The sequence below is a fragment of the Falco peregrinus genome, chromosome W (genome assembly GCF_023634155.1).
Source record: "Falco peregrinus isolate bFalPer1 chromosome W, bFalPer1.pri, whole genome shotgun sequence".
Lineage (NCBI taxonomy): Eukaryota > Metazoa > Chordata > Aves > Falconiformes > Falconidae > Falco > Falco peregrinus.
In genome coordinates, this window is record NC_073743.1 from 6,617,390 (window position 1) to 6,905,747 (window position 288,358).

Below are 288,358 nucleotides of genomic sequence, written 5' to 3' on the forward strand. Positions count from 1 at the left end.
GGGTCTGGGGTACGATTTGGGTAGGTGGTATATGAGTCGGTGGTCGCAATCTCCCCCTGCCGGAATTACCTTTTACTAAAGTTCACGGTTTCTTGGCAGGTAACTACAAGCTGTTCCAGTCGATTCTCCCCAGTTCCCATTAATCCTACATTCTGACATCTCAATATACTTTCTATATACAGAAGACTAGTTAGATACAAAGAAACCCTTCAAACCCTAAATTATTACTTAAGTTTCAACAATGATTCCAACCCATTCTTCTGGCCTTAGTACAAAATGTACAAAGGGTCTCACAACTGCTTTTACTAAATAATCATAACTTTCTTCAAAATATATTTTTATCCTCCTATATTTCTATTCTATAAAATAACCCTATAAAATAAGATAATCAAACAAATAAAATCAATTGATTTCAACTTTTTAACAAATCGACAACATCTGGACAGGACCAACTGTGAAAAATATACTCTACACTGCAACTGGGGAGCATGGTCTCACCTGGAGCCTCTGGCAGGAAACATCAGGAGAAACCCAAGGTCGACCATTATGGTTTTGGGGCCAGGGGTGTTGAGAATCAGAAGCCCACTACACCCTGACTGAAAAAGAGACACTAGCAGCATGTGAGGGCATTTGAGCTGCTTCAGAAGTTGTTGGTACAGAAGTGCATCTCCTTTTGGCACCGCAGATGACTGTGCTACACTGGACGTTCAAAGGAAACATCCTCTCTACACATCACACATCTAGCACTACATGGAGTAAGCGGGTAGTGTTGATTATGCGGCAAGCTTGACTGGGGAAACCCAACCGCCCAGGAATTTTGGAAGACACCATGGACTGGCCCGGGGGCAGAGATTTTGGAGCACTGCCTGAGGAGGTGGCTTGTGCCCAAGAGGCATCACCATAGAATGAGTTATCAGAAGATGAAAGGTGTTATGCTTTGTTTACTGATGGATCCTGTCTTGTGGTAGGAAACTACAGAAGTGGAAAGCTGCTGTGTGGAGTCCCACGTGACAAGTCATTGAGGCCACTGAAGAAGATGTGTCAAGCCAGTTCGCAGAAGTGAAAGCCATCCAACTAGCCCTAGAGATTGCTGAATGAGAAAAGTGGCCAGTACTCTATCGCTATACTGACTCCTGGATGGTGGGTAATGCCCTATGGGGGTGGCTACAGCAGTGGAAGAAGAATACTTGTCAGCACAGGGGTAAACCCATCTGGGCTGCTGCACTGTGGCAGGACATTGCTGCCTGGATAGAAAACATGGCTCTAAAGGTATGTCATGTAGATGCTCACATGCCCAAATGCCGTGCCACTGAAGAGCATCACCACCATGAACAGGTAGACAAGGCTGCCAAAACTGAAGTAGCCCAGGTGGACCTGGACTGGGAGTGTAAGGGTGAGCTATTTGTAGATTGATGGGCCCATGAAACATTGGGACATCTAGGGAGAGATGCAACATACAGATGGGCTTGTGATCGAGCAGTGGACCTGACCATGGAGGCCATCACACAGGTCACTCATGAATGTGAAACATGTGCTGCAATCAAGTGAGCCACACAAGTCTTCCTGGAATAGAGGGCAGTGGCTGGGTTTTTGATATGGTGAGGCCTGGCAAATTGACTGTATTGGACCACTGCCACAAACACATCAAGGCAAGTGCTACATACCATGGTGGAAGCAACTACTGGTGGCTAGAAATATACCCTGTAAACCATGCCACTTCCCAAAACACCATCTTAGGCCTTGAAAGGCAAATTTTGTGGCGACACGGTATCCCAGAAAGAATTGGATCAGTCAATGGGACTCATTTCCTAAATAACTTCATAAACTTGGACAAGAAACACATGGGATTGTCCTTCACTGAAGGACCTGGCTGTGCTTGGTGGGTAATACAGAAGGATGGGGAGACCTGGCGTGTGCCTCAAGGATATTTAACCTTGGGGGAAACTGTAATCTGTGATATGAGTTGTATGTTGTAGGAAGCAATGTAGTAGGAACAACCTGAACCGATGAAGCATGAGCTTCACAAGGAACCAGAAAAGTGTAGCAGTGACCCAAACCAAGCCATTATTGATGCCCAACAATCAAACATAATTCTTCTTCTGTCCTGGGTATCCATCTTAACAGATGGTGCCCAAGTCATAGCCTGTTCTTATGAACAACTGGAGGAGTGGAGGAAGCCCATAGAATGGAAGAATAATATCTATCTGTTAAAGGATAGGGGATGATAAATAATGAGAACGTATAAATCTGTATGTTGGGTATAAAGATGGTTTAAGTATGTAGTATAAGTTGTAAGTGTTGATGAGAAGGGATTTTGGTAATGAGGATTAAATACAGTGGAATGGTTAGAAAATATATATATACGTGTATGTATGAAGTTGTGTGGGACCTGAGCATGACACAAATGGTATGGAATAAAGGGTGGAGATTGTATTGGGTCTGGCTGGGAGGGTGTTAACTTTTCCCATATCAGCCCTCATAGTGCTGTGCTTTGTATCGGTAGCTAGAAAGGTATTGGTACACCAGTGTTTTGACTACTGCTGAACAGTGCTCAAAGCTGCCTCTTCAAACAACCCCCCAAAGGCCAGTAGGCTGGGGGTGGGCAAGATCTTGGGAGGAGACGTAACCAAGACAGCTGACCCAAAGTGACCAAAAGGATATTCCATACCATATGACTTCATGCTCAGCAGTAAAAGGTAAGAGAAAGGAGGAGGCGGGGAGGGCATTGGTTATTACATTTGTCTTCTGGAGCAACCGCTATGTGTACTGAGGCCTTACTTCCTAGGAAGTGGCTGGACATTGCCTCCCCTTTGCTTCCTTGTACAGCCTTTGCTTTTCTTTATTAAACTGCCCTTATCTCAGCCTTTAAGTTTTTTCCATCTTATTTTCTCCTTGCCTTGTCCAGCTGGGAAGGGGGAATGATAGAACAGATTGGTGGGCACCTGGCATCCAGCCAAGGTCAACCCACCACACATTAGCTCAAATTTATGCTTTAAACCTAGGAGAAGCACTTGGAATAGAATTGATCAATTTGATTTTTTCCTTATTCTTTCATTAAAATCTTTATTTGTTAAGAACCACTCATGGCTCAACTTCCAAAATAAGTTACAGCCCAAATCTGTCAGATTTATATAGTCATATACTGTATGAAGTGTTACAAATATAGTCAATAATAGAAGGGTTTTTAGGAATAATTAATTCTATACTATAAACATGAAAGTTTTGGCCTAAAACATTAATGAGAAATGTTACAAAACACATGTATATGGCATGTTGTGTTTTGAGAGGAAGCACTGAGGAATGTGGTTTAGTCACCTTGATAATTTTAAAAAAGTATATTTTTATATTTCAAGACTAGTCAAGAAGAGAATTTTATCCTATTGAAAATTCAGAATGAAGACCCATAAGATTACAGGGTTTAAATCAGCTGTCTGTAAAATATTTATGAATATAATGCAGTTAAACTTAATAGCATTAATAGCATTTGCCCCTTTGAATTAATTTTTATTTTATACAAATAAGCTCACATTCTCTACAGGAAAGTAAAATCATCAGAAGTTAAAAGGTGTTGTAGATATGTTGTCTGTATACATATTCACATTATGAATGTGCTTATGCTCAAGTATGGTTATGCCTTATCTCTTCCTACAGGGACATGCTCATTCTTTTTCTTGTCAGGCATGGTAAACCCTGGGTAAGCCCAGCCATAGGCCCATCCACCATTTCTTATGGAACTTAATGAGCAAGGGAAAGATTGAGTAAGTGTGAATCTGTATATAGACAAAAAATATACCTGAAGGTCTTCTGATTTACAGATAAATTGCCATTTTTTTTCCTTCAGGTATTTGTATGCACTTTTTGCACTGTATGCACATTTACTCTGCTGGAGACTTCAGGCAGTACTCCTTAACCTGAATGAGGAACTTCTGGTCTAGGATGGCTCTCAAGAACCAAACCACTTATTTTCAGTGACACAGTACTTGGTAGAAGCATGGATGAAGCTTAAGGTGGCTGTCTTTCATCTCTCTCATTCCCTAGAGATGATAATGTTTGCTCGAGTTCTGATAGAAGTTGCATAAATCACAAATTGGTTTGATTTTAGCACTCCTGTTGTACCACCTGCTAACCAGTGTGATAAATTTTCAGTAGAGCTATACCTAGAAACCTGTCTGCCATGAAGGCAAAAAGGGAAGAGGTCTTCCTAAATGGTCTGTTCAGTCTGAATAGAAAGGTAACATGATGTCTCAGTTGCAATGCAGTGGATCAGGGGCTTTTTTTAGGGGAAAACTTAAGGGGAATGATACTCTTGCTTAGGTAAAACATAAATTTGATGTACAAGGGTAAGCTTGTTAAGTGAGCTGTCTAGTCAACTTGCATTAACAGAATAAATAAACTGTGAGGATCACCAAATACTTAAATGTCTGCTAAGGTAACTTTGTGGTTAACTTTAAAAAGAGAAAATATAATGTTTTGTGTAAGGCTAGATTTACTTTAGCCATCATATTATTTATATGTATCAGTATTACCTCTAGGTTCTCATTTAGACCTGAAATCTTGCATTATTGAAAGAACTGTAAAACAAAAGCCTGAAAGACATATAGATACTTTCTCAGCTAAGGAAACTATCAAGGCAGTTATTTCAAACAATTGTATGCTCAAAGATTGAATGAAGTTAGAGCTATCTCCCAGAAGAGAACCCACAACACATCAAAGTCAGGGTTGACAGTTATTGGTGAGAACAACTATTGACAAGGCAGCAAGAAAAACATGCTAGATATGAGTGCGGCTTCCCTTCTATGTATAACACTTGGAGATGTGAATAAACGGATGTCAGGCTGACAGATGCAAATGTAGATGTCACACACTATGAAAGGAGTATTGTATTTAATGCCAAGGGCAGGAAAGCAACTTGCCAAATGACAACAATGTGTACTTCATTGGAAGAAGTGTTGAAACTAAAAGCAAGATGACACTTTAGCGAGGTAGTAATTATAGGAGTAAACAGGAAGGTGACTGTAATCTTCAACTTCAGAGTTAATCCTTCCTTAATAGTGAAATCTGATATTATGATGTTTAACTTTTTTAAAAGTGGAAACATGAAAAGATATCACCAGGAGTATGCACTAGAGTAAATGAGATATTAGTAAGAAAATGTAAGGTTATGCACGTTTATAAACAGAATATAAATAAGAAATTAAAGTTAAAAAAATTTATTGCTATGGGAGCGTGGAGGAAGGGAATACAACTTTCTTTGAAGCCCTTGGCTTTTTTCAAGATATATAATAAGATCTTTAATCTATTCTAGTGCAATGTAATATATCAGATAACCTTCTCCAGTTGTTCCAGGGGCACTGAGTCATAACAGATCTGGCTTGTCCAGTGTGAAGATAGAAATTGTTCCATTCCTGCTGCCAAAAATCTTGCTACATTTTTTATTCATGGAATTTGTGGTGCTGAGCAAGAATGCTATGCCAAGTGATCTGCTGCAGGAAGGTAAATAGATTCAGTGAGTTATTTTATAGAATGGTATAGGGCACAAGAAGACTTTGTCATTGTAATCCAAGATAGTTCACTTCCCCCTATCTGCACATACCCTTGCATGGGTGCCAATGGGGCAGCCAGCTGCGGATCTTGGATCCACAATTCGGATAATAGCACCTGCATTACATCAGCGAGTTTGCTAATGAACAAAACAAGAGATTGCATATGTTAATCAGTGCAAGTTTTATTATCCACCCCTGTGGTGCTTTCTCTTGAGCTTCACCCCTGAGCAGGGCTCTGCTGCATCAGGTCCCCATTTTGACTAGCGTCAGTGTCCCTGTGCTCCCACTGTGGTAATGCTATGCTTTCAATAAAATCAAAGTTTTCACTTGCTGAGTGTTGTGTCTTATCCCTGAGGGATCCACACCTGCTTTTCGCCCATAACAAATGGATTCCCAAGTTGGTCACAGCAAATTAAAAATTAATGAATTCTGAAACCTGTGGTCTCTTCTTGTTTGGACTCCCTTAGTAAGTCTGTACCCCTTTCACATGCAGCATATTTGTCTGATGGATGCATATTTCTAATTTCTTTTTCAATTCTTTCTGTTTCAGAAGTTAGATAGTTACACTGCTAAGTAAACCAAAATAAGGTCTTTACAAGCATATGATCTTTTTGAATTTTCAAGTACACTTATAGACCAAACTTCATGATTTAGTTGTCTAGTTTTATATGATAAAGAGATATATAGTTTAATGGTATCTTTTTAAAAATCAGATTTAGGTTGGCCTGTCCTTTGGGACTGTGTTTTAGTACCACCAATGTAATTGCTATATAGATTATTTACATTCATTTCAGACATAGCCTAAGATTATGAATAGCTAATTTTCTGTATTGCCGTTGCATTGTTTCAAAAGTATCACTGAAACTATGATTCTACCATGCTTCAAAAGTATAGAGGTGTTAATAAGCAGCAATTATGAAAGATTACTACTAGCTGCTCACAATGTAAATATTTCTTCATGATGCTGACATGTGACTGTAAAAGATGAGCACTCCATTCTGCTCTTCAGCATGCACACAAAGATTTGCCAGGTATATCTGAAAAACCAATTCACTTTTTTCAGTGTAAAAAATTCTAATAGCCTTTCAGTCTGTCATGCTATGTGCATATATATATTTGTGCTATGAATTGAGAAACGACTCTTGCAGAGTTTTTTCTGTTGGTTTGGCTGAACTGAACAATGCCTTGTTGGGAGTCGGGAAGGGGGGGGGGGCATGGGATGGGGATACCACCAGGTACCAGAGGCATGATCTTACTCCCATTTTATCAATAAGAATTTTACCACAGCAATAGAGGCTGGATAAGGCCTTTTGTGTGGAAAAAGTTCAGTCCTGATAAGTAGCTTCTTATCCTATAGAGAAGAAAGCAGCTCATAAAGATGTTGCTTATCAGCAGAGATTTATAAATACAGGCTTTAATAATATGCAAACCAGACATGCAAATCTGTAAATTTTTTCAAATCTGCATGAGAGCATTTTAAGTTGTGAGCTCAGACTTCTCATGCTTCAGACATTTCTATCTTGAGCCTAACTTCATATGACTGCTGACTGTCCTGGACGTGGTGCAATGCAAATGTTCCTGCACTTCCTGGTTTCCTAAACAGCATGTTTAATGGAAACTTGGGCAATTCTGCAGCACTGTGCCATGGAGACAGTCCTGACACAGCTGAAGATCCTATAGGGAAAAGAAAGGAGGTGGTCATGTAATTGAAGACTATATCATAAAGCATAGTCACCAGTGGGTGTAATTATGGTTGAATGTAATTATGCATCTCCTATCCTTATGTACCTTAATTATAGCACCTCCTAAATTTTGAGTGCTTGCCTTGGAACTCTGGTGAAGTCTAGTGTAGCTCTGCTGGCCTATGAAACACACTATGGCTGTATCAGCTGTGACCCTCTTATTGCTAAAGACAATTACTTGGTTAATGCAAACATCAGTGGGGTTTCTGTTTGTGTTTAACTTTTTTAAGCTAGTTAGTAAAGAAATTTGCCAGTAGAATTTGAAGAAAGTAAAGCTGTTACCAGAAGCTCTGGCTGTCTTGGTTTTTCTAGGGAATGAGAGCCATTAAGGAGGGCTCAGGGTAGCATCTAGGGAGCCCAGGAATTTTGGAAGCTTCTCAGAGCATTTGGAGCAGATAGTATCATTGTCCAAACTGAGTGTCAGAGCAAAACACGGTCCCCAGCAGCCACAGTACTTCCTGCTGGAGTCACGTGGCGTGACAGTTCCCTCCAGCACTCTCTGCCTGGATGATCTTCACTCTTGCCCCTACCTATCTTTATTTGTGGGGAAAAAACCTCAGTCTTCTCTGAAACGAGCTATGATAAAATGTGTCTCGTGTGCATATATCTCAAGGGCTCTCTATTGGAAGGAAGCTACCCAGACAGTTAGGTCTATGTCATTATGCTGAAAGCAGAGGTTCCATTCACAGCAATGTTTTGCCCTTAATGGAAGAACTTAGCCTAATCTTCATTGTTGGGGTCTGCAGCGGGTCTGAAGAAAAGTTAGTTGACTTCAAAGACTTAGCCGTGTACCTTTAAGACAGCCACAAATTGTCAGGTATGTAAACAGGGTGTGAAGAACCGGAACTTAGAACCGCAGCATACGGGCACCTACAGCAACAGCAAATAGCAAGCAAGAAGGACACAAAAACCTATCAGGGTCTAACACCTGCACTGTCTAAGATGTATAAATAATTTGTATAAACAATAAAGGCCATTTTGTCCGAACCCAGCCATGCAGACATAGTGTTTTTTCAGTCTGCCTCGACCTGCGTCACCACATTTGGTGACCCCGATGTGTCGATGTGATCCCAGTAAAGGGTACCAAAAAGAGACCCTGAGACTGTGCCGATGTGACCCCGGTAAGGGGTGTCAGGAGCAGATCCTGAGACTGACCAGCGGGTTGCTGGGGAGGCGGAGCCTGGTGAAGCGGAGTAGCACAGCGAGCAGCTGCAAGATCCCGGGAGAACTGACACCGGTAAGGTGAGCCACCAGGGACAGCATGGGGACTAAGTTATCTAAAGAAGATACCATGGTGCTATCAATGTGGAAATTAGTATTAGAGAAGCGTGGAATTACTTTAGATGGGCTTCGGTTAAAAAATATGTTATTGTGGGCCAAAACACATGGAGTGGAAGTGTCCCCTGCGACTGCTCTTAGTGTGTGGACCTGGGACAATTTAGGATCAACACTGTCAGAAGCTCTGGAAAAAGGGGACAAAGAGGCATCGGGGCTTTTGCTTGTATGGGGACTGCTTAGACATGCTGTAGGGGGCTTTAATCATCAAGGTGCGAGTGGGGGCTTGCAAAATCTGCAAGATGCAAATGGGGGCTTGCAAAATCATCAAGACACAAGTGGGGGCTTAAAAAGTCAGCAAAATGCAAATGAGGGTGTATCATTCAAACCTCCCCTGTATCCTCCTCCAGAATACAGACAAGAGGATGAGGGGATGGGGGAGGGGGAGAGTCTGTGTCCCTTACCAGATGCCACTCCCCAATGCCCCAAATCCCCTATGTAATGGATGCATATAAGTTTGTTAATTAAAACTTGATCTATGAATTTATCATTTTAACTGCATTTAACATTTAACTGAAGTCTTGCTTAAAGTTGCTTAAGCTAGCAGAAACACAAGGCTGCGGAGGAGTAAGAAAACCCCTTACATCCTGCTCTGCGAGTTCCTGTGGGACTGCACAAGATTGCAGAAGACAGCAGCGAGAGGGGTCAATGAAAGGGCAGAAGAGGAAGACTGTGGTCTTCATCCCACGACCACCAGGAGGCAGGAAAAGACCCCCTAGCAACAGGCAGCGCAGACGCAGAGGACTCCTAAAAGGGACACGTATACCGGAAGGAGAGTATAAAACCACGAACAAAGGAGGGTGTGGTGCGTGCCGTTGGTGGAGCAGGAGACTTCCTGGCCGCTCAGCGCTGTTTTGCTTACTTGTCGCTTGCTTTAATAAATCAAATTTTTTAATTGGGCAGGTAAACTATAACACCCTAAATCTCTCCAACTGCATCGACTTATACTCGATACCGATTCCGAGGACGACAAGCAGAGACCTCGGCGGACCGATCCCAGCCCCCCTGACCCCCCCCAACATTTGTGCCAGCCCACACTCCTGCCTCCTCCGGATGCTCCGGCCCTCCCGCCCGCCCCGTCGGCTGCTCCGGCCCTGCCTGCGCAGGGTGGAAGTGCCGAAAACCCGGATTCGGGTCCAGCTACGACAACGTTATCAGTCACAGGCAATGAAGAAGGTGGAGGTGGTAAAAATCCAGTTTCCAGTGGTACGGTAATGCTGCGCGACCCTCGGCGATTTTGGCAGGCTGTAAGAGATGGGGCATTAAGAGACGGGAACTGGGGTTTAGTAGAACAGATAGGCGGACCGCTCCTTGATCTTCCTACTCCTTCCACCGATGCGCCTCATGCATATCCTATTGTATTGGGAGATGCGGCTGCTGGTAATCCTCACGTTCATACACCATTTGCTTGGAAAGTAGTGCAGGACTTGCAAAAAACTGTTTCTCAGTACGGGGTTACTGTGTTCTGTCATGCAGAAAAGCTGTTTATAATCTACTGTATTACTGCAGTTGAAATGTATTTTGCTATTTAAAAAAAGAAAAAAGGGGGGGGGGGGGGGAATGAAGGGAATGACCCCAGAGGCACGATTAGAGAAAGCATGCTATGTTTTGAACTTTCTTAAAATCCCTGCTGACTATATGGTGCCTCCCATTGTGCGGCACTTTGTGTCAATTGGTGACAAGCAGCAAAAGCACAAAGGTGTCTTAGTACGCATGAAAGACCCTCGTACCAGGCATTGGTCAGGACCGCATGAATTGTTAACTTGGGGAAGAGGTTATGCTTGTGTTTCTACAGATGAAGGTCCGCGATGGGATACCTGCTCGCTGTGTGCGGCCTGAGCTTAGCGTGCCAGATTGTAGGAGCGCTGCTGCTGCCAGTCAACCCAACAACTAATGTGTGGCCTCCTTACTGAACCAGTCCTTGTTTGGTGTGCCCTTCCTTGAAGCTGACTTGCAGACATTGTTGCAAAAAAGTGAATGTATGTGGGGAATGAAGAATCTTACTGAAAGCCTTGATATTTGGGATAATTGATTACCTCTGTATAATGTTAACCCAAAAGAAGTTGATATTGTTTGCACTTTGAATGTCGATAGTTGTCTTTTATGTAGATGCTAATGTAGTGAAAAGCTATGATGGGACCATGACACCCGCATAAATCAACACGTGAACATGTTGATAAGCATAATGTGCTTAAAAGCAATATAACTTTGGATGAAGCATGTAATGATGTAGTTGATTTACGGAACTGATGGGAACGTATTGCAGCGGTTCTTCTCTTATCCAGAGCAACAGCAGGGAAAGCATTCAAGAGTTAAATCACCTTATTTGTTAGGCAGTTAAGAATGTGAGTCAAATTTGCCACTATTACATACAAAACAGAGCGACTATTGGCTTTTTGTTGTTGGCTCAAGAACGTGGCTGTGAGGATTTTGATGGTATGTGCTGCGTGGATTTTAGGCGCCCCATTGCAGCAACATGTTACCAAAATCTGAGAAAATGTCAGCCTTTTTGGCATCAATTCACTCAATTGGCAGTATTGTTTGTTTGCTATTGCCTTGGTTGCCGTCATGTTTGCAAGGGCCCTGCAGAACATGGCAAACCTGGTACTAGCTGTTCAAAAACAAAAAGGGGGAGTTGTTGGGGTCTGCAGTGGGTCTGCAGACAAGTAGTTGACTTCAAAGACTTAGCCGTGTACCTTTAAGACACCCACAAATTGTCAGGTATGTAAACAGGATGTGAAGAACCGGAACTTAGAACCGCAGCATACGGGCACCTACAGCAACAGCAAATAGCAAGCAAGAAGAAGGACACAAAAACCTATCAGGGTCTGACACCTGTACTGTCTTAGATGCATAAATAATTTGTATGAACAATAAAGGCCATTTTGTCCGAACCCAGCCATGCAGACATAGTGTTTTTTCAGTCTGCCTCGACCCGCGTCACCACGCTTCTATAGGGCATATTAAAAATATGACATCATAATCAAATAAGGATCATAAGGATTATGTAGTATTGATTTCTTTCCCATGCTTCTAGAAATATTAACATCTAGATATATTAATTTTTTCTGTGATTAGCGCTGATATATATAATTTTTAATTTTAACTAATATATTTCTTTTGTTTAATTAAAGTTTATTCAGTTCTGAAATTAATATTAACTTTCACTCTTGAACAAGTCTGCTGTCTACAGTGAGATTATACCTATCCTGTTTATTTAAAAGAAATAAGAACAGTAGATAAATCAGAGCTAAATTATGTCATATTGTCTTGGAATTTAAGGAGGAATTGGATTTGAAGATCAGGGCACTTTAATTACTTATGTCAGAATGTAGGACCTTAAGTATTTGCATTTATTTATTTATTTCCTTTTAATCTTGGCATTGCTTTTATGGCACAGGCTCAGTTTTCTAATTCTACATATCTAAAATAAAACACAGTTAATACTTGGGCACGCTTTATCTTCCCTAATTTCAAACAAAGAAAGATCAATTTGAGTTCATCGGGCTTTTCCATGCTAAGAGATACCTCACAACTAAACTATACTGTCCTCTACCCAGCAAAACCCTTAGTATACTAATAAAGGATAAAACTCAAATAATGGCCCTACCTTTTCTAGAAAATATATAAAAAAGAGGTTTTGGCAGCTAGCAAACTTGGGGGCAGGGGAAAGAAGAAAGTGTTGTTGATAATAAACTTAATACAGTGCTGCTGTTATTTTACTGACAAATTACATGTTTATTAACCACAACTAATTCCTGTATTGGGAAAGGGAAAGATGTACTCTGTTCTTGGGATACTTATGCTGTAGAGCCTGCCTTGCTCTCCTTGGATCCTTCCACTTACTGAAACAAACCATGTTATTGAGTATCAAACTTTGATAGTGTGTATACATGGAGACAATGGTATGAGGCTAAGACATCTTGTGCCATCCTCTTGTCCTCATTCAGCCTCTTATTATTTTACTAATGTCCTCACACCTGGGATTAAAGGGCCATCTGTTGGGAGAAGGGTTCGCCGGAGTCAAGAAATTACTCAATATGAGTTATGCATCTTGCTCAACTTTATTAGTTTCTAATACTATTTATATAGACTCGATACACATGCATATTCCCAAAGCAAAAATATAATTGGTTATTAGCCTCTAAGCACACGCTGTTCTCACACCCCTAATTATCATGACTAAAATAAGCATTCTATCCATGCAGCTATTTGTGTTACTATGTTTCAGCCTTGCAGTTTGCTACTCCCTATATTCCCATACCGCTCCCTATCTCCCTTGGCCTTGCACCTGCCTTCCCAACAGCTGCAGCTTGTTACAGCCACGGCCTGTTGGCACAACAAAGTTACTTGGTCTCAGGATTCAAGAATAGCTCAAGGCTACCTTTCTTGTTATCTTCAGCACAGCAACTTCAGCACAATTCTAATTCCAGGCCTATTCTAATACCAGGCCTGGATTGTGCAGATCTTTAGAGATTCTGTGGCCACGCTTCTGCAGCCATTCTTCTATAGCCATCATGTTACTCCTGTTTTCTGTGTGGCTGCACATTAGCTACAGATTGCTTTGTCAGGTGGGACATGTCTGTCTGGCTGTATTGGGTCTGGTTGAGATGGAGTTAACTTCCCCACAGCAGCCCTCACAGTGCTGTGCTTTGTATTGGTAGCCAGAAAGGTGGTGATAACACACCAGTGTTTTGGCTACTGCTGAGCAGTGCTCACACAGCATCAAGGCTGTCCCTCCAACCTTTCCCCCTCACCAGTAGGCTGGGGGTGGCAAGATCTTGGGAGGGGACATAGCCAGGACAGCTGACCCAAAGTGACCAAAGGGATATTCCACACCATACCATATCTGCTCAGATATAAAAGCTAAGAGAAAGGAGGAGGAAGGGGGGGAGGGCATTCATTATTTATGACACTTGTCTTCTAGAGCAACCGCTAAGTGTACTGAAGCCCTGCTTCTTGGGAAGTGGCCAAACATCGCCTGCTGATGGGAAGTAGAGAATAACATCTCTTGTTTTCCTTTTCTTCCACGTGCATGACCTTTGCTGTTCCTTCATTAAACTGCCTTTATCTTGACCCACGAGTTTTTTTCATCATATTTTCTCCCCACCCATCCCCCCTTCTGCTGAGGAGGGAAGTGATAGAGCAGCTTGGTGGGTACCTGGTGTCCAGCCAAGGTCATCCTACCACACTGACATGTTCCAAATCTGTAAGCATTGGACTAAAGCAGAGGAGGTGTCTCACTTGTCTTGGTCATCATGCTTTAAAGAAATCTTCTGGGAAGAGAAACATGGGAAAACTGATTCTTTATAAATCTCCACAGCTGCAAAGACAAAAAGGCTTCTCTGCATCCGAGCAGACCAGCTACAGAGACTGATGTCCCATGTCCTGAAAACTCAGAGTTCTCTTCAGTTGGAAAACAAGTAGGCTAAATAAGAGCATATTATGTTATTTATGTCCTTGCAGAGAGATGGCTGTCATCCAAATTTCCCTCATAGACAAATTTAGCAGAACTTTTGGACCCAGCATCTATGGTAAACTGTAGAGGGATTTTTAAAGGACCAAGGACATATGTTACCATTGTCCAGGCTGGACAACCCAGGCCTGTTAGTTGAAGCTGCAGAGCAACTTTAAATTGTCCTGGGAACAAGCAGTGGGAGAAAGAAAACAAGCTATGCACAAACAAGAAGCCAGGTGCAGAGCAAGTCCTGGGAACCATGGAATCAACACACTCTCATCGGCACACTCTGATCAGGCGCCTGCAGCATGCTCACCGATCAGCGACACGGACGCCCACGTGGCCAGAAACTTTTATCCAATCACCTGTGTGTAAAGTTGGGTGAACGGTCGGTTTAAGTTATAAATATGACCTGTTTGTTTAATAAAGTAGAGCATGGCATTGGTATGATTGTCGTGACTTGGCCGACTCTCCACGGGGGACCCTCTTCAATTAAGTACCTCAACCTTTTCCTCATCCTTTGTCACTATGTTTCCCTCCTGCATCCAATAAAGGATGCACATTCTCCTTAGCCCTCCTTTTGTTGTTAATGTATTTATAGAAACATTTTTTATTGCCTTTTATGGTAGTAACCAAATTAAGTTCTATTTGGGCTTTGGCCCTTCTAATTTTCTCCTTGAATTACCTCATGACATCTTTCTAGTCCTCCTGAGCTGCCTGCCCCTTCTTCCAAAGGTCATAAACTCCCTTTTTTTTTTTCTTTTTTCCTGAGTTCCAGCCAAAGCACTCTGTTCAACTAGGCTGGTCTTCTTCCCCATGGGCTCATCTTTTGGCACGTAGAGACAGCCTGCTCCTGTGCCATTAAGATGACAAGTATGAGAACTTCAGCCCCTCAAGTAAAAAGCACTGACAATAGATTTAGAATTTCTCACCATAGAGCACTGTAATGGTGCTATAATAAAATTACTAATATTTTATCTCATGAGAACAATTGATCATTCCTGTCTCATACCCAATAATGCATCTTTATCAAAATTAATATGAATGCCTCTGTAATTGATGTCTTCTGTGGTGACGCAAGTCAAGGTGGACTGAAAAAAACACTATGTCTGCATGGCTGGGTTCGGACAAAATGGCCTTTATTGTTCATACAAATTATTTATACATCTAAGACAGTGCAGGTGTCAGACCCTGATAGGTTTTTGTGTTCTTCTTGCTTGCTATTTGCTGTTGCTGTAGGTGCCCGTATGCTGCGGTTCTAAGTTCCGGTTCTTCACATCCTGTTTCCATACCTGACAATTTGTGGCTGTCTTAAAGGTACACGGCTAAGTCTTTGAAGTCAACTACTTGTCTGCAGACCCACTGCAGACCCCAACAATTCCCCCTTTTTGTTTTTGAACAGCTAGTACCAGGTTTGCCATGTTCTGCAGGGCCCTTGCAAACATGACAGCAACCAAGGCAATAGCAAACAAACAATACTGCCAATTGAGTGAATTGATGCCAAAAAAGGCTGAAATTTTCACAGATTTTGGTAACATGTTGCTGCAATGGGGCGCCTAAAATCCACGCAGCACATACCATCAAAATCCTCACAGCCACGTTCTTGAGCCAACAACAAAAAGCCAATAGTCGCTCTGTTTTGTATGTAATAGTGGCAAATTTGACTCACATTCTTAACTGCCTAACAAATAAGGTGATTTAACTCTTGAATGCTTTCCCTGCTGTTGCTCTGGATAAGAGAAGAACCGCTGCAATACGTTCCCATCAGTTCCATAAATCAACTACATCATTACATGCTTCATCCAAAGTTATATTGCTTTTAAGCACATTATGCTTATCAACATGTTCACGTGTTGATTTATGCGGGTGTCATGGTCCCATCATAGCTTTTCACTACATTAGCATCTACATAAAGACAACTATCGACATTCAAAGTGCAAACAATATCAACTTCTTTTGGGTTAACATTATACAGAGGTAATCAATTATCCCAAATATCAAGGCTTTCAGTAAGATTCTTCATTCCCCACATACATTCACTTTTTTGCAACAATGTCTGCAAGTCAGCTTCAAGGAAGGGCACACCAAACAAGGACTGGTTCAGTAAGGAGGCCACACATTAGTTGTTGGGTTGACTGGCAGCAGCAGCGCTCCTACAATCTGGCACGCTAAGCTCAGGCCGCACACAGCGAGCAGGTATCCATCGCGGACCTTCATCTGTAGAGACACAAGCATAACCTCTCCCCCAAGCTAACAATTCATGTGGTCCTGACCAATGCCTGGTACGAGGGTCTTTCATGCGTACTAAGACACCTTTGTGCTTTTGCTGCTTGTCACCAATTGACACAAAATGTCGCACAATGGGAGGCACCACATAGTCAGCAGGGATTTTAAGAAAGTTCAAAACATAGCATGCTTTCTCTAATCGTGCCTCTGGGGTCTATTCCTTCATTCCCATTTATTTATTTATTTATTTATTTAAGTTAGTGCCACTTTATTAATAGACTCACACCAATTTATACCCCCAGCTAAAAATACACACGCTACACAGGCTTTGTTATGTAAAAGGTGAGAGGTTAAAACTACTTGTTCACACGCTCCCATCTCCCCTATGATTGGTCCCGGTGTGGTGCCCACACGCTGCTCCCCCCTTGTGCAGGCATCCTGGTTTTTCTCATCTTTCTGTCCAGCTCTCTTATCTCTCTGCGAATACAGTTTCTTTGTCTCCCTTGGCCTTGCATATGTCCTTCACAACACTTGCAGCTTGTTACAGCTTCGGCCTGCTTGGCCTTCTATTACAACAAAGTTACTTGGTCTGGATTGCTCATAATATGTCCGTTGTCTTCCAGCCATTCCACAAATCCCCCTTTTTGTTTTTGAGCAATCCAGACCCCTTTTATTATTCTGTTCATAATTCTCATAAAGCAATTCCACACACAGCCCAATATCATTAAAAAGATTACAATGGCAATTAATACCGTTATCCCGTGCAGAAAAAAATCTTTTAACCATCCAGTAATTCCTAAACTCTGTAGCCAGTCCGTTAACCCGTTCTCAATCTTTATAGCCTGTACATTTTCTCTTAACTCAGCAAGCCGCTTATGAATACAGTTTGAGTGATCAGTCAAATTCATACAACACTTTCCTTAGCACTGTTCACTATAGGCTACTCTTTACTGTTTGTGCTGTTTCCTTATCTTCTAGAGGTGAGATCACATTCCTCCTTTGTTTCTGTCTCATCCTAGTTTCTACTCATACTCCCTTAAAGTTATTTAACTCTTTGCTGCAGGATCTCAGCTGCACATCGTCAAAGCAAGGCCAAAACTGCACATTATCAATGTCAAAACAATCCACTGTCTCTGTTCCGTACAATTCTACAATTCTTTTTTTTTTAAACACCAAAATACATTTCAACTGCAGTAATACAGTAGATTATAAACAGCTTTTCTGCATGACAGAACACAGTAACCCCGTACTGAGAAACAGTTTTTTGCAAGTCCTGCACTACTTTCCAAGCAAATGGTGTATGAACGTGAGGATTACCAGCAGCCGCATCTCCCAGTACAATAGGATATGCGTGCGGTGCATGGTGGAAGGAGTAGGAAGATCAAGGAGCGGTCCGCCTATCTGTTCTACTAAACCCCAGTTCCCGTCTCTTAATGCCCCATCTCTTACAGCCTGCCAAAATCGCCGAGGGTCGCGCGTCATTACCGTACCACTGGAAACTGGATTTTTACCACCTCCACCTTCTTCATTGCCTGTGACTGATAACGTTGTCGTAGCTGGACCCGAATCCGGGTTTTCGGCACTTCCACCCTGCGCAGGCAGGGCCGGAGCAGCCGACGGGGCGGGCGGGAGGGCCGGAGCATCCGGAGGAGGCAGGAGTGTGGGCTGGCACAAATGTTGGGGGGGGTCAGGGGGGCTGGGATCGGTCCGCCGAGGTCTCTGCTTGTCGTCCTCGGAATCGGTATCGAGTATAAGTCGATGCAGTTGGAGAGATTTAGGGGATTCGGGGCATTGGGGAGTGGCGTCTGGTAAGGGACACAGACTCTCCCCCTCCCCCACCCCCTCATCCTCTTGTCTGTCCTCTTCTGGAGGGGGATACGTGGGAGGACTTTTTAAGCCCCCGCTTGCGTCTTGTGGACTTTGCAAGCTCCCACTCGCATTTTGCTGATTTTGCAAGCCCCCATTTGCGTCTTGCGGATTTTGCAAGCCCCCTACAGCATATCTAAGCAGTCCCCATGTAAGCAAAAGCCCCGGCGCCTTTTTGTCCCCTTTCTCCAGAGCTTCTGACAGTGTTGATCCTAAATTGTCCCAGGTCCACACACTAAGAGCAGTCGCAGGGGACACTTCCACTCCATGTGTTTTGGCCCACAATAACATATTTTTTAACCGAAGCCCATCTAAAGTAATTCCACGCTTCTCTAATACTAATTTCCACATTGATAGCACCATGGTATCTTCTTTAGATAACTTAGTCCCCATGCTGTCCCTGGTGGCTCACCTTACCGGTGTCAGTTCTCCCGGGATCTTGCAGCTGCTCGCTGTGCTACTCCGCTTCACCAGGCTCCGCCTCCCCAGCAACCCGCTGGTCAGTCTCAGGATCTGCTCCTGACACCCCTTACCGGGGTCACATCGGCACAGTCTCAGGGTCTCTTTTTGGTACCCTTTACTGGGATCACATCGACACATCGGGGTCACCAAATGTGGTGACGCAGGTCGAGGCGGACTGAAAAAACACTATGTCTGCATGGCTGGGTTCGGACAAAATGGCCTTTATTGTTTATACAAATTATTTATACATCTTAGACAGTGCAGGTGTTAGACCCTGATAGGTTTTTGTGTCCTTCTTGCTTGCTATTTGCTGTTGCTGTAGGTGCCCGTATGCTGCGGTTCTAAGTTCCGGTTCTTCACACCCTGTTTACATACCTGACAATTTGTGGCTGTCTTAAAGGTACACGGCTAAGTCTTTGAAGTCAACTAACTTGTCTGCAGACCCACTGCAGACCCCAACAAAAAACAATTGGTGAGACAGCGACATTATGTTTGTCCCTTTCAAGAGTCCAGTGGTCTGAACAGTGTATATTTTTTTTTTCAGCATAACAAGGTTTTATTACTGCTTTTCCCTATTCTTACTACTGTTGTTTGTTATGTTTGTGTGTTTCTACTTTTCCAAGATTAGATTGAAAGGCCTCCAGGCTTCTTCTCATTAAGTGCTCAGGTAGTGACTTGAACAGTGGATTTTAAGGTGCTTTGAATCAGTACTTCCGGACATCACTGCAATATAAATATCAAATAATAATTTCTGAAAGTAATAACTGCCTGAAAGACATAACATTGTTTTTAACTAGATTTTGAAACTTCTGGCATGATCACTGCCTGGAATGTACAAATGGAGGCAACTGAAATGAGCAGTTAGGAAAATAAGAGAGATCTGCAGGAGTGCAGCTAATTGTTAGGAGCAGAGAAATTTAAAATGCCCACAGCAACACTGCAAGTTATACTCTCTCACCTTAGAACCAGAAACAAGCTATATCTTGTGCAAGTTTTCACAGTAGCAGCATATTAACCACAGAAAACAAGTAGATTTACTGGCCGATGTTCCTTTTTCAAGATTGCCAGCCTGAGTAGTCCGTAAGATGGGCAAACTGAATACCTGTCCTGGTACCCTTGGATGTATCCAGCCAACACTCAGGCTCTTGATTAGGCACTCAGGCAAAGCTGAAGGTAGAGAAGGAATTGAAAAAGAGTACAGTTGTTTCTCTCCTTTAATAAAATACTGATACACCTATATCAGTGGTTTTCAGATGGAGGTGGCTGCTACTCATAAATAATTGTGCAAATTGGTAGGATGGGGCAACCAATGTTTGAAACTGTTTTAAAATTTCTCCTTCATACCAGTATGTCAGCCTGTTCATGAACTGCTCGTGGGAAGGTGTTTGAGAGAACTGTGCCACTAAACCTACTCTGTATCTAAAAGATACACATCTTTATCACCTGAACTTCTCCACTGATTTCCATCGCTTATTCAATATTTACTGCCCTTCCCGTACTAGAATATGAATATCATCATTCTAGATAACGTGGCTGACTAAAAGTGACAATACAAATTACCCTGTATAGGAAACCACAAATCAACACACTCTTCACAAAATCAGCCAGCATGCAACACACTAGAAAAAGTCTCTAGAACTGCCCTGCAAGAATCAGGCTGTGTGTTTGAATTATCCACCTGAATACCATCTATGAATCTAACAACGCAGAAACAAAACCCTTACTGACAGTATGTTCCTGTCTATTACATACTATTCAATGCTGGTATGTATACAGAAAATTGTTAAATAATTATAGCATCTACTAAAACACATCCTTGAAGAATTCTTCCTTGAGCCCTTTTCCACTTCTCTTTTCAAACAATGCTTCCAGTATTAAACTCACAATCCAAAAGCAAATTTCCCCTGTACTAACAAACACCCATCAGAAACAAACCTTGCTGGAGCAGCAAATGCAAAATTCACAAATACTAATGTATTTAACATAATTGATTTCAGTGCCCCAAAGAACTATTAATTTCCATGAGTCTTGTTCATACACTTTTTAAAATGTGATATATTGCACTAAACACATCACATACCCTCAATGAGAATTGTGTGCATGAAACTAATCAGCCACTATTCATGAACTCACACAGATACCTGATCAAGGACAGAACACAGAAAAGGATAGGAGAATATTTTTGTCATAAAGAAAATATTCCATCTCTTGCACAGTCCAGATGCTCACAGGGGACCTACAAGTCATATTTAAAAAAATAATCCTGGGAACTAAATTCTTAACAGTGGAAAAACAAACTGTGGACTCACTAGCAACATTGTTTTAAAAGCTTACAGTTTTCTTGCTGATTCGTCCCTGTACATTCATGTTAGCAACTGTTTTCTCTCCAGTGGTTTAATTGATTAAAATAATTTTATTATACTAAGAAAAAATGTCCCACTTGTATTTAGTTTGGATTTTGCTACTTGTCAGATCTTATTAATGGATGTCAGTCAAGTCTAAAAGTTTGTTTGTTTTCTCCAGTTCCATCAGTTTGTCTAATTAAAGATAGCACCTCTTCTACAAACCTTGTCTCATATCACACAGTATAATAGCCACAGCATCATAACTGCACTCTCAAAATGCACAGAAATGAGATAAACTTTCAATTGAAACACTTCTCCTACTTTTACAGCAAATGAAATAGATATAGGAGGAAGAGAAAAATAATACAATAAATTTTAACTTCAGATAAAGACAGATCACTATATAAACGTTGAAAAGCAGTGCATTAAGGGCTTCATAACAGCAACTGTATTTTGCACTGGATGTCTTTCCATTAACTGATAGGTTTCTGTGCCATCTGCATTAAGATTTAAGTGCATTTGCCTCACCAACAGTAAAGAACAAGGCTATCTTTTTTTCTTGCTTAAATCTTTTCTATGCAGATTCAAAGAGGGGCTGTAGTGGGTTTGTGTGGCAAGGGTTTGGTACCAGGGGGGCTACAGGGGTGGCATCTGTAAGAAGATGCTAGAAGCATTGCCTATGCCCAATGGAACCAATGCCAGCTGACTCCAAGACAGACCCACCACTGGCCAAGGCTGAACCAATCAGCAATGGTGGTAGTGTCTCTGAGATAACATATTTAAGAAGAAAAATATATATATATATCTGTGCAACAATTGCAGCTGGAGAGAGGAGTGAAAATATGTAAGAGCAACAACTCTGCAGACACCAAGGTCAGTGAAGAAGGAGGGGGAGGAAGTGCTCCAGGCACCGGAGCAGAGATTCCCCTGCAGCCCATGGTGAAGACCATGGTGAGGCAAACTGTCTCCCTGCAGCCCATGTTGGTCCATGATGGAGCAGATATCCACCTGCAGCCCATGGAGGTCCCCACGCCAGAGCAGGTGGATGCCTGAAGGAGGCTGTGACCTGTGGGAAGCCCATGCTGAAGCAGGGTTGCTGGCAAGACTTGTGATCCTGTGGGGGACCCATGCTGGAGCAGTCTGTTCCTTCTGAAGGACTGCACCCTGTGGAAGGGACCCATGCTGAAGCAGTTTGTGAAGAACTGCAGACCATGGGAAGGACTCACATTGGAGAAGTTCATGGAGGACTGCCTCCCATGGGAGGGATCTCCACACTGGAGCAGGGGAAGAATGTGAGGAGGAATGAGCAGCAGAGACAACATGTGATGAACTGACCATAACCCCATTCTCTGTCCCCCTGTGCGGCTCAGGGGGAGGAGGTAGAGAAATCGTGAGTGAAGTTGAGCCCAGGAAGAAGGGAGGGGTGGGAGGAAAGTATTTTTAAGTTTTGATTTTAGTTCTCATTATCTTACTCTGGTTTGAATGGTAATAAATTAAATTTATTTCCCCAAGTTGAGTCTGTTTTGCCTGTGATGGTAACTGCTGAGTGATCTCCCTGTCCTTAGCATGACCCATGAGCTTTTTGTTATATTTTCCCTTCCCTTGTACGGTTGAGGAGGAAAGTGATAGAGTGGTTTTGGTGGGCGCCTGGCATCCAGCCAAGGTCAAATCATCACATCTTGCCAAAGTTATGTATCTGTTTAATCTGAATGTACACTGTCTAATCACAACACTTTGAAATATGTTCATGAAAAATGTGTTGAGTTAATGCTGTCATGATGCTCACTTTTAAACTCTGCTATGTTGCTAATAGCATGGTTAATCAGAATCTATGCATTTTCTCAACCTTAGTTTAACAAATTATTTAAAATATTTTATTTATATAAATCACAATAAAGAGTAGTTGCAGCTCTAGACAAAAGTGCTCTTAGAAACACTTGGTAAAGCCACTTCTCTGTTGAGAGCTTTTGCTTTTTTGCAGGCATGGTGATAAGTTAATATATATAATTTTTACCTTTGTGGCCTGAAAAGTCAATATTTCCTTACTGATTTAGTATATTACTCATATCTGCCATGTAAGTCTTATATTAAAATATCCTTTTGATGGATGAAACTAGTAGATGAAACCTGTGAATTAAAACATTAAAAATATACTTTCATTTCATTGTTTGCAACTCTCATGTCTTAGAACTCCGGACAGATATAACTGAAAATGTCTGTTTTAAATTTTAAAAAGCCACTCTGAAACAATTCTTCCCACAGGAAAATGAAAAATGTCTATAATGGTTTTCAGTTACACTAGTCATACAAGGGCGATCTTTTATATTTTGTTGTTCAAAGGAGAAGGGATAAAATACTAAAAAAAGGAGAATGTTTCTAAACACTTAGAATATGCCTTTCATATTTTTCAGGTGGGGAGAAGAAAGGGAAAAAACTAAAGAAAGTGAACTGAAGACTTCATAAAGAAGAGAAACGGGGAAAACAAACTGATTCTCCTTTAATTACACTTAAAATTGAATATCTTATATGATGAAAAAAATCTACAAATGTTTTAACAGATTCTGAAAAAAGTCATTATTTTCCGCAAACTAAAGTTATCTTTTATCATGAGCCCTATTTTACAGATGGAGGACAATCAAAAGGATTGTTTTTTGAACCCTACTAAAAATATTTCATGGTAGTTTTTCTACAAAACAAAAACTCTTTACTTAAAGTACAATCTATTAGTCTGACAGGCCTAGAGGCAGGATAGTTCATCTCACTGGACTGTCTGTATCTTCTTGCTTCAAAGGGATTTAACCTGTAGTTCCAAAAATGGCAGTCCATAAGAAATTCAACCTTAAATATCATTGAGCCAACACTGAATCCAGGAATTCACATATTGTTAGTCCTTATTTTTACATGACCGATATTATTCACAGAAAATAAGATGACAAGAAAAAAGTAAGGAATTTAAGTGTGCACATATGTACAACAGTGTTGCTAAAAACTACTAAAAGATTTGGATTATCAGTGTTAGCCCCTTGTAAGAAAAAATAATGGTCAGAATAGAGATGAGGAAGTAATAAAATGTAAAATAAATACAATTCACCCTACAGTTAGAGAAATCTGTATTTATTTAATGGATAGCATGATGGGTACCATTATCATAAATGTGCCTACATAGAATAATTCTGGAATTATATTTGTGATAACATTTATAGTGTCTATTTACACATCACCTATTCACTAACTTGTTACTCCAGAACTCATTCTCATGGGTTTTCATCAGCTTAAAAAAATCCACCATAATTAATTTTAAACAAACTTGCCACAGAAATTCTTCTTTCCTACCAGTGAAGAGAGAAGAGCGATAGTTTTCCTACAGGATGCAGCACTAATTACTGACATTGTATCTCAGGAGAATTATTGAGATGAGTCCTCATCATGGGGTTAACCAAAAGGTTTTATTAAACAATGATTAAACAGCAGCCAAAACCTCTACTACTTACTACACATTTAATAATTAAGCTATTGTTTGATGTGTAAAAAATGTCTCTTACCTCACTGTAGACATCAGATGCTGTGGTGAAAATTTATTAAATTGATTACTGCTTATGAAAAAGCCTTTGTCTTTAATTAGGGATCGCTTAACTTGGACAGGGAGCTCAAGGACAACTTTTATGAGCAGGTGGTGTTTGTCTTGAGCCCCCCGAACAAGCAAGATATGAGCAGGACCATCCAGACAATAAATATTGTGTGCAGCTGTGTCATGACAGTAACTCCACCATGCTCAGGTGTCTGGCCAAGATCCCTGGCATGTGTGAAACTTACAAATCATGAGACAGTGCATGCTTGCACTTAGCCTAAACTTAAAAGTTTGCATACACTAGGTGTGTAAACTATTTTTGTTTTTCACTGAATATAAAGGCAGGCAAGCTCCAGGACTGGGCCAGAAGCCTCACATACAGGTGGACGCACTGCATAGGAATTTTCCCAGTTACAGAGAGACTCCTGGCACAGGCTGCAACAGGGCTTCCCAGCCAAAGTGTGGGCCTGGATGATGTTAAGGTGGTGATTGGTGATGTATCCTTTTCTTAGTCTCTGTGACACTTTGCAGTAACAATCTGATGCTTTGCTTCTATTGCTCTTTTATCATATTGTGCATAATAACTAGTACTGTTTCCTTTTATCATATTGCATGTTGTTTTCATTTATTATATTGTAATGTAATAAACTGCATTTATTCTTATATTTTATTTTGAATTCATTTTTGCTTGGTGTCCAGTCAATCAGCAAAACAGATGCTGGGTAAGGGATCTCTCAACCTTGAGGAGTAACCTTGAGAAAGCCTCCCTACTTAAGGGAAGATCACTGCCATGCAGTTCACTGCTGTGCAGGAGAGCTTAACAGACCCTGATGGCTGCAGATATTTATAGTGTAAAGTGGTTGGCTTTTAATCAAGTTTTCTGCTGTGTTCATGCAGTTTCTGACACTTATCAGCCCAGTCTCCAGCCCAAACTGGTTTTGTGGTTTGGTGCTGGGTTTTCACTGATGTGGTACAACAAAGCTAACTTCAGTTAGGCCTACTTGTTGAGCAACTGCCTGAATCAAAGTATAGTTAGTTCAAACAGGAGGAGTGCACCCATCACACCTTGGAAGAGCAATATAACCAGTATAGAACTACTATATAGATAGCATAACTGATTTCCTATAGAAAAGCTATTCCAGGTCTGATTAGAAGTTGGTACGGTATTCTTCTAGGATTGCGTTTTGGACACAAATATCCTCAGCAGCATTCATTGTTACCCTTTTTAGATCGAAGAACCTTACCAAAGGCAGTTCAAAACCATCATGAGTGCATAGGCAAAATTCTGAGCAAATAGCTTATTTTAGGCAACCTCATAGTTGGCTTTTTTCTGACAACTTTACTTTTAACTCTTTGTCTGTAGTGTGGCCAGAAGCAGCTCTGCAGGAGCTTGTGAGCAAAGGACTGATGGTTATGAGCTATAGATGTCCATGTCCTCACATGGCATGGCTGCAGTTTTCATTCCTTTCCATTTGTTTTGACCAGTGCAAGATTTATGTGGGGCCATCAGCTGTCAAAACAGACTCTTAGGCTAAGAGGCTGCAGCATAGCTTAAAGCCAGAATTAAGGAGACTATCCAGGAGCAAAGCAGTCCAAAACAGGCAAGAGTAAAGGTCCCTTAACATCACCTTTTTGTCTTTTCTCCTCCTGTGAAACACTACCAAGTATTCCTCGGTCAGAATTCAGGAGCAGACCCATGGTAACCAAGTTAGAAAAATACAAACAAAAAGTCACAATAAAATGTTTAAAAATAGCACTAAAACATTCCTAACTATTTCTGGAACACAGCATATACAAAATAGGTTGTGGTGTTAAAAAGGTTTTCTATTAGCACTTGCATAATACTCCAAAATGGAGTTAGATTTATGGTGGAACTTGATCTTAAAGATCTTTCCCAATCGAAATGATTCTATGAAAACTTAGTCACACAATACATTTCTGTTCATTGCTCTATTTGATTTGACAATTTGAAAAAATAATGCAACCAAATATAGGGAAAACATATTTATATGGTGTAATGTGGTGATGCAAGTTGAGGCGGGCTTAAAAGAAACACTATGTCTGCGTGGCTGGGTTTGGACAAAATGGCCTTTATTGTTTATGCAAACTATTTATATATCTTAGACAGTGCAGGTGTTAGACCCTGATAGGTTTTTGTGTCCTTCTTGCTTGCTATTTGCTGTTGCTGTAGGTGCCCGTATGCTGCGGTTCTAAGTTCCGGTTCTTCACACCCTGTTTACATACCTGACAATCTGTGGCTGTCTTAAAGGTACACGGCTAAGTCTTTGAGGTCAACTAACTTATCTGCAGACCCGCTGCAGACCCCAACAGTGTACTGCAATATTTAATCAAGGTAAATTTGGGATTGTATCAAAGTTAAATTGAACAGAGGTAGTTTACTTAGCTTCTCTTTAAATATAGTAGATAGTCATTATGCATTTAGGAAATAAAAATTGAATTTTAAATGCCAAAACTATTATTTTACAGCTGTTTTGTCCCTCATCCCAACATGGAAAATTATGCCTTCTGATAGAAAGCTTAGAAATAACTAGATTAATAGGATATGGAAAATTTAGAATAATTAAAACTCTCATTGTATGTACAAAGAGGAACTTCACAATACGACTTTGCAAATTAGGCCCGGTCCTGGGGCCCTTTGTACTGATAAGGTGGACCTGGGATGCTCTGTGTGCTGATAAGACGACACTGGTATGTGAACATCTGTGCCTTGAGATAGGAAAACTGGATCTGTCCTGTTTTATGGTTTGGAAGAAACTCGAGACACGACTGAGTCTGCGCAAAGAGTGAAGGTGAAAAGTTCAGAGTGAGGGAGACTACTAAGCCTTCATCCTCAAAGACCCCCAGGACCTCCACCAGGAGACAGTGTGCAAGTGCAAATGGGAGGAAACTTATGTTAATGACTTCTTGGTAGACTGATTATCCTAACCCAACCTATTATCTGGCATCTATTGAATATGTATGAATGTATACTTTAAATCACACGTGCACAAAGAAGTCAGGGCAGCAGGTGCTTTTGGAATTATCCACCCTGATGTCCGCTGGTGAATTAAACATACCTGCTTTATAACCTATCCTGAGTTATAGAGTTTAATTCCGCACATCACTGCCTTCCCAGCCATATGTGATTACACTTCCAGAGGAGATCAGACTTCTTCTGTTCCATCATGTATAGGAAACATCCTCATTGTCACTCACTATTCAGTATGGAAAGCATTTTACTTTTGATGGATTACAATCATCAACATGATGCTATAAAAAATTAGTAGGGACAATTGAGGTATTTTAATGACAGAAGACTGTTGGACATACTAGTTTCAGAAAGCAAACAATTAGGCCTGCTAAACAATTACCAAATGTACAGTTATATGGATGGTAAGAATGAAGAGAGTAACCTAAAATAAAGCAAAGACTGCATTTTTATTTTGTACACTGCTCCATGATTTTAACTTTTCTTATTTTTTACATGCAATGTTCTTAACCTCATCACCTTTTATTCATCACCCTATGAAAGTCATAACAATATACTTCTGGGCCTTAATTGCCACAGAATTATACCATTTATTTGTTGATTTCACCAGCATAAATGTGGTTTAATCCAGTTATTAGCCTGAATCTTGACCAGGAGGGTCACGGACCAATTTGTTTGTCTTGCCACAAACAATCCTTATCATTTTGGAAAAGATGGGAGCAGGAAATGACACACTCTGTACAGTTTTGCTGTTCAGCCTTTGTCTCATCGTGACTACAGTAACCATCAGCATGTGCTTTTGTGAGTGTTTTTGGTTACGCCGGTACAGAAGAGTGGGATCTCTTCCTCGCAATCCGCCCCGAGTAGTTGAACCCATGGGATACCAAAGCAGAGTGCGAGAGACTGTTATATAAACAGAAGAAAACTGTTGATCTCCAGCAGTTGCCATATGACTTGTTATTTGTTTCTGTTCATCTTCGTTACCTCGTGAAGAAAAATACCAAGGACCAGACACAGACTATCGTGGAGGGAACAGATGGAGTTACCACCCCGACATTATTCAGGACTGTGCTGGACTCACGAGTGAAGAAGCCTGTTTTCCACGTCACATGAGACTTTGCTGGACTGTTATTCTGTTTTTCAACTTCTAGTTCATGTTTGTTAATAAATTGTTATTTGTTGTTTACTGGTTGTCAAATGATTCATTGAATTTACTTTGCATCTAACACACGGTTTTCAAAATAAATCAAAAGGGTTGGGTAATACATATAATAACCTACAAAAACAAAACCTAAAACCAACACTTATAACTATACATTCCACTTAAGTAATAAATGAACTATAAATACTATAGTTTCTTTAAACATTCTTTTTTTTTTTTATATATATATATATATATATATATATATATATGCGTCACTATCATGGCTAGACTATAGGGATTTCGCATGCACGGTCTTTCCAGATTTTTCCAATACATTCTGTGGGGTTTAAAATTGTGCATGCGCATGTTCAAAGGCATACACGATAAAAGATGGAAAGATGGCTGCTGAGTGTCCAGATGAAGTCCTGGACCCATTTCCCAAGCTTACCACTCCGGTAAGTTTGTTAATGGTAACGTTTATGGCACTATGGCCAAATGGCAGGTCCTTGCTTTCAATGCAATGTTTTCTCACCATCAGACTACCACGTCACCTGCCAGGGAGGAAGGGTCTGGAGTGCGCATTTCCCCCTCTGAACATCCCGCAAGGTGAGTGTTTTTTAAACGTCTAACCTGTATGGTTCATTATAAAGGGGAATCAAAACTTTTTTTTTTTTTCCTCCTTGTTTAGGCAGAGGGCGCATTTTTCTACTGTCACACATCACGAACTTATGGCGGAGGTGGAAAAGTATAAAAGACGTTACCACATCCTCGTCTGTGCGTTCCTGACGGTTGTTTTCTTTGCTAGTCTACTTGTATTCTTAATCAGCCTACATTGTTGTATGAATTGTTAATAGTTAATTATTCCCAGATTCTTGTTTGCTATTAAATTGTTATTGTGTTAACTATCTAATCTGTATTGTTGACTGTACATTTCGGCATACTAAAATTTGTTTAACACCATTAGGTGAAATCATAGTAGCAAATTGCATGTTAGTTATAACGTGTTGAATTAATCTTATAAAACATGGAACAGCACATGGCAAAAACAATAAGGTGGCTAATCCACATAACAAATAAAATAGGGTTCGTTTTACCCAGGGGCTCCCGAGAAGCCAGGAAAACAAGTCAATATTCCAGTCTTTCCAAGTTCGGACGGGAACATGGGCTAACTTCCCTATCTCTGATGTGATTTGTTTAACTCCCTCACCATTGTCATCAATTTTCAAACAACAATTGGAAACATTTAATTTACCACAAACACTTCCTTCTTCGGCTAGCAGGTAATCGAGAATCATTAGAATAGTTTGGCTCCTGATCTGTACTTACAGTTTGGATTTTACCATCTGGTATTAAGGATAATTCCTCCTTTCCTACCTCCTCTGCTGCAGTTTCATCTGCACATCCCATAACAAGTCACCGTCATGGTAAAACACACAGATTTACATTAGTAGAACTACTACAGAGTGTATTTTATTTCAGTTTTTCTGCCAATATTCCCTATAGCCTTGCTGACCAAGGGATATTGTTTTACCTGAACTAGGCAGGCCTTCCCCTTATCATTTTTACTGTAACAGGTAAAGCATTTTTTCTTTACCTGGAATTTATTTCCAGATATACCTGGTTACAGATTTCTTTTACTTCAGGGAGGTCCTCTTTTCCACTTAAAGATATTGGTGAATTTGGCATTCTTATTTGTTTTCTTAGTTTGCACTTTAAAGGTTTCAGGATGTTTTCCTGGTGGCCAGCAGCTCCCACAACTGTAACAAATTCTTTTCACTGAAGTTTAACACCAAATAAGTTGGTTTTGTATTCACCCTATTCACAACCAACTTTCAAACATCTAAATTTCCCATCAAAGATTCACCTTTACTCTCCTCAGACCCACTGCCTGCCCTAGAGGGGCTGTTACCGGTCCTGTTGTGCTGCAAATGCTGCAGCAACTGGGGTGACAAAAAAAAAAAAGTCAGGTCCTTTGCTCAATTGTCAGCAACAGCAACCCCCTCCTCCTCACCATCAGAAGGATTGGAGCAGGAGATGCTCTTCCTGCTCTGCAGGTTACACAAGCCTGCCTCTGCAACAGCACTTCTGTTTTAACTCTTTCTGACCCTGAATGCAAAAATGCTCCTTGTTGCTTTAAGTCTGCGTTCTTACATACCATGCCTTTGCAGGCAAACAGCAAACACCCTGCCATGCGTCCCGCAGGACTCAGCCGCACCTTCGAGGGGGTACGGGGTTTTGTACAAACTCACCCCAATACTTTAACACTTTCACAAGGGTCTGGATAGCAGCGGGAGGGGAGTGAGGGAGGTGGTAAGGGCTGGGGGTGGTGGTGGTGGAGGTATATACGGAGGGGGAGAGGTAGGGATCTCATCCTCACTTCTATTATTCTTCTTCTTTCCCCCCCCCTTTGTTTTCTTTTAACGGGAACAAAAGGGCCCTAGTTTCAGACCCTATCCATAAGGAAGCATACTCGCTTTCCTCCAGACTAAAGGGTTCCTTAGAATTCACATATATATTCGGAGCTTGACAAATCCAATCCTCAAAAGATCCAAAACCTGGCCAATAGAGGTGGTCTCCCCTGATCTGCGTGTCACCCCATTTTTCCATGCAAGAATATATCATTTTTGCCTTATCTTTCCCTTTCCTAGAGGGGAAAGCATCCCAGGTTTTAATCATTAAACCTAATGGACTATCTGGCGGTATGTGGGGGAGCTTAACTTGGGGTCCCCCACCCATGGGAACAGAGGGCTTGCTTTTCCTCTGTCCCATCTTCCGGAGTACCTTCTCTCACACACACACTCGCTGCCCCCCGTTTGTGACCCAGCCGCTCACGGGGTATGGGAGCTGCACTACTAAGGGGTTCGCACTCGCTTCGCCCGCAATTGGACATCTCACACAGCACACTCCGGGACACCCAACCCCAACTGAACGGATCACCGGCCTATACTCACGCACTCCTGCGTCTTCATCTGGGGCTTCGTGCACAAAGATTACAGGGTTTGCTGGCTTTCTTTTGCTTGTTGTCGAATTTAGGGTTCGTCGGTAGAGGATGTGGTGCGATAGCACCCAGTCAGGGCCGCTGAATTTCAGCGGGGTGCCTCCCCGTATGGGGCTTCCCACCAGATTGCCTCTATCCGAGTCACGGCACCAAATTTGTTATATATGTTGGCGATAATAACTGGTCAGGGCCAGAGCCAATTGAGCCAAATTAGTTTATTAAAGCAAGCGGCAACAAGCAAAACAGCGCTGGGCGGCCAGGGAGTCTCCTGCTCCACCAACGGCACACAAATTCAAGCAAACTGAGCAGCTCTTTTTATCTTCCCCGAGGTCGCTTCTGACACCTTCAGTAGCCCCTCTGCTGCTTCTGTTATCGTGGTTTCTTGTCAGACAGGGCGTTCCCATGTTTGGTGTAGCAAGATAACATTGTGGACATGTCTCTTCTTGTTAAATAGGAAGTTCTTAAGACCACCACAATGGGTTCGTTCCTCTTGCTTAACTTGGTTGATCAGCAAATTACCTTGAGTTACTTATTACACCCTAGAGCAGGGGTCCCCCAGTTCCATGAGGCTACCGGGGCAGGAAAGGCTCCGCAGGCACCCGCCACGGCCTGGCCTGCGCCGCCCATCAAGCAGAGGCGGGAGGGTCCGTTACGTGGCCCCAGGACACATTCCCAGCGCAGCGCACCACTCCCACCTCTCCGGGTTAGCTCTCCCAGGCCCCCACCGCCCCCTCACGCCCCCGCCCCTTCCCTGCCTTTTGCCCCGCGGCCCCTTTCCTCCGCGCCAATACTCCCAAGCTCCCACCTTGCTCCATTCCTCAACAGCGTACTCCCGCCCCCCACTGAGCGTCATTGGCTGCAGTGGCCCGTTCCTCACGACGCTCCTGGTTCGGGATTGCCTCCGCTGCTACTCAGATCCTCATCAGTGCAGGGAGAGCGGAAGCTAGTGAGGCCTGGCGGTGGCGGCATCCGCTCGTTCCTTTCCTCCTTCTGTTGTGATTGGTGTGGGCGTGAGCGCTGCGCGTGCCCGCTCCCGCTCCTCACCCTCGCCGCTGCGGTACCTCCCTTAGCCTGGGTGACGGTGTGCGCTGTGGCGTCTTCTTACCGTCCCCGTTCCTTCCCGCCCAGGGTATTTCTCTACTCCATAGTTCTGCCGTCTCTCCAGGTCCCCGCTGAGGCCGGGGAGTGGGAGGCTGAATCGGAGGGAGCAAGAGGGAAGCGTGCGAAAGAAGGCGGGGAGAGAGGGCGGCAGTGCGGGCAGGTGAGGTAGGAAGTCATCCCGCTCCCCTCAGGCTTGTAGGCGGCACTGCGGAGGCGGCGGCGGCCGCCGCTCCCGGGCAACGCGGTTCGGGGTGAGGAGTTGGGGGTGGAGTAGCAACGCTGAGCGCGCTGGGGAGGCAGGCGGGCGAAGGGCGGTGGCGGGGAACGCTGCGGTCTTGATGCCGGGTATTATTTCAGTCGGGCGGCAGCGGAGCAGACCCCGATGCTGCCGGCGGCAGGGGCCGGAAGGAGCCCGGCTCCTCTGGCGTCCTCGCACGTCGCACGCTCCGCAACCACCCCCGTCCTTGTCCAAAGCTGTTGCTTCCTCCTCCCCCTTCCCCTTAAACGAGAAGAAAATTCGATTTGATTTAATATATTTCCTTGGGGTCGGAAGAAACTCCTGCCTGCTGAACCTGGTTTAGGTGCTTGACAAAGGTAAATTAAATGGTAAAGGCTTGGGGAGCAGCAGCAACAACAACCGAAAAATCCTTCCTCTGCTAAGGAAGTGGGGAAAAAGGAAGTTTACTTTTCGCTTTGATATCCTGGTTTTGGGCTTTATCTTTTTGTGTTTTCTGCCTTGTGTAGTTTAGCTGTCCTTTGTGTTTCTCTCTCTCTTGCCGAAATGCTGTTTCTATGGACCTAATCATGGAGGTTGAAGAAAGAGTCTGGGGAGATCGAAAGTTTTTAAGCTCCTCAGACACAGAAGTTTCTTTGTTCATTTTGAACTGAAACTGATGGACTCTGTGACCGTACTTCAGTTCCTTCCCTTCCGAAATGATCGATAACCCTGCAAGTATAATTAAGCTCTTACAAAATAAGAAAGTTGTAAAGGAGGTAGTCTCTTTTATTTAATCGAAAGATCTTGAGGCTTGGCGCTCCCTGTATCTGCCTTTCACTTTGTTGGTCTTTCGCTTTGTGTTCTGGAATATCTAGCTGGTCGTCTTCAAGGTAGCTGTTAAATTTCTTTATGAAAATGTACCCTCGTATTCCTCTGCAAATGTAGTTTTTCCTCTCCACTGCTGCCACCACCTCTCTTTCTCCCCTCTACCCTATCTCTGTCCTTAAGATGAGTTGGACTGCATATTTTTCAGCTTGTATAGGAGAGGTCTGTATTGTATTTTGATCCTTGCACGTTTATCTTAACCTCCATTTTTTTTTTTTTAAAAAGCAAGCTAGCTAGTGGTCTGACTTATTAAAAGTATATGTAGTTGAACCTCTGAGTTAACATGGTGTTTGGTTTTGGTGACCACTTTCTCCTTTATCATTTTTTTAAAGGAGTTTTGTTTGAGGCCGTTGGAGGGGGAAACTAAATGCAAAGTTTTGATGTAAGGTTTTGTACTGTTGGTGCTTGTTATGCCAACTAACTAGTTGTATGTAGTGAATGCAGTATTACTCACCACAGATTCATTTCACATGCGTCAGAGGCAATTATTGGTTAGTTTTTTTTTCATGAAGGCGAGGAATTTCTTGTACTGTGAACTTTAAAAATGAGCCAGAAGCCATAGTTCTGTGCTAGCTTATTTAAATTTTTGTTCCTGTTTGACAAACTCAAAAGCAGCATGTTGGTCAGATAGGATGTGTGTGCTTCAGTCTCTCAAGTGTCTGAGATGTGTTGGTATTTGTGAGACTCGAACAAAGTAATTTTATGCAAATTTTTTTAACACTCCTACATATGTAGTTCTTTAACAGCACCAAGTAACGTAGTGTGTGAGGAAAGTTATTAATCCAGCTCCATCTGTTTGATATAGTGTGAGGGAAAGAAATTAACGTTTAACTGACCTAAATTGGCTTCTATGGCTGATAAGAAGTAAATGATTTAGCTTGCAATTTATAGACTTACCTTTCCAGGCAGCAATAAAGGTTATTTTTAGTAGACATCTGAAAGGGCTGAACAAAATAAATGGCAGTGAACTTCAGTTTCCTTATATGGCTGATGCTTGGCAGAAAAGCAATGAAGTCTAAATGGGGTAATCCTTTTACAAAGAATGATCACTTTCCAAAGCAGTCTTAATGATCACTTTCCAAAGCAGTCTTAATGATCACTTTCCAAAGCAGTCTTAATGATCACTTGAGGTTGGTTTGTGTTAGGTTTTGGGTTTTTGTTTGTGGTTGGTTGGGTTTGTTGTTTTTTTTTTTTTGGGGGGGGGAGGGGGAGGATTGTAGCAATGACAAATTTAGTTGTAAACCTTATGTTCTTAATGGATGCAATTTTTTGTTTCTTTTTAGACCTTTTGCATTTTTCATGATGCACTTCATATTTTTCAATGTTGTGTAGAAGAATAGATCCTTTTAGTGGAGCCACAAGTTTTTACATCGGTGTTTTGTCACCATGGTAGCTGTGGATAAAGCCATTTGTAATGTTTAAAGTGTAATTCAGTACTGCTTTTACAGCTAATGGTTATATTGTAGAATTCCATTCATGTCATTAATATAGTTTAGGAGTTATGAAGGAGTGCGTTCTTTTCTTGAGATGAACTGTCTCCACTAAAAATCAAGATGATGTTGATAGTCATATTATGAATAAAATAATTTAAGTATACATATGGTAGCTCATGTTGTTTGAAACAACACTTTCATAGGTATGTGTTGATTGATTAGGGAAATATTCTTTTGACCTGGCTGTTTCTTGTGCGTGAATTAAATTAAACTCATATAAACATTGGTAATTTTAAGTAGGTATACTTGCAAAGAGAAATTGCAGCATATGGCATACTATGGAGTATGATTATCATGAGAATGATTTTCATATTAGTATAAATATGAATAGACTTGTCTTATGAATAAGCTGCCGAGTAGATAATGTTTGGTATAAATGCAGTACTCAATAGGGTATCTGTTTGCACATCACATTTATATAGAATGGATTAGGGGACTCCATGGAGAAAGTGTTATTGATTGAAAGTTGCCTAGTGTATTAAGCTGGTGGTATAAGAAAACAATGTTATGATTTGTCTTCAGTGGAATTTGTTTAGAGTCTGTGGTCCTAGGCATAGAGTGCAATGCTTGGAACATCAAAGCTAAGGGAAGGCTTGCACATGTGTAACATACATTAAAGGTACCATGTTACTGTAGGTTCTAAAAATAGAAGGGGATGGAAGCAAATTCCTCAACTCAGCTTTCCTGTAGGAGTGTAATGAATCATTGGCTGTCTGCTTTGTTTTCTTGTTTTGTTGTCATCCTTCCTGCTCCCAAGCAAAAAGGAAAATCTTCTAGGGAAAATGTTTACATAAAGATTAAACGTTTGATATGTCATCTTTTCTGTAGATTCTCCCTATGGAATAACCTAATCTGCTAAAGGAGGGTCTGACATTTACTCCACATAGAGGAATTACAAATCTAACCTATTCTGAACGAGTAACTAGTTGAGTTGATGGAAAAGCTACTCTTATGGATATGTGTCATGGTTTAACCCTGGCTGGCTTCCCCCAGTTTATATACCCAGCATGATGTCATATGGTATGGAATACCTCTTTGGGTAGCTTGGGTCACATGTCCTGGCTGTGTCCCCTCCCAATTTCCAGTGCCCCTCCAGCCCTCTCGCTGGCAGGGCCCAAGGAACTGAAAAGTCCTTGACTTAGTATAAACATTACCCAGAAACTACTAAAACCATCAGTGTCCTATCAACATTGTTCTCATACCACATCCAAAACACAGCACTGCACCAGCTACTAGGAAGAAAACTAGCTCTATCCCAGTTGGAAGCAGGACAATATGAAAATAGTATTCCTATGTGAGCATACAGATGTTGATAGGTGATATAGGTAGTTAAATGTGAATTATCTAGAAAATGAAGATTTAGAAGCCTCACTATTTTACCTTTGTCAACTTTTAGGTAAAACAAGATGTCAGACAACACTTTTCACATCAGAATGAAAACATTAAGGGTAACATGTTTATCAGTTTATGTAGTAAATAGTCCATAAATAATTTTTTTTTCACACTTAAGTGCAATATTTGTGGTAACCTATTAAAGTACTAGCTTAGTGTCTTTGGAACTTAGTGTTAGGAACTTTAGTGTTGTGGGTAACTTGTGAACAGTTCTGTGGCTACTCACATGGCAGACTCTAGTCCACTTCTGGACAAGAAATACTTTTTTTGGCAGGGTGGGAGCTTGTCAAAGCTTCAAACATGGATTTACCGTAATCCTTACAGTTCTCTTCATCTTTTGGAGCAGCTGCAGTGTGCCACTGCAGTTTCCAACTGTGAAGGTGGCACGCAGAGCCTGCTGTATCAACACAGCTGGCACATGATCTCCTGCTGAGTAAATATCAGTAAAAATTAATGGACCTAAATAATACTGCCTAGGATGTTTCAGTAATAATTAACTGTTAAGCAGTTCTACTGAGCTTAAGATCATAAGGGAACAGGTGATACAGAGAGAAACTTGACTGCTGTAATGACAAGATTGGTATGGGGTTTTCTGAAGGTTTTTTTTTTGTTGTAAAACAATTGCTGAAATACAGCCTTTCTAATTAAGAATACAATGTTCATGTATTGTGAGTAAAACCTTATAAATGTTAAGTTTTGAGAGTGAGGATGCTGATTTAGGAGAGATTTATAAATTTCATCTTCTGCGTAAGAAAAATGGAAAAAGTGAATATTGTTACACTGGAATTGATAGTATTTTTATTATATGGCAATTAGGATAATCTTGTTCTTTCTGCTTTTCTTCCTCATTAGTTACCAGGTTTTTTTTTCAAGTACTTCTATGATGCTTAAATTTCAATGAGCATTTGGCTTATTACTCTTTGTTTAGTTTCACTTGTACTTCCCCTGAAGGTGATACAGGAGCATGATATTTCAACATTAAATTGCACCTTCCACCTTTAAAAATACATTGTGACTTTGGATGATTGAGAAATAACACTAAACAAACCTCTTCATTTTAATGAAGCCAAACTGAAGTGTACTTATGTTGGAGAACATCAGCATTGTGACTAACTTCCCTAAGGTAGTTTAAGTTGAAAAGTAGATTAGTTCTGTATCCAGAACTAATTTGTAGATACTTGATACTAAGTGATTGTTATATATAGGAACAAGGAGTGATAAGTAAGCGGAGTCTGGGGACAATATGAACTATCTTGGCTGCCGTGGCTGTCCTGGAAGTTGTAATAATGTCAGAAGCCTCTAGAGTTTCTTGCATTTGAAGGCTGAATCTTGTTAGAAAAGATAGTGTGTACTCTCCTCCCCTCATTATCCCCTTCGGTAGATAATGAATAGGATAAGCCATACTTTTCTGTCCTATTTTTTGGCATGGCCAAGAAAATGTTAGTTAACAAGTCTTTTGCACAACTTTGTTGATTAAATAAGGTGGGGGAATGCTTTGTGCTTTTCTCTGTTCCATATCTCTCCAATGATTAGCCACAGTATAGACCCTAAAGATTACTTATGATAGTAAGGACAACTTCTGTCCCTGTAAATAGTAAAGCTACCAGAAAGAAGGTGATTCCAAAATGCACAACTTTTTTTATAGCTTCTCAGTTTTAAAATATCTAATATTATATACCCTCAAATCTTTTGTAAATAGAGCTATGGTTTCTGAAACTTTTGTTTCACACTTTTGCATAATTTAATTCTGCAAGTATAAAGCTATGTTATATGCAAAGTAAAACTGTTAAAAGCAAACATTCTTTCAGATTCTCTTATTTAGATGAACACTGTGAGAATAATAACTGGAAGAAACTGCAAATCTGTATCCTCAGAGTGATCAGTTAAGAATTCACTAGGTACATGAGCTCCCTTTCCAATCACAAAAGTTTAAGTACACTGAATTCTCCAGGTTTGTATAGCTCAACATGTACAGTGCTATGCTTTATGTCTTGTAGACCCCATCATGAAGTTGGCTGGGGTGGAATGAGCAGAGATGCATAAACGTGGTCTGGGTAGTGAGTTGTCTGACTATTTTGGATTCTCACACTTCCAGTGGAGGAGACTGCAGCTATTTGAGTAAAATTTCCTTTCTAGGAACAGCTAGGAAGGAAATACTTTTTTTTTTTTTATGTGTCCAGCTTTGTGTTCTCTTGAACTTCAAATTGTACTTCTGAAGTAGATGCTTGGGGTGTAGTTGTCTTTCTGTGAGTTTTTAGTGCTCAGTGTCTGCTACTTGTGTCAGTTGTCTGTGGCTAGCTTTAGGAGTAAAGGAGCTCTGAAGTGGTTTGAAGTATTACTAAAAGTTACAAATACTTGAAATAAAACATTTCTAAAACAACTTTAACTTGAAGTGGATGGTATCTCCCTCTGAAGTGGCCAGGGGCTTATTCTCCTTGGTGGGGAAATCTCCAATGTTAATAACTGAATTAAAAATATTTGAAGTTCTATTAGTTTGTTAAAGGTAGCTGCAGAAGGGTGGTTGAAAAACAGTACCTGTCTTGGTGTCTGAAATTTGTGCTTTAAGTCTTGCTGCTGCCTTTAGAGCCTTTTCATCAGGTTTCAGGTCTAGTTGGCATGGGAAGTTCCTGTAGCACCTGTGTAGGGAAAGTTCTGGAAGAAAAGTTTCATGTTCTTCCATAGTCCTCTGTCCCCTAATTGTGGGGTCTAAGTTTAGTACAGTTGCAGAAATTCTTCAGCCTTCCTTGTCCTCCTTGTCTTTGGAGTTTTTCAGTACATATCTTCTAAAACTTTCAAAGCCTCCTAGGATGGAGAGGAGAGGGCATAGATGCTTCAAGTTGCATCAATATATCTAAACAAATGTCTGAACTGCAGTGCCAGATGCCTATGAATGTCAGTCACAGGTTCAGTCATCCAGAATTACTATGGATATAATTTTAAGTGTTTGGATGGTGGAAAGTGTTTCCAGGCTTGTCTGGAAGATGTGTGGGAGGCTGTAAAGAAACTGTTTGAGAACTGCAGTTCTTTTTCCCCACGTGTGACTGTAGTCATCCTGGAATTAACCCCCTTGAGGGGAGAAATGACAGTTTAGATGATGATCCCAATTGTCAGCAATTTGATCAATTACTGCAGGTCTTCCGTCTTTACTTTCAGGTAACCCTGAAGATAGGATGGAGGTTTATATTTGAAACTGGGTATCAGAGAACTCTTAAATAATTATACTAATGTAAAATATAGTGTGTGGGGGGGTTTCCTCTGGGGAAATGCTATACTCTAATAATCTGCATGTGCTTATGCATGCTTGTGGTTAAAACAAACAAAAAGCTTGGCTGCAGAAGCATTTACAAGATTGAGGCCTGGTTTTTTTCAGTAAAAGTAGACTGAAAAGTATGGCAGTCTCTTTCACGACTTAAATGCTCTGTAAATATTCACCTTCCATACTTATGCTACAGAGTATTACATGCAGGTGTTGAATTTACTTAGTTTCTACTTTGGCCACACTGGTAGGTGTACCTGAAGGAGGCGATGGATGTGCAGATAGCTGTTCACGTGCCCTGATAGCCTGCTGCTGGTCCATTTGCTTGCTGTGGCAAATTAATCTGTGGTGACCGGGAATGTCAGCTTGGTAGTTAGCTCCTTTTAGGAGAATGTAGTCATTTTGGGTTACTTCTGGTCACATAATCATATGTGATGTTAACCCTTGAGCTGCAGGTCATTTAAATTCTGAGGTGTGTTATAATAATTTTTTTTTTGGTTGGCAATAAAGTTCATTACTGAGGAAGAAAATTCAAAAGCTAACAGCTTTCTGATTCATAGGTATCCAGCCTCTATATAATTTTAGTTGTGCTTTAGTAAACCTAGAATAAATAATCATGTATAAGTAATGAAGAATGTTCATTAATTCTTTAGTCGATATCTTTTTTGGGGAGGAATTACAGGCAGAGGGAATCAAGCGAAGAATGCTAGAAAATAATATTTGGAATAAACCTAGAATTTTACTTTAAGGTCACTTTTGTTGGTTCACATATGGATGTTGGAAAACTATTAAAAACAAGGTAAAAATTAAGGACTGATGGTTATATCTGAGTTTCTGTCCTTTCTGGGAATGTGACAGGAAGGGGAAATCAATTGGAACTCTGAATTTGGCAAACCATCCAGCTCTGATTCTGATAGATAAGATCAGAGATTTAATATGGGAGAAATGATCAGAGCTTTACTATTAGTATACTATTATTTAATTGTAATACATCTTATTTGTGCCTTTTATTTTAGGATACTTTTTTCTGAATGATGTTTTCTGGGGAAGGGAGCTTTCTATGGCTATTAGAAAATCCTGTTCTTCCCACGTATTGTTATTAATGTAGACTTTAATGTTTTGGGTCCAGTACCAGAGGTTTAATCTAAATAAAAAAGTAAACAATAGAAATACTATAAAAACATAGAATCATTTAGGTTGGAAAAGACCTTTGAGATCATAAAGTCCAACTGTTAATCCAGAACTGCCAAGTCTACCACTAAACCATGTCTCTACATGCCATATCTATGCATTTTTTTTAAACACCTTCAGGGATGGTGATTCCACCACCTTCCTGGGCAGCCTGTTCCAATGCTCGACCATCCTTTCAGTGAAGAAAATTTTCCTAATATCTAATCTAAACCTCCTCTGGCACTTGAGGCTGTTTCCTCTTGTCCTGTTGCTTCTTATCTGGGAGAAGAGACCTCCTTCCCACTTGCCTACAGCCTCCTTTCAGGTAGTTGTAGAGAGCAATAAGGTCCCCCCTGAGCCTCTTCTCCACACTAATCAACCCCAGTTCACTCAGTTGCCCCTCATAAGACTTTTGCTTCAGACCATTCACCAGCTTTGTTGCCCTTCTCTGGACACGCTCCAGCACCTCAATATCTTCCTTGTTTGGTTTTGGGCCCTTCACTAAACAGTATTCAAGGTGCAGCCTCACTAGTGGCGAGTGCAGGGGGGCAATCACTTCCCTAGTCCTGCTGGCCACACTGTTTCTGATACAAGCCAGGATGCTATTGGTGGTCTTGGCCACCTGGGCACACTTTTGGCTCCTATTCAGCTGCCTGTCAACCAACACCCCCAGGTCCTTTTCTGCCAGGCAGCTTTCCAGCTGCTCTTCCCCAAGCCTGTAGTGTTGATAGACTTAAAATAGATTTTGATAGACTTAGATGAGAATAATTTACTCTTAGATTTGTATTTATCTGGGCGAGCTCCTCTTTTTCAAGGAGCATTTATTTTGTCTTGCTGCAGTGAAGCGAAGCTTAAGTGCTGAGGATCATGGCATTCCTGTGTGCTTTTAGCAATGCTACTCTTGCTAGAGAAAAGCAGTGGAGCAGGCAAACTTTTCTGTTGGATTTTCCTGTGAGAAATCTGTGGGAGTGGTATCGTCAAGATTTCAAATGTCCTGTAGTCTTTCACAACCTTAGTGTTACTGAATTGTTTTTTGCAGCAGTCTGTGATGCCTTAAGGGAAAGATTATGGCCCTGCTGATGGAGCAGGTTAAAAGAAAGTGTTATGGGATGGGGGAGAAATAAGTCTTTAATCACTGGGTTTTTTTCTTGTCCTTTTTTTTTTTTTTTTTTACTTCACTTTACTACAGTGTATACTGTAGTTCCATTCCTTCAAGCCTTTTTTAGATGTAAAGCATTGCTTTGTAGGCAAGTAATTGACTTCTTGCAAAAATACGTATAGCACTTGCTGAGCAAGAGTGTCCTCCACTTAAGACCACATCCTGCAAATATTTCTTCGTGTTGTGCATTGAGTTCAGAACTGAAACTGCTGATGTAATCACTGTCTGGAGTATAACTATTTACTAACCTGACTGAGTATCTTTGCTGCTTCTTAGTTGCCTGAAGTACCTGTAGGACTGAGAGATTTGGCATGGTTAATTTCTGTTTAAATTGTTCCCTTGACCCCTCCTCAAACTTCTTGTCTTTACTGGTTGATTCTTTTTGATACTAAGAGAAAAAGATCAATAACAAAGTTATCACCTTTAATTTAAAGAAGTCCTAATTTAGAAAGACCGTGACTGAATATATAGTCTTGGAATCTCCTGAATTTACTTCAACAGTAGGCAGTATGCTTCCTCCTCTCTTCTTCCTGTGTGGGTCCTTTGCTTCATTTGTGAAGACTTGGTACTGAGAGTCAGTGAGTGAGTTGATTAACAAGCTGATTAATTAGGAAAAAAACCCATCCCAAAACTCCCCCAATATCTTGCAGGATTAGTCTTTTTGGGTCAGTTGCTGATCATGCTCATGGTGTGTTTAAGCAAACCCTAGACTTAATAAAAGGCAGGTGTGAATAGGGGAAAGCAGGGCTTGCTCTTTCTTTAGTGGTCTCTAGTTTAGATTAAGCACAATGGGAATTCACTTGCTTTTTGAGTTCCAGTTGCCGGGTTAGAGTATTCTTACTCAATCACAGTAAATCTAAACTTTTTCTTCATCACTGATTTGTTCCTTAGTAATCATTCCATAAAAATCAAAAGTGCAGTTAAAAACTGGAATGCTTACCCAGTTATGTCTCTTTTTGGGGCAGATATAAAGTGTACTGCTCTCTATCTTTCCTGCTTTTTTTTGCCATATGCATGTTGACTTCTAGACTTTGGACAGTAGGCTGGGAATTTCATGCCTATCTAAAATAGTTTGTAATTGCTGTATTGATGGGAAATAACAAACTGCAGTAAGAACTGAAATTGGGAAAGGAGTGGGGAGCTGCTCAGTCCTTTGTTGCTGAGGGCATTAAGTAGTGTTTGGTTTTGGTTGGGGTTTTTTTGTTTTTTTTTTTTCTCCTTCCCCTGCAAGCTACCTTCCAGAGTACTTGCTTTTCAGACTTTTGTACCTAGTTCCTTTAGTTCCTAGGGATTTCTGGTGGCTTTATATTTTTGATTGTCAGTAGGGATCTCTTGATTGAAATGTGTAGGTCAACAGTGCTTGCATGTGGGATGCTCTGCTTTCAAGTTAGACCCCAAGGCTACTGTGAATGGAAAACTGACAAGTGATGGGCAGTTGGTGTGATTAGTAAACAAGTTCATATATTATGTATTGTCACTAGTAGAATGATGCAATTAGAAATATCTGTAACTGATAATGTGGGGTGACATTATTATATTTTACTCTTTAATCTTGGATGGGTAATGCAGAACTACCTTCAGTTGTGGAGGGATTAAAGGTGCAACATAATTTAGGAGGCAGGGGATGGAAGAACAGGAGGCATTTAGTTTCATAATTCTAAAATCTGGGAAATTTACCACACTGGTGTGAAGGTGTCTTGTGACTGTGCCGTGGGGCCACGTACACTTGGCTGTCCCGCACTCATAAAGTGCGGGTAACAAAATTACTGGTCCTTTTCTCATCTCTCCCTGAAAACTGGCAAAAGGTAGACAGAAAAAAAAATATTCTTGCTTTGATATCAGCATTTTAAGACTCTTTAATACTGTGCTTCTAAAGATTAGAGTGGGAGCGATGTGGAAAAGCACTAGTGAGTAGTTGTCCCATAATGGAGGAAAGTATCCCAGTTCCTATAGTCTCAAGTAAAATTAACTTCTTGATCTGAGTTTAGATTGCTGTTTCCTTTAATGAATTTTAGAGGCACTGTATGACGAATACTTGAGTTGTGTGCATTGTTTTCCTTCTTCAGTCACGCCAGTATTGGTGACTGTTACTTCTGCAAGAGAAGCCTTGCTGTATGATGCCTGCTTATTGGAGTGGTAATGTGTCAAATAGCTTATCTGCTTAAGGATGTTTTTAAAACTTTCTCATGCCAGTAGTTGTCTATTTGTATGTCCTGCTCCTTAATCTGCAAAATAACTGCTTATCTTCTGGTTGACTGATAAGTATTTCATGTAGCACATCAGAGGAAATAGTGATTACTGAAAGATAATTTCTTTTCTTATGGTGCTAGGATGGAAACAAAGCTCAGCAGAATATATGAAGTCCCAAATTACTTTGAATGTTATATTCAAGAAGATAACTAATGTGTCTTTCTTTCAAACCATGTAGTATAGGGATTAACCTATGCAGGATCTGGAGACAGTGAATTCTTTCCTTAAGGTGGTTTCCAAAAGGATATCTTCTGCATATTTGAGAGGAATTATAAAAAATGCATTCACAGTCTAGTTAAGAAATAAAAAACAAAGTGTCTGTTGACCTTGCAAATGAGCATGAAATAATTGAACTTTTTTCTTTCCCTCATGTGTCTACTTTGTGATAGTCTATCTGTAATAATCTAGAGCTTGATAAATAGGAATTGACCCTGAACCTAAGTATGTGTTTAGGTTTTTGGGTTTTGGTTTGGGGTTTTTTTGCATAACTTCATGTTTGTATTCCTCCCTGTTGTGGTTTAACTCCAGCCAGCAATTAAGATAGTGTGTGGTGTTGGATTGTTGTATGTTGAAGCCAGTTCTGATTCCATTACTGCTGCACTGGTCTGGTCTCATCAAAGTTCATTCTTTAATAATGTGGTGATTGAAAGGGAGTCAGGTTCAGATCCCCAAATCCAGAGTGGCAGAGATGGGTGCCACAAGGTGCTCAGTGCGGCAATGGGCACATAGCTACCATAGAAGTGATAATATACAGTGTTGTATAGCAATTCACATCACAATTCGGTTCATTGGCTATTCTCACCCAGAACCCTTGAGGCACACATCGAACTTCCCTATCTTCCCACATTACCCGCCAAGTGCACCCAGATCCTTGAGCAAAAGCAATCCCATAAATGGGTTTGCCTTTGCCTGGAGTAGGAATGACCCAGACTGTTTTCCCAAGCATATTTTTAAGATGCACTACAGGAACTTTATCCCCTTCTACAGTACATAAAAGCTTTGATTGGGCAGGGCCAGCTTGGTTGGCAGATCCTCTGGTGTTGACTAACCAGGTGGCCTTTGCTAAATGTGTATCCCAGTGTTTCAAAGTTCCACCACCCATTGCTTTCAATGTAGTCTTTAACAGTCTATTGAATCATTAGATAGTCCCAGAGGCTGGTGCATGATGGGGAATGTGATATACTCAGTCAGTGTCATGCTCTTTGGCCCAAGTGTCTATGAGGTTGTTTTGGAAATGAGTTCTGTTGTCTGACTCGATTCTTTCTGGGGTGTTATGTCGCCATAAGACTTGTCTTTCAAGGCCCATGATAGTGTTCCAGGTAGTGGCATGGGGCACAGGGTATGTTTCCAACCATCTGGTGGTTGCTTCCACCATTGTTGTTGCATGATCTGTTATCTCAGCCTTTGGTGACATTCAGAAACCTTTGCCTTCTGACCAGTCCATGGTCGCTTCCAAGATTCCTGGACAACTGGGATTTCCTATTTGATCACATAATGAGCTCGATGCAGCCCACTTGGTGTAGTATCACTTCTGTGATGTGTAGAGGAAGCCCTCCCTTTAAACATCCAGCCCAGCACTTGGTAACCAGGGTGCCAGAAGGAGCTTTGCTTCAGTACTGATCACTTCCGAAGTAGCTCAAACCCCTTCATAAGCTGCCAATATCTCTTTTTCAATTGGAGTATAGTGGGCCTCAGATCTTCTCTATCCCTGACTACAAAAGCCCAAGGATCAACCTCAAATCTCCCCTGGTGCTTTCTGCCATGGGTTCCAGGTAGAGCCATTCTCCCTGGCTGTGGTGTAGAGCACGTTCTTTACATCTTGCCCAGTCCAAATGGGCCCAAGGGCTACTGTTTGAACTGTCTCCTGTTTAATTTGGTCAAAGGCTTGTCATTGCTCAGGGCCCCATTTAAAATCATTCTTCATTAGGGTCACGTGATAAAGAGGGCTTATAATCAGACTGTAATTTGGAATGTGCATTCTCCAAAAACCTACAAAGCCTAAGAAAGCCTGAGTTTGTTTCTTAACAGTAATGTTTCCACCAACTAGTATTTTGTTGATCACATCCGCTGGGATCTCATGAGCTCTATCTTGCCATTTTGTTCCTGAAGACTGGATCTCCTGTGCAGGTCCTTTGACTTTACTTTGGTTTATGGCAAAACAAGCTTTCAGAAGGTTTTTGACTATTTTCTCCTCTTTCTCAGAAACTTCTGCTGTGTTGTCCCACACTATGATGTCATCAATGTATTGCATGTGTTCTGGAGCTGCAGCCTGGATCAGTCCTTGATAGATGGTAGGGCTGTGTTTCCACCCCTGGGGTAGTCAATTCCAAATGTACCGGAAGCCCCTCTAAGTAAAGGCAAACTGTGGCCTGCACTCCGCAGCCAAAGGGATTGGGAATAATGCATTTGCAATATCAGTAGTGGCATATCCCTTGGCTGCCTTTTGATACCATTTCATATTGAAGTTCTAGCATGTCTGGTATGGCAGCACTCAGTGGTGTGAGGACTTCATTCAGGCCATGATAGTCCACTGTTAGTCTCCGTTCTCCATTAGCCTTTTGCACTGGCCATATGGGGGTATTAAAGGGTGAGTGGGTCCTGCTGATCATTCCTTGGCTCTCCAGTCAAAGAATCAGCTTATGGATGGGAATTGGGGAGTCATGGTTGGTGTGATATTGCTGCTGGTGTGATATTGCTGCTGGTGCACTGCTGTGGTAGTGATCATCACCTGTTGTTCTTTGACCTTCAGCAACCTCACAACAGAAGGGTCTTTGAGAGACCAGGCAAGGTAGACAGCTGCTTAATTTCCTCCATCTCTAAGGCAGCTATGCTAAAAGCCCACTGGTACCCTTTCGGGTCCTTGAAATACTTTCTCCCGAGATAGTTAGCTGTTGGGATCCCCCTGTCACTCCAGAAATACTAATGTGTTCTGCCCTTGTATAGCTTGATGGCATTAGAGTACACTGTGCACCAGTGTCTACTAGAGCCTTGCACTCCTGTGGGTCTGATGTGCCAGGCTGTTGGATCCACGCAGTTGAGTAAACCCAGTTGTCCCTGTCCTCTACCTGGCTGGAGGCAGGGCTCTTCTAGTCCTGGTCATAGGATTCTCTAACAGGGCAGAGAGTTGCTGTAGCGCAGAGCAGCCCTGCCCAGTTATATCTTGCAAAAATGGATTATTATTCCTTTTCATAGACTTGAGAGTAAGATCAGCCCCTCCGCTCTGGGAGACTGGAGCAGCAACCTTCCTGGAAGAACCGCTATTTGTGATTTGTTTTTTTCCTTGCAATTTATGTAACTGCCTCCAGGGCTGAGGTAAGTTTTCCATCCCGCCTCCTCGTGTCCTTTCCGTGGTCCTGCAGGTAAACCCACAGGGTACCCTGTGGTGTGTACCCCTATATCCTCCCTCTTGAGTAGAAGAGTGCTTACTGTTAATAGCTGAGCTGTGGGTCTATGCAGGTGGGGAGTAGGATCTATCTTTATCGAGTCACTGGACCAGTTTCTCCACAGCCAAGGTGAGGGAAAGAGAGAGTTTGTCTTCATATTCCTGGAGTTGGAGAACCACTTCATCCACTGTTGGTGGTGCTTTGTCTCTCCAGCTCACTACTGCCAACAAGTTGGCATGTGACAATGATGCGCTCTGTACAAATTTCCACCACATGGGTCATGTGCATTGTACTTCATCAGGATCTGTGGGTAACTGTGGATCATCCTGGTCATAATAATCTCTTTCATGGCTAATTCCCTCGGGTACTGGATACCTCTCTCCATGGTGGCCCACTTGCCTGGGTGACATGTATCCCCTCAAGGAGGATATTACCTTTCCTTCACACTTGACAGGAGTCACCTCTAGAGGTGAGGACTTGTGTCCCTCTTCCAATTGCCCTGTCAATGCCCCCTTCCCTAGAAAGTGATCCCAGCTGCTTGGCTTCCCTCTGATTCCAGGCTACTAGCCCAATTATCCTAGCGTTGGAGCAACCAGGTGACAATGTGCTCACCTGGGTGACAGCTGAAATAATTTTGCATATCCTGCAGCTCATTCAGGGATAGGGATTGAGTGGTTGCCTCTTGTTCTGCCTCTTCCTCTGGTTCTTGTGATGACCCTGCTTCGTCTTCCTTTGCTAAAGGAGCTGGGTTTTGTGTCCGTTTCTTCTTGAGTATAGGGGCAACTGATACTGGCGCAGGTTGGTCCTCAGGTTCAGTTGCATCACCCATTGTGGGGGTTGGAATAGCTGCACATAGTTGCTTAATCCTAAACAAGATCTGAACTACATTCAGCATTCTTAGCAATAGGACCAGGGCCAGCAATAGGTTTGTCTCAACATACTAAGGATATTCAAAAGTTTCAAAATTCGTAAATGCTTCTGTGATTAGCCTGGAGAAGGAAGGTGTCTCCCCTATAGGTTGACTCTCTGAGGAGAAAAGGCAAAAGGTGTAATTATTAATAGTTCCCACTAAATGGCTCCCAAAGTGCAGAGGTGATGACAGTGCTGAGTACACATACCAGATTAGTTTCTTGACCAGCAAGTCTATTAAGTATAAGTACTATAAGCCAGTAAGTACAACACAAGGATGATAAACAGTGTAATAGGGAATATATACTGCAAGCATTCCATAACGCAACCCTGAGATCACATGTAGCAAATAACATTGTGACAGTGACTACTAAAATAATATAGTAAATGCTTAGAACAAATTTGTTTTAAGACGCTCTGGTCAGATCTGTTATCTCAACCCTTTGTGCCCTGTGTTGGGGGTCAGAAAGGACACTTGTGGTTTAACCCCAGCCTGCAACTAAGTATCACGCAGCTGCTTGCTCACTGCCCACCCCCCAGTGGGATGGGGAAGAGAATGGGAAAAAGGTAAAACTCATGGGTTGAGATAAGCTTAATAATTAAAATAAGGTACAAATAATAAAAATAATAACAACAGTAATTGTAACGGGGAAAATCCTCTCTCTCCTCATTTCCAAGGGGGAAAAACAAGTGATACTCAATACAATTGCTCACCACTCAGCCAGTCCTTGAGCACCTATTGGCAGGCCCTGGCCAACTTCCCTGAGTTTATGTACTGAGCATGACTTTCTGTGGTATGGAATATCCCTTTGGCTAGATCGGGTCAGCTGTCCTAGCTCTGCTCTCTCCTGGCTTCTTGTGCACCTGCTTGTGGCGATTGAGGCAGACTTTGCAAGGATGGTGAAGCAAAGATGTTTATTGTTTGTTAGTTACAGCTTTTATAAGTTCATACTCTGTACATGCACTGCTAAAAGTTTTATTATTGGTCAAACTCTACTGTCCACGCGCCCAGCTGCTGTTCGCTATAGGCTACTCTGCTGTTCACACTGTTTCCTTATCTTCTAGAGGTGAGATCACATTCTTCCTTTGTTTCTGTTCCCTCTGTTTCTTCTTGCACTCCTCAACATTATTTACTTTTTTGCTGCAGGATGAGAGCTGCACATTATCAATGTCAAACAACCCGCTGTCTGTCCTCTATAATTCCCCCTTTTTGTTTTTCAATTACAAAAAATTGTTTTTAAGTTATGGACTGTTCATTCCTTTTTTTCCTATCACTTAATTACCAATTTTAGCCTTATTTTATGTGTACATTTGTACATTTCAATCAGGTTCATTGTTGCAGCCTACTAGTTTGTGCTGCAACAAGGCTTTTACTGTCAGTCAGATTCTACTGTCTGTGCTGTTTCTCCTTCCTCCAGAGGTCAGACCACACTGCTGCTGCTCCTCCATCCAACCCCTTCTCCCACACTCCTCAGGGCTATTGAACTACTTAGCAGGAATGAGCTACAGCTGCACATCATCCATGTCAATCAACCCACTGCCTCTGAGGCAAGGCCACAGCTGCATATTATCAATGCTAATCAACCCACCGCCTTCATTCCTCTACAGTTCATAAAATGTAAAACTTCTGTTATCAGCATATTTCATACAGAGGGGTCAACACATAGGTTTATGATTACTTATAAGAACATGCAATAAGGTATGGAAATGTTATGAAAATATCTTAACAGAAACTGTTAATCAAATAAATGAGCATGAGAAACTTTTTGACTTGTATATTCTGTATATAAGCTGTTACAAAACATTTCCTATCCCAAAAGAAAAAGATAAAACCTACTTAAAAGCTCTTGAAATCTTGCACTTGGACGAATGTTCCACTGTGCCTCTGTTCTGAATCATGGAAGTGGAAATTGTGTAGAACAAAGTTTTACTTTAAATAATTGTTCAACTGTTATTGCTGCTTTTCAGAGAACCTGAAAGCATACAATGAAAACTTAGAACTAAACAAACCGCTGAATGGACACATTTAGATTGTTACTGGAATTAAATGCAGAAGTTAACTATAAAAGTTTCTCAAAATGTTCTGGTTGCTTTGTGACTTGGTTGGGTTTGTTTCTCATTTTTTGTTTGGGTTTTTTTTTGTGAAGTAACCAGAGACACCTTATTGTACAGAGAAGCTCATATTTATATCTCTGAGCCTGGATACAAATTCCAGCTGTATGTACCACCAGGCTCAGGGCAGAAACCATTCATGCAGTTACATAGCTATATATCACTACAAGCATGCAGGCACCTATTAAACACTAGATAACCATGTTTATATTCCTTTCCTTCACAATACCCAGCTGTTCTCTCATCTCCTGTCTGATCAGACATTCTTCATCCTCTTCTCATACATCTATCTTCAGACATTCTCTATCCTCCTCTTCTTTGCCTGTGAATTGTGATGAGGCAAAGGTGGTGTGTAGCTGGGTGACCGTGACCTGATTTATGTTACAATCAACTAAACACTGAATACAGGAAAAAAGGCATGGGAGACAAGGCAAACATCAATAAGGTGGTTGAAGATAATTATAATAAATCCTGTAATACTTTTGAGCCATAGCCCAAAGTTTCCCAGCCGTGAGAAGAGACCAAAGGTATCCCACCCCTGGCTCTGCTGCAGATCTTTGTTTAAGGCTTTTAAGTTTTGTATGCTTTTGTGGATTGATTCAGAGTGGCCACTCAGATTCATGCAATACATCCCATCAAAGTCTTCACACCCATGTCCCTGTGCTAACAATAAAAATAAATAGCAACTCAGTTCTGTAGCAACATATGACGGTAAGAATTGATATCTCCTAATAAGCTTGAAAAAAGTAGCATTTGTAGTATTACTTTGTTTAGCAAGCTAGCAGCCTAATTTACTAAGCAAGTTAAGGGCGTGTACTATTCTTACAGAAGAGATGAGAGAAGCAAAAATGTGTTATGCTGCATTCCAGAACTCAACCTGAGAGTTACAGTCTGCTGTGAGTTCTGTGTTATAAATATTTAACACATGTTGAGGTTGCGATTGCAAAAGAGCTGCAATGCCCACTTGCAATCTTTATTAGCGTTATCATAGCTAGTTGTTTTAAAAGCAACCCCTGAGCTTCCTCATGCTCCACTTGTTGTTGCAAAATATTCTGAAGCCGATCAATAAAGTTAGTATGTGACTCTCTAGGACCCTGCAAGACTGTGGTGAAATGACTCACTAGAGGCTCGCCCAGACTCCAGTGTGGTATCTGGACTGCCTTAATAGCCATCTCCTTCATTTGCAAATATTGCAAATATTTGTCCCTGGGATACCTTGTCCGAGTCACGGAATCGGCACAATTATTTTCCCCAGCTGACTGCTCATAGTTAGCAGCAATTCCCTGATTAAGGTTTTCAATCAAGGCCACTACACATAGCTCACAAAAATCAGATAACCACATCATATACTGTATCAGAGTTAGTACCATACAAAGTAATAACATGCAATCATGCAGTGTGAGTGTATAAGGCTCTGCCATCCCTTCAAGAAGGGACATAGCAAATGTACTATGAATTCCCCCCTTCCTGCATTGCTTTGCTTAACTCTTTAACAGCCTCGTATTGCACAGGCTGCCACTCTGGTTTAGCACTGTTAGTAGAATTAGTCGACACTTGGCGAAGAGTAGCCAGAATTTGCCACCAAGTTGCTAAATGCATTCCCGCCATAGAGTCCCCCTCTGTGGCAGTATCATACAATTGTCTGCCGCTTGCTGGGCAGGAATTTGCAAATTGTCATCAGGTGGAAAGTCTGGTACTTTGTTACAGATCCATTCTAACAGAGTCACTAGCTGTGGACCTGTCACAGCTTGTTGCTGAGCTGCAAGCAGCTGTCGCAATACGTCCAGGTTGCGCTGTTCATCTTGGGATAACTCCCCTCCCATCGTTCCCGACTGCTTACCTTTTTTTGTAGGTGATGGGTCCACAAAGATTTTGCAGATTCTAGTTTAGTCGAGCTACACCATCAGTTTGGGGCTCCGTGAGCCTCCCACTTAAGCCCCACATTGTCAAAGAAGAGGTTGCCGTAGAATCTGCCTTTGATGCTGCATCAAAAAGCATCTTTCCTGCTTCTTCCCAAAGCTGAGTGCGAAATGCTGTTGTGGCATCTGCAGCGTGTCCCTGCTTGTGCAGCCAGGCAAGCAAAAGTTTCATAGCTGCTTTGTCATACTTCACCCCTCTCCTCTCCAGTATTTTCATTATCATACTGCATATCGATTTTTCTTCACTTGACATATGTGAACCCATAACGTCCCCAGCTGCTCACCTGTAGAGGTGACGAGGTCTGGACCGAACAGCTCCAGCTGGGTGTCGCCACCAACTGCTTTTATGGCCCACAGCTTATTGACCAGCACATCGGGGTCACCATTTGTGGCGATTGAGGCACAGACTTTGCAAGGATGGTGAAGCAAAGATGTTTATTGTTAGTTAATTACATCTTTTAGAAGTTTATACTCTGTACACGTGCTGCTAAAAGCTTTGTTATTGGTCAAACTATTGTCCACATGCCCAGATGCTGTTCGCTATAGGCTACTCTCTGCTGTTCGCTCTGTCTCCTTGTCTTCTAGAGGTGAGATCACATTCCTCCTTTGTTTCTGTTTCCTCTGTGTTTCTTCTCACACTCCCTCAAAGTTGTTTACTTTTTTGCTGCAGGATCACAGCTGCAGGTTATCAAACAATCCACTGTCTCCATCCTCTATACCTGCTCATTGGTAGAGCATGGGAAACTTGAAAACTCCTTGACTGAGGGTAAGCACTACTGTTTCAGTTGTTGCTATCAACATTATTCACATACTAAATCCAGAACACAGCACTCTGCCAGCTACTGAGAAGAAAATTAACTCTATCCTAGCTGAAGCCAGGACATGCCTTCCTCCTACTCCAAGGGTTTTTTTGATTGGAATATGAACTGCATTCACTTTTTCTGGTTTTTTTTTTTTTTGTTGTTTTTTTTTTTTTAGTTATCTATCTTTCTGGTGGTTTTTTTTCCCTTAAAATGTGAAGTAGATAATTTTTTTTTATGTTGTAGATAGTCTTGTCTCTTTTGGGGAGGAGTCAGAGACTTAAACTGGAGTCTATTTTCAGTGTTTCTGTCACTTGGATTATAATATAATATTACTGTGATTTAAGCATGGGCTAAAGGATATGTTCTTTTAAAGTCTGAAGTGTTTGATAGCAGTACTAACTCTTTTTTGCAATAGCTAAACAAAACTTTATATAGCTAGGCAGACCCTGATCTTTAATGTTGTGGAGCTGTTGAAAAAAGGAACAACAGTAACAGAGGACTAGAAACAGAGTACAATGACAACATTTTCTTCTTTTTTTTAATTCATAACTTCTTTTCAAATGCAGCATGATTTTCATAAGTGCGGTAGGTGGAGTAAAATCCAAGTTGATTGTTTTCATACTTGGCTTTGCAGCCACAAAAATACTTGTCCTTTTTCAGATATTGTCTTTAAGGGATGATTTTGTGCATTCAGTAGTGCAAATTAGTTCTGAGAAGTCCTGGTTGTTCATAGCTGTTCTGAAATTAGTTTATAACTCAAATGTAATATGGGTGTTTTTTCATACAGTGGCCTGCCCATCAGGGGTTTGAGTTGGAATTGGTTCTTGGTGTTAATTAGGCAGAGTATATTTTTTAATTAAAAAAAAAATAGTATGTGATAATGAAAAAGCTAGGAGTAAGCTGTAGTGTTAGTTTGACTTAGAAATTAAGTTTGGTATGGGAAAAACTTAAAATAGAGGAAGAAGTGTCAGAGCAAAAGATCTTTCTTCTAAAGCTGTGTAAAATGCTTATTTTCCTACTCATTCTCCCCAACCCTTAACTTTTGGGGTCTAGCTCAACACTGAGCACTTGTAGCATTTATGCCTGGGTAGTTAATTTTTTATCAAAGAGAAAAATCTTAAATTTTTGATTTAGTAACAAGAAGATGGTTAATGGTCACGGGAAATATATTGCAATTGCCAGTGGAGTTAAATTGATGTCTTTCTTTTGAACTTGTTTAACATCTTATTTGTCAGTAGGAGGAAAGAATGGAGGACAGAGGAATGTTCCAGACCCCTTTTACAGTCCTTTGGATAATCATCTTTCATGTAATGTGTGCAATTGTTCATATAACCCTACGGTTACTACATTCTTTTTCTAGTTACCTGGGATATAGTGGAAAGGTCAGTGATTGAAGCACTAATGGAAGGTACTACTTAATTTGAGACTTGCTAGAGGTAGCTACAAACTTGGACATGTTATCTGGAGGACTCAGCATGTTCAGCAGTCCACTGCCTATCTGTAAAGATGCCACTTAAATCTGAAATTGAACAGAAAGTTTAACCTACTGTGGAAGACTGCAAGACAAGGGAAAAGGAAGGTATTCTTCTCCTCTTAAGAGCCAAGAAAGCTGTTTCAGTCATTACGTTATAGAGCAGCAGTTCCTAAATGGGGTGTGTATGAAGGGAGTTGCTAGCCAGATATAAACTTGATTTAATACAATACTTACGTTAATATTTTTGTCATAAAAAAATTTGACTGTAGGTGGGAAAGCAGTAGGAAAACTTGAGGGAAAGTTCCAGATCCACCACCATAAGGGACAGCAACCCAATTTTTTTTTTTATTCCCAAGCAAGCCAGAAAAGTAGCAGTATAGTCATCAACCCTGGCATCCTTCAGTTTCTAGCTGTGCTGGTCATGGCACTGTAGGAAGCTGATACCAGCAGTGCTTTGGAAAAAGGTAGCTGAGATCTGTTAAACAATCCTACTCGTATGGAGATTTTAGAGTTTGCTAAATGTCACAGTGTGTTCTGGAAGTGGCAGAAACAGTTATTTTAATGGTGATTCTCTTGCTGTTCTTTGTCTTAGAAGTTTTAGGAATCACAAAACTTAGTTTTGTGTCTGTATGGTGAATCCTTTCTGAAAAAAGAATGCTAAATAAAACGTTCCTCAGGAACCAGATTCTTGACAGAAAGATTCTAGTTATCAACCTACCTAGACTTATTAGACACTTTTTTCTTTTTTTGGAGGGTGGTGGTGGTGGTGTGCATCTTCTGTATTTTGGCACCTTATGTGAACTGGCCCCAACAAATGTTGTCAAGATGAGGCTATGGTTATCTTCTATATACATCTTAGACTTACTGCATTATTCCAGCCTACTAGCCAGGACTACATAATAAAATTTTGTATCCTCGACATACACTCTGGCAATATTCCACAAAAGCTCACCAGGCAGACTAACCTTCTCAGAAATAGATCCGACTACTTGTAAGCAACTGTCTCTGCTCTTGCCAATGGCTGCTGTTGGTCCCACAAGCACGGTCCGGTACCTGGTGTGCAATAAACCAATTCTACATGCAGAGCCAAGATATTTATTTCATGTCTTCACAGAGATGGGTGCTAGGTGGTAAATCCACAAAGCTAGCACACCACACAAACTACAGTGTATTATTTGTCTTGTTAAAGGATTAGCAAAGCCCACCTAAATTCACACTCATTGGTTAGTTATATTCAAATTAGCCTTGCTTGCCATGTAGATTAGTACACATGCTCCTTGCAGGGGTTGGGGGGCAAGTCTTTCCATCTTTAATTGAGTTGGAGGTTGTGATCTCCCCCTGCTGCCTTTCCCTTTCCCCTAGTTTCTGTCTCATTCTGCTGACTACTTGTCTTTGTTGCAATTAATGGGCTGTTGGCAACTTATGGGGTGAGATGTTCCCTTCTTATCAGTCTTCTAGTTCTTCAAGGGCATAGTCGTTAGTAAGGCATGCATTATTTATACAAAGTAACCAGACTAGCACAATGAAGCTATTACTATAACCTAGGTATTAACCCAAACATAGGGCTACAATGGAAAGACTGCAGACTTTCAATAAAACCTCATGTTAAGCTAAATGAAAGGCAGCTGGAAGGTCCAATTAAAATAATTGCAGCTTTTTTAAAGCCTCATCTTTTGCTAAGAGTTGTATTTCCCTACGAGGGTTGTGGGAGTATTTGTGATGGTGCAGGCAGCACAGATTATCTTTCAGAGAATGTGCTTCAGACTCACCAGAACAGCAGTGCTTTAAGAGCAAGTCATCTAGTTGAGGTCCTGCACATAACTGTTTATTGATTTAGGTACATTTTGTTAACCTGATAACTACATTAAAACTCCATTTATACCAGTAACAGAAAGGGAGCTGTTTTGGACTCGAGCTTGCTAACAATGCGTATGTTTTGTTCTTAGCTGGCATAGTGACTTGCAGAAATAAACTTCACAACCCATAGAAGGTTATGAAACAGGTATGTTTATGGCAGCACTGGGTGCAAGGGGGATTGCTCCTCCTAACTTGCACATCTAGTTCAACTCACAGTGCACATTTATACAGTTCAGTTGGTTAGTTCTGCCCAAAGTCTGTGCCCCCAAACTAATTATTGGTCAGTTTCTTTCCTGCTTCGATTTACAGGTACAGCTCCTTTTTAATTCACTACACATGCTCCCAAGCAGGGAATCCACCTCCTGGGGGGGGGAAGGGGGGGGGGGGGCAGATGCGGGCAGACATTTGAGTAGGAGGTCACGATCTCCCACTACCACAATTACCTTTACCCTTCTTTTACTCATATTTCTAGTATCCTTGAGTCTTATCTCTGCAACAATTTGTTTCTTTTCACTGTTAACACGTTTTTGTCAGAAGGCTCCCTATCTTTGAGCTCATCTGCATCAGTGCTAATGATGTGCGGAATTAAACTCTATAACTCAGGATAGCTTATAAAGCAGGTATGTTTAATTCACCCGCAGGTATCAGGGTGGATAATTCCAAAAGCACCTGCTGCCCCGATATCTTTGTGCACGTGTGATTTAAAGTATACATTCATACATATTCAATAGATGCCAGATAATAGGTTGGGTTAGGATAATCAGTCTACCAAGAAGTCATTAACATAAGTTTCCTCCCATTTGCGCTTGCACACTGTCTCCTGGTGGGGGTCCTGGGGGTCTTTGAGGATGAAGGCTTAGTAGTCTCCCTCACTCTGAACTTTTCACCTTCACTCTTTGCGCAGACTCAGTCGTGTCTCGAGTTTCTTCCAAACCATAAAACAGGACAGATCCAGTTTTCCTATCTCAAGGCACAGATGTTCACATACCAGTGTCTTCTTATCAGCACACAGAGCATCCCAGGTCCACCTTATCAGTACAAAGGGCCCCAGGACCGGGCCTAATTTGCAGAGTCGTATTGTGAAGTTCCTCTTTGTACATACAATGAGAGTTTTAATTATTCTAAATTTTTCATATTCTATTAATCTAGTTATTTCTAAACTTTCTATCACTAACAGCTCCCTCCTTGGACTTTGGGGTTCCTGCTTGTATATTGATGGTTCCCATTGCCTATGTAATTCCTGCTTGTGACAGTTTTAGGTCTTGTGACAGAGTTTTAGGTTTCTTGCTATATTATTTTCAATATCAATAGAAGGATGATATGATATACCTTTTTTGTGTTTTGGCACACTGCTTTCTCTGTATTACTTTGAGATTTGGCAGAGGACAAAAATGAATAATTGTAGAGTGGTGGTTGCTGTGATAAGGTTACATTACCACTTCTGTGTCTCCTATGTTTAATTCTAATTAAAACAAAATTAATGTGTAGATGTGAAACTGTTTTGGTATGGTGGGTTGACCTTGTCTGGATGCCATGTGCCTACCCATCTGCTCTGTCACTCCCCTCCTCAGCAGGATGGGGGTGGGGGGGAATAAGATGAAAAAACCCTCATGGGTCAAGATAAAGGCAGTTTAATAAAGCAATAGCAAAAGTCATGCAGAAGCAAGGGAAAATAAAAGGTGTTATTTTCTACTTCCCATCAGCAGGCTATGTGGGTATCCTTTTTTCTAGCTTTCATTGTTGAGCAGATATGGTATGGTGTGGAATATCCCTTTGGTCAGTTTGGGTCAGTTGTCCTGGCTATGTCTCCTCCCAAGGTCTTGCCACCCCCAGCCTACTGGTGAGGGGGAAAGGTTGGAGGGACAGCCTTGATGCTGTGGGAGCACTGCTCAGCAGTAGCCAAAACACTGGTGTGTTATCACCACCTTTCTGGCTACCAATACAAAGCACAGCACTGTGAGGGCTGCTGTGGGGAGAATTAGCTCCATCTCAGCCAGACCCAATACACTTCACAAGGACTCTTATACCCATCATCTTGAAAACACTTCTTAATTTTTTTTCACAAGTCCATGTGGATGATTATATAAACTCAGTTTTGTGTCCTGATTGGTGGATTCTGTGGTCCAAGTTCAGAAACAAATTGAGACTCCTATGGTGTGAATTGGCAGTGGTGGAGTGATTTGGGTAGGTGACTGTCCAGATCTGTTGAAGGAGATAAAGGGAAAGAAATATTTTGAGTGCACTTACTGTTTCAGTTACTCTACAGTGTACTAATATCTTCTCTCAGCCTCACATACAAGAATGACAAAGTTTTAATTGCTGAATTTGTATTACAATAGCTTGTAGGGAAGATGTGTAAGAGTTGTGGCTGTTTTCTGGCAAGAAGCACTAGGGTTATTTGCTGCAGTGGGATGGGTCTGTCACACTCGGGTCACAGAACATGGTCTGTGTATCTGTAGCTTTGACATGTTCATATAGTTCTTTGTAAGCAGTTGCGTATAGGCAGTCTGGCTTCCATTGCTTTTGGTATAGTTTTCTGCATTACTCTTATTTTGAATGCTACATAATGTATTCAAGGCAGTAAACTCCCATTTTATGGTAATCTATTCAGGTAGCTCTGTGCAAAACATAAAAGCAATTTGAAACAAATACTTCTACCCTGGGTAAGCTAACTTAAATGCTTTTATTCTATCCAGCAAAAGGTTAATATGATTGGGAATTTTTTTTGCAGTTGAAAGCATGTATTGTTTTGGTTTTGTATGCTTGTTACATCTACAAAAGTTTAGTTGCTAGTGGTATGTTTTTGGGGAATGCTGAGACTGAAGGTTTTTTTATTTAAACTTCTTTTTAATCCCCTAATTTAATGGCAGAAGCACATAGCTCCTCATAAAGAATTATATGAACAATATAACCAGAATGATGTTGAGTTTTTTTAGTAAGTGTATACTTAATTGAAGCATTGCAAAAATCTTTATATAGATCACAGTATATTTTGATCTTAGACTGGAGTAGTATCTCCAGTAGGATAAGATTGATATTAATATAGTCTTGGTTCTAGTTAGGACCATTGAACAAATGTGTTTTTCACCCTCCTCTCTCCATCTCTTGCTCTGATTCAAGAATGTAGGTAGAACATGCTCACAAATATTTGCAAATGTCCACACAAAATGCTTGACTTCTGAGAGGGGAAATATTTTAATAGCAAAAATACTGTCTAAAATGCTTAACAGTATTGTAGAAATTATGTGCTTGGAAATACAGGTGCCCTAAGAGAATTAAGTTAGGAACCATTATGAAAAGATAGTACAAATGTTGCAACTTTCATATGAAAACGTTTGTGGGGTATGGTGGGTTGACCTTGGCTGGATGCCAAATCCAGAGGGGACAGCCTGCCTCACCATGGTCTTCACCACTGGCTGCAGGGGAATCTCTGCTCCGGCACCTGGAGCACTTCCTGCCCCTCCTTCACTGACCTTGGTGTCTGCAGAGTTGTTGATCTCACATATTCTCACTCTTCTCTCCAACTGCAATTGCTGTTGCACAGCAGTTTTTTCCCCCTTCTTAAATACGCTATCCCAGAGGTGGTACCACCGTCACTGATTGGCTCAGCCTTGGCCAGCAGTGGGTCCATCTTGGAGCCAGCTGGCATTGGCTCCATTGGACATGGGGGAAGCTTCTACCAGGCTTCCAGAAGCCACCCCTGTAGCTGTGTCCCCGTCCCCCCCCAACCTTGCCATGCTAACCTGTTGTGGTTTAACCCCTGCTGGTAACTGCCACAAAGCCCCTCCCTCCCTCCTCACTCAGGGGGGTGGGGAGGAGAATTGGAAAGGAAAGTAAAACATGAGGGTTGAGATAAGAACAGTTTAATAATTGAGAGAAATAAAACCAAAATAATAATAATAACAGTTATAATAAAGAGAGAAGGGGCGAGGAATAAGATCCAAAGGGAAGGGAGAAAAGAAAACTAGTGATGCAGAATACCACTGCTTACCACCTGCTGACTGATGCCTAGATGCCTACCCAGTCCCTGTTGATCGAGCAATGATCAACGATTGGCCAGCCCTGGCCAACACCTCACCCCCCCACCACCCCAGTTTATATACAGAGCATGTCGTCCCATGGTATGGAATGCCTCTTTGGTTAGTTCAGTTCAGCTGACCTGGCTGTGTCCCCTCCCAGTTTCTTGTGCCCCTCCAGCCATACCTGCTGGCAGGGCCTGACAAACCAAGAAGTCCCAAACCCAATACAAACACTACCCAGCAACAACCAAAAACATCAGTGTGTTATCAACACTGTTCCCACACCAAATCCAAAACACAGCCACCAAGAAGAAAATTGACTCTATCCCAGACGAAATCAGGACAAAACCCAATACATGAGGAAAGTGGTTTTTTTTTAATAAAACAGGTTAGCAAAGATGAAAGGCAAGAATATGCTAGCTAAAAAGAACAGGATTAGGAAGCAAATATTGGCTTTGTGGTATGCTTGTGGCTGCAAGCAGATCTTGAATGGTTGAATGCATGTTATGGTGAAGTATTTACTGTAGGTATCATAAGAGACCTAGGAAGTGTTTCTGATGTTTTGCAACCCTTTTGGGTAGAGGCTTCTTAATACCAATTATGTGTGTGTTGTCTTGCCTTCAGAACTTCTACCTGAATAAAGAAAACAACATTGGCTAAAGAGGGGGCCCTGTATTCCCATCCTTTCAATATTCTTGTGGCTTCTTTATTTCAATAGGTTTTGGACACATTCCGTGCTTCTTATATAAGCTCTGGTTTACATATTTACTCTGTGAGCCCTCTTGATTTGCTGATTCATTTCTCCTTGTAGCAATAAATGTTGGCCCAAATCTCCCCCTTCCTAGTTCTATTGACAAGTTCTGGCATGAAGTGCCTGCTCAAGTATATCTCAGGTGGTTCAGCTGTGAAGGTTAATCCAGTCAGCACAAGATATTTTTTATCTTGGCAATGCATGTTGGAAACCTGTTGTTCTGTCAGCTTGGTGTTCCCTGTAGTGTAGAAGAGGTATGGACAAGCTATTTTGATAGGTGAAACGATTCTCAGGCCCATGGGCATTCAACACTAAAATATTTTAGAATGCTTTGCTGAATGTTATTTTAGTTTGAGGATAGTAATTAGTCACTTAAAATGTGCACACTGCTAATGGAGTCTGTCTAAAACCAGATTAGGTTATCATAGGCTTGGCTTGCATAAGCTTCCTGGTTGTCACATGGCCAGAATTAGATAGTTTAAGGAAAACAGTATTCATCCTGAATGCATCTAGGCAAATTTATTTGATTCTATGCAAAGGCTAGGTATTAGGAAACGCCCTCTTGCATTGTATAAGCGGTTCTTTGATCCTGTTTGTCAATTCAGCAACTAGCAAATAAATGCTTCTTATACAGTGCCATAAACATGGTGGTTCAGAGGAAAAGTATGCAGAGAATACTTCTAACATTTAAATAGTATGGCGTATTCTGGCTTCCTTTCCTCTTCCTCTTTCCTCTCTCTTCTTTTCCAGCTACACTGTTCAGTGGAGAGAGAATTAAGTGCTAACTAATTTATGCAAGCAAACTTCCTTTTGACAGTTGTCTTTGAAGGTCTTGGCTAATGTAGTTTTTGGTTCAAGAATGTCTGCGTCTATTTCTTCAGTTAAGATACAGTTTCTATGTCACTCAGATCCAGACCTAATTGACTGTTTTCTCCTTTTATTTATTTTTTTCGTGTTTTTCTTAATGTTTGTCATGTTAAGAAGGGGAGGTTCCTCAAACCCTTTATATTTGATTGGCCTGTCAGTTTCCCAAGAAAGAGGAGACCCTTGTGTCCAACTAGTCTGTTCGCTACCTGCATTTTAACAGCCCACTGTATCGGAGGGTGATTTGACTAACCTACTCGGGGACCCCTGCTGACAGCATCACTGAGTCAAATCCCTTATAACAACTACTCAGATCTCCAGGGACTTACACAAAATGAACTTCAGCTGAAGATTTTTATTATACAAAATGTGAGTTTGTGACAGAGTAAGGTTTGAAGATTCCTGGTGATAATACACTGACTGCAAAGCAAGCTTAAAACAACACAATAACAGCTAGTTTGAATTAGTCATAGAATAAAATTCTTACCCAATAGGCATCCCTATGGGGGAGAAGACAGGTTCAGCCTGTCAACTGATCCCAGAAGTTACGATGGAGTCTTCCCTAACTTCTCCCCTCATTTGTCCACTTTTTATACTTCATAGTTCATTGCATATTCGTTATCATACACAGGATCGGTTACAAGTTTCTTGCTTCTAATGCAAATTAGTACGCATCCTCAGATAGCACTGCTGAAGTTCTCTGCTAACTACGCATGCTCCTCAAGCATGGGGTCTTGCCCTCTTTCAGGGGGTCTATTTGAGTCGGAGGTCACAATCTCCCACTACCACTATTTGTCCTATTTTCAACCAATTTTCTGTTGATGTCAGTGGATTGCAACACCTTATTAACTTGTGTCCTCTTGTGGCCAGAACTTTCCTCACTTGAAGGCTTCTTTCTGCGTAACTTGGATAATGGTGTTCTTTTCACTATCTTCTCATCCTTCCCAAGGCTGACTCCCTTGATTAAAAGTCCCTTCATTCATAACAACTTTAGAAAGTGAGTCAGCTTGGCCTAAACTTTGTGCACAGATTTGTTTAACATATAGTTAAACACTAAATCAGAGTATAGTAATTCAGGAGTTTAGACAACAGTTTACCCCCTTTGGACTTATTTCAGTCCAGGACTAGTCCTTTTTTTTATACATTTAGGTGGCACTTGAGTGACTCTAGTCATGCATATTTTTGTTACTGATTGGTATGTGCCCACTGAGGAGTGGTAATACCTTGGAGGTAGGTAACTTTGGGATGGAGGTGTGTGTTGGTATTACAATGAGATTATTTCATCTGAGGCAATTTCATCACAATGGTTGACTCAGCCATGGACATCTCATGGATTCTTCATGTGACAACTGCTATGCAGCTTATTAGCTGTGTGGTACCATCAAGTTCCCGTTCCTGCAGGGAGCACTACAGAGCCTGGCCACAGCGTCTCCACTCCACTCCATCCTCCATCACTATCAGCATGTGCTGAGCTGGCAGGATGTGTTGCTTAGAGAACTGTGGTAAAGTAGATTTTGTGTATGCCAACCATCCTGAAGGTGATAGCTGTATTTTACCCTAAAAAAGCTTTCTGTAATACTATGCTTCTGTTAGGTCCCACTTTTCTCTAAATCCACCCCCCACCCACCCCTAAGTAATTTTCCCACAGTGATGTAATTGTATCCATTATAATATGAACATATATTTTCCCACTAATGTGAAGAAATGATGATGAAGCAGAAATGCTTACCTAGTTTTTGTGGTACAAACTTAAACCAGGACACTAGTAAAATGCTTTACTTCCAATGATGTCATAAGCAACTGTGGGGAGCTATAGTGGATGTGCCATAGTTTTTTTCTGCCAAAATATTTTCTATGAAGTACAAATTGTACAAGTTTACAAAATTAATTGTACAAATTTATATGAAGTACACATTTCTTCCAGTACTGTTACTGTGTCTGGAGGGTCATACAACAGTGGCGTGGAGAGCTGCACAGACTGATGTGTTCTAAAACTCCCTATCAGTATGTGAAATATTGGCTATCACTGAACAGGAGCAGAAAATGCAGCTGGGTAGTTTGCAGCTAGTTCAGGCCAAAGAGCTTTGTACCCAGAAAGCAGGAAGAATGAATTGTCTTTGATTTCTAGGGAAGAGGTAGTATGGGAAGAGTTCTATGTATTTAGGAATATCCAGTTGCCATCAAGTTGTCATCCTGCAGATTTCACATCCATAAAGATCTTTAGCTGTCAGAGACAGACAAACTCTTTTTGAGTGATTTTACACCAAGACAATTGGAAGACTCTAATATATAAATGGACAAAAGGCAGGTGCACTATGTTTCCAGAGGTCCAGGTGACCTTCTGACATTCCTCCTGCTAGTGAGCCAATGAGGTCAAAGGCAGATGATGATAAAAGTGAGCTAGCTGGCTAGGTAAGTAGTGCGGAAGGAGGTGGGTTTTCCTGTTATGAAACTAGCTTGTTTTTAGGGCAAAAAGAGATGACAGATTTTTCACCGAAGAGAGTAACCTGACGTGAATATCAGTTACAGAGGAGAGGCAAACAGAATAGTAAATAAAGCATGTGCAGAAAGACAAAAATTTTAATACAAAACCAAGATATTGAAAATACAAGTCATCAAGGTCTTATGAATAATTCTAAGGATCATTATAAAGAAATAAATGTTAGGTACTCTTGTTTGAGGGGGAAAAATAAAAAGCTTATGCTTGACCTGTTTAATATCACTGGCCCTTGGTAGGAAGAGGGTGTGTGTGAGAGAGAGAGAGAGAGAAAATATCCGCCTGTTTTAGGAAGGACAAAGCGAGGGAAAAGGTTAGTGCTATTTTGATTAAAATAACTTTACCTGGCTTTGATTATTTGGTATTCTCTCTGGTAAGCCACAGCATAAATATCTTTCTATGGACTATCAAATTGCAGACACATACAGAAAACTTAATTTTTATGCGCAAGTGGTCTCATACTGCTAACGTTCATTAAAAGAGATGATGGATGCAATATTCTTGGAAGTCATTGTAGAAGGATTTGGAATAATGCCTGACTGAAAGGTGTCAAGTAACCAATTGCATCTTTAAAACCTCTTTGTGTTTCTTAAAGTATAAATGACTATGAAATGATTTTGATTAAAAATTGTTTTTATTATGTACAATCAGAAGCATTTATTTGTTCCTTTTTAAAAAGACCACTTGGAAGCCATTCAGCCAAATAATCTGTATAAAAAAATTTCAATTCCAGTTTTAAAGGCAAATCAGTTAAGGATGTTTTACTAGATGCTTAGAAAACATCAAATCTAAAACAGGGTAATGTCATAGTAGTGAAAAGTGTCCATCTGTTAGTTAAATGAAGGAAAAAAGTTACAGCAGTGAGTTATGGGTTAAAAGCTAAAGACTGCAGAAAGTAAAGGATGCGGGAAGTTCACCCAAAATATATTGGAAGCTTATGTTAGCACTACTAAGGTGTTTGAGAATGAGGAAAAAATAAACCATCTCTTTGTTTTTGATATGCTTAACAGATATGTTTCAGTTACTTGGCAAAATAGAACATTCATAATTGAGAAAATTCAGGAGGACTTAATGTACAAACTTAAAAATCTGACTCTTTTGTAGGCTTGTTCAACAGGCAAGTGGCTCACTTTATATTTCTTGATCACTTACTATAATCCTATAATTAATTTGTTTTCATCTATTTTTAGGTTAGAGGAGTAATTTTTTCCCCTGGTATATAATGCAAAATGTTTTCTTCTTATTCTCCCCTCCTCCCTCCCTTGAACTAGTTGCATATGTGTGAAAGGAGCACTGCTCATCTTTTGCATGTTACTGTTGCTATTTGAGGATATGAAACTGCTTGATCCATCCTTCATCCTTGGCTAGATGAAGAAGCCTGTTGTGGTCTTTTCGCTACTTACCAGGCTATTTAGAACTCAAGCCATTCTCTTCCTCAGTCTAGATGCTTATATATAGCTGCTCATGGTCCTTCATTCCTTCCCTACCTTTTTTGCTAAAATATAGACTTCAAATAAAAAGTATTCCAGACTTATTCTGTATCTCTATTCATAGTTATATTCACATTTATTTGGGAGCTGAAACACCTCCCCTCTAATACAGAGGAAAATCTCTCTGAAAGCACAGTAGTAGTTTGTACAGCTGTGATTTGGGCTAATTGGAGCATGAGGGTGGAAAAAAAAAAGCAACCTTCTTTCAGATGTCAAGGAAATTGCTTGACTACTGCCTTCTGTCATTGTTCACAGCACATATCAAGGTAGAATTGTGGGCTGATTCTCACAGTTTGTTCATTTCCCTGTTATATGGGAAGACAGTCAGGACATAGCGTAGTTCTCTTGAATTTTATGTTCTTATTAAACTTTGTGGTTTTGCTTGCTACTACTTGGGACAGTAAAGAAACAGACCAGATAAATATCTCTGCTTTAAATGTTATAGTTAGAAAGCTTAAACACTTGTACCAGCATAACTGTGCTGATTTTATTATGCATATGTTGGTACAAATGTAACATGTGTAATGCATTTTAATGTGTTTTAAAGCAGGATGGGTAAAAACAGTTTTTCCCCAAACAGTACGATCACTCCTTGTGATGATGTAACCCAAAGGGGTTTTAGTAAACAAACAGGAATTACCTATCATGATTAAATCCAAGTGTGGGATAGACAACAGAATGTATATCCTCCAGGAGAGGTTAAAATTACCTAGATGGATAGAGGAGCACATGATGGTGGTGGTAAGTATTGGTTAGCTTGATTGAGCAATGATATTTGCACATCAGTAGCCTGGTAACTGTCAGGATTTTATTTTTAAGCATTGTTGTGGAGGCAAGCGATAAGATTAAGGATTTCATAGTGAATTTTATATATCTGTGTGGGGATACTTTCAAACGTCATTTTGAAAAATAGATGATGGTGATAGAAGCTAACTTTGATTAGGAGTCTCCCTCCTGATGTTTGAATGAGAAAATAGTTTTGAGGTAAAAAAAAAAAAAAAAGTGAAATAAGCTGCTTATCTCCCTAAAAGAAAAGGGGGGAAATAGGGGTACTTAAACCAGAAACATAGTCAAGCAGTGTCCTTGTGTTTGGTTTGCATGGCAAGGTTTTGGTGGCTTCTGTGAGAAGCTGCTAGAAGCTTCCCCCATGTCCAATGGAGCCAATGCCAGCTGGCTCCAAGATGGACCCACTGCTGGCCAAGGCTGAGCCAATCAGTGACGGTGGTACCACCTCTGGGATAGCGTATTTAAGAAGGGAAGAAAAAAACCCTGTGCAACACCAGCAGCAGCCAGAAGAGAGAGGAGTGAGAATATGTGAGATCAACAACTCTGTGGACACCAAGGTCAGTGAAGGAGGGGGAGGAGGTGCTCCAGGCACCAGAGCAGAGATTCCCCTGCAGCCAGTGGTGAAGACCATGGTGAGGCAGGCTGTCCCCCTGCAGCCCATGGAGGTCAATGGTGGAGCAACTATCTACCTGCAGCCTGTGGAGGACCCCATGTTGGAGCAACTGGATGCGTCCAAAGGAAGCTGTGACCCCGTGGAGAGCCCACACTGGAGCAGGCTCCTGGCAGGACCTGTCAACCCATAGAGAGAGGAGTCTACACTAGGTTTTCTGGCAGGACTTGTGACCCTGTGGGGGACACCCGCTGGAGCAGTCTGTTCCTGAAGGACTGCACCCATGGAAAGGACCCATGCTGGAGCAGCTTGTGAAGAGCTGCAGCCCATGGAAAGGACACATTTTGGAGAAGTTTGTGGAGAGCCCTCTCCCTTGGGAAGGACTCCATGCTGGAGCAGGGGAAGAGTGTGAGGAGTCATCCTCCTGAGGAGAAAGGAGCGGCAGAGAGAATGTGTAACGAACTGACTGTAACCCCCGTTCCCTGTTCCCCTGTGCTGCTCTGGGGGAGGAGGTAGTGAAAATCAGTAGTGAAGTGCCCAGGATGAAGGGAGGGGTCAGGGGAAGGTGTTTTTAAGATTTAGTTTTATTTCTCATTACCCTACTGTGATTTGAATGGTAATAAACTGAACTGATATTCCCAAGCCGAGTCTGTTTTGCCCATGATGGTAATTGCTGAGTGATCTCCCTGTCCTTATTGTGACCCCATGAGCCTTTCATTATATTTTCTCTCCCCTTGTTCAGTTGAGGAGAGGGAGTGATATGGTGGCTTTAGTGGGCACCTGGTGTTCAGCCAGGGTCAAACCACTACAGTTGTAGAAATTTGTATAGTAAGTAGAGCAAGTTTGTGTGGTTAAGGTTTTGGTTTGCGTGTTTGGGGCAGGGGGAAGTGTGACTACACGAACTCAAGGGAGAAAGAACTGAGGAGAGTTGTGGATCAGAGTAACAAGCAGGATGCTAGTGATTTCCATAGAAGTAATCAAAGCATGTTACAAGAACAGTTGGTGATGGTGGTTGAGAGAAAGTTCTGGTTTTATATGTACTGATTTTAAGTAGGCAATCCCCGGAGGTGCTCAGCATTCAGAGCTTTCCTGTGAGATGGAAAGGATATTGTAGTGTTAGAAAGGGAAGCAACTTGGGGTGGGAAAGAACATACTGAAAAAGAGGAACAAGCAGAAGTGGAGGGGGATGGGTTAATCACCAGTTTAAGAAATTGCAATGGAATGGATGAGGAAGCAGAAGAGATTACTCTTTCAGCGCTGTCAGCTTTATTGAGGACACTGTCATTGGGAGCATCACCTGTAAGAGTAGTATTAGTTGTCTGAGAAACCTTGGACTGATAGAAGGCATGTTAGCAAACCAACCAAGTTTTTATTTTCCCTTTTTTATATGGATTTCCTTACTTTCCTTTTTATTCCTATACCTCTCTAAGAGAGAAAATTTTGACTGAGAGTAAAGGCTTCTCTTTTAAATTTCCCTCCTTTTGAAGCCTGTCAGCTGTAGTTTTCTTTAAATGTGCATTTAAAGCAAACAATAACCAACTGAGTGGAGATAGAGATGTGGTTTCTGTAGGGAGTGATTACCCAGGCATTTTTACATCCAGCAAGATTTAAGTTTAAGACTCATTAGTCTTAAACTACTGGGTGTTAGATAAATTGGTTAAGCTCTGTCTTAGTTTTTGCTATTTTTGGTTTAGACACTAGCCTGCCAGGTGTAGTTGAAGCTGTTAAGAATGTTTCTTTTTAACTGGAGTGCTAATAGCACTACTGTTGTCTAATTGCTAGTGTTTATTCTGGTCTCTGTTTTTATAGATCGTGCTGTTAGTATTTATTTTCAGCCCAGTCTCTCATTGGTGTGAACACCAGACTACTGTTAACTTCAAGTACATTTCTACATCTGTATAGTTTTATGGGTAAACTGGACTATATGCTTAGTCTGGCAGCACATGAATTAAAGCTGTGTTGAATGATTTTATCCATGACGTTATCAGTCTGTCTCAGTTCTGATCCCTTAATGGTATCAAAATGAAATCTGGTATCTAGATTGGAATTAGTCCATTAATCTCACTACTGATTTTTACTAATGTGATTTTTTCCTATTAGAAAAACTACTTAGTGCTTTTTTTTCCCCCCAACCTGTTGGAAAAGGTTTTCTTCTAGTTGCAGTGTCTTATTGCTAGAAAGAATATTGCATAGAGATGTCATCTAATGCAGTTAGAGAAGAAAAATGGACATTTATTTAAGAAGATAAAATTTAGTAATTAGGTAAGCAAGAGATTTTCTTTATTGCTATGAAAGCTTTAAATACAGACTTTTTTTTTTTTTTTTTTTGCCAGATCTTGGCTTGTTGGAGGTGATCTGAAAGATTCAGAAGAATTGATTTGAGATTAAACAGGTATCAGGTTGTTTTTAGAGCTCACGTTCTGATTCCATCTTCACTCAGAAGTGAGAATCATAGAATAGAATCATATAATGATTTAGGTTGGAAAGGACCTTTAAGACTGAATCCAACTGTTAACCTAGGACTGCCAAGTCCACCACTAAACCATGTCCCTAAGCGCCATGTCTACATGTCTTTTAAATACCTCCAGGGGTGGTGACTCCACCACCTCCCTGGGCAGCCTGTTCCAATGCCTGACAACCCTTTTGGTGAAGACATTTTTCCTAATATCCAATCTAAACCTTCCCTGGCGCAACTTGAGGCCATTTCCTCTCGTTCTATCGCTTGGTACTTGGGGAGAATAGATCGACACCAACCTCACCACAACCTCCTTTCAGGTAGCTGTAGAGAGTGATAAGGTCTCCCCTGAGCCTCCTTTTTTACAGGCTTAAACAACCCCAGTTCCCTCAACCGCTCCTTATAGGACTTGTTCTCTAGACCTTCCACCAGCTTCATTGCCCTTCTTTGGACGTGCTCCAGCACCTCAATGTCTGTCTTGTAGTGAGGGGCCCTGTTTCTGATACAAGCCAGGATGCTATTGGCTTTTTTGGCCACCTGGGCACACTGCTGGCTCATGTTCAGCTGGCTGTCGACCAGCACCCCCAGGTCCTTTTCCACCAGACAGCTTTCCAGCCACTCTTGCCCAAGCCTGCAGTGTTCCATGGGATTGAGAATGGAGCCATATGTATAAAACAAAAAAAACCCCTTTGTTTGTCTTATCAGATGTAATAATCCATTTCATGTAATACTGGAAGGGACTGTGAACTGGAATGGGCAACTGCTGTAAAAAGGGTTTTGGAAGATGCATGAATATAATCTTCAAAATGCATTTCAGGGCATGCAGTTTGGTAGCACTTCTGTCAATATGTGAAGGGTGCATTCCATCATTCACTGTATTTCTCCATGTCCTGGTTTCAGCTGGGATAGAGTTAACTTTCTTCTTAGCAGCTAGTACAGTGCTGTGTTTTGGCTATGAGGTGAGAACAATGTTGATAACGCACTGATGGTTTTAGTTGTTGCTGGGTAATGTTTATACTCAGTCAAGGACTTTTCAGTTTCTTGAGCCCTGCCAGCCAGAGGGCTGGAGGGGCACAAGAGAGTGGGAAGGGACACAGCCAGGACAGCTGACCTGAACCAGCCAAAGAGGTATTCCATACCATGGGACATCATGCTTGGTATATAAACTGGGAGAGTTAGATGGGAGGGATTGTTGCTTGGGGACTGGCTGGGCATCGGTCAGCAGGTGGTGAGCAGTTGTACTGTGCATCACTTGGTTTTCCTTTTCCCTTTTCCTTTGGATTTTACCCTTTTTCCCCACCTTTCCATTGTAATTGTTGTTATTGTTATTATTGTTGTTCTTACCTCTTTATTCTGTTTCAATTATTAAATTGTTTTCATCTCAACCCTGGAGTTTTACATTCCTTTCTGATTCTCCTCCCCACCCCTCCTGGTGGGGGGGGAGTGAGCAAGTGGCTGCATGGTGCTTGGTTGCTGGCTGGGGTTAAACCATGACACTCCAAGATGACCCTTCACAGAATGAGACATTGGGAATGAGGAGAAACTTGCTGGTGATTTGCAGACTATGCACAAACAGCAGTTTCTGCATGTTGCACTTATGTTGTGTTAGTTCACATCAAGTTTAATAAAAGCCGTTAAGAATTGAGGCAAAACAACCCTCAGTAGAACCTCATTATCAGAGGAAACACAGCAGATTTGTATCTTGTTCTTTTCTGGACACTACCATCTTCTATTTTTTATATTTTAAATAACAATTGTGTTCTTGTGTTTTTTCAGATTCAAAAGCTATCTGTGCGTTGGTTATTTCAAGCTCAATCTGCAGAATGGTTTAGTGTTGTGTGGTGGGTTTTTTTTGTGGTTTTTGGTTTTGGTTTTTTTAATAGAAAAAAAACAACCTAGGACCATTTTCCAATCAGTTGAATTCAGCATATTCATTTCCTTAATCTTTCTTGCAAGCTAGGGATTAATTACCTTGTGGCTTTGTGATTTTGAATTATATAAGTCTTTATTACCATAACAAGCTGTTTGCCTTTTTAGTTCAGGTGGCTCATGGTCCTGGATTGTTTTTGTGTATTAGAAGAGGATTGTGATCCTGTTACATAATAAAAATCCAAGGGGATTTTATAGCTTCATTCTATCCATAAACCAAATTGCTTCTAGAACAGTATTTGCAGAATGTAAATTAGCTTTGCAGTAGGGGTTTGGGTAGCTTTAAGTTATATGGTTAAAAGTGTCATTGATTTTCAGGAAGGCAGTGAAGAGATCTGACAGCAAGCCAAGGCTTAGTGTTTGTAAATTGGCTCAAACCATGAGATTAAGCAGCAGCATTAGTCTTTTCAAGAGTAATGTGATAATGTCATGGAGAAATGGAGCATACCTCAGAGGCAGGTGGCGCATGCTTGTGTGAAGTGTAATAGAGTAGAAATACATTTTGCATATACATGTTGTATATGGTTAGTCATAATCAGAAGCTGTTGCTGTTAGTTATGGATTTAATATCAGTTCAAACAGGAAATTTCAGCTTCCAGTAAGACACCTGTTCAGTTGTTCACAGTTTATTAAAAAGTTTTAGTACAGGACATTTGCCTTGAGAGTATATCCCTACTTCAAATAAGTGCATTTATAAAAAATCATTTCTCTGCTTTGTTACTGCTCTACTATCTAATTCCTGTTTTGAATATAAAAGTTTATTATGTCTCCTGGTTTCTTCCTTTGTTCTTGTTTATAGAGAAGACTGACATTCAAGAATTGACCTTCATAATGGGCATATAGGGTGAGTTAATAATATACTGTTATGACAGCAAATTGATGTGCACAGTAGTTGACAGCTGAAGCTATTAAAAAAAGTATCTGACTACTTTTTTTTTCCCTTTAAAAGCTCACCGAAACAAGCAATAACACCCTAATATTTTTTGGTAACATTTTGTATATTCAGAGTACAGCAGAGGTTATCTTCATTTATCGCTATAAATGTTTAGCAACTTTGCAAGTTTTCAGATTGCTAATTGTATCTGTAATCAAACTGGTCAGTGATGTCTCCTCATTCAACATTGTAAAGCAGTGAGGAACAAAATAAATGCAGAAGGAAGTAAAAGGTTCATAATAGCAATTTTAATTGGAATGTTATGTGTGTGGGGAAAACGACATCTAATAATAGATTTCATTGTTGCTCAATTAGCACTGCTCACCTCTGCCCTGGAAAGAAAGAGAACTTGGGAATTTACATACCCTAACAATGACTTGGCTGGTAGAGTGAGATCTATAATTAAATATACAATTATAGTAGAAACTAACATCAAACAGTTGCTATTTTTTAAACAATTTTAATTTGAAGTCTTTATTATGCTATAACATTGTGTTTCTGAAATGCGGGAAATATAAATGATTCCTCAAGTTCCTAATACCTATTTTCTAAACTAATTTCAGACAGCTACTAGATGATTATTGGTTCTAACAATTGAGTCCAGTGTATTCTATGCTTAATTGATAAATTAAAATATAAAGCCTCCGATGGTTAACAGCTCAAACTATGGTGCAGAATCTCCTGGACTAGCCAATAGCAATAAAAGGCCACAGGCACAAGACAAATTCATGCATTTAGAGTGCCACAAGCATTCACAGAGTCTGTAAAATTTGCAGTCTGCATTCTGTCTATGCCTAGGTTTCTGCTGTAGCATGTATCCACAGCCTTCTGTATTTTAATAAGCTGAAACAGCTCTAGGATCCAATTTTGTGCATAAGCTGTGGCATAAATGATAAAGTGTCTGCCTGATACAGGAGGTATATTCAGAGTATACTTGAGTAGGTTTTAAATGGAGGAAAATATACCACCTTTATAGATCTGATTAATGGGATATAAGTAATAGATTATTCATCTGAGTTGTTGGAAAACTTCACTTAAATGTGGTCCAAGAGGACTTGAATCTCAGATCATTTGTATTTTAGGACAGGAGTGCGCACACTGTGAAAATCTTAGGGTCATTCAGATGAATCCTGGGACTTGTTTGATTAAGTTTCACAAGTTTATATTGGAAAATTCAGTATACAGTTAAATATTGTGCCCAAAATCTTTGCCAAAGGTTCTTATTCTGTGTGCTTCTCTTTCTCCTGCTTGGTAGTCATATTCACTTCAGTATCTGGATGATATTTATCTTTCTCATACTAGGTTAACAGGCTATCTGTGTTAGTGAGTCAACATGTTTAATGCGATATTTACCCAATCGCTCCTTGTTATAGAAGTGTGTTGGGTGTCACCAGCATTTTATACGCTCCCATGGTCCCTATAAGACATGTTGCCATATTTCTTAAGTATTGTGCAAATAAAATTAGATATATCCCTCCCTAAAGTATTTCAGTGTCTAATAAAAGATTATATGCAACATGTGGGTGTGATGAAGTAAAAAAACCAACCAAAACAACCAACCAACCAACCCACCCACCCCACCCCCAACTCTGAAAGCAAAATAAATATCTAATACAATAAAATATCAATTTATCTTTATCTAGTAGGGATAGGGTTGACTAACATTTTTGTACCTTTGTCTTAAACAGAATGTTGGCTTTGAAAGCTCAGGGAAGAAGCAGCAGGGAGAAAAAAGTAACACAGTGGTAAGTACATAATTTTTATTTCTTTTGAACCATCTGCACAATATATTAAAATATAAATCCTTTTCTTTATTCATATGTTGTAATAATCACCTCCAAAGCACTTGAATTTTACTCTGCATCATCTCTCATGGTCTTCTGAGGGCAACTTTTTAAGTTATAAGTATCTGTTGAAGAGCCAAGTGAATGATATGTATTTACAAATAAGTGTATGCATATGTAGAAAGGGGAATATGTGGGAAACGAAGTTGCAGGAAAAGTGTCTGTTTTAAAGCTTAATGTCAATTATTAAATGTTTTGACTTGTAGAGCTTTAGCATTTTATTTTTCCTAAGAACTAAAAATTATTAAAAAAAGCAGTTATAAGCATGTTTTCAAAAAACTTGGATAAAAAATGCTTTGAATGCTTTTTGGGCCTCTTACTGTTTTCTGGTTTGCTGATCTAAAGCCCAGGTGAACATCGTATCATGTCGCTTCTTATTGATGCATTAACATTATTTAGCTAGAGAGCATATTTAAGAATATCAGAAGTATTAAGCAGCCAAATAAAGTTCAATTTTCTGTTAAAAGCTCTGTGGAAAAGCAACACATGTTCAGAATCAGCTTTTTCTTTATTAAATGATGCCAGTGCAGATGGCACTAAGTTGCTTTCACCTCATATTGTAAGGGTTTCTAGAGGCAAGTATTTCTCATGAACAAAAAGAATGCCCAATAGAAGATTTTTGTCTTCATAACTTCTGTATGAATTTCTGTGGAGTTGTTGTTGTGTCCCCTACCACACCCCCACACACCCCCCAACAACTCATGACAGCAGCTTCTATCTGCTCTGATTTTTATTAATAGTGCTGCTCAGATTGTGGAAATGCTAATAAATATTGACACTTCAGTGACTGTAATTTTGAGACTTACTATAAAATACCAGTTTAAAACATACAAAATCTGCATATTTTATCTGGCATTGCTACAAACAGCACATAACTTAAGGAGATAGATGCATGTGCACATGCTTGCTTTTTTTCCAGCCTTTTGTGTAGTCTGCAAGACTGTAGGCTTTATGTGCTTTGGCATTCTCTGCTGAGCTAAGAAACTGTGCTTTTGCCACACTGCCTCAGCTCTGCTTACTGCTCCATAAGGTTTGTGGCTTCCTATGGACAAATGACTAGCATTGCTTTTCCCTTCCCCTATGCTGGTTCATCTCTTTTGACTACATTGTTATAACTGAAGAAATTAAGACAGTATCTCTTCCTTTCTGCTTGAATAGATGTTGACGGTTTGTGATACACAGCACTTAACTGTAGAGTAGATCCAGACATAATCCCTCAAAGGACTAAACCGGAAGGTATAAGCAGTTTAATATGGTTTTATACCTCTTCTAGAGGCTTACCATCTCTTAGTCTGGTTGTTCTGTGTATTTAATTTTCATTGCTTTCTTTGTCTAGAAAGTCAGGAACTTGTTTGTTTCCATGGATCTTTTTCACAGCAACAATGAAAGAAAATGGAGTTATTTAATGTAGAAACTAGTGAATTCTGAAAGCAAAGCGGTTCTGAAGTAGCTTGGTACAGCTAGGTGTATCAGATAGCTGTGATTACTAGCTGTATCGTAGCTCTGGGTATTTGTACTGCATGTTTTAAAAAAAAAGGGGGGGGATATGGTGGCTAGTGGGGGATGGAGTTCACTTCAGTATCCTATTGGGATAAATAGTTCGTATTCCCAGTGTCATGGTTTTAACCCCAGCTGGCAACTAAGCACCATGCAGCTGCTCGCTCAGTCCTCCCACATTGGAATGAGGGAGAGAATTGGAAAGGTAAAAGTGAGAAAACTTGTGGGTTGAGATAAAGGCAGTTTAATAGGTAAAGCAAAAGCTGGGCACGCATGCAGAGCACAACAAGGAATTCATTCACTACTTCCCATGGGCAGGCAGGTGTTCAGCCATCTCCAGGGAAGCCAGGCTCCATCATGTGTAATGGTTACTTGGGAAAACAAATGACATCACTCTGAACATCCCCCCCCCCTTCCTTTTTCTTCCCCCAACTTTATATACTGAACATGATGTTCTGTGGTCTGGAATATCCCTTTGGTCAGTTGAGGTCAGCTGTCCCAGCTGTGTCCCTTCCCAACCTCTTGTGCTGCACCCCCAGCCTTCTCGCTGGTGGGGTGGTGTGAGAAGCAGAAAAGTCCTTGACTCTGTGTAAGCACTGCTCAGCAATAACTAAAACATCCCTGAAAACTAACTCTATCCCAGCCAAAACCAGCACATCAACTCACGTGTACAATCTCTGCTTCCAGTCTTTATTGTTTCCAAGGCATGTGTTGTTCTGTTTATACTCCTGTTTGAAGAGACCGCTGTTGGTGCTGCTTTTTGAAGTGGTGTGTTTTTCCATGGCTTTGCAGATCACTGAACAAAATGAGATAGAACAAAATGAGACAATATTCCTTTTTGTTAAAGGCTTTTTTCATTTGTAAATGTTGGCAGTGGAATTCCTCTTGTGTCTTTATGTGCAGCCTGTGAGGCTTGGAGAAGGCATGGGTAGCTCTGATTCAGTGAGTACGTCAGCTTCAGTAGCATCTTCGGCATCTGGCTGTGGGTGGCTGGAGGATGCCATGCTGGAGTCTGCTCCTGTGGAAGAAGCAGGAGGAGGTTATGCTGAAATAAATTCTCTCTCTTCCTTCCCTCTCTCATTTATGTGTATACACACACACACATAGGTATGTATACACTTCTTTCTTTTTTAAGCATTTAGCAGCCAGGGGAAGTTTGAAAATCTGCCCACATAAGTATTTCTGAAGTTGTCTAGTTGGTTTTTAAATAGACCAGTTTCTGTTTTACAGTGCCTGAAAATGTCAACAAAGCGGAATTTGTTTGTGCGGCTGGTGCCATGCCGTTGTCTGCGTGGAGAGGAGGAAGTGGTCACTATGCTTGATTATTCTCACTGCAGCCTGGAACAGGTGCCTAAGGAGATTTTTACTTTTGAAAAGACCTTGGAAGAGCTCTATTTAGATGCTAATCAAATTGAAGAGCTTCCAAAGGTATGTTGGGTGGTTTCCCTTTCAGTTACATTTATTAATTCTTACTTTGTCAGCATTGTAGAAGCTGATAGTATCTAGCTTTTAGGCTGCAGTTTGCCAAATACTTTTAAGTAAATGGTCCCAGAAGAAGCAACCCTGGTAGAAAGAATGTTTATGTATTCCAGCTTGACTAGTTTGCTGTGCTGAATTGGGATGAAACTGCTTAAATAACTGATCTAGCACAAGAGAGGTACCTAGCAGGAGGCAGGCTAATTTATTTCTGTAGCAGTGTCTGCTCAAATTGACTGACTGTATTCAACAAATTGCTGCATTATTTTGAATCTCTGATAACACATGAAGATTAGAAGAATCAAGATTAATGTCTTGTTCAGATCTCTGTGCCCACAAAAGACAATTACAGTCCAAAGTATGTATTCACTTGAAGTCCTGCTTCTTCTTTGAGTGACTGAAGAGACTTTCTGAAGTATCTCAAATTACTCAAGTTCAAAAACCAGAGAGCTGGAATGCCACTTTGATTACATCTTTATTATAGAAATTAATATTTGTTGTTTGTTCTGAAATCTGAGGACAAACTGCACGCTGAATTAACAGTATACTAGAGAAAAGAATGAAAATTTTTGCCAGTGAGACTTTTGGGAAGTACAAAGTGATCATTACAATAGACTTGTTTCCATTACTAGGTCCTACCTTGATGGAATTAAAGACTTAATATTTAAAATTCTTTTGTCACAATTATGTGCAAATCTTCACTGTCATGCAGAAAAACCATAGAATGCTTTGTTAAATTGTTTGAAAGTTTCCTATAACTGCTTCAGGTTTTTCTGGTTTGGATTTTTTGAAAGATAAATGAAACTAATAAGGAAATAACTGTCAAATTACTGTCCTGAAATTGCTTTATCGGAAGCCCTGGATTCCAGTAAAACTGATTTAAACCAACTGAGTGCTTTTGAAACTCCACCTTTAAATGCTCCTGAGAAGTCATCAATGAAAATCTATATTTGTACGTTGAATAGAGCTAATAACATATTAGTTAAAACTAGACATTTTGTCAAAGTCTGTTACAGTTTAGAACCTCCACTATATTGTCTCCTCCCAAGCAGATATTTCTTTACTTAGACACTTTAGGTTTTATTAGCTTGCTTCTAAAGACTTTGTATCAGTCTTTGAGATTTTTTTCAGATTATTTAAGAACTTCATTCCTGTCTCTCATTCTTTATTAAAGAATAAAATCGAATGCTTAAAAAACAGAATAAAATACCTTTCTTAGCTAAAATATTAAATCTTCTGGACTCTTCTTGCATTAAATTTCTAATTTTTCCCAAATCATAAGAACTAAGCAAACATCTTCCAAACTGATAATTCTCAAAAAAATTCCCTTTAGTAATTTTAAAAGAGGAAGAAGGACTGTACTGCAGTGATCAAATGAATGCATGTTGGCATTCTAGACCAGAAGTCTGTTAGTCTGCTTTGTCTTCCTTTTCTGTTACATGCCATTTGATTTCATTAATCAGTTCCTATATGAAATCCAGTTTTGGCACGTGAGTAAACTGAAAGGTGTGCAGTCTACCAGTTGCCTTGATCTAGTCTAAAATTAAATTAGCCACACAATTAGAAAGACTGATTGAACATTTGTGTATTATTTCTTTTTGCTTTTCTTTGCAGGACTGCAGGGACCTGTAATACCCTACGCTTGCTTCATGTTAATGTATTTGTACATTGTAATAAATCATCCTTATAGGCTTATTTTTGAGAAGCTACGCATTTTTTTCAGCTTTTAAGTGATTTTAGTCACTTTTTAACTACCTTTTCAATTTTCATAAGAAAGAAAACACATGTGTCTATATATGTGTATAAATACTGTAAAGGAAATGAAGAAGAGAGATTAAGGAATAGTAAAGACATAGTAAAAATGTTTTATTTAATAATTTGATAGAAACTGTAATATTAAAACTATCCATAGAAGGGCTGTAGGGGGAGGCCTGTAACGTTTGAAATGATCCTATCCGATTTGGAGCCAGAGTTTCAAGCTGTGTATGCCTTTGCCCTAACCCAAGTTTACTTAGTCTTTCAGCTCTGAAGAAGGCTTCTAATTAAGCCATCCTCTCAGATGAAGGGTGTGGTACTTATTAGGCTGTCTCCAGCTTTGTGAAGCCTGATTAAGAAAGTTTCATTCTGCCCCTTTACTCTTTGCCCCGGTGATGTGTTCTTATTCCTCTTTTGCAATTTGCTGCCCTTTGTATACCACAACACAACTGGTTTTGGGCTGTCTTGTCAACCTGATTGCTGAAGTAGCCTGTCTGTGTATGTGGTTGGGCTTTTGTTTGGTTTTTTTTTTGTTTTTTTTTTAATTGCCCCCAATCTTTTCAGAACCTCAATGTACTTCAAAAATTGGTTCTTACAGTATAGCTCCTCAATTAATTTGACTGGCTAAGGATGCAGCATGAGCAAACTGCAATGGGGAGAAAGATGGTGGTAGAGAAAGGACTTCACCTGAAACTGGTGGTGATGTCTCAGTTTCAAAAGTGACTGGGCATTTCAAATGCTTTCATCTTGTGTGCTAAATCACATCTGAAAAGGTACTCTGTTTATCCCAAGTGCCATGGTCTACATTTGAGCTGAGAAGCTCAAAATGCAGCAGTTATAGTTTTCCTGCTCACTTTGCTGTTTGGAAGAAGTTGGAATTCTGTAGTAAAATAGAGCTTAATTATATGACTTCTCATGTTTACTACCAGTAATGATGATCTAATTAGTCACTGAATATGTAAGCATTATTAAAAAACAACAACAGCAAAAGGGAACAACTACAAAGTCAGCACCCTACAAAACTTGCCCCCCCTTTTTTCCTTTAGGGATCTTGCAATTCCTTGTGTTGCATTTGTTTTCACCTGACCAATCAGGGAAATTTCTAATGATTCCAGATTATTGTTTTCAGGGATGAGTTTTAAGTATATATTCTTTCTTGAAGTACTAAAATAAAGGAATGGCTCCAAAACACATGAGCTCATCAAAGTTCTCATTCCCATCTAATATCCTAAGGTAGCTTTAACTCTTCAAAGCTTTAATGATATCAACTAGTTCTAACAGGTGTGCATTTCTGAGGAATTAAAAACATCAGTGGAGGAGTTCAAGCTCATTCCTTGAGCTGTCCATCTTGCTAATTTGTCTGCTTTTGTTCTGGGGTGGTACATGCAAACATTAAATGAATGGGGCTTGTTCAGTGGTTTGTAGTCTAAATAATGGCCTCATAATTGAGAAAGACCCAAGAAATTTCAGTTGAACTAAACTGGTTGCTAGGACATTGGGATAAATATTTTTTTTTAGTCATAGAAGACTTCCTGGTTTTGTCTGATCTTTTCTCAGAATTCCATAAGAAAAGAACATTAAGCCCAGGTATTTATGAATGAACTTATCCAAAATTCTTGGGAAAAGAATATTTCATCATAAATTGTTCAGAGGAACCTTTTCATCCACTTTCTTACAGATATTTATTTTGTACTCTCTGTAAGCTTTGAGGATCATTTGAGGATTATTTTTTTTTCTTCTGTTCCAGTATTATTACTTGCCCTATTTTGTTAATTTGTAAAGCTTTGGGTAAGAATATCAAGGTACCTTGCATATAAGAAGAGATCTGGTTCTGAGCTAATACTTGATACAAATTATAATATATATATATACAGAAGAGATTATACAGTTTGCTGTATCCTTAGATCAAAATTTTGTTGGATTTTGGTGGACTTAAGCTAGGAAACATGGAAGGGAAAAAAACCAAAACTTGTAAGATTTAATGGAATAAAATTTAAACTTTTAGAGAAGATCAAATTCTGTGTTCCAGAACTATCAGAGTTTTAAAAATGTATCTTTTTTTTTCTTTTTTTAAGAAACTAATTACTTCTGGGGTATCACATGGCATGTTTATTATGGAAAATATTTTGCGATGTTTGCAGGACTATGTGTAACTACGGGTCACAATTTCTGAGATACTGGAAGGAATTTGTAGGAAGTGTTAAGCATAGCTGCTGGCTTGTTGTGACCATTTGCAGTTTTTTGCTTTCCTAAGCATCAAAAACTTAGTCAATTTTGAATGAAACTAGTTAAATAAAGTTTTTGTAGCCAAAGACTTTAAATAGTCTAGCCTTTAAACCATAATGTCAGAAGTTTAAAGGGAATAAAAATAAAAGCTATATAGAGGAAACTAAGTGAAAGTTGCATTCACTTTTTTTCTGTGTTTCAACAGCAACTTTTTAACTGCCAGTCTCTGCACAAGCTGAGTTTGCCAGACAATGATCTAACCACATTGCCAGCATCCATTGCAAATCTCATTAATCTCAGGGAACTGGATGTCAGCAAGAACGGTAAGTCACTTCACTTATTGTATTTGGGTAGCTAAAAGGCAAATCACCATTGACTGTACAAAGATACTAGTGAAAGTGTAGTTTCTTGAAGCTGCATAGCTAATAAATTTTAAATTACTACTCTAAATTTCTGCTTAATATAAAAGATGCTCTTTATGATCCGTGATATTTGCTTTTAATTATCTCTATTAAATTGGTTTGTACTTTGAGGTGAAAATATTTCTGTGTTCTTTCAAAAATGCTTGTGCTCAAATGTATTACTTTTAGTGGCTTTCCTCAAGTTTTACTATACTGAAGAGAGTTTGCACAAGAATTTGTAAAATTTTGCTGGATTCTCTATTTGGTTTCATTAAAAAATCGTTTTCTGTTTATTTTAATGAGCTGTCTGAAAATTGTAGTAGGGCTTGGCTGCTATGCTGTCAGGTGGTAACCTCTGCATGGGGAGAACTAGTGACTATGGACGATGACTGGATTGCTTGTCTGACTTGCGCAGCATGATAGATTTTTAACATGTTACCTATTATAAATTATGAAATGTTGTCAGCCAAGTATTGTACGCATGGGGTCTGTTAATGGTGATGTTTTGGCAAGTTGGCAGGTGTCTGCAACTGAGGAAATTGAAATAACTTATATTGTCATCAGACTTGTTTGCATGGCTTATTTGGGGGGAGGGGAATTCAGTCATGCTAATTAATGAGCATATAATAGTCTCATCTTACTAATTCAAAGTGAAATTAGAGGACCTCTCCTTGAAATCTTATTTGAAAATAAGGGTTATATAACTATGCCAACGATTTTATCATATCAAATTCATTGTTTTATTTGGACAACTAGCTAATTATGACTCCACAAAACTAAGTTCTGCTTTATTAAGAAAGTATTCCAGTTGTTGAGGCATTGGCATTATCCTTTGTTGTCCATTGTAGCCTAATCTGTACTTAAAGTGTTACTTTATTATTTCTGCTTAATGAATGCAGCATTTAGTGTGATAAATTGACCTGATTGTCATTGCTCTGTTCCTGGTACAAGTGGATTAATAGTCTGTCTTAAAGAACATTGGCCTTAAACTTTCATAGTGACACACAACAGAGAAAGAATCATCTTTTTGTCCTAGGCTGAACTGTTAAAAGGATTAACTGTTTGCAACACAAGTTCACAATGCAGAAGACTTGAAAGCAGCAAAAGGGGTTTTGAGTTCTAGTGCTGGCAAATTCTTTAGCCTATGTACATAAATAGGCAGCTGGCCACTTACCAGCTAGAGAGTTAGTTGTCTGTCCAAAATAGCATAACCTTTAGCTAAGCCTTCAAAGAGCTGCTGAAAGAGCACTTGTTTCTCTGAGGCATATGAAGAATTTAAGGAGGCAATAGCTGAATGATACACTATCTCAGTAAACTGTGAAGCTCTGTTTTCGAGGGGTTGTTTTGTTTTTAACACTTATCAGAGAAATGATAGGTCACAAACTTATTTAAACTATTATCATGTGCCTGTTCCCAGTCTTATCACTGCTTGGATAGCTACTCTGCCTATTGTTGCACATCAAAAATAGTCCTGCGGTCACATGCTTATTTACTTGGGACATGTTGTCTCCCACCATTCCTGAAAGCTCTGTAAAATTAAAAAAAAAACCACAACCAAAACAAACCAAGCAAATCAGGGTCCCTGTTTGTCCTTGTTGGGCAAAGTAAGAAATAGTGTTGTTCTGGCTTCTAATACATTTGGTAATATTTGAGACTTCTGTTTGTTGACTTAAGTGCCTTTTCTGTTTATCTACTGTTGCAACCACAGAATTATTTTTTTTCTTGATGACTGCAAGCCTATTCTCTTCACCTGTGTCTCCCTTTTCTCCTGGTAAGAATTTACAGCTCAGTTTCTCACTGTCCATTAATGTTGTGATGTTCCTATATAATAGAGCCAAATACAAGTTTTTTTGCGTTTTCCAAAACTAGCAAAACTTATTAAGCATCTCTGATTCTTCCTTTTTCTTTGTTAAATATTGAAATAATACAGTGTGGAAGCAGTGGACTTTGTGGGAAGCACGGGGTTGCTTTCTCTTAATTAAAAAAGAATTGCAGGGGATTAATCACCAATCTTAGTGAAGGATGATGAGAAATGTCAAATTCTAAGAGTGTGTTTTTCAAATTCCTGCAGTTGTGACAAATTAAGGCAATAGTTCCTGTATTTTTCTTATAGTATTAATATAGCTTAAGCGTTTTCTTCTGATGTAGATGGAGCTGAATCATGGAGTGCAGATGCTTTCAGATCAAATATGCATTTAATCATAAAGGTTGCATTTTAGAAGGTGTCCTGGTTTCAGCTGGGACGGAGTTAATTTTCTTCCTAGTAACTGGTACAGTGCTGTGTTTTGGATTTAGTATGAGAATAATGTTGATAACACACTGATGGTTTTAGTTGTTGCTGGGTAATGTCTCTACTGAGTCAGGGACTTTTCAGTTTCTTAGGTCCTGCCAGTGAGAGGGCTGGAGGGGCACAGAAAATTGGGAGGGGACACAGCCAGGACAGGTGACCTGAACTGGCCAAAGGGATATTCCATGCCATATGATGTCATGCTGAGTATATAAACTGGGGGGAGTTGGGGGGGAGGGATTGCAGTTGCTGCTTGGGGACTGGCTGGGCATCGGTCAGTGGGTGGTAAACAATTGTATTGTGCATCACTTGTTTTGGTTTTTTCCTTGACTTTCTTCTCTTTCTCTTTCTCTTTTTGTTATATCCCTTTCCATTATTATTATTATTATTATTATTTACTTTAATTATTGAAGTGCTCTTATCTCAATGAACAGGTTTTACCTTTTTTTTGTTTGTTTGTTTGGGGTTTTTTTTGGTTTATTTTGTTCCCAATTCTCCTCCCCATCGGAGGAGTTAGCAGCTGCATGGTACTTTAGTTGCTGGCTGGGGTTAAACCACAACAGAAGGATAGTTAGACTTTAATTTTCAAATACCAATAGACATGAAATATGATAGGGTTTTCATATAAGATAGTTGAGCTGTTTATGGCACAGGCATAATGTAATGTATTGACCAAAGAGAAGTGCTTCTAAACAGCTGATAGAAAAATTAATGAAGCTTTGATTTTAAAATGTGGTCAGGTTATCTCATTAATTGCAGAGTTTGGCTCTGCAGCTAGCTCACAGGACAGAGGGAGACCTGTTGCACAGGAGAGCATCCAGCCTCCCAAGAAGAACTACACACATATATGCATAATATTTGTTTTGATGTTTAGATGAAAAATCAAAATTGCAAAAATTCTTCAAGATAGCAGGTGCTTTACATAAAAAGTATTAGTCTAAGAAAGTGATCTTTATGATGTTTTAATAGCTCATAATATGTCTTGCCTTTTTAATTTCAGATTTAAATGTCTAATTTAAAATATACAATATATAAAACTGTATAATAGAGGCATGGCAGGTATGCAAATATGGATAATTAATAATATTTAATCATATTTAATCGGAACAAAGATTCACCTAGTCTGGTGTTCTGTCTCCAACAGTAGCCAAAAGCAGAATCCTAGGGAAGATTTAGCAAAGTACAGAAAAGCCAGGAGACGTGCATGTTTCTCTGTATGCTTCCAGTGTCCAGCACCTTTTATTATTGGGCCTTCTTGAGCCAGACAGAGTGGAGGTTTTATTCAGTAGTCTTCATTTGACTCTTCTGTCAATATATCTAGTCTTTGCATGAAGTGATGGATATTTCAAGGCATGTGCTGAATTAGAGTACAAACCTGTAATGGTTGTATGTTCTTTACTTACATTTAAAGCAATAGAATAGTAAGTGAAATAATACAGCAAGAATAAACCAAGACAAGGTAATGCACCTAATCACTACCACATGTGACTGACTATAGTGGTTAAGAAAGATACATCACCAATTGCCTTAATAATTTACCATCATCCAGATCCACAGTTGCTGGGGAGCCCCGGTCACAGCAAGGATTTGGCGAGCCTTTCCCAACAATTGGGAGGTCCTACGCAGTGCATCCACTCATAGGTGAGGTCTCCAAAGTCACTATAAGAGGATCCAGCTTTTATACTGTTGAATAAACAAGCTCACCTAATTTCAAATGTGGAAACATCTAGTTTCACTCTCCTCTTAGAACTCATGGAAGCCTGGCCAGGGCTCAGGGAGGAACCAAGAGACTTTCCCTTATCTACTTGATTTTAACCACTGGTTTGCAAACAAGGCCATATATCTGGTTTCATAGCCTTGACTACCTGTCTCTAGCAAAGATATAGTGCATCCTTCCTTGCTTAATGATTATATTCTGTCTAAGCTATGTCTTTCACTAATGATCATGCATATTTTGCTAATGATTGGATACTATATATATATAAAAATATATATAAAAATAAAACATTCGGTTGGCAGGTTCATCTAGAGGTCAACTTTGTCTCAGGACCTGTTGCTCAGGCCTCAGTACTTTACCCTTCCAAAAAACTCCAAAGAACCCTCCAAATAAACATTCAGCTTCTATTTTTCATTGTATAAACTTAACAAAGCAGCCCCCAGTTTAGTCATACCTTACAAACCTGAAAGTGACCATCGTTAAAGGGAAGACAAATGAGAAAGGGAACTTTAAAACTTTCAGAACACGTAGAACTGGAGAAAAGGTCTTTGTAAAGTGAAGATGGAGAGGTGAATCTGCTTATTAAGCTATAAGTAGATACTTGTCAAGCAAAGTTGCTTCAAATAAAAATCAGGAAATCCAATAGAATTTGTTTTCAGAATTTTGTAAACATTTTGTAAGATTTTTTTTAGATTATTGATTTCCTTGATAAAAGCAAATGTGTTTTAATAAGGGAATTTTTCTGTGTAAACAAAGTAGAAATAGTAGAGAATGAAAAGCTATATAAATGTATTAAAATCTGTGTTTTATTAAATCTATAACAAGTTTAATAATTATAGGTTAAACCTATGACAGATTTGTTATTTGAGTTGTACTTCTTGAGAAAAGTAGGTTTCTTCCACGTGTCTCCAAGCTTATATATTTTTGCATTTAGTAAGAGAAAGACAGAAAACCACACTTCTGTATTGCTCATATTCAAAGAAAACCAAGTTGCAAGGGATTTTACTAGTTTTAGTGCTCCAGTAGTTGTCACCATCTTCCTTACAAGAGTGCAAGAGGAGCAACTGATGTGACATAATAGCAGGTTTCAAAAAGCTTTGGGATATCTGTTTGCAGGACTAAACAGGAGTATATATGCAATAGTTGCTCCTTTAAACGATTGATTTAGGATAGGTTTTCACTAAATAAGCCAGAGGTTCCTAAGCTGTTTGGAGACTACTAGCATACTGAGTACCACCTTGTACACGGAGGCCAACCTTGTGCTGAGCTGCAACTCCAGCTCTGAGCAGGAAGGTGTTACTGCTGCCCTACAACCTGGTTAGGTGTCTTCTGAAAACCTGAGATCCTGGTTGATCTGAAACTAGCTGTGGCAGGGGTTCCTTTAAGAATTTTGGAAAGAGTAATGAACCTTCAAAAGGAAGGATGGATGAGTCAGCATTGTGCAGTGAATTGATCGGGCTTGAACACGCTGCTTACTTTCAATAATGAAAAATGCTGCTTTTAATTCAGAAGATATGCAGAAATCCTAAATTTAAGCAAACTATATAAATGTATAAGAATACAGACTGTGACTGATACTTTAGTTTGTTTTCAGTTTAAACTTTCAGCTTTTACATAATCTTTGGGAGAGTTGTGGTGTATTTTTTTGAGCTCTGAAAATATTTTGATTGCCATGTTTGATCCACAGTGGCTGGAAGGACAGTTGTAGCAGAGGCCTGAGTGGAAGAACAGATTGCTTCCTAATAGCTGCTTGCCCAGAAGTTGAGACCAGGATGAATAGATTAGCTGAGGGAGGAATGTACTTAATTAAGGTTGCTTTTGTATTCATGCAAACTGAGCCTGTATGTTTTCCTCTGTCCCCTCTACACTTGTAAGGGGTACAGAGTAGGAAGGGTGTACAGTGGGCTATAGTTTCATTTGTCTTGCAGTAAGAAGGCTTTTTGGTGTGGGGCGCTCTGCCTGTTGTTTGGAGAGAATTTTTTTTCCTCACATTCCCCACAAATTGAAATATCCATCTGTAAACCCTTTCCTTTAGGGTCATCACCCATATGGCTTCCGCAGGTCTCATTTGTTAGTGATTTTCTTTCTCTGTGCTTTTTGGAAATTGAGGTAATACTTTTTTATGGCAAGCTGGTTTAAAACGTTTCTGTGTGAGAAGAGATGGAACTTGATTTAGAGGCACTGCCACTGCTGTCTAGCACTAATGGTTTGAATAACTGAAGTGAAGTTTGGGCCTACTACTTTTAGCATTTGACTGTGAAGAAAAATATGACTACATGACTAGAGTATGAACAGCAGAGCAAGCCCCCATCTGCAGTAGGGCTGAAACAGCAGTGTACTAGGGTGTCAGCTCTGGGATCCATTGCAGTGAAGGCTTCTGCCAGCAGTGGATGTAACTTGCACAATTTTCTGTAAATCTGGAATTGCCAGTATTTCTGAGTGAAAAATCTGAGAGAGTTAAAGATCAAGTGAAATACCTTACTTCAACCATGCTGTGTGATCCAGAACTGAAGTTGATTACCTTCAGACTTATGGCCATTGACCCAAAATCCCTATATGACCTTTTTGGTATCCTCTTTGGGCATGCGGTCTGGGATCCTGATTAAACACCACTCTGTAGGTTAGGCTGGTTAGCTGGTGAGTTTTTGCCAAGTAGAGTTCTGAATGATTAATGCTTTCTGCTTTTGGCTCAGTCCAGACAAGAATTTTGGATTGTTCTTCCTTACCTTACTGCCAATTTTTCCTTAACAGTCTTCCAACTGTCATTTTGTATCTTCATTCCCCCACCGCCCCCACTCCCCCCTTTTTTTAAAGTATTGTTCTTGGTAAAAACTAGCTAGTGAGTTTAAAAGTTCCTGAAATTTGGGAAAACAGGGAGAAAGAAACAGACAAGTAAATATTAAATGCTATTATACAAATCTCATTTCTGTGGGAAATTACAACAAAAATAACTTTGCTCTCAATTCAGTTTGTGGATCTGGTGGTTAGAATTAAAGATTACCAGCAAATCGAGTTTTCTCCTGTTGTGCTCTGCAAATGGTCATAGTCTACAAGTGTGGCGGGTTTGTGGTTTTCTTGTAAAACAGTAAGCATGATCTGTAAATCAGCTACAGCACTGAAATGGGTTGGGGATGATGGTTGTTATCATGTAAAGTAAGAAACAGCAGGATGAAGAACCTGTCCACGTCTTACAAAAGGAGTGTAGAAAGATGTGGTCACAGAGATCCTTGAGATTTCCTGAGCTTTCTTAACAGGGAAAGAAGATTCAGGGCACTAAGGGTATATGGAAAGCAGAGGAGGAACAGCTCCTTTTATAAAGTGCTCTTTACAGCCCTTTGTCTCTCATCTTTCTCTAGTGTCTCTCTGCCTTCTCTCTTTCTTACTTGCTTTTTGAATTTGCTTTATTGGTGAGAGAACTGAAAGAATACTAATCCAACTGTATCTGCATGTTTCTAGTATGCAGGAGGGATATAGCTGAGGAAAAGTGAGTGTCTGAAGGTGGTTGTATAGCCAGTTAGTAAATGCATCTGGTAGAGAGAAGCAGTCTCCTTTTTTTTTTCCTTCTATCTTCTGAATCTGTACTTACATACATTAGGTGTATTTCATGCTGTCATTCCCAGTTTACTGCTCTTTTAAAATGATGGCTGCCACTTATCCATACTGAAGTGTTGAGTGAAGTTGGTAATGACTATATATAATGTAACAATCCTGGCTCTAAGAACAAGCAGAATTAAATTAATGGGCTCCTTCATCATTGACTTTCTCATCAGATTGAATTTCTGTTGTTAATTTGTTGTTAAAACTGTTGCTGCCTCTTACCCAAGGCATAGTCAAAGAAGAGACTACTGTAGAGTCCTCTGTTTATGTACAAAAGCATGCTAATTTAACATGTCTGTGTTTGGATAGCTAGTATTTTATTTGGCTGTTCTTTTGAGAGTAAGTTTACATTGACATTCTTCTCTCTAGCAGATGTGCTGTGTGTTTTGTTTTCTAGGTAGTTATCACAGATTTAAGTCTTCTGTGTTTCAATAAATTCTTGACACAGGCAGTGGAAACTAATATTAATATTAAAAACATGAGTTTTAACACGTTGGACCAGAGCAGTCTTTCATCCAAGGACCAAACCAAGGCCCAGTAGTATGACCATTTTTCAGAACAACTAAGCTTAGAGGATCTTTTGATGTGATTCAAACAGCAAAACTAATGGCACAGAGTGAATCTGAAACACAAATCTGACTCCAAGGAAGAGCTTAGCAGCAGTTTACTTTGATTATTGTAGACATTTATTTTAAGAAGGCAAAGTTATATCATCAGCAATAAAGGAGTCTTGACATAATTTTTAGTCAATGCAAGACCACTTCATACAAAATGTCCATAGCTTCATCTATACAGGCCTCTTATGTGCTAGATTTTTCTGCATCTGCCATGGTTCAGGATTCTGTGTCATGTTAGATGCTTTCTATCTGCATGTTTGGATATTCTTGCTTGGTTGAAAGAGGCTTCTTGCTACAACTGGAATTAAGATAATACATATTTAAATTTCATGGAAATGTGTTTCTCTTAATACAAAGACTATAAAAGCAATAGGTAAGGTATATTTTTAGTCTTTCTATGGTACTTTTCTAATCTTTCTTTAAACCTACCGTTGGACTTGAAAAATATCACATGGTAGTAAACCAGAAGTGTCAGAAATCTTGGCCTATATTACAGTTGATGCTTCAATTCTTCCTAGCCCCCTCCACTTCTGTATTTTATTGTCCTTGAGATCAACAAGCTATTTCCCCAAAGGATCCATGATACTTAGAGATATTTGAACACCTGGATTAACTGTGTGGCTTAGTGTGCTTTTCTTGCCTTTCACCTCTCAATAACAGAGTACAACACCTGATATGAATCAAAAGTAAGTTTCAACCATTTGGTATGACAAACAGGTTCCTGTCAAGAAAGACCTAAAAGGCTACTTTGGCTGAATTGGAGTTTCTACTCAAGCTGAATTTATAGAAAAGTCAGCATAGTGACTTTCCCCCTCAACATCACCAATTGACTTACTGTGAAAGCATTTATTTTGTGGCTATTTTTCTTGTCAGGTGATATTGTCACCTTTCATGGTGCAGTATACCAGTTCAGTCTTGTTACTGCACAAACATAGGAAGAACCAAACTCTAAGCTAGCATTAGAAATTGTGTAATTAAAAGTATGTAATTAAAAACATTACTTAGCAGTTGATGCTTCACCACATTTTTTTCTGCTTTGGTATTCTCATAACACACACATGAAGAGACAAAACCAAGTTCCACCTGCTACTCTCAATTAGAAGACATGCTGCCCTTGTCTTTCTCTGCAGCTGGACTGTAAAAGAGTTAATGTTGCTTGGAGCAGCATGAAATTTCACACTGTCACTAGTCTAAAAGAGAGTATGCACATAGTTCTTTAGTGGTCTTGTTCCCTGGGTTCAGGCTGCCCTCTCCACACACCTCATAAAGCACTCTAGAAGCAGACACAGTTGTGTGCCATAATTGAAAGACAAATGGCTAAGATTTGTTACTTGAAAATCTGGTTGTTTTTAAACCAACTTTGTTTTATTAGCATATGGGTATTTCTTGAAAAAAATAGCGTATTCTTAATCCAAGTGAAGAGATTGCAGTATGAATGTTTGTTATACTTAAGATGAGTTTATTTAAAACAAATACACCTGTCCCCAGGGCATAAGAACAATGTAGTGATACATTGCAAAAGCAAATGCAGATGTGATAACCATAGTTTTATTTGGTTTATTATTATAGTAAAGATTGAGGTGAAAGTCTTGGGCAGCAGAATGGTTTCTTACTGGCATGGCAAATATTTGTCTTTGTTTTCAAGATCTATTTTGTCAGCTTCTGACAAATACAAATTTTGGCAGATATGTAGGTTGCAAATTCACTCTGACATTTTTGGAGATAACCTTAGAATATGAGGAGCTTCCTTATTATTTTAATTTTCAGATATAAATGTGTCTGCAGCTTTTTTTTTTTCCTTCTCTACAAATAATTTGAAGCTAACACCAAGCATATATCAAGTTTTGGGAGATATGTTCAGAACCACGAATGCTGTAAACCTACTTTAGGATTTGAAGCCTTACCATTTAACCTAGACGTCATACAAGCCATGCATTTGACTTTGTTCTACCATGCGTATGAATGCCTTTAAAAAAAATAATAAAATACTTGAGACTGAGGGCCTGATCTTAAGCACATTACAAAGCTCAAGTACTTTAATATTTGGTAATGAGCAGTGGGAATTGTTAGTGTACTGTGTGTCTATAATACTGTTTGAGCTGCCTGCTAAGTGACAGTATGAATTGCTTTAGGAATAAATAGTAAAAGAATTGATATTGTATAAGAGTGTTTTTTTAATGAAAACTGTATCTAAAATTAAATATCAGAGAACCAGTCCACTGGTTGCTAAATGAATGTTTCCCGCCTCTCCCTTTATCTTGCAGGCATACAGGAGTTTCCAGAAAATATAAAAAATTGTAAAGTCTTGGCAGTTGTTGAGGCCAGTGTAAATCCAATTTCAAAGTAAGTTTGTAAATTTTGTCATTTTTTGTATTTTATGCAAACACTACCAAGTCTCAAGCATGGCCCAGACAACTTTTTGTGAGCCAACCTTTGGAGACAAGGAGCAGAATTACCTGAGAAGTATCTTCATTAACCTCATTGCACTGTGATACAGTATATACAGTATATATAGTAAAATATTTTGCCCAAGTTAATAGGCTATGTGAGCAATCCTACATCATGCCATGTGGCTTTCTCAGCTTTAAGTCCATCACTTCTCTGTGAAGTTAGAGAAATACACAGAGTTTTGTTTCTTATTAATAAATTTTACTCTAAAACCTGTACGACTTCTTTCAATCTCAGCTTATGTGAGTAGATTTTCCTGTCACCTTCTATAGTGAGAAAAATAATTTGCCGGAAGTAGCATTGCCAGAAATATAAACTTTGCACAAGGTAACTCTTCTGGGGGAAAAGTTGTTGCATAGGTTTTAATTTATCTTAATTTATCTATCTAATGAATGCCACCTCCACATCAGGTGGCAGGAAATCACAAATACGATACTACATTTGTTTGTAGTTTTTACTGCCTGTACATATTGTCCTCAATACTTAAGATTAGTTTCAAAATTATTTTTCTTGTGAACAGGTATCTAGTGCAATTTTGTAGAAATTCTGGTACAACCTTAATTTTAATGTTATCAGTATGTAGGACTTCAATACTAAACTGTTGTTTAAGAAAATATGACTTAATGCCCTGAATATAACTGAAACAAAGGTACTACATTATTTCTATATAGGCTTCCAGATGGATTTTCCCAACTGTTAAACCTAACACAGCTGTACCTGAATGATGCTTTTCTTGAGTTTTTGCCAGCCAACTTTGGCAGGTAAGTTGAATTTGAAACTTAGTATCTATATTTACTTTTAAAATTATGCAGAGCAGTTTCTGCTGCTTGTTAAGCAAAGCGTGGACTGGAGGAGGGGAAGAAGTGTACATTGCCAATCCATTTTTGCCACATATTAGTTATAAAAAAACCCAAACCTTTATCAACATTTTTTAAATTGGACTTTTGAAGGACAGACAGAATGCTTATAAAGACCCAAGAACTAAACCTCGTGTACATACTTGCTCCTTCTACAAAACAAGTCTGATAAGTATGGGAGACTAGTATTTTGAAAAATGGCTTGGTAATCATTTAGTAGTTGCAGTGGAGGAAATAATGACATATGTAATTCCACTTGTCCTCTCCTGGATGCACAGATTCCTTCATGCACATCTATAATTCTCGACTGCCTTGTTGTCAGGAATCTTTGAGAGACAGCATATTTATGGTGCGCTGACGAAGAGACAAAGACTAAACACCTACCTAATTAAAACAGATTAGATCTTGGGAACAAAAGTAAAAGGATAATATTGCTAAAAGGAAGAAGCCAGCCACCGCCCTCTATTCCAGGGAGATTTCACTCATGTCTTGCTTGATTGCAGCACATGTTTCACATTCATGAGTGACCTGTGTGATGGCCTCCATGGTCAGGTCCACTGCTCGATCACAAGCCCATCTGTATGTTGCATCTCTCCCTAGATGTCCCAATGTTTCATGGGCCCATCAATCTACAAATAGCTCACCCTTACACTCCCAGTCCAGGTCCACCTGGGCTACTTCAGTTTTGGCAGCCTTGTCTACCTGTTCATGGTGGTGATGCTCTTCAGTGGCACGGCATTTGGGCATGTGAGCATCTACATGACATACCTTTAGAGCCATGTTTTCTATCCAGGCAGCAATGTCCTGCCACAGTGCAGCAGCCCAGATGGGTTTACCCCTGTGCTGACAAGTATTCTTCTTCCACTGCTGTAGCCACCCCCATAGGGCATTACCCACCATCCAGGAGTCAGTATAGCGATAGAGTACTGGCCACTTTTCTCATTCAGCAATCTCTAGGGCTAGTTGGATGGCTTTCACTTCTGCGAACTGGCTTGACACATCTTCTTCAGTGGCCTCAATGACTTGTCACGTGGGACTCCACACAGCAGCTTTCCACTTCTGTAGTTTCCTACCACAAGACAGGATCCATCAGTAAACAAAGCATAACACCTTTCATCTTCTGATAACTCATTCTATGGTGATGCCTCTTGGGCACAAGCCACCTCCTCAGGCAGTGCTCCAAAATCTCTGCCCCCGGGCCAGTCCATGGTGTCTTCCAAAATTCCTGGGCGGTTGGGTTTCCCCAGTCAAGCTTGCCGCATAATCAACACTACCCGCTTACTCCATGTAGTGCTAGATGTGTGATGTGTAGAGAGGATGTTTCCTTTGAACGTCCAGTGTAGCACAGTCATCTGCGGTGCCAAAAGGAGATGCACTTCTGTACCAACAACTTCTGAAGCAGCTCAAATGCCCTCACATGCTGCTAGTGTCTCTTTTTCAGTCAGGGTGTAGTGGGCTTCTGATTCTCAACACCCCTGGCCCCAAAACCATAATGGTCGACCTTGGGTTTCTCCTGATGTTTCCTGCCAGAGGCTCCAGGTGAGACCATGCTCCCCAGTTGCAGTGTAGAGTATATTTTTCACAGTTGGTCCTGTCCAGACAGGCCCAAGAGCTACTGTACGAGCTATTTCCTGTGTGATCTGCTCAAAGGCTTGTTGTTGCTCAGGGCCTCACTCAAAATAGTGCTTCTTCCAGGTTACTCGATAGAGAGGGCTCACAAACTGACTATCACCTGGAATGTGCATTCTCCAGAACCCCACAAGGCCTATGAAAGCTTGTTTTTCCTTCTTGTTAGCTGGTGGAGACATAGTTGCTATCTTGTTGACCACATCCAGAGGTACATGATGGCATCCATCCTGCTATTTTATAGCCAAGAACTGAATCTCCTGTGCAGGTCCCCTGACCTTGCTTTTCTTTGTGGCGAAACCAGCTTTCAGAAGAACCTGAATCACTCCTTTTCCCTTCTCGAACACTTTTTCTGCCTTGTTGCCCCACACAATGATGTCATCGATGTATTGTAGATGTTCAGGGGCATCACCCTTTTCCAGTGCAGTTTGGATTAGTCCATGACCAATGGTAGGGCTGTGCTTCCACCCCTGGGGCAGACAATTCCAGGTGTGTTGGACACCCCTCCATGTGAAAGCAATCTGTGGCCTGTACTCTGCTGCCAAAGGGATTGAGAAAAACGCATTAGCAATGTCAAATGTAGCATACCACTTGGCTGTATTCGACTCCACTTTGTATTGGAGCTCTAACATGTCTGGTACAGTAGCACTCAGTGGTGGTGTGACTTTGTTCAGGTGAGTGAGTCTTGCTGATCACTCTCCTTAGCTCATGGATGGGAGCCAGGGAGTCTTGGTTTGTGTGATATTGCCACTGGTACACCGTCCTAGTAGCGATTTGCACCTGTTGTTCTTCAGCTTGCAGCAGCCCCACAACAAAGGAATCTTCTGAGAAGCCAGGCAGGGTAGATAGCTGTTTGACCTTCTCTGTATTCACAGTAGCTACACCAAAAGCCCATTGGTACCACCTTGGGTCCTTAAAGTACCCTCCGCTGAGGTAGTCTATGCCAAGGATACAAGCAGCCTCTGGACCACTCACAGTAGAGTGTTTTTGCCATTTGTCCCCTTATAAGCTCACTTCAGCCTCCAATACAGACAATTCTTGGCATCCCCCTGTCTCTCCAGGGATCCAGAGGGGTTCTGTGCCCCTATACCCTGATGGCACCAGCATACACTGTGCACCAGCGTCTACCAAAGCCTTATACTTCTGTGGGTCTGATGTGCCAGGCCATCAAATCCACACGATCCAGTATACCCAGCCATTCCTTTCCTCCTCCTGGCCCGAGGCAGGGGCCCTCTGTTCCTGGTCACAGTATTCACTGTCTGACCCTTGCAGTGCCAGACAAGAAGTCCCCTTGTCAGGATCAAGGGAGGTGATCTCAGTTCTTCCGTGTCTGGGAGATATTGCTGATTGCCTTCTTGTGTCTCTACAGCCACTATGCTGACAGCCGTCTTGGGTGACCCCTTCCTAACAGCTGTCTTCCCTCTCAGTTAGCGTACATGAGCTTCCAGCTTAAAGGTGGGTTCACCATCCCACTCCTTCATGTCCTCCCCCCGGTCACACTGGAAGAACCATTGTGCGCCACGCAGCATGCGCCTGGGTCTCCCATTCCCTCTGACCGGGGCAGGAGGGGACTGATTTCTTGGGGTGCCCCTGACAGCTGAGGTGCTGGCCCATAGGGATGAGGAGGGACAGAGATTTTCTTCAAAGTTTTGGAGCCAAGAAGACACTTTCTCCACAATTGGTGCATCTGTATCTGGGCATTTTGGACCCCCCTTCCTCCACATGGCCTGTATGCACAGGATGTAATCTGGATTTCTGGAGACCTCATCATTGTCTAGATCACCGTAAATGACTTCCAGCACCGCTCATTCTCTCAGGTACTGGATACCTTTGTCTGAGGTAGTCCCCTTTCCTGGGGAGTTCACAAGATCTTCCTTGAAAGGATATCTTGCCCTCACACTTGAGAGGAGCTGTCTCCAGAGACTGCAAATTGCGGCCTCTTTTCCAACTTCTCTCTCAGTACCCTGGTTTCTAGCAAGGGATCCCAGCTGTTGGGCTTCCTTACCTTCCAGTTGCTGACTGTCGGCCCCGCTATCCCAGCACCGGAGCAGCCAGACAGCAATCCTCTCACCTGGCTGGCGGCTGTGGACATCTTCTACATGTTTCAAAGTTCCGATGAGGTCAGGGACCGGGCAGTTTCTGCTTCCTGCCTAAATTATCTCACTCATTCCTCCCAGTTCTCTGCCGAAGGACTGGCTTCCTGATCAAACCTTTCCTCTTCTTCCTCCTCCCTTAGTAATCGATGATATGGACCTGTTGTTCTCCTTGTCCACTGTTTCTTTTTCACTACTGGGGGCAATTACTCTAGTTGTTGTTGTTTGGGTCCCTACCTCAACCATGGTGTCCTCAAATGCAGTTTGGGTCCCTAGCTCTACTATCATGTCCTCAGATGTAGCTTGCACCCCAGTCTCAGTCAACGTGTTCTCAGAGGTGGTTTGGGTCCGTGCCTTAACCACAGTCTTCTGAGAGTACTGAACTGTGGCTCAATAGGCACAGGTCAGGCCCCAGTACAGTGCCAGAAGCTGCTGGTTTTCATTGGGGCAGGCAAAGCACCCTTCTATCAGGTGGCGTGTCAGTTTGCCAGGGTTGCTTGCGTGTTCAGGTGTAAAGTCCCAGGCTATGGGAGGTGATAACTGTCCTACATACCTCCCCAAATCCTTCCACACACCCTGCCACCCAGGGACTGGCCACCTCGAGGCACATTTCAGTATTGCCTCACCCAAAAGTTGTCTCCTCTTACACCAGGGTGACATCAGATTCCACAAACCCCATAGTATGCCAACTGTGTTAATTAGTATTAAACAGCTCACGTAAGGGTGAACAAGGACCTCAGGAGCCTGTGTAATAACACCATCCACAGAGATGCCAGGTAGGAAGAGCGGGAGGATGTGTTCCATCATCCTCTCCACGAGATACCTCCCCCAGCACAGTAAGGCCATCAATGCCAAGGCAAAGAAGCACACAGCCATTGTTTGTACTAGCATGTTCGCAAGCTCAGCAAAATAGACAAGCAGGGCAGCCAGCAAACTCCATGACCCACACAGAAGCTTGCCACTTAATGATTACTATAGCTATAGCACACAATACAAAACTGCTGCTGTCTTGTGCCCCATGTTAGGTGCCAAAAAGGACTGTGGTGGGTTGACCTTGGCTGGCTGCCAAGTGCCCACCAAGCTGCTCTGTCACTCCCCTCCTCAGCAGGACAGGGGAGGGAGAAAATAAGATGGAAAAGAACTCATGGGTCAAGATAAAAGCAGTTTAATAAAGCAATAGCAAAGGCCGTGCACCAAAGCAAAGGAAAACAAAAATAAATTATTCTCTGCTTCCCATCAGCAGGCGATGTCCACCCACTTCCTGGGAACGCATAGCAGTTGCTTCAGAAGAGAAATGCCTCAATAATTAATCCCACTTTCCCCCCCCCTCCCCCCCCCCCCTCCTTTCTCTTACCTTTTATTGCTGATCAGGTGTCATGGGGTATGGAATATCCCATTGGTCACTTTGGGTCAGCTGTCCTGGCTGTGTCCCCTCCCAAGATCTTGCCACCCCCAGCCTACTGGTGAGGGGGAAAGGTTGGAGGGACAGCCTTGATGCTGTGGGAGCACTGCTCAGCAGTAGCCAAAACACTGGTGTGTTATCACCACCTTTCTGGCTACCAATACAAAGCACAGCACTGTGAGGGCTGCTGTGGGGAGAATTAGCTCCATCTCAGCCAGACCCAATACACACAGCTGGTCTTCAAAGAAGTTAATCTTACATGCAGTTTTAAAAATCCTCATTACTTATAGTTTTTTTTGTTCTTCACTGTCCTGTTCTCTCTTGCTTAATGGCTAGGTAAATGGTGGAGTCATTATATTACTAACTGCTTAAGAATAAATTAGTTAATGAAGGCAACTTGAAAGCCAGTTCTCTAGTGTAGTGTTTCTCTTTAATAGCTATGAAGTATTCAGCCGTGTTTTTTTAAACAGAAATAGTGACTTGCAGCATCCTAGCTTTTAGCCAGGAGAATGAACCTGAAATTAAGACTTTTCTTATCAGTTTTTAAATTAATTCAAGGTATTTATATAAGTTTACCTGCTTAATGGTACAGTAATGCACAAAATAAATACTATTGTATAGGAAGATAATGTTTAGATCAAATATATTAGAAAACAATGAATTTGGTAACATGTCAATTCAAAGTAAGGTTCAGATCCCTTTGACTACTTTTGTTTTTCTAAGTGATCAGACTGCTCTGGCACCCCAGCAGCTTTAAAACTAAGTATAAACACTTGCTAGTGCAAATGGTCTGATATACAGCTTGTACTTTGGAATATGAGAATTAACTCTGGTAGAAGCTTTTGAGACATTTAGTGCATTTTTAATTATTCCCATCCAGGACAAGCCTTCAGCTTCTTTCACTTTGGTGCATCAGTTGTTTTGTATATAGCTTTATAGCTGTTTCTCTTCATTTGATGGGAACGCATGAAGTAACTGAGTTCTGTTGCCTGCTTTTACTGGCAAGTATAGGCAATAATGCCTCTTAAAAACTAAGCCAATGCTATATTGAAGGTAGCTAGTTTTCTGGTCCATGTGTCACGGTCTCTGTTCCACTAGTTCAGGTTAGAAACCTGGTTTCCCACATCAGTTACTCTCTGACCGTTTATATTCATTTGTTCCACAGTTTAATTGCTGTCCTCATAAGTGTTGTCCCTCATTCTCTCACCTACTGTTTTTATAGTGTTACCATATACTTCTTTTTGTTAGACTAAACAAAATTGTTTCCCTCTGGTATGGCAGGTTTTCCTTTGTGCCTGGTCATATTAATAGATCTTGGAACTACTTGTAATTTTAATTATTTTTTTTCTTCGGATGGCATTGTTTGTAGCTATATTTAGAATTCAAATTGAGATCTCTTCATGGCTTGTACAATGTCATGTTTATCTTCTTGTTTCTCTTGGAAATGTCTCCGGTTATAGTCTAGTGTTCCACTAGCCCTTTTTGCAGCTGCCTTGTGTCATTTCCCACAATTGACTAATGCATTGGACAGCTCAGTTAGAAATGACTGATGACTCTACAAGGAAATCATAAGTACTTGACTTAGTACTGTGACATCTTGACCCTTTTCTATATTTTTCAGTCCTTAAGGTTTTACAGTTTTTTCCCCTAGTGTCCTAATAATTCACTGTATTGTCTGTGACTGTCCTCTATGGCATCAACCAACTTAAACATTTTTCTGTCCTTTAAAATTGCTGTTAAAAAATATTGTTTAGGATAGTCCCAAAATGGGTCTTTGAGCACCTCTATTAGTAATATTCAGCCTGTTGCTTAGGAAAGAAAACTTTGTGTAATGCAAACTACTTTTAGTATATACATGCAGCATTTTATTACATTTACCTCCATGTTTTGTTCTCTCCTTCAAAATTTGTGCTAAAGCTTTGCATAATTTTGTGGTTGTGGTTATTCAATATTTTTTTCCCTTCTTTATGAGCATTACATACTTGCTGTCCTTCAGTGCTGTTGTACCAGTCCAACCTGTTAGACTTATTAAAAATCACCAGACTTTTTGACTAAATATGCCAATTCCTTTGAAATTCTGAGGTGATAAAGTGTGGGTTGGGGTTTTTTTGTTTGATTGATTATTTTTTTCTTCTACTCCCAAATTCTAATTTGAATGTATTAATATTGGCCCAGATCCTAGAATTAGCCTTTATGCCATTGCACAGAAGTCTGAGAATTGCTTGTGCTTACCTAAGCAAGCTGTATCTACTGTATCTAAATGCATCATGTATATTTGCATTTACATATACAAATATATAAGCAGAGCATTCTAAACTTTAAGCTCACTGCATGCTAATGTTGAGACAGGGCTTTAAATGGGAAACATTATTTACTGATGGATGTTTAAGATAAGCAAAGAGTTTATCTTCAGTGAAATTTTAAGAACTTTGAGAATCTTGCCTTTAGTGAGGTATTGCTTCCAGAGACTTTTTACTGTGATGTTGCAATGAATTTACTTTTAATCTTGTTTCTCAACAGTTTGCCAGTAGTATTTGCAGTGGTAGATATTTTTAGTAGTATCTACTTTGGGATATCTTTGTACATAAATGTACAATGATGATCAAATTTGGGGCTGAATTTAGTTAAATATATGCAATTTTGCTGAAACTTTTGCAAAATGCAACCTGCTATAGGATGTATGTGTTTCAGTCCTGTTGCCTTTATATTTTAGTTATGATTTTTTTAAAAATATTTCTGCATTAGCAAAACTTCAAGGGAGGTGAAAAATAAAGAATATCTCTCTCTGGAATATTTTTAGCTTTCCAAGGAATGACTGCTGTTGAACAGTGAGTTTCTAAGTATACCTGCTATATATTTCTTCTACAGTTTTACAGATTGTATAATTAAGGAAATCAGATTTAGGAAGAATATTGATATTATTCTGGCAAAGTGTTCATGTAGAGATTTTGTTTTAAATAAAAGTTGAGCTACATTTTAAAAGCAACCTAAGTTGGTTACATAAAATAACAGTCCTACAACAGTAATTTTGTTGAGACCATTATACCAGGTATACTTAAAGTTGAATAATATTCCCTTATATCTTTGTGTTTAGGTGATGTATACATATTTCTGTGGTTATGGGTTTTTACAGTTGAGAAATGAAATGTTTCCATATGAGTATAACAAATCTTTGTGATAGAATGGCAGAGGAAATATACATTCTGTCACTATGACTTTTATTTATCCTTTAGTATAGGCAGACTAATTATCTGTCTGTATTTCTTTTCTGAATTAAACCCCAGTTTTTTCAGTTCCATTATAGCAATTCAAGATGCTTAGCATGGGCATTTACACCAGCAATTTAAAGAGCAGCTAGGCTATTTCATGTGTACTATTATATTAAACTTGAATTAACTCTCCCAGTCATAATGAAAGAGGTGACAACTGCTTCAGGCCAATATTTCTCATCAACTACTGCAAGAAAATTACTAGTTTAGATATAGCCTGAATCTCCCAGCCAGGACAGGTTGAAAATGTTTCCCTAGTAGCCTCTGTGTAGCTCTACACATAAGAACTTGGATACTTGTATCTCCAATCTCTTAGGGTTAGCTGGAGTGAGTAGAACATGAAACAAGGTCACAAAGCTATGAACCTTTCTGTCACCAAAGGCAGTCTTTAAGTTTACAGAATTAGCTTATTAGAAGTGTAGTACAGTGAGTTCTGGCTAAAGTCAACGAAGTGTGAGCATACATATGTGTAGTTTAGCATATGAATGGAGATTTGCTTCTACTGCTTTCAACTGAGAAATTTGGCTGCATACACGTTGTGAAGAGAAACTACAAACTGTCTAGCTATTTTCCCTGTCACCAATGTAAAACACCAACTGGAGCCTAATGCAGTGTTTGAATGTTGAAGCCTTCTCAAAATAAAGGGGTTTGGAGTTGATTGAATGTGCTACTTTATTTTTAGACCAGTGTTCAAAAAGATCCCTACTACAAAAAAAAAGAAGCTGAGCAGGTATCCAGAGTTGTGCGATACATCAGAAAGGTGGTGGTGGTGAATAATTTCTTCTTAATGTTAAGAATTGGTATCTTATTAGGCAGATCTTCTTCCTTGTTCTCCAGGGTTGTTGAACTATTTACCTTTTCAGAGGCTTCCCCTAATCTGAGCTGGTAATGGGGATGATCTAATACCAAAAGCGGCCAAGAGCTACAGTTCTGCTGTTGATGTTTTAAGTTCATCATTAGGACTATAAAAAGCATCATCTGCAGTCTCCAAAGAGAAAGGACTACTATTCTTCCCTTCTAGAGAAGGTTGTCCATTCTGTTTGTCATATTTTGCGAATACAGTATATTGTGATAAATTGTTATGCCTTTCTGTTACAGATTAACTAAACTACAGATATTGGAACTTAGAGAAAACCAGTTAAAAATATTGCCAAAGTAAGTATGTATGAAATTTATTTAAAATACTTTGGAAGAGTTTTTCTGTAGTTATACTAATAATGTAGTGCATATCGAAAAGTAGGTCACGGCTTAAAATGTGTAGCTAAGTATTGGACTAAGCTAGGAACTTTCCCCTCATACTGCTGAAATTATATCTCTTTTCAGGCTCCCTGGTCTTCCTATTCAGTTGTTTGCCTATTCAGAGATTTTTGAAAATTTTCTGTCCCTCTCCAGCTCTGTATTTCTGACCCACCTATCAGGCTTTTAAGTCAGCCTGTAAGCACTTCAGGATGATCATTCTGAGGTGTCTGATGCTTTTTGCACACAGCATTGTATTGGTGCTCAGATGCCTGTCTGAGTACTGTTCTGATGGCTGAGTGCCTGAAACTTAGGCATTATCTCTAAATCAAATCTGGAGTTTGAGATGCTTGCTCAGAATGACTGAGGGAATAAGATTCACGTGATGTGAACAGTTTTTTTCCTGTTTAATATACTTCACTGCTGAAGAAAGTAAAAACTCCTGTGTTGCAGTCTGTTATGCAGTGTGTATTCTATAAGGCAACAGGCTTGTTTAACATAATGAAAGCATATTAGTCAGCCATGTTTTCTGTAATTGTGTCAAATAGTTATGGAAATTGTTATAGTGTTTCTTTTAACAGTAAATGCAATTGTACTTATCTTTTAAAATCTAACACCTTTCTAAGGCCTGCCTTGCAACTCTCACTTGCTTCATCAAAGAAACCCAGGTTGATGGTGTTGCAGTTCCTGCAACTTTCTGTGAGCTAGAGCAATGCTCTGAATTTTCTGACTTGGACCCTGGAGGTCTAAGCGGGTTATCAGAGGTATAAAAGATCAGTGAAGAGAGAAACAGAGATCCCAAAGATGGGATGTGAATAACTAGCTGTAGAGTCCTGAATATGTTGTAGTGTGCAATGAAAGGAGTCCTCCTCTGGCAACAGACACTGGTAAAGAGAGGTATTGGTTTCAGATGTTTTGGTGGAAAAGAGGAGTCCTATCAATTGAATATTTCTTCTGTCCAGCTCATATGCTAGCAGAGACTTCCATGCAGTAGGCTGAAGTGTGAGTTGCCAGCCCTTTAAGTACAACAGCCAACTTTTCTAGTGACTCTAGCTAACTATGTGCCTAAGACATGAACAAGGGGTATGTTCCATTGGAATTCCTTTTTTATGTGCCTAGATACCATACTGTGGTGCATAAAAATGCCAAAACTCGCATCTGGAATGAAATGTATAACGTCAGAATGCGTGAATTTAAATCTTCCAAGTATTAAATATTCTACTCATTCATGTTATATAAATACTCTCTATCCTTCTTTTTTTCAGTAGAAAAAATTAGAGGACATGTAATTTGGGTAGAAGCTCTGTAAATTAAGTTACTCCCAACTGTGAAACAGTAGCAATAATTAAAATTTATAAAATTACTCTGACCTTAATTGCCACAATTAACACTAATAGCATTAATTGCATGCAGTATTTTAAAAAGAGTAGTTTATGGAGGTCTCTTGTAGTGATAAGAGACGCTTAAACAAATGCTGTAATGTATTTAAGCCAAACACTTCCATTGAAGTTGCTGGAAAATTTTTTGTTGATTTCAGGGGTTTCATCCTTGCTTAAAAACTAAACAGCAGCTGTCATGATGATGTCCTCTGCAGCACCTCCATAACGATCTACATACAGTACATGCTGAGCTGCCACCTTTATTATTCTCTTCTGGTACTCTTGTGGTTCAATTAGGGGAAATTAAAGCTTTTGAGACTGCTTTTTAAATGTATTGATTCAAACACATTAATATGCATTTTGCTACAGCGAGGCACTGGAAAAATATATCGATTATGTATGATGTACACTGGAGAGAAAAAAAATATTGTGGTGTCCATAGCATGCAAGACGTGAATCTGCCTTTCAGGATGATACAACTGTGTAGCAGTTGACCTGGCCAACAAAGGCATCTGTTGCCTGCCTTTATTATGTCAGAACAGAAGCCAATGGGAAATTTGAACTTACAGTTTCCCAAACCTGAGTATGTGTTTTAAAAGGAACCTGATTTACAGTTTAGATAGTGTAGAAAATCCAAAGGGAAGGTTTTGAAGCTAATAAGATGTAGCAGTGCGTGCTAATATTTTTGCTATAGAATACCAATATTTTCCCTGTCTTTCTCTCCTTCATAATATTTTCATACTTTTAGCTGCTACTTTTCTTATTTGTAATGAGAGGTATATTTGGATAAACTTCTACAAAATCAGCTAGTTCTCTTGCTGAATTAAACATGCACATAATTTTTAACACTAAAGCATAAAGCACTTGAAAGACTGTTAATAAAAATGGGTAATTAATGCCAACACACTAAATGAACCTTGCTTTGTGCCAAATGCATAATTTTGATTGGAGCTTATCCACAGCTAGAGAATGCAAAACTGACAGTATTATAATGCAAACCATCTTAATAAAAATATTTCTGCTGAAAGGAAAGCAAAAATATGCAGAGATTGTTTTAGAGACCTTAGCTGGAAGTTGGGAAAATGGTCTGATGCAAATATAAAAAGGTATCTCATTGATTATTTTTTTAAGCTTCTGTCTGTTGGCTAATTGTCAATAGAGTAACCTTTTTAGAAAGGAGCAAGTTATTTGAAGGTGTAATTGCAATGATTCAGGGACTTATCTTGCCTATCACTCACACCTCTTGAATTTTATGCTACTTGAAGTAAGTGGTATTGTTACCCTTAGTGAATTTGACTATTTACAGCATCAGAATCTGAGGCATAATTTAAACTACCTGTTCTGTTAGTGTTGGATTGATTTGACAGCAAATTCAATAATATGGATTATGAAACAATTTTTTTAGTTTATGAAAGGGATTACATAATGCTGTGGCAGAGATAGAAATAGGTGTAACTCAGTGATCTAGTAAATTTTTCTTTCCAGTCCTGTATTCCTCTTTCTTTAGCATTGACTTTTCCTGTTTTACATTTTCACTGTATGAAAAGCTTTGTTTGCATTTTGTCTGAAGGTATAGTTGCTCTTAAACAATACAGAAAACCAAAGAGATATTAGAGAGAGAGAGAGAGAGAAAATTGCCAAAACACAGCTTGAAAGAATGGATTTTACTTTATTTCAGTCACTGATTTAATCTTTGCCCTATTGATATGTCATGAAATCAAATTTAGTCATCTGATTTGTTGTAGGACCTGAGGAATAATTAGGATTCCAGACCATATCATATGGAAACAACTTTGTCAGCAGCCTGGAGAGGGAGAAAGGCATTGGTGGTTATTGTGATTCAACAGCGGTCTCTTCTGTTTTATCTAATCATTAGGTAGTGGTCTTTATTTAGGAGAAAAACATGTAGTTAATGAGCCTGTGGCTACTGAAAAAGCTGATTATGACTGGAGGTGAAAGGCATTCAAAAGAAAAGTAACTTCAGAGTTACTATTTATCATAATAAGGATGACTCTAGTGATCTTTAGCTTTTTGTAAATTAATCTGTACATGTCTTGCAGTGTACTCTGTGTGACAGTCATAGAATCACAGAATGGTCAGGGTTGGAAGGGACCTCTGCAGATCATCTAGTCTAACCCTCCTGCTAAAGCAGGTTCTCCTAGAGCAGGTTGCACAGAGTTGCATCCAGGCAGGTTTTGAATGTCTCCAGAGAAGGAGACACCACAGCCTCTCCGGGCAGCCTGTTCCAGTGCTCTGGCACCCTCAAAGTAAAGAAGCTTTTCCTCATATTCGGATGAAACTTCCTATGTTGCAGTTTGTGCCCATTGACCCTTGCCCTGTTGCTTGGCACTACTGAAAAGAGCCTGGCCCCATCCTCTTGACACTTGCCCTTAAGATATTTGTAGACATTGGTAAGATCCCGTCTCAGTCTTCTTTTCTCCAGGCGAAACAGGCCCAGCTCCCTCAGCCTTTCCTCACAAGGGAGATGTTCCAGTCCCCTAATCGTCTTTGTAGCCCTTTGCTGGACCCTCCTCCAGTAGTTCCCTGTCTCTCTTGAACTGGGGAACCCAGAACACAGTACTCCAGATGCGACCTCACCAGGGCAGAGTAGAGGGGGAAGATAAAACTCCCTCAACCTGCTGGCCACGCTCCTCCTAATGCACCCCAGGATCCCATTGGCCTTCTTGGCCACAAGGGCACACTGCTGGCTCATGGGCAACTTGCTGTCCACCAGAACTCCCAGGGCCTTCTCCACAGAGCTGCCTTCTAGCAGGTCAATTCCTAGCCTGTACTGGTGCATGGGGTTGTTCCTCCCTAGGTGCAGGACCTTACGCTTGCCTTTGTTGAACTTCATGAGGTTCCTCTCCACCCAACTCTCTAGCCTGTCCAGGTCTCGCTGAATGACAGCACAACCTTCTGGTGTATCAGCCACTCCTCCCAGTTTAGTATCATCAGCAAACTTGCTGAGGGTACACTCAGTCCCTCCATCCAGGTCATCGATGAACAAGTTGAACAGGACTGGACCCAGTACTGACCCCTGGGGAACACCAGTAGCTACAGGCCTCCAGCTGGACTCTGCGCCACTGATCACAACCCTCTGAGCTCTGCCATTCAGCCGGTTCTCAATGCACCTCACTGTCCACTCATCTAACCCACACTTCCTGAGCTTACCTATGAGACAGTGTCAGAAGCCTTGCTGAGGTCAAGGTAGACAACATCCACCACTCTCCCCTCGTCTACCCAGCCAGTCATTCCATTATAGAAGGCTATCAGGTTGGACAGGCATGATTTCCCCTTGGTGAATCCATGTTGACTGCTCCTGATAACCTTCTTTTCCTCCACGTGCTTCAAGATGACCTCCAGGATGAGCTGTTCCATCATCTTTCCAGGAATGGAGGTGAGGCTGACTGGGTCCTCCTTCTTGCCCTTTTTGAAGACTGGAGTGACACTGGCTTTCCTCCAGTCCTCAGGCACCTCCCCTGTCCTCCATGACCTTTCAAAGATGATGGAGAATGGCTTGGCAATAACATCTGCCAGTTCCCTCAGCACTCAGGGGTGCATCCCATTGAAGCAAATGGATTTGTGGGTGTCAAGTTTGCTTAAGTGATCTCTAACATGATCCTCCTCGACCAGGGGAAAGTCTTCCATTCTCCAGACTTCCTGTTTTGCCTCCAGGGTCCTGGAAAACTGAGGGCCAGCCTAGGCAGTGAAGACTGAAGCAAAGAAGGCATTCAGTAAGTCTGCCTTCTCTGTGTCCTTTGTCAACAGGGCACCCACCTCGTTCAGCAGTGGGCCCACATTTTCCCTAGTCATCCTTTTCCTGCTGATGTACTTGAAGAAGCCCTTCGTGTTGTCCTTGGTATCTCTTGCCAGTTTTAATTCCAAACGGACCTAGCCTTCCTCATTGCCTCCCTGCATGTTCTGACAACATCCCTACATTCCTCCCAAGTGGCCTGTCCCTTTTTCCACATCCCATAAACTTCCTTCTGTTTGAATTTTGCCAGAAGCTCCTTGCTCAGCCATGCAGGCCGCCTGCCCCCTTTGCTTGATTTCTTACTCATAGACATCCAGCTATCTTGAGCTTGGAGGAAGTGATGCTTGAATATGAGCCAGCTCTCTTGGACCCTCCCACCTTCCAGAGCCCTAACCCATGGGATTCCTTCAAGTAGGTCCTTGAAGAGGCCAAAGTTAGCTCTCCTGAAGTCCAGGGTTGCAGTCCTACTTATTGCCCTGCTTCCTCCACGCAGGATCCTGAACTCTACCATCTCATGGTCACTGGAGCCAAGGCCGCCCCTAACCTTCACATCCCCAACCAGTCCTCCTTTGTTTGTGAGTACAAGGTCCAGGAGCACACCTTGCTTTCTTGGTTCCTCCTCCACCACCTGCGTCAAAAAGTTATCAGTGCTCTGCAGGAACCTCATGGACTGTGTGTGCCCAGCTGTGTTGTCTTGCCGGCAGCTATCAGGGTGGTTGAAGTCCCCCATGAGAGCCAGGGCCTGTGATTGTGAGGCTACCTCCAATTGTCTGTAGAAGGCCTCATCGACTTCCTCTTCCTGATCAGGTGGCCTGTAGCAAACATCCACAACAGTGTCACCCATGTTGGCCTGCCCCTTAATCTTTACCTATAAGCTCTCAACTCGTTCTGCATCCACCCCTAGGCAGAGCTCGATACATTCCAGTTGCTCCCTCACATAAAGAGCAACTTCACCACCTTGCCTTGCTGGCCTGTCTTTCCTAAAAAAGTACATAGCCATCTATGACAGCATTCCAGTCATGCGAGCTATCCCACCATGCCTCTGTAATTGCAGCGAGATCATGGCCTTGCGGCCACGCACAAATCTCTAATTCTCCCTGTTTATTCCCCATGCTGCATTCATTGGTGTACAGGCATTTCAGAGAGGTAATTGAGCGTGCAGGTTTCCCAGGAGGGGTGCAAGTGGATCCACCATAGCCACACACACCGTTGAGGTGGCTGGTCTTCTGGTACCCATCGAACATATATCACTGCTCTGGTTGCCCTGGCTTATTCCCCAGTTGGATGCAGTGGTGTGAGCATTGCCACTTTGTATGTACACACACACACAGACACAGACACACACACAGACACAGACACACACACAGACACAGACACACACACACACACACCCCCCACACACACACCCCCCACACACACACCCCACACACACACACACATCCACCCCCCCACACACACACACACCCACACCCACCCCCACACACCCACCCACACCCACCCACACCCACACACCCCGACACACACCCCCACACCCACCCACCCCCCTTCAGCTTAAAGTCCACCTCACCAAGCTGGACAACCAGTTGCTAAAGATTCCATTGTGTCTTCTACACAGATGGATTCCATCCCTCCCTAATGGGCTATAGTCAAAGAATGTCCTCTTGTCATAGAAACCAAAACCCTCAAAATGGCACCAATCATGAAGCCAGAAGCTGATGTGCATTATACCTCTATTTCTGGCTGCACCCTTTCCTCTTACTGGTAAAATAGAAGAAAAATACTCTGTGCACCAGAATTTTTCACTTGCACCGCCAGGGCTTTATAATCTTCCTTGGTTCTGCCCAGGTTCTGGCTTGCAGTGTCATTTGTGCCCACGTGAAAAAGTAGCAGTGGATAGTACTCCATGCTCTTGAGAAGTTGTGGCTCCCTCTTGGCAACATCTTGGATCTTAGCTCCTGCAAGGCTTTGTACCTCACACAACTCCCTGTCAGGCTGGCAGATGGGTGCCTCAGTGCCCCTTAACAGAGTCACCCACTACAAGCACTTGGCGTTTCTTTTTGCAGTAACCTTGTTGTGTGTAGTTTCTCCATGCAGACCTTGCTCATGGGTGTCTATAGCTGTTAAAGCTTCATATCTGTTTCTGGTTGTGATGCAAGAGGATGAAGACTGAAGCAGAGTCCTGCTTTTGTGGGTCACTAGGGTCCAAGGTGCCTCATGCTCTGTGGTGTCCGCTACAGAAGCATAGTTCTAAAACTACCTATTTATTCCTGTCTCAGTCCCTCTAATACTGCATAGCCTTTTAACTGTTTTTTGCAACTCAGCCACCTGACATAACAGATCATCAACCTGTGCACACCTTAGGTGCAGGTACTTACCTTTTCTCCAGGATAAGGGTCTGGTTACTCATGGCAACCTATCTCCTGTACTGAAGTCTCCTTCCTTATCAGTTCCATCTGGGTAGAAGCATCAGACATCTCAGGGGCTTTCTCTGTAGAAACACTGGCTTTAACTCTGAGGCAAGTGGCCACCATTATGGCATAAACGTAGAGCACTTTCCTGGGTTGTGCCTACAAGCAGGGTGCAGGGCCCTCCGGTGCAAACTGCCATACCACATGCTGATCGCTAGCGCTCCCTAGGGCCGGTTAACTCTGCCGCGGTTATTCCTGGCAATGCCCAAGCCGCATCAGCATAGCTTGCAGTCACCGTGTTCATTAACATGTGCCTGGTTGAACAGTGTGTGAAAATTTGACCTTATTTAGATATCAGTCCGGTAACGTTGTCCCAAAATGAGGGTTCTTCACCCAGTGTGAAAAAATCCAATCAACACACAGATATTTGCTTTTATATCAGTTCTGCAGAATTGGGTGCCAGGCATCTAACACAGCCAGCACACCCTCTTTCTGATTAATCTTTATATTTATAGTAGCAAGATACAACTGACCGGTGAATAACAATTTCTTTTACCACCCATAATTATACATTTTCATGTTTATGCATTTAACTTTGTGATTAAAGCATTTAGGGAGGTCCCCCAATTAGCATGCTCATTATTCACAAAGGGGGGTGTATTTTAGTATTATAATTACCTAAGATTAGTTAGGGTTCACTCTTATCTGAGCTCTGTTCCAAATTCATGCACATGTATCTAAGTCAGTAACTACAAAGCAGGATTTTGCAGCCTTTCTTATCTTGGGGCTTTCTGTGATGTTCTTCTTCAAGGTTAGGTTCATTCCAGAGTCTTGCATGATTGCTCACTTTGTAACTTTAACCCTGTCCTTTCAACATCAGTAACAGAACGGCATCGGTATTTCATACTGATAAAATTAATATATTTGTATGAATACAGAAAGATTGGATGTAATTGGCATTTTCTTAAATCTAATTCTTTGTTAATCCCCTTCCTGTGCAGAACCATGTCCAGACTGACTCAGCTGGAGAGACTGGATTTAGGAAGTAATGAATTCACAGAAGTGGTGAGTTTTGCCTAAGTAACAGGGCTTTGTATCTTTTATAAATCTCTGTATCCTTTAATCTATTTTTTATAAATATGAAAATGTAAAAATCAGCTTTAAGAGTTTTGCTACTGAGCAAATATTATGTATATCTTATACTACTTTATAGAGCCTGTTATAAAAATGACGTGCATATTCTTATAGATATGAGTATGTGTTCTTCCTCAATTTGAAAATAAAACACTGTGGCATAGTGTGGCTGCATTACTGGTAAAAAGTTAATGGTAATATGTGTTTGAATTATTATAAACATAATCATTTAACATAATAAATTCTAAACACTTATTGGTCATCATGTATTTAATGTTTCAAGTTCTGTATAAGCTGTGCATAACCTACTTTTATTAGTGTGTACAAACTATTTAGATCCAAAGGAAACTATATTAATTATAGGTTTGAATATTATTTAAAATAGTATTTACAGTTGAGGTGCTCAGATTTTTCCCTCAACACGGATCAGCTTGTTTCCTATTCATGATGTCAGACAAATACATCTTCCATTTATAATCACTTAACATCCCTCTGCTGTAGAGGTACTTTCCTGTATAAAGGAATTGAAATAAAGTATAGTGGAACATACTGACCTGCTGTATAACAGTCAAGCCTCTGTGTGCCACCAGTAGGGTACAAATAACACTTTCTGTAAGGATTATTTAGTGCTGTAATCAAGTTCTTAAAAGATTTTTGTATATCTAGTATGTATTTACATTTTTAAAAGTGAATTGTCTGGGTTTTATTTGATGACCCAATGAAGCAATATATATAACAGCTATAAGACATGACTTAAAGTTACAATAGATGAATCATTGAAGTTGTTTTTGCCTTTCACTATTTTTGTATGAAGTTTTTAAAAATTGTTTCCTTTACAGCCTGAAGTACTTGAACAACTGAGTGGGTTAAAGGAATTTTGGATGGATGGTAATAGACTAACACTTATTCCAGGGGTAAATCTTTTTACTGTGTTAAACATTTAGTATTTTAATTTACAGTGGTATTTGCTTTGTCAACTATCATATATGTTAAAGTTGCTGTATAATTTTAATGTTACTTAAAGCCAAAATGCTAAATGCCACTTAAATGCTTGACTATATTTAGAAATTGTCACTGATCACGTTAGATGAGTACACAGCTTTTCTTTAATTGAAAGTTATAATCCTCTCATCTAAAGATTATGTTCAAATTTAGGAAAAGTCCTACATCAAATCTTGGATGAAATTTAGGGTTGACTGGTCCTTCCAAAAAGGGATTATTTTGTGTTAGATAGCAAGCAGGAATTTACAGGATAAATATGTTGTGTGAATTTTTACCGGTCACGGCTGTAAAACAAGCAACGACCGTAAAGAATTTTTTGCCAGTGTATACATGGAGTATAGCCATTCCTGAGAAAATGTTTTGTTGACTATACCAGGTTTTCCTGACATCTCCATTACATGAGGTCCAGGATGACCTGTTACTGCAGCACTTGTGAAACTGTGTTTATGATTGAGTAAACTAGTATTTGGGAAGCAGCCAGTCAGTTTTCAGACTTTAAACCACTAGCAGTCTTTTGATGTGAGGGTTTCTTGCATGATCAGTAGTCTTCTCTATTGTCTCCTCATTTCAGCTAATTCTTCTTTGAAGAAGAGTTGAGTGGATATATTAAACCTTTCTATCCTACAGTAAAAGTAAAACTGTATTTGTGAAAGTGACTGCATCTTCCCTGTGAAGATTTTAGTAGTGTGCACAAATCTTTAAGCTTATTCTTGGTTCATATGGAAATGTAATGCAAGCATATATTTTGACTTGGTTTTTTCGGTTTAGTATAATTAAGGATTCATTATTGTTGGTTTTGAGGTTAAGTAGGATGCAGTTTTACACAAAAGGCAAAAATAAGCATTAAAAGACTTTACTGGAGCCTTAATTATATCTTTATGTTACACTGTGTTACATCTCTGAAGTTTCTTCTAAAGCTTCAGTCACTTGATTCACGATAACTGATCAAACAGTTGAATTTACAGCCGACTGACTTTAGAGACACCTGTAGAATAACTGTGGTGTATCTGTGTGTGTGTAAAAACATCAACTGTGTGTATCTGTACAAAATATTTCATTACAAAGTTTGGATGTTTTGCATAAAATTGTATTTTAGCACTATAAATAGGCTTTCTCTTTTCCTGTGACATTACACTTGAGAGACAGTTTGTTGTCAAATCTCCTGGCTTTTTTTGTTTTCAACTTGTTATTTCCTAGAATGCATTATTTTCTCTTGCTTTTAGTTCATAGGAACTTTGAAACAACTCACCTACTTGGATGTTTCTAAAAACAACATTGAAGTAGTTGAAGAAGGTATTTCAGGTTGTGGAAGCCTACAAGACCTACTGTTATCCAGTAATTCACTTCAGCAACTGCCAAAGTCTATTGGTTTGTATTTTCAGTTAATTCATGTTCTTAAAAGCTTATAATTTCAACACAGGATGCTTGAAAATAGACAAATGGCATTTTAGATCGAAGTTTCAATTGATTTAATGCAGGGGTCCTCAAATGTTTTAACCAGGGGGCCGGCGCGCGGATGAAGTGGCAGGCAGTCATCTGTGGCTGCTTGGTTTCCCCCCCCCCAACCCCCGGCGGGGGGGTTCTGTAAATACCAGGGGCCGGATTGAGGACCCTGGGGGGCCGTATCTGGCCCGCGGGCAGTAGTTTGAGGACCCCTGATTTAAAGTTTCTGTTTTAGATAAAGCTGTAATGTGTAGCTGAATAATAACATTTATATTTGTTTTGGAGCATTCTTGACTTCATACAGTAGTTTGTAAATGGATGAGAAATTGTTGACTGTAAGAGAGTAAAAAAAATCCCTCCACCACCCATGGCTGGCCCATGGTAAGCTGTCAAATAAGTTCTGTAAGCTTGTCTGCTTATTTCCTTAGTAGATATATAGCACCATAGGCATGCCAGGGAATGCAGAAGATGTGGTTCCTTGCCCATAGGTTTTTTTTCCCCCTTAATTTAAATTTAAAGCTAAATGTAATGAACACAAGTGCCTGTTTTGATTTACTTGTTCATTTTACTACAGGTTCCCTGAAGAAGGTAACAACACTTAAAATTGATGAAAACCAATTAATTTCTTTGCCAGACTCCATAGGAGGGTAGGTATTTCACCTGAATAAAAGGTTGCGTTGTCTTTCTGCACACTTTTCTGTAATAGAGGCTTATCTTTTGAATGTATTTACACCTACTTGATTTATTTTTTTCTATATATTAATGTCTTAAACACTGTGAAATAGAAGGAAGATACAAAAGCACTTGCTTTCAATTTTATGTTCTTTATGTATTATTTAATAGCAAAAGACCTATTGTTTTCCCATAGGCGGGTTCATTACCCGGTGCGCAGTGTCAATTTGCACACCAAGTCGAGGTATTCCTTAATTCTTTATTCTAGTTTGTGCAAAGTAGGGAGCTAGGTGGTAACCCACAAATGCCTAGCTCCCTGATTGTCAAAATTTTACACTACTTATACATTTCAACAAACGAAGACATCAGCTTTCATTGGGTACAAGTTACACAACTCCTTCATTACTTAGTACTCCGTTTCCTATTTGTTAAGCAATTCTCTAATTTCCTATGTTAATTTGTCTGCATGCTCAATCTCAACTTCTTTTTGGATCTCCCCCTGCCGGAATTACTTTTCCCCTAGTTTTGTTGAGCTCCTTGCTTATGATGAGCTTCCTATCAGCTCATCTATCTTGTGGGAGTGTTTCCTTTGTGAAGTTCCTTTTCTAAACAAGGTTTTGCTGGTGCTTTAAGGATTAGCAGGACATACAAAATGCTTGTAACCTGAATTAACCCTTAACAACTTATTCACTCTAATTGTCTTAAAGTCAATCTACTAACAATGCATTCAGTTTTATTAATCATTTGATATCACTATGTTCCTCACTCATTAATGCAGCCACCAATTTATAATAGAAAAATTGAATGTGAAAGAAAAGATATTTAAATAGGCAGTCAGCTGTCTGACTGGGGGTTTTGGCAGTAACATAGCTGTGGTAAATATTGCAAATGATTGAACCGATATCAAAAAGCTTGTAAAAAGTGAATCTTAACACATACATTTATCTTTTTTATATTATAAAGAGAATTTTCACCTGTTAATCACCAGGATTTTTTAATGTTTAATTTGGTGTTCAGCAACTTAATTTGAAACTCACAAATGACAGCAAAAATAATTGATTCAGAATTAAGTGCTATGCAAATAAGGGGCATTTGTTCCAATTTCTGTTCTCCTATTATAATGAATGTAGGTTGCATTTTGTTGTCAGAATTTACAAAATACTTCTTCACTGCCAAAGTCTTAGGTTCACTGTCTAACTATTTGCATTCTTTTATTGTTCAGAAACTGCACTCAACTGTTTGGCTATGATCTGTCCCACTCTGAATGTTTTCAGTTCCTTGCACTAGCACATTTTCATGTAGTACACAAACATTTGATGTTGCTGACCCCCCTGATTTTGCTGAAAACTCTCTTATGAGGATAGTGTGAAGGAGATTTTAAAACCAAAAAGCAATCTCACCAACCAACAAACGAAAAAACCCACCCAAAACCCAAACACAATTTAGGCAATTAGTAAAGGATTTCTCATGGATTTGAATTCCCTTGGGTTTCAGAGTTTTATTTTGTATTTAATTTGAGATTTGTAATTGATAGTGGTATTAACCTCATTTAAACTTAAAGTATTAAATTAATGTTGGATGAATTAACCTGTATAGAGGAGTAATTTTTTCTTTTTCTTTCTTCAGGTTACTATCATTAGAGGAACTGGACTGTAGTTTCAATGAGATTGAAACATTGCCTTCGTCTGTTGGGCAACTTTCTAACATAAGGACATTTGCTGCAGATCATAACTTTTTAACACAGCTGCCATCAGAGGTATGTATTCAGTTACAAAACTAACATTTTGATGTATCTTAAACTATATAGTCTGTAAAACTTTTGGATAAGTTAATAATTCTTGAGTAGATTTTCTGTATGTGTTTTTAAAAGCAAGGGTATACAAATATACAAACTTTAATTAAATTCTGATTTTTTTTTAAGCAAAAGTAGAAATTTGTTGCTAGTGTATTGAAACTAAAAGAAGATTTAATATGTAAAAATAAATCAAAATTGTGCTTTACAAGTAAAAATATCAGTAATACTAGTTGTTTTAAAACAGTAAAAATTTGTGTAGAGTTGTGAAGATGAATTCTTTTTTTTTTTTTTTTTCTTTTTCTTTTTTTTTTCAGATTGGAAACTGGAAGCATTTAACAGTGTTGTTTCTACATTCTAATAAGCTTGAATTTCTCCCTGAAGAAGTGGGTGATATGCAGAAATTAAAAGTCATCAATTTGAGTGACAATAGGTTTGTGAATACATTAATTCAAATAGAAGTTGTGTAAAATGCAATATCATTGCATATAGTGTCTTGTAACTGATGTCTATCCCCAAAATGTAAGTAGAGGTATATTGTGCTATCTTCCTTATCTCACCCACAGCTTAGAAGCTGAGATGCATGTATTTAATATATTATTGTTGTATTCTAGATCTTGCTGTTCCATAGTATTAAGCTGTATTCATTTTAATTACTTAAGCACATGCATTGAAGTACAGCTTCAAAACATTGATGATTGTTAGCATGTATTTTTTAGGGAATTTGTTTGGTTATTTTCATAAAAAACTTTGATTCTTACTTAAAAATATATAGCTTCCTGTATTGCATTTAGAAGACACAAAACAATATCATGGTATACTGTATGTAAAACACTTGAGTATGCTGGAGAAGGGGGAAAAAAGAGTTGTGTTTTATTAGAGCTAGTAATTAAAAACTGACAAACCATTTCTCTTTTGGGAATTGCCAATTTGTAGAATTTCAATGTATTGGGAGAGATAAGTCTGAACTCTCCATCCTGTTTTGCCAATCCAGCTTCTCTGTACTCCATCTATAGCCTGATTATCCATTAATGCCACTGCTTTCATTTATCAGGGCAACTCCATTCTTATATATGTTTCTTGGGGGAAAACGGCACTTTTTTCAGGTGTAGCACTTTTTTCTTAATTGGAGTGCATGTGTATTGAAAGATAAAAATGCTGAGGATTCAGATTCAAGTATGAAAATAGTCTTGATTTTAAGTTGGATAGTTAATATACACATAATGACAATGATTGTCTTCAAAATTGTATTTAAGTCACTGTCAGTGTCTTCAAGTTTCATTTTTTTTAATCTGCTTGCTAAACTGATCAGAAATGTGGTTTGGGTTTTTTTTCTGAGTATAGCTTTGAATCTATAATAAAAGCTGTTAACTTTCAACTGTCAATAGTTTTTTTATTTAACTATGTCTGTAAATGTCTTTAAACATTTTACAGGCTAATGCAGCATTTTTTCTTAACAGTATTTAATGATAAGTGTACTTACATAAACTCTTCTTGCTATGATTTACAGACTGAAGAATTTGCCATTCACCTTTACAAAACTGCAACAGCTTACTGCTATGTGGCTATCAGACAATCAGGTTAAGTTTTTAAAAATTAATGATGTTGACCTTATTCTTAATGGAATTGACAAGAACGGAGCCATCTGTTATTATTTAATAATGCATATTATTAAATAATATTATTAATAATTTTATTTAATTAAATAATAATTATTATTTAATAAGATGTAGTACTGTGTATATACATCAATACTTCCTTGACATTATTGCTGTGTCAGTTCTCCTGAAACAAACAACACTGAGCCTACCTGACTTTGGAGACTTGCATATTTCTGGCAAAGTTCTGTGCCATTAAGAAATGCAATTTAACTGATGTTGGATTTTTTTGGGTTTTGTTTTTTCTTAATTCAGACTTGTTTACACAGGAAAGGTAATGCTTGATAAGCTAGTACTTGAATGTGTAGCATGCTGTTTCTTCCACAGATATACCATTGAGGAAACTTAGCATGCCTTTTTGTGCTGGGTTTCTTGTCCCACCTTTGAACTCTGTGACTCTCCAAGTTTCAAGCTATTGAGAAGAAACTTGTGCACTTGTGGCTTGTATTTTTCCTGTGTACATAGCCTTCTGTACTATTCCAGTTTCCTGAATGCATTAAGGTATACAGGGCTGCCAGAAACCCACTAGCCTCAGGTGTAGTATAATGAAAGCACTTTTACCAATACGGTAATTTCAAGAATCCCCTGCCCTTTTATGTAAGGGATGGGGGATAATCAATCTGGTGTCATTGTAAAAAATTGATTACAAATTTTTTCTCTATATATGATTGTCTACAGCTTTAAATGGCTAAATATATTTGTGTATTCTACATCAGCCTCCTTTGGGATAGTAATAAGTCCTAACAAGAAACTGGGTTACTCTTAGAATATCTAGTGTTTGCTCTTCTCTTAAAGCTGTTACTGAGTTTCAGTTCTCAGTCAAAGCCAGTTGTCACAGACAGACATGTTAATAATTTCATTTTGTGAAAATTATTCAGAGGTGAAATGATTTAATGCAAGGCAGAGTAATCTGCAAAGTAATGGGACAGGCATGCTCTGTGATATGTAGATCATGTTTACTTTTTACACGTATATATTCTCATAACATACCCTTCTTTCATTTGCTGCTTAGTCTAAACCACTTATCCCTCTTCAAAAAGAAGCTGACCCTGACACACAGAAAACAGTGCTTACTAATTACATGTTCCCCCAGCAACCAAGGACTGAGGATGGTAAGAATTTCTGAAATACCCTGTCAGAATGGTCACTTTTGAAAATAATAATGGGAAGACAGTCCAGCTAATGTAATTTTCACTAGATAATACTTAGATACAAGTTTGAAGTAAACTTGTAAGTGATGACGAGTTATATCTGAAGAATGAGAACAGTAACTTAAAAATGTGATCCACATATTAGTAAATTCTGGGTGAAACTGTTCCAATTGGAAGTGTGCATGTATGGGGAATGAGGTGAGGAATGGACTGGTGGAGTAACATTCTTTGATGGCTGCCACTTCCCAGTGTGACACCATTTCATTCCAGCAAAGCTTAATGGATTGGGTTGAAATTCTCCTTGCCAGGTGTCTGCTTCAGACTGACTATTTTAAAAAAATGTTAGACAAAATGTTTCATCTATTACCGAATATGTATTTTTTTAAAAGTACATAGCATTCTGTGTTTTATTTTAAAAGAAAAAAAATCAGTCCAGAAAAAATGCATTTTGCTCACATGTAGTTCAAACTGTTTTATAAAAGGTTAGGCCCAGAACATGACTCTCTGGTGAGGTCTTAATTTCTGTACACTTGTGAAATATTTAGGAAAATGAGTAACCCCATCAGGAGGTAGGGACAGAGAGTAAAGTCTCTATATTTCTCCACTTTCCGCAGGCAAATGGAAAAAGCTTGTGCTTCTTTAACAGAAATGGGAGGACAGGTATCAGTGGGAATAACTGAAAATTGACAAGTGGCAACATTTTCTGTTACATGGCACAAATGTCTAGTATACAGAGTAATAAAAAATATCTGCAAAACCAGAAAATAGTACATTACTTTTAGCACCTTCTAATGCAGATAACACATGTGCAATACTTCTGATAGAATGTGAGAATTATAAAATCATTTGGAGATTGTCAGTGAAGCTGAAGATAGTTCCTGAAAGTGTTCTCTCAATTTGAATTTTATTTTACTCCAGTGGCAAGGTTTCTTTCTGTAGATGAGGAAAGGGCTGCTTGTTTGGCTTAAGTTGACAAAATACCTTCCTCTGAGGCAGTCATTCCAAACAGAAGGTTTAAAATTTAATATATAACCTTTTTAAAATTTAAAATTCTTTAAAAAGTTTTTTTATTATTATTGTGCCAGGAACTGTTTCAGCGATATTGAAGTCTATTAGAATATTTTTCAGATGTGTTAAAATTGTAAGTTTACCCAATAAACACAGTGTAACAAATATTCCAATGCACTTGGTGAGCCCTATAATTAAGGATTTTTCTATTTCAGATATAATTAATATGAACAGTCTTGGCATTGCTAGTGAGGTATATAGATTTGCTGGGGTGGTGGTGACAGATTTATTAGACTACTTGGCATGCTAGAGTAGAACCTGAGTAATGTAACACAAGGCATGGAGACATGCTAGAATAAGAGACAGTGAGTAACTAAAAGATTTTTTTTTTTTGTTTTTTTCCTTTTGTAAAATTAAGCAAGTAATACTTTGTAACAGTCCTGTCATTTATATAACTTCTGCAAAATCATGTGTTTACATTAAGTTTTAGGTGCTTTTGTTTTTTTCAAGATTAGTAATTTATTCTTTTTTTTTTATTTTTCATGAAGTGAAATCAGGTGAATGCTTTTATACATACTTAATGAGACCACGTCACTGAAGTCAGGCTATATATAAAAGTATAATTTACTTTTTTAATATAAAATACATATTTTCATATGTGTATATATATGAATAAAAATACTTTGCATCAGAGTTCTGCTGAAAATCTGCAACTGGGAGTGTTCAGACTAGTTTACAGCTGTGTGTATGAATTATTTTTTTACTTTACAAAAAGGGATTTTACTGTTATGAAAATACAGTCAAGTTCATAAAGCAGTAGCAGTGCAGCTAGTCATCAATTTATGGTGCTGCTAGTCTCTTATCTTTTAAGAATACATACAAAAACACATCAGTTCCATCCAGGAAAAATAAAGTATAATGTATCCCATTCTTACAAGAATCTTTTTTTATTATTATTTAGTTATGTTCATATCTGATAATGAAAGTTTCAATCCATCTCTGTGGGAGGAACAGAGGAAACAGCGTGCTCAGGTGGCATTTGAGTGTGATGAAGACAAAGATGAGAGGCAGGCACCACCTCGGGTTAGTATTGAATTTATTTTTAATACTTGGGGCTTTGCTCCCTCTTCTCCTTCTACCCCCAGTTCCCATCCTTTTCCTTACTCTGGCTGTGGATTTCACTCTGCTGAAGAAATCAAGTCTTCAGTTGTTAGTTTAAGAGTATCTAACAGGATGAAATACTTCCTGACAGACATGCCCATTGTTTAAAGTGAAGCACAAGGGGAAAAGTCTCAGCTGATGTAAGACAATGTAAGGCATAACTAGAAGACTATTAGACTGATGGTGCTGTGGGGAAACAATGATTAATCTTTAATTTTCTTTAAGTTAATTACAGCTGTAATAATTCTTCCAGCTTGCAATTAATGGACAAATTAAAAAAAAATAACAGTGATTTGTAATCTTGCTGGGTTTTATAGACTGAAGTCTGAGTTAATCCAGATAGACCAAACAGTGAAGTGGAAATACTTGATTGCTCCGCTCAATGTTTTGTCCTAAATCATTGTCTGTTTTAAAACTGATGTTTTAATTATAGCATTTAATTAAATTCACAACATTATTGCTTTTTGTTACACAGGAAGGAAACCTAAAGAGATATCCAACTCCATATCCTGATGAACTGAAGAATATGGTTAAAACAGTCCAGACAATTGTACATAGACTAAAGGATGAAGAATCTACTGAAGATATTGCCAGGGAGTCAAAACGAGAAGGCCAGACAGTTTCTGTAAAAGATGTGGGGGTAAAGGTTATTCTCTTCTGACTTTGCAAGAACTTCCAAAGATCTAGAGTGTCATTGATTCCTTTTATTTCTCTTCTTTCTCAGCAATGATGCTTTAGCAGGAAAGCATGTCAAAGAACAGAACTTACCTCTTCACCATCTGAAGAAGCCTGTAATAAATGTCTGTTTTGCAGTAACAATTTTCCTCTGACACTAAGAACAAGGAAAGTGACTTGATTCTCAGGCAAATACAAACTATGGATGTGTTAAGAAGCTGGCTTCTTCATTTTCTGGAGGATGGCATCTTTGTCACCCTCTGATCCTCCTTTATCTGCCAGACTTTACAATAAAAATCAGGATAATCTCTAAGGATCTTGCCGCTGCCCTCATGACTGAAGGTTTTGCACTATAAGTTGGCAAGGTAATTGTAGCAAGTTGGCACAGGAATCACTAACAGGTTGATGTAGCATGATAGGACTACTGTTTGGTGCTGACATGTCTCATTGTAGATATTCTTGGCCATTTTTTATTTAACTGGAAATTTAATGGTACAAATTGACTCCAATAAGGAGGAGAGTCAAACTGATTGTCAAAGGGTAGGGACTGTACCTCAGTAATCTGCAGACATCTCTCTCTACCTGGTGCATTTCATACTTTATCATTTCAAAGCTCAGATTTTCCATTCCATAGTTTCCCAAAATATATGTTAACTCTAACTATCATGTTACTGAAAACCTTTCAGGATGTTTTTTCTACTAATGTTCTTAATCATGTAGACTTCAGAAATTGCTGCAATAAAGAACAGAGCAGATGAGAGAAAGCAATATTCAGCAGGAAGCTCTGTGCAGAAGCCTACTGAGCCAGAAGCTAAGCACAGCACTGCAAATTCACAGATGACTGCACTTGTTAAAACCTTGCAGAACACGAAAACAATTGTCAACCATGAAGACACACTCAAGGTATGGCATTGTGATGAACATCATAGCAGTCAAAAAATTGTGCTGGTGTTGTATTGAATTTGTTACTCTGAGAGATTAAAATTTATGTTGACAATAGAAAACTGTCATCCATAAGTGCTGTAAGTACAGATGGTTTGTAATGCAATATTTTTCTCACTTCAGACTATATTAAGTAAAATTTGAAATAGCTAATAAAAAGTTCATAATGAAAGATATATACATTTAAAGAAAAATAAAGCAAGCTCAATTAAAAGTTGACCTAAGTATCAAACTGTGAAAATACTCATTCTTAGATAGGATTTTCCAGTTTTTGCTTGATTGTCAGTTGTTTAGTAAATAATTGATTATAATTGTCACTGAAACATCAGTATATCTAATTAGTGGGAGCAATCAAAAACTTTTATATCTAAGTGACTGTGCCCATTCATTTGGAATAAAAAGTAAAAGTTGGGTTTAAAAAAAAATGTATTCCTCTGCATTTATTAGTGAGCTGTCATGAATATGACTGAAATTGTATCTACTCCTTGTAAAGAGACAGAGATTTTTAACTTCTGAACTCTTTGTACGTCTCTGTGATAAACAACATGTATTCATTTTTTATTTAGTGTTTCAGACATATGACAAATTTTGGAACCTGTCACTTCATTAGTTGCCAATCACAACCTGTAAAATGCTTTTTTCATTTCTCAAGCAGATTATTTTTGCCTGTGTTGTGTAAGCAGTGGAACATGTGTATATCATGCTTTTGCTGAAGAGGCTTTCTGATAAGCAGTTATGGCTGTTGCTGGCTTTTTCCCTGCTAGTGTGTTCCTGTTTCTACATCCTTTCTGAAAATATTGGGTTTGACATTTTTCTTTAGTTTAAATACATAATTTCAGAAAATCATATTAGTTGTCTAATGATAGTGACAGCAATTCTTTGAAGCTGGCTGTTTGTCAGTAAGTAAATGAGGCAGCAGTGCATAGTTGATCAGGGATACTGAATTCCTTACTTCCATGTTATAACATGCTGGTAATTCTGTTGCAGTTGAATCCAGGTATCTAAACTATGCATGCTTCTAAGTTTGTGGGGTTTTTTTTTTCATTTCAACATTGATTACGCTTGTTGTATGTTACATCCAAGGGCAAAGGAAATGTTGCAGAGGCAGTGAAGAGGTGGTTTGTTCCGATTGCAGAGAAACAGGTGGATTTTTTTTAATGAAGACTATCATACATTGTTTGCTACATCTCAGTCAGGTTTGTCCTTCCTTCAGTCCAAAGAACTGGCCAAGTATTTAGTATCATGGGAAAGGTGGTACTCCAGTAGGTTCTATACATTAAATGTTCTGAAACTTGTAAGAAAAAATGAACATTGATAGACTATTTTTGCAATCTGTGACATAGATTTCTGTAGCATTTGAAAGAGGAAGCATGCTTACTAGAAAGAAGTTTCTACTTTAGGGAAAGAAGGCTTTTTCTCCTCAAAATATTATTGAAAACAATTGGGTTTTGAAAATAATAGCTATACAGGCCTGGCAGTAGGATACTGAATCAGTCACATGGCTGTTCTTGCAGCAGCTTTGTCAGTTAATCTCTTTCATAAGTGCACTGAGTGCCATCTTATAATTAGGAACTAGTGATTTGTAGCTGAAATGTATTCAGCATCACTTTATTCCTCTGCCAGTTGTTCTTGAAGATAAATAACTTCTGTTCCTTTTGGAATTTATCCCCAATGTAAACTTAAAGGTATCAACCCAAGCCACGCTTGCTCTTTTTTTGCTAAACTAGGCGAGCCAAAGTCATTCAGTCTTTTATCACAGCATAGCTCTCCATTCCTAAGATTGTCTTGGTAATGCTACTCCATAACTGTTTCAGTTTGAACTCTTTTCTGCAAATTCAATACCCAGCTAGTCAGTCTGGAGTGTTCGCTGGTACAGTGATAACTTTCTGACTTGAACTCAACTGGAGGTTCTTTCCAGTGGTGGAACAGAGGCTGCATCTGCTTGCTCCAAGTAGATTCTTTTGGTTGAAGTTATACCGGTTTGACTGTTCATCAGTGACAATGCAAGTCTGCCTATGCTGCTTCTTAAAATTAATTCAGTGGCAAGTATTACTATGTTCAGTTGACTTGCACTACACAGTTGCTGTTATGCCTGTGCTGCTTATTTATCTTTTCCCCTTTATTGTTCAGTGGGTGACAGTTTAGATAGCTTTTACTTAACCTTTTAAGCGCTTTTAAAATATGCACAGCATAATAAAGCTGGTTTTCCTTTAGCAGGAATCAGAAGAACTCTCCTCTGATGAAGAGATGAAAATGGCAGAAATGCGACCACCGCTGATAGAAACCTCCATAAATCAACCAAAAGTGGTAGCTCTTAACTATGGTATCTAACCTTTTTTGTTACTGCTAAGTAATGAAAGCAGAAAAAAAATACTGCATTATCTTATATTTGAGTGTGTGGTAGAGAAAGCTGTGTTCACATCCTAATTTTCTTGATTCTTGTCATTAGTTTAAAAGCAGAGGGGGAAAGGAGGTGCTTGTGTTTTGGGGGACCATTAGCTTGAACACACTCTTGATATGTTTAAGAAAAGGATTGCAGAATGTGGTATTTACCTTGGAAATATTCCATATTCTTCTCCCTCCCCCCCCCCCCCCCCCCCTCCAATTTTGTGGACTGCTGCTGCTTTTGGCAGCAATTATCACTTGTTTAAATTTCTCAGAGAAGTTGTGCTCTCTTCCTAAGGTTTGAGAATAAACTTCTCTTGTGTCAACTCCTCCAGAGTCACTTTACTCATTTTTTTCTTCTTTCCTCTCATAGGAAACTTCAGAAATTTTTTTTTGTTAACTAAGTTTTATATTCTCTGAAAGATAGTTTCAGTCTGGGTAACCATTTCCTTAAGAGTAGGGAATGACCTAGGATTCAGAGAAAACAAAATTTAACAGTTGAAAAGCAAATTGTATTTTGCTTCATATGATATCCTAGTCCAGTACTTTCCAGGATGAAAGGCTTTTCTGGACATTACATGTAAAAGGGTAAGATTTAGTGAGGAGGAAGGAAAACCACATGGAGGTAGCAAGAGAGAGTCTGCTGAGGATCACATGCAGGTGAAGAGACTGACGTTTATCAATGTCATATTTAGGGGTTTATGCCTGGCTAAAGTACTAAGTCAAAACTTCTTTCTTGTCTCTGGAGATAGAAAATAGCTTCACAAAATTTATGCGCTTGGCAACTTTAACTGTGTCTTGAAGCAAACATTTAAATGCATTTGTTTGTACACTTATGTTTGCCCATGTCAAAATCGTGGCTGGCTTGAAGTCCCGCAGATAAATGATTTTTACATGGATGTAGGATGTAAGTATGCATGCATTAAGAATCAATGTGCACAGGTGTAAATGACTGAAAATGTTGTCCTAGGTGATCTGCAAAGCATGGGAATGCATTGGTTCCAGCTCTGCAGAAGAACATTTTTCTTTCCTGTTTTTTACATGTATAAAACTATATAGAGTTCAACCAGAGGTCTAGGTCTTTCCAGACTGTTTGATCTAATAAATAGCTATTTAACAATGACAGAATGTTCAAAAGCAGGAACTGTGCACACTTTCAAAATCCTTCATGTGAAGCAGTGTACTTTGCATTCATAAGGGCTAATAGACTTGTAATTGAAAACTTGGGAATCATTACAAAAACAGAAATATGATTTGATAGATATTTTTGGAAAATACTGCATAATGTAGTACACTAGTTTATGCTAAGGAAACTTGGAATAAAGCAACAAGGTAAATTTCATTACCAGGTGAGGGCTTTTTACATTGAGACATATTTTAAAAATAGGAGCTGTTGCCAACAGTCTTTTATAAGTTTATACAAAGTTTGCAAATGTGTTAGCTTATATGTTAGCTTCCAGTAATAAGTATTACTGAAGAACAAGATACTGTTTCTAAACACTGTAACATCCACACATTACAGACATCTGTTTAATAGCCGTTTAACTAAATTGGCAATTTTTTATTTCAGATGATTCAAAAGATGCCGATTCCTTCTCAGATGAAGCTACCCACAATAGCAATCAAAATAACAGCAACTGTTCCTCTCCTTCTCAAATGTCAGATTCTGTTTCCTTAAATACTGATAGTAGCCAAGATATTTCTCTCTGTTCTCCAGACAAAGAAATGCATGCTGCTGTATTATCCAATATCAGGTTTGTAAAATACTGTATACCACTGAACAAATATAATAGAAAAATGTTACTTAATCTTTCATATTACACGTCCATTCCTTTATTTAGTTAATGATTCTTTTATCATTCGTGAAATAATTTAAATTTTAATGTTTTAAAATAATGTTAAATAATGGAATAGGTTTGGGTGTTTGGGGTTTTTTTTAAAAAAAAAACCAACAAAACCCCAACCACCAAACCCAAAACCAAAAAAAAAAAGGACAATAAAATTGAGAGGCCAATTTTAGTATAAAAGACATGGTTCCCATCTGTAATATTAATATGGTATAATAATTTCACCCTTAATAATTTGTTATGCCTGAAAAATACTTTCAATACACCATTTTAAAAGCTCTATGTTTTTATTTGCATAATGTTGAAAATAAATTTTATTACTAAATTATAAAAAGCACTTAGAAACTTAGAATGTACTTACAGATTGTTTATCTTTTTGTAGTTCTAGTTAAAAGGTGCCTTTTTTTTTTTTTTTTTAAATTTGCCAATAGAAACAAGACATTTGGCCAAAATTGTCATGGAAATGTCAAGTATTTGATAAAATACAGTTATTGTCACTTTGTACTTTCTGACACTTTTAAACTGTCTTCAGTTCCTGTTGAATTTAATTAAACTTCTGACATCAAAATATGATCAACAAAATTGATGACACAAGAGTTGCCAAAATGAGCCCTCTGTATAATATATTTTTGTAATGGTAAGGTAGCAAATCATAAATTTGGTTGTATATTGGTCTTTGTCCTGTATTGTGTGTACAGCATGGCTGTCTTGCATGTTAATGATTATTTTTTCTAAAACAGTTCTTAAAGGAATATGTTGGTCCATTTTGGAATTTCTTTTAAGAGCCATCTTTTTTTCCAGGCAAGAAGATGAAAATTTGAATAATCTTTTGCAAAATGGAGGTGAATTGAGCATTATAGTAGAAGAAAGAAATTACGTGCAAGAGGTTACAAATTTGTCTGAATACAAATTAAGCATTGAAGAAAGATTAGGCCTGATAAGAAAAGGTGTTGATCTAAGCACTCCTACAGAGGAGTCTCACAAAACAGACCAAATAAACATGAATATCAATAAACTGGTTAGTGAAGCAGCAGTGCCAGTTCCTGTAGAAAGGTTACAAACACAGAAAATAGTTTCAGTAAAGGGCTTTTTGAATAACAATATGAAAGAAGAAAGCCAGTACTTGGAAAATGGAAATAAATATCCTATAAATAAAGTAAATGGACATCCTGAGGATGCACTGCAGTCTCCCAGTAAAGATGAACTGACAAGAAGCACTACAGTTGATGGTGATTCTTCTGCTGAGCTGTCTGTTTCAAGAAGCACTGAAGATTTGTCCCCACAGAGAAGTGGTCCTGTGATGAAATCTCACAGCATCACCAGTATGGACACCAGTCTGGAAATCTATGATATTGTTAATGAGGATGGATCTCAACAGCCAAACTCAGTGGTAAAATCAACATCTAGTAGTGCAGATGGAAAAAACATAGTCCGAAGTAAATCCACTACTCTTCTGTATGATCAGCCTTTTCAGGTTTTTCCTGGGCCATTGTCGTCATCTGCTTTAGTATCTTCTACAAAAACTGTGTTCAAGTTTGACTCAAATCACAGTCCTGAAGGTGCTAATGTAGTAAGATCAGCGATAAGTGGTGCACAGATGTTTTGCACTCCCCAGTATAGTATTCAGTACAGCAGCAGTCCAACAACGAAAGATACCTTGCGGCCCCAGAAACAAAACACCCAAGTAGAACAAGGCAGCTTACCTCTTTCATGTCTGCTTAGGTCTGACAGCACAGAAATCCCCAGCTATGTAAAGCATTCTGCCAATATGAATTTATCCAACCATAACAATGTCCGAGCCAGTGCTGTGTATAACACTCAACAACAGATTGCTGGGAGACATGTAAATGTGTGGGCTATTCCACCAAATGATAGACTGTTCCTGGGAGCAACCAGACATACTCTTCAAAGGCAGAGCAGCATATCCTCTACAGCTTCTATAAATCTTGGGGATATTGGACCTTCAAGGTGGGCCCGGGTTCCTGAGGGGGACTATTTAACATACAGAGACTTGCATTCAGTAGGAATAGCTCCACCAGTAATGTCTGGGCAACAGAGACCTCTTTCTGCCAGGACATATAGCATTGATGGTCCAAACATACCCCGACCACAGAGTGCTCGGCCATTGGTGAATGAAATACCAGAAAGAACTATGTCAGTTAGTGACTTTAATTACTCATGGACTAGCCCTTCAAAGAGATCAAACCCAAGGGTTAACTCTGACCATTCTTTATTAGACCCTCCAGGAAAAAGTCAAGTCCCTCATGACTGGAGGGAACAGGTGCTGCGACATATTGAGGCTAAAAAGCTAGAAAAGGTAAAAATAATATTTTTTAAACTTTTCTACCTGTTATCTGGATGTGGAATAACTTAAATATTCTGTGTTTTGAACTGCTTTTAATTACCAGTGAAAACGTACTTCTGATACTGCCTTAAAAAGGATAAACATGTTTCTGCTGAATATGTGAGAAACAGTCAAATGGTAGACTGTAAATGAACTTTTCTCCCAAAGAAAAAAGTCCCTGTTGTTTTTACACCATACTTGCCAGCTTAGCCCAATTACTTTAGAATGCATTAAATAATGTCATATTGACCTGCTGGACTGCAAGGCCAGCTCTTTTAGGCCAGGTAATTTTTATTGTTGTAGCATTGTATTCATATTATACTAAAATATTCCCTTACACTTCTTGATTTTTCTGTTTTGCCTTTTTTCCCTATTTCTTCACTTTAAGAACAAGGAAAAAATATGAATAAAATTTATTTGAAAGTATAGGTCTACAGCTTCAGTTGCTGAAGAATTCAAAAACCATAATTAACATATATATGCCTCCAAGCCAGTTGTCTTTTGAAGCTGGATATTTGACAGATTGTTCAATAAATATTTATTGCTATGAGATGAGAACACTTAAAATCTTGTTCATTTCAGGAAATCACAGGAGGTTTTGATATAACTAGAGATGATGAAAAGCATTCTTTATGTACTGTAAATGCTATCAACAATTTGAGCTGATACGTAGAGCTGAACAATTATTTATCTTCAAAGAATTTGAGACTAGAAGAGTGTAATCTGTGCTGTCCAGTTAAACCAATTTAAAATAACATCACTAAATATTGGGCAGAATGTCATTACCTGGTCCTGTTTCCTTGGAGGGGAAGCAAAGCAGCCAAAAATACATTTTGATTATGCCAGCTAGATGGATTTTCTTTTTCTTTTGAAAGAACATAGTTTGGTTTGTGATTATTATGCTAAATGTTTCGATATCATAAAATCATGAATCATAGCACAGTTTGGGTTAGAAGGGACCTAAGGTCATATAAGTTCATATAGATCTAATATAGATCTAATAATAGACCTAAGATCACCTAGTTCCAACCCCCCTGCCATAGGCAGGGACACTTTCCACTAGACCAGGTTGCTCAAAGCCCCATCCAACCTGGTCCTGAACACTTCCAGGGATGGGGCATCCACAACTTCTCTGGGCAACCTGTTCCAGTGCCCCACCACCCTCACAGTAAAGAATGTCTTCCTAATATCTAGTCTACATCTACCCTCTTTTAATTTAAAACCATTCCCCCTTGTCCTATCTCTACAGGCCCTACTAAAATGTCTGTTCTTATCTTTCTTATAAGCCCCCTTTAAGTACTGAAAGGCTGCAATAAGGTCTCCCTGGAGCCTTCTCTTCTCCAGGCTGAACAACCCCAACTCTCTCAGCCTTTCTTCATAGGAGAGGTGCTCCATCCCTCTGATCGTCTTTGTGGCCCTCCTCCAGACTCACTCCAACAGGTCGATGTCCTTATGTTGTGGGCCCCAGAGCTGAACAGTGCGCTCCATGTAGGGTCTCATAAGAGCAGAGTAGAGGGGAAATCACTTCCCTCAACCTGCTGGCCACCCTTATTTTGATGCAGCCCAGGATATTGTTGGCTTTCTGGGATGCAAATACACGTTGCTGGGTCATGTCAAGCTTCTCATTTACCAACACCCCCAAGTCCTGCTCCTAAGAGCTGCTCTGAATCCATTCTCCACCCAGGCTATATTTGTGCTTGGGATTGCCCCAACCCATGTGCAAGACCTTGCATTTAGCCTTGTTGAACTTCACCTCTCTAGCCTGTCCAGGTCCCTCTGGATGGCATCCCTTCCCTCCAGCATGTCCACCACACCACTCAACTTGGTGTCATTGGCAAACTTGCTGAGGGTGCACTTGATCCCCCGTCCAGGAATGCCAGTTGTCACCAGTCTCCACTTGGACATTGAGCCGTTGACCACGTTGACTCTTTTGAGTGCGGCCATTCAGCCAATTCCTTATCCACCAAGTGGTCCATCCATCAAATCCATGTCTCTCCAATTTAGAGACAAGGATGTCATGCAGGACAGTGTCAAAAGCTTTGTACAAGTCCAGGTAGATGACGTCAGTTGCTCTTCCCTCATCCATCAACGCTTTAACCTCATCATAAAAGGCCACCAAATTTGTCAGGCACGATTTGCCCTTAGTGAAGCCATGTTGACTGTCATCAATCACCTCCTTATTTTCCACGTGCCTTAGCATAGTTTCCAGGAGGATGATCTTACTGGGCACAGAGGTGAGACTGACCAGCCTATAGTTTCCCAGCTCTTCCTTATTTCCCTTTTTAAAAATGGGGGTTATGTTTCCCCTTTTCCTGTCAGTGGGAACTTCACCAGACTGCCATGATTTCTCAAATATGATGGATAGCAGCTCAGCCACTTCATCTGCCAGTTCCCTCAGGACCCGCAGATGCACCTCATCAAGCGCCATGGACTTGTGCACCTTCAAGTTCCTTGGATGGTCTCAAACCTCATCTTCTCCTATAGCAGGTGGTTCTTCATTCACCCAGTCCCTGCCTTTGCCTTCTGCGACTTGGGTGATGTGGCTGGAGCACTTGTTGGTGAAGACCGAGGCAAAGAAGTCATTGAGTACCTCAGCCTTCTCCATGTCCCAAGTAACCAGGTCTCCCATTTCCTTCCAGAGAGGGTCCATGTTTTCCCTAGTCTTCCTTTCATCGCCAATGTATCTATAAAAGCTTTTCTTATTGCCCTTGTTATCCTTGATAGCTAAATAAATTTAATTGGAGTTGGTTGAAAAAAATACTTTTATTTATGATTTTTCCTTGAAAGTCCAAGTATTAGGAGGGATGGGTTTGTTTTTAAGTTGCATAACTTCTGTTGATAGAAAGGGATGGGGTTTGTTTGTTTTTAAAGAGGCCTGTGCAACAGCCACACCTGTTCTTCTGATCCATTTTGAGTCAGGTGCAACATAAAATATTTTAAAACTTTCACAGTACTCTGCTGTTGTGTGGGAACCCTTTGTCCCACAGGGCAATCACAAGCCTCACCATGTTCCAACCCTAATAGTGCATTCTTTGATCTTCTGTTCTCCTGGACACACATGTCAAATCTTGCATGAAACAATAGAGAAGAGTAAAATCCCAGCAATACTTGAATGGAGAGGGAAAAAAAACTTGAGCATACTGATAATGGAATTTGTTTATAGCTCCTTCCTTTATCATCTACATTTGACATGTTAGGAATGATGTTTAATATACCAGTGAGATCTGTTCAGATACTGTAGCAGTGTAGTCACCTTGACTGAAGTGAAATTGATTGCCTGACGTGATTCCTTTTATATCTGTCCCTACTTTCTATCATGCTTTATATGTAAACTTTAATTTTTTTTTCCTACTAGAATAATATGGAATAGCTGTTATTGAGTTCTTAGCTGTGCATCTAATTTAACAGATCTTTAGCAATGTGTTTTCTATGTATGTATTTCTTTTGTTCTGGTTTTGAAGAATTTTTAAGTAGCTTTTACATAGCAATCTGAGACTTATTTATGGTTTTAAAAGTGAACATGTATATAATTGTCTACTTTATATTCTCTGAGATATGACTGACTCTTTAAAAAAAAATAACCAACTATGAAAAATGTATATATGGTCCTATAAGGCAGCTTGCAAATATGATAACGTGGAAAATCTCAGGATCTACTGGATATTTCTTTGTTCTTTTAAAGTAATGGTTTCAGATTTTTCTGTTTGTAATTAAAAATTAGCCGGGGCGTGGGGGTGTAATTAAAAATTAGCGGGGGGGGGGCGGCAGTTTAATATATAAACGAGACTTATGAAATGTTTTGAAGTCTGAAAAAAATTTTCAGTAATTACAGAACTTATTTAAGGAACAAGCATTTATTGGAAATTGCTTTGAGAAAGCTTTCATGGATTTAAAATGGCGTTTCTTTTTTTAAAGCATAAGATAAAACACTGACAAAAACAGGTATACAAAATCAAGCTTTATGATGAATATTTAATTCATATCTTCTTGCCTGTGGTTATACTCAATAGTATATATTACCTTTGCTGTGACTCTTCAGAGTCTGTTATTGAATTTAATCATATTTATTATTTCTATGCTGTGCTTCTTAGGAGGAGTGTGTAGTGCAGTTTTGGGGGTTGGTTTTGTTGGTTCTATTTTTTGTGTGTGAAAGTCCTGAAGTACTTGTTTGTTTTTATAAAATTTAGTAAGGGAGGAGCAGTGAACCTACATAAATAAATAGCGTCTCCTTATTGGCCAAACTTGGAGAAGCTAGTTCTTGGGGGTTTTATTAGCCCTTTTTACCTGATACAGGTGGGAAAAAAAAAAACCAAACCAAACTTTCAAGAGGTTAATTTGCATGAGGATAGATACAGGATAGTTTTAAGTCCAGCAAAAAATAACAATGGATTCCAGCCAAGTAACCAGCATTTTTAACCTTTGACAAGATGTAAGGGGGCATACTCTGATCAACTAAAATTATCCATCTGGTTGAAGGTGAAAACAGTTCATGAAACTATTTGTAAATAGAAATTTTGCATATATTTAGTAGAAACTATTTTCTTACTTGATACAAAGCGTATTTTATTGTGGAATAGTGAAAAGGACTTCTTTAAATGTCAAGCTGCCCTGGTTATATACATAAGCTTTTTGGAAAGTATGCAATAAATTTTGCCCCACCCTCCAACCTTATAAATTTAGTGTATATGTGAGATTTTAAGAACAATAAGATTTTTCAACATGGTTTCTTTTAGAGTATGACTTGCCAATTTTACTAACCAGTATGTTACAGTAGTGTTCTATAGTAGTCTTGTTGAAAGTTTTCATTTAGGAATTTAAGCTATTATTGCCTGTGTAAAACACTAGAGGCACACATTTTATTGTGTGGTAGAATTTATCATCCATAAACTGCAATAATAAATGTCTGCAATGGTTATCTGCAAATATCTATTATATTTCTGTGTGCTGAGTAGGCAGAAACAATTGCTGGGTCTGATTCTATCCTTTCCTTGCATGTATATTTTCTTTTTTTGTTGTTGCGGATCTCTTGGGAGTTTATCAGGTGTGTGTTTGCTTTCAATTCTAATTTCATCTGGAATTAAGTGCTCTATTTTTTATCTACTTTATCTACTATTTATCTAGAATGGCAGAGTTTTCAGAGAAGAGCTCATAAAGTTAGATTGCTACTTTCCATTTCAGAAATTAAAATAGGTGGTTTTATTCTCAAAGTTGCCAGTGTATGGTGCCTTATTAAAAAAAAAAAAAAAAGTGTTTCACTTGATATAGAATTGCAGTTTTAATCAAAGTTTGATTATTTTTTTTTTCCTCAACATACCTAATTTAGAAAAATATTTTGATTGGTACAGCCTCAGATTCTTTCCAAGTTAAGCTTGTTTAAATATGTCAAGGGAAATTACTTCAGTGGGTCTATGCACACATAAAATTAAGTTCTTAAGTGTTTGTAAGATCATAGCCTGAAGAATATTTTGATAGTAATAAATTAAAGGAATGCTATCTATTCAGTAGCTGTCAGCTTAAATTTTTATTTCAGTTTTATTTTGTTTCTCCATTTTTAATGGACTACTGAACCGTCAATGTGTTATAATGATATTTTGTGGAGTTCAGAAATCAATACATCACACTTCAAAAGGAATACAGTTCTTGTTTATTTTGAATGTAAACAAAAGTTCTGACCCTGCACACATTTTATGACAGTAGAATTTAAATTATATGTAATTCTCCATATGTAACTCTTCAATAATAATGCTGTCACTTACTGAAGATACCTTTTTTTTTTTTCAGAACCAGAATCCTAATATTTTTTTCCCCTTCCACATTACTGAAGGAGAATAGTTTCATAATATTTAGATTCCTCTTCATTGGGATAAACTGGTATCTTACTAGAATTCTATAAGATTTCAAAGCATTTTTAGCTTGCGTGCTTTTATTCAGAGAGGCTTTAAGCATCAATTTTAAGCATTTCAAGTGTTCCAAAATACTTTGAGCAAACTTATTCCAATCAAATTTAACAAATGAATTTTAGATAGGGTGGAATGAAAAGTGAAGGGATTTCCAGACATTTAATATAGCCTCAAAGGATTATTTATGTCCACCTTTAGCTGGCAATTGATTCTAAGTACTGTAATATAAATAAATTTTTAAAAGGCTAATACTTAAGCTTAGAAGTTAAGTTACCAGTTAAAGCTATTCTAAGATAAGTAGAATGTAGAGTCTTGCTCCCTGCAGATATTTTAATTTTATTAGTTCTTTTCTATACCAAAATTTAATCAATGGCCATGAGAGACTCCAGCCACTCTTAAAATTACAACATTATCCAATAGAAATTATTTTAGGCAAATTCCACTATTGTCTTGCACCTAAGTAAATGCTTTAAGGTGCTTCATTTCCTGAAAGACACACATTTGAAATCTGAAAATGTTAATTCTCTTGTAAGCTGCCAAATAGAGAATATGTTCTGATTCTTAGCATTGAAAAAGAATGTAAATAAACCCCAAAGCTATGCTACTGGCTGCCTGCATCTAAACTGATTCGTTTAGAGGCCGATTTTGACTACAAATCCTAATTTATATGCCAAATACTTTCTTTACTTTATACATAGCCTTTTTTTCTTGATATATTGTAGCTTTTATTATGTCTTCTTCACAGTTGAATATCTGAGTTCTAGTAAATTTAGCTTTCACAAAAAAATAACGGAACATGGCATGTATATTGGTTAGCGTACATAGTTTAGAGTAGCTGAAATGAGATTTCTCAAGCCTCAAATATTTGAATTATTTTTTTGCAGGCCACTATGCCCCAAGACACTGTAGGAAATCATGTAAAGAATGCAGTTGGTAATTGGAATTAACATTCATATTTAATCTGAAGTTTAGACCATACATTTATTCCATATTTAATTTTTTAACAAATTGGAGTTCAAATTAGGGTTTTTTTGTGGCATCTGCATATTCATATTTCTGGAAGTGTCTTCTCTGGTGCAGCAATCTTCAGAAATCTTCCTAGAAAATGTACAACCTTCATTGTGCTTGTGTTGAGAAGCAAAATTAAGAGGGATACTGTTCACTCCAAACACCTCAGTTTCTCTCTTCCCAGCTAAAAATAGGTAGAGGAAGAATACTTCCTAGATTTGTCACTGGGAATATCTTCTTGTGTTAAACTAAAGCTTTCTTACAACTCCATGTAATTTAAAAGTGTTTGTTCTATACAGTTTACTTGTGGATTCCTTCTAATTTAGTGTTAAGACACTGTGCCCAATGTAGAGGAGAAAAACGGTGTTTGCAGTACTTCTCATGTCTTCCCTACATCAATTGCACAATCAGTTTTTGTACTTTGGAAAAAATCTCTACCAAGAAAGGCAATTTTATAAACCCTTGAATAAAACTGCTCACAGGTTATATTATTACCTTGAAGCTCACTAAACTGAGTTAACTGAAATCTTAATTCCTTATGGAGAAGTTCATGCCTCTACAAATTGTAGGAAAGTTCTACCTCCTATTGCAGATCTACCTTAGATTGTCACTATTTATTGACCATCTCTTTTGGTTCTTCTAAGAGAAGAGTTAATCTAACAGTTCTAAGGATCTTTATAGTAAGATGGTCTGCTAGAGACACTTTCAGAAGTCTTTCTAGTCTCACCATGCATCCCTTCTATTTTTGTCTTTTTGCCATTTACAGATGTAGACATTTAGGAGCCTCTGAGAGGAGCTTCCTGTAAGGAGACTTCAGGCAGTTGCTTGTACAAGTGGGGAAAAGGCCACCTGGCTAATTATATAGAGTATTTTGAGAAGAGTTGTAGGAAGATGCTTTGAGACACTAAGAAGCTAAGGAAAGCTGGCTTTAGCAGTTTCATCTGGGTGTTTGGACTGAAACTTAGAGGAGCAGTAAGCTTATATAGAATGTTTAGTAAAGAGAGACTTGAATGCTGAGTATAATTTTCCCCTCCCAAGAGGGCAAAAACTTCTGGAGACTTGTCTGGAAGCTTGAAAAATACTTTGATTAGAGAACAGGATAGGTGTAGAAGAGGAGCATGAAGAAAGCTCACTGTGCTCACATTGAGTGAGAGGTTATCCAAGAGCCTTGACCAAGAAAAGCCAAGTATTGTCAGTAAATGCTATTTTCCAAATGGATTTCAAATGACTGTGCTACCAGAGCATCTGAAGAGTATGAATATGCAGAGGCATATGACTGATTATTAAACTAGTTTTAATTTCACAAGATAAAGCTATTATGAAAGAACAAATGTCTGCCTGAGGACTAGTGACTATTTTCAAAATCAGATTAGTTTGTGTAGTCAACAGACAAAAAGCAAAATGTATTTATTCATGTAAGAGTTGCTGCAGTATCTTAGTCAAATTATATATATTCTGAACTTTTTTGTTACTTGGAAAAGTTAGAAACTTAAAAAAAAAACACACAAGCTTTGGATTTGCTGGGTTTTGATGCTTTGTGATATATCTTTTACTATGATATTTTTTCATGGATCTTTGTCACTGTTTTAAGATAGGTTTGTTTCATTTCTCAGGTGGCACATGGGAGATTTTCCTTTTCTTCTTTTGTGCAGTCTTTTTATTTTGTTTTGTTATAACTACAAAAGTCCATGGTGGCAAGACGGTAATGTCTACTGTTTTCTTTCTATTACCCTTGCCAATGCTGCAGAGGTCAGGTTTGCAAGGTAATGAAGCTCAAATCCAAACCACTATCACTTATGTCCTTGAGCTCATGTTACCTGTTTGATTGCCTACAGTGGCACAGGGATGGACTCCAAGGTTTCTTACCAGCTGCTTTTTCTTTAAATAAGGCTCGTTCACATTCTTGAATGAAGTGTTATTGGAATGCATTTTGGATGTTGACAGCATTGCAATAGCAAGAAAACCCAGTGAAACGGTCAAATCTCTGGCACTGTGTAAATTTTTATTTGTACTGTACCAGTAATGGGGGGGGGGGGGGGTGAGACAAAATAACTGGTAATTAGATGGTTTTCCACAGGTGTGTATCTTGACCGCCAGCTTCTCTGCCTACAACATTTTTTATATTGCAAATTTAATGAAAACCTAGAAATTTTGATAAGCTGTGCACCTTTATTGTTTCTCCAGATACATTAACTTTTTAATTACTTTATTTACATGTAATTCTGCATGTAAACTGTTTTATACATCACAGTGGCACTGTTCTTGCATGACAATGGAATGTGTTTGTATTAATCTATATATAACATGTTTTGTGGTTTATGCATGCTGCACTAATCTGTGTTAAATCTGTCCCCTCTTTATTCAGAGCATGCTGTCTAGGTCCTTTAATTCCAATTATGCTGCAGTTAGCAGCTTTCAGTATGGCAGCTCTAGGGATCTGCATGGCAGCCAGGGTAGTGTTGCCTTGAGTGTTGCAGACAGAAGAGGTTCTGGTGTGCACGTTGTTCGAGTGAGTACCTACAGGAGGCTATTGCAATATATAGAAGGGGAAAGAATAAACTGTGAGGTGTCCTTAAATTGATAGAGTTATCCTTTTATATATGGACAAAGCTTTCAATAAAAAGAATACAATTTCTGTGCTGGATTTTTTTTTTTATAGGCATTAAATCAAAGACTTTGCCTTCACTTCATATGCTTTAACTTTATTGCAAGGCTTTTCAATGTCATGAAGTTGAGTTTTCTAATCGGCTTTTATAGATGGTTGAACATATGTAAAACTGTCTGGTTTCCTTGTAAAGGAAACGAGATATGTAAACAAGAGATTACTGTTCTGAATTTAATCTAGGTTGATGAAGGTTTGAACTAATTTTTATTATGCTTTTTCCTCCCCCAAACAAAATCTGATGATGTAAACTGTACTGTAAGATACTTTAGGCATTCAAGAAAATTAATATTTTAGTTTGTAAGAAAATGCAAGGAAATGATTCCTTAACTCTGAGCATTCTGAGTGATGTTATGGTATCCATAGTGAGCAGGATAAAGTCAACAGAAGACTTCTTTTAACCTTGTGAATCCTTGAATAGGCAGTCTTTAGCATTTGTTGACTTATCAATGTATTGGTGATCAAAGACACCTCTACAGTTGCTAGTTTTTGTAAATATCCAGCAATATTTTATGGGTGTGGTGTCTTGGCTAGTAAGATTTTTCTACATAAACAATGTACTAGCTAATCAAAGAAGATAAAGAATGATAAAGGCCTCAAAATGTTTTATTCTGGGCTTCTTATGAGATTTTTTAAATTTGAATAATATGAAGACATTCTTCTTTACTGCTTTGTTCTGTTCAAAGCATCCCCAGGCTTCTACTCCAGGAGACCACTGCCATGATGAGGTATTCATTTCAGGACAGCAGAATTACTCATCTGCCATGCTTAGTCTCAAAGATATTCCACTGGACAGCATGAAGAAATTAGCTGTGCAGGTAATTATCTACATGACACCATGGATAGAATATATTTATTATTATTTGTAGAAACATATGCTGGGATAGCAGTTGGAACTGGGGCTTCTTTAAAATGTAAAACAGGATTTGACTTTCACCCAGGTATTGAAGGTGTTGTAACTGAAATAGCATCCTCTTTTTGGAAGATAAAATAGTTAACTATATGAAAGGGAATAGTTTTCATTTTTCTTCAGTGAAGCTTTGAAAGAAGACATTTGCAGCAAAAGACATAATTGCAAGTGGAAATTGGAATATGGCAGATGATTTCAGGAAAGCAAATTGAAGCTGATTAAACCTTTTAAACAAACTTGAAATCTGTTGTGATGAAATTCTGATGATAAATTAGAATTTGTAGGAGACATTCTGTATTCATCTCTAAGAACCATCTATACAGGCAGGACTTACTACAATGAAACTAAACAGATGCTTGTAAGTTATTACGGTGCAGCAATCTATTTTATCTTTATAACTTCAGTAATTTCAGTTGCATTTCTACAGACCCTGGATATTGGGAATTGGCATAGTTGATACATGTTACCTATGTAAACTCTACCTCTGGCAATGCAACAAAAATTAGTTTTCCTGTCATGCTTTAGATTTTCAGAAAAGGCAGTAGAAAATCATGTAAATTTAATGCATCTGATCTGTAAATAACCTAAAAAAAATTACGCACACACATTACCATTTCTCAGAATCATTTTGGCATAAAAATCAACAGAATAGGTTCTGTTGTGTGTCTATTCACAGCATGGTTAAAGGTTGAAATTTGCACATTTCAGTTATTTATAATGACAAATAGAGTATTTTAATATCTTTGTATCCTATAACTAGTGGGATAATGGTGGTAGGCAGAAAAATCTGTGACTCAAGACTGTAGCATTTTTTTAATGTGGGAATCATACAGATGGATGAGTGACTACTTAGGCTGGGTAAGAGCATGAGGCATACGGGTAAGGAGGGAAAAGGCTGCCCATCTCAATACAGCCACAGAGCTGAACAATAACTCTGAGGCTTCAGTAAGAAATGTTGCCACCTCCAGTATCGTTCTTAATGAAATTATTTGAATACGCTGCATGTCTTTACAGTTGTGTACCTTACTGCTTGCTGTTTTTCATCATTATACCCATCAAATCAGTGACACATGTTTTAACAAAATATCATTTATTGAAAATATCATTACAGTTTTCATATTAAAATCTTGAGCTTGTATGTGAATTTAGTCAGGTTTTCTTGTGAAGTAGTCACCAAAAGATGCTCAGAGAGTATATAATTTCTGTCTACTAGCTGTGTAGGATTCTTATTTTGTGTATGATCTACTGGGGTTTGTTACAAAAATCTCTGAATTTTATGCAATAAAAGTGCAAACTATAATGATATAAACCAAGCGTCAATACTGTCAGTTGCACTGCCAGAAAATAATCATTGAGATAACTCAGTGAAGCAAGTGCTAAAAACAAAGACCTTGTCCAGTCTGTTGTAGTAGATTATCACTCAAAGTAATTTTTTGGTTTTAAATTTTTTTTTCTCAGGAGGTCAGAGCTGATGAATATAATGAAAATTGCGTGCAATTGTACGTGATCCAGAAGAGTAGTTTTGGTGATGTTCCTAGAATTAAAATTAATCAAGCATGAGAAATATTGAAACAATAAAGGAGGCATTGAGGATTGCTGCTTATAAAATGTATGATATTAGGTATTTATTTTTTATTCAGATACCTTTTACAAATGGACAAATGTGCCAGCCTCAAAGACCTCAGGCAAACTACAGCCAAGTTCATAATCTCCCTCCCCAATCATCAGTAGCAAGACATCCATCTAGAGAACAACTAATTGATTATCTGATGTTGAAAGTTGCCCACCAACCTCCCTATACCCAGTCTCAGTGTTCCCCCAGACAAAGCCATGAATTGGCAAAGCAAGAGGTAAGGATAAAATCTAACTTGAATATATGACATCTGTCTGTCAGTGGCAGTGAATTGTTACATTGTTTTCATTTATTACTGTTTCTCTGTAGATGGTTACAGAAATCATATAGGACTTTATCTCCAGCAGAAGACAATGTTATCTCAGTGCTGTCCTACTGAAATCACACATTCCTTCTAGTTTTGAGCTTTTTCCTTTTAATGTGAACATTTTAAAAGAGAAATGCAGTAGTTTCTTAACAGAATGTACCAGAAACTTATGCTTGCATCTTTATACTGAGAGAAATTTATTTCTTATGTACATTTATTGATCGCCAACTAATTATTGATGTAGTAACTGCAAAAAATACAAACTTAGAGTACTTTGCATCTATTCGTTGCTATCCAGAGTGTTTCAAAAACCTGCAAATGTAGAAGCGTGCAGCCCTAAACAAAAACCAAGATTAAAAAAAAGTGTACGCATCTGATGCATGCCTGATAAATTATCAGTTTTATTTACGATAGATGTGGGTAAAAAAATTCTTATACAATTTAATGGCTCATTCATTGTGGGCAACTTTCTGTGTTTTTTTGAGGAAATACTGAGAGCTATGTTTTCATTCTGTGCTAGAATGAGAACAGCCACTTTCTGTGTAAAATAAGTTTTCTAGTCAACTCTTCTGGCAAGAGAAAGGGATGACAGTGTTGGCTGTGTAGAACTTAAAGTGAAAGTAGGAACTAGGTTTGATTTTTAAAATTCAGCTAGAAGTAGCAAGGAAATAAGAAGAACCAGTTATTTCATATGAACATGTGTATTTGTTGGTGGCATTAAATTAATTTACACAATATCTAGACATCTCTGAATTTAAAGCCTACATGGACTACTATGATTATAATTGTAGCAATATTGAACTAAAACTTGTGTACAATGATACAAGATGTTGTTGTATTGGAATCTTGTTCTGAATTAATATTATGAGATATAATACTCTCTAATTGTGATAAAAGGGGTTTTTGAGGTTTTTTTTTCTTTTTAAAAGCTTTTGTTCAGGTGAATTTGTTAATAATAATTTCATTACAGTAGCTTTGGATGCAAATTTTCAGCCAGTTCTAACTTTGGTTGTAACTAGATCCAAGTGAGAATTGACAAGGATCCAGAACTTGGATTTAGTATATCAGGAGGAGTTGGTGGTAGAGGGAATCCATTCAGACCTGAAGATGATGTGAGTATTTTATACTAATGCGTCTTAAAATCATTCTGATTAATATTTTTTTCATAGTATTTGCCAAATTAAAAAACATGTATATCTCCCAAACCCAAGCCACTAAATTCCAGGGCTTGATGGGAGAAAATTGACAAATTATTATGGAAAATCAGGGTGGTAGGCAACCACTGTGGTCACATAAAAACGCAGAGGATTATTCTGGGTGTTTCTTGTGCTGTTCTAGATATCAGTCAACAGATTTGAGATCGTGAATTATGGAGTTTACAATTAGAAAACCTCTTAAAAGAGAACATGATTTAGCCTACAGCCTTATTTCTGCTGCTTGGTAATTCGTCTTTACATGTACATCTGCCAAATTAAACAAAGGCAGACCAGAATTTGCCCTTCAATATTCTTTTAAAGACAATTCTCCTGGATTTAACATCAGAAAAGGAAGGCAGTCACAAAAGCCAGTAGATCTGTAGAATAATATTGCATTCTCTTCTACTTAGGATGGAAAATTGAGATGTTTTGAATTGCATCTGTTTCATGCTACCACAGTATTTATGAAACAAGTTGTTAAAAATGTTTTCCACCTCTGTTTTTCAAGGGTATATTTGTAACCAGAGTGCAACCAGAAGGACCAGCATCTAAGTTGTTGCAGCCCGGAGATAAAATAATTCAGGTACTGTAGTCATCTAATTAACTAGTCTGTGTAATATACCAGTTCATTTTTAGTTTGCACCTTTTCTAAGAGCAGAACATTTAATTTTTATATAGATTTCCAGAAGCATTCTTATATTCTGGAATGATGCTTTTAAATTTCTTCCACTTAACATTAGGATAGGTGATACAGGCTGAAGCATTAATCAGCTGGATCATTTTTCAAATTCTGGACATTTTTCACACTTTAAAGACAAAAACCAAGCCTAATGTTGGCATTCAAGATGGAACATGAGTGTTTTCATTAGGCTTTGCTATCATTCAGTTTTTTAACTTGTGGTTATTCACATGTAGTTTCCTGAATAATGCATTGTCTGAACATTAGCAGTTGCCTCTCACAACCCCTCTCCCCAGCTGCAACTCTTACATCCCCCTCCATCCTGCAGTTCTTGCTAGTCTTTGCTGCCTTTCCCCCATCTGACAGGCTGGACGTGTAAGCACTGGCAGAAGCTACTACTTGACTGGCTGATACCTGTCTGGTCACAGCATGTACCTCCTGGCTGCTCCATCTGCTTCAGGAGCCATGGCTTCTGGGCTGCAGCTGTGCATTTCTTTTCTGTAGGAAGTTGGTACTTTTCAGACCTCTATTGTATCAGATTTGTTTGAAATTTGTCTGATGGGCTCATAAGTTATTTGGGAAGGGGTCAAGAAAATGGGCAAAGGGATTATAAGCCTTACTTTCTTAGGGAAACAGGCTAACAGGACATTTGAACAGTGCTGTAGCCACCCTTAAAATTGCAGAGCTTGTTAAAAATTATTAATTATTCACCACATTACTAGTTTGAGAATGCTTATAGAGTCAACTCTGCTGCATTTCTGTTTTCTCAAAAAAACCCCAAACTACCCACAAAAAAAAATAATTTAAAAAAACCATTATTATCTCAATTAAACCACAACCTCGTGAACTTTCTAAAACAAAGCCAAACTGAATACACAGCATAATTCTTCCAATAAAAGAAAAACCCAACAAGCACACAGAAAAAAAACCCAACTAAAACTAAGATCAAGCTGTTCGAACTAAAAGATAGCTTGTTTTGAGCATGGCAAATAGTTCTGTACTTGTTCTTCCTTATTGGGGCAAGAGAAAGCTGGCGCTAAATCCTAGTTCTCTTACTGATGTAGACAACCTTAAGGAAGGAGGGGAACCCTCCAACACTCCATACAGGAACAAGAAGCATGTTAAACCTTTGAAAATACTGGCAGCATGTTTGTTACATATTTATAGAGTGGAATGTGTGTGAAACTTTAGTTTTAATGGTTTGTTCCTGTATTTATGGAACTTAATTTGTCCGTGTGACATTTATAATGAAGTTTCCTTTTGTCATGCTGGCACTTTGCTTGGATTTTGCTTTTTGTTTAATGAGGAATTCATAGTTTGAAAAAGAGCTGAAGAAGTTGCATTTGCATGCTTAGACATGTTTCATTTCTAATAACTAACAGTGTTGGGTTTTGTGTAACAGCATGTTCTTTATACTCATGAGAATCCCAGTGACAATGTAATGACAGTCCTACTGTCTTGTTGAGACTTAAACATCTGCAGTTTTTGACTGAGTATCATCTCTCACAAAATGACTTTGCTATGCTTGATTTTGCAACATTCTCTGTAAAACATGCATTAGGCACATATTATAATGCATGTCTAATAATATTCTAAATTATAGTGACTAGATAATTGCATGTAAGTTAAGATTGTTGCATATTAGGTTAGGAGTAGGACATTCTGTACAAATGATGATTTGGAAGGGTTATTCCCACTTGCTTTCTGAACAGTCTATATGTAAAACTTTTTCTGCAACCCTAGACAGATTTAAAATTACTGCCTTTACAACAAAGGATTCAGCTGGTAGCAAGAGCATTTGGTGATGGGATAAGCAGCTGCAACTCCAAAATGGCACAGCTAAGCCGCAGAGTGCATGATTAGTTCTCTCTGTTGCTATATAAAGGGCAGTAGCTCATGGAGAAAGGTGGGATGCACAACTGGAAGCAGTAACAGTTTAAACTGGACAAATCTGCCATTCTGCAAGATTTTACCACCCAGACAGAATGTGAATTAGCAGTAATACACCCTGAGAAGTTGAACCATAGCCATGTTTTCCCTGTCTTGTAGGCCACTTGGGCTTGCTTGCATTTGCCAAGCCAAACCTGTCCCAAGAATTACATTGTTGCTTAGAATCACAGCAAAATTCAATCTGGGGGTGACCTCAGGTCTCACACCTAACCTCCTGCTCAAAGCAGGGTCAGCTAGTAGGTCAGAACAGGTTACTCGGGGATTTTTCCAGGAAGGTCTTAGAAAACTTCTAAGGACAAAGAGTGCATAACCTCTCAGAGCAATCTGATCCACTGCTAGACATGGCAGGGAGACAGGAATTTTCATTACATCCAGTCTGAACTGTGTTCCACAAAGGGGTAGACTGGTGGGGGTGTGAAATTAGTGTGTCACAATATAATGGTTTTAGCGTTAGTAACAAGTATTCTAAGCTCTTTTCTACTTCCTATTACTACTGTCTCAACTCCCAAGCTATAGTAGCAGGACTTGTGGTAAGTTGGATCAGTTCCTACCAGATTGCTTGTTTAAATTGTCTGGCTTTAATTGCTGAACGATAACATGCTCTCCTTGTGACATCAGCCCCTCACATGAAAGGTGAGAATTCCTCTAAATACATACTTAAAATGGAATTAAAGGTACTGGATTTTTGAGGATAGAGAGGAACATAGAGCAGGACACTCAAAGCATGGGGAGAAATTGGGAGTGCTAGAAAGGGGAGTAAAGGCCTACTAAAATGGCTCCCAATGCCATTAATGTTTTTTTTTTAAAGGCCTCAATAGTTTTAATTTATCACAAATGCCATTTCTAGTATTTAAACTGGGAGGTATCATTTGTACTGCATTTTCTTTTTTTTTTTGGCATGGCTGTATTAAGGCTGATGAATTCAATGTCTGATGTTAATGGCTTAAAGTTCAGCTTTCTCTTTTGGTTATTTGTAAATATATTCAATAACTTTGGGGCAAAATTCTTCCAAGGCTAACACAATAGTTTAATTTCTTGTAACGTATAGGTACATGTTCAACTCACATCAACAATGTAATCTGCAAATCTGCAGTGTCTTATTGTCTGCGTTCATATAAAATTTGATTATTTTAAACTTGGTTCAAGCTTAAACTAATATGAAATATGAGGCTATCATTTTCAAATTTTAAATTTTCTTTTTAGGCTAATGGATACAGCTTCATCAGTATTGATCATGGACTAGCAGTATCTTTGCTAAAGACTTTCCAGAATGCAGTGGAACTTATTATTGTACGAGAAGTTTCTTCATAAATACTGTGGATTGAGGGGAAAAGCCAGCAGAATTCATTGAAAGACTTATGGGAAACTGAATATTTTGCCTGGTTTTATACACAAAAGGAACTGGAAAAGAATTAGGATCAAAATTTGTACAGAAAATTAAATCCTGAACTTGTGCTTAAAGGGGGAAAAGCCACTGTATAGAGTGTTCAAGAAATCATTTTGGAAATTCATATGGTGAATAAACTTGTTTTTAAGCATTGTAGCAATCTAAGGATCACTCCTCCAAGAACAAACCTGTGTTGTTTTTTTGTACAGATGGTAGGTTTATTTTTGGATAATTCATACACATCACTAAACTTTGTTCAATGCTTTGCAAAGCCTTGGTTATAGCCAATGGACAGATGGCAGGACTGTCTGTCCTGTAGCTGTTTATTGCCTTTATTTCTATTCATCAGATATTAATGTGTTATGCTGAAACCACTTCTGTAGATATGGACAGAAGATACAAAATGTTGGCTTTGCTGTGTGCACATTGTATAGATGAGTGGGTAGATGGAAAGTGGCGCTGGTTGGACAGAATGAAGGTCAGGTGAAACAACTATCTGCTGTCTAAATCTGGAATCAAGAAAGAAGAAAAAGTGTTTAGTTCTGGAGTGTATGTCTACCAATAGAAAATGCAATAAAAGCTTACACATTTTTAGGAAGACTGTAAATACAAAGTTGTGATATTCTACAGGATTTTTTCTTAATGTAGTCATTGAATATTCATTTGCCACGTGATTCATGTTTAGTTGGGTTTTCTTGCATACAGAATTTTTTCAACTGTACTGTGGAACTGTGCCCAGAGGTTTTTCTCTACCATGGAAATCCCAAATTTTGTGCAAATGGTGATACTTATCTTTATAAAAAATACTCCATTTCAACCTTCTAGATTTTAAAAATGAAACTGAAATGGCCAGTTTTTAAGGTTGTTGCCTGTAATATATATTTAAACACAAAGTAAATGATGCAAGAAAGGTTATGAAAGTAATTTCAATTTTGTTTGGCCTTTGCATTGCCTTGTTAATCAAAAAGGAAACCATATGTATGGAGCTAGGTAACCAAAGCAAGTTTGTGAAACTTTAAACAGTGATGGAGAATTGCTGTGGTGAGATGGAGATCAAAGGGAGGGTGGACTTACAACCTACCAGTTGGTAATGATGTTTCTTAAAGAGCTGTTCCTACAGGTAATATTAAATGTGAACTAGACACTTCAGAGTCATTAAAGGGTTTCTAACTATAGTAATGTAAGTGATTTACCACAGACTGCCTTTGTTCCTTATTATTGTATAAAATATTAAATTATGCTTATATTAATTTTGTTTACCAGAAGCATTAACTTTCTTTTTCTCTTTCTCCTTTGTAATTGAATAGACTGCATAATCTGCAGTGATAATTAATACACAGTTGTTATGGACCAGGGAAAAGTGCCATAGAAGACCAATAACTGTTTTTAATCAGGGCCAATTATTAGCCTGTCATTGGAGCAATATTCAGCTATTGCAGTTCATTTTTAATTACATATAAGTTGGTAGTTTGAAATGGGTATAAGTTACTTTTTTCAACCCATGTGTACAAAAATAAATGCTTTTAATAAAGCTAGCAAAACCACCAGCCTCCTGTAGTTTTGGGACAATGAGCGGGAAGAGAGAGGAATATACATAGATAGTGATAATAAACAGATAGTACTTAAATAAGTGAACTCCAATATTATTGCACTTCTTTCAAAGATGTTAACTATTGCTTATTGTACTGTGTATAGTTCTAATAATTTTAATTGAAACCCTTTAGCAGCTCTTTGGATATTTTACTTCTTTTTAGTTGATTTTCGATAATATTTACATAGGAAATTATTTTTTTATATATTAGCGGAAATGTGCTGTATTTTGATAAAATTCATTTATTTTCCATGTGCTGTTAATATTCAAAGAAAAGAACAAAAAACATAGCTATAGAATGGCAGGAGTCAATGTTCCCCTTCTAAGATGTGTTTTTTTGTTGTTTAGTTTCTATTTTTTTAATTGAAAATGAAAAATGTTCACATTGCCTTTTAAAGGGAATGCATACAGACAGGTCCTAAATTAACTTGGTCTTCTACATAACCTGTATCTTTGGGAAGGGGAAAAGTCCAAAATGCAGAACTGATTCTTTATTGATCTTGGACTGACTTTGTATACATTTTGCAGTACATTTAAATATATCACTGAGGAATTATACAGTATTGTATTTTCCTTTAATGGTAACAGAAGTTTTATACTTAATTTTCAGATTTATATATCACAGGAAAAATCTACCAACAACTGTTTGGCTCTGGTAGAACTGTAGAAGTAGAGATTTATAGCAAGAAGTTTAGTACTTTTTGTGGAAATAGAATAGAATAGTTGGAAGGGACCTACAATGATCATGTAGTACAACTGCCTGACCAATTCAGGGCTGACCAAAAATTAAAGCATGCTCTTAAACTAAACATTGATAGGCATGGAACATCACCCACCTCTCTAGGAAGCCTGTTCCAGTGTTTGACCACCCTCTTGGTAAAGAAATGCTTCCTAACGTTAACTCTGAACCTCTCCTGACACAACTTTGAGCCATTCCACTCATCCTGTCAGTGGATACCTGGGAGAAGAGATCAGCACCTCCCTCTCTACTTCCCCTCCTCAGGAAGCTGCAGAGAGCAATGAGGTCACCCCTCAGCCTCCTTTGCTCCAAACTAGACAACCCCAGAGTCCTTAACCACTCCTCATAGGACATTCCTTCCAGCCCTTTCACCAGCTTTGTTGCCCTCCTCTGGATGCATTTGAGTCCCTTAACATCCTTCTTAAACTGTGGGGCCCAGAACTGCACACAGTACTCAAGGTGAGGCCACACCAACGCTGAATACAGTGGGCTAATCACCTCTCTTGGCCAGCTGGTTATACTGTGTTTGATGCACCCCAGGATGCAGTTTGGCCTCTTGACTACCAGGCCACACTGCTGACTCATATTGAGCCTGCTGTCAACCAGCACCCCCAGATCCCTTTCTGCAGGGCTGCTCTCCAGCCACTCCTCTCCCACTTCATACCATTGCTAATTTGCTCCATCCCATGTGCAGAATCCAGCATTTGCTCTTGTTAAATTTCATGCCACTGATGATTTCCCAATGCTCCAATGTACCTAGATCCCCCTCTGCAAGGCCTTTTGTCCCTTGAGAGAGTCAAAAGCAACTCCCAGTTTGGTATCATCAGCAAACCTGCTAATGGTGCATTCAACTCCTGCATCCAGATCGTTGATAAATATGTTGAACAGAACTGGCCCTAGAACTGAACCCTGAGGAACACCGCTGGTAGACCAGTCGCCAGCCAGCTGCAGCCCCATTTACTACAACCCTCTGAGCTCTGCCATTCAGCCAGTTCTTCACCCACTGCACTGTGAATCTGCTCATCTCACAACTTGTCCAGAAGGATGCTGTGAGGGACAGTATCAAAAGCCTTACTAAAATCCAGAAAAACTACATCCACCACCTTCCATTCCTCCACTAGGTGGGTGACCTTGTCCCATCAAATTAGTGAAATGACTTTCCCTTTGTGAACCCATGTTGACTGTGCCTGATGATTGCATTGTTCTATAAATGCCTTTCAATAGCACCCAATATAATCATGTCCATAATTTTTCCAGGTACTGAGGTTAGACTAACAGGTCTGTACTTTCCTGGGTCTTCCTTCCCTCACACCCTTCTTGTAAATTGCAATAACATTGGCTAGCTTCCAGTCAGTAGGGACCTCCCCAGACTCCCAAGATCTTTGATAAGTGATCAAGAGGGGTCCTGCCTTAACATCCACTAGCTCCTTCAGTACTCTGGGATGAATCCCATCAGGGCCCATGGACTTGTGAACATTCAGCTGATACAGCTGGTTCCTTTACAATTTCAGTGTCCACTAATGGAAAGTCACTGTCCCTGCAGTCATGGTCCTCTGACTCAGTGGACCAGGCAGCCCAAGGTCTATCAGTATTATTAAACTGAGGCAAAAAACACATTGAATGCCTTTACTATTTCTTCATCCCTATTTTTCAAGTGACTATCTTCAACGAGTATTGGGCTAATGTTTTCCTTTGACCTCTTTTTGCTATTAACGTACTTTAAAAATATAAATACTTGGCCAAAGCTTGTCTTCAGTAAATTAGCAAATTAACTATCTAATAAAATATAGATTATTCGGTAAACATTGGAGTTTTCAGTGGACTGAAATGTGCTTGTTCCTTCAGCGTCTGTGTGTAAAGGTAAACATGTCAAACTAGATGATTTTGCAGAGTAGGAGAAAGATGTCTCCTGAACTAGTCCAGCCAGGATACAACAGGAGGAGAGACAATATTAGCACTTTTCATTTTGAATGCATCTTAAACTACATTTTTAATAGAATAAAATCCATCAGCAGCCTAAGCTCCTCAGCATGCCAATGAGTTGATGCAAACTCTGTTAATTCTTTCTATTCTTAATAGGTCATTAAAGAATCAGTTCAATTGTTGTAATGAAAAGATTAAGTCTCCCACATATTTTTTATGTAAATATTGTTTAGTTTCTTTTTTGGACTAGAGTTAAAAATGTGTATATACTTGAAAGCATTCTATGAACACATGTATAGCAATAAGCAACACACAAAATCAAACCCTTATAGTTATTTTGGTTTTGTTTAGAAATATTACTTTTTCAACAGCTATGAAATGTTTTTATTGATCAGCATTTATTCAACATTCCAAATTTTTGTATATAATTAGACTGTTTCTGAGGTAGCACACAGAGAATAGATAATAAATTAATGCTCTTTAAAGCTGTGTGTAATTGACTTCTTTAACTTATAGGAAATTCTCCATGACATGATTTTATTCTTCTATAGTTTCTGTAGAACTTAGTCCTCTATCAATATCTGTTAGCAAAGACTTATTTGTGTTTCTGGCTCTGTGCATCTCAGTGCCTAGGGGTCTGTCTGCTCTAGCTGATTTCATTGCAAGACCAGGTTATTCAGAAGAAATACCTTTGTGCATAACCCAATCTTGCAATGAAATCAGATAAGGCAGCCAGTGGCTGCTCTCCTGAAGAGATGAGTAGGTTTTGTCTGATGCAAATTAAGAAGTTTCAATAGTAGATGGGGTTGGTTAAGTCAAGTAGGGTTAAAATTAAGAGCATCTTGGGAGTGCTCTAATGAGATATACAAGGGTTATGTGGTAAAGAAAGTGAAGAGTTACTTGAATGATTGGCTAATGCCAAATGAATGTTAAGTTCTGCCTTATGACTTGGGTTTGAAAGTAAACATAAAAAAAAAATCCTGTCCTGCCACCGGAGGTGATTTTTGAAAAACTGGGTTTGTCTTTACCCGTTCCACAGAATTGTATTTTAAGTGACATCTTGTATATTCTCACTCCAGTTAAGAAAGTTTATGGGTATGTTCACATTTGTCAAGAGTAAATGAACCTAATGTGCTGTTCTGCTAAAGCATCGATGCATACTTATTACAGCAGAGGTCATTTACGTAGTTCTTGCTTTGCCCATATAACAATGAAAGTTCTTTAAGAATTTATAATTTTGTTCTTGAACTGACAGTTTTCCTGAAATGCTAAATGTTACTGTTTCACTAAGCAGAATGATCTCCAGTGTACAGAAGCATTACTGCAACAAGCTGATAAAAGCATTATATATCTATGAGGCAGTTGATTCTAGGCTTAAGGAACCCACTGTTTGTAATTCATGTTCTTATTCATCCTCAACAAGTAAGCAATAAAATACATGATTTAATTTTCTGTGACATGACTCCATCTGGTTCTTACAATTATGAAAACTAAAGAAAACTAGTGATGACTGTTGGCAGGGAGAGGAAGCTTTTATAATGATAAGAAAAAAAGCCACTGGAAACTGATAAAAATCAATTTCATATCACATTTCACATATTGCTGTCTTTGTAATTTATTTTTGTTTAAGAAATTAAGCTTTCTACAGCTATCCATGTTATTCATTCGATAGCCAAAGCTTTCAGGTTATACAGAGGAGGTGCACATACCATTTCTGTACAGATGTATGTTCCAATAGGGAAAAGACTAAATTTCTAGAATTGTCACAGTTTTGAAAGTGATGGCTAGAGTGTGATGGATGCACCCACTTTGACTGAGTGAACAGTACTTTGGTTCAGGCATCATCGACAAGTAGGCCTGACTAAAATCAGCCTTTCTGTGCAAACCTTGATAATTGTGCTAGGCCATATCTTCTCAGGAGACAAGGGGCCTAGGCCACATCTTATCAGGAGCTAACAGTACCAGCCTGAGCTGTGACTAGACAAAACTAAAACTGCTATGGCTGCATACTTGCACGTACACCAAAGGGGGGGTTGACTACAAGTCAATCACTTTATAAATATCTGTAGCCCATCTGAGCCCATTGAGCTCTCCTGTACAGCAGCAGGCTGCATGGCAGTGATCTCCCCCTTGAGCAGGGATCCCTCTCAACGTTATGCCTTGAGGTTGAGACCCTTTACCTGGCATCTGATATCTATAATGAGGTAAGTGACATTTTACATTAGGCCTAGAAGTACACTGTATGCTAGCAACATTTATATATCCAGCTATAGCTTAATTATTAGAAGTGTAGTAAGTAGAGTGTATGACTGCTGTCTAAATCATCATTTACATCATTTTCAAATCACTGTTTAATTGCCATTCAATTATTGCTTAATCACCATTTGATTTTCATTCATTCATCAATTAATTACCATTTGATCATCATTTAATCATTAATAAAACCCCTTTTAGTTAATCCCACAATGATGACTGCAGGAGCGGGCTGGAAACTAGGACCACGCGTGGCAATCAGTTAGCTGAGGGGAATGTGCTCGAGCTTGTCTAGACAACAATTAACATGATGAGGCATGTTTGCAGAGCACAGGGGAGTGGGAGACGGATGGCGCCATCCTTGGCGCCAAGGAAAGGTAACACCTTGTGGTTAATTGATGGCAGTTAACCACCAATCAGGGATTGCCTAGTATGCAATGCTTAGCTTCAAGAACCAATCTGTTTAAAACGCACAGCTTCTGAAAGTGTATAGAAACTCGTGCTTCTGTACAATAAATTGACATTTGCTTGCATCAAGCTGCGTCCCGTCTCTTCATTCGCCGCAGATGACTTCTCTTAATAATTCACCTGTGACATAGAAATGAAATGATTACTTAATTATGTGAATATTAAGAGTTGCTACATCCCCACCAGTGCTTAGTTAGGTGGATTGATCCTCAAAGAGGGTCCCATGGTGATAGAAACCAAAACCATGTTGCTGACCAATTGTTGACACTCAGTATCAGTCCCTTCCTCCTCCTGCCCTCTCTAGCAAGATTGAGAAGAGCACCCCAAGACTGGGAGGGGATAGGTCCTCTCCTGGTTGCTCCAAAGGTATTGCTGGTGCCCATATGGAAAAACAGCAAAGGGTCATACTCAGAGAGTTGGACAAACTTTGGCAGTCTCTCCACAACACCCCAGATCTGGGCCCCTGGCAAAAGCTTCTCTAGCTAGCAGCTCAAGTTGGCAGGTGGGTGCCTCTGTGCCCCACAGCTGGGAGTCACCCACTATATCACTCTCTGCTTCCTCCAGGTTTCTGGCATGGCTCAGGTCACTCTATCCAGATGCTTTGCTTGAAAGCACCCCAGGTCTTCCTCAGCTTTGAAGGCAATAAACTGCAGGTAGAGCAGGAGCATTATATATGGTGCTGGAAATATGGAAATACTCTGCACAAGATTTTGTGTGTTTTAAAAGTGGGTTGCAATTATCCCATTTAAGGGAAAAATTTATTAAGTAGCTATTAAAAAAATATTATTGAGCTGTGAAAGATTCAACATATAGCTTGTGTATCTTAATGGCTGAGTGAGAACACTTTCAGCCACTCACACTTATATGAATACTTGATTAAAAGTTTTAGAGATGTAAGAAGATACAAGAGAAGAATTATCATGTGACTCGGCTAGCAAGGGTCCCAAGATGGCCAAGAACAGTTCCATGTTAAGAGGCATATTACTGAAATTATGTAGATTTTTTACATGGCCTGAACTTTTGAGCATCAGGAATTACATTTCCAATTACAGTACTCTGCAACTTCTATTTTTGCAGCTGCATAACACAAAGGGAATATGGCTCTGCACTATATATGTTTCATGAGACATGGTTGGACACTGCAAATTGCTGAAAAAAATATGTTTAAGTATTAAAATTAATGAAAAACTGTGAGGGAATATTTGCTCGTTTGCTAGATGTGTGAAAATACCAAATTGGATAAATTCTTAAGGACTGTCTCAGTAGAGAAACTGGTAGTGACATGCGGAATCGAACTCTACAACTCCAGGAGAGTTATAAAGCAGGTATGTTTACTGCGGCGCCAGGTGAAAGGGGGATCTCTCCTCCTAACTTGCACACCATTTAAACGAGCAGCCGGATATTTATTATACAAAGTCATGCATATACATAAGGTTTCCAAGAATTCAGCATCTCCTCCCTCTGGCATCTCTTCAAGATGTACTTTTCACCTTCTTGGGCAGTTACCTGATGTTCCTGTTTATCTTTGCATACATTAGAAGTCTTTGTTGTTTAATTTCAGTTATCTACTATAGTTCTTTATATGTCATTCATTATCTAACTTTTGTTCAATTGTAAAACATCTGCTAGCTAAGGATGAGCCCTTCCTTATTGTCCACTCTAAACATGTCAAGGTAATACATGCCCACTGTGTTACCGAAATCTCGGAATGAAGAACTTATCGACACCAATGTGATGCAGATAAGCAGACACTTCTTTATTGACGGCCGGGTGCGTGAGCGAGTCCTCTCACAATCAACGCACACCAGGTCCCAAAATCAGATTCCATATATAGAACTTATTTATACATATTCATCAATTATTCATGCATAATCATAACATTTCCCGTAAATCATTTTCATACTCTCCTCCTATATCCGATTATGCGCAGTAAAGCTTAGAAAGATCTAGGAATGGGTCTGGGGTACGATTTGGGTAGGTGGTATATGAGTCGGTGGTCGCGATCTCCCCCTGCCGGAATTACCTTTTACTAAAGTTCACAGTTTCTTGGCAGGCACCTACAAGCTGTTCCAGTCGACTCTCCCCAGTTCCCATTAATCTCATATTCTGACATTTCAATGCACCTCTGCATACAGAAGACTGGTTAAATACAATGGAACCTTTCAACCCTAGAGTTATTACAATAGTTCCAGGCCCTTCTTCCAGCCTTGGTACAAGACGTACAAAAGATTCCATAACAACTCTTACTGCGTAGCTGCAAGTTTCCTATAATTTTTTTTTTCCCTTATCCTTCTATATTTTAATTCTGTTAAATGATTTTATAAAATCAATTAATTAATCAAATAAAATCAATCAATTTTAACTTATTAACAAATCGGTAACATTTCCCCCCTTTGAAAGTGTTGAAAATCATTATTTCAATACTTTCACATTATTCATATATCTTTTGTTTCAACATATTTGGGTAATGGATCATGTCTTGGTGAAATAGTTGGTACTTCTCTCATAATCATACGACTCACTGCAATTCTATTGATAAACTGTTTCTTCAGACATGCATATACTAGCATGCTCATCAAAAAGACAACTAGTAACAGAAACAAAGTCTTAATTATAGATTGTATCCAAGAGCTCAATTTCCATCCCAGTTTGTTAAAAATTTTCCCAAGCCAATCTTCTGACATATCCTTTTAAATTGTTTCAGTTTCTTTTTCAATTTTTCCCAATAGGTCTAGATCATGTTCCACATCCTGAGTGACATTTGGAATGTGGATACAACAGTGGTCCAGTTTATCCTTGAGATATCCACATACTCCATGTTCTTTAAGTAGGAGCATATCTAGTGCCATTCTATTTTGTAAAGTCATTCTGGAAGTTGCCTGTAGTTGTATATTCAATTCCTTAAACCCCTTTTTGTTAACGTTTGCCAATTTTTCCACTTGACCAGTTAACTGATAGAGCCATGCTCTGTTTCTATATGAAGCTATAGGATTTAAAAAGTGATTCAAGTGCCCAACCAGTTTTCACTCCTGTAAATGGTTCATTCCAAATATCATCATTTATCTCAGATCTCTTTATTCGTTTCAATTCTAAATTCTCTAAGGATCCTTTAAATGGTGATTTCTTTCAAATCGGACACAATGTTGGCATGCCTAAAGTAATTTGTTTCACTTTACCATCTAATGGTAGATGAGTTGTCCAGGTTCCATCACTTAATGCCCAAACTAAATGTCCTGGACTTCGAATAGAAGATTTTCTACAACTAAACAAAGTTCCTTTCCTAACTATAAAAGTGCTCGTTAAATTGAGAGTGTTCTTAAGACCTCGACAAAAATAACCATATTTTAAAACAGTGGCCTACGGAGGAATTCTTTGGATTACTAAGTCTGCATTACTGCAATCATACACTTTTTCACATTTCCACTATGGCACTATTTTATTTTCCTTCTCTCCCAATGTAGTTGACCTATCATCTACCCAGGGTAATACTGAAAAAAACCTTTCCATCCCAGGTAAAACACCAAGAAGTTCTTGCTATATACTGAAAATGGGAAAATATGGACATAGACCATATAGAGTCCCACTGGTCTACTAATTGGGTGCTCTGGCCAGTTTCGTTACACTTCCATTCCATAACACTTTTGCTCACGTTGATTTTAAATTGTTCATCATAAGAACACCATCCCACAGTCTTAAATCTCCCTATTTTGGTAAAAACATGATTTAACAATTTTTCACAATCCGCCAGAGTACCTGGAGTTTTCCACTGTTTTCTAGTGACTTTCACTTGCTCATACCATTGAGTCACTGGCCTCTGTTCACAATAATTGGTGGTTTCATTTTTATGTTCCAGGTTAGTCAAATTCATAGTTAAGATTCCCCATGGAATAGATTCACCTACTGCCTTCGGTATTGGCAAACAAGCAGTGATCTGCGTGACGTTTTGTAAATTGGCAAATTCTTTAATCAATCCTACCATCAAATTTTCCTCAGCCATTTGTTTGGGAATGTCAATCACTTGTTCTGTTTCTATTTGTCTTTTGTTCCTGTCCACCAAGTCAGCCCATGATCCCACCAACACTACCAACCAAAAGAAAATCCAAAAGCCAATCATAACCTGATATGAAAAATTAGACATGTTTCAAAGTCAATTTTTTTAAGTCTCTGGGTCACGATTAACAATCTTCCACGGAGTAGATGCTTTCTTCACGGTGCTTTCTTCACTCGAGTATAATGTATCCAAGCATCTGATTCTGAAATCTTGATAGCTGTAAAAGTGGTTAACAGTATCTGGAAAGGTCCCCTCCAGCGCTCCTGCAAAGGTTCGGAGGTCCAAGTCTTCACATAGACATAGTCTCCTGGTTGGAAATCATGCACTGAATTTTCTAGGGGTAAAGGTCTATTTCAAATTACTACACTCCAAATCACAGCCAAAGTTTTCCTTAGAAAAAGCAAATACACATCTTGTTTTCCTTTTACATGTATGTTTAGATTTGGTTCTGGAGACTCATATGTTTTTCCATATAATAATTCATAAGGACTGACTGAGGTTCCACTCTTTGGCTGTACCCTGATTCGTAATAATGCTAATGAAAGTGCCTGAGGCCACTTTAGACTGGTTTCTTGACAAATTTTACTTATTTGTCGTTTCAAAGTTTGATTCATCCTCTCCACTTTTCCACTAAATTGTGGTCTCCAAGACACATGCAAATCCCAATTAATACCCAATACTTTGCTAACACTTTGGACTACTTCAGCAACAAAGTGTGGACCCTCTGTCAGAGGATTTCCAATAGGAACTCCAAATCTCGGAATTATTTCTTGTAATAACCACTTCACAACCTCTTTTTGCTTGTGTGGTGCGACAGGGAAGGGCTTCTGGCCATCCTGTAAAAGTATCAACCCCTACCAAGATGTACTGGTACCCATTGTATCTAGGCAACTCTGAAAAATCTACTTGCCAATAATCTCCAGGTTCTGTACCAGACTTCAGCCTACCCATTTGAACCTTTTTCTTAATCACTGGATTATTTTTCAAACATACTTCACACTTTGCAGTTACCATTTTAGCTATTCCTAACATCTTAACTGATATTACTTGCTTTCGTAAAAATGTTACTAAGGCTTCTGCCCCCCAGTGACATTCTTGATGTCTCATTTGAATTATCTTTCCCATCAAAAGAGGTGGCATTACTACTTGCCCGTTAGGAGTTATCCACCATCCAGCTAAGTTTTTCTTAGCATTTAATAACTGACCCAATTTGTCATCTTCCTCTGAATATCTCGGTTTTTCCCTAGGAAGGGTTACTGTTTTAGAAGGAATTATTGCCATTTGCAATGCTTGTTTCTTTGCTACTTTTTTTTTTTTTTTTTTTTTTTTTAGATATTCTATCAGCTAAATTATTCCCAGCTATTATTTTTGTATTCCCAATCTGGTGTGCCTTACAGTGCATGATTGCTACTTGATCTGGCTTTTGAACTGCTTGCAATAATCGTAAAATTTCTGTTTGATGCTTAATGTTTGATCCTTGAGAGGACAATAACCCCCTCTCTTTCCACAAAGCTCCATGGACATGCACTACCCCAAAGGCATATTTTGAATCAGTCCAGATATTTACTCTCTTGTCTTTGCTTAGCTCTAAGGCTCGAATTAAAGCGATGAGTTCCGCCTTTTGGGCTGATGTGGTACTCCCTAATGCTCCTGCTTCTATAACTGTAGTCTCTGTTGTTACCGCATATCCAGCGTATCGAACTCCTTGTTCCATAAAGCTGCTTCCATCAGTATACAGTTCCCAATCTGGTCGCTCCAATGGCACATCCTTCAGATCTTCACGACTGGAATAAACATACTCGATGGTAGTCAAGCAATCATGTTCCAGTTGTCCTTCTTCCTGTATGGAACTTAAAAACACTGCAGGATTTACCAGGTTAGTTGTCTTTAGAATCACATCATCTTGTTCAGTCAATACCACCTGGTATTTCATCATTCGGCTGGGAGACAGCCAGTGTCCCCCCTTCTGTTCTAGGACAGTTATCACCATGTGTGGAACATAGACTGTTATTGTTCTTCCCAAAGTCAATTTCCGAGCTTCTTGTATGAGCATCACTGTTGCGGCCACTGCTCGAAGGCAGTTTGGCCACCCTTTACTCACTGTGTCCAGTTGTTTAGAGAAATATCCGACTGGTCGTTTCCAGCTTCCTATCCTCTGGGTTAACACGCCCAGTGCAAGGTGTTGTCTTTCATGTACAAACAGCTGGAAATCTTTGGTTGGATCCGGCAGTCCCAAAGCAGGTGCAGACATTAAGGCATGTTTTAACTCTACAAAAGCCTTTTGTTGTTGTGGGCCCCATACAAAGGGAGAGTTCTTTTGGGCCTCATACAGCGGTTTAGCTATTAGCCCATAGTTCATGATCCAAAGGCGACACCACCCAGTCATTCCCAGAAATGCTCTGAGTTCATGAATATTTCTCGGCTCGGGTATACCACAAATAGCTTCTTTGCGATCTTTTCCTAATTGCCGTTGTCCTTTTGAAATCTCAAAGCCCAGATATATCACAGTCTGGCAGGCTATCTGGGCTTTCTTCCTGGATACCTTATACCCATTTAGTCCCAGGAAATTCAAAAGGTCACCTGTATACAGGTAAGTCTTTCTTCTGTAGCTATCAGTATGTCATCCACATATTGTAGGAGTAAATGCCCAGGCCTTGATATATCCTGTTTCCAGATTTCAAGTTCCTTTGCTAATTGATTTCCAAAAATAGTTGGACTGTTTTTAAATCCTTGGGGTAATCTAGTCCATGTCAGCTGCATCTCTCGCCCGGTTTGAGGATTTTCCCATTCAAAAGCAAACAGTTTTCTGCTTTCCTTTTCCAAAGGTATACAAAAGAAAGCATCTTTTAAATCAAGCACTGTAAACTACTGATAATTCTCCCTCAATGCTGTTAACAGTGTATAAGGGTTGGCTACTACAGGATAAATATCCTTAACTATTTGATTTACTGCTCTCAAGTCTTGTACCAGCCTATATTCACCCGAGGGTTTTCTGACTGGTAAAATAGGAGTATTATACTCAGATTCACATTCTTCCAAAATTTTATACTCCAAAAATTTATCAATCAATTTCTTCAATTCCTGTCTCACTTCTGGTTTGATTGGATATTGTTTAATTCTCACTGTTCCTGCGCCTTCCTTCAAATCTATTTTAACCGGTTCTGCTAGTTTCAATTTACCAGGAATATTTGTTTCCCATACAGTAGGGATCACTGCCAAATCCACCTCCGGTGGAATTTCTTGTTCCTTTACCTTTTCTTGTATCATCAGGATTTCTCCCTTTTTTGACTCAGGTATTTTCAAGAAAAGTTCTCCTTCGTCAAAAACAATCTGTGCATTTAACTTGGATAACAAATCTCTTCCTAAGAAGGGTATCGGACATTCTGGTACATACAAAAATTCATGTGTAATTATCTCATTTCCAAATTTCAAATCCAGGGGTTGCAGGAATGGCCTGGTTTTGTTCCAGTTTTTCCTTTACAGGTATTTAATAAAAAAATGTTGCTCCTGTATCCACTCCCAACCTCACAATTTAAACAACATTTTTTTTTCCACTTTCTTATTATCAGAAGTTATAGCTATTACCAAATTATCTCTAATAGTTAGCTTACATTCATCCTGCCAATCCTTTCTTTGTCTTAAGTAAAAAAACAAATCCACATCTGGCATTTCACTCCATTTCCCTTCTCTTTTACAATACAGCATTAACTGCAGAATAGTGTTATAATTCAGTGTCGCATTCGTGGGCCACTTTTCCTGATCATCCAATATATACAAAGGCCACCAATTATTACAATACTCAAATTTTTACAATACTCAATCATCTGGCTCTTTTGCAGATCATCCTGTAAATTTCCCCAATGTGCCAATAAACATCCCAACAAAGAATTTTTCAGGATTTTGTCATTTACAGCAAGATTACCCATGCTTTTACTTTTAAACAACTGAGTTAACTTAGGTGCCATGGTATAATTACTCACAGTACAATACACAATTATTCAACTCTGTCACTCCGATCCGCAGATCCACACTGCACACTCGCTTTCGTTTTCAATTATACGTCTCACTCTTACAGCCACACTCACACTTTCCCACAGTTACTTTAAACAAACATATAACACAATACTATACCTCTTAATTTTCTTCTTAATACACAAACTCACAAAACAGCAAAGAACACCAAAAACTTCTAACTTCTTGTTAGAGGCACTACCTTAGAGAACACTATAGCATATAGTTTCTCTTGTCTACACTTTTGTCCAACCCTGCAATAGCTTTCGCTTATGTCTTACGGGCAGACTCCTAGTCCTACCCTGCGCAGCTCTTTCACCGCGTCTGACAGGTAGACTTACTCAGTGGGACTCCAACCCACTGGTGGGACTCCATCCCACTCCTTACCATACACTTATTATAGTGGGACTGCCCCCCACTTTCTGTAGTGCACTTACTTACTTTAGTGGGACTCCCACCCACTTACTACAATTAAAAAAAGAAGTGTCTTACCAAATATCCAGGGAATGTCGCGAAGAGCCTTACAGATCGGGGATTGATGGGTGTCCCCGAGAAATCCTCGGTGCCGGCTGGAACCGATCAGGTCCCCGGCTCCTCCGGTCTCCTTCAGCGAGGTCCCATCTGGGTCGCCAAAACTGTTACCGAAATCTCGGAATGAAAAACTTATCGACACCAATGTGATGCAGATAAGCAGACACTTCTTTATTGACGGCCGGGTACGTGAGCGAGTCCTCTCACGATCAACGCACACCAGGTCCCAAAATCAGATTCCATATATAGAACTTATTCATCCATATTCATTAATTATTCATGCATAATCATAACATTTCCCGTAAATAATTTTCATACTCTCCTCCTATATCCGATTATGCACAGTAAAGCTTAGAAAGGTCTAGAAATGGGTCTAGGGTACGATTTGGGTAGGTGGTATATGAGTCGGTGGTCGCGATCTCCCCCTGCCGGAATTACCTTTTACTAAAGTTCACGGTTTCTTGGCAGGCACCTACAAGCTGTTCCAGTCGACTCTCCCCAGTTCCCATTAATCTCATATTCTGACATTTCAATACACCTCTGCATACAGAAGACTGGTTAAATACAAAGGAACCTTTCAACCCTAGAGTTATTACAATAGTTCCAGGCCCTTCTTCTAGCCTTGGTACAAGACGTACAAAAGATTCCATAACAACTCTTACTGCGTAGCTGCAAGTTTCCTATAAATTTTTTTTCCCTTATCCTTCTATATTTTAATTCTGTTAAATGATTTCATAAAATCAATTAATTAATCAAATAAAATCAATCAATTTTAACTTATTAACAAATCGGTAACAACTGGGCTGGTTTTAATCTATAGCAGCATGATCCCAGGGCGGGGGGATCCACCCTCTTCGGGGTGGGGGCCATTTGAGTAGGAGGTCACTGATCTCCTATTACCACAATTATTTTTCCTTGGTTTGTTTTCTTTTAGCAGTTAGCACCTCAGAAGGCTCATTATTTACATTCTTGTTGAGCTCATCTACATTGGTACTAATTGTCCCTTCTCAAAGTGCTAACTGGGCCCAGCTCCAGCCCTTTGCTTCGCTCTTCCTTAGGTGTTAATGTTTCTGTTATCTATGCAGCTTCTGTCTGCAGCAGTATTTTAAGTTTTTCACTATATTTTCTCGCATCAGTAGCAGATGAACCAAATCCTTTACAAAGAAATTCTCATTCAGTTGCTGATGTCTCACAAACGGAGTTCATTACCCAGTGTGCAGAGCCAATCTCACAGAGCCATCATTTATTGCTTGTCTATGCAGAGATGGGTGCTAGGTGGTAAATCCACAAAGCGAGCACACCTCTTAACACAGTGAAACACTTTATAGACTTTGAACTGACATACGGAATTAGACTCTATAACTCGAAAGTTATAAAGTAGGTATGTTTATTGCGCGCAGATGCACGGGGGATCGCTCCTCCACAAGCGTGCATGCCCAAAGTGATGAACCATCTCACATTTATACAATAAAACAAATGAATATTCAATTAACGCCTATACATATTCGTTACCTAAACCCCCTTACTCTCGCTTCGTATGTTAATTAGCTTATCAGTCCTTTGCCTGGAATGTGGTGGTCTTGCAGGTTTGTAGGTGATTCATGTCCTTGTGACCATCTGATCTTCTCCAGCAAGAAGCCTTAGCACTCCCTCCCTCTAGATAACATTGGGATGTCTCTCATGCTTTTCTCATCCTTTTTATAAATAGCCCCTTTGTTAAAGGAAGAAGGGCAGGCGTCTCCTCCAAGCTGTGTGGCTATGTGACCAGACACCACACCCATGACCAGTCACCATACCCACATTCCTTGAGCAGACATATACAATCACGATTGATGTCCATTGTCCCCATTTCACACTATTTCTCCATATCAATCCCCCCTTTTCTATCAAACTAAGTAAATTCTTTTACTTAAGCAGTCTTCCCGAATGATATAAAGCATCATACATAAGTGTTACCCTTTTAAACATTCTCCAAACCCACAAATATAACATAATGGTTAGTATTAAGGAAATTCCTAAACTGATCAATACGATCACAATGGGGTGTACCATAGCGTTAAGAATTCCTGTTGCAGAAGGTGACCAGCCAAAGAGAGTATCCCACCAATTATGGTTTCCATCAGGAAATCATTTACATATTCTGGGAATTCATTTACATATTTCGCTCCTGCGCAATGTCCTTGTGGAGTGGTCATCTGGGGGTCTTCAGGATGAAGATCAGGAGTCTTCCTCTAGTGAACCTTTTTTTACCTTCTTGTTTCTGCGCAGACTCTGTTCCTCGATAGACTAATGAGCATGATTCAAATTCCTTGTTTAGGTAGCGTTAGATACACAACTGAAACTTAGGACCAGATGGCCCTTATAAAGATAATGAATCCAAGGACCTTGTGTCTAGTACATCCGTGGTGCTGACACTTAAGCGTCTTGGTGTATTCATCATGTTGACAATAAGGGTCCTTGAACACCTCCCAACTTTGGATAATTATATATAAGCACATCATTTTCTAAAAAAGTAGTATACCATTCATCACTCATTGTACGTAGCTCATTATTCAATCCCCCCTGTTCTAAAAACTATCATTATGCTCTCTGATCATTATGCTCTCTGATCATTCTTCGACAGCACCGAACAGAACATTGAAGCAATAAGGAGTATGTAATTGCCAATCTATTCCCAATACTGTACTCACGTGTTGAACTATTTTGGCACAAAAGTGTGAGTCTCTATTGGAAGAGATTTTTGCCGGAACCCCAAAGCGGGGGATAATCTCATTTAACAATCCCTTCGTTACCTCTCTTGCTTTATTTGTTTGACAAGGAAAGGTTTTTGGCCAACCTGAAAACGTATCAGACATAACTAATAAATATTGGTACCCCCCTTTTCTTGAGAGTTCGGAAAATCAGCTTGCCACTGTTGTCCTGGATAATTTCCTCTACTAATGTTCCCTAGTTTTATTTTATTTGCTGTATTGGGATTATTGCGTAAACACATTTCACATTGCTGAGTCACCTGTTTTATTACAGTATACAAGTTTCGCCCTATCAATTTCTGATTTAGACTTTTATATAAAGTATCAGCTCCCCAATGCGTCTTATTAATAATAGGGCTGTGGTCCATATTAAATTGGATGGTACCACTATACGACCATCCCTTAAATAAGTCCACTTATTTATTTTATTATTATCATTCATGTCCTGAATTACCTTTAAGTTTTCTTTAGAATAGTTTGGCTCCTGATCTGTACTTACAGTTTGGATTTTATCGTCTGGTATTAAGGATAATTCCACCTTTCCTACCTCCTCTGTTACTTGTCTGGCCTCATGGTCGGCCAGGCGGTTTCCAATTTCCAAATCAGTGCCTCTATGGGCCATCTTATGTTCTTCCTTCCTGGATGACCCTCTTATAACAGAGGGGGCCATTCCTCACATCAAGGTCTGGCATGGCATATGTTCCCACCGCTCAACGCCTACTGGGTTGCAGCCAGCAGCGGAGCTCAAGATTCTTCTTGGTGGCAAACACAGAGGCCAACCCAGTCTTGCCCTCGACTATGGTAGGAGGCACCTGACCAACCTTATTCCTTGTACTTCGTTGTCAATGCAGAGTTTCATCTGCACATCCCATAACAAGTCACTGTCATGGCAAAACACACAGATTTACATTAGTAGATCTACTACAGAGTGTATTTTATTTCAGTTTTTCTGCCAATATCCCCACAGCCTTGCTGACCAAGGGATATTGTTTTTATCTGAACTGGGCAAGCCTCCCCCTTATCATTTTACTGTAACAGGTAAAGCATTTTTCACCTTTCCTGGAATTTATTTTCAGATACACCTGGTTAAAAATTTCTTTTACTTCAGGGAGGTCCTCTTTTCGGTTTAATTAAAGATAAGCTCAAGATTTCAATTACTTGATCATTTCTAACTTTTAGTTTCATTTCTCCTTCTTTAAACGTCTAGATGTTCTAATAAATCTCATCCCAACAAAGATTTTGGTGAATTGGGCATTCTTATTTGTTTTCTTAGTTTGTACTTTAAAGGTTTCAGGATGTTTTCCTGGTGGCCAGCAGCTCCCAGCTCCCACAACTATAACAATTTTTTTTTTTTTTTTACTGAAGTTTAACAAATAAGTTGTTTTTGTATTCACTAAAATTCCACCTCATTTTTCCTAGTCCCTAGTTCACCAGAACCCTTTGATGGTTCTTTAGCTTAGGGCAATCTCACTTCCAGTGTCCACTTTCCCTACAGTATGCACAGTGATCCGATCCCATAGGAGAGGGATTCACTCTTTCACTTCTGCCTGACATTCCTCCTGTCTCTGCCAGTTTAGCACGACCCAGCTCTTCTTCTCTTACCTTCTGCACATGTTCCCTGTTCCTTCTATCAACTTTTCTATATCACGCTTACCTAGTAACTCGAACCTTTATCTAGTCCTATTAGATCATCCTGACAAATCTTTCATAACCAACTTTCAAACATCTAAATTTCCCATCAAAGATTCACCTTTATTCTCCTCATACCCATTCCCTGCCCTAGAGGGGCCGTTACTGGTCCTGTTGTACTGCAAATGCTGCAGCAATTGGGGTGACATGGTCAGGTCCTTCTGCTCAATTGTCAGCAATAGCAACCCCTCCTCCTCACCAGCAGAAGGGTTCGGGGCAGGAGATGCTCTTCCTGCTCTGCAGGTTACACAAGCCTGCCTCTGCAGCAGCACTTCTGTTTTAACTCTTTCTTACCCTGAATGCAAATATGCTACTTGTTGCTTTAAGTCTGTGTTCTTACATACCATGCCTTTGCAGGCAAACAGCAAACACCCTGCCATGCATCCAGCAGGACTCAGCCGCACCTTCGATGGGGTACGGGGTTTTGTACAAACTTACCCCAATACTTTAACACTTTCACAAGGTCTTTGATTCTCCACCCCCCACCCCCCTTTTCTAGAGCCATCAAAGATCAGGTGATGTTAATCCCGCACTCTTTCTAGTGCTAGTACCATAGGATCCCGAGGGGGTACTAATCCACAGTCCTTTTGCCACTCGGGTTTGTCCCGGAGGACGAAGATCATGTCTGCATATGATACTTCATCCCATTTTCCCTCTCTTCTCAGAAACAACATTAATTGCAGGAGAGTGTTATTATCTAACGTTCCTCCTTCCTGAGGCCATTTCGCATCACTCCCCAGTTTATACAAAGGCCACCACTGATTACAATATTTAATCCATTTCCTTCTATCCTCGGTGCCACCCTGTCCTACGATATCCCTCCAGTGTTTTAATATACAGCCCAAGGGCGATTTTCACAGGGCTTACTCCTTCCATTTCCCATTTCGCAATTTTAATTACTTTGTTTTTCTCCGGCCGCCTTAGCCACCCAAGGTCGGAAACGCGGATAGAGCTCCTTACTCGTTTTGCACTCAAACGCGTGTCTCAAGCACTCTTGCACTCACACTCAGTCAAAATAATTAAGCTATACATGGAAAATCAAAATGCGCATCTCAATCACACTATTCACACTCTCTGGGCAGCCCTCAGTCACACAAGCAGTATGTTATACGGTACCGTGCACTTATGTACAACTTTTAGGAACACTGACAGTTCACAAAGTATGCATTTCAATGAACAATTGCCAAAAAACAAACAAAAACCCAAATTTTTCCTGGTCTTAAGCAGAGTGTTAAGTTTTCCGCTATTTGCCTAGAATTACCAGAATATTATTTTTCAACATACATTTCATAACTCCAAGTTTTGAACATGTAACATAGAACAAACAAGACACAGAGCGCTATTTCAGTTGTTACATTCTAGGAATTCCCCAATTCTTAAGACAACCTAAAGGAAGTTTTTAGCTTCGCCCTTTTTTTTTTTTCCTTTTTTTCCTACGCAAAAGTTTCCCTTTTACTTCTGCTGTGAGGTCCCTCTTGTTCCTGTGAGATTCCGCCTTATTCCGTCCCGCCCCCCACTTTCCGTCACGAGGCCTCCGGGCTTTTAGGAATGGCAGTAACCTCGGGTTTGCTCGATCTGCCCTCAAGATCGCTAGCGGCCACCCCTTGGTCAGCAAACCCCCTCCCAAGGTACCTTTCCTCCTGGGGACTACGCTGCACGCCGGACGTCTCCGTGCGTCTCACCAGCCGCCCCGTTACTAAACATACCGTTTTACCCGTGGATCCAGGGGTTTCTCTTCTGCTCCCGGGTGAACAGCTGAGAAGAGGAGGCTCCTCCGAGGAAATCTCCCGGGGCGCGCCTAGGAGCGTCCGCTCCGCAGCTGGTCCCTCAGCCGAGCAGAAATCCTCCTGCCTGGCTCGCCAAACTGACGTGCGGAATTAGACTCTATAACTCGAAAGTTATAAAGTAGGTATGTTTATTGCGCGCAGATGCACGGGGGATCGCTCCTCCACAAGCGTGCATGCCCGAAGTGACGAACCATCTCACATTTATACAATAGAACAAATGAATATTCAATTAACGTCTATACATATTCGTTACCTAAACCCCGCTTCGTATGTTAATTAGCTTATCAGTCCTTTGCCTGGAATGTGGTGGTCTTGCAGGTTTGTAGGTGATTCATGTCCTTGTGACCATCTGATCTTCTCCAGCAAGGAGACTTAGCACTCCCTCCTTCTAGAAAACATTGGAATGTCTCTCATCCTTTTCTCATCCTTTTTATAAATAGCCCCTTTGTCAGAGGAAGAAGGGCAGGCGTCTCCTCAAAGCTGTGTGGCTATGTGACCAGACACCACACCCATGACCAGTCACCATACCCACATTCCTTGAGCAGACATATACAATCACAATTAATGTCCATTGTCCCCATTTCACACTATTTCTCCATATCAGAACAATTGTTTACAATTACGCTTAGACACACTTAATTGTCATTGTCTCTTACAAGCCTCGTCTCCATTTAAAGGTACAGTATTTTTTTTTTTCACCGTGCATGTTCTGTGGGGAGAGGGGGCTTTATTAATAAGGGGCTTTGTTTGCTTGAGGGTGGATCTCTTAGTATGCTAATTAGTGTTATAAACGATAACAATTAAAACAATTTTATTTTGTGTTCAATCAATTTTGGTTGAGAAACAATAAGCAAAAACAGCGCTGGGTGCGTGGAGAACTCAATTAGTTCCACCACACGCACACCTGAGTCCTAAAAGCAGCGTCTTTTATACCAGCATCTTGACCAATCTCCTCTCGGCGGATGTTCGTCCTGCTCTTTCCCCATTGGGTCGTTAGGGTACACCTTCGCCTCCTATTGGCTCTCCTTTGGCACGCTTTTTCAAATCTCAAGGTCTTTGTCTCCTTCGACGGGCCTTCCCTGGCGTGGTTTCGCTTTCCTTATCTCCTTTGGCGGGCTTTTCCAAGCAGCGATTGCCTCAGGGGAAGGGGAAGCCATCACATTGTCTTAAAGGAGAACCACACATAACCACTCACCACAACTGCGATACAGGTCCCAGATTTACACAGGCTACAACAATTACACTTATCACAGTACATTCTATTTTTAACATGAATCATGACTGCGTTTATCACATTAGGATAGTTCACACAAAGTTCAAGTAATTCTCTGTCTGGTCCATTTGGTTCTACTGGAGTTTATGTTGTTATGCCCCAGCTTGACATGTTTATGGTGTCTATTCCTTCTCCCAAGGCCATGATCCACCAACTGTAACAGTTTGTTTCTCTTGTTCTTCACTGTAGTGATTTGAAGAATCAGTCATCAATATGCAGGCGAGCGGAGGTTATCTTTATTTGGCAGCGCTGGGTGCATGGGGGATCGCTCCACCAAAGTCATGCACACCGAGGGGACTTTTCAGTCCCCCCTTTATACAAGCTACTCATACCTATTCATTAGTTTTCCAAGAAATTGTTTACATATTCCTTACAATTCTGAGAATTCATTTACATATCTAGTGCCTGCGCAATGTCCTTGAGGAGTTGTCTCTGCGCAGACTCTATTCCTTAGCGGCCATGTTTAAAGTCTCCATCTTTGCCACGTTGCATGTACAACAGGAATCTAAGACCAAATGTCCCTTCTAAAGATAACCAACCCAAGGACTTAGCAGTCTGTGCATCCGTCATGTGGCAATAAGGGTCCTTGGACATTTCCCGACTTTAACTAAATATAGGTGCGTCATCCTTTAGATAAGTGGTACAGCGTTCACTATTCAGTCCCCCCTTTTCTAACATCTTTTGCAAATTCTTTTGCAACTACAAAAAAATCATTGTCTTATGATCATTCTTTGACAGCACCAAACAAAATATTGAAGTAATACACATATTAATATTTCTAAAACTATTACAATAAGTATTATAACAAAAGCATGCTTTAACCATTCCAAATTAGGTAGCCACGAAGTCAGTTTGTTCCATATAGTTTCAAAACTCTATGAGAAATTGTCTTTAGTAATTTCATGCAGGATCTGCACCGTGTTCCATATCTTATGGATGTCTGTTTAATCATTCCATCCATCAGACTGGGAACAAGTATTTTGCCCTGGGTTTCCAGGACATGCTCCTCCTGTCTTGTTTGAGCTTTCCAATGACAGTTATTATCACTTTTCATAACTACTGTGGTGGTTAGATTTAATATTTGTAAATCAAATCTGGGACCCAACTTATATGTTTTATTATCAAATAGGCAATATCCTCCACCATCGCCTGGCTTTTTCCAAAAGTCTGGCCAGGTAGGCCGTTTGCCATCTAGATAATTCCAGTTTTGGGAGGCCACCCCATACAGGGGTGTTATCAGGCCTCCCTTAGGAAGAGAGGTACATACCCAACATTCCTTAGCTTTCATGGCATTAACAATTCTTTGCAGTGTTTGAAGATGGGTATTGTTTATCCATGCTTCAGTTTCTAAAATCTCTACAGTTATTAAAATTAAGATCAGAATAACTTTACAAAAATATCTCTGATCCTTTTGACAGTCCATTGTGTTTCTAGAAGTTATTAAAATTAAAGAAATTATTACTATTACAGAAATTACTACTATTACAATTATGATCTAATAAATCGTAGTTTCATGGGTCCTGCTGAGGTGACAGCCCATGATTTCTCAGGAGCTTTCATTATCCGAGAATAGTGAATCCAGGCTGGTTGTTCTCTTATCTTGACGGTGGTGAAGGTTGTCAGCAGCACCTGATAGGGTCCTTCCCACTTTTCTTCTGAAGGTTCCCTGAAAAAGTCTTTATATACACTTATTCATAAGGTTTAGACAGTTAGATATTTTGTCTAATTTTCAAGTTAAATAACAGACTGGCCTTCTATTAATCTGCAAGCCAGTCGACTACATAATGGGTAGACTGGAACTGTGTGCACTGGAGTCAAGCACTAAAATAGAAAGGCCCATTTCCTCAGTTTCTCTACTGTATGTGAAATTATTTGGCTTTAGAGGAATGAGACTTTGGTGTCAATGTCCTAAATGTATTTAAACTTCTTGTGCTGTTCCTACAAACTCTGGCTGAAGGCAGAGGAAGTACTTTTCAGTGAATTCCAGAATTGTCTATCTATGCATTGATTATGCAGTGTTCATCTGTTAGTGTCAATGTAGGTAGGACTTTAAGATTTCAAACTCAAGTTTCACCTGAAAGAAAAAACAAACAACCAGGCACAACACTACTGGAGAAATTTTATGCTAAACAAATATTTCCAGAATTTTCTTGGGTAGGGATATGTAATTGCTTTCATACTTTATGAAAAAAGGTGGTCTTAAATGCTTTTTATTTATATTTGAGATTACAGATGTGGTAGATTAGGGATTACTTCACAGAATTAGAAGTTTGTGTTCTGTAAAATTTTTCCTCTACTATACAACAGTCTCATTAGAAAACAAAATATAGTAAGGCATTGTGGTGGTCCCTGTCATCCCCTGTCAATCTTTCCCTGGTCCCTGTCAGTCCCTAGTCCCTATGTCCCTAGTCCCTATCTTGGTAGCAAAGACCAACCAATGGCGGTGATAAGGAATGCCTCTGGTCCCTGAGGGCAGTAATCGACTCAAAGCGGCTTCGGGGTGTGTGTGTGTGTTTGACTTGAGATCTCACAAAACAGTAAACGGGTCTAACAATGAACCTGACTGAGTGACGCCCAGGGTGGGGCGGAGGCTTCATAGCCTGGTTTTGCTTCAACAAAAGCCAGGAAGATCCCCTTACATCTGTACCAAATACCCTGCCCTATGCCGAACCATCGGGCCCCACTGACCTCTAAGGGCCAATCGGCACACGATTGGCTTAGTCCCACCTCGCCGTGAGTATAAATCTGGCATTTAGAATCCTCTGTTTTGAGGGTGAGAACCCCAACCACTCTAGGGGTCGATGGGCCTGGACCTCTCCTCCCCAAGCAGGGACGCCTCTTTGGTAAGACTTGCGCCCCTGACTGCATTGGATGTTACTCGGTAAAGTATCGCTATCTAAAGCGCTGAACTCTTAACTCAAACTCGATTGTTGCAGTAAGTGCATTCATCAATGGCAATTCTGAATTTGTTATATCTGTTGCCTTAATAAATCATCTATTTTTATCAACTTTGCAAAACTGTTTCAGTGAAAGTCCTTGGACTGGGCTCTGACAGGCAAACGTTGACTATGATGAGTGGCTGTACATATATAATCCTTTAGATATAAACCCGTTGACCAAGTCTGAGACTAGGATTGGATCTAGCCACACCTAGACTCCTCTCTGGGAAGGAGTTTAGAAAGCAAGGGGATTCTTTCCGAACCTCGACCCTCTTGACTCAATGGAAGGGCTGTCTTCCCCCACCCCCAGCCACTCATCAGACTCTTACCCCTTAATGTGGCAGGCATATACTAAAAGAGCAGCTACCTGATAAATCTGAAAGGTATGATGGTTAAAAAGGTATGAAAGCAAATTCTAGCTCTTGTGGTTTAACTCCAACCAGCAACTAAGTACCATGCTCACTTGCTTCCCGTCCCCCCCCAGCAGCAATCAGCAGGCCCTGGCCAACTCCCTCGAGCTTATATACTCAGCATGACGTCATATGATATGGAATATCCCTTTGGCTAGTTCACATTGTTGCCGAAACGTAACCAGGAAAACTCTCCAAACCAAATGATAGTTTAGAAAGCCGATACTGGTTTATTGCAGCACTGGGTGCATGAGGGATCTTTCCTCCTAACATGCACAACAAGTTACTGGACGTTATATACAGTAGAGTACTTGCATATTCGCAGTACATTAGATATTAATTTTGATTAACGCACAGGATTGGTTACAAGTTTCTCGCTCCTAAGGCAAATTAGTGCACATCCTCAGATGGCACTACTGAAGTTTTTTACCAACTGCGGGTGCTCCCAAAGTGGGGGGTTGCCCTCTTTATTTTTTTTCTTGGGGGGGGGGGGGGGCAGCAGCTATTTGAGTTGGAGTTCAGGATCTCCCACTAGCACAATTACCTTTGTCCTACTTTCAACTAATTTTCTGTGGGTTGCAACGCCTTATCAGCTTGTCTCCTCTTGTCAGAACTTTCTCACTTGGAGGCTTCTTTCTGCATAATTTACATAACGGTGTTTTTATCATTATTTGTTCTTTGTTTCACAAGGTTGACTCCCTTGATTAGAAGTCCTTTAAGTCATCAATTCTGAGGACTCTAGAGAGTGGGTCAGCTTGACCTAAACTTTGTGCACATACTTGTTTAACTTATAGATAAACACTAAATCAGAGTTCAGTAATTTGGGAGTTTAGGCAACAAGGTCAGCTGTCCTGGCTGTGTCCCGTCTCCCAATTTCCTGTGCCTGTCCAGCCTTCTTGCTGGCAGGGCCTGAAAAACTGAAAAGTCCTTGACTTAGTATAAACATTATCTAGCAACAGCTAAAAACATCAGTGTATTATTGTCACCGAAATCGGGAATCATACCTCTTAACACCAACGTAGTATTAAGAAGCAGGCACTCCTTTATTGCAGTGCTGGGTGCTCGGTGGCATCTACACAAATCAAGTACACCTATGCAGATTTCACTGTTACATTTATGCACAAAAATTACAAGGTCATACACTCCCAGTTACAATGATTGGTTAGTAATTTGCATATAATTATATCTGCTGTGTCATCCTCTTCTGTTACTATGCTTGCGCAGGGGAAGGGTCTTCACCTGGGCAAGGGTCTTCTTGACCTGTGGGTGTGTTCTTTAGTATTATAATTAAGGTAGTTCACTTCAGGACACCTTAAAAGTAAGTTTTGTTGCCAAATTGGACAGCTAGATATCTGCCTTGCCAAGTTGTCCAATAACTCATCCTATACACAATAGAACCCAGGTGCTCTGGTTATGGTCTAGAGAGTAAGGACTAAGGTTATTATGGTCTATAGAATAGGGACTTCAAGTAACACAGTCTCGGATAACAAGCAGCATAGCTAACATGGAATTTAACTCTTTAAAATCAAGACGTTCCTATAGCTAACTGTTTCACAAACGAACACAAAATATAGAAAGATTCAGTAAAACTTTGAGACAATCTGCAACATTTTCAACATTATTCTCATACTAAAAGGGTGTAAAGTTATTGTGTATGGAAACAAACTTATGTAGCAAAAGCTATACACATACACTGGCTTTTCATGGCACTCTAGTTTACTTGTGAAAGAACATTCAGAAGAAAAAGGCTTTATTTTTATTTATTTTATTTTATTTGGATCTCCTCACCAGATTGATACATGTCATTTAAATTAATCTGATATACTGAAAGATTAAGTTAAACATAATTTCACCATCTTAAATAAATAGTATACTTAATACAACTTGAATGCTTTAATGAGACCCAAATCTGCCAGCTATGATTAAATGATAGCAGTATTTTAAACATTTGTACCATTCACTCAAACTTTTATTGAAGTATCAATAAGATGTCAGAAGTTCCCTATATTCAAACTGGGTTATACAATGGTTATATTAATGTTTGGACATTTTTTCCCCTAAAGACTGCTAGCTTTTTTGAGTTCTGTGCATAATTGCAGAATTATGAAAGCCTGACTGAAAACAGAACAGTGTGTCATTTAGCATCCTGCAAATATATTGTGAGTTGGTACTTAAATAGCCTACACTGAAACATCTAGTCATTTGACAACCAAAATCAGCTAAGAAACATCCACTGAAAGGAGTATCAGTCATACAGCCATCCTACCACCACATGTGCAGTTCTTGCCTGAACAATGTACCTATTGGTCTTTTTTCTTTGTTTAATAGAGCATTACAGTGTCAGGTGAGTAACAGGTGCTACAACACCACACAAAGAATAACTGGTGATTGAGAAAAATATTATGACAAGTAGGAAAAGCAGTTTGACATACAGGCAAATACTTTGACAGATACAAATCTCTGAGATTAGCTGGTTTTGCTGACAGTGATGCAAATACATTGAGATTCTCATGTACCCACAGGTTTTTAAGGCAAAACTCTTTGTAGACTATATTACAGTTGTACTTAGGTTTACAATAATATGCTTGATATTCTATATGCTGCTTGGCCAATACAAAGTATTATTTTATATGGTTTACTGAGTGATTTCAAACATAGTTTGCTACAGCATTAACCAGGCAATTGATAGCTAGACTTTCATTGCAGAAATGCTGTTTGTTCTTAATCGCATCTTGGTGGAAGTCAACCATTATTCCTTTCTATTATAGGAGAACAGAAAAACAAAGAAATTGCTCATGCTTGTTCTCCTATTTGAATTAGTAACACTAGTCTCATTTGTTGATCACATTCCTTCAAACCCTGTTCAATGTAGCTATAACTGAGCAAAGCATTGCTGTTTTTGGCAATGACAGTAAAAATTAAAATCTGTTAGATTCTCTTTCCTTGAAGTATCATAGAATATCTCAAGTTGGAAGGGACCCATAAGGATCATCAAGTCCAACTCCCTGCTCCTTGCAGGACTACCTAACACTAAAACATATGACTAAGAGCTCCTTGAATTCTGACAGGCCTGGTGCTGTGACCGCTTCCCTGGGGAGCCTGTTCCAGTGATCAGCCATCCTCTTAGTGAAGAACCTCTTCCTAATGTCCAGTCTGAACTTCCCCTGATGCAGCTTCATATCATTTCCACATGACCTATCTCTGGTCACCAGAGAGAGGAGATCAGCACCTCCCCCTCCTCTGCACCCCTTAAGGAAGTTGTGGACTGCAATGAGGTCACCCCTCAGCCTTCTCCAAGCTGAACAAGCCAAGTGACCTCAGCTGCTCCTCATAAGTCTTGCCCTAGAGACCTTTCACCATCTTGGTCGCCCTCCTCTGGACTCTCTCTAATACTTGGATGTCCTTCTTATATTGAGGTGCTCAAAACTGCATGCAGTATTTGAGGTGGGACCGCACCAGTGCAGTGCAGAGTGGGACAATCACCTCCCTTGACCGGCTAGCTCTGCTGCGCTTGATGCACCCCAGGACCCGGTTGGCCCTTTTGACTGCCAGGGGACACTGTTGACTCATATTCAACTTGCCATCAACCCAACCCCCCAGATCTCTTTCCGTGGGGCTGCTCTCCAGCCTCTCATTCCCCAATTTGTATGTACAACCAGGATTACACCTTCCCAGGTGGAGAATCTTGCACTTGCTCTGGTTAAGTTTTATATGCTTGGTGATTGCCCAGTGAATAAGTGAACTCAGTTCAGGAAAGCACCTTTTATTCTCACAGAATCACAGAATTCCTGAGGATGGAAGGGACCTCTGGAGATCACCCAGTCCAACCCCATCCTGCTCAAAACAAGGTCAACTAGAGCAGGTTACTCTGGACCACAACCAGTCAGGTTTTGAATATCTAATATCTAATATTCCTGTATTTTAGTTTGTGCCCATTGCATCTTGCCCTGTCATTGGACACCACTGAGAAGAGTCTGGCTGTCTTGTTTATACTCTTCCATCTGGTACTTATTCACATTGATAAGAAGCCTCCTGAGCTGGGGAGCTCAGCACTGGACACAGCATTCAAGATGTGGCCTCACCAGTGCTGAGTAGAGGGCAAGGATCACCCATCCTCAATGTGCTGATGATGCTCTTGCTAATGGAGCCCAGGGGGCTGTTGGCCTTCTTTGCAACAAGGATTCCCAGGTCCTTTTCTGCCAGCTGGCTTTCTAGCCAGTTGGCCTCCAGCATGTACTGGTGTATGGAGTTATTCCTGCCCAGGTACAGGACTTTTCATTTTCCTTTGCTCAACAAGATGAGATGCCTGTCAGCCCATTTCTCCAGTCTTTTGAGGTCCCTCTGAATGACAGCACGTACACTCTGATGTATCAGCAACTTTTCTGAATTCTGTATCATCTGCAAACCTGCTGAGGTTGCACTCTGCCCCATTGTCCAGATCATTAATAAAGATATAATAGTATTGGACCCATATTGACCCTGGGGTACAGCACTATTGACCAATGGATTTTGTGCCACTGATCCCGACCCTTTGAGCAGGGCAGTTCAGCCAGCTTCCATTGCACCTTATTGACCACTTATCTAGTCCGCATCTCATCAGTTTCTCTAGGAGGATGTTATGGGACACAGTCATAAAAGCCTTGCTAAAGTCAAGATAAATATTATCAGCTGTTCTCCCCTCATTCATGGAGTCAGTCATTTTATTGTAGAAGGCTATCAGGTTGGTCAGGCATGATTTTCTCTTCATAAATCCATGCTCATAACTCCCATTCACCTTCTTGTCCTTAATATGTTTGAAAAAGGCTTCCAGGAGGATTTACTCTGTCACTTTCCCAGGGACTGAGGTGAGGATGACTGGCCTGTAGTTTTCCAGATGCTCCTTCTTGCCCATCTGGAATCTAGGGGTGACATTCACCTCCCTCAAACACCACAACCTTTCAAAGATAATTAATGGTGGTCTCACAGTGACATTGTTCCTCAACACTCGTAGGAACATCCCATCAGATCCCATGGACTTGTGTATGTCCAATTTGTTTCAATATTCCCTAACCTGATTCTCCTCTGTCAAAGGTACATCTTCCTTGCTCCAGACTTTCCCACTGGTCTCAGGGGCTTGCAATTTCCAGAAGCAAGTATTACCCGTAAAGACTGAGATGAAGAAGTACTCTAGCTGTTTCCATATACTTAATCACCAGGACCCCTGCCCTATTCAGCAGCATGCTTTCCCTTGTCTTCCTTCTGCTGCTGCTATGTAAGTAGAAGGCCGTCTTGTTGCTATTCAACTCTAGATGGGCTTTAGCTTTCCTAACCCTGTCTTTGTACACTCAGATAGTGTCTTTGTATTCCTTCTGGGTGATCTGACCCTGCTTCTATCTCATGTATGTTTCTTTATTATGTTTTACTTCTGTCAGGAGCTCCTTGTTTACTTCTACAAGCCTCCTACCATCTAGGCTTGACTTCCTGCACATCAGAAAGGACTGTTCCTGAGCTTGGAGGAGGTGATCTTTAAAGAACCCCCAGCTCTCTTGGGCCCTTCTTTTTATAACTATCTCCTATGGGATTCTTCCAAGCCAGTCCATGAGCAAGCAAAGGTCTGCTCCTCTGAACTCCAGGCTTGTGATCTTGCTATTTGCTTTGTTCCCTCCTCTCAGGACTCAAACTCCACCATCTAATGGTCATTGTATTTAGGCTGCATAGCTTTAAGTGCCCCAGGAGTAGTTGAATCTGAAGTTAAATTTTAACCTTTTGTAAATTGCTCAGTACTTGGAACTATTTGATTTTATATCAAATATATGTGGTCTGTGGATAAAATTATTTTGGAAGTCTTTAAGGCTCCATTTAAAGAAGGCTTTCTAATGTTTCTGTCTTTATCTTACCTCATTTGATTTCCATTCCCTAAGCATGGAAGTACAGTAAATGCTATACTGAAGTCCACCTCTAACGGACTACCCACTGTCTACTTTCTTGTAAAGAAAAAGACTTTTCTCCTGATTATTTAAAACACATTTTACTGTAACGTCCTTATGAATTGCAAATATTTTCTACTGCTACTTGCAATCAACATTTCCCAGTAAAGCCTTTTTAAACTTTGTGGAAAGACCAGGAAATACAATCTTAGACAAAAGGTTAATAGTTGCTTTGTTTAAAGACTTTACCTTTTTACACATAGGAAACACGGAATTTAAGTTTCATGATTTCTGTAAGGGTAATGTATTGCTGTTGTTTTTTCAGAAGCTAAAAGGAAGAGGGAATGATGCAGATTTAGGGGAAGATTATTTTTTATACACAGGAAAAACTCAGCTGATTAATGAAAAAAAAAGTATGTTGTTGTAAGGGCAAGCAAATGCTTCATATTCTGAGATTTGCCCTATACCTCTAAAAAAACTCCATTTTTTTGTTTTCAGAAAAGATTGCTTATTTGTCCTCATGAACAGTCATATTGTTGATGCATGGATGGTTTATCATTTATCATTTGCCTTCACAGTATCTGAAAACTGCTCACCAGGGGAACCCTATGAATTGCAAAGTCCCACTCAGTGTAATTTCTGGAGCAACTTTGAAGGAAAGGAAAAGAAGAAAGGGAATGTATGTGTTTTGACTATGGAATGGTTGTTGATAAATCAGTTCTCTTCGAAGCATAGTTTGCACCTGTTTTTACACATTAAGAATAGGAATTGCTAGGTAATAACTTTCCTCTTCCAGGAAAGGTGTTAATGCATATTTTTGAGAATTTAATGCAATGATTCTTGAGAACCCCATCAAATCTGGATAACTCTGCAATTGCAAAGGGCTTTCAGAAATCATGGTTAGAGTTCCAGTTTAGAGTTGTTTAATAACAATCCAGTTACTAAAACTATAAAAACAGGTGAGCAAAACTGAAAAGAAGCCCCTACATGTATTAATCCAGCACATAGATCACAGCTAAAGTTTTTTCTTGGCTTACAGCATCCTGGAAGAAGATGTTAAGGCATGTCTGTTGAAACAGAGCAAGGTCTTATAAAGATTAGTCAGGATTAATTTGGTACAGTGCTCTGGGTGATGCTCTGTTTGTGTTAGTAAAGGAATGTACTCTGAATAATAAGAAAAGGTTCCACTGACTATGTTAAGGAATGTACCGCTGAGGATGTTAAAGTAAAGGAATGTACTCTGAATAATTAGAAAAGATAAGGTGGGCACCTAAAGGAGATAAGGAGACCATGAGTCATGAAATCATTGAACAAAGAAAGTTGAAAGGTTTACTCCACCTAGATCCCACCCATTATGAACAGAATGTTGAATGTTGAAATCAAATTAATATGTATGTAAAGATGTAACCTCTCATGAAAACTGTATAAATTACCTGACTTTTCACTTGAAAACTTCGGAGATAGTTTGTCCGGTGTGAATCGGCTAGCTCCCCAACGTTGCACGAAACAAATACCTTTGCTGCTTAAAGACAAAATTAATCTCTGAGCAGTTACTCTGTGCCGTTTTGGCACCACTTTTACCACTGATTAGAGAGAAGATGATGTTAGGGCACTGCTTGTACATTGATTATCCTCCTGCATGTCTACCCATTTTATTTAACTTTTTTTTCCTCAATATCTGTTTTTTATTACAGGAGAGGGAATGGCTCTTAAATACTTTTAAATTTTGAACAGTTTGTCTAAAACAGATTAATTGTTTGCTTCTGGCATTTTAATGGCAGCCTGTGTGAACCAAAGCTATTGGTATTGTTTCTTTCTTTTCTCTTGATGTTCTGAAATCCAAATTCTTTTTTTCATATTATTTTCCAAGCTAATTTTGTCCTGTGGTAGGGACTGACAAATATAAAGTTTAAACAGTGTTTTGCTTCTGTTTTGTCTTTGGGAAGGAGACCAGTAGCTCAGAATTTCATATTTACTATTAAAGGCTTTACCTGAGGTGGGGTATCCCAGTCAGTTCTGACAGCACAGAATTTTTCTATTTATGAATTTTAGAGCTCATTTTTCTGGTACCCTCCACTGAGAGATGCAAGGAGAAAGAACATGAATGTTCAAAGCAGTAATAGCTTCTACACCTCTGCTAACCATCTTCAGATGAAATGTACTAGTCAAAACACAGAAAATCTTTATGTAATGTTCCTATAGATAATCATACCAGAGTTTAATTTTGCATAATATATAACAAAAGATCTTGAATTATTCAATTAAACTTCTCTAAGCTTAAGCTCATAAAGAAGCTATCAGGATGGCTGAAAGAAAGTATTTAACTTGGATATTAAATCTTGTATTTTTGGAATCTGTATTCCACTTAGAAAAAGCATACAAGAGTATGAGTGCACTGATTAGCATATTGAAATAAGTACTACCGGAAACATATGCGTAGGCATTTTTAAATAAAATAAATCTCTGATAATTGCTTTGAATTACTTAAATACCTGTAACATATTAAGCATCAATAAAGGAAGCACTACCCAGGCTTATCTAAGGAGATCCTACAACAGCTGACCTACCTGCTCATCCCAGATAGCTTAAAAAATACTTCAGTCCCTTCTCAGTTCAGGTTTGGGGTATGGAAGGTCTTAAAAGCTAAAATATTCATGTCTGAAAACTGAAGTCCTTCAGTGCCAAGATACACAGTTCTTTACCATCTAAGCAAGACTGCAGTTAGATCCTTAATACTCCCACATGCATAGTGCTCAGTCTCATTTTCTCCAGGCATTTTAAATTTTAAAGAACTGTATCTCCAGGTAAACTCAATTTAAATGGTATAGATTCCCAGTCAAGTGATAACAAAACCATTAACAACCTATTCCATTATGCTCACACCACTGCATCCAACTGGGGAATAAGCCAGGCCAACCAGAGCAGTGATATATGTTCCTTAGCTGCCTCCCAAGATGGGTACCAGAAGACCAGCCACCTCAAGGGTGGCTGGAATAAGTGTTAGTCTATTACCATCCATCCAAAATTCCTTTAACCCACTCAGTTGTTCAAGTACTTCAGGCTGTAAAGGAAACAATTTTTAAAAACTTCATACAAAAATAGTGAAAGGCAAAAACAACTTCAATGATTCATCTATTGTAACTTTAAGTCATGTCTTATAGCTGTTATATATATTGCTTCATTGGGTCATCAAATAAAACCCAGACAATTCACTTTTAAAAATGTAAATACATACTAGATATACAAAAATCTTTTAAGAACTTGATTACAGCACTAAATAATCCTTACAGAAAGTGTTATTTGTACCCTACTGGTGGCACACAGAGGCTTGACTGTTATACAGCAGGTCAGTATGTTCCACTATACTTTATTTCAATTCCTTTATACAGGAAAGTACCTCTACAGCAGAGGGATGTTAAGTGATTATAAATGGAAGATGTATTTGTCTGACATCATGAATAGGAAACAAGCTGATCCGTGTTGAGGGAAAAATCTGAGCACCTCAACTGTAAATACTATTTTAAATAATATTCAAACCTATAATTAATATAGTTTCCTTTGGATCTAAATAGTTTGTACACACTAATAAAAGTAGGTTATGCACAGCTTATACAGAACTTGAAACATTAAATACATGATGACCAATAAGTGTTTAGAATTTATTATGTTAAATGATTATGTTTATAATAATTCAAACACATATTACCATTAACTTTTTACCAGTAATGCAGCCACACTATGCCACAGTGTTTTATTTTCAAATTGAGGAAGAACACATACTCATATCTATAAGAATATGCACGTCATTTTTATAACAGGCTCTATAAAGTAGTATAAGATATACATAATATTTGCTCAGTAGCAAAACTCTTAAAGCTGATTTTTACATTTTCATATTTATAAAAAATAGATTAAAGGATACAGAGATTTATAAAAGATACAAAGCCCTGTTACTTAGGCAAAACTCACCACTTCTGTGAATTCATTACTTCCTAAATCCAGTCTCTCCAGCTGAGTCAGTCTGGACATGGTTCTGCACAGGAAGGGGATTAACAAAGAATTAGATTTAAGAAAATGCCAATTACATCCAATCTTTCTGTATTCATACAAATATATTAATTTTATCAGTATGAAATACCGATGCCGTTCTGTTACTGATGTTGAAAGGACAGGGTTAAAGTTACAAAGTGAGCAATCATGCAAGACTCTGGAATGAACCTAACCTTGAAGAAGAACATCACAGAAAGCCCCAAGATAAGAAAGGCTGCAAAATCCTGCTTTGTAGTTACTGACTTAGATACATGTGCATGAATTTGGAACAGAGCTCAGATAAGAGTGAACCCTAACTAATCTTAGGTAATTATAATACTAAAATACACCCCCCTTTGTGAATAATGAGCATGCTAATTGGGGGACCTCCCTAAATGCTTTAATCACAAAGTTAAATGCATAAACATGAAAATGTATAATTATGGGTGGTAAAAGAAATTGTTATTCACCGGTCAGTTGTATCTTGCTACTATAAATATAAAGATTAATCAGAAAGAGGGTGTGCTGGCTGTGTTAGATGCCTGGCACCCAATTCTGCAGAACTGATATAAAAGCAAATATCTGTGTGTTGATTGGATTTTTTCACACTGGGTGAAGAACCCTCATTTTGGGACAACGTTACCGGACTGATATCTAAATAAGGTCAAATTTTCACACACTGTTCAACCAGGCACATGTTAATGAACACGGTGACTGCAAGCTATGCTGATGCGGCTTGGGCATTGCCAGGAATAACCGCGGCAGAGTTAACCGGCCCTAGGGAGCGCTAGCGATCAGCATGTGGTATGGCAGTTTGCACCGGAGGGCCCTGCACCCTGCTTGTAGGCACAACCCAGGAAAGTGCTCTACGTTTATGCCATAATGGTGGCCACTTGCCTCAGAGTTAAAGCCAGTGTTTCTACAGAGAAAGCCCCTGAGATGTCTGATGCTTCTACCCAGATGGAACTGATAAGGAAGGAGACTTCAGTACAGGAGATAGGTTGCCATGAGTAACCAGACCCTTATCCTGGAGAAAAGGTAAGTACCTGCACCTAAGGTGTGCACAGGTTGATGATCTGTTATGTCAGGTGGCTGAGTTGCAAAAAACAGTTAAAAGGCTATGCAGTATTAGAGGGACTGAGACAGGAATAAATAGGTAGTTTTAGAACTATGCTTCTGTAGCGGACACCACAGAGCATGAGGCACCTTGGACCCTAGTGACCCACAAAAGCAGGACTCTGCTTCAGTCTTCATCCTCTTGCATCACAACCAGAAACAGATATGAAGCTTTAACAGCTATAGACACCCATGAGCAAGGTCTGCATGGAGAAACTACACACAACAAGGTTACTGCAAAAAGAAACGCCAAGTGCTTGTAGTGGGTGACTCTGTTAAGGGGCACTGAGGCACCCATCTGCCAGCCTGACAGGGAGTTGTGTGAGGTACAAAGCCTTGCAGGAGCTAAGATCCAAGATGTTGCCAAGAGGGAGCCACAACTTCTCAAGAGCATGGAGTACTATCCACTGCTACTTTTTCACGTGGGCACAAATGACACTGCAAGCCAGAACCTGGGCAGAACCAAGGAAGATTATAAAGCCCTGGCGGTGCAAGTGAAAAATTCTGGTGCACAGAGTATTTTTCTTCTATTTTACCAGTAAGAGGAAAGGGTGCAGCCAGAAATAGAGGTATAATGCACATCAGCTTCTGGCTTCATGATTGGTGCCATTTTGAGGGTTTTGGTTTCTATGACAAGAGGACATTCTTTGACTATAGCCCATTAGGGAGGGATGGAATCCATCTGTGTAGAAGACACAATGGAATCTTTAGCAACTGGTTGTCCAGCTTGGTGAGGTGGACTTTAAGCTGAAGGGGGGTGGGTGGGTGTGGGGGTGTGTGTCGGGGTGTGTGGGTGTGGGTGGGTGTGGGTGGGTGTGTGGGGGTGGGTGTGGGTGTGTGTGTGTGTGGGGGGGTGGATGTGTGTGTGTGGGGGGGTGTGTGTGTGGGGTGTGTGTGTGGGGGGTGTGTGTGTGGGGGGTGTGTGTGTGTGTGTGTCTGTGTCTGTGTGTGTGTCTGTGTCTGTGTGTGTGTGTACATACAAAGTGGCAATGCTCACACCACTGCATCCAACTGGGGAATAAGCCAGGGCAACCAGAGCAGTGATATATGTTCGATGGGTACCAGAAGACCAGCCACCTCAACGGTGTGTGTGGCTATGGTGGATCCACTTGCACCCCTCCTGGGAAACCTGCACGCTCAATTACCTCTCTGAAATGCCTGTACACCAATGAATGCAGCATGGGGAATAAACAGGGAGAATTAGAGATTTGTGCGTGGCCGCAAGGCCATGATCTCGCTGCAATTACAGAGGCATGGTGGGATAGCTCGCATGACTGGAATGCTGTCATAGATGGCTATGTACTTTTTTAGGAAAGACAGGCCAGCAAGGCAAGGTGGTGAAGTTGCTCTTTATGTGAGGGAGCAACTGGAATGTATCGAGCTCTGCCTAGGGGTGGATGCAGAACGAGTTGAGAGCTTATAGGTAAAGATTAAGGGGCAGGCCAACATGGGTGACACTGTTGTGGATGTTTGCTACAGGCCACCTGATCAGGAAGAGGAAGTCGATGAGGCCTTCTACAGACAATTGGAGGTAGCCTCACAATCACAGGCCCTGGCTCTCATGGGGGACTTCAACCACCCTGATAGCTGCCGGCAAGACAACACAGCTGGGCACACACAGTCCATGAGGTTCCTGCAGAGCACTGATAACTTTTTGACGCAGGTGGTGGAGGAGGAACCAAGAAAGCAAGGTGTGCTCCTGGACCTTGTACTCACAAACAAAGGAGGACTGGTTGGGGATGTGAAGGTTAGGGGCGGCCTTGGCTCCAGTGACCATGAGATGGTAGAGTTCAGGATCCTGCGTGGAGGAAGCAGGGCAATAAGTAGGACTGCAACCCTGGACTTCAGGAGAGCTAACTTTGGCCTCTTCAAGGACCTACTTGAAGGAATCCCATGGGTTAGGGCTCTGGAAGGTGGGAGGGTCCAAGAGAGCTGGCTCATATTCAAGCATCACTTCCTCCAAGCTCAAGATAGCTGGATGTCTATGAGTAAGAAATCAAGCAAAGGGGGCAGGCGGCCTGCATGGCTGAGCAAGGAGCTTCTGGCAAAATTCAAACAGAAGGAAGTTTATGGGATGTGGAAAAAGGGACAGGCCACTTGGGAGGAATGTAGGGATGTTGTCAGAACATGCAGGGAGGCAATGAGGAAGGCTAGGTCCGTTTGGAATTAAAACTGGCAAGAGATACCAAGGACAACACGAAGGGCTTCTTCAAGTACATCAGCAGGAAAAGGATGACTAGGGAAAATGTGGGCCCACTGCTGAACGAGGTGGGTGCCCTGTTGACAAAGGACACAGAGAAGGCAGACTTACTGAATGCCTTCTTTGCTTCAGTCTTCACTGCCTAGGCTGGCCCTCAGTTTTCCAGGACCCTGGAGGCAAAACAGGAAGTCTGGAGAATGGAAGACTTTCCCCTGGTCGAGGAGGATCATGTTAGAGATCACTTAAGCAAACTTGACACCCACAAATCCATTTGCTTCAATGGGATGCACCCCTGAGTGCTGAGGGAACTGGCAGATGTTATTGCCAAGCCATTCTCCATCATCTTTGAAAGGTCATGGAGGACAGGGGAGGTGCCTGAGGACTGGAGGAAAGCCAGTGTCACTCCAGTCTTCAAAAAGGGCAAGAAGGAGGACCCAGTCAGCCTCACCTCCATTCCTGGAAAGATGATGGAACAGCTCATCCTGGAGGTCATCTTGAAGCACGTGGAGGAAAAGAAGGTTATCAGGAGCAGTCAACATGGATTCACCAAGGGGAAATCATGCCTGTCCAACCTGATAGCCTTCTATAATGGAATGACTGGCTGGGTAGACGAGGGGAGAGTGGTGGATGTTGTCTACCTTGACCTCAGCAAGGCTTCTGACACTGTCTCATAGGTAAGCTCAGGAAGTGTGGGTTAGATGAGTGGACAGTGAGGTGCATTGAGAACCGGCTGAATGGCAGAGCTCAGAGGGTTGTGATCAGTGGCGCAGAGTCCAGCTGGAGGCCTGTAGCTACTGGTGTTCCCCAGGGGTCAGTACTGGGTCCAGTCCTGTTCAACTTGTTCATCGATGACCTGGATGGAGGGACTGAGTGTACCCTCAGCAAGTTTGCTGATGATACTAAACTGGGAGGAGTGGCTGATACACCAGAAGGTTGTGCTGTCATTCAGCGAGACCTGGACAGGCTAGAGAGTTGGGTGGAGAGGAACCTCATGAAGTTCAACAAAGGCAAGCGTAAGGTCCTGCACCTAGGGAGGAACAACCCCATGCACCAGTACAGGCTAGGAATTGACCTGCTAGAAGGCAGCTCTGTGGAGAAGGCCCTGGGAGTTCTGGTGGACAGCAAGTTGCCCATGAGCCAGCAGTGTGCCCTTGTGGCCAAGAAGGCCAATGGGATCCTGGGGTGCATTAGGAGGAGCGTGGCCAGCAGGTTGAGGGAGTTTTATCTTCCCCCTCTACTCTGCCCTGGTGAGGTCGCATCTGGAGTACTGTGTTCTGGGTTCCCCAGTTCAAGAGAGACAGGGAACTACTGGAGGAGGGTCCAGCAAAGGGCTACAAAGACGATTAGGGGACTGGAACATCTCCCTTGTGAGGAAAGGCTGAGGGAGCTGGGCCTGTTTCGCCTGGAGAAAAGAAGACTGAGACGGGATCTTACCAATGTCTACAAATATCTTAAGGGCAAGTGTCAAGAGGATGGGGCCAGGCTCTTTTCAGTAGTGCCAAGCAACAGGGCAAGGGTCAATGGGCACAAACTGCAACATAGGAAGTTTCATCCGAATATGAGGAAAAGCTTCTTTACTTTGAGGGTGCCAGAGCACTGGAACAGGCTGCCCGGAGAGGCTGTGGTGTCTCCTTCTCTGGAGACATTCAAAACCTGCCTGGATGCAACTCTGTGCAACCTGCTCTAGGAGAACCTGCTTTAGCAGGAGGGTTAGACTAGATGATCTGCAGAGGTCCCTTCCAACCCTGACCATTCTGTGATTACAACCATTCCTGTTTAAACATAGTTAGGGGAAGTTTTCAAGGGTTTAGTCATTGGGGTAATTAAACTGCCTGTTATTGAACTTGGCTACCAAAAGAGCATTTAAATGGGAAATCTATTTTTCCTTCCATTTCTTGTGGGCAATTTTAATTTGCTGGGAGAGCATTCAGTGGATTTCTTGCCAAATCGATTAATAGAGCTAATCCTGACTTATTAAAGGTGAGATTTTGTACCTAGACTCTTTGGTATTCCGGTTTTTACATAAATAGCCTTTTGCTTTGCAAAAGGACATGGAAACCAGTTAACAAGGTAGTCAGGCTCCGTTTGTGCATGGAGTAGTCAGATGCGCTCACAGCTGCATTTTCCCCACGTGTGATGGAGCTATCTAACCGCCTCAGTCACCCCAGCCAGGGTGCTGCGTGGGGCATCTAGGCGGTCGTATTCTCTTCCTCCGCTATGCGGGCGCCGGGGCCGCTTCTTCCCGCGGACCCCCTGCTCGCAGGATTTGCGGTCTGGTCCCCTGACAGCCTGGGGCGGTAGCGTAAGCGTGAAGGGAGGCCAGGGCAGGGGGCGATCCGCGTTGGCCCCGCCCTTGTAACGACTCCTTGGGAAAGCGGAGGGAAGACAGTTTTTTTTCCCCCTCCCCTCTTGCAGGGGGACCCTGGCGCCCGAACTCGTAGTCCCGTCTGCACGGAGCGAGGGCGCCCGCTACCCTGTGAGCCCCAGCCGGCACGGGAAGAACTGCTGCCCGCCCAGAAACACCTCCAGGGAGCAGTCGATTTCGCTGCTAGAGAGTCCACATGCTAGGTCGCTCTGGCAGGCGCCGCGCGCTCCTCTGTCGTCAGGCCCGCCTCTCCGGCTGTGTGTGGCACTGCCGCGAGTGGAGCATTTGTGCCGGCTCCGCCATGATGAACAGTGGAGGGATCGGGGTGCCGCTTGGCTTCCCCTTGGGCCCCACGTCTGTCATCCAGGTCACGAACCTGTCCTCGGCAGTGACCAGTGAGCAGATGCGGACTCTCTTTGGCTTCCTGGGAGATATCGAGGAGCTGCGCCTCTATCCACCAGAGTAAGTAGGGTCTATGCCGGCCTCCGGAGCGATGGAGACTTGGGATGAGGAAAAGGCCTAGAGGGGTCGAGAAGATGGAGAGAAGGGAAGAGGCAGAATGCCTTATGTACCATCTTGAGTGTGGGCATCAGAGTCTCCCGCAGAGGGAGGGGGGGGGGTCACGTGGTGCAATCTCTTTGTATGGAGCAGGAGGGTTTGGGGAAAGGGGCTTTGCCCGGACCTAAAGATGGCGGGCCCCGGTCCGGAGGAGGGGAGCAGCCACGGTATCTGCGGAGCGGTCTGTAGACATACGGCCGGTTTTGTGTTCTTGTGGTGGTAGCTGCCGGTACTGAGTCATAGCCTAAAGGTTTGGCGAGAAGCGTGCTTATAGGCTTCCCCAGTGCAGATCTCGTTTTCCCCTTTTTCCCCTCTTTTCTGTGGCCCATGTTTCTCTTCGCTCGGAGTCATCCCAAGTGGAGGGGGGTTGGGCGGGAGTGTCCTAGGCTCGACTCCCACCCGGCTGGCTGCTAGGCCGCGCCGCCTGGGCGATGCGTGCTGGCGGGACCAACCCTTTTTGTTCGAAGGGCTCTTTTCCCCTTTGAGAAAGGGCCGCTCGAGCCGAAGCTGGCATGGCCGTTAACAGAGGAACCTGCCCTGTGCTCAGAAATGTCCCCGATAAGACGTTTGCAGTAAATTAAAGTTATTAATGGATATTACACATTTCTTTAAATTGTAGCTGTCCTCATTATGTTATCTGTATGCGAGGGAACCGCTCAAATGGGAGATAATATAGTTATTTTTGTGAACCTTAGTGTTCCTTCCAAGCAGATGGTGGCCAACAGAACAGGGGAGGGAAAGAAATAATTTTTTCTTAATGCATCTGTTGTATTAGGAAGTGGATGACAGACGTGCCCTTTCAAACAATTTTTTCTTTTTTCCTTATGAAGATTATATAGGAATAGCAGAAAGGGGCAGGGGGAGTCATTCACATCAATACCTCAATTTTAATACAAAGATGACAGAGGAGTAATTTTTTTTTAAGCTAAATAGCAAAAAAGTTGTTGTTTGTCCATTTTTATCTGTTAGTGGATTATACTTGGCTAGGTTTGAATGAGGACCATTCAGAAAAATGTGATTTAATATGTATGTAAAGTATATGTAGTAGGCATCCGTTCATGTAAAGATAAAACAATCTTACCAAGTTTTAAACACTCTAATAGATTTATGGTGGGTTTTGTTTTCTACGTTTTTACTTTGGACTTGTTCCACCATACACTTAATACACTTGTTTACTGCTGACAATGTATTTTTTGTTATAGCTGTTGCTCTTATTTTTCACTAAGTTATATAGCAGATTTTGAGGCAAATAGGTATTTTCTTGACATTCATATGCAAATAATCTTTGTGCCTATGTATAAAATTTTGCCAGTCTGTATACAAATAACATATTAAAATCCAGTACCATAGCAGGGTTTGGCTTGGAAACGTCAAGGTTATAATGCAGTAAACATTGATTCTAAATGATTAATTTAGTTTTCAGAAATAGGATGTGGGACTGTGATTATCTGTTTTACTCTTGGTTTTATTTATAATTTTAATGCATAACTTTTAGAAATATGCATTTCCTTGACAGATAGTTCTGGACACTTGACCTGACTTTGAAATTACTACCTTTGAAAAAAAATGAAGTATTTAAATCTAACGCCCTTCTTGTGTAGCAGTAAAAACATGTTTCCTATTGGCTCTCTGAAAATACATTTTAATAATATTATAAGTTCAGAAAATAGCATTTCATTGACAAGTGCACAGGTAACAAAGGTATCCTAAGCAAAAAGATGCTACAATAGATGTCTGCAATTTCTTAAAATTATTTTCTGCTCCTATTTTTTCCTTAGGTATCTAATGATTTAAGGCTTAGATTTTTTTAAAAAATAAATTCTTTCTTTTAATTAAAAAGGAAGTTTGCTTCTTACATTAGAGTCAACATCAGACAAAAATTCATGTAATCCCATTTCTGTAAGCAATCCAAATTTCCAATGTATTCTAGAGCATGAATTTTGTTACCTTCATGGAACAGCAGAAAACTCGCTTTTCAGTCAGATTTCTAGCTGAAAAACATAATTCAGTAAATTAAATTAGTGAATTACAGGTCTTGTGGATATTGACTACTAAACTACAAATATTAATGCACTCTTTTAAATTTATTTCATGCTGAGGCATAAGAGGAAGGTGTCATGGTAGCTTTCAGTTCCAGAATATTTGTGTTACCAAAGTTAAGTGAAAGTTTTCACTGAGATTGGGACCCCATTTGCTAGCCTTTGTACAGAAGCACATAGTTAAAAAAATAAAGACAACAGTTCTTGTTTCAAGAATAATATATAGTATTAATATTAAAAGAGTATTATCCTAACTTTTTTATAAAGTGATGTGATGAAATAAAGTTATGTTTTGTGTAGAATTGTAACCTATTTTCTCTCTAATTCTGTATTGCAAATATTCAGTGTACAGACAAAATATTTTTATGTAGTCAAGCATGAGTTTGCAGAGCAGAGTGAAGTTGTGTTCTCTTCTGTATGCATCATCTCATGTATAAAAAAAAAGGGGGGGGCATTCAAATTAAGAGATTTACTATAGTATTTAATCCCATTGCCTTTGCTGGGCATGTTTATTTCTAATGAATATGAACTTGTAGTTCTGTTGATGCTCAACAGTAAACAGACTAGATGTATGTATATGTACATGCATATACACATTTTATAAAGCATATAAATGTCCATTTTTCTAATCCAGAATTATGGTCTTTCCAAATAAAAGTATAAATTATTCTTTACCTCTTTCAAGTCAGTCATGTTTGTTAGCCTTCTCCTTTTTCCTTTAATCTGCTGAAGTCTAATCCATAAAATCTGATTGTATTAAATACTAAATTTTTTTAATAATAAAAACACTTTTTTTTTTTAAATAGGAAATAAATCTCAGTCTGGTATGTGTGATTTAACTTGGTCAAGGACACGGACAAGGACATTTTGGAGGACTGCTCTTGATAATTTAATTTATTTTTGAAATATTTTTCCCATTCTTGGAAGATGCAGCGTTACATGTTAGCATTGGTTGTTTTTTTTCTTCCTAATCCTCTGATATTTTGGTCTGTCAGAACATTCCAAGAGGTTTGTAGAAATGGTGGATTTGATCAGGTGATCATTTCAACCTTATAGGACACTCCTTTGATGAGTGTTATACTTTAATTCATTTTGCAGCACTACTCCAACTTGAATGAAAAAAATAAAAAGATAACGTTTATGACTTACTGGGGAGTGAGGATGATGTATCTGTCACCTATAGGCTCTTCAATGATTGTAGAACAAAATATAGGGCTATGCTATGGTTGTCTGAACTTGCATTATGAGAGAGAAGAGTTCTTTTTTATCCATTTTCTAAATTTCTCCAGTCTCCTGTCATTAACATGTCCCTTGGTTTTATAGGGTGAAACAGAGGATTTCTTTAAAAAACTAACAGGAAGTCTCAATTGTTGAATATAATGACTTACAGATTACATTAAATAGCATATTAATGTTAGATTAGTTCACTTAAAGTTCTTGTAAGCATGCAAAATGTGGAGGGGAAGAGAGAGAAACCACATCAGTTTCTTAATGTGTTAAATAAAATGCAGGTTCTTTAAGATGACTCTTTGGTATTCCGAGTGAGCTTCCTGAACCTAGTGACTTTTCCCAGCAATTAATATCTTAAGACTGTGATTTTAAAGTAGCAGTTTCTGTTAGGGTCCTTTATTTTGTATACTGAATTTTTTGGGAGGACTTTTATGAATGTTGAGTTAAATCACACTATGCTCTTTGGTAGTTTGTCACTTCATGCTTTATCTTCATTCATCAAAGCCCTTCAGTTTTTTCAGTCACTGCTAAACAGGTATCCCTTTAAGAAGGATGGATTTCATACCTGTCATGTTCCTGAAAGCCTAGTTCTCCGTGAAGAAGTGTCTATCTTGTGTATTAGAGGTTTTCACGCTTTATTCAGATGGCAGTAAATACTACTTTATTATTATTGTTATTTTCCAAAGAGGCCTGTGTGAACTGTGAGTAGTCCACTTTCAGGTTCAGTGTTGAGGGCATTGGAAACTCTTGGCACTGAAGAAATCGTTTCCATATGGTCATCATCCTGATTTTAGCTACTTGTCAGTGAGGCTTCATTTGCACTGAAAGCAATATTTCTTTTTATTGAAAAACCATTAACATGAATCATCTTTCAGTGAGTCAGAATGATTGTTACTGGTAGCTGTATGTATTTACCTATTTTCTTACGAGAATATTCTAAATTTGACTTGATTGTACAGCTATATACTGTTCTGCTCTCTGGAAGGCTTTCCACTGAAACTTTAATTAAAAATTGAAAGCATGTATTTGATGAATAACATCAGTAAACAAGTGTAACTTATGTGGAGGTGGGAAAAGAGGTAGTACGGTTTGTTTGTTTGGTTGTTTTAAGAGAATTTGGATTAAAAAAAAAAAAGTAATTTGTATTTGGTTATCAAATCTTAGAGACTGGCTGAGTTTGTTTTATCATGCTGCAACTGTGTGCTGTATTGTTTTAAAACTGGTGTCAAAACTTGCCCAAGAAACTTTGATTTAATGAGATTTTTAACCCTTTCGTTTTAAGACTTGTCTCAAAGGCTCCTGTAGGTGGCTTTCAGTGCTCAAAGACCCCTTTTTATTCCATTTCATTACAATTGCCAAGCATTTTGGTCACCTCTTCTTCCCCTGTCCCATAAACAGAGCTTTAGCCTTGAGAAGGATATTCAGAGAATCTGTGCTTCTTTTTTTTTTTTTTTTTTTTTAACCAACTGCTCGGAAATGAAAGTAAGGGATGGTTGTAAAATCCTTTCAGAAAACAGGATTTCTGTGTTGTTGAGGTTTTTAATTTACTTGTACGTTTAGTATTTTCCCTTTTGCTTTCATCTTGATGAAAATAGGATGACTGAATTGCAGGTTTCTAATTTTACCAAATGAGATCTGTTTTCTTCCTGAAGCTAAAGACTTAAATATCATAAAGAAAAGTTAAAGGTGTATATGGATGTGACTGAAAATTATGGTCAGGGTGAAACAGTCAACAAGAACAGAAAATAATATTACAGTCACAGCCTGTGTAAGAGAATTAGTTTATTTAATAATTATTAGTTGTTACTATGTCAGGGCCTTGGTGTGGATTTGCAACTTCTGCGTAGAAGAGGGTGGCTTTAGTGGGGCTTTGCTGTCAACTATAGTGATATTTTGTAATCAAAGTCTGAGGAAAAACTCCTGAAGTTTTGAATATCTGTGTATGGTCCTGATTTGGCTAGAGATCTGAATCTCCATGTTGATAATGGAGAATTACTGTCACTGTTTAACAAATGCTTCTTGGTTTGCCATTTGCAAAACTTTAAGTGCTTATTGAGATTTCTCAAGTGGGAATACACAGAGGCCATTAAGGAGGTAGGAGGGAGGCATTCTGCAAGCCTGTACGTGCAAAAGATTTCTGAGAAACCACGCTTGTGTGGTGATGCCAGGAGCATGAGAGGGTATGTTGTGTTCCCTGCTTTGTAGAATATTTTCTGAAACTCTTTGCTGCATGTTTTTTTTCCTTCTTTTAATCAGCCTAAAGTTACTTACACTTAGACTTACAAAACATGTTGTCCAAGAAGGTATTAATTTGATACCTTTCTGTTGGCTGTTTAAATAGACTTTTGTGTGAAGATGTAGTATGGCTTTTTTTTCTCACAGTTCTGAACAAGTCTGAGACCAGTCTTTATAGATCGCTTTTAGTTTGCAGTACAGTTGAAATCTGAAGCTGGTTTTCAGGGTGTGACAGGTCTTTTGCCTTGGGTACGTACTTCGGTATGCCAACTACTCATACAGCTATAGAATTGTTTTTCTGCACACTAGGAGACCAGCAACGTCTGTAATCAGATTCTTAGTCCCAGTCATGCTTTTGCATTACACTTGTTACCCAGTTGAAGTCTGTGTTCCAGGGAAGCCTTCAAAATTACAGTTGTAGTGATGAGCCTTCAAATGTGGCCGTAAGATGATTTTTGAACAGTTAAATATTGAAAAGCTTTATTGAGCAACAATTAAATTTTTGCAGAATGAATTGTTTGTAAGCAGGGAGGCATAAACTGTCTGCATTGGGTGTTGAAAGCCCTGCTATAATACTGATTGCTTCTAGATGTTCTGGAGTAGTCTTGGAGGCTAGTACATGAGGTTTTTTTTAGTCATCGTTATATCCTGCAGTGACTGCAGTATAGATAAGGCCTTTGAGATAAAACACACAGAGCCTTATTTAAATGTGATCTGCACAATTATTCCTGAACATCTTATTTTGATAGATTATTCATTTCTGTTGTTGTCTCCACCACTACCCTGAGAAAATTTAGACCCTTAAAGGGATGTTTTGTCACCTTTTATTTGATTTTTCACCATAGCTTTCCGAGTAGGTCATTCTTATGATTTTGGTTGGTGGTTGTTCTGTTGGGAGATGGGGGTTACTGTCTCCCTACAAAGGAAAACAAAAATGGCAGAAACATCTGAATACTATTCAGATCTTTATTTCCTTTTTGAGTTTTCTTGGTTTCCTAAAGAAACTGCATTATAGTAACTTTAAATCAGAGATGTAGGACTTTCTTTTTTGTAACCCTAGGAAGAAGACTATGACTCTACCTCATTTCAGCATCAGAAAAGATTGGCAGAAAAAAATGGAACAAACAGAATTAAAACAGAATAGGACTTTTCTGTTTTAAGAAAGGCTTATGAAGCCTACTGGGGAAGTTTGAGGCCTACATTGTAAAAGGAGAGGACTCAATCACTGTAAAACCTTTTAGAATTTTTTTTTGTTCTTGATCATCTCCCTTGATGTAGATGCAGCATTGATGTTTTTTTAGCAGAGGTGGTCTCCTTATAAGAGAATTTCTCCTCTTCATCACTTCTCCAGTGAACTGAATGATTAGCTTAACCTTCAGAAAACATTTTGTACCAAGACTTCTTTTTAGAGTCTTGTTGCAGCAGTGTTCTGATGTTAATATTTTTTAACATACTTTCCATATAGCTTTTGTGATTGAAGTCCGGGGGGGAAATATTATAAATACACTTGTCATAGCCGGCTCTATAGATGTTGAAATTTATAAGGATCATTTATTGAGCCTGGAACTGTCTGGAACAGAATGATGTTTTTGAGTTAGCAATGAAAACAAAAAAGGAAAAAGCCAAGAGATATTAGAAGTCTGGACCACAGAATCTTCACTGGAGATGCTTCAGCCATTTGGGTTGTAACACTGGCATGTGTATTTAAAAACAAACAAATCACAAACAAAAATAAAAAACCCAAAACATTTTCCTCCCCAAACCCAGGCACACAGACCCCACCCCCCAAACCTAAAGAAACAAAAAAACCTGTGGCCATTAAAAAAAAAAATAAATCTTTGCAGTGAGCAAAGTCTGGCTCTTCAGAATATGTAAGATTACAAGTTGTATGCAAACATTTCTGTTGAGTACTGAGAAAGTCATGGCTCTTTGTCAGCTCTGATAGAAAGTGTTCTGAACCAAGACCTTAGAGATGGCTCAAAAGCCATTTTATATGTTTATTTCCTTCCTGAACGTGAAAGCTTGGAACTGTGAAAACATTGTCCACTACAGACAAACTAAAAGGACAGAAGTAATGTAGTCATCTTGCTATTGCAAGAATTTAGAATATTTTCTAAATTCTACGAGGTTGACTTTCATATTTATGTTTCTCCCTCTCTCTGTTCTTTTTTGCTTCTTCAATGTCTCTGTTTTCACATAATTTTCCATCATAAATGTTTCTAACTGCTGTTCTGAGGTTGACTGGTGCTCTAGATATTTTACATAGATGTTACCTTTCTAGTAACCAGAAATGTACAGATCTGCCTGCCTCAGACCAAGTTGATGGTTAATTTATGCAATTAATATGATGAAATAATGTGTCTAAAACTTCTGAGTTTGTATTTAAATACTAAAGCCTAATTAATTCCATACAACAACTTTGGGAGTATTTGCTTGGAATTTGAGGGACTAAAAGATGGATTGGACTAAACCTGAACTGCTTCTGGTTCTTCCAGAACATTGACAAGTGTTTCAGTTGAGGGAGGGTCAGGATTAAACAGTTCATGCAGTATATTTTCCATTTTTTACTACTTTGCTAGAAGACAGGTGTTTTTTTCAAATGGAACTTGCAGATGTTTCAACGATGTCCTATTGGATGTGTCCTGTTCTCTCTTTGGAGGGTTCACCTGTACTTACTTCATATGAATAAATAAACTGCTTGTATAAAGAGTATAACCTTGACTAGGGTATAAATTTTTTTTTTAAAGCAAACTTTTTTATTTTTGATCAAGATTACAAACTCTATGTATTATGCTTTCTGATGTCTCTGGTGTACTTCCTAATGGAAAAGCAAATTACCCAACAATATGTATTTTGAATTTTCTTCCTTATTCTAGCCTAATAGTGAATTCTTCCTACCTCCTCCAGTGTTATCCTGTACTACACTATGCCAAACTAAGGCAGATGTTAAAAAGGATTTTTGTTACATTAGTGAACTAAGACCTGACATTTGAAAGAACTCAAGAACTGCTTTTATCTTAATATGAACTAACAAAACTTCTTTCATGAAGGCCTAAGAAAGAGTATCAGTTAATATGGGCTAATATCTGAAGGGCCCACTAAAAAAATGACTGGATTTATTGTTTGACTTTCTTAAACAAGGATTATTTGGAGGATGAAAGATAAACTATAAATTATTTACTTGACAAATGTGTTGAGTAAATGTGCTACTTACAATAGTAATTTGGAATGTACTGGTGAATGTTGTTTAGCAAGATTTGTAAAGAAAATCAGCCTTGTTAATTTGGGATTTTGGCTGCTGTAGGTTTCCATTAAAAAGGAGGAGGGGCTGTGCTATGCTTTTTTTAGTGACATAGTAGGCAAATGAATAAATTTCTATACTCTTGTCTTTTGGGTAATGTGGGAGAGGAGGATAGAGAATGTCTGATCATTACTGATGGCAGATAAGAGAACAACTGGATCTTATGAAGGAAAGTAAGAAAGAAAAACATGGTTATCTAGCCAAAAGAGTTTTTGCATGCTTGTAGTGATATATAGCTATGTAACTGCATGAATGGTTTCTGCCCTGAGCCTGGTGAAACATAAATCTGGAATTTTTATCGGGGCTCAGAGATATAAATATGACCTTCTCTGTACAATAACGTCTCTGGTTGTACCACAACCAGAGTCCATGCATTCATACACCACAGGGTAACTTTTCCAGGAAGTCTAATTTATTATTATTTTTTAAATTAAGAAATAATAGTTGAAAATACATGCATACACTTCTTTAATATGGCTAATTGATTTCCACCCCCCCTTTTATCTTGCAGCAACGCACCTCTTGCTTTTTCCTCCAAAGTATGTTATATTAAGTTTCGTGAAGCATCAAGTGTCGGTGTGGCCCAGCATCTAACAAACACGGTTTTTATTGACAGAGCTTTGATAGTTGTGCCCTGCGCAGAAGGTTAGTGTTTTAGACATTCTTCTGTAATGTTGGTCTTTGTCCTGTCTGCTAATTGTTTTAAGCTTCCTATGTAAGGAGGTGCTGCTCTGTTATTTTATTACTTTTAAAAAAAACACCCAAAATTGAAAATTGAATGAAGAAACCCAATTATATAGATTTAATTGAAATTCAGTATTAGAAAAAAATAGTGGATTGAAATAGGATAATTCCATTTTCCATACTTATTACATATTTTTTGGGGAAAAGAAGGTAAAATAATTCCCTTCAATATGGTTTATGTTGGCAAGCTTATTCCCACACAAAGTTCTCACTGAAGTCAATGGAACGCTGAAAAGATTAGGCAATTTCCTGGTACCGATAACACTGCAGTTTGGATCTTAATGTGTTGCTGTTGGTGTGTGATTTTTGGTGTTTTATTGGTTTTGTTAATTTTTTTTGTGTTGGGTGGGTTTTTTTTGTTTAAGATACTAATTTTCTGATTTTGAGTTTGGGGTTTTTTGACTAAATCCCATTGTCTTTTAGACATGTGATATGCATTTGACCATTTTAGATTCATCTAATTAAAATATTTTGCAGTTGTGGTGACAGTTACTGTTTGAATATAAATGTTTACCTGCTAGTTTAATAAAAAAATATATATCAGTTTTCTGTTCTTGTTCCTGTGGAAAATGTTATGTGCAATAATAAAAAGGCTTTCTTACGCATACTGGTACTCCTTTTTGATTTTAGATATCTCTTTTAAAAATGCAATCATCTGTACAGAATGCTTCTAGTGTAAAATATTTTTATAACTCTTAATAAAATAAAATGCTTGGTGAATACTAAATTGACAAGTGTTACTTTAGCTTTGAGGTCATGCTTTTACAGGTGTGTTGATTACAAGGTAGTTCTTATTGTTTGTATAGTATCCTAGGTATGAATACAGTTCGCTGGAGTTAGGCAAAGCCCCATTGACTTCATTGGGATCATTGTGGGAATTGAGCATCTGCCCATTTGGATCTAGACTTTTTGCCTCTTTGGAGTGGAAACATTCCAGCTGGTGGAGTGAAGCTAACTTCACTTTGAACATGGTAGCTATTTTGCCATGGACAACAATATTTAGAATGATTGTTCTATAAACTGCAGCAAGTCCAGAAATATCTCCTATTAACAGGACTTTTCTAACTGCAAGAGTTGGGTTTTGGTTCAAAAAAACCTGTTGACTTCTTGGAGTTTGTTAACAGTGGTCCCAGAGTACCCTTTTTTTTGGTATGTTTGCCACATCATGATCTGGATAGCAGGAGATTAGTACTGCTATAATAATGGTCTGGGGTGTTTCTGGCAAACTCTTGACAAGTCTTCAAAATTTCATTGACTGTAAAATTACTTAAAATATACTGTCTTTTCTTGTAGCCTTGTTAATATGAACATATTAACAGGTCTTTGTGAAGCCTAGATTTTTAGTCGCTTTTATGCTTTGTTTTGGGGGCTTTTTGGTTTTATTTTTTGAACTTGTTCTTAAACCACAAAGGATATTGCTGTATCCACTTAAAGCTGTGTAGAGGCTTTGAGTAGGTAAAATGTATCAGACCAGAGTCCTTAGTGAAAAAATGCCCTTAAATAATTGACTACAAATTCTTCAAGATCTTAGTTTTACATTTAATTGAAAAGACTTTTAACACTGGTTCAGTACTGCCAGAGAGGAAAGATTGCTGCCTAATGAATGAACAGCACTTCCTGATGTTTTTCTTGTGATGAGATCACTTCCTGACGTGATATGGTAACAGGCAGGTAAAGCTACATTTTCCTGTCTCTATTGATGGTAGACAATGAGTGGAAGGAGAATAAAATCAAAGTTCTGAGAAATCTTGTTCCAATCCTGTTTGTAGCTGACTCATCAGGAATTTCTGAGAAAATGTATTACAGAAAAATTGTCACTGTTCCAGATCATTGTGGACCCCACAGAGATTTATGCATAATTAGTTGAAAAAGTGATGGGGTTGTGAGGTAATTTTTTTTTAAAAGTCAGAATGCTGTTTCAGTATAACTTTCTAACAAAATCACTAATTTTAATTTGTAAAGATGTGAATTGATATAGGTTTAACTTTCTTCAGAATTTATTCTGTGGAATAAGCATGGCTTTGAAGACCACAGTGCAACATTTTTTTATTCACTATGTATCATTGTTAACAGTCAGTGGCGTGAATCATGGGCTTTAAAAGTAGCAATGGCTATATTCTACTGGAAGGTTAAATTATATCCATGGCCAACAGTGCCAGTAATAAAACTTTTCATGTGCCAAATAGAACATAGAGGAGGTGTAAAATGGAGCTCTAAAAACTTGGTTTTTAAAAATGAGAATAAAATCTGAAATTTGGAGTGTATTTAAAAAGTAGTAAATCAAGGGAGTATGAGGAGGGAATCACTAAACAATGAAAACATTGTTAATTTTGTGGTATTTAATAAACACTAACAAAAATGTAAATGAAGTAACATCGAGTTGTCAAAATATTACTTTCTTTTGTGCTTATCAGTAGGTTATTCTTTAAATGTTATACTTTGAGAATGCAAAGGTTGAAAAATAAACAGCGATGCCACCCTAATAATTCTAAATTTTATGTCCACATTGTCTGGTAGATGGATTTTGACTATTAATTTGGTTTTGTATGTTTTCTCTGTGTGATATTTGTGCATTATTAGATGACTAGACTGGCCAAGGCAGACCTGTTACACTTGCCTGAGTTAGGCATTGTTTGCCATGCCTCTAAACCTGCCACCAAGTGAAACCTTCACTGGGGAAATGAGATCGAAGTCTGGCCTGCTGAAGATGGACGCCCTGTCTCTATTTTTATTTTATTTTGCTTTCTTTCCTTTGTTTATTTTATTTTTCCCTTTTTTGTTTTGTTCTGTTGAATCTCTTTCCCTTGTACTTGTGAACTGGTTATTCAGTTCTGAAAAAATGATGATTTGTAAAGGGGTTCAGTGTTTCGTTTTGAAGTTGACCTGAAGCTGCTTGTGGATGGTATACACAGAATTTAGAATATGATTAAACTAGGTTTTATGCTGTGAATTATGGATAAATTTGGTTTGGAATACATTTAAGCATCTAAATTCAACAGATGAGAACATTGTGTCAGACTGGAATAGTGAAAAATATATCAGTTTTAAGATGCATTCTTTCATTTGTTCTGCTTTATGAGCTTATCTTGGAAGAGGACAGTTGAAACTTTCTGGAGAAATCAACTTTACAAAGTAAAATCATGATCTTTCTCTGCTGTTTTTCCTTTTCTCAGCAGAGTAGTTTTATTTTAGGTTGCATGATCTGTTTAAAAGAAGGCTTTCTATTTTTATCTAACATGAAGAGTTTAAAATAATTATTTCTGATATTGAACTTTCATGAATACTGAATGACATGAAATATTTGTTTTGCTTCTGATGAAACCTTGCTCCAGTGAGGTCAGTGGCAGTAAGATTTCATCTCTTTGTTTTTGTAATTTTTAGAAAAAAAATGTTTACCACTCATAAGTACAAATGCAGCCTGGGGTTTTGGTTGGAATATGTTATGTGAGGCACATTGTCTTTTAACACTGTTATTTGTGAGAAGATTGAAAAGTTCTGTGTGTATGTATGTGTGTGCGTTTATTGCACTTTTACATGCTCCAGTAGTGATTATTTCAAGAAGAGTTTTTTTTTAAAAAAAAAAGTGTCACCTCACAATCTCAGAAGCACTGGCAGTTCATGCTGGAGTGACTGAGAAGGTTCTCATCCCTAAATGATGTTTTTTCTTGTGAAATGGAAGCCCTGAAGCAGAAGTGCTGGACCAGGTGGTTTGTCTAGTCCTCGGGCATTGCTCTTCCCAGCCAGCTGCATTGGGACCAATTGGTTTCACTCTGGTAATGCACCAGGCTGTGAACTGCAGCTGGGAAGAGCTTTGCTTCATAATCTCTGTTGGATTTAGCTGTGCCATTTGAGGTAATTAGCAGTAGTTGTAATCTCTTAATCTCTGCTGCTAAATCCACAAAGAAATTATTTTATTTGTAAGTGTACATTTTCCATTGCTTTAAAATAGTAGGAAAATAACAATTCCTTTAATTATGTTTTGACTAGAGTAGGAAATTAATTTCTTCTGAGCACATGGAGGGAGATAAAAATACTGTGATTAGTACCCGCTTAACACAGATACTTCTGTTCAGCATTTAGCAAAATATTCTGGTATGGAATAGGTTGACTAGGGCTCTTAAGCATTTTGATACAAAAAAATAACAATCATAACTGATTTTTAGGGCAGCTGTACATTTCTGAAGAAGCATAAGGTATCTAGGCAATGCAGAGCTAATCTACATTTGCTTCCAGATTCCTTTGCAAAGTGTAGAATAAATAAATGATCATAGAATCTGTAATTTACTAAACACTCATAAGCTTCTAAGAAATATTTCTGAGGATGTGATATACATGTGGCATAATTTTGTCTGTTTCCTGTATTAGAAAATAAATATCTTTACCTCATTTCCATTCAGCTTTTAAATACCATGAGTTTACAAACCAAAACAGTTATTCTTAAACTGAAGTGTCCTAATTTGTTATGCTGTTACCCACATGTTTTGCTGTATCTTTGTGGGCTTGTAGTCCTTTTATAAATAAATTCATGAAAATAACACTCCAAAACTTTTAAAGGTCATAACTTATGAGGTTATTTGGCCTTGCATCTTAATTTGTTTTTCAAAACTATCTAAAGAACAGGGAAGTAAATTTGCAAGACATTACAGATTTTCTTATTTTTTAATCGACAACAGTTTATTTTCTATAGGATTGTTAAAAAGTTTGACCTGATCTTAAAAACTAAAGTGGGATCTTTTGAAAAGACAGTATCTCTGAAAATACAGGCAAATTTTCAGGGTTCTTTCTGTAGAGGTAGGCCCTTCCTCATTCTTGAATAAAATAAATGAGCAGATATTTGTGACATGGAACTGACCAAGTTTTATTGAAAACAAAACATTATGTTGAGGGACCAAAATATTCTGGAAATAATGCTGCTAACTTTATAATTTAGATAAGTATGTTATTAATTTTTTGAGCTGCTATAATACTTAACTGAAGTTGTTCATTTTATTCCTTAAGCAATGTTTGAGCAAGTGAATAATTCCATTTATTTCAGTAAGATGACCCATATGCTTAAAGTTTAGAATTATTTAAGTGCCTTTCTGAACTTTACTCCCTGTCTGTTTAGTTATGTGTATAATTCAGTTCCTATTTAAAAGGGCTAAATGCCTTAAACATCTCTTATCTGATTGTTTATTGAATTGGCTGTATGTAAGTGCATACTTATGTGCATAAGCATATGCCTAACTTTACTGACCAAGGATCTAAATTAGAATGCAGATGCACCACTTTAGGAGCCATTTCTGCCACTGGATTTACTTGAGCCATGTCTGTTGATCCTGTAGAAACCTGTATGCGTATCCAGATGCTGGCTGTTCAGGATAAGGTCTGGTTCATCAGTCATTTGAAAACACTTGAGTATTTTGATTTTCAGAAGAACTGGTATATAATTGTATACCTAATTTGCATGCATAGTTGCTGGAACTGTATATTTGGAAGCCTGTTAGTTAGCTACATAGTAGGCAGGATGTGAGGCAAGGTACCCGATTCTCATGAGCAGTCAGGCAAATCGGATGCACCTCTCATTGCATACCTGACTTCAAAATGAGACCTGTAAAGAGTGCTGAACACAGAGACAATGTTTCAAATTCATGCATGTTTTTTATAAAAGCCCTGGAAGACATAATTGCACAGTTAATTCTTAAGTGCTAATAACTTTCCTATTTTTCTCCTTTAGATCGTAAAATCAAGTGGTTTGTTACCTGTTAAGGAGCAAGCATCTCAAAACTGAACATAAATCTAAATAGGAGGCATGAGGGGGGAAAAAAAAAAAGTACTGTTATTTTATCTTTTCTATTCCACTCATACTACATATAAATTAGATTTCATTTAGGTTTGTGTTATCCTTTGGTCATATCCAACTGTAACCTAGTCCTTGCTGCAGATCTGTAGAACAGGTTTACAATACTTTTGTCATCTTTTTATTTTTTTTAAAAGTAGTATGATTCCCATGGGGTTTGTTGGAATGCTTATAGCTAAAATTGCATAGTGTTTTGAAACATACCATATTTTTCTTTTTGATAATATTTATATATTATTTTTTAAATCCTGAAGTTATGGGGGTTTATATGTAAATCTGTCATGGTTTAACCCCAGCCAGTAACTAAGTACCACGCAGCCGCTCGCTCACTCCCCCCTCACCCAGAGGGATGGGGAGGTGAGTTGGAAAGGAATGTGAAACTGGAGGGTTGAGATAAGGACAATTTAATAATTGAAATAGAATGAAAATGAAAGAACAGTAATAACTATGATGGCAATAACAGTTATAATGAAAAGGGGAAGGGAGAGAATAACATCCAGAGGGAAAGGAAGAAAGGAACATGTGGTGCACAATGGAACTGCTCACCACCCACTGACCAATGCCCAGCCAGTCCCTGAGTAATGATCTGCCCGCCCCAGCCAACCCCCAGGTATATATACCAGGCATGACATCCCATGGTATGGAATACCTCTTTGGCTAGTTCGGGTCAGCTGACCTGGCTGTGTCCCCTCCCCATTCCTTGTGCCCCTCCAGCCTTCTTGCTAACAAGGCCTGAGGAACTGAAAAGTCTCACATCAAAGCCAAAACAGAGCACCATACTAGCTCCTAAGAAGATAATTAACTCCATCCCAGCTGAAACCAGGATGAATCCCATACAGTTTGAACCAAAGCAGTATAAGCCACTGGCAGAGTATTTGTATATACCTTGACTTTTAATATAATGTTTAAATTAAAGCATTTTGTTAAGCTGCATGGGATAATACCAAAGGGCTCAGTTGGATAGCATATATACAGTTACACCAGTAATTTGGAATAGATCATAGATACCTAGTAAAATGATAACTTCCTTTCTGTAGTTTTTCAGTTCAGTATTTAATGTTTGTACCAGTTTAAATACCTTTGCATTTCAAATTTAATACATACATTTAATTGTATTTGTAATTAACTGACATATTTTGATTTTTTGAAGATTTTTTTTGGATTCATTTAGCAGTGTAATTGTAACTAACTTTGAATGAAACCTGTGGTTAATTCAGGTTAGGTAATAGTCTAAACTTTTAGCATGGTGGGAAATATAATATGGTTGAAATAGTAGGGAATGCATATTTTAGGAAAATATAGCTTGCTTAGGTGATCAGTTATGATTTTATTCAATCTCACTAAATTTAAAGCTAATTTATGAAAGTTTCAGATAAACTGAGGTGACCTAGAATGTAAGACAGTACAAATGTGAATTTTTCTGTCGCCCCCTCTTCCACTCCCAACTTCACTTGTAGTATGTCTTGTGTAGAGTCACAGTAATTGTTATTTTATTTTTTATTTATTTTTGCATCAAAAGTACGTAACACCAGAGGGAGAAAAAGCGCACTGATTTCAGTTAGCACATACTTTTTTTTTTAACTGATCTGGTTATTATCCATTTCTGGGGATTAAACTTTAAAAAATGTTCTTCTTTTCTGTATCTGATGTTCTGTGTGCTATTAGTGATGCAGCCAACACAAACGGTTGTCATGTGTAAAACAACTTTCGATCACCATGAAAACACCGCCCTGGGAAAGCGTCCATGCTTGATATCGTTTGGTTCATGAACATTAAGTTTCCAGTACAGGTGACCCATAGCTCAAAGTGTTAAATAATTGTGTACATGATTCAGTTTTTAAAATAATAATCCATTAATGAGATTGCTAGTCTTTGAAGTTTTGCTCACTTTTGTTTTTCCTAGTAGAGGCAGGGTAAAAGGAAATACTTAAGTTTGTATTTGTTTCTTTGTAAGGATCTGGTAGATAGATTCATTCTTATTTATTACTTTTTTAAATGTAAGGGTAATTGTAAAGTCATAGAAAGAGTAACATCTGTGTAGTGTTCCAACTCTGTGTAATACTTTCATTTGCTGCTTCAGGTAAAATCCCAGATGAGGCCAAAGCCCTTTCTCTATTGGCACCTGCTCCTACTATGACAAGCCTGATGCCTGGTGCAGGGTTGCTTCCTATACCTACACCAACCCCTTTGACTACAGTAAGTAAAATTCAGTCCTTGTTTGATTTCTGGTTTCCCTCTATACTCGGTAGCCTTTCTGTGTTCGGAGAACAAGAACTATCTGATCCATGGATCTTGTCCTCTCATATGCTAAAACAGCGAGGATTTAGCTGTGGTGCCTCTTTTGAGGGTAGATCACAAGATGTCCATGTGCTGCCTTTCCCGAGTGTTTCTTTCAGATTCTTGTTTTGCAAAATAGTGGGTAAATACTGGTTTTGGTCGTGTCCTTTTCAATTGTTGTCCCTTCCCTAGACCCATTAATTTGATCCGGCGGCAATGCTATCCACTTCCTAAAAATTTGTTAAAACATAATAGTTAAATTGACACAGTTCTTCAGAATAGTAAAATGCTACATTAGGATGCTTTTACTCGATATCTTTATGACAGGGTTTTTGACTGTTAGTCTAACAATTTTTTCACTGCAAAAAGTATAGAAGCTAGCTGCTATTGTTTCTGCTCAGTTCCCTTTTGCTTCTGTAAGTCCTTCTTGACATCAGCAGGCTGCTGTGCCATATTCAGGGAGAATTCTGGAACTAGTAAATCCTACTTCAAAAAAATTTGGCTTAATGTCACTAACCCCATGTTATTTGAAGATGAAAGTCCTGAGTCTTCCAAACATATTGCAGCAATGTGCATATTGATGTTGTTACTGGTACCATCCTGGATTTTTGACTTGTGTTAAGGGTATCCTGCAGATTCCCAAACCTATCTGTTCTTAAATGATTTCTCATCTGTCTCCATTACCAGAAACATTATTCCCACTCTCATATTCTTAGCCGATACTGATCAGCGTCCTAAAAGAAATGAATGTATTTAGTGTCTTCCTTCTTTCCTTCTTTCCTTCCATAAAACCACTGTTTTAACCAAGTTTAATTTCTTCTGCACTATTTCAAAAACCTGCACAAAGTTCAGCATCCTTTTTGAAGCTTGTGCTCCAACAGCTGTTTTAGAGTGTACAACTTATATAGCGGGACCAAAGTCATCAGAGGTTTAGGCTAATTCTGTTTATGGTTCATAACTGTGTATGAGACATTACATGACTTTGAAAATCATATTTATTTCACAAAAATGTTGGCTTTTTTTGTCTTAAAATTAATGATACTACCCTCAAGTAATAGTTTAGGCATTTAATAAAAAAAAAAAAAGTGCTTACTCATGGTTCTACTGCATAATTGCTGCTAATGAAGCATAAATACTCATAGAATCATTTAGGTTGTAAAAGACCTTAAGAACATTGAGTCCAACCATAAACCCAATACTGCCAAGTCTACCACTAAACCATGTCCCTTAAGTGCCATGTCTACACGTCTTTTAAATACCTCCAGGGGTGGTGACTCAACCACTTCCCTGGGCACCCTGTTTCAATGCTTGACAACCTTTTGGTGTAGAAAATTTTCCTAATATACAATCTAAACCTTCCCTGGTGCAACTTGAAACTGTTTCTTCTCGTCCTATCACTTGTTACTTGGGAAAAGAGACTGATGCCCATCTTGCTACAACCTTCTTTCAGATAGTTGTAGAGAGCAGTAAGGTCTCCCCTCAGCCTCCTTTTTCTCCAGGCTAAACAACCCCAGTTCCCTCAGCCGCTCCTAAGACTTGTGCTCTAGATCCTTCATCAGCTTCCTTGCTCTTCTTTGGATGCACTCCAGCACTTCAATGTCTGTCTTGTAGTGAGGGGCCCAAAACTGAACACAGTATTTGAGGTGCGGCCTCACCAGTGCAGAGTACAGGGGACAGTCATTTCCCTAGTCCTGCTGGCCACGCTATTTCTGATACAAGCCAAGATGCTATTGGCCTTCTTGGCCACCTGGGCACACTGCTGGCTCATGTTCAGCTGGCTGTCAACCAGCACCCCCAGGTCCTTTTCTGCCAGACAGCTTTCCAGCCACTCTTCCCCAAGCCTGTAGTGTTGCATGGGGTTGTTAGGACCCAAATGCAGGGTCATATTATGCAGCTCAGCCTTATTGAACCTCATACAATTGGCTTCAGCCCATCAATCCAGCCTGTCCAGATCCCTCTACAGAGCCTTCCTACCCTTAAGCAGATCAGTACTCCCCCCCCCCCCCCCCCCCCCCCCCCAGGTGTCATCTGCAAACTTCCTGAGGATTCACTCGATCCCCTCATCCAGATCATTGCTAAAGAAAAAAATATTAAACAGAATTGGTGTAAGAGCAGTGTTTAGAGACGTGTTTCTAAACTAACCTTCTAAGGTAAATTCACTTTGGTTTTATATATATCTTTAATAAATTATCTGTGAATTTTAGAATATCAAAGAGGAAGTCAAGCTGTATAACCCTCTGGTTCAATAATAAAAGGATGATTCCAAGTAAAGACAGAGTAGTTTTATCTTGTTACATAAAAAAAATTACTAGTGCCTTGTGGAGAATTTCTAACACTTGTTAGAAACTGTTTGCTGGAAAGGCAGTTGTTTTTCTGGGTAGAGAAAATAAAATTCAAACCAGGAATTCAGCAGACCAATTAAGTAGTGCTTTTAAGTGAAGTTTTTTTATAACATTACCTAGGAGAAATTTCAATTCTCAATTCTAAAAGTGAGAGTTGTATTGTTCTCATTCTCTAGGAAGTTACTGTGTGTGTAGGGAAAGATCTTAGACTTAATATCCTTTGTGTTTCAACTGTAGTTAATTTTGTCTTAGGTGATATGCTTGTCTAAAAGGTACCTTATCTGTCCCTTTGATGGATGTATGTCTGTTATGGAACAAATTGGCCCTGGGCACTGCAAATTCCCTTCTTCCCTCACTGGACAAGGCCTTATCAATTCCTTATCCACTAATAATACTTTTTGTGGCAAAAAAATAAGAATATTGGCAGTGTTTGAAGGCATCTTACTCAATTTGACTGCAAGCATTAGAAATTCAAGCCTGTATGTTTTCTGATTGATATACTGTATCCCTGGCCAGACCTCTTTGATAAGATGGTAACTGATAGCACACAGAAAATCTTAATTATAGAAGGTTATTTATGGTTAGATTTTTATGCTTTAAAAAAAGTACTTGTGGTGGGTTGACCTTGGCTGGCTGCCAGGTACCCAGCAAGTTGTTCTATCACTCCCCCTTATCAACTGGACAGGGAGAGCAAAATATGACAAAAGGCTCGTGGGTTGAGATAAGGACAAGGGAGGTCACTCACCAATTACCATCACAGGTAAAACAGACGACTTGGGGAAATTAAATTTTGCCAATTAAAAATGGAGTAGGATAATGAGAAATAAGAACAAATCTAAAAACACCTCCTCTCCACCCCTCCCTTCTTCCCAGGTTCAACTTCACTTCTGGATTCTCTACCTTCTTCCCCCCCTCCCCCGAGTGGCACAGGGGGACAGGGAATGGGGGTTGTGGTCAGTTCATTGCATGTTGTCTCTGCCACTCCTTCCTCCTCACACTCTTCCCCTGCTCCAGTGTGGGATCCCTCCCATGGGATACAGTCTTCCATCAACTGCTCCAGCATGGGTCCTTTCCATGGGGTGCAGTCCTTCAGGAACAGACTGCTCCAGCATGGGTGCCTCATGGGGGTCACAAGCCCTGCCAGCAAACCTGCTCCAGTATGGGCTCCTCTCTCCATGGGGTCATAGGTCCTGCCAGGAGCCTACTCCAGTGCAGGCTCTCCACAGGGTCACAGCATCCTTCAGGTACATTCACCTGCTCCAGTGTGGGGTCCTCCATGGGCTAAGGGGCACAGCTTGCCTCACCATGGTCTTCACCATGGGCTGCAGGGGAATCTCTGCTCTGGTGCCTAAAGCGCTTCCTTCACTGACCTTGTTGACTGCAGAGTTGTTGCTCTCACGTATCCTCACTCCTTTCTCTTCCGTCTGCTGTTACACAGCAGGTTTTTTTCCTCCTTAAATGTGTTATCACAGAGGCACTACCACTGTCACTGATTGGCTCAGCCTTGGCCAGCAGTGGGTCCTTCTAGAGTCTGGAACTGGCTCCATCTGACATGGGGCCAGCTTCTGACATCTTCTCACAGAAGCCACCCCTGTGGCTCCCTTCTCTGCTATGAAAACCTTGCCATATAAACTCAATACAGTACTCAGCTGGGACCTTACAGTTTAAAGTCTTGCCTATATTCATTGGATTTATACTTAGAAACACACAAGGCAGGAAAGTATTAACAAGTGAAGTATCTTCCACTAGTGCTTGGTTGCACAAAATATTCTGGTTTTGTGTTTTCCAGCTTGGTGTTTCACTTGGCACTTTGGGGACTATACCAGCAGCAGCATTGGACCCTAACATTACGGCACTGGGAGAAATACCACAGCCACCAATTATAGGGAATGTGGATCCATCTAAAATTGATGAAATCAGAAGAACAGTCTATGTTGGAAATTTGAATTCACAGGTAGCTTTTTTTATTATTACTGGCAGTACTAATGGAAGATTCAGAATCTTGCATTTTAAGAGTTTTCATTAGTTGATGCCAATAGGAATTTAAACAAAACAGAAAACTATTTTTTGTTTTTGGGTTGTTTTTTTTTTTTTTTTTTTTACTAGTGATATTTCAGATTCTAAATGCTCCTTTGCCAATTGGACCAGATCAGACTGTGGAATTCATTCTAGGAGGATACCAGAGAAATCACACTGTAGCTGAATTCAAGAAGCATACTTATGATTGTGTGTGTTGATCAAATGTCCGGCTGGGTTGTGATAGCTGAACAATGCCTCAGAAGTCATGAGATCATGGTAGCTATCCCCCACAACACTGTACAGTTGTTTAAGTGCAGTAAGAAGGAATTATTTGTCCTAGTAGAAGTTGCAAAATTAGCATAAATACCTTTGAGTTTCTCTGAAAGAAAAGTTAGATCTGTCAGAAATTTATTTTTTCATCAACTGATTGTATTGAAAAACAATTTGCTTTTGACTGATAGCAATGGAAGTATTTGATTTGGGGTTTTTTTTGACTGCCAAAGTAGCTACTAGAGTATAAAAGTACTATTGATCACAATAAAATAAAATGAGCTAGAAGCTAATAGAAAACCAGATAAAAGTGAAGTCTTGTAATATTGTTTGAATATTTTTTTAAATCAAAATTCACAATCACTAGTTTGGACATAGGTGTATAAGGAAAATTCCTCATCAGTTATTTCAAATGAGTTGCTTGAAAAGTGCAAAATCCTGTGCAAGTTCTTTTTTTAACCTACATGTAGGTCTTCAGGGCTTGTGGTTGCACTATTTTAAATTGTAGTATATTCTTTAGACTAATGGAAGAAAAAAATACCATTCTCTCTTAAAGTGTAACATTACCAAATTCACATTGCCTGTGTAATAATGGTGAGATGTCTTTCCAAAATCTGTAGTTCTTGGATTACCTGATATGTTGGATAAGTTGTTTTCAATTATATATTTTACTTTAGCTGAGCTCTTTTGACTCTTTCTAGACTACAACAGCAGATCAGCTGCTTGAATTCTTTAAGCAAGTTGGAGAAGTCAAATTTGTGCGAATGGCAGGTGATGAGACACAACCAACGCGATTTGCTTTTGTGGAATTTGCAGACCAAAATTCAGTACCTCGAGCTCTTGCCTTTAATGGAGTTATGTTTGGAGACAGACCACTGAAGTAAGAAATTAATTATTCATACAAATATTGAATGAGAGATTTCTTAGTTCCTTATGCGTCCTTAATTCCTTATACGTTTATGACTCTGGTGTGCAGGAAACTGCTGTGATGAATATATTTTTCCAAATAAGGACCTATTGTTAGTAAACTGGAATACTTTTATGAACTACAATTTCAAGGTTGGGCATAATTTTCTCCAAAAAGAATATGGATGGCATAGACTAAAATATTTCTGCATCTAATTTTGAGTTAGTGAAAGCCATAACAGCGAGAAAATCTGCAAAGTCTTTGGTACTAATTAAGCTTTATATATGTTGTGTATGTAATTAGTAGGCTTTAATGTAGAAATCTGATCTGAAATAGAGAAACAGATTTCTAGACTTCTACTAGGAAATATTTTAACTCAGAAATATTGTGCTGCATTTATTTAAAAGTGATAAGATTTGAAAGCAATAAAAGATATTTCAGATGCTTAGAACAGATGAGTGTTTGTGGGAAAGGAGGATAGAGAATGTCTGATCTGACAGGAGATAAGAGAACAACTGGGTATTGTGAAGGAAAGTAAGAAATATAAACATGGTTATCTAGTGTTTAATAGGTGCCTGCATGCTTGTAGTGATATATAGCTATGTAACTGCATGAATGGTTTCTGCCCTGAGCCTGGTGGTACATACAGCTGGAATTTGTATCGGGGCTCAGAGATATAAATATGAGCTTCTCTGTACAATAAAGAGTCTCTGGTTGAACCACAGAGTTCATGCCTTCATATGCCACAAGTGTTAGGAAAAATCTGTAGTTTTGCTGAACTTTGAAGTTTTTAGTCATATGTGGAAGTTGAGGTGTTTTCTTATTTGTTTTTCATTTTCCCTTTAAAAGTGTTTGGGAGTTAACTGTTTTATTTTCCCTTAATTTAGAATAAATCACTCCAATAATGCAATAGTGAAGCCTCCCGAAATGACACCACAAGCTGCTGCCAAGGAACTGGAAGAAGTGATGAAGAGAGTAAGGGAAGCCCAGTCTTTCATATCTGCTGCTATTGAGCCAGGTATGCTCATTACCTAACAGGTGTGTTCTGTGTGTATGTTGGCACATGCTTTTTAAGAGCACTTTCGAACACAGGAAAGGTACTCAAAGGTGAACATGTGTGTGGGAAAACAAAAGAAAATAACCAAAATTATCTTCATGTAACAAAGCAGTGGAATGAAGCTGACTTTATTTCATCATATCTTATTTTCAGATATATGCTCACTGAATGTTTTCAAAAATACAAAGTCAATACTAAATTAATACTTAATGTTGGTGCTTTTAAAGTTCAAAGTACTTACAAACTTAAAAAAAATGCCTTTTATTTTTTTTTTCCTCTTCTAGCACCCATTAATGTCATAGTTTCATGATGAGAGGGAACTAACATGCTGCTGAAAGCAGCAATATTATGTTTCCATTTAGCAGGTTAATTTTGTCACTGTGCTATGTGTTGCGACGGAGGGAAGACACAGTCACTCAATATGAGTGATCAGCAGACTTCATTTATTGTCTCTTACAGTCACCTTTTATGCCTTGTTATAATTAGCTCATACATATTACAAAAGTTAAGCTCATTATTGGTTAGTTGCCTAAATACCAAGCCCGCCCCTAGTTTCTCTTCTGTAGTTATCTGTTCCCACCTGCAACATTCTTTTCCCACCGAAATCTTCCTGTTATTGTGTAACAAGGACAGCCAAAGACAGTGTATTTTTGCTTTACTTCAGATAAGCTGAGAGCGATGTGCATTTTTGTCCAGCCAGCTGGACTATGTCTATGAGACCTTTTTCAGCTAGCCAGTTATCCACAGCTATGCTCTTTTTCATGCTGGCTCAAGACTATGTGTATCTTCGTAGCAAATGGGATCAGAGAATGAATCAATAAAACCTAGCATATTGTAATGGACTTTTTTTCATCCAGATTGGTTCCCTGATCCTTGTTAACACTGAAATGCTAGGTCAAGGAGGAAGGTGTTGGTGGGTTGAGTGGTTAGACAGACATTTCAGTGCTGATATATGCTGCATTATACTGATTGCAAAACCACAGCATAAAAAATTCTCAACTTGTTAAACTTGCAGTTGAAATACTCCTCTATTTCTTTTCATCAGCAAGACTTTGTCATTCTTCATAGTAAGAAACCCTGATGTTGATTTACATAGGTTAGATAGTGGAGAGTCTTGAGGGTTGGTGTTTTTATTTTTTTGGGGGGTGGGGGATGTTTATCTCCCAACCCTAAAAATAGTTCTCACATTTCTTCAGTGTTAAGCAGCAGAACAATACATTTTTAGAGTTTCAACCAAAGTCTGCTGAGGTTACTGGTAAACTTTCTGTTGACTTCCTGGCCCTTGGATCAAACTTTTCACCACCTTCTCTCCATCCCTTCTTCCCCCCAAACAGTGTTTGAGGAATAGAACTTCAATATTTGTACAGTGGTTGGAATATCTAAAAGTGTAAAAAGTACTAATTATTATTTACATTTTATGCTTTTAAAAAGAAAATTATGCTCTCTAAATTTAATCTATTCTTCCAAGTTTATTAAAAAAACCCACCAACAGTAGTTATATTAAATAATATACCAGAGGAGAACATGTTGTAATCTTGTGCATTGTGGCAGCAACATAAATCCCATTCTTAACAGAGCTAGCTGTTTATGTGTTTTATGTGTACTGCTGCAGGATGGTTGCACTCAATGAGTATATGCAATGACTTTCTTGGATGTTTCTGAAGGATATTTGCAAAGAAGGAAGATGTGCAAAGCACAGGCCCCTTGCACTATACGTGTGGTACATTCCACTTGCGCCAGACTAACTGGGATCTTTAAATGTTCTGAGCTTACACTGCAAAGTGTTTTTTTCCTCTCAGAGTCTGGAAAGAACAGTGAAAGAAAAGGTGGTCGATCTCGTTCCCATTCTCGTTCAGAATCCAGGTCTAGCTCAAAATCCTGGTCTAGAAGGAAAAGATCACACTCAAAACACAGGTAGGTATGTTTTTAATATTTTGGACTAATCGATCATACTGGGTTTTTTTGAGTGGTGGTGGTTACTGAGATTTATGGAGTTATGAGACTAGTATCCTTGACCAGATCAGAGTAACTAGGACCTTTGTCTCTGAACTCTTTCCTTCTAAATGCTAAATATTTTCAGGATTACTTTCAGGTAAAACACACTAGAAGGTACTTTTTGTGCCATGTAGCATAATCATTTCTATGCTTTCATGGTACATTTTGTGATATGTAGCATAATACAGTGGTCAAAAATGAAATTGTAAAAAGAAACTGTGTTTTGTGGAGGGAACGTTTAGTTTACTGTTAACACCCTGAACAGATAGGCTGGCTGGTTTTGCTAGTAGAAAGTTTCTGCTGTCCTGAACTTTTAAACATCTAGTTAACAAATGCAGTATTTTTATTTACTGTACTGTAAATGTAAAGCTATATTTTTTTAAAAGCCAGAAGAAAAAGGCTTTAGGGGCAGTTTTTTATTCTTCAGAGTTTGTTTGCTTTGCTAATTTGTTCAGCTCTGAAACAGGCTTTGAAATATAGGAGGAAATGAAATTACTAGATCACCATTAAAGTTTACCCATTAAGATTTTTTTTTTTTCCAAGAATGAGACAGTCTTGCAATGTGAGACTTACAAATGCTTCCTGAAATGGTTCAATGTCAAGAATGTTTTCTGATCATTTACATAATCAATCTAAAGATATTTGGCTCCATTAAGTATCAAAATAATAATAAAAAAAGAGACTCAATGTATGATGGCTTACACTTTAAAAAGGTGAGTGTTGTCAGTGTTGCAGTGACAGCACTGTTGCATTTTTTTCATCCATTGTCTTTTAACAGGGCAACTAGAATTCTTTTACATACAGAAAAGCTGGCCAGAGGGACACACCATATCAGTTACACTACCAAACAAATATGATCCAAGTGGAGACTTCAGTTTTGTAATAGCATTACACAGTACATGTTATCTAATGACATCAAAATATTGGGTACATTTTAATGCAAGAAGAAACATTTGTTCATTTCTTTATTGCTTGCTTCTCTTCTGTTTCTCTAACTCAGGACATAACTGAAAAACAGTCTGTTTTGTGTAACACTGCAGTAATCTCAGTGCTGTTTTGTACTGACACAAACAAAATTGATTTTTAGAACATGAATTTGCTTTTTTTTTTTTACTTGCAGAAAATCTGTACTTTAAACAATGGCTGGTTTTGTGGTGTTTTTTGTGTTTGGTTTTTTTTTTTTTTAATTATTTTACCACTGTTACTGTCGGTTTTGAGAAAATGCCAATCTGATCTGTCGAGGCAACTTCATTACTAAGAATAAACTGTCCTTACCACTTCCCAGTTCTACTGTTTTATAAACTCCTTAAATTGCTTTCATCTCTATGATATAAAACTTATTCAAAGTCTTATTTGGACTAAATTGTAATTAATTTTCCCTGTAATTAGTTTGTATTTCTACACTGATACATGGAGCAAAGCTGTAGGTAAGAAGTGATTGCCTCTCCTCTCCTCTTGATATATGTTACTCTGTGCGTCTTGAGCTGCAGAAGACGGGTAGAGCTGGTATTTTTTTGTATCTCCCTGTTCTTCAGGATTTATTGAGTAATATACATGAATTTCTGTCTTTGGTAAGTTTAACTTCATCGTACTTTAACCTCTCAGGCAAAGTATCCAATTATGTGTTCTTTTGAAACTTAATGTTCAAATTCAGCTTTTAATTTTTCTTTTCCTATGGAATACGATCTTCCAAATATAGGGAATATTTTGGAAAAAAAAGAGTATAGTAATTTTTAAAAGTCTTGTTTTCTTCATCAAATCTGAGACTATACAATATAAGTTTATCAGAAGTCTTTAATTGGATTTCTATTGGAGTATCTGCACGTTATTTGCATTCCTTGTTTATTGTGTAGTAAATGCTCATTCCTTTTCTTTAGAACTCTTATAGTTCAAATCCATTTTTCAGAATATTCATGGGAGTCATTATGAAACATGAATATTACTTAAATGGTACATTGTTTAAAAGGAGGGCACGTGCACCTGGTGAAGCTTAAAGTATCCATATTTACAAAAATGTTGGTAGGCAGTATATTACTGAGGTGTAACTCTATATAATTTTATGTAGTGAGGCAAGATTTATGTGTTTTTTTTCCCCTTCTTGGTTGACCCAATTTTAATTAAGTTTCAATATTAAGTATTTTTCTTCTGGCATTGTTTGTATAGAAGTAGATCTGGCAACAGATTGCTCTCAAGACACAAGGACAGACACAGATCCAGAAGTCCCCTGAAAAAACGGTCTAGATCTAGGGAAAGGCAGAAGTCAAGAAGTCGTTCTCATTCTTGGTGAGTTCCGTTCCTAAGAAACAATACTGTTCTTTGCACAGAGTACAGAGTTTTTGAAAAAAATCTAGCAAACCTTTTAGGTGATGGCAAAGGATGGAATCTGTAAATGCTTTAGCCTGTCCCTAGGCTTTGTTTGTGGGAGAAAAGTATAGAAAGTAAATTTTTATGCTGAGGTGTACTGGTTTTGGCTGGGATATAGTTAATTTTCTTCATAGTAACTCATATGGTGCCTACAGGGGTTAAACCACAACACTGAGGTACCAAAGCTTTGATACCAATGTCCAAGCTGATCGAAAATAGGTAACTTTAATTGTCAGACTTTAACCAATGGATTAAGTATGTTCCATGTAGCCTGTGCAACACACAAAAAAAGTGGATGATGCTTCTTCAACCTTCTCAACAAATACAGATCTGATTCAGGTTGAACTTGATCCCACATTCTGAGAACATGTAAAAGTTTTTGTGCACGAACTTTTATTTTTGCCTTTGACTATTTCATATTGGCTATACACTGCTGTAGCACAAATGCATGTGTCTGTTATGTGGTATTATCACATGAAAAGGGGGTGGGGGGGGTAATCCTCTCGGCCCCAGGTGTTTGATCTATCTATCAGGGCCCCAGGAAAGCAGAGGCCCTTGTGCCCAACCAGTCTGTCAGCATCCCATTATAGGGACCCTTCACTGAACAGTCTCACTGGATCAGAGAGCAATTCAACTGCCTTGTTCAGGGAAACACACCAACAGCATCAGGGGGACCCCTCAGCGGGTCTGCCCACTTTATTTGAATGTGTTACCCACTGCTGGCAGCTGCTAGCGCCCAGAAAGGACTAACACTAACAATTTACAGAATAACATTCTTTATTAATATGAAATCATGACAAAGTAAGATTCGTGATTGCTGGCGATAGGGACTGTCTGCAAAAACAAGCTTGAAATGATACACAACCAAACTATATACAACTAAATTATGTGGCATATGAAGGCATGGACCCCAAGTCAGTGAAGAAGTGAGATCCTTTATTGTACACATAAGTGCTGGTTATATACAATCGCTTATCTATCCAAGCTCTGCCCTGGAATGTACCTACGTGCAGCAGAGCACCTGGGAATTTGTCTATGTGTAGCAAAGCAGTTGCTCATTACGAGCTGTTGCACGCTTGTGGTTTCACTGCCAAATTTGGCCACTTATCTGTACACTAAACAGTTCTGACAATTCAGCCTTGTTTCTCTACAAGGTCAACTTATTTTCGTCCCTTACAATTCCCCCCCCCCTTTTTTTTTTTTTGTTAAATTGGATAAGGTTAAGGCTGTGTGAATTTGAACCGTCATAGCTTGATGGACAGCCCTTTGTATCATGGCTTGCATCAGGTTCATCAAACATGGTAGATATATAACAATGACCAAAACCCCTAGCAATGTAACAAACCCATAGATCACTATATTTTGTATCCAAGGACCTAATCCTGTGGTCCAATCCCAACCTTCAAAAGGATTCCATCCAGAAGCTTCCTTCAACTTATTCATCAAATCATGTAGCTGTTTCAAACTTTGATGAATTGACACAAATTATCACTCAAATTCTTACAGCACATTCCATCAAACTCCTCACATCTATGGCCATGATCTAGTAACAAAAAATCAATTGCAGCTCTGCTTTGCAAAGTAGCATGTCACACTGATTGTACATCAATCAATAATTTTTGAAGCATCAGACTAGTCGCATTAGTCTGTTTGCATTATTCTGGCTTGTTCTCTGGCTCATCGTTGGTAGGAGGTCCATGATCAGCTGGTCGAACAAGCCGAGCAGGGATCCACTGAGGCCCTTGATCTGTAGAGACACAAGCATACCCTTTCCCCCAACTTATTAATTCTACTGTAATGCTCCATTGGGTAGTTTCTGGGTCTTTGTAGCAGACCCAAGGCAGTTCCTGCCAAGCAGGACAAGAGAAATGTTTATGGTTGGAAGAGCAGTTTAAAAATTGATCACACATAGAGCTTTCCACAGTTGCTCCTGTGGTGAGGTACCCGGGCTATTCCCCCTTTTTTGTTTTTGCAGCATGTCTTTAAGAGACCGATGAGTTTGTTCAACAATGGCCTGTCCACTGGGCGAGTGGGGAATGCCCATCACATGGGTAATGCCACAATTTTGCAAAAACAGGCACGTGGGTTGCGCTATATATGCTGGGCTATTGTCGGTTTTATTTTGAGCAGGAACTCCCATGGTAGCAAAACAAGCAAGCCAATGACGGCACATGTCACACCTTTTCTCCCCGGTGTGAGCAGTGGCAAAAACATAGTGTGAAAAAGTGTCAACCAATACATGAACATATTTAAGATTCCCAAACGAGGGAATATGTGTGATATCAGTTTGCCAAATTTCTCGGGCTTGGAGGCCACGAGGATTAAGACTGGGATAAAGGGGTAAAGGGGTAAAGTTTTGACAGTCGGGACAGCCCCTCACAGTCTCCCGGGCCTGTTCTCGTGTGAGGTGATACGAATGTTGCAGCACCTTAGCATTTTGGTGAAAAAAAAGTGATGTGAAAGCTTAGCCTGTTGATAAGCACTGGGGGTAACAACAGCCGTGGTAAAAAAGTCCGCCACATTATTGCCTTCAACAATGGGACCAGGCAATGAGGTGTGTGACCGCACATGTAAAACAAAATAGTCATGACAGCAATGCTCCAATAGGAACAAAAGATGCTTCAACAAAACAAATAACTGTTGGTTAGGAACCGTTTTTAAAAATGAATGTTCCAACCTACACACTATCCCTGCAACATATAAAGAATCTGCAACTAGGTTTAAAGGTTGTTGTCTAAACAATGTAAAGGCACGAACAGCTGCAGCTAACTCCACTATTTGTGTGGAACCAGTAACAAAGGTAATGTCCGAGTCCCAATGCCCTTGCTCATTTTTCCATGATACAACGGCCTTTCCCGAAGGTCCCCAGACATCAATAAAAACAGTCAGGGCATTTGGGATAGGTACATGAGAAATATGCAGTTTCAATTGTAAGGGTAAATCAGTTAAAGAGTGAAGCAATTTATGTTGAGGAATAGAAAAAGCAATGGTTCCACTGAAGTCGGCCAGAGCAGACTGCAGTGAGAGGCTTTGCTTAACCCAAAAGTCAAAGTCCTGCTTGGCCAAAGGCATAAAAATGGTGGCTGGGTCACAGGCCATAAGTTCCTGCAGACGATGTCGTCCCTTTTGAATGAGGAGCACCAACATGTCAATAAGAGTTGTCAGTGTTTTGGAAAAAGAGTGGGGCAAAAAGACCCACTCCAAAATTCTCAATGGATCCTGGTGTTCAGTTGCCCATTGAAACAAGAGAGCAAAAGGCTGAAATTCATTATAAATCAAAACCAACAAACCAGGCAAAGTTAGTATAATGTGATGACTCTGATCCTCCTGTACGTTATTGGTTATGGTTTGCAAAGCCCTTTTGGCCTCAAAGGTGGAGTGTACATAGCGACAACAAATTAGCGTCTCCTTTTAACAGGGTAAACAAAGGTGCCAGGTCTCGTGTAGTTATTCCCAGCTATGGTCACACCCAATTGATGGTACCCAGTAACTTTTGCAGGTCATTGAGGGTCCTGACATTTGTAGCAAGGCGTAGAGGTTGAGGAAGAATAGCTGTCTCAACAATTTTCCATCCGAGGTATTTCCATGGCACTTGAGTTTGGACCTTTTCCTCTGCTATACAGAGGCTGTCGTTGCTTAATGATGGTCTTAGGTCTATCACGGCTTGAGTGACCAATGAGGAGGATGATGCCGATGCCAAAGTGTCATCCATATAGTGGTAGATGAAAACCTGCAGGTACCTTTTGCGAACAGGACTGATAGCCTGCGCTACAACATTTGACACATGGTGGGGCTGTTTAACATGCCCTGTGGCAACACAGCCCAGTGAAAACGCATGGTGGGTTCCTGATGATTAATTGCTGGTACCCTAAATGCAAACCGAGGTGCATCGTCAGGATGCAACGGTATGGTAAAGAAACAGTCTTTAAGATCAATCACTATAAGTGACCAGGAGTCAAACAAGAACCTCGTTGTGCATTTGCCACTACCATTTGCTGTGACAAGGCAGCAGCAAGTAAATCTGCACCATGGACCTCGGTGCCAACGTTCTGGCAAGCCCTTATCATATCTGCTAATGAAGAGTTACGGTTCCAAAGAGGACACAAAACTCTTTGACATTCAGCATTTGCATTTTCAACTGCGAGTTGCATGAGAAGTAATTAATTGTTTGGCTTCTTCTGACTCTACTTGTTGAACTATCACATTTTGTAGGAGATCTAAAAAGTCTGTGTAAGGTTCTTGGGATCCTTGCCAGAGAGCCACAAACGAATGTTCAGGCTTTCCCCCAGGGACCTTTCTCAAGGAGGCAAGAGCTATCTGGGTGGCTTGTTCAAGTGCCTCTCTAGGTAATTGTACCTGTGCTACTGCAGCAGAATATCTGCCCTCCTCCATCAGTTCATCCATACCTATATTTTTCATGTTCCTTAAATTACCCATTGTCTGCATAGTAGCTCAGTCCTGGTACTCCGTTATCCAAACTGTATACTGTGGAGTACGAGGCACAGACTGCAAGGATTGTGAAGCAAAGACATTTATTGTTAGTTACAGCTTTTATAAGTTCATACTCTGTACGCGCGCTGGTAAAAGCTTTACTATTGGTCAAACTCTTGTCCATACGCCCAGCCGCTGTTCACTATAGGCTACTCTCTGCTGTTCATGCTGTTTCCTTTTCTTCTAGAGGTGAGATCACATTCCTCCTTTGTTTGTGTCTCATCCGGGTTTCTTCTCATACTCCCTCAATGTTATTTACCTCTTTGCTGCGGGATCACAGCTGCACATAGTCAAAGCAAGGCCACAGCTGCACATAATCAATGTCAAAACAACCCACTGTCTCTGTTCCCTACAGTATACTGCATAGAGGTGAGCATCATACACCACAGCACTTTCCAATCATATGGGGTCATAACATATCCTTCTGGAACAGCAGTGTACAAGTTCATGGTAAATGCCTATCTGAGTCCAAAATCTTTAACTGAGCATCTGAGTTCTTTTACAGCTTCGTACAGGAGTTGCTCCCACACAGCTGGTCGCCCTGCCTGGTACTGGACGGGGAATGCACCGAGTAATTCCATATCTCCCTTTCGCATAGCCTCTTTTCTGCACTGATCTAAGGCACAGTAGTATACTTCAGACAACTCATCGGAATGTGACAACTCAGCCGGTTTTGCCTAAAGTGCAGGATCTGTGGGTGGGGGCGATTTCGGCTGTTTTGGTCCAGGCTCCTCGGTCATAGCATTAAATGGAGCCGTTGGCTCAGTTGGAGGCACAGGGATTACACTTGCATCGTTATCATCTAATGAGTAGAGATCTGGCTCCCTTTCTGGATCTGCTAAGCCTGGGTCGAAAGGATCATCAGGCTGGGGATCGTAATGCAAAGACAGCAGCTGCTGTTCTTTATCTCCGCTTGCTGTTGATGAGGCTGCCATGCTATATAATGTGGGAGGTTTGCCTCATTAACAGTCTGTAAGCGGCTAAGAGCCAAAAACACTTGCTGCTGCGTTATCAGCAAACTCTTTGATTTCTCATCATTTCGCTGTCCCAATTCATCCCTGACATGTTTCCATACAGTGATATTCAGCGTGCCCTCTTTTGGGAACCAAGAACAATTGTCTGGAGCCCATGCCAAGAGGGTTACAAGGGACAGCTGAGACAAATTGTCCCCATAAGTCTTTAAAATTTTCTGCAAAACATCCATATGATTTTTCTGTTCCCGTGTTAATGATTGCCCCATGGTTCCCAGCCACTCACCTGCCGTCCAGCAGTGGTGACAAGAGCACTCGTGTATCCACCTTCCCTGGTTCAGCTGGGCTATGCCACCAGAGTTGCAGTTTTTATCCCTCAAGTCCCTGTTCGGGCACCATTTGTGGCATATGAAGACACGGACCCCAAGGCAGTGAAGAAGTGAGATAGTTTAATGCATACATAAGTGCTGGTTATATACAATTGCTTATCTACCCAAGTTCTGCCCTGGAATGTGCCTACGTGCAGCAGAGCACCTATGTGTAGCAAAGTAGTTGCTCATTACGAGCTGTTCACACGCTTGTGGTTTCACTGCCAAATTTGGCCACTTATCTGTACACTAACAGCTCTGCCAATTCAGCCTTGTTTCTCTACAAGGTCAACTTATTTTAGTCCCTTACACTTAGGTGGGGATACCTGAATGCCCCAGTTTGCCGAGATAATTATTATTTACTTTGCAGGCTAGGTGGTGCAGATGACCTACCTAGACAGCAGCATTCAGTCAGCTGGAAAAGCCCATTAGTGACCAGGGCATCAGATGTTCTCCAAGCTGTTGCTGCAACTCTTATACTTCCCACAACTCTGAAAGTATCCACAGTTCATGATGTACTAAGAGGATCTTTCATCAGGTTTAACAGCTTCCATCCCAGATACTACAGGCAAAGGATGCCCAAATTACTAACCTAAGACAGTTACTAATAATGACACATTCGAACCCAAAGAAAGTATATATTTGTTTTCTATTTTCTTAATAAAGTGAAAGACTTAACATCATGAAATTTGAAATTACTCTTGAAATCTTTTACGTTCTTTACAGGTATGCATAAGACATAGTGGGAGGCTTCAGCTGCAAACTAAAATCTGACTTTCCACCAACAGAATTTACCTCTGCAGCTAGCTTCAGGTCCTGCACAGAGGAAAAGGGCATCAAATATATTTTATTAATTAATGTATATAACAAACATGTATAATATCTGTTGTATACAGTCTTTTTCCTATCCCTTTTTAACCATTAATCTCAGACTTTATACCTCTCTGTGCACTATCAAGCCTTGGACTACTTACTGCTCCGAAACTCTTTACTGCAGCCCACAAACTTTCACTGTTCCTTACAAATGAACCCATCCCTTCTCTGATGGGTGTTGGCTTGTGCACTATTTGCACCCTGCACAATGTATTCACTTCATCGGTGTGGTGCTATCTCACTTCCTCTCTCCCTCCTGTTCTACCACATAAATCTGAGAATGACAGATGGCAAGACTAACAATTAAAAAACCCTTTCTTTATGTAAGTACTCGGTGTTCTTTCTCTACAAGGTCAACTTATTTTCGTGCCTTACAAAATTATAATCACTAATAAAAGCTAGCATGAGTTAGTTATTTACCATGCATAAGATAAAGTTCTTATCCAATAGGCATCCATATGGGGGAGAAGATGGTTTCAGCCTGTCGACTGATCCTAGAAGTTATGATGGAATTTTCCCCCGACTTCTCCCCTCATCTGTCCATTTTTTATACTTCATAGTACATTGTATATTCATTCATCGTACACAGGATCGGTTACAAGTTTCTTGCTTCTAATGCAAATTAGTACGCATCCTCAGTACTACTGAAGTTCTCTGCTAACTACGCATGCTCCTCAAGTGGGATTTTGCCCTCTTTTTTTTTGGGGGGGGGCGGGCTATATGGCTATATGAGTTGGAGGTCGCAATCTCCCACTACCATTATTATCTTTGTCCTATTTTCAACTACTTTTCTGTTGATGTCAGTGGATTGCAACACCTTTATCATCCTGTTGCCTCTCATAGCCAGAACTTTCCTCACTTGAAGGCTTCTTTCCATGTAATTTAGATAATGGTGTTCTTTTCACTACCTGGTCTTTGTTTCTCATCCTCCCCAAGGCTGACTCCCTTGATTAGAGGTCCCTTCATAACAACTTTAGAGAGTGAGTCAGATTGACCTAGCTTTGTGAACACTGAATCAGAGTTGGGTAATCCAGGAGTTTAGGCAACAATTCCCCCTGTTATTCAAGTCCAGGACTAATCCATTTCCATCACATTTAGGTGGAGCTTGAATGACTCTAGTCATACATATTGTTGTTACTAACTGGTATCATGTGCCCAGCGAGGTGTAGTAGTACCTTGGAGGCAGGTAACTTTGAGATGGAGGTGTGTGTTAGTATTACAATAAGATTATTTCATCTGAGGAAAGTCATTTCGCCACAGTGGTTGGCTCAGCCACGGACATCTCATGGATTCCTCATGTTACAACTGCTATGCAGCTTATCAGCTGTGTGGTGCCATCAAGTTCCCATTCCTGCAGGGAGCACTACAGAGCCTGGCCACAACATCTCCACTCCACTCCATCACTCCCATCAGCATGTGCTGAGCTGGCAGGATGTTTTGCTTAGGGAACTGTGGTGATGTAGATTCCATGCATGCCAACCATCCTGAAGGTGATAGCTGTATTTTACCCTACAAAGCTTTCTGTAATACTATGCTTCTATTAGCACCTAATTTTTCTCTAATTTCCCCCCTCAAGGTGATTTTCCCACAGGTATATTTACATTTCAGGATCTAATACATCTGTATTTTACCTAGTCTATTAATTTTTACGTTTGATTGTCTAATTATTGAACTGTGATATTCTAACAAGATTATTCTTGTATCTCCTTGGATGATAACTTAATTTTCCAAGGGATGAAATAGTGAATATTCACAAAACAAAAGTGCCTATGAAAGTATCTTCGTGAATAGAAGCCTCGGTACTTTTCTTTCTGTTTCATCTCTGTAATTCCCTGGAATCATTTAAAGGGAGTTTCATACTTAGGTTGGGCAGTTGTCTCTTGTTTTCTGTGGGGATAAGTTTTTTGGGAAAGAGAACTGTAGATCTGTGGACCGCGGTGGGAACAGTTGGGAGCAGGCTACATAGCTGGGCTTCATTGATGGATCCTTTTGACTCTGTTGCTGTCTGGAGCTTCTCGAGATATCTGTTCACTGGAAGGGGCAAGTCCAATGAAATCTCAGTGATAAATAACTGGAAGGTGCTTCTTGAGTCATTGTGAGACCCCTTGCTATTGCAGAGATTGTGTGCTGTTTCATCTTTATGAACTTACATTCCTTCTGTGAGACATCTAAAGAGGTACTTGCCCAAAACCTGATGGGAACCAAAGTCTTCAGGTCACAGACCATGAAACAAACCTACTATTTATTTGTAGCCAAGCACTTGTTCCAATGAAGAAAGGTGGGAGCTGTGTGTAGGGCCTTTCATGTCTGAAGGAGTCTCTTTGAGAATCTTTAAAAATCCTAGAATAGGTACCAATACCAATAGACAGCAACTTCTGTCAGTCTGGTTCTCTTGGACATGAAAAGGCCTGCTGATCAACTCTTGTGCTTTCTCCTGTTTCTCTGAACAATTGTTCATTTTTGTGTCCTAGAGGCAGGTCTAGGAGGCATGTCTCTCTTCCCTTTGCTAGAAAGGAAAGATGGTTCAGAGCCTCGCACTTCCAAATAATCCTTTACCAAAATGTAATCTTTTAGCCAAAGCTGTGATCTAATAAATTTTTATTTGGCTTGACTACTAGAACATCCATTTGAATTTTCCTCACTGTTTTTATGAATGTGTATCATTCTGCCTATCCCAAAGAAGCTGGCTTGTTCTGTTACTTTGCTTCTGTTTTTACTGTCTTACTAATTTTTCAGTAATTTTCAAATTCCTAATGACATTACAGATGATTGAATTGTCTTAGTTGAGTTTTGACCTTACATTTGCCTTTTGAGGGGAATTTGGTGAGATTTTATCCCTGTTTTTTCGTTTCTGTGTATTAAATGATGTTGGACTTCCAAGCAGTTCCAGGATATTTATGTGAGAGGACACTTTAAAATAAAAATAAAGACTTCTGTCTAGTCAGCTGTCGTTATTCACGTGGGGGTGGTTAATCTGAAGTCCATTTTATGTGGACATTCTTTTAGTAAAAAATGGATTTACAAATTGGAGACTTTGTCTCCTGACAAAATGCAGAAAATTTATGTATGTATAGTAACGTAGCTGTGAGGTAAAAAGACATATTATTTCAAAGTATAATAATATCACTTTGAAGATCACAGTTTGATTTGATTTTGGCCCCCCTTTCCCCAATTTGGTTTCCAAATTTTTCCTAGCTACATAGCCTCTCCCTCATGGTGAACAGGGGTGGAAAATTAAAATTTTGAGTAATTACTATTTTTCAACAGATACACATATTTTCTCTTGAACAATTAATGTATGCTAGAGTTAGTTGTAATTTTTATTGGAAAGTTCAAAGAGGAATTGATGGATTTGTGTTTGGCTTTTCACAGGGACAAAAAAAGAGACAAAGAAAAGGTCAAAGAAAAAGAAAAGGCCAAAGAGAGAGACCAAGACAAAGAGAAGGAGAGAAACCGGAACAGAGACCAAGAAAGGGAAAGAGAGCGAGATAAAGAGAGAAACAGGGATAAGGACAAGGAGAGGGACTGGGAGAGAGAGAAAGAGCGAAACAAGGATCGAGGGAGAGTCAGGGACAAGGATAAGGATAAATATAGGGACAGGGAAAAGGCCAAAGATAATGAGAAGGAAGAAGACAGGGAAGAGGTAGACCAGAACAAGGAAAAATATGATGTTGAGAAAGAGGGGGAGAAAGACAGAGAGAAGATTAAGGACAAAGAGGGAGATAAGGGCAGAGGGGACAAAGAGAAGGACAGAGACAAAGAAAAGGAAAAAGATGAGGATAAGGAGAAGAAGGAGCAAGAAAGTGAAAAAGAGAGAGATGATAAAAACAAGAAAGAGAAGAGATCCAGAACACCCCCAAGAAGCTATAGCTCTTCAAGAAGATCTCGTAGCTCCAGCAGGTTTGTTTAGAATTTTTTCATGTTTTTTTGGGCTTGTCAGTACAGTGACACACCATGAAAAATGTACATTTTAATTTTTATTTATCAACATCACTGTGTCACTAATTCAATTTGTATTCTTTCTGGTTTTGTAGATTTCCCTATAAGGTAATGTCTATTACAAAGAGCTCTGTATGATGCTTGATAGAAAATAGTTTCTTGTTGGGCAGCTGGTGCTTGCTTTTCACATAACTGTATAGTATAGTCCTTGAGGATAGTAAGTAGATGGTTCTTATGCCATTTCTCTGTGTTGAGGCCATCCAAAACATCTTTGTCCTGCTGAAAGTTTGAGTCACTGTTACATAGTTCCTTGGTTACTTACTGTACAGTGTTGGTCTGTAGAGCAATTTGTTGGGTTTATGAACAGTTGGGTGGTAGTATTTGCCACTTGGCTACCTTAAGGATGGCGAGTGATTAATTTTCTTGACTAGATGGCTGAACAGCAGGAAGCAAGCATGTCACTTGGCTGGCTAGCCGTTCAGAAAGTGAATGTATCTCAGTTGGAAGGTAAGGATACCTTGTTTAGCTGGTTAGATGGCCAGATACAAGTAAAAATTAACATTCTTTAACCATGCTGATAGTAAACAGGAAAGCAGTCAAGGTTAATCTAGCTGTTGTTTTTGCCTCTGAGGGAAGGTAAACTGCGTAGAAGTCTGGATAAATTCAGTACAGCAAAAAGAGGCTGTGAGATAATTAGCTCTGTAAGTGGACTAACTTAGGCATATTCCAAAAGTGTTGCAGCTAACTGAAGCTTTGGTGGAAAAAGTACTTTCTGAATACCTCAACAGAGTTCAATAATATTGCGTGTCAAATTTAGATACCAAATTTTATCTGTTACCTTGAGAGAATGAAATGCTGGATGAATTGGGAAAAGTTCTATGTATTATAATCACTTCCCTGGACAAAAGCAAAATTTCCATAGCCCTCAAAATTCAGGAGTTCATGGTTCATATAATGCAGAAAAAGCTGTAATGGTTTCTGAACATTCTGTTTGGGTTATATGAAATGTCCATGTTGTTTTGCAGGTTTATGGGCAAAATACTGTGGTTTCTTTAAGCATATGCAGCAATGTTAGCATTATTTCATGGGTTGAATAGCTGCACAGAGTAGAAATAGTTCTGTTAGCTTTGAAAACATAACATTTTATGCTTGTATGCCTCAGGAGTATTGAATTAGATAAGTAATTGTGCTGGGTTGACCTTGGCTGTATGCCAGGTGCCCACCAAGTTGCTCTATCATTCCCCCTCCTCAAATAGACAGGGGGAGAAAAATATGAAAGACTCATGGGTCAAGATAAGGACAGGGAGAAATTGCTCACCACTTACCATCACAGGCAAAAAAAAATTGACTTGGGGAAATTAATTTAATTTATTGCCAATCAAATCAGAGTAGGGTAATGAGAAATAAGAACAAATGAACTCATAGTACAAAACCCTACTTTGATATGAAAATAATTTGTTGTATAGATTCCATTAAACAGGCACAGTGTTCTTTTTGAAGATGTAGGATGAGAGAAATACATAATTTTTTATACGTATCCGTCATACAAGGAGAGGCAGAAAGGGCTGGGATTATTTAGCCTGGAGAAGAGAAGGCTGAGGGAGTATATCAGTCCATGTTGAATACCTGATGGGAGAGTGTGAAGAAGATGAAGCCCAACCCTTTTCAGTGATGGCCAGTGACAGAGCAAGAGGCAATGGGCATATGTTGACATATGGGAAATAAAAGTTTTTTCTAATGTTTAAATTGTGTGTTTTCTGGGCAAACTGGAATCAGTTGCCCAGAGAGATTGTGGAGTTTCTATCCTTGGAGATATTAAAAACCTGACTGGACATGGCCCCAAGTAACCTGCTCTAGTTGATCCTGTTTTGGAAGGTTGGGGATCTGGACTAGGTGGTCTCCAGAGGGTTCTTCCAACCTCAGCAATTCTGTTATTCTGAAAAGTATTTGTCAATAGGTTGGGCTACCAGGTCCTGGTTAGTTTGTATTTCAGGGTGTCTGTTTCCTTTGGTGATTGACTTAGCCTAGTTGAAATGGTTACAAACCATTCATTCAGGAGAAGATTACCCAGCAACCTGGCATTTCAGCTGTCTGGATTTACACTGCAGTGTTGAGTTGAGACCATTTTTGAAGATGAAGATCCTTTTTCTGAAGAGTGTAAAATATTGTAATAATAGTCTTCTTTTTGGAGAAGAGGTAGAGGTGGAATAGAACATACAGGACCTTCTAAGAACTAGATGGCAGCTCACCATGTTTTACTGACAAACAGCATGCAGGTACTAGAAATCAGATGGCTATTTTTGATTCCTAGCTGAAGAAAGAGACACAGACCAGAGGAAGAGGAGAATCAGGATCCTTTTGCAAGAGGCATCTATAGGCTAGCAAAAGATAGGTAGACTTTGTCCAAAGACTTCTTGATGGCTGAACTGATATCTTCCTTCATAACCCAGTAATGGCCCAACCTGAAAGTGGTAATATCAATTCCAGTCAGTCTTATCCATTAAATATTTTTTGTCTGGGATTTTTTCTTAATTTTTTTCTTTTACCTAAACAAGGCAGAGAGACTCCATATATTCAACTGGCAATTTCTGGTGGCATTAGCAAGGCTCAGATTCCATCAGGGTCAAAACCAAAATTTGTGCCTTAATTGGAGACAGAATATGAAGAGGCTGAAAGCTACCTGTCTTTAATCATAGAATGGTTTGGGTTGGAAGGGACCTTAAAGATGTAGTTCCAACCCCCTTGCTATGGGCAGGGACACTTTCCACTAGACCAGGTTGCTCAAAGCCCCATCCAGCCTGGCCTTGAACACTTCCAGGGATGGGGCATCCACAACTTCTCTGGGCAACCTGTTCCAGTGCCTCACCAGCCTCACAGTAAAGAATTTCTTCCTAATATCTAGTCTACATCTACCCTCTTTCATCTTAAAGACATTCCCCTCTGTCCTATCACTACATATCCTTGTAAAAAGTCTCTCTCCAGCTTTCTTGTAGGTTCCCTTTAGATACTGACTGGAAGGCTGCTACAAGGTCTTCTAGGAGTAATTTTGTGTATGAATTAGAGACACGGGATCACTATCAAAGTTTTCAGACTTCTTTTTCTTAAATTTTGCTGTATTAGTGTTGCTTAAGAGTGTTAATAAAAACAGGTGCACAAAAATCTTTGTATAGATAAATGTAACAGAGGTAGGAATGCTGTCAGGCAGCTTGAAATATGAAAAGCAGAAACTGAAAATTATTTTTAATGCATAAACAGTTTCTAGTTTGAACACAATTACTAGGGCACTTGGTTGCTCACAGATATGTATGCAGGAAAACAAAATAAAGTGGGGATGTACTCAATATAGACCAAGTGGGAGCATTGTCAGAATAATATATTCATTTCCAGTACCTCATTTGAAAAAAGGTGATGATAAATGTGAGGTGCGTGTTAAACAGTGAATGATCAATGATTGTGGGTTTTTTTTCCCCTGTGATTTTGAGGCTACTTTTTGTTTTGTTTTGTTTACCAAAGGTTGTATCAAACTTAAGAGCTTGCTGATCAAAATAGTTATGAACTTTTGTCCTGTGTAGCTTCAGGAGGTCAGGCTAGATGATATTGTTAGAGTATGAATCCAGATAGTGATACTAGGTATATCTTAATATATCCTTTTGTAATTTATCTAATAACTGTTGTTTTCTTGGTCTTTCTAAATATTAAAGAAATTAGGTGTGAATTGGAAAAGCTGGTATGCATAAGTGTAGGGTTTTTGCTGTATCTTAAAGTGCCCTGTAAATTAGTTTTTAACTTCCCTGTTTTTCTTTGATGGTTCTTCTTGTCTGCTTTTCTTGGTCTATGAAGAGGTGATAGGAAAGAGTCATCTTACTTTGACAGAGATAGGTTCTATGTTTACGCTGAATCACAGAATCACAGAATGGTCAGGGTTGGAAGGGACCTCTGCAGATCATCTAGTCCAACCCCCTGCTAAAGCAGGTTCACCTAGAGCAGGTTGCACAGGATCACATGAAGCTTTACTTGCTCAATTTTTACTTTATTTTAAGATGTGTCTCAGTATGTTTGCAACCAGTTGTTTAATGTTCTGTTGTTTGAGTTCAGGCTCCATAACAGCAACTTCAGCACATTCCATACATCTGTGTAAAACAACTGTTTTGTGAAATACTAGAGCTCTTTAGTGTGTTATAGAATGATACATAGGTTTGCTGAGCATGGACTGCTAGGAAAACAATTGATATTAACTTATTTATTTTGATTTTGACAACAGTTTGAGCTTCATTTTGCTCTGTTTGCTTCTAAACCAATATGAATGCTAGCTCATGTATTCAGGAATTAAACTTCAGTCACACTGAACTGAAATTCCAAGGATCTTAAGCTTGTAATGTTGTTTTAAAGTTTGTATTGCTCAAGTTATGCCTTTTGTTTTAATGTGGATTTAATTGGATTCTTTTCCTGACTGAAGAAACTCTTACTTAATACAGGATTAGTGAATTCAGTGTGTTTTCATTATCAGGTATAAGCATATGAAGATAAACATAAAACTAAAATCTGAAAGGACACAATTTTTCCCCTACTTCCCACTTCCATTCTCCCCTTTCCCATCAAACTGAAACATGAAAGTTTTTTCTTTGTACAGTTCATATATTATTGGTGATATATAATGTTAAATTCAGTGATATTTAATTAGTTATGTCAGACCATTTTAAGAGCTTTCTGGTTTTATGCAGTTCCTGAGTTTATTTTTTTCTTCTTTGGTGATCTTCAATTTCTTGGTCCTCCAGAGAAAGGCGTAAAAGGAAGAGTAGAAGTCCTTCCAAGTCTCCTAAAAGAACAAAAAGAAAGTCTTCACAAACTCCTTCTCCAAGAAGGTCAGTTTGATGTAAAACATAAAAGTTAATGAGCAGTAAAGGAGCAAAGAGTTACAGTATTTCTGTTAAATTGAAATGTGATAGAGATCAGTGTTATGAAAGGAGCTAAGTCAGTTTGTGTTTCTTCTGGGTTGGTTTTTTTTTTTTTTTTTTTTTTTGCTATGCAAGAAGCTCTTTAATAATAATTTTCTAAGGAAAAGGTCTGTTTTCCGATAAACAGAACACTCAAAGGTGGATGCAGATACATATATTGAAAACTATTTGGGAAGTATTTTCATTGGTTTACTGCCTTTTCACTAGTCATCTCAGATAATTTCAGTTGGTCAGTATGATTCAGTTATAATTTAAAACAGAACAAAAAAGACCCTTCATGTATTTGATTTTTGGTATGCTTTCAACTGGAGAGTTTTAAATCTTAGTGATACAAATTTGCTTCAAATCAATAAAAGCCCTTCATTGGATATAGATTAACTTGGTTTTCTCTTTGCAAATACCATGTGTACTGAACACATTCTTTAGCTCTCTTCCCTTGTCTTTCTGAAGAGGTTTTTGTTAGGTTTTAGTTTTTGGGTGTTTTTTGGGGGGGTTGGGTTTGGGGTTTTTTGGGTTGGTCTTTTTTTTTTTTTAAATCCCCCAAATGAGAGTTTAATTTGCAGTTAAATGGTTTGAGGGTGACTGAACCTTTCTGAAGGAAAGCAAACCAGGATACTAACATTCTTAGTTACTGTACTGTGCAATTTATTGTACAGTATACTCAATGTATGCATTGGGAGTACATTTGTTGCTGTTGGATCAAATTCTGATTTGAGTAAAAATTTTCTTAAACAGAAACAAGAAAGAAAAGAAAAGAGAAAAGGATACAAATAATGAAAGAAGAGAAGGGGAACACTCTACCTCCAAGAAAAAAAGTAGTAAAGAAAAAGAGGGAAAGGAGAAATCTGACAAAAGCACCACTACTTTCAAGGTAAGAAGCTGTGTGACCAAGTGATAAGTGGAGTGCTGCAAGTAAAATGATTATTGGAATTCCCTCCTTCTTTTTTCTTTCTCTTCCTCACCCTTCCCCCCCCCCATTTTCCTTATCCAAATTATTGCCACTGGAGTTTAGGTTTTGCTAGTTGGAGACATGAAAGTCATTCTCCAGTTGATGTTAGCAGGCCAGTTGGAGAAGTCTGTGTTTGAACTTTACTGGACCTATAGGAGCTTGTGTGAATAGGTTACAGATACACTTTGTTTTATTTTTGCTCTCTGTTCTGTGCCATATGTTAGGAGTTAGCTGTAAAATATCAGTAGAAGGCTTACAAAATGTCCATTGAGTTCATTTAGCCCATGACTTTGAACTCCCTCTGTTATGGTGGTCACTCAGAATAGGAGAGGTGGTGTGTTCTGTGGAGTTATCAGGCACCAAAGCCAGTGTTGCAGCACTCTCCAAGCTATCAAGCTGCAACAAGGCCTTTTACCATCTCATCCAACATACTCTTCATACAGTCCCTCTACTTCCTTTTCCTTGTCTTCCCTCATCCAGGGCCCACTCTCTCTTCTCTTGTGTCTTCCTCTCCTACTTCTTCCTCGGCTGCTCTCTCTTCATTGGCTGCCCAACCACTTAACAGAACCAGCCACACCTGCACCTTATCTACATCGACCAACCCACCGCCCCTGAAGCCAACCCACAGTTGTATATTATCAATGCTAATTAGCCCAGCTTCATTCCACTAAGGTTGGATCACTGCTGCATTTGCACTGCTTCTTGTAAGGCTTGTCTTCCATTGGTTCAGGTGGTTCCTGCTACAGTCATTTCTATAACATGCAACTCAAATCATGGGTTACAACAATTTAAAGGTATTTCCATTACAATCTCCACCCCTCGTCCCTTTGGGCCAGCCTGTAGGTTTTAACATTACAATGAACTCCTCCCCTTGCCCCTGCTCTGGCTTGGACTTATCCACAGACTGCTGTCCCTTAGGGGTATATCTGCTTCAAGTGGAGTCTTATGATGAACCATTGTCTCTCCAGGGGTATACCTGCTTCAGCATGGACTTATCCACAGCCACAGTTGCTTTGAGGTACACCTATTCCAGTGTGGCCTTCTCCATGGGCCACAATGCCTTCAGAGATATACGTGCTTCAGTGTGGCCTTACTCACAGCTACAGTCCCTTCAGAAGTAAATCAGCTCCAGCATGGCCTTATCCCTGGTCACAGTCCCTTCAGGACTGTACCTGCTCTGTCATGGGCTTATCCATGCCCACACGCTTTGAGGTGCTCCAGCATGTCCTCACACACAGCCACTGATGCTTCAAGGTGTACCTGCTGCAACATGGACTTGCCCTTGAGCCAAAATTCCTCCAGAGGCATATCTGCTGCAGCACAGACATAACCATGGCCACAGATGCTTTGAGATAGATGTACCTGCTCTGGCATGGGCTTTTCCATGGCCACAGACACTTTGGGGTGTCCTGCTCCCACATGGGCTCACCCACAGGTCACAGTCCTATTGACTCAAGTTCACACTGGAGTTCCAGCCTGTTCAGTACAGCAGCACAGAAACAGCAGCGATGCCCTGACTGTCTGCCAGCCCTGATGCATCATCATTGCTGTTATCAGAATGTTCCCGGGCACAGCACAGTAAAATGATAACCAGTACAGCGGTACAGCAGGCAGCAAAAGCAAAAAGCAGCCAGTAACAAGCACTAGACTCTAAGGCAAGCACAGAAACCTGCCCCTTAATAATTAAACAGCAATAACAGCTATAGATTTGATCTAGCACATTCCAATCAAATCTGTCATTATCTTGAACCCTTCAAGCCCCACGTTGGGTGCCAAAAAGGACTGTTGTGGTTTAACCCTGGCCGGCAACTAAGCACCACACAGGCGCTTGCTCACTCCCCCCACAGTGGGATGGGGGAGAGGATCAGAAGAGAAAAAAGTGAGAAAACTCGTGGATTGAGATAAAGACAATTTAATAGGTAAAGCAAAAGTCACACACGCAAGCAAAGCAAAACAAGGAATTCATTCACTACTTCCCATGGGCAGGCAGGTGTTCAGCCATCCCCAGGGAAGCCAGGCTCCATCATGCGTAATGGTTACTTGGGAAGACAAACACCATTGGTCAGAACATTCCCCCCCTTCCTCCCCCAGCTTTTATTTACTGAGCACGACATCATATGGTCTGGGATATTCCTTTGGTCAGTTGTCCTGGCTGTGTTCCCTTCCAGTTTCCCATGCACCCCCAGCCTACTCACTGGTGGGGTGGTGTGAGAAGCAGAAAAGTCCTTGATGCTGTGTAAGCGCTGCTCAGCAATAACTAAAACATCCCTGTATTATTAACATTGTTTTCAGCACAAATCCAAAACATAGCCCCATGCTAGCTACTAAGAAGAAAACTAATTCTATCCCAACCAAAACCAGCACAGGCTGTCAAGCTGAAAAGATTATTAATAAACTTTCACTCTGCAGTTCAGCCTCTCCCTGGTTGCTTTTGTCTTGGGCTGCATATTGGACTCTGCAGGAGTAAAGTTGAATATTTAAGGAATAGTATGGGATTTTTCCCTTGCAAAATAGAAGGTGGTGTGAATAAGAAAAGAAACATCTTCAAATTGTTTAATCTTAGAATTTTAAAAGCAGCATGCCTTTAAGGAGTAGTTTGTAGTACTCAATTATTCTATCTACTTTTATAAAACAGCTGATTTAGGTGACTGTCCATATACTTAGGTAATTGTCTTACCAAAGAACTATCTTAAAATTTATCAATTACCTGACAAAAAAATATGAAAGAAAAATTTTAATCCTGTTTTATTCAAAATATATGGTGAAATCTTAATTTTTTGAACCATTTCTCATAGATCCCATGATACTGTTTCTTCTGTTTTACCTGAATATTAATGATAAAGACAGATAACTTTATAGCAATGATTTCTTGGTTGACGTGTTGTTATGATTGCCTAACTTCAGCCAATTGAAAAGAAAACTTTTTTTGGGAAAAAAAAAAAAGAAAAGGTGACATCTCTATTCTGAAAATTGCTGAGACAAGATAAGTGTGTAAAAATTGAGGCAATCAAAATACCAGGAGTTGGTTGGAAGTAATATCCTGTGATGTAGAGTATGATTTTTTTGTTTGTTTATTGTTGGGTTTGGTTGGGGTTTTTTTGTAAAATAATTTTATCTTTGGTAGGACAAACATCACACTAAAGAAGATCTGAATTCAGAAACTGACAAGGAAGTAGGCAATAGAGATACGCAAGAGACAGATGAAGTCAAACTACAACAGAATGGGAACTGTCAGCCAAATGATGAAAACCTCTCAATTAAAATGGAAGAGGTTTAAAGCAAAGAATGGACCTATGACTCAATTAAGGAATGAAATCCAAAGCTTCTTATTTCTCAGAACAAGGAAGAAAATGTCAAAGCAATCAGCCTGAATATGGTGATAGTACTAGTAGATCTTCCAATTCTTGTGATAGCTTTCTTGATTTCTTGCTGTAAAGCAAGAGAGCACAGACCAGTAGTTATACCATGAAAAGTCAGATGCCATCAGAACTATTCATCTCTGAAAATCCATGCATTTCCATGATGGCTGTACTAATTTTTAAAATGATTTATGTTAAGTTTTGCCATAAGCTGTTACAAATACATAGAAACTAAAAGATGTAAACCTGTACTATCCAAAAAAAGCTGAAGATATGCATTTAAGGTTGTTTAAAATACTGCTTGTTGATGAATTTTGTATTGTTTTACTTTATGGGTTAAAAAACTCACAAAAACTTCAGTGTGTACTGTTTGATATGCTTGGAAAAGGTGCATAAATATACTCTTTATTTTGTTATAAATTAAAACTATAGAAAAATGTTTTTTAAACATAAATGCAGTTTTATGGTTCTTATTTTAAATGCCCGATGACTAGTTTGTTTTTCATTTGTTCACTGCTTGAGATTCTTGGGTTTTATTTAAGACAATTTCTCACTAATATCCCTAAAAATAATATTTCTTTTAAAGTATTTGAACAATGCATGTTACTTTTCTGTTCCAAAAAGGAACATTGCCGTGTTATAGATAATAGGTTAGCTTACTGGGTTATTTTGGAGTTGGTTTGTTGTTTATTTTTGTCTTTATAGAAGTGAGCACATCTGCATGATATTATTACAACCTACAGCTTTGTTTTGAGCCGTACTGTGTATGTTCAGCTGTAAATAGTACAGGTGCCATTATGAAAATAATTTTTTCTTATTTGTTTAAAAAAAATATGGGACCGCAAGCAGAAGCTTTAGTGCCTTCTTAAAATAATGTGGTATCTTCTAGAAATGTATATGTGCTATTACTCATTTTCAGTTAAATCTTATATGATCTCTATTGCCATTTTGCCACCACCATGCTGTAGACAAGAATGCAAGTGATTTGTCAGAATGATTGATTCACTTGTTAAAATACTAAAACTCCATTTTTACTTCTGTTTTTTATTTTTAGAAGAGATTTATAGGTGAAAGCAAAGGTGCATTTTGGGGACAACCACTGTACAAAAGTAGTAGCTGGATACAAAGCATTTTCTGATCACCTGCATCAAAGACAGCCCTTTAGAAATTTAATCTACATTTGGGTGGCCTTAATTGTAACCTCTCCATCATAATCTCTAATACTTGTTGAGTGATATAAAAGGAATCATATGCAAAGTTGAGGGGATAAATAATTTGGGCAAAAAAATCTAATTTACATAAGAGTTATATGGTAGAGATTCTTTTTTCATTCTTTAAAGAGAAAGCATGTAAGAAAAGAATGACAAAGCAAATACTTTTGTCAAGGTAAAACATGGCTTGTGCTCTCTGAACTAATTTAATCGGTTTCATCATTGTAAGATTTCTTAAGAGTCATACCTTTAAAATTTATACCTAAAATCAAGTAGATTATTTTTAATACAACTTAATACAATCAACTGACTTCATTGCCTTACCTCATGGGAAGTGTTATTTCTTTCAGTTAAAAAAAATCTTAATAGCATATCAGCTATTTGCAACACAGTTTGGCTGTGAAGCTGCTTAATCACTCTTTTTTTTTTTTAATAGGATTTTATGTTCTTGCTACTGTGTACGTTTAAGGCTATAGAAAATGCTTTACTATGTAAAGTATAGACAGTCATTTCTGTGATGTTTAAGCCACATGCTGTTGACTGGTAAACAACTTATTCTGATAAAAGAATGGCAAATCTGTATGCTTATAGAAAGACTGTGAAGGATTGTGTCTTACAACAACAGCTGTCTTATGATGTGTAAGTAGCATAGAGTAAAGAGATTCTTTGTATACTTGTTATTTTTGGTACCATTTCACTAATAAAATTTAAGTATTTTAGAGGGAAGTTTCTGCTATTACATACTTTTAGTTGATCTGGTCTTATTCAGGCAGCTTCTTTGATTTGAAATGTGGATACAAGTGAAAATATACATGTGTTATTTAGAATATCTTTGAAAAACTAAGTTTCTCCTTTGAGAGAAATTAGAGTTCTTGCAGTGTATCACGTTTCAGCTGAGATGAGTTTGTTTTCTGGAGTTATTTTATCCTGAAATTGAATAGCTCTATTATATAGTGGTTAAAGAATATGTAAAGGATTGCGTACAGTTAGCTAAGAAACATGCCTTACGAAAATTAATAGTTAAGGATGGTAGCCTTACTAGCTAACTTATCACGTGTAAGTCAATATGCAGCACATTGTTATATTGTATGTGAATTAATGGTTCCCTTACAAAAATTTTTTTAAAGGCAAACAAACAAAAAAAAGAAAATGCACCAAGCACATAAATTTCCTCCCTACCCCACCCCAACTCATATTTTCTTACAAATGCTGTATTTTCTCATTTTGCTTTGTAAATACTGTGCAAATCTCTAAAGTATTTAAGTTATATCTATTCATATTAGGTGTTTTATGGTTCCCCTCTTCCTAAAAAGCCACCACTGGAGAACTAATATTCTGCAAAATGCCTATCTCTGCAGAGGGTAGCTCATTTTGAAACCAGCAGCATAGCACAATAATAAAGTTCCTGCTTGCTCCACCATGATAATGTGCATCATCTATTAAATGTGTACATCTTCCACTGGAAGCCCATTGCCTTCATTGTTAATAAGTTTGCATACTGTGCTGCCATGTCAGGTTGTTTGGTTTTGCACTGTATAAATGAGATGAAATTGAGTGGAGATTTTGAGAACAGTGTATGATAGCTGCATTGTTTTAAATGTAATTTCATTTTAATCAGCCTTTATTTGAAAATGTGACCCATAATTGCTCAGAAAAGTGATGATATGGTGCTATTTTGCTAAGACCGTGTAAAGCACTTACATGGAAGCTTCCATTAGCAACCACAGTTATTTCACGACAGTGTTTCTGGAAAGCAGATAGGATTTTTCTTTGGATTTTAAAATAAAAAGGTAGCAGAAGACAGCTGCTGGTGGATGAAGCAGGATTCCAAGCTCAAAATAGAAGTGGCTGTGACTTCGATAAATTCATTTAAGTAAATGGTAAACCCAGCTGTGAGGGATGAAATTTTTCTTGCAAACACTGTTAGTAGTATGGTGTGTGAAAAATAATAAAAAAAAATCAACATAAAAAAACCCCAAACACCCCCTCCCCCAAAAAATCCCCAAACAAACAAACCAAACCCAAAACAAAACTCAACCAAAACTAAGAGGGGGAAAAAGCATTTAAGCTGGAAACTAGAAACATCTGAACAATGCCTGAGAAATTGGTGAGATATGGGTTCTGCCTGCTAATTTCTTTAATTGAAATTTCAGATGGATACATCTGAACCACCTTTAAATTAGATGGCTAACAGTGGTAACCTACATACAGCTTGGATTCTGAAATGAGCTGACTGTGGCACCAGAATGTATTTACTCTGCTGTTAAGGTAAATTCTGTCGTCTGAAGCATGCTTGTCGTTGTTTGCTAGTGTTCTCCAGTCCAGTTACATCTAAGGCAATACCTGAAATTATTTTGAAACTCTGCAAATCTATTTGTTATGTGGTAGTTTATCTGTGTTGCCCTTAGCCTGAACTGGTATTTTGTAGTAGTTCTTAGATTTAGGAATTTCGGTTTTGTTTTTTTTTTTTTCTTTTGGTCTAAGGAAGAGATAATAAGTAAAGGCTGCTTTGTATGATACAAATGTTTATATAATGCATACTTGTCCTTATTACTGTGACCAGTTTTGGGGTTTTTTTATTAGTGTGTGATTGTTGCAAGCAGTAATGACATAGTGATGTGTGTATCTTCTACTTTTAGGTCTGAAACATCTCTGCATCACTGTCTTTTTGTTAGTTTGTAATGATTTTTTTTTTTTTGTTAGTTTGAAAATTGTGTTATAATGGTAAACCAAATAATATTAAAACCACAAATTCTGAACGACAAAGTATTGCAGATTGGGGCATATTATGGATCCCACCTGCCACTTGGTGATACCTTCAGTTTTATAGCAATGGATTATTGCCTCTGGTTTTGTAATTTTAAAAGTGAGAATTTGACTTAATGACACTAATGCTGAGATTTGTAAATGGCTAAAATAATGTAAATCAGTAGGTGATCAGTTCAGAGAGATGTAGTTTTCTCACCAGAGAATGGAGTGTGGACAGTTGAAATTTATAGATACTATTGATGTTATTACCTAAAGAGAATCTAAAACTTAACTTTGTTTGCTATTATGTAACAGGAAAAAATTTTCAGCCTGTACCTTAGGTTTATTTTTATACGTTGAAAAGTTTAATTAAAATAATATTGAAAACAGTCAAGCATCATTCCTCTCCCTGCCTCTCACAAGTTTAGAAGAGCACAAAGGGATGCATAACTGTCCAAGCCTGCTGGTTCCACTATTGATTCATCTTCCGACTTAGTTACACACGGGAGATGTAAAATGCCTAATATTTTGTGATCAAACATCTCTGGCTATGTTAATATGATTATTTATACCATGTAAACTGTTGCTGCTGCTTGGTGCTTAGCTTAGGAAGTTGTGACAATGTTTGGAGGGGTGGGGGTGTATGTTTGGGGTTGTTTTGTTGTTTGGCTTTTTTTTTTTTTTTTGAGAACTGCATATGATTCGGTCTCCCCATTCCTTTTTGTATTATGAAGGTGTGAACTTGAAGGATTAATAGTTATAGAGGACTTCATGTGTAGAAGTGGGTTAGTTGCAATGTGAGACAGAAGAATGAGTAGTTTGCAATGAGGCCCTGCTGTTATAGGGATGCTTAGGCAGGATGCTGATTCGGGGCTTATACAGAAACTTGGCTTTACCACTGTAATTTGATAATCTTGAACATGATATTCCAGAAAGCTGGTGGTGGGTTGGTCCTCTACATCACCCATCACCAGGGCTGGAGTAGCTGCAGCTAGTTGCTAAACCCTAACCAAGATCAGAACCATATTCAGCATTCCTAGCAATAGAATCAGGACCAGCAATTGGCTGGTTTCAACATCCCAAGGATATTCAAAATTTTCAAAATGCTTAAACACTTATGTAATTAGCCTGGAGGAGAAGGGAAAGATGTCTCTCCCATAGGTTTGCTCTCTGAGGAGAAAAGGCAAAAGGTGTAATTATTAATAGTTCCAGATAGATGGCTCCCGAAGTACGTAGGTGACTGCAGTGCTGAGTACATAGACCAGACCAGTTTCACAACCAATGATTCTAGCATATCACAAGCCAGTATTACAAAGTACAACAAAGCGAGAACCTTGGCCTAGGCCCCAATGGTGATAAATACCAAAACAGCGAATGTATGCTGTAAGGTGTTACATAATGCAACTCTGAGACCAAGCACAATAACTCTGAGAACAAATAAATCAACATGGTGACCAGTGACTATTAAATCAATACAAAGTGTATTGGGTCTGGCTGAGATGGAGCTAATTCTCCCCACAGCAGCCCTCACAGTGCTGTGCTTTGTATTGGTAGCCAGAAAGGTGGTGATAACACACCAGTGTTTTGGCTACTGCTGAGCAGTGCTCCCACAGCATCAAGGCTGTCCCTCCAACCTTTCCCCCTCACCAGTAGGCTGGGGGTGGCAAGACCTTGGGAGGGGACACAGCCAGGACAGCTGACCCAAACTGACCAAAGGGATATTCCATACCCCATGACACCTGATCAGCAATAAAAGGTAAGAGAAAGGAGGAGGAAGGGGGGGGGGGGGGGCATTCATTATTTATGACATTTGTCTTATGGAGCAACCGCTAAGTGTACTGAAGCCCTGCTTCTTGGGAAGTTGCCAAACATCGCCTGCTGATGGGAAGTAGAGAATAACATCTTTTGTTTTCCTTTGCTTCTGGGTGCACGACCTTTGCTGTTCCTTCATTAAACTGCCTTTATCTTGACCCACAAGTTTTTTTTCATCTTATTTTCTCCCCATCCCCCCTTCTGTTGAGGAGGGGAGTGATAGAGCAGCTTGGTGGGCACCTGGTGTCCAGCCAAGGTCTAACCACCAGAAATTAATGCTCAAATTAATCTCAATCCTTTGTACCCCACATTGGGTGCCAAAAAGGACTGTTGTGGTTTAACCCCACCAGGCAACGAAGTACCACACAGCTGCTCATTCACACACCCCATCCCCAGTGGGATGGGGAGGAGAACTGGAAAAAGGTAAAACCTGTGGGTTGAGATAAGAACAGTTTAATAATTGAAATAAAGTACAATATAATAAAAATAATTATAACAACAATTGCAATGAAAAGGAGAGAGAAAGAGGGAGGAATTAAACCTAAGGAAAAAAAAACCAAGTGATGCACAATACAATTGCTCACCACCCACTGACTGATGCCCAGCCAGTTTCTGAGCAGTGATTGGTGGCTCCTGGCCAAGTCCCCCCAGTTTATATACTCAGTATGATGTTCTATGGTATGGAATATCCCTTTGGCTAGGTTGGGTCAGCTTGTCCTGGCTCTGCTTCCTCCCAGCTTCTTGTGCACCTGCTCATTGGCAGAACATGAGAAGCTGAGAAGTCCTTGATTTAGAGTAAGCACTACTTGGCAACAACTAAAAACATCAGTGTGTTATCAACATTATTCTTATACTAAGTCCAAAACACAGCACTGTACCACTACTGAGAAGAAAATTAACTGTCCCAGCTGAAACCAGGACATATGTGTTAGAAGTTTGCATTTGATTACAATGCAACATCATAGCTGATTAAATGTATTTGTTTAAACTGTTTCTTTTTGGGGAAAGGGTAATTTAAAATATTTGGGAGCAGGAAGGTGCTTAATCTAAACCAAGAGATAATTAAGTAGATCTGAACTATGTAGTCCTTACTCTTTGACTGCAATGAGGTAGGAACTCCAAAAGATATGGGAACTACAGAAGAGACGGAAACTGTAAGGTTGGATTCTGCTGACATGGCAGTAGGCAGAGTACCATGGTGCCAGTATGCAACACTGGGCTTCCCAGGCAGTATGTTTCAAGTTCCTTGAAACTTTCCAATAACTAACCAGTATTTAAAAAAAAAACCCACCACAAACACCAAACAAAACCAGCCCACAGCCTTATAAAAGATGTTGTCTTTAGAAGATGAAAAAGTAGCATTCGCAGTTATACTTGCAACTGGTTCTCCAGTGTTGCTTCTCCACATGCTAGGATTAGCATACCTTTTTACGAGATCTGGACAGCAGAAACTGAGTCACAGTATTACAAACAAAATCACTATTTGCCAATAAAATATTTGATGGACACAAAAGGCTGGATTTAAAGTAGCGTTCACTGCAATTCTATAACTTCAAATACACAAATATGGAAACAGAGGAGAAACTGATGCTTTGTGAAATGTAAGATTAAAAAACATTTTTACAGCAAATGGCATCAAAGCAATTGTATATCTGGTTTATGAGTACACACACAACTCTTTGGAATTGCAGATGACTCAATCATTCCAATTGAGATATGGCCCATATATAGTGAATTTAAGTATACTGCTAGAGCTTGGCTTTTCTTATTTACTTTTTGCAAAATCCTGAGGGTCTTCTGACCAAGGTTGAATGGGCATTGAAATAGGGTGAATAGAATCTTGTTCCACTGGCTTGCATTTAAACTGTTTTTGGAGCCAGGACTTTTCTCAGTGTCTACAAAATCTCTATGTTGGTAGTGGAAATATTTTTTCCTAGTAGGATCTTTAATAGCTATGTTAATTTTCATTGAGTCAGTGTACATAAATTTTATCTTAATTTTTCCACAAATACTCTGTAGGATTGGAAGAATGTATGACCCAGCATAACTGGAGCTAGCACATATTCACATTGAAGTTCTAATTTGTTATTGCTTTTTTTAGCTATGAGGTACTAAGCCATGCAGTGTTGAAAAGCTACAGTGTGCTCTGTGCCTATATAGATAGTTTGTTTGTTTTATGGGCATTGGCAGTTACAACTGGTTTGACACAGCTATGATAATTAAAAATTGCAGAAACACAGGTAGCCTCCTTTCCAAAAGTTCATTTCAAGACAGAATGTAACCCACTCACCAAAGCCATCCAGATACCGAACGCAGCCACAGTGTCATACCAAAAGGGAATTACTGAGTCTTATGGATCCTAATTCTGGTGACTCCCAGTAACCATTCAGTTGAAATAAATACCAGAATGGTTATTTAATTGCTACTCACAAGAAAGATGAAGGTTGCTAAATAGCTGGGTACCTTGGCTTGAACTGCTACCAGCAAAGTTAAACAGTAGCAGTTACTATTTGGAAAAGGTCAGAGACTACTTATGAGAGCCTTATGGTTCTGCTATACATTTCCATACTAGCCATCCATCAAAAACTGGCTGCAGCCTGCAGTTTTCCAGGTAAAGTAGCATGTCTACTATTCTCCAGTCTGCCTAGACTCCAGTGTCTCCAGTAAGGACCTGAACCTGTTTCATCACAAATTCCCTGACTGTTGCTGTGCCTGTTGTTCCTTAAGATTTTTTTCTTTGTCCTGCCTGTGTACCACTTCAACAAGTACAAATTACTTCCTTGGTTGGTTTGTTTCTGTAAAGTTTCTGACCTGGCCCAGGGAAGGCTTTGTGCTGGGAAACACTGAAGGGGTCTCTGAGGATGGGTGATGTGATTGAAAGTTTCTAGCACTGCAGATTGTTTTCAGTTTTATTAATTAAACTAGTGCTTTCACTGTAGAAATAAAATAGATATGGGAATAAGATTATTTCCCCCCATAGAACATGGAGTGATTTGTCTTAGTGGCAACCTTCTGTAAACAGTGCTCAGAGGTCATTGATGCAAGTTGTCCTGTTTTATTACCTACTTTCATACAGATCCCATCAACACAGTACTAGAACACAGTTAACATCATTCCAGCAGTAGACATGCAGTTCTTCAAGAAAACAGTGCCATCGAGAGAGACAGAGAAAAAGGCAAATCAAAAGCCTGTGACAGAGTCAAAAGCTCCAAGACAAGTGTCTTTTGTAAGTAGAGGGCTTTGATGAAATGCTTCATTATTTTACAATTTTTGTATCAGTAACTGGGGTTGACTCAGATTGACAGGATCCCCCTGTGCTCTCTGCTTTCAAGAGGACTCTGTTAAGTGCAGGTGCCATTGTACCATAAAGGTGGCTAAGGTTGCCAAAGTACCCCAAAGGCTTAAGTTTTTAGGGGATTTATAGGTAATCTGTGGTTATTATTATATTTGGCAGTTAATACAGAGTGAAAAAACTCTGGAATATTGTGGTCACTGCAGTCTCCTGTTCCAGGCTGAGTGGCTGTATATCTTACATCTGAAACACTGTAATAATTTTCAGTGCTGTCTAGCTACTGCACTGTAGTCTGACCTTAAGTATAAAAAGTGTAGAAAAATATATCTCCGTGTCCATACTACATTAAAGTATGCAAGAAAAAAACTGATCTACTCTGGGTACCAGAAAAATTCGGTATGTACTAACTTTGCTCTTTGATGTACTCACTACCATAACTATACTCTTTTTGGTGTCACAGCTGACTCAGTAATGTGCCATGACTTGGTGCTCACAAGTCTCTTTTTCTTGGTTACCTACCTAGCTTTTGAGTCTGTGTTATTAGATACACTTTAGAAATGTGTTTACTGAGAAGAATTTGTTTTCAGGAACATAGGTATGGAAGCACTCCTGTCATGAAACAGATTTGGCATGTTTGTCTAATTCTTTCTCTGGCATCATGCACTATGCTGCTGGCAACCAAGGTATTTAGCCATAGACCTTATCTAGGCTATATGAAAATGGTCATATCCTGACCATTTAAATGGTAACATACAGCCAGCTATTATCCTTTGTTATTTGAATATAGGGCAAATTCATTTACCTTTTGCGTTCACCAGTTTTACCTCATTGTTCATTATTGTCCTATATGGTGATGCTGGATATTTTTTTAAATCATCAACTACTGCTCAATAGACAGGCCATATTAGGGACTGAACACTACATTAATTTATCTGTAATTATAAAATGCTAAAACACTGTAACTCTGCAATATAATACCCCATGCTATAAATCACTATGCTGTCGTGGTTTAACCCCAGCCAGCAACTAAGTACCATGCAGCTGCTTGCTGGCTCCTTCCCCTCCCCGATGGGATGGGGAGGAGAATCAGAAAAAGGTGGGTTGAGATAAGAACAGTTTAATAATCAAAATAAAGTAAAATATTAATAGTAGTAATGAAAAGGAAAAAAAGAGAAAGGAAACCCCAAGAAAACCAAGTGATGCACAATACAATTACTCACCACCCACTGACTGATGTCCAGCCAGTCCCTGAGCAGCAATTGGTGTGTCCTGGCCAAGTCCCCCCAGTTTATATACTCAGCATGACATCCTAAGGTATAGAATATCCCTTTGGGTAGTTCGGGCCAGCTGTCCTGGCTCTACTCCCTCCCAGCGTCTTGTGAACCTGCTCACTGGCACAGCATGGGAAACTGAAAAGTGCCTACCCTAAGTCAAGAACTACTTAGCAACAACTAAAACATCAGTGTGTTATCAACATTATTCTCATCCTAAATCCAAAACACAGCACTGCACCAGCTACTAAGAAAATTAACTCTATCCCAGCTGAAACCAGGTCATATGCTTCTGTGCCTCCAGTCCTACAATGAAGTGTCTAATCTTTTACAATGTTTAAATTCTCACTAATGCTAACAGTGGTCATCTAGAGCTATGCTGACAAAAAATAATAAATAATTCAAAAATGCTATGGCATTTATGGTCTCGAGCCATTATATTTGCAATTTCACTCGATGTAGCACACATCAACAATACTGAAGCTAAGAACACTACTGAAACCACTTGAACAGTACTATATCCCATGAAATAACTTGCATGTGTATTAGTAGAGGTAGCCTTCTGCAGTCATTATACATCTGTATATGCACACTTTTTAAAACTGGTTTTGGTAGGTGCAGAGTAAGAAAAAATGAATTCAATGTTTACAGGGATAAATAAGTTACTGAAGGTATCAACTCCACCAGGAAGATAAGTTGTTCTGAGCAGAAATGAAAGAAATATTATAGGCAGGGAGCATGGATATTTCTTAGGTTTTGGAAATGGACACATTAGGCTGTGTTCAGATGACTAATTGATAATGATTGTATATGATTTGAGGACTTTATTGTCTATAACAACTGTTCATTTCAGCTCCTCTACTAGATATTGCAAGTACCAACAGCTCTGCTAATTTCAGAATCATGTGTGTTCTCCTAAATTCAAATCAGGCAAAGTCACCTGACTGAAGTTAAACAAATAAAGGAATATATTTAAAAGATTGCTCAAACCTTTGAGGTGGTTTGGGGAGTGCTCCTGTTACTCCTTTCAAGGAGTAGAAGTAACAAGCATGGGTGGTAACGGGTACATTGCTTTGTGCGAAAAAATGCATTTTAACTGCTAAGAAAAAACAATGCAAAACCCACAGTGAAATATAGGTTGGTCTTTGCCAGTCCTAACGGACACAGAGATATATAAATAAAGAAAAACTGAATATAAATAAGGAAAGTGAACAAAATAGGTTTTGTTATGGGGCTTCACTGAATCAATCAAGTGGGGGAATTGCAATTTTTTTGAGCTTTTTGCAAGCATGGCTATTCTATAACTCATACTGCCTAATAAGCATTGAAATATTTGTGTGAATGTGACTCATCCTTAACTTTTAATGAGAGAATTTTAGATGTCCACCTAAGGAGCCTCCAGTGCTTAGGGTACAGTTGATCAATTTCTTTCTCCACAAAATAATGTTAATAAAATGCTCCATAAACTAGAGATGACAGTAATAAACTGGATCTTCTAAAATAACTGCAAACCATTAATGCCTACAGAGTTCATAGGTGAGAACCTCTTGTAAGCTGGAAAACCATTTCAGACTCCTTGCATCATGGAGATACATGATGGAATCACATAGAGCATACTAAGGAAGTCCCTTTTTGACCCTATATTCCAATGACACCTCCTCTATGCAAGCTTTGGGGGGATGACTAACTGAACTATTGTCCTGGTTTTAGCTGGGATAGAGTTAATTTTCTTCTTAGTAGCTGGTGCAGTGCTGTGTTTTGGATTTGGTGGGAGAACAATGTTGATAGGACACTGATGTTTTTAGTTGTTGCTGGGTAATGTTTATATTAAGTCAAGGACTTTTCAGTTCCTTGGGCCCTGCCAGCCAGAGGGCTGGAGGGGCACAGCAAATTGGGAGGGGACACAGCCAGGACAGGTGACCCAAGCTACCCAAAGAGGTATTCCATACCATATGGTGTCATGCTGAGTATATAAACTGGGGGAAGAAGGAAGGGGGGGACATCTGGCATTATGGCATTTGTCTTCCTGAGTAAACATTACATGTGATGGAGCCCTGCTTTCCTGGGGATGGCTGAACACCTGCCTGCCCATGGGAAGTGGTGAATGAATTCCTTGCTTTGCTTTGCTTGCACATGTGGCTTTTGCTTTACCTATTAAATTGTTCTTATCTCAATCCACGAGTTTTACATTCCTTTCCGATTTTCCTCCCCATCCCTCTGGGTGAGGGGGAGTGAGCGAGTGGCTACGTGGTGCTTGGTTGCCGGCTGAGGTAAAGGTTTAACGTTGGGTGCCAAAAAGGACTCTCATTGTTTAACCCCGGCCGGCAACCAAACACCACATAGCCGCTTGCTCACTCCCCCTCATCCAGAGAGATGGGGAGGAGAATTGGAATGGAATGTAAAACTCAAGGGTTGAGATTAGAACAATTTAATAGGTAAAGAAAAAGCTGCACACACAAGCAAAGCAAAGAATTCATTCACTACTTCCCATGGGCAGGCAGGTGTTCAGCCATCTCCAGGAAAGCAGGGCTCCATCACATGTTACATGGTTACTCGGGAAGACAAATGCCATAATGCCAAATGTCCCCCCCTTCCTTCTTTTTCCCCCAGCTTATATACTCAGCATGATATCATATGATGTAGAATACCTCTTTGGCTAGCTTGGGTCACCTGTTCTGGCTGTGTCCCCTCCCAATTTCCAGTGCCCCCCTAGCCCTCTGGCTGGCAGGGCCCAAGGAACTGAGAAGTCCTTGACTTAATATAAACATTACCCAGAAATGACTAAAAACATCAGTATCCTATCAACATTGTTCTCCCACCAAATCTAAAACCAGCACTGCACCAGCTACTAAGAAGAAAATTAACTCTATCCCAGCTGAAACCAGGACAACTATCTGTTCAGCTCCTGAAGACTGTTCAACATATTGTCATTGCATACAGTGTGAAATTGTATCTTCAACTACATCTTGTAACAGAATGTAAATGAATTTCTATGTATAGATACATATAGAAATAGCCTTATTTTAATGCAAGTAAAAACTCAAGTAATAATAATGATACATAGTATGATCTTCACTTACACAACACTATTAATCTAAGATTAAGTGCTTTACATAGATGGATAAGCATCATTCTCCATTCCTAAATTCCAAGGCCTCTCACACTTTTGTTTGGCCAACTTTGATCAACTGGAGAGCTTCTTTGGACTAGTAGACACTTTTGCTGGAATTTTTACTGAAGAGCTTATCAGACCTGAAAATCAGATCTTGAACTGATCACACTGATTAGAGAACTCTCCTGATGACTAGAACAACACTTTAGAGTAGAAGCCTTGAAATGGCTTCCTGAGTGCCCTGGATCTAAGCAACTAGCAAGATATACCTTACTGGAAGGTTTTTCATACAGTTCCCTGAAAGTTTTGCCTGTGTGAAGACAGTAGGAGTTTCCACAGAATGACTGTGGTGAAATAGCTAATCTATTTCACTAAGGAAGCTTATGGAAATAGAGAATAACTATTGTCACAAGCTCACTGACATATATGGTCCTAATGGCTCCATTCAAGAATCAGAGTTTTTGGGAACTTGATTTTATGGTATGGGAAACTATCAAGATGCTTCAGTTCAAATTTACTTGTCCCATCAAAGTTGGTCCAGATGGCAAAAATATCAACTGGCTTTGCTTGAGGTAGTCTTGGGGAGAAAAAAATCCCTGATGCTTAGTTTGTGCTGGCTTACTGCTTAGTTCCATTTCCAGATGAGGTTGAGCAGCTCTTGCAGGCAGCGTCACTGTCAGACTCATAAAGACTTTCTGGCTGAACTCCATGTTGGTGTTAGTCATTCAAGAGTGGCACTGTAATGGAAATGATTCCCTCCTTTTCGGTTGTAACTGCTTTTTCAGGGATTTCTTTGTGCCTTAGGCTTATGTCTATGTTATTCCTAGGTTCTTCTGACTGACAAGTGTCATACTTGCTGTCTTCTCCATCATCTGTAAAGAGGTCTCGCTTCAAAGGAGCCTTTGACTCATGCTCTATGACATAAAGGCTGGTGGTATCATTGTCTGGCAGGGCCTGAAGCAGTGATCTTGAAATGGCTTTCTAATTAGTCTGCAAGACAAATCAAGAAGAAAGACTCTAATTTCAGTATCGTACTTTTGCAAAGTGCAATTGGCAATTTAATGAAATAAATGCCAGAAGAATAAAGCTGAGACAGGCAGCCTGGTCTGGCCTATATAATATGGCTAACATCCATTTTGTCTCATATTCAGTGGTTTTAGAAACATGAAAGAAAATATTTATTTCCCTAATTCAGAAGATCATCTTCTCTTCTCTTTTAGTATTTAATCAAAGTTTTTCTTGCTTTTACACGTGCTCAAGACAAAATGTAGTGGTAATAAAATGTAAGCTTCACGATGTTTTGTTCCAAGTCCCACAGTTTTCAAAAAGTTTAACCAATAAAAATGCAGTCAATAAAAAGGCAGCAGCTTGAATTGAACAGCAGCCAAAATAGCTTTTGATATCAGCCTCTGCAAGCAGTTTGTTATTCACCTTAATGCCATGTTGTGATCCAAGTATACCTTGTGTTACAAGTTTTTGCAAATTCTGGATGATTAAATGGAGAACAGTTTGCGACACAAAGTATCCTTCTTTTCCACTTAGATTGTTCTGCTGGCTTTTCTGACTTTTCCTGTCATATTTTTTTAAATTACAACCAGGTTGGTATGTTCTCTGATATAAGTATTAGCTCCCCCCCCCAGTTGTTCTAAGTTTGTTTAAACTGTTATGGTTCTTTTGCAAGAAATAAATAAGGATGTATTAAGTTTTATTTTCTTTTTTACTTACAATTTCTGTTCTGACTTCAAAAATGAATATGCTGTTATTTGAAATCTCAGCAATACCACATAAAATACCTTTATTTTTCTAACTGACACTTGTAATGGGATGAGTAGACACATCTCCATGGTCAGCATTTGCCTTATTTTGAATAAAGACCTATCTGATCTGTACCTCCATTATCTTGTTTATTATGAGTGGCAGCCTAATATCTACACCTAACAAATCTAAAATAAGCCCTGTGTGAGCTTCTGTCCGAAAGAGGCACTAATGGGTGAAGAAGCAACATCTTTGAAGAATCTTGTCTAAACATGAAGAACAGGACATTGATTGGGTGACCATGTTAGTCACCATAGTTCATTTTCCTGATCTCTGTGTGCTGACTGAATTGAGAGTGTTCCCAGTTCCTCCTGCTGCTCTGTACAATGGGATGTATTATTGCCTTAGATTGCAGTAATGAATCTTCTATCTGGATTTAAAGTACAAATTCTCTTGCCACCTATCTGGGCTATATATATGTTTCTGTCAAGAGTTTCTACATTGCTCAACTAAACTGACAGGGTTCAGTCTTGAAACAACCTACAAACAGAATAAATATAAAGAATATTGTAAAATTTACTAGTTGCCTCAGTTTTACAGTGCTCATTTGGGGAATACCTTTTTCCACATTTCACGAACTGTTCATAACATCAGATTACTTCTAGGCAATATATCTGATAACTGCTTTATTGTACTGTCTACTCACATAGAGCTTTTTCTCCTTCCCCCAAAACCCTTATCTGATATCTGTTATTTCTATTTCTGCCACATTATCAATGTTATATTTCTTTGCCAGACTTAGCTAATACAAGTTTCATTTCCTTTTATAGCTGCTTTGCCTCTGCAGGAACAGTTAAATGCATTTTAAATAGCTATATTTTGCTTTTAAAGTATTTATGTCAGTGGCACTTTGGTTCATAAAATCTATTTGTCCTTTCTATAACATGCAGCCTCAATGTATTTCACCTGTACTTCTTCACAATGGCAAATTATTATTTGAACCTATTAGATTATTTTGGCTGGTAGTTCTTACTCCTTTCTTGCTGAACTTCTGTCCTGCAATTCCAGTCCCTCCTCCACCTAACCTTATTAGTACATTGAAACAGCTTCAAATCTTGCACTTTCTTTATTCAGCATTTAGGGAATTTCTCCCTTATAATAGATTCCTCATTTCCCTTTTGAGAAGTCTCACTTTGAACAAGTTTTGAATCTGCAGATCTCCTACTTTCTAAATGCATGGTGGAAAAGAACCAAGAACATCAAGTGTAGTAATTTTTACTGGAGCGGTCAGTGAGGGACATCTGAATCCCAGAATTGAGAACTGGAAGTTGCCTGGTGCTCATAAGCAGATCAAGTTCTTTAACTGAACGAAACAGTGAAATTGCAATCTTCTAATAGCATTGTTTTTGAAACTGTCTTTGTACAGCTGTACATTTGTACATCTGATCCTCCTTTGTTCAGCATTGTCTGGCTTTGGCAAAATGATTATCTGAGACTACCTCTGAGCTCATCACTTCATCTACATTTAGGTGGAAGAAAGGAAGAAAGCAGGCAAGGAAGTCCTGATCTGGAATATGAAAGTCCAGAATTGCTCTGTCAAAGGAAGCAATGCTAATGTTCAGCTAAACTTTTGATTACCAGCAGCTTGTCAGAGTCTTTTGAAATTTTCTTGCTGATGATTTCATTCTGGTGTCGTATATTTAGATAGTGTCTGGCTGTAGATACCTTTGAGTTTCTGCCTGATCTTTGATTGTGCTCTTGCCTATTCCTATGTGAATACATAACTTTGAAGTCTCCAGTTCCTTGCCTTCAGCTTAGGTTGACACTGGCATATACTTCCTGTCATCATCCTAATGCTTAAGAAAAAGGGGAATGAGAAAGTGGCACACTTGTATCTCTACCTATCAGGATCCACAGAGAAATGTTTATTTCACTTGGTCGCTTATTTAGGATAATTTTTCTCTGTCATGCTTTTGCCTTAGATAGAAGTCTGCTTTGTTAAAGGCTTGAGAAACTAGATCTACAAGTGCCAAATTAAGTTCAGGTCTGCCAGTAAAATCAAAGTGATTTAAAAAGGAAAGCAGTACAAATACCTGCTCCAAAAACATAATGGTTGGTGGTCTGAGACTTGGGAGATAAACTGAGGTGTCCTAGAGGAAGGACTTTTAGTCTAATTGGAGCAGAAGCATGTAAGGAGAGGAAGATGCAAGAAAGTCCACTATAAGGCAAAAGCAAATAACATGGTCTCCATCAGCCTCCTAACAGCTAATTTCCAGGCACTTCTTCAGTCCTGAAGTTCAGGTATCCTTACCAAAGCATATGGGAAAGCTGTGGGCAAGGTTTGAACATGCTACTGAACCTTGGTGCCTTTTGACTAGTAGATGCTTCCTCAGACAGTTACCAGCTGACAAGCCAGAACCCCTGGATTGCTCTAAAAGCAGGTAGAGACTGAGGGGTGAGGAGTGGATTTCAGAAAACACCATATACATTACTTCCTTTGTGATGCTTTTGTGGAAGTAACACATGTTGTGGCCTAATTTGTATTTTGAATAACTTGTACTTAATAATCCAGTTGTTGAAAACTGACTGGATATAAAAACTGAACTTCTCCCTTTAGACTCCATCTCCCCCCAATTCAGCTTTGCTTTGTTCTTTTAACAACCATACCTTTAAATATGCTTTATAATGTTCTCAAAAAGTCTGAGAACCTTTATTAAATTTAAAAGTGTGTACAGCCTCTGCCTAAACAACCACAGTCCCCCTCCTATATTTGTAATATTACCCTAGCTTTCCAACTGTTGATATTAGACATTTACTAGGATGGAGTGTGAGAAGTCTAATAACTAGCATTACTAATTAATCAGTAGAAAAGATCTCCATTGTATATTTTTTCCCAACATCAGAACAGTACTTGCCATATCCTGGATAGCACTGCTGTTTCTTGGATTTGGTACACTTGGCCAGTGTGATATTTTCAACCTATAAAGAAATAGTCTGAGTTTATTGTCAGCTTAAATGACTGACATTTCTTCTGCATTTAAATTAACTGCCAATTATGCATATATTTTATTGGCATTTTCATGACTATCAAAACAAGGGGTTCTACAATGACTATTAAGCATAATACCAATTAAAAACTGAAGACCAAGCTTGGCAGTCTACATTAAAATCCTGAGTTAGTGAAGTTTAGCATCTTTGTTTAAGAACAAAGGAACTGCAACGGGAGCTGATAATGTTTCCTCTGTGTTTATATCATTGCATATTACTAATTTGCTATGATTTCCACAAAACTTCTGTCTTCCTTGAGGACTCAGACACATACAAAGAAGTTTGTTTTTAGTAAGTATTTGCTTCTGGGTTTCTACTTAGAAGTTTACTTTCCCTCAAAGAGCAATTTTTTTCTGTTTTTAGCTTCTGTGCAATGAAGCCAGTAGCCTGGAAAAAGTTTTCCCTACAACTGACAGGACAAGACATGCAGCTCCTGCTCTTTCCTGATAGTTTTGAGTTTGGCTCTTTCTGGGAGCTATTACAGTATCTCATTGTTTCACCTGACATGAACCTAAGCCCACCTTTACTAAAAACTTATACCAGTTGCTTCTGTTGTGGAGGAAGTGGGTTGTAAGGCATAGTTGAGTTTGCCAGTTGAGCCATACAAATTGGCCATACAAATGAGCTGGCTGCTCATTGACAGACCTCTCATCAGAGCCCTTTCTTTCAAGCCCCTTCCTTCTACCTAGGGACTTCAGAAACAACAAATCCAGCAACAAGCTGCTATGCTCTCCAGCCTCCTTGAGCCACCCTCACCGTGGGCATCACCTTAGGCATTGTCCTCCCTGGCCCTTCTCAAGAGGGCAGGCCACGATGCCAGTATGTCCATTGCTTCCTGGGTTGCTGGTGCTGGCTGCTCTCCCCCCAAGCAGGCTGTGATTTCCCTGCAGAAGGGAAGCAGTGGAGTGGGATAATTTCAAAAGGAGTTTCTGCTGGGCTGACTATGATCCTATTGGCATCAGTCACCCCTGACTGCTTATTACCAGCTTCTGCAGGAGCAAGGAGAGACTCTTGGTATTTTTGAGCTGATCACCACCCTGTCAGCAGCTGCTGTCAGAGCAGCACCCTGTGACCTTTGGGCAATGACTCACCTCCATAACAAAAAAACCCTCAACACAGCTTTGAGAGTCTGTGGGAGGTTATGTAGTCCATCATCCAGCCTCAGTATTTACTTCAGCGTTATTTGGTCTTTGAGTCAAATCTAGGCTTTATTAGCTGTAAAGTACTTTGCCTCTGTTTAGGCTGTGGTTTGAGGTGAAGCCTGAGGCTGTAGAGTTACTAGATCTTTTTGCTGATCCTATGAAGATGGCTGTTTGGCTAGTGAGTCCTTTTTTTTTTTTACAAATTAAGCAGGCAATAAGATGAGGAGATCCTTGGGACCCTTCATCTCAGTTCCAGGTATTCAATGCTACTATGTATTTCATTGCTACTTTATAGTGCTATGCTGGGCTTGTGTGTGCTGGTTTTTTTTCTAGTTTTCCAAGAATTCTTTTCTAATGGGCCCAGACAATGAAGTGTGATCTTATCTTTAACAAAATAAAGTTATTTCTGGGGCAAAAATTCTGTGTAGGTCTCAAGTTCTTGTCAGAAAGGCTAGATCAGATACTAAAATAAAACCTGAAAAGGAAAGTGCACAGCAGACTTCATGTAGAGTAAGTACAGTCTGTTTCCCAACAGCAAAGGCAGGAGTTTAGCCTGATGTACAAGCTGAAGCAAGTTACATCGTGTGGTATGCCTTTCAAGTCACAGGTTGTACCATCTGTCTGTTCTGTCCTTTAACAGCTGCACTTTCAGTTTCTGGGGCTGGTGCTTTGTAAAAGGAGGGTAGTGTTCTAGGACATCAAAATAATAATATGAATGGTTGTATGAAGCTAGGTTTATGAGAAAATTAATATTAGAACTGATTACTATGCAAGCAATTTTTCTTTTAGTGGTAGTGTATGCCACTAATATTGTACCCCAGATTAATTTGAGGGGGGATATACTTTATTACTGCAGAGAATAATTTCTCCTAAAATAAGAGGACCTCATTCATATCTTGTAGGCATCCTTGTTATTCTCTCTTCTCCCTACTCATCCATCCATTACTCCTTCTCGTTATGTGCTTATGTGTGTAATTTATACAGTTAATATCCAAATGTGCTTGAAGGAAACTGTTTAGATGGCAACATAAACTTGTGTATGCTGCTAGAATTTATTTTTGTATTTCAGTAGAAAAGACATGATTATCAGTTGGGAATGAAAGAGCATAATAATCAAATGCACACTTTTTCCATATAACTATTTTTCACTGTGATAAATGGTTGTTGAGATGGGAAGTAGTTGGATAACTGCATCAAAAGCAAAAGATTATAGATTTTTGACAAAGTATTTTAATCAGCTTATAGTGGTTTGTAATTGCTCTCACTATGTAAATGAGTGGGGTGGTTTTGTGCTGTGTGCTTTTTGAGTTGAGTTGCTTTTAATGACAGAAAAGGTCCAGTGCTATGAAACTTGAGGTTAAGTAAAAAGGAAGTGCTGATAACAGCTTCAGTCAATATTCCTTTCTTACCTTTTAGGCACCAGAGAACAAGTGATGGGTGCAAAAAACAGAATGAACATCATGCTGAAGCAAAGGCCAGTCACAAAACCTTCAAACTCTTTTTCTGATGGGAAACAGAGAGATTGAATCAGACTCATGGTATCAAGTATAGAGAGCCTATATTGCCTCCATGAGAGAAATATTTCAAACAGAACTCAAATCAAACTTTATACATGGTTTGGGATTCCTGTAAGTGAAATCTAGTTCAAACAAGACTTGGGATTTTGGGGGTAGGGTCTGAGGCTTTCAGGTTTGTATTTTTAAGATATCTAGATATATGGTGCTAAGTTTTTAAATCCACCATCCAAAGACAAACGGTTTATAATAAAAGAAATATTCCTACTCCCCATGTTATTGTGTGAGTTCTTGCTTGTTTAATGATACTGTCCTAGCCCATTTATTTTTCTTTAAGCTTCAATTGAGTGAAGCTGTGGTCAAACCAAAAAAGGGTCTACTGCAGTGTTAGATTTAGTCTAATGTATTAAAAAAAAAGAGAGTCCATGTTTAGCCAACTGTATATGATACAATATATGAGACTTCATAAACATAACTGTATTGATCTTAGCCTATCTAGTCACCTTTGAAACAAGCAAACTCTTGCCAGTGAACTATAGGACCTGTTACATAAAATGTACTTAAATTATTAGAAAACAAAAGATAACTTTGATTAGTTGTCTTGCACAATAAGAGCAACTGAAAGAGAGACTTTTTAGAATAGTTAATGGCTCAGGGGCTAACTGGAAAACGGTTCTACAAGATTGCTTGAGATTTTGCCAAGAAAAGACTACTGAGTTTAACTAATCACAGACAGAATTTTTAAACTGCTGAAATCTATGATAGGAATCTGCAATAAAGATATGTGAATATATAGCTAGCAGAAAAAAGTCAGAAAAAAGTTCAGAGATGAGGAACCCTAGCTAAGCCTTCCCTGCATGTTGGGTAATGAAATATAGGCAGAGTTGTTCTGCGATATACAGTTTATCTGTAACAAAGGAATGATTTTGTGTGTTTGATATCATTAACTAAGGACTGAATAATAAATCTTGTGTATGAGCACTTTGTTACTCCTTAAAAAGCAGGAAAGGGTAGAGAATAATGCCATATATTGTGCATAAAGCAAAGATTCATGCTGGGTAACACAGATGCATAGAGCTTCCATGGTACCATATTTTGGAGTGTTGAAAGATTGTAAAAGAGTCACAGGTCCTTTGCCAGAATTAGTGAACCCTGAAATATGCACACAGTATATGGTCTTTTCCTTCAGTAAGATGGTGATTTGTGGTAGAAGAATTGAGAAGAACAGCTGAAACAAGAGAGGTTGGGTGTAGGACAAGGCCTCAAGGACAAGAGTCCAAGTACTGATAGCCTGATGAATAGAGACTCGTTAGAACTTGTAGGGCACAAGCCCTGGGAGCAAAGGAACAAGCTAACTGCAGACCCCTGAGCCGTCACAGTTGAGGAGGCAACCAGATGGACAGAGAAACAAGTAGCCAGATAAGGGAACGGATGGCGCCAATATGTAATCAAGAAAGCCGCGTAGAAAGAAACTCCCTAACCTTGGAATAGAAATTATTGCTAGGTCAAGATAAACTAGTAAGTTCCTATTGTTCTAACGGTGTGCCTTAAATATCAACCAATCAGTGTTTTTTACGCTTAAGATTTAACCAATCAGTGTGTAATATGTAGAAGGTAGAAACATATATAATTGTAGAGAAAATCACTAATAAATGGACAACTTGCTTGCATCAAGCGGCGTCCCGTCTCTTCATTCGCCGCAAATTGGTGACCCCGACGTGATCCGTTTAAGGATCTAACGTGAAGGGCTCTCGAATCGCCTATCTGAGCGACATGCAGCGAATCCCACAGAACTTTGAATGATCTGCTGAAAGGAAGCAGGAGCCGGCCTGAAATCCCTCCGGAGTTGAGAGGTGAGCTGTGGGAAATCTGTAACGGGGAATCAGGCTTCGTCCCCAGAAAGAGACGTATATGGACTCATAAAGGGTCTTCTAGTCAGATCAGCGAGTCCGTGCCTCAGTCTTCTCAAATGGTGACCCCTATGGTGGTGTTCCGAAGCCTTGGAAGAATAAGGACGGAAAAAAGACAGCTCATGGAAGAGGGCTGCGTTCCGGAGGAGACGGCTTGGCTGAATGATCGTCTTGCTGTCTGGACCAGGCGGACAACCTAAACCCCGAGGATAACGCCTGTATTCATCGAGACAGGTGAGCAGCCAAGAAACCTTAGAGATTTTAAATATTTGAAGAAATTTTAAGAAGCTTTAGAAACCTGTACTCATTGAGACAGGCGAGCAGTCAAGAAACTTTAGAGACTTTGAAAGAAATTAAAGCGGTCAGCAGACAATTGTATGATGCTGCCGCAGAGGGGAACTCCGTGTCGGGAATGCATTTAGCACCTTGGTGGCAAATTCTGACTACTCTTTGCCAAGTGTGGACTAATTCTACTAATGGTGCTAAACCAGAGGAAGCTGTAAATTCCACCGACAGCGTGACTCTTCTCAACACACTGTCAGCGATGGCGATTCCGTCCACACCTCCTCTGCCCCCAAAGCTTCTGTCACTGACTGCAGCGACCCTCACAACACAGGACCAAGCACGGGAACAGGACAACTCGGACAATGATTTTATTGACACTGATAAACCTTTTGATCCAGGTCCTATAGATCTGGAAAAGGAGCTAGACCTTTCCCCCACCCCCTTGTCTCTCCTGATGCATTGATTGTATTTTGGGGGAGGGTGAAAGGGAGTCTGAGGGATTGGTGGCAGGAATGCAAGTGGGAAACACTTAAGCAAGGGGTTTTGGGAGTCGCTAGGGCATGTTCAGTATTTTGTCAGACAAATCAACCTGCAGAGTGGCAGCCTGTGCAATACGAGGCTGTTACAGAGTTAAGCAAAGCAGTGCAGGAAGGGAGGATTCATAATACATTTGCTATGTCCCTTCTTGAAGTGATGGCAGAGCCTTATACACTCACACTGTGCGGCGAATGAAGAGACGGGACGCCGCTTGATGCAAGCAAGTGTCCATTTATTAGTGATTTTCTTACAATTATATATGTTTCTACCTTCTACATATTACACACTGATTGGTTAAATCTTAAGCGTAAAAAACACTGATTGGTTAATATTTAAGGCACACTGTTAGAACAATAGATACTTACTAGTTTATCTTGACCTAGCAATAATTTTTATTCCAAGGTTAGGGAGTTTCTTTCTACGCGGCTTTCTTAATTACATATTGGCGCCATCCGTTCCCTTATCTGGCTACTTGTTTCTCTGTCCATCTGGTTGCCTCCTCAACTGTGACGGCTCAGGGGTCTGCAGTTAGCTTGTTCCTTTGCTCCCAGGGCTTGTGCCCTACAAGTTCTAACAAGTCTCTATTTATCAGGCTATCAGTACTTGGACTCTTGTCCTTGAGGCCTTGTCCTACAACACTGCATGATTGGAAGTTATTGCTTTGTATGGTACTAACTGATACAGTATATGATGTGGTTATTTGATTTTTGTGAGCTATGTGTAGTGGCCTTGACTGAAAACCTTAATCGGGGAATTGCTGTTAAATATGAGCAGTTGGCTGGAGCAATTAACTGTGCCGATTCTGTGACTCAGGCAAGGTATCCCAGGGACAACTGTTTGCAAATGAATGAGATGGCTATTAAGGCAGTCCGGATGCGGGAGTCTTGCCACAGTCTTGCTGGGTCCTAGAGAGTCACTAACTTTAATACTAACTTTATTGATTGGCTTCAGAATATTTTGCAACAAGTCGAACATCAGGAAGCTCAAGGGTTGCTTTTAAAACAACTAGCTGTGATAATGTCAATGAAAATTGTAAACGGGCGACTTTCACAATCGCAACCCCAACATGTGTCAAATGATTGTAACGCAGAACTCACAGCAGACTGTAATTCTCAGGCTGAGTTTTGGAATGCAGCATAACACATTTTTGCTTCTCTAATCTCTTCTGTAAGAATAGTACACGCTCTTAACTTGCTTAGTAAATTAGGCTGCTAGCTTGCTAAACAAAGTAATACTACAAATACTATTTTTTTTTCTGGCTTATTAACAGATGTTGATTCTGTCCATCATATGTTGCTACAGAACCGAGTTGCTATTGATTTTTATTATTAGCACAGGGACACAAGTGTGAAGGCTTTGATAGGATGTGTTACGTGAATCTGAGTGACCACTGTGAATTAATTTACAAAAGTATACAAGACTCAAAAGCCTTAAAACAAAGATCTGCAACAGAGCCAGGGGCGGGATGCCTTTGGTCTCTTCTCACGGCTGGGAAACTTCGGGCCATGACTCAAAAGTATTACAGGATTTATTATAATTATCTTTAACCACCTTATTGATGTTTGCCTTATGTCTCCCATGCTTTTTTCTTCTGTATTCAGTGTTTAGTTGATTGTAACTTAAAGCAGATCATGGTCACCCAGCTACACACACCCTTTGCCTCCTCGCAATTAACAAGCAAAAAAGGGGAGGATAGAGAATGTCTGAAGAGAGAGATAGGAGAGGAAACTGGAGAATTATTTGACCTAACAAGAGATGAGAGAACAGCTGGGTATTGTGAAGGAGACTAGGAAAGATGAACATGGTTATCTAGTGTTTAATAGGTGTCTGCATGCTTGTAGTGATATATAGCTATGTAACTGCATGAATGGTTTCTGCCCTGAGCCTGGTGGAGCATACAGCTGCGGTTTGTGTCCGGGCTCAGAGATGTAAATAGGGGCTTCTCTGTTATGGTAAAAGTGTTTCTCTTTGCATAAAAAAGAGAAGGAATGAAGGGAATGACCCCGAGGTATGTTCAGAGAAGGCATGCTATGTTTTGAACTTTTTGACTGAACCAGTTCTTGTTTGGTGTGCCCTTCCACCTATGTATAATGTTAATCCAAAAGAAGCTGATATTGTTTACACTTTGAATGTCGATAATTGTCTTTCTGTAGATGCTAATGTAGTAGGAGGCTATGATGGGAACGTGTCGCAGCGGTTCTTCTCTTATCCAGAGTAACAGCAGGGAAATCATTAAAGAGTTAAATCACCTTGTTTGGTAGGCAGTTAAGAATGTGAGTCAAAATTGCCACTGCTTTTTGTTGGTGGTTCAAGGACATGGCTGTGAGGATTTTGATGGTATGTGCTGCGTGGATTTTAGGCGCCCCATTGCAGCAACATGTTATCAAAATCTGTGAAAATTTCAGCCTTTTTTGGCATCAATTCACTCAATTGGCAGTATTGTTTGTTTGCTATTGCCTTGGTTGCTGTCATGTTTGCAAGGGCCCTGCAGAACATGGCAAACCTGGTACTAGCTGTTCAAAAACAAAAAGGGGAAATTGTAAAATTGTACGGAACAAAGACAGTGGGTTATTTTGACATTGATAATATGTCTTAGTTGGTTTTTTATTTGTTCTATTACTTGTGCCTTGTTTTTGCTCGATTTCAGGGGTTCTTTTTGTGCAACAGGAAGGGGGAGATGTAGGACAAGGCCTCAAGGACAAGAGTCCAAGTACTGATAGCCTGATGAATAGAGACTTGTTAGAACTTGTAGGGCACAAGCCCTGGGAGCAAAGGAACAAGCTAACTGCAGACCCCTGAGCCGTCACAGTTGAGGAGGCAACCAGACGGACAGAGAAACAAGTAGCCAGATAAGGGAACGGATGGCGCCGATATGTAATCAAGAAAGCCGCGTAGAAAGAAACTCCCTAACCTTGGAATAGAAATTATTGCTAGGTCAAGATAAACTAGTAAGTTCCTATTGTTCTAACGGTGTGCCTTAAATATCAACCAATCAGTGTTTTTTACGCTTAAGATTTAACCAATCAGTGTGTAATATGTAGAAGGTAGAAACATATATAATTGTAAGAAAATCACTAATAAATGGACACTTGCTTGCATCAAGCTGCGTCCCGTCTCTTCATTCGCCGCAGTTGGGGAACGAGATTATTAGATGAACTCTGATGGTTGAGTCTGTATCACTGTAGCTAAATGGGCAAAAGGCAAAATTTCTGTACGCTAATTCACACCTGGAAGAAGCTGCACTGTGCATATCTTTTTGATGTGTACAAGATTTCTCCAAAATATTTATGTACATTTTGAATCCAAAGTTAAAAGCATGAGCTTCTAACATATCAAGGATGTTTAGGCGGCAAGTGCAGTAGGCTATGTATAACGCATGACAGGGAAACATACCTAACATCCTGAACAGTGAATACCCTTGTCTGTACACAGTTAAAATAAGGACTGGTTTTCACAGCAGTAATAGAATGAATGTCCATGTAAAGTCCTGTGTTTGTCATTACAGTAATGGGTAGTTATTTGCTTTGATTAATATCAGTGTTATTAGTGTTCAGTACAGAAAAAATGATTTGTATTCTGCTTCATCTACTTTTACGGATTTGGGTTCATCTTTCTTTTTTGATGGTGCAGTGAGTTTTCCCCTGGCCAGAATAATATAACCATCAATGCTGTAGAATGCCTTTAACGTGGCAGAAATTACTTTTCAAGTTTGCCTCTGAGAATTTAAGATTTTCATGGAAGTGGAAATGGCGCTGTACCCTATAGGCTTCTCTATCCCAAATTCTCCAGTAAAATTCTTCTTCCTGCCTGGAAAATATGGCAGTTGAGTGTTGTGTCACTGTTTTATTTACTGATGGATGGGGAGTTCAGTCCTGGACACTCCCCTTCTGGTCTCCTCTTGTACTCTCTGATAGGTATGTGGGGTGGATTATAGCCCCCTGAAGACAGTGCCAAACCTCCTGCTAATGTTGCATACGTGAAGCTTTTGTTACTCTTTATGATCCTGTAAAGGCATATGCCAACATGAATTATAGAACTCGTTATTCTCCTTTGCTGGGTCTTAGGTGCTATTTGTCTTCCATAACATATCTTTAATTTTATTTGAAAGTCAGCATGTGTGAAGTTATTGCATTGTTATTTATGGCAAGAAGACTTTCCACTGCAGACCAGAAGGAAAATATTTATCAAAAGAGATATGGGGATTTTTTTTGTAAACTTAAGTGGTTTGAGCTTGTAACTATTAATTTATTTTGATGTGTAGAAGTTTAGTCCCTTGCAGTTAAAGATAAAAAGCTATCAATTTAAGAAAGTGTTTCTAAAAATGAAATTAATAAGTGTCTCTGAAAATGGGTAAGAAATACAAACTGCATTCCCTGCTAATTTAGTTCAAAAAAGAAATATATAATGTCTTAAGTCCTACAGTAATTCTCACTCAGTCAAGCTTGACTGAATTGCAATGAAATATAAAAATATTGTGACTGAAATCTTAATACCTCAGAAGTACTGAGAGTACATCTTCCTTTCAGTGTTACTAGAGAATTCTGTAGTAGTCTTAGAAATTTAAGCTTTAAGGAAAATTTTTCTTATAATCTCAAATTAAATATTGATATAGAGGAGGAGAATCGGAATGTAAAACTTGAGGACTGAGATAAGAAAAAATTAATAATTGAAATAAAATAAAAACAATAATTATAACAATTATAATGAAAATGGGGGAGAAAGGGAGAGAAATGAAATCCAAATGGAAGGGAGAAAAGAAAACAAGTGATGCACAATACAATTGCTCGTCACCTGCTGACTAATGCCCAGCCAGTCCCCAAGCAGCAATCTGCAGGCCCCAGCCAACTCTCCCCAGTTTATATACTGAGCGTGATGTTCTATGGCAGGGGTCCTCAAACTTTTTAACCAGGGGGCCGGCGCACGGATGAAGTGGCAGGCAGTCATCTGCGGCTGCTTGGTTCCCCCCCCCAACCCCCGGCAAGGGGGGGGGGGGGGGGGGGGGGGCGCAGGGGGAGGTCTGTAAATACCAGGGGCCAGATTGAGGACCCTGTGGGGGCCATATCCAGCCCGCGGGCTGTAGTTTGAGGACCCCTGTCATACAGCAACAGCAGCTTAGCTACATCTGTTGCCCAACTGTGACCAGAAGAATCCTACTGAAAACTCTAATTTCTTTTGGTGATTCTAAAAATTAGATGTTGTCTCAGGGCTAGACAAAGATACAAGTTGCACTTATCTGAATCTTAAGTTTGCTTTGAAAAACAGGATGAAAATCCTTCCCTCCCCAACAAAAAATAACCAGTAAATGGTGCCTCCATCAGTAGATGTGGTTGTTGCTGTTACTTGGTGTAAAATTTCCAGTAGCCATAGTTACTATTTTCATGTGCATATCCTCTTTACCAGTGACCCAGTTAACCACAAAACATTTTTGACTGTATTCTGGAGTCCAGGTAACAACCACATTAGTTCCCTGATGTTTTATGTGAATTTGACTAGGCAAGTCTATGAACAAATATACCATTAGAGATCAATAAGCAGGAAAGCAGTCTTTTCATCTCTTTCTCACTTTCTCTCTTTTGCTCTTTTTCTAAGATTATTCATTAAGTAGTTATCATTGCAGGTGACCAGTATATAGTAAGGTTTACACTAGTATGTCAATAAAGGGAATTTAGCATCTAGTATTTTTCAATGGTCTCTGGGAGCTCCAGTGTTAATTGCTGTTCATGACCTTACATTTCTTACAATTGGAAAAGGGGAAATGGCTGTTCCAAGCTTCAGGAAGAGGAGGAAGCCTGACACTGCTAAATAACCTCTTGTGAACTGCTATTAACATGGAGCAACTGTGAAATGGTGCTTACCTGGCAGAGGAGGAGCTAATTATGGATTATAGTTATATAATTTAGTATTTTTATATACTTTTAATTTTCTGCAAGAATTCTAAACATTTCGACAATTTTTTAAAGACAGATTATCAAACTAGGAAGGAAAGACATTCTAACTGAAACTGAGGGGGAAGAACAACCTGTCATTTTGGGATAAGAAATGGATCTTGTGGCAGACAGACAAAATTCTTCATTTTATCTCCTATCTGAAAACCAATATAATTAAGTGGAATTAAAGAAAATGGCTGTTCTAGCCAAGAAAGAATTGTGCATGCTGAGAAGGAATTTATTTTGGGAACGCACTTAATGCAAGTATCTTCCCAGTAATTCATCATAGATATGGAGAACTTGCATAGAAGTAAAACCAAAACTAAAACAGGTGTCTGGAGAGAGCCATGAAGCATGGTCTGAGAGGTTCGGTAAACAAGCAACTGTCAGTCAAAAGATGGCTTGAGGTGATAGTACATATTTCATCAGGAGAGTGCTGAAGCAGTTAAAGAAGCTTTCTTATATAGCTAACTTATTAAAAATTGTTAGGTAGTTTTATTGTTTAAATGAAAAACCTGTGTATTTAGGCATCATAAAAGCTTACATCTTCATTGGAATATGTGTACATCCTATCTATTCCTCTTCCCATGTGCCAGTAGGGGTAATACTAAAATAAAGGACAGTAGCGGGTCTCTTAATAGTTACTAAGCTCAAAAACCTTAGATTTGCACATAACTCTGAGAACTTTGTTTAAACTTCTGGCATCTACTTAGCTTTGAGTACATTCCATAAGCCTTTTTGATAGGTAAATCTAGTGCACAGTTATTTCTCTAGCTTGAGAAAACAAGTGCTACAAGGAATGTTAAATTGCTCAGTCTGTTAATTCTGTTAATTTCTATCAAAATCCTTAAGAAACAATACTGACACTCACTATGCAAAAATATAAGCCTAATGAATATTCAAGACAATGCTTATCCCTATCCCAAAGACTGTCAAAAGGTAGCATAGAAATTGCTCATAAAACTCGAATGAATGATAAGGTAAGTACCTGTTGCAGAGAAATCTGGGACAATATGGTTTGCGGAGATTGTCCTGCTTTATTATAGACAGAAATATTAACTCTATAATAAGCCATGGAGAGATTTAGAAGAACTCTTCTGTCCTTCAGAATGATGTGATTTGGTGAATCCCTGCAACTGTTGGGTATTCTTTCAACACTAACATAATATCCAGGGATGTTCTTGTGTTGCGACGGAGGGAAGACGCAGTCGCTCAATATGAGTGATCAGCAGACTTCCTTTATTGTCTCTTACAGTCACCTTTTATGCCTTCTTATAATTAGCTCATACATATTACAAAAGTTAAGCTCATTATTGGTTAGTTGCCTAAATACCAAGCCCATCCCTAGTTTCTCTTCTGTAGTTTTCTGTTCCCACCTGCAACATTCTTTTCCCACCAAAATCTTCCTGTTATTGTGTAACAAAAACAGCCAAAGACAGTGTATTTTGCTTTACTTCAGATAAGCTGAGAGCGATGTGCATTTTTGTCCAGCCAGCTGGACTATGTCTATGTGACCTTTTTCAGCTAGCCAGTTATCCACATTCTTGCTTTGTGTTACCTAGTAAGAGGAAAAAGATTATTATTCTACAAATGTTATAACATCCTGTGCAGAAAATAAAGAGAAATTATATAAACAGTATGTCGCCTTTAATGATGAAGATAAGATACTTTTAACTAGATTATTAGGAATCAATGAACCAAAGCATGTCCTTAAAATTAAGAGCATGTTTAGATTGAGAGGATTTAAGCACAGGATTGTTTTGCTTAATTGGGATCTTAGTTATGTGTAGCCAATTAGTAATAATGGCAGTGAAGCAGCTGTAATGTTCTCTGCATTTCACTGGAACATACCCCTCATAATTAACGAACTGGAAAGTTAATGAGAGGTGTTTAATTGCAATATATGCCTCTGGGAATCTTCACCTACTAGGCTCTGTTAGGCATCTGATCTCTGTGGATAAATGCTAGTAATTATACTACAACTTTGGAAGATGTTATATATCAATCCAAATTTTTAAGTGGTTCTGGTTCACTCATTATTTTACTGTACTAATCTTCATGAGAGATTAGGAAATGAGTGCACAGAAATGGAAATTGCTGCAGTCTAGATAGAAACTGAACTCAATATATGAAGGTCTGGGAATTATGCAAAGGTTACTTCTGATATCAAGCTTGTCTGTTATTTCTTGGCATAAAATTAATAGTGTGAAAACTCCACAGAGCTAGGAGACTGGGTTAGCTTAATGAATAATTGGATACTTTTGGAGTAATGTAGGATGACATTCAGTAATTTAAAAGGCCAAGACATACATGTTGAGAGGAATTTCTGCTAAAGCTGGAAGCACTTAAAATGGAAACAGAAATCTTTCACAGGATAGGGAGGGAAGAATTGGTGCCATTATCTGAAGCTCTGGTAAAGCTGCTGGGGGAATAGTGTTATGGTTCTCTCACCAGGCTTTGAAACTGGAAAAGGTTTCTGTGTAGGAGAAATGATTCCTAGGATATATGAAATATGAGGTCTATCACACAAGAAGAAACTAGTAGAATTTAGCTTTCTTAGCTTAGCAAAATGAGACTGGAAAAGGCTAGCACTGCCCTATCTTGAATAATCCTGTAGAAGGCTCCATGTTATTTGCAGCCATGAAAGCAATACACACTGCCTGGTTGTATGTTTAGAGCTGAAGACAGCTATCTTGTGCCTGTTCAGTAACCTCTACACAGTTTGGATCACTTAATGTTGAAAAAAGCAGAGGAGCTATGGCTAGCCTCTAACATCTTAGAACTATTTTTTTGTTTCAGATTGGCTTAAACAAATATGGCAGCAGAACTCAAGATTATTATTTTCCCCTCCCTCCCCCTTTAACATATTAATTATTGAGTGCAGTCCTTCCCTCTGCCCCTTTGATATTTGATGAAGCCATATGGACTTGAACGTTTTTCAGTATAAGACTAGTACAAGTGTTAACCTGAATGAAGGTCCTAGCCTGATCTTATATTTAATATTATGTAATTTTTAACTAAAGCATTTTGATGGAGAATAATTTCTTCTCTTAGCTTAACATTTAAATTGGCATATACAATCAATTGCTTTATTACAAAATGAATCATTTACTGTGCAGCTTTTCTTTCTTCTTGGGAGATAAGGGAAAAGGGGGATATTTCATCCTTATCAGGATATGAGGTATTTATTTCCTCTGCTGTCTTTTCTTTCCCTTAACAAAAACTCAAGGGGCAACTACAAAACTTTCTACATCATCTGATATTTCAAAACTCTGCCAGACTCTGTTTCTACTGCTGGGGATGTTCCCTATAGTGAACTTCTTGGACTTTGTAGACGTTCTTTCTCTCAGAATCTAGATAGAATTATTTTTCACACAAACAACTCTAGTAACACCTTGCTCATTGAAATTGCTTGTGGGCTCCTTCAATATAAATTCAAGATTGTCAATTGTCCATTTCATACCACGAGAACTGCAGCTGGTAAAACTGCCTGATGTACTGTAGTCAGTCGGCTGATAATGACACTTGCTGCAGAAGAGGGGATGCAGAAGAGGGGAACCAAGCAACTACAGTTCCTGGTTTGAATGTTCTGTATAAAAATATGGCTTCAGGCGTATGGGAAGGGCCTAATCCGGTGTTATTTATCGGTAGAGGTTATTTTTGTATCTCCACAGATAAAGGACCTATATGGGTCCCTAGCAAGTTTGTGCGACCTGTATGTCAAGATCAGAAGTCGGAAGAGAAGACTCAGAGCGAGCAGACGGAATAAACTGTCTATGTTGTAAGGGATGTAACCCGTGGGTATTGTGCCGATGTATGCTATGTGGGGTAAAACGGTTCTGTAAGCCAAAGCTTAAATGTAAATGGTGTGAAGGGTGTATGTGTTTGATTAGTAACTGGGCATATGAAACAAGAGAAAGCATACGACTAGTGTAATACCATGCTGATTGGAGACAGTATACATCATCAGAATCTGTGAAAGCACCACAGATTGTGTGGGGTGGAATGAAAAAAAAAAAAAAAAGGTGGAAATTGTAGGAGTAAACATGTTTAAGTGGTGGTCTTGGTTTACGGTCTTGATGAATATGTTACCCATTGGCCAAAGTATTTTTGACATCTTGCCTAGAACAAACATATGGGTGACATGGGCAAATATCACAGGGGTAACAGACTTTTGTTTAAGTTTGCAGCAAGCAGACAACCCCTTTAGAACTTGTTTAATTGGTATTCCCCTGCAAGAGAATGAAACAAATTTTGATGGTTTTTTGAAATGTTAAAACAGTGGATCTGACTTCCAATCAGAATGGTACATGTATGAGTCCGAATGGGCAATTTGTTTGGCCTTCTATGTGTAATGCAGCGTGGCAGAAAACGGTTATTGAGAATTTGAATCGACCATATCATTTGCCATTGCAGGAGTTAGACCTATTAGGTAGCATTACGCCCGTTAAAAACGTTAACGTGACTGCAACGGGAATGCCAGAATGCGAGGACACGGTACCACCACTTCAACCTGTAAATGGCACTGGAGTAATTTGGTTTGGTGAACCGTGGCGATTTTGGCTAGCACGACAAGGTGAATGGGAGTTTGATACTAAGTTTCAAAATTTAATTGGTTTACCTAATTGGGGTGAACTGAAAGCTGGAGGCTTACATGTAAATGTATCAGGGGGCTATCAGGTGCCACCGGGAGTCTTTTTGATATGTGGAGATAGAGCATGGCCAGGGATTCCTTTGAATCCTGTCGGTGGACCATGTTATTTAGGGTGTTTAACTTTGTTTGCTCCTCGTATGAAAGACTTACTGAAAATGACTCCACAATTTCATAGATCACGGAGGGCACTGCGCACCTTTGCTGAAACATGTAATGACCGAGTCGATCTACAGTCTGTAACAACAAATGTCTTAGCCTCCATATTTATGCCAGGGGCAATGGCTGCATTAAACGCTAAGAATATACGAAGGTTAGCGTGTTGGGGAGAGAAGCAATTTAATCTTACGTCACAGATTTTAAGTTCGTTATCGCTTGACGTAGATAGTGTTAGGCATGCTACGTTACAAAATAGAGCTGCAGTAGATTTTTTGTTATTAGCACATGGACATGGTTGTGAGGATTTTGAAGGGATGTGTTGTGTGAACCTTTCCAATCATTCCATATCTATCCACAAGAAGTTGTCACAACTGCAGGGAAACATGAAGGGAAATAATCTTCTTGATGATAATCCTTTTGATGAATGGTTGAGAGGACTGGGGATAACAGGTTGGTTAAAGACGTTATTGATGGAAGGAATACGCTTTGTTATAATCATTATTGTAATGCTTTTAGTTTTTTAGCTGGTTTTTTTCTTGTTTAAAGAGAGTAGTTTTTAACATAACCAATCAGGCCTGGCTTGTGCAAAAGAAAAAGGGGGAACTGTAGAAGAATGGCTGCAAAAGCGTGGCCTTAGAATCTCTGAAGATCTGCACAATCCAGGCCTGGTATTAGAATAGGCCTGTAATCAGAATTGTGCTGAAGTTGCTGTGCTGAAGTTAACAAGAAAGGTAGCCTTGAGCTATTCTTGAATCCTGAGACCAAGTAATTATGTTGTGCCAACAGGCCGTGGCTGTAACAAGCTACAGCTGCTGGGAAAGCAGGTGCAGGGCCAAGAAAGATAGGGACCAGTATGGGAATATAGGGAGTAACAAACTACAAGGCTGAAGCATAGCAACACAATTAGCTACATGGATAGAATGCTTATTTTAGTCATGATAATTAGGGGTGTGAGAACCGCGCGTGCTTAGAGACTACTAACCAATTATATTTCTGCTTTACGAATATGCATGTGTATCGGTTCTATATAAGTAGTGTTAGAAACTAATAAAGTTGAGCAAGATGCATAACTCATATTGAGCGTCTTCTTGACTTTGGCGAACCCTTCTTCCAACAGAAAAGGAACAAAAATCCTCAGCCTCTGGAAGTGACTCGTGTCAAGCTTCAAAAAAAGGTATCCCTACAAGAAGGATATTACATGCCACCCAGGCAAGTAGACTGCAATAGAGAAAGGTATCCTGGTACCTGAGGGAATTAGCCGTAGAAGAGATGATTTATTATGACCAGGATGATCCATTGTCACCCACAGATACCGATGAAGTTCTATGCACATGACCCATGTGGCAGAAATTTGTACAGAGTATGCACCATCATCATATGCCAACTCATTGGCAATAACAGGTTGGAAAGACAACGCACCACAAATGGTGGATGAAGTTGTTCCTCATCTCCGGGATTATGAAGATAGCTTCTCTACCACAATTACTGCAGCTGTGGAGAAACTGGTCCAGCGACTCAACAAGGATATATCCTGCTCCCCACCTATACGGACCCGTATCTCAGCTATCAACTGTAGGCGCCCTTCTGTTTGGGAGGGAGAATATAGGAGATACACACCACAGGATAGACTATGGTTTTACCTGCAGGACCATGGAGAGGACACGAGGTGGGATGGAAAACCTACTTCAGTTCTGGAGGCAGAGGTGCATGAATTACAAGGAAAACCAATCACAAATAAGGAGTCTTCCAGGAAGGCTGCTGCTCCAGTCTCCAGAGGACAGTTTCTCAGACAGAGCGATAGGGCTGACTTTACTCTTGATCCTGTGAAAAGGAATTCTAACCCATTCTGGCAAGACACAAGCAAGCAGAACCACTCCACGCTACATCCACTTCACACCACTTGCTGTCCTAGTGGAGAATCCTACAACCAGGATTAGGGGAGCTCTGCCTCCATCCAGGTGGAGGCCAGGGATAACTGGGTTTACTGGATTGTGTGGATTTGATGGCCTGGCACATCAGACTCGCAGGAATATAAAGCTTTAGTAGATACTGGTGCACATTTTACCTAATGTGATCAAGCTATGAAGAGGCAGAACCTATTAGTATTTCTGGAGTGAGGGGGATCACAACAGCTAACTGGCCCAGAGGATCAGTGTATCCTTGGAATAGACTATCTTAGGAGAGGGTATTTCAAGGATCCAAAAGGATATTGGTGGGCTTTTGGTATAGCTGCCTTGGAAACAGAGGAAATTAAGCAGCTGTCAACTTTGCCTGGTCTCTCAGAGGACCTGTCTGTGGTGGAGTTACTGAACGTCGAAGAACAGCAGGTGCCTCTTGCTACTACCACAGTGCGCTGGCGGCAATACTACACCAACTGAGACTTCCTGATTCCCATCCATACGCTGATTCACCAACTAGAGATCCAAGCAGTGATCAGCAGAACCCGTTCACACTTTAATAGCCACATATGGCCAGTGCAAAAGTCTAATGGAGAATGGAGACTAGAAGTGGACTATCGTGGCCTGAATGAAGTCACGCCGCCATTGAGTGCTGCTGTACCAGACATGCTAGAACTTCAATATGAACTGGAATCAAAGGCGGACAAGTGGTACGCCACTACTGATATTGCAAATGCGTTTTTCTTGATCCCTTTGGCTGTGGAGTGCAGGCCACAGTTTGCCTTTGCTTGGAGGGGCATCCAATACACCTGGAATCGACTGCCCCAGGGGTGGAAACACAGCCCTACCATCTACCATGGACTGATCCAGGCTGCAGTGGAACAGGGTAAAGCTCCAGAACACCTGCAATATGACATCATTGTATGGGGCAATACAGCAGGAGCAGTTTCCGAGAAAGGGGAGAAAATAATCCAAATCCTTCTGAAAAATTGTTTTGCCATAAAACAAAGTAAAGTCAAGGGACCTGCACGGGAGATGCAGTTCTTGGAAATAAAATGGCAAGATAGACGTCATGAGATACCAAAGGATGTGATCAACAAAATGACAGCTATGTTTCCGCCAACTAATAGGAAAGAAACTCAGGCTTTCTTAGGTGTTGTGGGTTTTTGGAGATTGCACATTCCAAACTACTGTATGTTTGTAAGCCCTCTTTATCACGTGACCCAAAAGAAGGATGATTTTAAGTGGGGTCCTGAGCAACGACAAGCCTTTGAACAAATTAAATGGGAGATAGTTCTAGCAGTAGCCCTTGGGCCCATTCGGACTGGGCAAGATGTAAAGAATGTGCTCTACACTGCAGCTGGGGAGAATGGCCCTACCTGGAGCCTCTTCCTGAAAGCACCAGGGGAAACTCGAGGACGACCTTTGGGCTTTTGGAGTCAGGGATGTAGAGGTTCTGAGGACCACTATACTCCAACTGAAAAAGAGATATTGGCAGCTTACGAAGGTGTTTGAGCTACTTCAGAAGTGATTGGCACTGAAGCACAGCTCCTCTTGGCGCCCTGGTTACCAATGCTGGACTGGATATTTAAAGGGAGGGTTTCTTCTACACATCATGCAACTGATGCTACATGGAGCAACTGGGTCATGCTTATTACACAAAGAGCTCAAACAGGAAATCCCAATCATCCAGGAATCTTGGAAGTGATCATGGACTGGCCAGACGGCAAAGATTTTGGCATGTCACCAGAGGAACAGGTGACACATGCTGAAGAAGCCCCATTGTATAATAAATTGCTTCTCATGTTCTGGCAATGTACCTTGTTTACTGATGGCTCCTGCCATATTGTAGGAAAGCATCGGAGGCGGCTGTATGGAGTCCCCTACAACAAGTTGCAGAAACTGCTGAAGGAGAAGGTGAATTGAATCAGTTTGCAGAGGTGAAACTATGCAGCTGGCTTTAGACATTACTGAATGAGAAAGGTGGCCAATACTTTACCTCTATATTGACTCATGGATGGTGGCAAATGCCCTGTGGGGGTGGTTGTGGCAATGGAAGCAGAGCAACTGGCAGCACAGAGGTAAAACCATCTGGGCTGCTGCATTACAGCAGGATATCGCTGCTTGGGTGGAGAACCTGGTTGTAAAAGTACATCATGTAGATGCTCACGTACCCAAGAGTCAAGCCACTGAAGAACATCTACAAGAACCAGCATGTAGATCAAGCAGCCAAGACTGAAGTGGCACAGGTGGATTTGGACTGGCAACATAAGGGTGAATTATTTATAGCTTGGTGGGCTCATGACACTTTAAGCCATCAAGGAAGAGATGCAACATATAGATGGGCCTGAGATAGAGGGGTAGACTTGACCATGGATGCTATTGCACAGGTAATCCACGAATGTGAAACATGCGCTGCAATTAAGCAAGCAAAGCGGTTAAAGCCTCATTGGTATGGAGGACAATGGGTAAAATATAAATATGGGGAGGCTTGGCAGACTGACTATATCACACTCCCACAGACCCACCAAGGCAAGCACCATGTGCTTATAATGGTGGAAGCAACCACCAGATGGCTGGAGACGTATCCTGTGCCCCATGCCACTGCCCAGAACACTATCCTGGGCCTTGAAAGACAAATCTTGTCTTGACATGGCACCCCAGAAAGAACCAAGTCAGATAATCATACTAATTTCTGAAACAATCCCATAGACACTTGGGCCAAAGAGCATGGCATTGACTGAGTATATCACATTTCCTATCATGCACCAGCCTCTGGGACTATTTAACTGTTAAAGACTACGTTGAAAGCAATGGGTGGTGGAACTTTGAAACATTGGCATACTCATTTAGCAAAGGCCACCTGGTTAGTCAACACGGGAGGATCTGCCAGACAATCTGGTCCTGCCCAATCAAAGCTTTTAGGTACTGTAGAGGGGGATAAAGTTCCTCTAGTGCACCTTAAAAATATGCTTGGGAAAACAGTCTGCGTCATTCCTGCCTCAGGCAAAGCCAAACCTATTTATGGGATTGCTTTTGCTCAAGGACCCGAGAGCACTTCGTCGGTAATGCAGGAGGATGGGGAAGTTTGATGTGTGCCCCAAAGGGATTTGATTTTGGGTGAGAATAACCAATGAATTTAATTGTATGATGTTAATTGTTACATAATATTGTATATTGTCACTTCTATATGCCTATTAGTACACTGGGTGTTTTGTGGCACCCATCTCTACCACTTTGGATTTGAAGATCTGACCCTGACTCCATTTCAACTGCTACACCAGCGGAGACTGACTTTGGTGAAACCAGATCAGCGCAGCCATAATACAATCAGAGCTGGCTTCAAGATACAATTACAAGGGGTGGATACTGTCATGGTTTCAGCTGGAATAGTTACTTTTCTTCTTAGTAGCTGGTGCAGTGCTGTGTTTTGGCTTTACTGTGAGAACAATACTGATAACAAACTGATGGTTTTACTTGTTGCTAGGTAATGTTTATTCTAAGTCAAGGACTTTTCAGTTTCTCAGGCCCTGCCAATGAGAGGGCTGGAGGGGCACAGGAAGTTGAGAGCGAACAAAGCCAGGTCAGCTGAACCAAATTAGCCAAAGGGATATTTCATACCATATGACATCATGCTGAGTATATATAAGCTGGGGGAAGAAGGAGGAAGGGGCAATATTCAGAGTGATGGTGCTTGTCTTCCCGAGTAACTGTTATGCATGATGGAGCCCTGCTTTTCTGGAGATGGCTGAACACCTGCCTGCTGATGGAAAGTAGTGAATGAATTCCCTGGTTTGCTTTGCTTGTGTACATGGCTTTTGCTTTACCTATTAAACTGTCTTTATCTCAGCCCGTGAGTTTTTTCACTTTTACTCTTCCGATTCTCTCCCCTATCCCACCTTGGGGAGGAGTGAGCAAGTAGTTGTGTCTCCGGCTGAGGTTAAACCATGACAATGGCTTCTGTGACAGATGCACTCAACTCCTTGACCAAACTAGTGGTAGTTTGGTTCAGGCTCCAAAGGAGGTGAAGACCTAAGCTGTAACTGGGCCAAGAACTTCTCTAGTTCCAATCTGTTCTCTGGAAACCCCCAAAGGAATGGAGTGATGTGGTGAGCATCAATGCATATGAAATTGGAACACCAATCATGTGATTAATACAAAGCAGGTGGCTTTTCCAAGACTCTTATATCAAGGAACAAAGTTGTGGGTACCAGGTGTATTATTGTATTGGATTTACATGGTAAGGTTTTGGTAGTGGGGCTACAGGGGTGGCTTCTGTGAGAAGCTGCTAGGATCTTCCTCTATCCGACAGCCAATGCCAGCTGGCTCCAAGATGGACCCACTGCTGGACAAAGCTGAGCCTATCAGCGATGGTGGTAGTGCCTCTCTGATAAAATATTTAAGAAGGGGGAAAAACTGCAGCAGAAACAGCAGTTGGGAGAGAGGAGTGAGAATATGTGAGAGCAACAACTCTGCAGACACCAAGGTCGGTGGAGGAGGAGGTGCTCCAGGCACCAGAGCAGAGATTCCCCTGCAGCCTATGGTGAAGACTATGGTGAGGCAGGCTGTCCCCCTGAAGGCCTATGGAGGACCCCATGGAGAGCCTGCTCTGGAGCAGGCTCTTGGCAGAACCTGTGATCCTGTGGAGAGAGGAGCCCACACTGGAGCAGATTTGCCGACAGGAACCACAGCCCTTAGGTGGTTGCTTTGCTCCTCTGCAATGTGCAAAGGATATACCTAGCAAAATTCACAGGGTAGTGATATTTCCTTAGCTTTAGGAGATGCTCCTAACCACAGCTTTTTTTTTTTTAATGCTGAGTGCTTTGTTATGTGGCAAAATGATCAGCAATGAGTATCAGAATTTAGCAACAGCATATGGTATGATACCCTGTGTACCCCATGACATGGCCTCATGGCAATGATCATGTCTTCTGATCTCTGTTCTCTCTTTCTAAGCATACCCTTAATCTCGTGTGAGATCCCAAATATGTAGATATAAAATGAGGAAAATCCCTTTTGTAATGCAGGTACTGAGACAGCAACCAGCTTTTTTTTTTAAAAAAAAACCAAAACACCAATGGGCAAATGATGCTTTAATCTGCCTATCTACATTTTACCTGGCTGCTTTGTTTTAGCTTTCTCAAAAAAAGGAGCAACTGCAGATACCCATATTTTAAGGTATCTATTTAAGACTAACCCTACAAGTTCACTCCATCTATTAAACCATTACTTGATAATTCAGAGTTGCAACAAAATACTTAATCTTTTTTTTCTTATGTGTGTCCTGGTTTCAGCTGGGATAGAGTTAATTTTCTTCTTAGTAGTTGGTTCAGTGATGTGTTTTGGCTATGATGTGAGAGCAACGTTGATAACACACTGATGTTTTTAGTTGTTACTGGGTAATGTTTATACTCAAGGACTTTTCAGTTCCTTGGTCCCTGCCAGCCAGAGGGCTGGAGGGGCACAGCAAATTGGGAGGGGACACAGCCAGGACAGGTGACCCAAGCTACCCAAAGAGGTATTCCATACCATATGAAGTCATGCTGAGTATATAAACTGGAGGAAGAAGGAAGGGGGGGACATTTGGAGTTATGGCATTTGTCTTCCCAAGTAACCGTTACACGTGATGGAGCCCTGCTTTCCTGGACATGGCTGAACACCTGCCTGCCCATGGGAAGTAGTGAATGAATTCCTTGCTTTGCTTGGTAAAGCAAAAGCTGTGCACACCTTTTCCCCTGCCTTTCCATTTTGCTATTATTATTATTGTTAGTATTACTGTTATTATCGTTCTTACCTCTTTATTCTGTTTAAATTATTAAATTGTTCTTATCTCAACCCTTGAGTTGTACATTCCAATTCTTCTCCCCATCCCTCTGGGTGAGGGGGAGTGAGTAAATGGCTGTGTGGTACTCGGTTGCTGGCTGGGGTTAAACCACAACACCTCCCTTCTTCCTGGGCTCAACATTACTCCTGATTTTCACCACCTCCTCCCCCATAAGTGGCTCAGGGGGATGGGATATGGGGGTTGCAGTCAGTTCATCACACAATGTCTCTGCTGCTCCTTCCTCCTCACACTCTTCCCCTGCTCCAGTGTAGGTCCTTTCCATGGGGTGCAATGCTTCAGGAACAGACTGCTCCAGCATGGATCCCCCACAGGGTCACAGGTCCTGCCAGAAAACCTGCTCCAGCATGGGCTCCTCTCTCCACATGGTCACAGGTCCTCTCAGGAGCCTGCTCCAGCATGGGCTTTCCATGGCTTCACAGCCTCCTTCAGGGCACATCCACCTGCTCCAGCAAGGCATCCTCCATGGGCTGAAGGTAGATATTTGCTCCACCGTGGACCTCCATGGGCTGCAGGTGGACAGCCTGATTCACTATGGTCTTCATCATAGGATGCATGGGAGTCTCTGCTCTGGTACCTGGAGCACCTCCTCTCCCTCCTTCTTCACTGACCTTGGTGTCTGTATAGGTGTTGCTCTGACATATTCTAACTCCTCTCTCCCAGCTGCTGTTGTGCAGCAGCTTTTTTCCCTTATTAAATGTGTTATCCCAGAGGAGCTACCACAGTCCCATCGCTGATTGGCTCAGCTTTGACCAGTGGTGGGCCTGTCTTGGAGCCAGCTGGCACTGGCTCTATTGTACATGGGGGAAACTTCTGGTGTCTTCTCACAGAAGCCACCACTGTAGCTCCCCTGCTACCAAAACCTTGCTGTGCAAATCCAATACAAACATCTGCCCTGGAAGTTTAAAAAGTGCAGATGAAGCATAAATGTCACAAAGCTAGACAGTGCAGAATGCAGACGAAACAGCAATTTATATATTTTGATTTAGATTTCTTTAAAGAAAATATATGGCAAAACCTAAATTGATTTTGTTAAGACCAAATGTGGACTTATTCTGGTTATACTAGAGTAAACCTGGGGTCTTGCCACTGACAGTGATGTGATGCCAGATGTCCCTAAGTGTGGGTACAGAGTTTTGCCTATTGTGTCAGAATATTTATTAGTTGAGGCAATATGATAGATGGGACAGGCAACTTGTCTCTTCTTCAGCATCACAGTTATTTCTACAAGACTACTTGTGGGGTAATGGGAGGAAATTCTCCCTGGGGTATCTCAGACCAGTGGTTTCTAAACAGCATTCCACTGACACACATTGGATGAGCAGCTGCGTGCAGTAGCAGTCGTAAGTATTGTGTTTTGAATTGGAAACAAGATCTTTACCTCTTCTACATCAACTTTAAGCATGTCTTATCAGTTTTACTGAGTTGTAGTCTCTACTATGAAAATGTAATGAACACAAATCTAAACGGCGTCTTACATTGTGTTCCTGTGCAGCCAAAATAAGAATCAAGGATTATCCTTAACATTCTCTACCACATTTATTGCTTTATTAAAAGAAACTTACAGCCTTTAATAAACAAGTAGATAAGCAAGGAAAGAAGCCTTCTTCCGTAACATCTTGTTTAGTTTATCCAATGGGTGTGCATCTGATACAGGGAGTTATTATGGAATATGTGGTGGGAAAACAAAAAGAAAATTACAAAAGCTTCTCTATAACTTCCACATGCACACCCGTGGAATAAAGCTGTAACTTTTTAAGTACAAAGGAAAGGATGAGTTTTTTAATTGTTTTGTGGTTTGAGTAGGTTTTTTTTTTTTGTTTAATGCCTGTCTTTTTTATTCACTGAGAGTGAGAAAAGATATATAAATATGAGCTGCCCTCTCCTCTCCCTCTCCTTCTCTCTCTTCTCACCCAAAATCAAATCCCTTTGGGGCACACATCGAACTTCCCCATCCTCCTGCATTACCGACGAAGTGCTCTCGGGTCCTTGAGCAAAAGCAATCCCATAAATAGGTTTGGCTTTGCCTGAGGCAGGAATGACGCAGACTGTTTTCCCAAGCATATTTTTAAGGTGCACTAGAGGAACTTTATCCCCCTCTACAGTACCTAAAAGCTTTGATTGGGCAGGACCAGATTGTCTGGCAGATCCTCCCGTGTTGACTAACCAGGTGGCCTTTGCTAAAAAAAATAAAAAAAAATAAAAAGAAAACAAAATTGTGGAAATTGTAGGAGTAAACATGTTTGAGTGGTGGACTTGGCTTGCGGTCTTGATGAATTTTTTACCCATTGGCCAAAGTATTTTTGACATCTTGCCTAGGACAAACCATATGGGTGACATGGGCAAATATCACGGGGGTAACAGACTTTTGTTTGAGTCTGCAACAGGCAGACAACCCCTTTAGAACTTGTTTAATTGGTATTCCCCTGCAAGAGAATGAAACAAGTTTTGATGGTTTTTGGAATGTTAAAACAGTGGATCTGACTTCCAATCAGAATGGTACATGTATGAGTACAAATGGGCAATATGTTTGACCTTCTGTGTGTAATGCAGCGTGGCAGAAGACGGTTATTGAGAATTTAAATCAGCCACATCATTTACCTTTGCAGGAGTTAGACCTATTGGCTAGCGTTGTACCTGTTGAATATGTTAATGTTACTGCAACTGGTATGGCAGACTGTACCCACATGTCATCACCACTTCAACCCATGAATGGCACTGGAGTAATTTGGGTTGGTGACGCGTGGCAGATATGACTAACACGTCAAGGTGAACATGGGTTTTATACAGGGTTTCAAAATCTAACCGGTTCACCTATTTGGGGTGAATTGAAAACTGGGGGTTTCCATGTAGATGTAGCAGGGGGTTATCAGTTGCCGCTGGGAGTCTTTTTGATATGTGGGGACAGAGCGTGGCTAGGAATACCTATGCATCCTGTTGGTGGACCATGTTATTTAGGGCGTTTGACTTTGCTCCACATATGAAAGACATTGAAAATGACTCAACTATCTCATACATCACGGAGGGCACTGCGCACCTTTGATGAAACATGTAATGACCGAGTTGATCTACATTCAGTAACAGCAAATGTCCTAGCCTCCATATTTATGCCGGGGGCAATGGCAGCATTAAATGCTAAGAATATGCAAAGGTTAGCGTGCTGGGGAGAGAAACAATTTAATCTTACATCGCAGATTTTAAGTTTGTTATTGCTTGATGTAGATAGTGTTAGGGATGCTACGTTACAAAATAGGGCTGCAATAGATTTTTTGTTATTAGCACATGGACACAGTTGTGAGGATTTTGAGGGATGTGTTGTATAAACCTTTCCGATCATTCCATATCGATGCACAAGAAGTGGTCAAAACTGCAGGGAAACATGAAGCATATTCTTGCTGATGATAATCCTTTTGATGAATGGTTGAGAGGACTGGGGATAACACGTTGGTTAAAGATGTTATTGATGGAAGTAATACGCTTTGTTATAACCATTGTTGTAATGTCTTTAGTTTTTAGCTGTTTATTTTCTTGTTTGAAGAAAGGTTTAACATCTATTGTGAAACAGACATGGGTTGTCCAAAAAGAAAAAGGGGGATATGTAGAGGGATTTTTAAAGGACCGAGACATATGTTACCATTGTCTGGGTTGGACAACCCAGGCCTGTTAGTTGAAGCTGCAGAGCAGCTTTAAATTGTCCCGGGGACAAGCAGTGGGAGAAAGAAAACAAGCTATGCACAAACAAGAAGCCAGGTGCAGAGCAAGTCCTTGGAACTGCGAAATCAACACACTCTCATCGGCACACTCTGATCAGGCGTCTGCAGCATGCTCACCAATCAGCGACGCGGATGCCCACGTGGCCAGAGACTTTTATCCAATCACCTGTGTGTAAAGTCGTGTGAGCGGTCGGTTTAAGTTATAAATATGACCTGTTTGTTTAATAAAGTGAGCACGGTATGTAGCCATATTGGTGTGATTGTCATGACTTGGCCGACTCTCCACGGGGGACCCTCTTCGGTCATCTAATGGGAACTATTAATAATTACAACTTTTGCCTTTTCTCCTTGGAGAGTCAATCTATGAAGGAGATGTCCTTCCACATCTTGCCCTTCCCCACCAGTTTAATAACAGTAGCGTTTGAGAACTTTGAAAATTTTGAATACCCTTGGTTTGTTGAAACCAGCATGAACCTATTGCTAGAAATGCCAAATATGTTCCAGGTCTTTTTAAAGTTTAAGCAACTGTTTAAGATCTGGCCCAAAGTTGGATGGGGTTGAGTGGAAGGGTGTGTCGGATAGTATGGGCAAGTGCCTAGGACAGTGGGCATGTCCAGTGTTTTGGAGCTTCACCCCTGAACAAGTGCAGAATCTGGAAAAACTACTGAAATATTTGGAAAAAGTATACTGTCACCCTGGCAATTCCAGAGGAGCACAAAGTACTGCAATGTGTTGGAGCCATGCCCATGCCTACGAAGTCCTGTTTAACACTTCAGTATTCTTAAGGGGAAGAGAAGGTCTCTGGATCTGATGGCAAAGCTGATGTCCTGTAGGTGGGTCTATTACATGGGGCTCAGTGCAATTCACACACCAAGTAGAGGTATTTCTATCCTTTTATTCTACTTTTCACAGACTAGGGAGCTAGGTGGTTATCCACAAAAACTAGCTCTCCTCTTAACACATAGTAAAACACTTTATACACTTTGAACAATTGTTTATAATTATGCTTAGTCACACTTAATTCTCACTGGTTCTTACAAGCCTCGTCTTAATTTAAAGGTACAGTATTCTGTTTTTTTCACCCTACATGTTCTGTGGGGAGGTGGTTTTGTTAGTAGGGGGCTTTCTTTGTTCGGGGAGTGGATCTTTTAGTATGCTAATTAGGCTAGTTCACACTTAGTTCCAGTAAATTTCTGTTTGGTCTCATTAACCATTTGGTTCTCCTTGAGCTTATCTTGTGCCCAAACTTGACATATTTATGATGTCTATCCTTTCTCCCAAGGGCATGTTTTGTTAACTGTTTGTAACAACCTCTGCTTTTCAAACTCTTTCTTGTTTTTCCTTATAGATATTTACATATTTTGTTTAAATTTCAAGTTAAATAACAGACTGGCCTTCTATATAATCACGTATCTGTGAGCCAATTGACTATAATTCCCCCCTTTGAGACCATCTACGAATACTTTTCTTTAGATAAGTCTCACCTTATCTCCTGATCGCATTATCAAAATTGAACGACATTTACAGGCACATTGAATCAATGCATAAATAATACAAATACTAACAATCCAATTATTAATATGCTTAAAAACCTTTTTATCCATGTGGTTAAATTAGGGAACCAAAATATTAACCATTTCCATGTTTCTTCTGATATTGTATGAACTCAGTCTAGGATAGAATGAATTTTGTAGTTAAAATGTAATGAATATAAGATACATGACATCCCCTGTGTATTGTGTCTGCCAACATCTTGTGAGGCTGTGGACATCCTGTTATCTGTCGGCATCCTAAGCTAAAACACACCCAAGGAGGAAAGACGGGTAGCAAGAGCTGGTTGAAACTGGTAACTCACCCAACTCAGCATTTTCTGGCAAAAGGTGAAAAGTACACCTTGAGGAAGACCTACGGCCTTCCTCCCAAAGACCACCACCCACATCCCGAGGACCCCTGCCCACAATTCTTGGAAGGATTTGCACAAGCACAAAAGACTGATAAGCTAATTAACATACGAAGCAAGAGTAGGCGGGTTTAGGTAATGACTATGTATAGGCATTAATTGAGTACTCATTGTTTTATGGTATAAATATAAGATAGTTAGTTACTTTAGACATGCACGTTAGGCGGAAGGATCCCCCGTGCATCCAGCGCTGCCAATAAAGGATACTTAGTCACTAAGAAATTTTGACTTCGTTCTTTAAATCAATCCGGCGACCCAGGTGGGACACCTCTCTGCCGGGCTGTAGGACCCGCTGGGGATAGGACTCCCTAGGGTACCCCCGGGATTTCCCGGCGGGACTCGTTGACTCAACGGATCACTGCAGCGGCAGACAAGGACCCCATTGCTGTAAGTGACGGTTTTCTTTATTTTGGTTTGTTTGTTTGGTAGACCGGTCATTTGGAATTGCCCGTAAGTCAAAAGTTAAACTTCTGTAGGGTGGTGTATACTTTTGTGGCTAGCACCTTAAGTATACGTATGGTTTTTTTGGCATTCAGTTGCCGTTTGATTGGCATTGAATTGCCATTTGGAGCCTGGCAAGTTCGCCTATAGGGCTCGATTGGTACGGTCTTGCTTATTACGGTTTTCTGACTTATTGAGTGTGGAAGTTTGATTATCGTTATTGTGATTTTGGCTATACTCTTGGTAATAATAGTGGGTTTTTGATGCTGCTGTAGAAAGGTACCTGCATGTTGCATTTTGTAAGTGTTAAGTGTATTCTGTTAGTGTGAAGTGGAAAATGGGAGGAAAACAAAGTGGTGGGATTTTAAGGAAAAGTCCTTTAGGATGTGTTTTAAGTCATTGGAAGGATATTGGAGGATCTGCTGGTGGGAATGTGAATAAGAAAACATTGATAAAATATTGTAATCAATGGCAACCGCTTTATAAGCTGGAATGTCGAGAAAAATGGCCTTTTAACGGTACTATAGACTATAATACTTTGTTATAGTTAATGTTGTTCCTATGGAGAGAAGGAAAATGGGATGAAGTAATGTACGCCGATATGTTTTTCAGTCTGAGGAATCACCCAGAGTGGCAAAAGGGGTGTGGAATTAACCTAGCACCACAAGATCCCTTATTATTGGCAATTGAAAAGGATATGAGGAAGGATGGGGCTGGGAAATTGAAGAGGTGTTGTTCAGCATGTAGTATTGGACAAAGATGTTTAAAATTAAGCGGACCAGAGGAAAGAATAGAAGATTTTGTTTTGCCTCTACCTCCTGTGCTGATAGATGGTGGCGTAGGAAAGGAAACGGGAGCTGAAGGAACGAGAGATGATTTAGATCAAAAGAA

The 288,358-nt window shown here is 39.5% G+C and overlaps 4 protein-coding genes and 1 long non-coding RNA gene across 31 annotated transcripts; 3 read left to right on the forward strand and 2 right to left on the reverse strand.

Moving 5' to 3' along the window:
- Positions 1-3,528: 3,528 nt before the first annotated feature.
- On the reverse strand, positions 3,529-8,185 carry LOC129783112 (uncharacterized). The gene is made up of 3 exons (XR_008745088.1): positions 8,078-8,185; positions 5,594-5,680; positions 3,529-5,483 (listed from the first exon to the last, which is right to left on the reverse strand). It is a non-coding gene; the product is annotated as an uncharacterized LOC129783112 (long non-coding RNA).
- Positions 8,186-32,423: 24,238 nt separating this feature from the next.
- LOC129783186 (erbin-like) lies at positions 32,424-153,831 on the forward strand. 17 transcript variants are annotated; one of them, XM_055793043.1, is made up of 30 exons: positions 32,428-32,942; positions 53,593-53,688; positions 73,257-73,301; positions 75,080-75,136; positions 77,963-78,160; positions 82,395-82,512; positions 84,299-84,361; positions 93,073-93,151; positions 93,928-94,017; positions 103,602-103,658; positions 112,282-112,345; positions 113,254-113,328; positions 114,640-114,784; positions 115,434-115,506; positions 117,158-117,287; positions 117,641-117,756; positions 118,834-118,903; positions 119,994-120,093; positions 122,102-122,223; positions 122,777-122,941; positions 123,697-123,879; positions 126,133-126,241; positions 127,874-128,057; positions 128,952-130,467; positions 139,768-139,911; positions 140,751-140,882; positions 142,615-142,824; positions 143,934-144,026; positions 144,619-144,693; positions 147,943-153,831. In XM_055793043.1, exons 5-30 carry the CDS (start codon positions 77,972-77,974, stop codon positions 148,048-148,050), a joined length of 4,410 nt encoding a protein of 1,469 aa, XP_055649018.1. In that variant the 5' UTR covers positions 32,428-32,942; positions 53,593-53,688; positions 73,257-73,301; positions 75,080-75,136; positions 77,963-77,971; the 3' UTR covers positions 148,051-153,831. The 17 variants fall into 17 exon arrangements, with proteins under 17 accessions (XP_055649031.1, XP_055649030.1, XP_055649018.1 ...); XM_055793041.1 differs by having other exon boundaries at positions 32,428-32,937; XM_055793051.1 differs by having other exon boundaries at positions 32,429-32,937; positions 126,136-126,241.
- A 36,554-nt stretch (positions 153,832-190,385) lies between these two features.
- LOC129783187 (splicing regulatory glutamine/lysine-rich protein 1-like) lies at positions 190,386-272,591 on the forward strand. 11 transcript variants are annotated; one of them, XR_008745156.1, is made up of 14 exons: positions 190,389-190,619; positions 200,032-200,165; positions 208,184-208,299; positions 212,512-212,676; positions 213,713-213,891; positions 214,806-214,936; positions 216,775-216,889; positions 219,134-219,253; positions 229,410-229,937; positions 234,752-234,838; positions 235,667-235,802; positions 242,604-242,718; positions 248,087-248,236; positions 272,478-272,591. XR_008745156.1 is itself a non-coding variant. In XM_055793061.1 (12 exons), exons 1-12 carry the CDS (start codon positions 190,459-190,461, stop codon positions 236,999-237,001), a joined length of 2,025 nt encoding a protein of 674 aa, XP_055649036.1. In that variant the 5' UTR covers positions 190,386-190,458; the 3' UTR covers positions 237,002-238,998. The 11 variants fall into 11 exon arrangements, 6 of the variants coding, with proteins under 6 accessions (XP_055649036.1, XP_055649038.1, XP_055649037.1 ...); XR_008745155.1 differs by lacking the exon at positions 272,478-272,591 and adding an exon at positions 260,047-260,411; XR_008745157.1 differs by lacking the exon at positions 272,478-272,591 and adding an exon at positions 253,513-253,634.
- Positions 253,183-266,276, reverse strand: LOC129783207 (uncharacterized). Its single transcript, XM_055793082.1, is given in 7 exon segments — positions 253,183-253,404; positions 253,406-253,666; positions 257,347-257,419; positions 260,040-260,133; positions 261,234-261,331; positions 261,333-261,372; positions 266,270-266,276. Coding segments are annotated over 7 exon segments (789 nt in total). The 3' UTR covers positions 253,183-253,188.
- A 526-nt stretch (positions 272,592-273,117) lies between the features above and the next one.
- Positions 273,118-285,293, forward strand: LOC129783188 (uncharacterized). The gene is made up of 2 exons (XM_055793067.1): positions 273,118-274,128; positions 284,863-285,293. Exons 1-2 carry the CDS (start codon positions 273,118-273,120, stop codon positions 284,887-284,889), a joined length of 1,038 nt encoding a protein of 345 aa, XP_055649042.1. The 3' UTR covers positions 284,890-285,293.
- The last annotated feature ends 3,065 nt before the right edge of the window (positions 285,294-288,358 follow it).

What these genes read in the sequence shown, in the direction of transcription:
- LOC129783186 (XM_055793043.1), top strand. Translation starts at nt 77,972, where the DNA reads ATGTCAACAAAGCGGAATTTGTTTGTGCGGCTGGTGCCATGCCGTTGT. An exon ending in TTTCTGTAAAAGATGTGGGG is followed by an intron (nt 122,942 to 123,696) that starts GTAAAGGTTATT and finishes TTAATCATGTAG; the next exon opens with ACTTCAGAAATTGCTGCAAT. An exon ending in AGGCTAAAAAGCTAGAAAAG is followed by an intron (nt 130,468 to 139,767) that starts GTAAAAATAATA and finishes CTCTTTATTCAG; the next exon opens with AGCATGCTGTCTAGGTCCTT.
- LOC129783187 (XM_055793061.1), top strand. Translation starts at nt 190,459, where the DNA reads ATGATGAACAGTGGAGGGATCGGGGTGCCGCTTGGCTTCCCCTTGGGC. An exon ending in CACCAACCCCTTTGACTACA is followed by an intron (nt 208,300 to 212,511) that starts GTAAGTAAAATT and finishes TGTGTTTTCCAG; the next exon opens with CTTGGTGTTTCACTTGGCAC. An exon ending in AGATCACACTCAAAACACAG is followed by an intron (nt 216,890 to 219,133) that starts GTAGGTATGTTT and finishes TTGTTTGTATAG; the next exon opens with AAGTAGATCTGGCAACAGAT.
- LOC129783188 (XM_055793067.1), top strand. Translation starts at nt 273,118, where the DNA reads ATGAGTCCGAATGGGCAATTTGTTTGGCCTTCTATGTGTAATGCAGCG. An exon ending in TCATTATTGTAATGCTTTTA is followed by an intron (nt 274,129 to 284,862) that starts GTTTTTTAGCTG and finishes TAATGTCTTTAG; the next exon opens with TTTTTAGCTGTTTATTTTCT.